Source organism: Haliotis cracherodii, unplaced genomic scaffold (assembly GCF_022045235.1).
Source record: "Haliotis cracherodii isolate W230 unplaced genomic scaffold, xgHalCrac1.p SCAF_18, whole genome shotgun sequence".
Taxonomy (NCBI): Eukaryota; Metazoa; Mollusca; class Gastropoda; order Lepetellida; family Haliotidae; genus Haliotis; species Haliotis cracherodii.
In genome coordinates, this window is record NW_027266273.1 from 6,453,721 (window position 1) to 6,722,394 (window position 268,674).

At 41.5% G+C, this 268,674-nt stretch overlaps 2 protein-coding genes across 2 annotated transcripts; both read right to left on the reverse strand.

Annotated features, from left to right (window-relative positions):
- Nucleotides 1–9,753: 9,753 nt before the first annotated feature.
- LOC139465712 (uncharacterized) lies at nucleotides 9,754–164,499 on the reverse strand. The gene is made up of 137 exons (XM_071247531.1): nucleotides 164,388–164,499; nucleotides 146,760–146,853; nucleotides 141,234–141,321; nucleotides 140,188–140,419; nucleotides 138,717–138,860; nucleotides 137,244–137,369; nucleotides 136,442–136,511; nucleotides 135,908–136,029; nucleotides 133,179–133,295; nucleotides 131,564–131,776; nucleotides 130,380–130,526; nucleotides 129,483–129,654; nucleotides 128,233–128,511; nucleotides 127,616–127,744; nucleotides 126,989–127,173; nucleotides 125,955–126,191; nucleotides 125,462–125,569; nucleotides 124,702–124,899; nucleotides 124,128–124,334; nucleotides 122,280–122,417; nucleotides 121,470–121,790; nucleotides 120,941–121,066; nucleotides 119,593–119,734; nucleotides 118,824–118,963; nucleotides 116,333–116,550; nucleotides 114,828–115,020; nucleotides 113,932–114,114; nucleotides 111,726–111,923; nucleotides 110,861–111,074; nucleotides 109,771–110,120; nucleotides 108,749–108,991; nucleotides 107,809–107,952; nucleotides 107,037–107,205; nucleotides 106,054–106,229; nucleotides 105,107–105,368; nucleotides 102,400–102,593; nucleotides 101,848–101,934; nucleotides 101,271–101,510; nucleotides 99,716–99,877; nucleotides 99,262–99,430; nucleotides 97,826–98,004; nucleotides 97,067–97,222; nucleotides 95,824–95,937; nucleotides 95,278–95,393; nucleotides 93,913–94,390; nucleotides 92,533–92,697; nucleotides 91,460–91,741; nucleotides 89,833–90,636; nucleotides 88,598–88,780; nucleotides 88,170–88,297; nucleotides 87,415–87,559; nucleotides 86,870–87,016; nucleotides 86,333–86,608; nucleotides 84,910–85,161; nucleotides 83,823–84,125; nucleotides 83,302–83,550; nucleotides 82,394–82,615; nucleotides 81,306–81,452; nucleotides 80,934–81,049; nucleotides 80,335–80,612; nucleotides 79,036–79,325; nucleotides 78,258–78,410; nucleotides 76,886–77,089; nucleotides 76,143–76,313; nucleotides 74,784–75,066; nucleotides 73,826–74,076; nucleotides 73,523–73,660; nucleotides 71,841–72,030; nucleotides 70,924–71,105; nucleotides 70,298–70,522; nucleotides 69,600–69,937; nucleotides 68,572–68,740; nucleotides 68,019–68,180; nucleotides 67,148–67,300; nucleotides 66,187–66,366; nucleotides 65,026–65,247; nucleotides 64,463–64,573; nucleotides 62,966–63,199; nucleotides 62,244–62,369; nucleotides 61,569–61,730; nucleotides 61,061–61,196; nucleotides 60,434–60,584; nucleotides 59,791–59,971; nucleotides 59,041–59,163; nucleotides 57,595–57,811; nucleotides 56,667–56,845; nucleotides 55,817–55,996; nucleotides 54,912–55,084; nucleotides 54,295–54,472; nucleotides 53,373–53,510; nucleotides 52,714–52,869; nucleotides 51,850–52,098; nucleotides 51,095–51,247; nucleotides 50,033–50,227; nucleotides 48,784–49,286; nucleotides 47,507–47,855; nucleotides 46,490–46,648; nucleotides 45,348–45,579; nucleotides 44,559–44,758; nucleotides 43,774–43,944; nucleotides 42,975–43,301; nucleotides 41,932–42,189; nucleotides 41,336–41,542; nucleotides 40,592–40,732; nucleotides 39,375–39,544; nucleotides 37,576–37,763; nucleotides 37,124–37,275; nucleotides 36,510–36,647; nucleotides 35,625–35,879; nucleotides 34,896–35,119; nucleotides 33,904–34,065; nucleotides 32,091–32,282; nucleotides 31,128–31,507; nucleotides 30,509–30,671; nucleotides 28,999–29,187; nucleotides 27,960–28,155; nucleotides 27,236–27,630; nucleotides 26,507–26,780; nucleotides 25,973–26,200; nucleotides 25,259–25,594; nucleotides 24,617–24,862; nucleotides 24,314–24,487; nucleotides 23,786–23,956; nucleotides 21,527–23,541; nucleotides 20,980–21,228; nucleotides 19,664–19,897; nucleotides 18,526–18,696; nucleotides 17,949–18,104; nucleotides 16,855–17,040; nucleotides 16,481–16,567; nucleotides 15,442–15,770; nucleotides 14,411–14,994; nucleotides 13,453–13,844; nucleotides 12,936–13,142; nucleotides 11,810–11,973; nucleotides 10,836–10,947; nucleotides 9,754–10,226 (listed from the first exon to the last, which is right to left on the reverse strand). The coding sequence occupies exons 1-137, from the start codon at nucleotides 164,497–164,499 to the stop codon at nucleotides 10,035–10,037; spliced, it is 30,000 nt and encodes a 9,999-aa protein (XP_071103632.1). The 3' UTR covers nucleotides 9,754–10,034.
- Nucleotides 164,500–195,090: 30,591 nt separating this feature from the next.
- Nucleotides 195,091–208,010, reverse strand: LOC139465713 (14 kDa phosphohistidine phosphatase-like). The gene is made up of 3 exons (XM_071247532.1): nucleotides 207,376–208,010; nucleotides 201,121–201,245; nucleotides 195,091–198,805 (listed from the first exon to the last, which is right to left on the reverse strand). The coding sequence occupies exons 1-3, from the start codon at nucleotides 207,539–207,541 to the stop codon at nucleotides 198,716–198,718; spliced, it is 381 nt and encodes a 126-aa protein (XP_071103633.1). The 5' UTR covers nucleotides 207,542–208,010; the 3' UTR covers nucleotides 195,091–198,715.
- Between the last annotated feature and the right edge of the window lie 60,664 nt (nucleotides 208,011–268,674).

Consider the following 268,674-nt stretch of genomic DNA (forward strand, 5'->3'; position numbering starts at 1 on the left):
GATAGCGAGAACGAAGATCTGATTTTAATGAGATTATACACACCTGCAATTAATCGAAAAAGTATGGTCGACGAGCTTTTCATATAAAAAAGATATTTTCGAGATTTATATATTATTGTTACTGAGACAACACCTACACTTCAACGGCCACAGTATGGTCGACGAGAGTTTCATATTTAAATTTTATTTTAGAGATTTATTAGTGTCACTTAGACAACATATCAGTCCAGAGTGAAGGTGTAAACACTCTCAATAACATCCTCATCTGGTTCGTGAGACAGCTAATTGACAATGAGAGCACGGGGCCGATTATAAATACAAACACTTGAAAATAAGTGACTGACGTTGTTGAAAAGCTACAGGTTCGACATCGGACACCCAATAACTCAGCGCATAGTGACATTATCAGTGACCTGGGGCCAGCAGATTAGTTCCAGACATACGGAAGGGTTCCGTCTTCAAAATCTCGTGAGAAGACTGTGGATAGAGCAATCTCCTTACAGCGTCGAGGAGTCGCATAAGGGTTAATGGGTAAAGAGATATGGCCCTGACACTGCTGCCAAGTTTATCTGTTCAAAGAAAATGGAATGTTTGGAATTATTTCCGGGCAGTAAACACACGTACAAGAAATTAATCTTAACCATATAGCCATCAATCACGGTAAAACTGTTTTGCACTGAACACAAGCGGTCAGTTGCAAAGGGTACATGCCAAGTTTGATAAGCCCCTGTCTCCCTTCATACGATCTAGAACGAGACTATGACACACTTTACAGGGAATATATTTGACACATATTGCCATGGAGAATGTGTCTGCATCTAGATAGGTGATGCGTGAGTGCATGAGTTATGTTTAACGCCGCTTTTAACAGTATTCCAGTTATATCACGGCGTGTCAGCTCAATGTGGGAGGAAAGCCCGAAGTGATGCAGGTCTCAGACGTTTACCACTTCGATGAAACCCACGAGCACGGGGGCGGGTGCTGACAAACCTAGAGACATAATTGGGTCGAACCGGGATTCGAACCCAAAATCATAGGTTTCTGGCGTGCCCAAGGGACGCAACTCTGCACAGCGAATTGCGGCGCCTTAGACGACTGGAACACCCGAGCCCCCAGATAGGTTATGGGAGAAGTACAGAAGGCAGTGATCGTCACGTATTTTGACCAAGTGGGGATTCCGGGTTAGAATTGATCCCTAAAAACATCTGCTTGTCGGGGGCACGGGTGGCCCAGTCGTCTAAGGCGCCGCGATTCGCTGTGCAGAGTTGCGTCCCTTGGGCATGCCAGAAACCTATGATTGTGGGTTCGAATCCCAGTTCATCCGATTATGTTTCTAGGTTTGTCAGCACCATACCCGTGCTCGTGGGTTTCACCACGGACCTATAAAAGGTTATACAAGTCCGTGGTTTCACCGAAGTGGTAAACGTCTAAGACCTGCATCACTTCGGGCTTTCCTCCCACATTAAGCTGACACGCCGCGATATAACTGGAATAATGTTAAAAGCTGCGTTAAACCCAACTCACTCACTCACTCACTCTGCTTGTCGTCGGTTGGTCAAGTTCGCGACAGGGTCAGCTTTGTGCGGACTTACCACGACGGCGTCGCTCGTTGCTCATAATATCGATCACTGTTTTGCAGATCGTTTACAGACTGCTGTAATATTGCGGCGTTAACCAAACACATTTTGCTGATACGGGTATGCTAATATACACCTAATGTAAATATTTATTCTCACCAAACCCCTTGGAAAAACATTCACGTCAACAACACTAAAATCAACCTAATTTAGGGCCCTGTATCCCCGCCGTGACCCCCCTCCCTCCCCCGACTGCCATCGTCATGCATAACGCCGCGTTGTGTCTGCTAGTGGCCCGGCTTTTGGTGATAAGGAGTCGGGTTAACAACCACTTGTAGTGTTTACCATTTAGGCTTGATGACCCAGAGACTATTTTGTAGATGTTTGGAACAATCGTAAAATCTATAAACAGGTACCTGAACTGCAAACAGGACACATTGAGTTTACTCTGCGTCTAAACACACATCTGGCTCTATCGGAAGCTCTTCAATGTAGATATATATGATCGTGGACTAACATATAAATAAACTGTTAACTGTGATAATAAACCGAGATAGAGATTTAATTATCTAAAGAGAGAGCAAATAAATAGTGGTATATCGTGTTCTCCTTCGGAATATTAAAGTCGTGTTAGTCAGCGACCGAGATTAATTGAAGGAAATCCCGACAAGTAAATAAATCGTAAATGAAAGGATGAACTGTAGAAATATGACAGTTATGAACAAACCCGTTCCAGTCATTTAGTGAATGGACGCGCGAGGATCCGGGGTAGAATATGTCTTCAGCCACCAAGGCTTGCCATAAAAGGCGACTATGCTTTCAGTAAGAGGCGACTAACGGGATCGGGTGGTCAAGCTGGCTGACTTGGTTGATGAATGTCATCGATCCCAATTGCGTGGATCGATGCTCATGATGTAAATCACTTGATTGTCTGGTTCAGACTCGATTATTTACATACCGCCGCCATATATCTGTAATATTGCTGAGTGTGGCGTGACAACAAACAAACATTTTGTGAATGAATAACTGGAATGGGCTTAATAACAAACTAAGAATGTATACGAACAGCGCCATGTCAGCACGCTTTGACCATTCGCCTTGTAAAACGTTCCCTTTCTCATTGAGATAGTAATTTAAGTAAACACGTAAAGGCTTTGAAAGTGTTCGCACGACGTCCTATTCACAGGCGTGCCTCACCTCGGTGGCGGTTGTATCCCCGACGAGTGAGCCACCGTTATACAATACACCGGAAACTGGTCCCTTGAAACTCGATTAGAGTGCCACCCCTGACCCGGCGCTGATAACAGAAGGAGGGGGGGAAAGGGGGTGGGGCGAAAGATGACTATATATGTCGATGGATGGTGACATTGCCTAGGTAACGCTCGTCAAATTGAACGATACTTTGACCTGGGGTGTAACTGACATTTTAGATATTTTATTAAACCGCCACTTTTTCCTCCAGGAGGGAACGGAAGGCCTGTCATCTTTGAGACAGCACAAGTCACACATTTGACCTCGTAGGGGCAATTACACTCTTTATGTAAACAAAACACAATCACTTGTCTGATAAGGATACTGTATTGCCATAGTTAGCTACATGATGCCAAGAGTTTCTTTACTGTTTTATACTTTACAGAATTTTAATTTTCCCTAAAGAAATTAATTGCAGTTTTAGAAAGAATATAAATGTTCATATATATATATATATATATATACAAAGAGAAAAATAACAAAGTCAGTTCACCACCACTTGTGTCCCATATATGGCTCATTTATCCTATTTGGATATTTTTGTTCGCACAAGTGTCAACACACATTCCGGCATTATTTGTCTGTGATGGAAGACAACATGCTCCCCATCACCCAGTCTCATCTTCTTTTGAACATATGCTGGTATTCTCCACCCGTTACAGTTGTCAATTATTTTCCAGAATTTATAGTAGAGAGCCTTTCTGATGGTGCAGTTATTAGGGCTTGGAGGGCGCCCTTGTCCCATCCATCTGGCTGTTCCGTTGTGGGTGGCTACACAGGGTTTAATAAAACAGTAGGGGCATGTGTCCTCCTCCATTCGATTGTCACCCTCGGGATCTGGCTGATTTGCAATGTACTGTCCCTCGGGAATAGGGGAGTCCACTTGAATTTGGTTAGAACTTTCTTGCACCTCCTCACATTCTATAATCAATAAAACATGCCTGACTAACAAGTGCTTATAATGGATTAGGTATAGATTAAGTATGAATAATTATGTGAATTATACTCTTCCAGACATTTGGTCATGAATTTAAAACCATTTAAGGTATATGTTTTATGTTACTTGAAACAATAAGGGATGCTACGCTTACCTTGGATACAGATTTCTATATTCATTTGGCGCATGAATTCTTCCATGGCTTCTTTGTCCTCTTCATTGATGATTAGAGATAACTTATATTTTTTTCCACTCATGGTGTCCTGACAGTTGAATATGGTGTTTGTATAACAATTTCGTCAACCAGAGTTTGGCAATATTACCTTCAGCAGTTTTTGGCGGCATAATCTTCAAATTTGTTCTGGGTCAAGCCTCTTACCAGGTTGCTGCTGATTGGTCACATAATGAGTCATAAGTGAATCACTCGCCCGAACCCATCTCTCATTGGTTGTTTCAGTTTATCTGGCAAATTTGAAGTAGATTCCATTCTGAGCACATGTCTTATTTCCATTACATAGTTGTCTGTTAATGAAAGTTCAGCAATCAAATTTATCATGGAAGCGCTGACCGACATCACTAATACTCAGACTGGAAAAAGCAAGAAGAGGCTTAGTGATGGCAGTGTGAAAATATATGAGTACAAGAGAAAGGCAAGGAAGAGCTTTGACGTGGCATTTGACACAGAAGCAGAAAAACTTTCATTTGAGACAAAGTTGCAACAAGTCAAGAAAATATTTCCTGGTAAAGGTATGGCATTTGTGATGAATACTTTGCTTGATAACTATTTGTCACAAGAAACCATGAAGAAACAAGAAAAAGATCATTCAACAGTGGCAGACAAATGTGAAGATAAAGAAATGTTCGTGTGTACCAAAACACAGTTGTTTGAATTAGTTCGTTTATCACAAGTTCATGGACCACTGGAACCAACTGAATTCGAGCGAGTTGGACATACAGGGAGGCTTATTCTTCAACCAGTTTTAAAATCATCACATGCTTTCCTGTTTTGGCATTCTTCACCTACGCTAGCTCATGACTATTGGCTGAACTATCATCTCATCCATGCATATATGTGCAGTGGCATGCTCCCTGTACAATATGAACGGTTCTGCCAATTTGCCAATATCGGATCTCCAGCAAAACGATTAATGGCAAGGAGCGTTCCTGTGTATGAAGAAACTGTTGAACAACTTCGAGATGAAAAGATAAAACAGGCCCTTGATGAAGAAACAGTTATCATTAATGGTGAAAAAAAAGTTGATATAATGACTGATGCACGGCATGGCTGTCGTCGAAACAGCTACCACTGTGACGTGACAGCCATAGGTCCCAAAACACACAAGGTAGTCAGTTACAAACATGTAACTAAAGAGCAGGAAATATGCCCTCAGAAACATGAAGTGTATGGGACCAGGGCAATATATGAAGATCTGGAATCAAAGAATGTGAAAGTTAACATCCATGCCCATGACAGAAATGCATCCGTCAGCAAGTATGTTGCAGATAACCATGCAGGTGTCATAGACTCCTATGATACCTGGCATGCGTCAAAGGAAGTGGGCAGTGCCATGAAGAAAATAACTTCAGGTACCAAGAAAACCCTAGGTCAAAAATGGCACCCCGAGTTATCTGATAAACTTTCGGGTGTAAAAACCTCTGTCTACTGGGGTATGAAAAACTGTGGTGGATCTGCTGCGAAATTAAAAGATCATATGGACAATATTGTCAACCACTATCAAAACCAGCATGATCACTGTGACAGCACATCAAGGTGCAAAACCCAGGTCAACTACATTTCTACGAGGAAAGTTATCAGAGATGACATTGCTCTCAATATTCTAAAGAAAACAATAAAATCCTTCTACATCTACAAACATCCTGAAAAATATATTCACTGTACGGACACTCATTTCGTTGAATGTTTCCACAATACCATCCTGGCATATGTTGATAAACGTGTTCACTTTCGGAACTCAATGTACACAATAAAAACAGGAATCGCTATTTTGGACTGGAACGAGCATGTCAACCGACCCTATTCCTCTATAAAGACAAGAAGATCTACAAAAAATCCCACAAAGGAGTATCAGAGAAAGGTCCTCAAGTGCAAATCATATGACTTTGTGGATGAGTTGTGGAAACGATTCTATCGAAAACTAAAGCGTGGACAATAGTACGGCACCGCAGGATTTTCCATTTATGTGAATTAGACTAAATGCAGTTTCAACAGACGATAGAACAAGTGTATTCCATCGTGGATGTTTGGGATTAACTGAGAAGTATTTCTTGTTTCCTGGAAAACGTTTGAACGTTTGTATTGTGGTAAAAACAAATTCACCCACTGACTTCTGTTCAATGACATGTGAATATGCTTATGTTTTGTAAATACATTTTATTGTTATTGTATATATAATACATATAACTATTCTATAAACTGACATGGTTACAAGGAACATTATTTCGTGATTAAAGTATATAAGTTATTTGATTAGTATATGCAGGTTGACTGAATATAATCGTATTATGCAGTTATGCAGTTTCATTATTATCAAATTTGTAGCCCACAAACCTGTTGTACTTTGATGTTCCGTAGCAACCATATGTACAATATGCAGCAATAACACATATTCACCACTAATTAACTGCAATATGGTATACAAGTAGTTTGTAGTCAGCTTCTAAACATATTTGTTTGATTTTTATTGTGATATTTGGCTGTGAAATCTATCTACCTATCTATCTATCTAACATATTTGTATGATTTTTATTGTGATATTTGGCCCTGATATCTATCTATCTATGTATCTATGTATCTATGTATCTATGTATCTATCTATCTATGTATCTATCTATCTATCTACTGATTTCGTATTGCCTGCTAACACTGACTATTCTGAGCCAGGGCATAATTTCCTTTTGATACACATTTGTTTATGTGCCATTGGTTTTGCTGAAGAAACTGTTTTTATCATTTGTCATCATACACCATAATGTAAATAATACATAGACATAATTTAGAAGTGAGATCTGTTTAGTTATATTTCAATTGTTTCCATACGTACACTTGTTATAGTGATACATTTACTCAAGCCAACAAACAGAAAGAAAGAATTGTGTATTTAGGAGATTTCATTATGTTATGCTATAATGGACCTGAGAATTGTCCGCAGTCCCCAGCTGAGAGGCAGAGGGCCACATGACCCCTTATCCATAATTGTATGTGGCAGAGGAATGTAATGTTTAGAACATAAAGTGTGAAGCCGATTTGGGTGCTGAAAGGCTGTAACTGGCGGTTTAAGCGGAACTCACGGAGTGCGTGTGCGTGTGCGCGCGCGTGCAAAAACTCCCAGGCAAGTCTAAATACCTGTGTAGATTTGTCCACTTTCTGCAAATGGAGAGATTCTCTGTGCTTCTTTCTATCATTTAGGAACAGGAAATTGAATGAAAATACATTTCCGAGACTAAATATTAGTCTAGCATGAGATAATTACAAGTATGCACGAATAGGTCCTTAAGCTTGTTATACAGTTTGTTAATACGCCATTCAACAAATTGCCTAGCAATTAAACTACGTGTATGTTACAACACACCATCGGGTGAATGGTTTCCATTTGCTGGACTAACACTTAGTCTGGGAAAACATTTCTTTAAAATAATTGTAATATATACTTGTCGATCGATTGAGTGAGTTGGGTTTAACGTTGCTTTTAACAGTATTCCAGTTATATCACAACGTGTCAGCTTAATGTGGGAGGAAAGCCCGAAGTGATGCAGGTCTCGGACGTTTACCACTTCGGTGAAACACACGAGCACGGGTATGGTGCTGACAGACCTAGAAACATAATCGGGGCGAAACCGGGATTCGAATCATAGGTTTCTGGCATACCCAGGGGACGCAACTCTGTACAGCGAATCGCGGCGCCTTAGACGACTGGGCCACCCGTGCCCCCACTTGTCGAAAGAACTTTTCCTCCACTGTTGACCTCCTTCATAATCAAGTAAATTAGATTTAGTTTGTTCATCCATTTGCCAAGGCTTTCAGTTAAAAAAATAAAAATACAAAAAAATAGTCCAGCAATGGCCGGGACTAACCATATGCAGGTGAGCACGTGTGTCACGTGCCATCAGCAAAATTCAAGCTATATAAACTTGTAGTGATCGTCTGTGAAATCAGAGGTTGAGCAACATCAATGTCATTGTGGGTACAATGACAACCAACTGGCCAGTAGGTCTCACATTGTAATAACCCCATTCCTCTCATGTAGCGACGCTGGTCACAAACGCTCAGGTGAACTACACAGCCTTGTGGCTACCTTTTGCACAAATTTCCAATAATATTCTTTTCAACCAGATTACTAAAACAGGTTTCTGCATTCATAGTTATATCTTTGACCATCTACCGCTATATATCGGTGGACAAGTGAAGATTCCTGGGTAGAATAGGTCTTCAGCATCCCATGCTAGTCGCAAAAGGCGACTAAGGGGATCAGGGGGTTAGGCTCGCTGACTTGGTTGATCCATGTCATCGATCCCAATTGCATGGATCAATGCTCATGACATTAATCACTGGATTGTCTGGTCCAGACTCGATTATTTACAGACTGCCGTCATATAGCCGAGTGCGGCGTTTAACAACAAACCAACTATATCAGTGACATAATAATGCCCTACAACTGTTTGTTGTTTTATGTAGTGATTGACTGAGTGCTTCATTCACTTTCACTTAGCGTCCTCCAAATGAGCTGAGATTTGGCATCATTTGGTCAATCTGTTTTTAGAGAAAAAAAATAGTTCTAACCTTAATAAATATATATTTCATTCTAAGAAAGGTATGTTTTCTATATTAGTGTTATTTTGTGCCGCTGCAAACACATATGAATTTGAATAGTACTTGTGACTAATTTTAATTCACTTTTTGTTACATTTTGCAGCAGTAAATAGTTTTTCAAACATTTTAAGGTGGCTTTTGGTTCTGGTTGTTCAATCTATTAAATGAAAGATTAAAGAATGTGATGCTTTGGTAAAGAATTAATAACACACAACAGTTTTGCATTAAGAAATAGACTTTATTTCAAATGTATCAAAACATTTCATTATGTCAATATGAGCATTGTCATAACCTCAACCATTCACCTATACAAAACTATATATTTAGACAAAACTCTTGTAGAAAACTGGCACTTATCAACAAGGAATTCTTTGGAAATATACATAATACTGGAAACCCAGCAATCACAGATGTGCTTAGTGGACACAGACTTCTCATCATAAACTGGAGAGAATTTCATAACAGGGAGATAACCATGATAAACCATTCCTTTTTAAGACATTCTGCACATAACACCTCAGTGTAGTAAATTTGATACACAAAAAATCAACATTCTTTAAAACAATGAAATAATATGTTTTCATCTCATTGTGACAATACAATGCCATATCTGCACTGTTTTCTACTGATCTTATAATGTCAGGACATAAAACTCATATTACAGTAGGACAGTAAGAAAAATGTAACATTTAAAAATAAGTCAGTTGACAAAAAGAACACAAAACATAAATCCCTTTTCCACTGAAGTAAAAAATATAAATTTGCTAAATATCACATTTAGAATTATTACTGACTTCAGAAATGCAATTGTATCCGTCATTTTCTCAGAGAGAAAATATGTAAAGCAATCCACCTTTATTTACAAATCAACTGTTACAACAACAAACTGTTTTCAACCTCCAAAATGGATATTTGAACTATTCTACAATTAGCATGGCCTCGTCATCATTTTTGTTGTAACATATTGTAATTTCCCATTGGACGGAACTGTGAGACATCATAAAAGACATAACATAAAAAAGACATGATATATAAAAAATATGTCATACAAATAAATAATAACAAAAGTTAATAAATTTGAAATAACAATATAGAAATCACAGTTAACCTCAGAGAGGTCTTGTCATTGGAGAAACTGATATTTACCTTCATATACACATTTTCATTGCAATGCTCAGTGGGCAATAAACATGCTAAATTATAATGCTGTAAGTATGTACAGAATAAAGGTTCAAATCAAAGTTCATTGTAAATGAAACTAGTGTTACTAATGCTGATCTACTGAGTATTACAAAGATAAAGGCATGTTTGATATTCTTTAATGTTTGATAATTTAATTGTCTTACTGTTTTTATTCAGTACAATTTAAGATCTCTATTTTTGGTGATTACGATGCATAAATACAGCAAAACCTGACAGTGGAATGCTGACTTCGTAACGTTTACTTCTTCTTCTTAACTGCTTTCTCTTTCTGAGCAATGTCAGCTTCAATGTAAGAGATTTTCTTCACCAGGGTCTCCTTTTTCACAAGTATTCCAGTCAGCTGTTCATGTGAGGCTGTCAGCTGTTCCTTATCTCCTGCAGATTCCAGTTTCTGGATTCCGGCACGAAGTTCAGCTTCTGTTTTCATTGTCTGCAAGAAGAAAACAAAGATGTCATCTGACTCTTCTTTGTTGTTTTTTGCTACTTGGAACAGTAGTTCAGACAAATCTTGGCGAGCCAGCCTAACATGGAAGGAAAGCCCAAACTGATGCAGGAGCAGACATTGACAATACCCTCATGGGCAGGGTGACAAATCGAGGATCATATGTAGGGTGAACAAGAGATTTGTACTCATCATCAGAAGATCCTGGCATGGCTAAGGGAGACAATTCAGTGACATCTAACATAAAATGGCGATATGTTCTGCCCTTGAATCCCCACAGGGGCTTCGTTTACAGGGAGTGAGTGAGTGAGTTTGATTTATTGCCACTTTAAACTGTATTTTAGTAATACCACGCCATGACAACTCAATGTTGGAGGAAAGTTTGAAACGATGCAAGACTGAGATGTTTACCACAATGGTAAGGTACACAAATCTAGAAATGTAATCCTCAGTATTCAAACCCAGGAATACAGGTTTCTGACTCGCCAATGGGACATAACTCTGCACATCCTATTCAGGCACCTTAGACAACTGGGCCCCCTTTGTTACTATAGAAACCCAGATGGTTGGTAACAGTGTCCTTGATGACCCCCTTACCTGCATGAGTTCAGCATTGAGGGAGTCATTGTTGGTCTGTAGCTCCAGCAGCTGAGAGTCCAGGACATCCTTCACTGTAGACAGGGCTGGGATGCCACGCCGCTTCAAGGGGCTGGAAGACATAGGGCAAATAAATGATTATTTTTAGGTGTCCACTCCGAAGACAAGGGAGCATACTTACTGTGCTATCATTGTGTTTAAACAGGTACTCTAAGCTTGCATAATATCATAACACTTTTTAACATTAATGAATGAGTGAGTTTGGTTTTATGCTGCTTTCAGCAATATTCCAACAATATCATGGCAGGGGACACCAGAATTTGACTTCACACATTGTACCCATGTCGGGAATCTAACCCAGGTCTTTGGCATGACGAGTGAACGCTTTAAACCAGTAGGCTACCTGACTGCCCCCTTTTTAACATTAGAAAAAGTGGGTTTCCTTCTACAATCCTTTCCTTCTACAAATACTGCATAAAACATCAGCAAGTGATAGTGAGTCACGTCAGCAGCATTTGAGCGATAATCTTACTTGAACATTTACTATTTCACATAATCATAAGATTCATTTGAAGAATGGTATTGAGGAATAACTGACACAGCTTTAGAAACAGGTCAAATGTCATTTATACTTGGAAACCCCAAGTCAAACAAGTTAGAAAATCATTTGTTTTCTGTGGTAGAAAATCAATATGGTGAAGATAACAAATGCTGCAAGGAGAAATGGACAAAAATTGAAGCTGACCTGATCAATAGTTACTTTTATTATATCAATTACATATATTTATAAATTGTGTATGTATATTTCTATGACTCTCTTTACTTCTCCCTTTCTTCCCTCCATTCTCTTTTTCATGCCTATTGCCCCCCCCCCCCCCCCCCCGACATCATATTAAACTGTATTTAGCCACAAAAATTAATTAGGAAGCCCACTAATCAAAGAGCCATGAGATATTATTTCCATGCAGTCCTACCTTCGTGGGGTATGTGAGGGACTTGGAATGCCTCCCCGCAACTCCGACATCCGGCTGCTGATAATGTCGCTTGACGTCATGAAACCACCCTTGGAAGCAAGGTACTGTCGCAGTCTGGCGTTGTTGGCCATAGCCTGGTAGCCATACATTCGCTGTGTGATTGTCTGGAGGAGTGAATACAGTGGTATTTACACTTTATTAATAAGATCAATCAAGAAACGGATCTCCGTTTCGGTCACCCATTATAAGCACAGTGCAGAACATCAACTGAGGGGCTTCACACATTGTGGGAATTGAACCCAGGCATCGATGAGACAGGCAAGTGCCTTAACTACAGGGCCGCCTCTACCACATCTCACTACACCAACTATGTTGTAGCTACGCATGCTAAGAGTTAGGTTATCAGGTAGTCAGTCACCCAGTTTAGATTAATTATTTTTGTCTGAACTATGTTTGATTAATTAGGAAATAAATAAAGATACAACTACAAAAATCATACCAAATAAAAGTAACTACATGTGTAACATTTTATAAATGATACTTGGATAAAGGCATTCAAATTTGTACTGACAAAGTTTCTTATCACCCGTTCGTTTATCAGAGTTCAATGAAGAGATGCGGTGTCATTTAATTTTGCGCATAATATTCGAAAAAAAATTCTCCAAAATACTGAATACACTAGAGGGGAGTGCGCGTTATACTTGGGTGCGCGTTATACTTGGGTGCGCACTATACTCAAGAAAATACGGTATTCTCTGGCTACTGCAAGCCTCTTCTAAAGCCCTAAAAACACTAACATCCTGCATGTTAAATGTCATAAGCATTTACTGTTCCCTACGTGAAGCAATGACCAAAACATTTTCATGAAAAATAAAAAAATAAAAATTATGATCTGCAACAAATCATTACCGGTAATTTAATCCCAATTCAACTGAACTAACTAACTGGAGAGCAAAAATGAGTAAAACAAAGTGTAATCTAAGCACCAGTCTACTTCCCACATTGCTCTTCTGTTATGTACTTGCAAAAGATGTAATGCTTGTGACCTACTCCATCCTGGAATCCATAAGTGGTCCTAGTATGAAAGGGACCACAACACTCTACAGAATATTTCAAATTGTCTTACCTGGGTTGAGAAGTTAGTTCGGGCTGGACTGTCGACCTTCATGTCAATCATCTCTCCGATGACGTTCATCCTGTCATCAGGGTTCTTGGTGCCAGCCAGCGCCATCTCTAGGGTTGGTCTGGGACTGGATGAGCCAATCAGAGACTGAGCTCGGCTTGTGTTCTGTGTTCTTGAAAAGAACATGTCTTGACACATGATCTTCATTGCCTAAGAAAGAAAAAAACAGGAGAAAATGATACACTGTTCCACAGATATTTATATTCTAAAGTGAGGGGGCAGGATAAATCTTAATTTATCATGTTCTGTTGCTAAACATTTAATTTTTCTCATACACAGCATGAAAATCAAAGATGAATTATTACTGAGTCATGATTTTAAGAGTTTCCATCTGAACTCTCAGAGTTCTTTATGACCAAAAACATTTTTGTAGTCACTATTTTGGTAAAGAAAACTAATCCACAAGAATATATTACAATGGTGTCTGAGATAGTGAAAAAAAACCCCTGAGATACCTCACCTTGTAGAATTCTCTCATAAAGAGGACATTTCCATCATCTGTCATATCCCCAACCTTGATGTGAGCAAGGGAGTGCAAAATTACTACAACAAAGTCCCCGATCGATTCCATTCTTTCCTTCCTCACAAACAAAATCTTCCGAGAATGCTCATAGAATATGGAGTTCCTGAAAGCATTCCTCTCATAATTGTTCTTTGGAAGACTTGAGGCAAGGAGCAGAGTGACTTCGGGTGTTCCGATTGTCTGGTTCAAGAGTCTGATGACGAACACGCCAAACCTGTAGATGACGAACTGACTTGGACTGATGCCGTTGATGTCTGTGGGCTTGAGGTCCCCGTTGCAGGACCACTGGGCATCCTTCACGTCAATGTACGGCTTGCTGTAGTCTCCACCTGGAAGCAAGGACAGAGTGAGTGAGTGAGTGAGTGAGTGAGTGAGTGAGGTTACCCCTTTGATGAAACCTAGAAACATGATCAGGTCGATTCATATGATTCTGGCAAACATAAGGGATCTTAGTCTATTGAAGGACACACACAATACATAGCGCTACAGCAGCAACATGGTTGACAATAGCTATATGCTAGATACAAACAAAGAGTGAGTGAGTTAAGTCTGTAAGGCCACTTTGAACACTATTTCAGTCAAGGCTTGTCAGTTAAAGGCAAAGGTAAGCCATGGAGGTCTCAATTGTTGACCACTTTGGTGCAAATACTTTTGTCTCCAGAACAAGTTTTCACAGTACATCACTATCTGTAGGTATCAATATAGGTACGTAAAAATATATAATAATCAACTGTACATTTGCCCACTTAATAATTTGTTATTCAAATAATCTCAAAATCAAGACCTTTCTATTTTAAAAGAAATACAACTGTCATATAAAATCTCAAGTTTGATTAAAAATATATGATGAACAAATCAATAATTTATTTAATAATTACATCTGACCATAACCTACCCAGTATCTTGTCTGATGTGGCTGGACCAGACCCGGTGCCACTCGACTTGTCCAACATAGCCTCAAGATCGTTGATCTGTTTGAAGAGAGGCGAAGCCATCAGCAGATTCACCCAGTCCTGTTCCCTGTTCCCTGTACTCTCAAACCCGCCGTCAGGAACAGGATCGGTTGCTGAGCTGCCCTGCAGTGAGGTAAACCCAGATTGCAGTGTCATCTCCTGCTGTCTCTGTGCCATCTCGTTCCTCATCTCCTCATCAGCTTCTAGCTGGGACTGTTTGTCCAGTTTGGCAACCTCTGCTCCCATACGTTGCTTCTTCCTGGCCTCCAGCTTGGCCTGTAGGGCAGCTCGGTGCCGTTCCCGCTCATTCTGGGAGTTAGACTCCAGCTTCTCGATGTTCTTGTTGTGTTCCCTCAGCAGTTTGGCCTTCTCCTGCTCACTGGCACTGGATTGCTCAATCTCTTGCTTCTGCCTCCTGGCGTTCTCTTCCATCTGCTGCTGGCGGAGTTTCTCTTGGTCTGCTTCCCTCTCTTGCAGACGGTTCACTTCACGCTGGTGCTCCTCCTCCAAGTCCTTCTCGAGCTGTCTGCAAACACATAAGCGTTTCAACTTGATAAGCTCCTTTTAGCCCTATTCAGTCACATAAAAGCAACACGCAACAATTGTTTCACACATTTTACTCACATGGGGCATTAAACCATGGTTACCGTCTTGACCAGTCAGTGCTTTTACTATTAGGCTAACCTACTGCCCCAACATAATGATAATGAATCAACAAGCAGAGTTTCTCATATTGTTAACACCCCCCCAATCTCATTTTGTGACCATCCAGTCAACATTTTAGTTGCATCTTACTTGAACTACAGGTTGACGAAACCCTGTTCTGTCCTGAGATGGTACTATTATTCAACATTTATTTTCTAATAAGAAAGGCATCCCGTTTCTTAATCAAATCATAATGCTTACACAAAGCAGAAACAATTACAAACAAAGTATAAACACAAAATATAGAGGCAGAAACATCACAACTTACTGAAGCTGATTGAGAATCTTGCTTTTGCGTTCTTCCTCGCGTTCCTTCTGCTCTCTCTTCCTCCTCTCCAACTCTGCTTGCATCTTCTTCATCACACCCTCCTTGTACTTCCGGGCTTCCTCTGCAGCCTTGCGTGCCTCGGCCTCATACTGCTTGGTGAGGGCCTCGGTGGGGGAATACTTCCTCATGGCGTCGGCCAGGTCTCCCAGCTGCTTCTCCTTCAGGGACAGCCGGGCGTGGGTCTGCTGCACCTCCAGCTGGGGCGTCGTCTGCTTCTCCGCCTGACTTGACAGTGTCGCTGTCAGCTGGTCAAAGTCCTCAAGTTGTTTCTGGAAATATTCATATGTATCTAACAATGGTCTCAAGCAGGAGGATGACATATTCTATAGTTCTGAATGGCAGAGAAGATGTATTTCATTAGTGTGGTGGTATATGATGCATGATGAGGGTTAGCGAATGCAGATCTATTCCTAAGATGTGAGTGGTTGTATATTGATCAGTAGCTGTATATTCTATAGGTGTGCGGAAGAGTAGGTTTAAAGTCTCCAGGGTGCCATTGTACAAAACAATCTTGGCGCTAAGGTGATCGTAACTCCCATACTTTAACATAGACTTACATCGGTCGTAGTGCTAAGTATGTTTTGTACAATGGCACCCATGTATTTAAGGAGAGCAATTGTGTTTTCCCAATACATGAATCAATCACAGAAGTATATTTCACTTGTGTGTTTTTCACAGCTTTGAGATATATTCCCATGGTGTAGAGTGATTACTAGCAAAGGTTTGAAACTAGATTGGTGTTTATTGTCCAGGACCCACTTGCACAAAGCGATCTTAGCGCTAAGATGATAGTAACTCCCATACTTTAACATACTTTAACTTTTACAATAGTCTTTGCGCTAAGATCGCTTTGTGCAAGTGGGCCCTGGACTGAGTTTGCTTGAACTGACATGGGGAATATTCCCGACACATGCATCCAGACAAGATACACACTTCATAGGTTAGGTTGCAGATCCTACCCTGTCCCAGCATGACTCACCTCCTGTTGTTTCTGGAGCTGCTGCTTCTTCAGGGCCAGTTCAGCATGGGACATGGACCCAGCATTGGCCACAAGGTCCATCAGCTCCTGAAGCAACAAAATACAACTCACTGTAATGAAAAGATCAGGTCTGAATAACAGATACCCATAATGGAAAATCTCACACTTCTAATTGTCCTGGACCCCTCATATCTCTCACAGACCCTGAGCAAATATATCATAAATCACTCTTATTCCATTTTCATCAGCCTGTTCTTGTCCCCTTCTCAGCTCCTGAAATTAAGAGACTTGATGGTTCTTTAATTTCAGGGTTCCCTCATAGTATTCCCTTATACATAACTATATTTCAGTGACGATGTGCTAGTCTACGCTACCTGTTCAAATGCTGATGTGAGTTTGTCTCTCTCGGCCTGTCTAGTTTCCTGGACCTCCACCAGGGCACGTTTCAGCGCGGCGTCCCGTTCCCGGGCCAGCTGTTCCTCCAGGTGGATGGCCTCCTTCATGTGCCTCTGTCGCAGCACTGTGTAGATCATGTTCTCGGCCACATGGCCGTCCTTGCCCTGAACACAACACTTCCTTATCATGTGGAAAATCATTCACAGATTATTGAACGGAAATGTTTCACTTGTTTGATGTAAAGAATGATGAGTTGGGGTTAACACCACTCTTAACAGTATTTCAGTTATATCCCAGCATGTCATCCTATGTGAGAGGAATACCAAAACCATTCATGACTTTGGTGAAAACCTATGAGCACAGGTATAGTGCTGACAAACAGTGACCAAAATAAGCACCTGCCCATATTTAATAATAATAATAATGATAATTGGTGTCCATATTGGATTATGCAAATTAGACATATTTCCCAAACTCGGATTGCTTGGGACTTTTAGTATGTTGTTTTCGGGACCTTGTAGAAATACATTGTGGTAAAATAAATTCTGTTGCAATTTGTTCCAAGTGAATCTTATTTTGCCTGGACTAATACGCCTGTGGGTGGTAGATCTCGTGTGGGGCCCTTAGTCTTAATTTGTATGGGTCCTTATGGCCTGCAGTAAATCTGATTATCAATATGTTTGTCAAGATAAGCTGCATTTTTTCTAATGCCTGTCAGTGCCTGCAGGTTCTAGAGTCTATGGGTCCTCATTGCAGACTGGCAATATATTTTATTTCAAACACTGGTGACTGACAAACCAACAATTATAATCAGGGCAAATCGGGGATTTAAGCACATGATCATAGGGTTCTGTTATGCTAGGAGAAATAAGCAAATTTCATCACCTTAGACGATAGGGCCACCTGTGCTCCGCGAAGACACATATGAATACAAGTGGTAGAAAGGATTTCAGATTTTTTAACATTGTGGTTCACTACCCTACCTACTGAAGCTCACATATACCAAATATCTCTGTATTAATATCCTGCTCATGCAGTTTGTTCACTAAGAGATGCATGATAAGAATGTCACCTTCACAGAGTCCTTGAGGGCACGTCCCTCGACATCCTTGGCGATGATCTCATTGAGTTTGTCTCTGTCCTGCTGTTGCCGCACAAGCTCCTCTGACATCTCCAGGTCATGCTTCTTCTGCAGCTGCTGCATCTTCTGCTGTCGACGCAGGGCAATCTGGGCACAAACAAACCATGAACAGAGCAGGTCCGACTGGAAAACTTGCATTAAGAATGCCAGCGAAGGAGGGAGATCCAGGGAGAGACACCAATTACAGGCATTGTCTCGATGTAATTAAGCTATCCATTAACCGTGGATTGAGACACATCATAAAATTTGAGTTAGCTGATGATCAAATTAATGACTTGAATCAAACTTGATAGGAATAGCAGTTACTTCGTCCCACACTGACCTTTGGGTGATTTGAAAGTCATTGTGCATTTCATGTGCCCACATTGTTGCCATTCACTATCACAGTCATGATGACAAGCATAATTTTGAAGGCTATACTGCTCACAAAAAGGTACATGTGACACACAAAAATAAAGAACACATCCAATTTAGGTTCCTACTTCACCTAATAGCCTGCACTACCAACCTTGTCCATTAATGCCTTCTTCTGTCTGTCCCGCTCAGACTCCAGGTTGCGCTCGATGGCTTCCTGTTCCTTGCGGTGTTTGCCCAGCAGTTTCTGCATCTCAGCCTCGGACAGACTGCCACCATTCACAGCCAGTTCTCTCTCATGCTTGTCCTTCAGGGCGTCTAGTGCCTGCAACACACACAACAAGCAGTGGGTGAGTGAGTTAGTGAGTGAAAGGGGTGGGGGGTGGAAGGAGAGAGAGAGGGAAGATTTCAATGTCGTATCTCATTGGATCTTTGTAAACAGAGTCTAAATGCTTCGATAGTCATTCTTCTTGAAAACATCTGACTATTACAGTAGGTCCAACTTGATGTGAGAATTTCTATCTAATCTGTCTGTCCGTATACAAGAGTTGTTATTTAGCTATCAAAACAATACCATTGAATTGGGATTCGGAACTCTATTTCTATGTCAGGTACACACCACTGTGAACAGAATCAAAATAAAACTTGTTGCAATGGAAACAGAAAAAATAAAAAAATAAAAATCTCTAAATAGCAAGTTTGGATGAAACATCTTGAATATTTTTTCAGTTCTGCTTTGGAAATGACACCGACCTCCATATTCGAACATAAGGCTAAGTGCAGTCAAAAACTATGCTTCAGGGAAACAAACAGAAGATCAATTACAAACTTGGTCAATTGCACAATGAAAATGTGAAATTTGCGAAAAAACCCATCACTAGACATGATGATTATCCATTTCAATGACATTTCCTGTTCTGCTAGGCATTGTTTTCTATGCAGGGATTTTAACATCAACATGTATATTTGGCCGGGGGATCAAAAGTGATTTAAAGTTTTAGAATGATGCCTCTGTTCAAAATAGCACCAATCATTGATATACGGCACAATGAGACATTTAACACATCAATTCATCAGGCAACTTCATGTTTTTTTAGTTATAAGGGAATGTAAAATTAAGTGCATATGTAATCAACAAATCACAGACAAACAAGACATCAGTTTCAGTTCCAGATAAACCACATGTGCTCCTGAGACTACTGTTGTGTTCAACTTTCAATTAACAAGTTAAAATAAGGATGCATTTTGTTCCCCAAACAGAAGATGATACAAAGGGATTAATCACAACTCACCAATTTCTTCTGCACATCAATCTGGTGATCCATGTTCTTTGAGTCATGGTACATGTCATCATCAAGGGCGTTGTTCATCTTGCGGTCCTCGTCTCGCTGTTGAGTCTCGAGCGCTGCCTGTTTCTCCATCTGACCATCAATCAGACTCTGTTGCTCTGACGTCATCTCATCACCATTCAGTTTGTCACTGACGGCTGTAATCACCTCAGCAGCATCAGCGTTGCCACTGGAGACCTGGACAGTGAGGAAATCTTTCTTCAGTAAATGTGAGTGAGTGAGTGAGTGACAAGGTGACCATTCATGACACTTTTAGCCCTACTCTAACAATAACACACCAAAGGACACCAAGCTTTCACATATTTCAGCCATTTTGGGAATCAAACCCATGTTTTCATGGGACCAGCTAACACTTAAATCAGGGATACCCTGCTGCCACGTTCTCTAGATTAATGGTCATGTGTCACGATGGGACATTGACTGAACTGTTTGATAGGAATTACATTGAAGTTGACGGATGACAAAGTAGACACATTTTATAGATAACAACTTCTTTAATTACTGTAAAGACAATATTTCGGTATAGATCCTTATACCATTGTCAAGCAAGACATTCTTACTTGAAAACGGTATAAGGATCTACACCGAAGCGTCGCCTTTACAGTAAGTAAAGAAGATGTTATCCATAAATTATGTCAACTTTGGGACATTGACTACTGTAAAATTACATCTGACATTAAATCAACCCTAGCAACTAAGCTCACATGACATGTTAGTCCATACAGCTTGAGTACCTGATAGGTGTGGCCATGTTCTCTTCATAATGTGATTCATACAACAGGAAATCATAACAATAGCAGACACTTTGGAAACCAACAAATATTATCAACCAACTGTAGCTGAAGACTGGATAGGCTGCGATAAACAAATCATAACCAATATTATTGATGGTGATTTCCTTCCCAATTCCTGACACTAGTCAGGCTTTTTATTCAGTATGTAATAATAACAACAGAAGACCACACATGAAACACCATGTATGCTCAAAATGTATGACATCATTTACCACGTCAACAGATGAGTCTGCATTCCAAATGCACTCTCGCCTCCCTGGGAATCGTACAACATAGTTGCCTGTTAAACACTCAGGGCTTACCATTTCCCGACTGTCGTCCAAGAAGCAGTCAAAAACAGATGATCATGTCCAGATCAACCAATTACAAACTTATCACAGATGGTGACATCCTACCAAATTTTTTCTTAATCAGTACGTAATTGATTTTCTTAAAGTATTCCCAAGAAGCAGTGTGAAATCGTACATGAGCTTTGGTGATCCTGTCCAGTTCGGAGGCCACTGCCTGGTCCTTGGTGAGTTGCTCTCTCATGCGCTTCCGTGCGGCAATCTTGGCCATCAGCTTGTCATTTGCACCACTGCGCTGGTCTTGGTGCTTGGCCTCCATGCGGTGGACTTCATCATGGAACTGGGACATTATTCTGTCACGCTCAGTTGTAGTGGAGTTCTTCAGCATCTCTCGAAGAGCCTGCTCCTGGACTTTCTGTTGCTGATCCTGAATAGCAATGGTCAACCTTATAGTAATATCACATAAAAGATATTAAACACTATTCTTGTGGTCCTAAATTAATGTAAGCAATGGCAACCGGAGTTCAAGACAGACAAGATGTTGATCTTGCTGACATTAGTTAACTGACAACTGATTTTGAAGTATCTTTATAACGAATCCAAATAACAAAAATTCAAGTTCATCTTAAAGTTGGACCTGAAATTTTCCAACAAATTAAGATGAAGTAATTTCAACAGTTCCTACATGTTGGTAATTTCTGTACTACACTGTTCAACATACAAACCTTTTCATATTTTTTCCAAGCCTTGAGTAGAGCAGCTTCTTCTCGAAGTCTGTCAGCCTCGTTCTGAGATTGAATAGCTTGCAGGTGTTGTTTCCTCTCCTCCTCCGACAGATCTTTGAGTTCCTCTTCACTCAGCTGACGCACTTGTTCCCGACCCTTTCTGTGATGCAGTTTGTCAAAGAGAGACTTCGCTGCTTGGTTAAGATTTGTCTTCCTCTCCCTGAATGACTTCAACAAGGCATCCTTCTGTTCCTGGGTCAAGTCAAGCGAGCTGACCCACTTTTCAAACTCATCATCCATGAGAGGTTCCTCCTCATCAGCTCTGGCAGCTGTGGCCTTCTGTAGCTCCGCCCTCATTTGTTCCTGTTCTCGCTGAGTTTGCATCATTTCCTTCACCATGTCCTCGAAGGACTTGACATGCTGGGCTGGGACACTCTCCGAAGGTATGCCTTGGTTCTTGGCTTCCATCATGTGCTGTCGGTAGAGATCTTTCTTCCGTTGTCTTCTAAGATCAGCCAGTTTCTTCTTCAGGTTGGCCAGCTCTTGCTGCTTGGATTTGTCAAATGAGTCACTGAGCTTCTGTGTGTTGCCAGCATGGTCAATAATAAGTCTTTCTTTGTCATGGTCAGATTTAACTTGTGACATCTTCTTCTGGAGGTTCTCCGATACTTCATCAAGCATTTCCTGTTTCTTCTGGTCATATTCGTCCAGAAGTTGGTTCAGTCTGTCAATTTCCTCTGTTTTAAGTTTGTTTTCTAGCTGAGCTGCCTCATAAGCTTGTTTCTCAAAGAGATATTTTTCCTGTTGTCTCTTCTCCTCCTCGCTAAGGTTTCCAGAGCTCTTCAGTTTGCTGGGGTCACCAATCACAGCCACAATGGATGAATCAGTCTGAGTGTCCCCACTGGAGGTTCCAGCAGAACTCTTCACAAGCTGTGACTGAACACGACCTGGATGCTGAAGTTGTCCTTGTCCACCCTGTCCTTGTCCTTGACCTTGACCTTGACCTTGACCACCAGTGCCAGCTGCTCCTTGATTAAAGTTGACATTTGTAATGTTGGTATTTGATCCTCCGGCTCCAACCTTAATGAGATTGAGGAGTTCTGGGGACAGGTAGAAAGGGCCTCCAGATTCCAACATAGCTATAAGCTGCCTGATGAGAGGGATCAGTTCTGAGTCACTAGATGTCTCATCCGAGTCTCCATACACGCCGCTCAGCTGGGAGTCATAGTCCCCGGCCAGCAGGGCACTCCGTGTGATCACAACCTTGGCCTCTTCACAGCAGAGCTCGGACCTCTGTCTTGCATACTCCAGAGAGGAGTGTTCCTCATCCAGACCTTCTAGCTTGCTGGTGATCTGGTCCCGCAGTTCACCCTGTAGTCGGGCCTTCCCTTGGTGGTAGCGCTGGAGAGCTGTGGCCTCTGCCTCAGGGTTCATGGCACCATCCAGATCATCCATCCTGTCTCTGTATCTCTTCTCCTCCTGCTGCAGTTTGGTGAAGAACTTTCGAACTGTGTCTGTGTATTTCACATGGGCCACAACATGAGCCTCTTCGTGTTCTCGTTCTAAACTGTCAGCCTCTGTCAGGATGCTGATGATTTCAGATGGAATGACTGTGGAGTAGTCTTGCTGTGATGCTCCACGACGCTGAACCTCACGTTTGGCATTCTCATTGAGTTGATGTGAAAGCGCGTCAACATCTTCTAGGACTCGTTGTAGGTGTTTAGTAGACACTGTGTTCAATTCAAACATGAGTTGCTGAGTCAGCGTATGTTCCTTCTGAGTGAGTTCATGTTCCTTCTGTCGCTGCCTCCTCCAGTAGCCACGTCTTGCTATGATCTCCTCCTCTAACAGGGCAAGGGCACCGGGAGGTGGTTTCTTTTTCCTGTGGCCTCCTGTTGCCAAGGTAACTGGAATCACCATCTTGTTTTCAGGGTTTACTCTTACACCAATGACAGGACTCAGGTCCCCTGTGACAGGATCCACTGCTTTCCTGCCGATGTTGATTGGGACGAGACCTACGAGTTACAGAAGCAATTTCATTAATAACGTCTCTCCTTAAATAAAACTATATTATAATGATTTAACAGAGAACTAAAAATCTCTACATTATTTATAATGGTTCACAACATAAAGATTGGTTCACTTCATAAACTTCCAGTGTGGTTAACTTAAATGAAGAACACCTTTCGTCATCCTTAACCAAAAAAAGAAAAAATCTGTTTTAAACAAGCCAGGTTCCACTATGTTTAAATTTCTCACCTCCACCTTCAGGATCCTCCATTGTGCCTCCAAGGGGAATAACTCTGCCTGTCTGTTGTTGTTTTGAGGCACCAAGTATTGGAACTCGGTGGTTAGAGCCTGCGGGGTCCATCATTGTTGTACCTATCAGGATAGGAAGTAGCTGCCCTGTCTTGGAGAACTCGTACATACCTGCCGAGGTGGAAATGCAGCAATCAACAACACTTATTATATTCTTTATAAAGGGGACATGGGTGGCCTTGGGGAGCCAGGCACTGGTGGTCATTGCCTCTACACCAGTTTCACCCAAATCTTGTGTTTCACCAGACTGATCAAAGATCTGAATCAATATGGGCTCTCCTCCAACATTAAGCTTTAACACTGTGATAAAACTGAATAACTTGTAAAAGCATCAAAGCCAATTTACTCATTTACTCTTTAAATAAATATGTGTGATTAAAACATATTGGGACTATTTGCAGAAACATACATTCAATCATTACAAATTGTTTAATAATTCTATCAGTCAAACTTTGGCGTTTGACTTACCAGGACATCCCCCTGTAGCTGCCAAGATGGTTGCCTTGTCCATACGACGTGTGACATCATGTTGAGTTCTCAGGAGATGAGACTTCATTCTGTTTCTGGCTCTGTCAAGCTCCTTCACAACGGACTCAAGAGCAGCTTCCTCATGGCGGACACTGACATTGCTGTTCTCCTGACCTGAAACAGAACCGGTGTCATCAAACACTGGACAGATGACTTATGTCACAATGTGGAATGTAAGTGTACGGCTTGCAAGGAATAATTCCTTCTTCCTTATCCCAGGGATACAATGTTATATTATCCTACCTGCAGCATACACAGCATCCTTGTATTCCCTCAGCACATCCTGCACACGAGCCTCGATGGCCAACACGCTCGAGTCCAGTAGTGACTGATAGCCGCCAGCAGAGGGCAGCACCACCACATCACGCAGGTAGCCACTATGGATCCGTACAAGCTTCCCACTGAGGGAGTCGACAAACGAGTCCCCGGGTATGATGGGAATTTCTCCATGATCCCCAGACTTCGTTCCTCCAACAGGTACAACCACTCCTGCAGTGACAATGATCACATTAGTGATGAACTGAGTCATATATATGCTTCATTAGGATGACATCTATTCTGTCAATGTAGCTTTATTGAAACCTTGTATCTGCGGCGATACTGTATCTGTCAAGACCTGTTACCTTTTAAATCAAACTTTTTTTGACCAACCTGCAGCATTATACAAGATAGGGTCAGTAGGTATTAAAAGCTATTGTTTTGGAGTGAACAGCAAACATCATGGCAGCCTGTTAGTAATTGTGTAGTGGGAGGCAAGGTAATGGTTCCTAGAATTAGCAATAATCACACTCAACCAAGATGACACACCACCAGCCATGTCGCACATTTTTACCACCTTTACTGCCCTAAAATCAAAACAGAGTATATTACAGAACTAAAATCTACCTGTTTCTTGGTCAATGGCAACCGAGAGGATAGGTACAGGTTGTCCTCCATTGGGGTCCACCATGATGGACCCAATCTCGATGGGGATTGGCAGACCTGTGACTGGATCTGTGTGGATTCCACCAATGGGGAGCACCAGCCCAGTCTTGGGATGAATGGTCAAGCCCAGTATGGGCACCTTGAGACCACAGCCTGGGTCAGAGATGGCTGCTCCATGCCGAAGGTCACTCTTGTTCTCGATTGGCTGCAGTTTGGTCTGGACAGGTTCGCCAGTGTGCGGGTTGGTTGGGTAGGGCAAGTATGGGATGTATGGCTCCTCTGATCGGGCAGATTCACCTGAGGATCAGATATAGTGGACAAACTTGTTAGCTAGCACACAACCACATATTTCAGTTATTGAAACAATTATAGTCCTGTTGACTTATGTTATCTTTGACCCCTTTTCTGCTACATTTGTATTTGAATTGTGACCTGTTAGAGAACTATCCATCATATCCCAAGCAATTTTCTACAAGACAAACTATTTTTTTATCATCTCTTCATGACATGATTTTCTCACTGATCAGGTTGAATTTGTTTTGATTTTCTTATGGCATTTTTATTTTTTCTTCCTTTATCGAAAACACTTGGAGATAAATGATATAGTTTTCCTGTTTCGGGAAAACATGTTATCATCATGTGTTTGTTTTCCGTTTGTTACAAGGATCATCTTACCGGTGGCTGAATCGACCACAAAGACTAGTCTTGTTGTGATTGGATCGTATGCAACATTGCCCTGTATGGGCAGGACACGACCAGTCTGTGGATGCAGGAAGTAGTCTGGTGGGATCTCCATCACAGTGCCATCCGCCAACAGCATGCGTGTACCAGGCTTGGGACGGATCAAACCAGTCTTAGAGTCAAACTGAAGAAGGTTTGAGGCCTTGATGGAATGGTTAGACCCTAGAATAAAAAATATTAAAAAAGAACTAGAACCAAAACAAAATTTTGATTGACATTCAGATGTTGGAAGGCAAAACAACTTCTTCATAAATCGCAAATGAAACCAAGCATCACAAAACCTGAAAACTATATCTCTTGCCTAAAAGCACACAACATCAACCACCGAAATAGAAGGCAACCCAGAGAAACCATAGCAACAATATCTTATCATTCAATTTACCAGTAAGACCATTTGTCCAAAAGACCAAAACAATCATCTCTTGTTTGCAACACATGAATATATGATAACATATAATTTCAACTGACCAATCAGCGCATTCCTGTTCATAGGCTCCTGCGATCCTGACTGTACAATCTGTCCACCAGTTCCCTGTCCCAGAATGCCCCAAGCCCCGATTCTCTGACATTCTGCACGGACCTCAGTTGACATCTTCTGCAGCAACAGAGTGACTCTCTTGTCCACTGCATTGTGCAGCTCTTCCATTGTCTCCCCATCTCCCTGCTGGTGCCCCTTCTGTATCCTGCTGGCATGATCCATCAGGACACGAGTACCCTCCCTCAGACATGCTTGGTAATTCACCTATTGAAAAGTTTGGTAGAATTAGCTGACGAGGTAATTTTAATTGTGAGCATGTGTAAAATTCAAAAGTTGGTCACCTCTCATTAACTTCATGACGCATCTAAAGCTTTGGGTTGGCAATACCATTATTTTGATGATGCATGAATTCTGTGATTTACAGTATACCATATAAACCCTAAAAAAAAACCTCTGTGAAAAGAATATTCTAGATAAGTAAGAAATATTTGCTCATAGTCACACATACCCATTAGAGTAAAACATTAAAGGCAGAGGACTGAATACACATTGAATAGGTACCATCTGTGGCAAGTACATGTTAAATTGTTCATGTAATGGTGATATAAGAAAACAAAATAAGTGACAATAACATCATTAACATTCTGTAAAGTGCATACTTTTGGGGAACATAATTTATGTTTTCTTTGCCAAAATTCTTTTGCAGCAAGTTTTGTTACCTGGTGGTTTTCCCGCCCTTTCTCATCATCTGTCATGAGTGTCGTCTGCTGTTCTAAGATGGCAGCAAAGCGTCTGCCCACTTCCTTCCTTCTCTCAAGCTCAATCTCTAAGTCTTCCAGCTTGGTCTCATAGCTGGCTAGATCTTCCTGTGTCGCCAGACTACATTTGCCTGACAGGTTCAGCTTGGCAGCCCACAAGCCTTTGAGAGATTCGCTCTGATTGGCCATTCTTTGGTAGGACTGTTTCATCTCATCCTTGTGTTTGCCAATCGTCTGAGTGACACTTCTTGACTGTTTTGACAGGGTGTCGTAGAGCGTTTTCACATTGAATGATTCCAGGTCAACCTGTCTGTCATAGTCCCAGAATTCATCATTCTTCACTTCCACTGCTGAAGCTAAAATCAGGTCATAAAGAACTTTATTTGTAATTAATCTTTCATTACCCTCAAAGTTTAAAACAGAAAACCAAGAGCTTGAAACAGAGAAACAGTGTTTTACCCACATATCATTAATGAACTTGTCAAAATATTAAATGATTCCAATTTCAGTCAGATTAAGCTTCAGGACTTAAGAACTTGTGAATTCAAATGTAATAATGAGTGCTGAATGAGAGACAGAGCTTTGTCCTGAAGCCTGTGCAATTATCTGAGGTTATTAAATATTTGATCTTCACCTAAATATTATCTAAACAACATTAATCAGAAGTTGCTAAGTATGTTCCTACCATCTAAGATGGCTGCATGTGAGCCCACGTCTGGCAGAGCACACGTCAGAGCCTGGAAGTTTCGGTGGTACTTCTTCAGGGGATGAACAGTGGAGCCCTTGCTGGCATAGTCGTCAAAGTTGAAGCGCTGAGCCAGATGTCGATAGAAGGGGAAGAGGTAGGATGTCTTTGTCCAACCATATTTCCTGAAGAGAACCTGCAGAGAAGAATATCATGTGATCAGGACTGGAACAAATGGGGCTCAGATACCTGCAGAAATACTTTTTTCGACCTGACCTGCATGTTATATACTTGCAATAAGAGCTGATTAGATACCTATAGTGGTATAAACAAAATTCCTGGTAGCTTCCAACAAACTATTCTATATTCAAGAATGGAGACCGGCCTGTTTCAAGACATTCAACTGTGGTGAAATACTTGACATTCGTGAGTTCACTTCATTAATTCGAGGGCCTTTTACCCATTGCTGCCAATACTTATTTGACTGATTGTAACGAGAACAGTATATTGTTTATAAAACCCTGTCACCAGAAGACAGATCAAATATTAAATACCAAACAGGTCAAAACACTAACATTATCCATATGCATCTTTCAATATATCACTTATACCAGTAAATAGGAAGCCCAGTTTGGATGACCTGTGAAAACCTGATAACCCAGACTGTACTGTTCATTCATCCAGTTAAACAAATTTCAAGATGGACAAATAATGGAATTGGGATTATTGCTTTTGTAGGTGGGTGCTCTTGTACAAAACAACCTCAGTGCTACGACTATCAAAAAGTTTATGTTAAGGTGTGGCAGTTACGATCAACTTAATGCTCTGGTAGGTTGTTTTTTTTCTGACAGGATCCACAAGAGTTTCACAGTTGTGCACAAAATTTGTGTGGGGTATCTACATTCTATATCTCACACAGGGACACTCATCTTTACGAACCAGTGGTATTTAAACTAATTCCCTTTGGGTACAAAGATTTCTCTATCTCTCACAGGTACACTAAACTTTTCAAATTTCACATCTTAACTAGTTTTCTTACCAGTAGTATGACCATGAGCACCATGACTAGGAATGCTGCTCCGAGCAAGATGAAGATGATTGTCCAATCAGGAGCCTTCAGGATGTCTTGTGACACTGAGATGCCATTCTGGATGATGTATCGGGACGTGGTCGGGAAGTAGGGACCATCCTCAGTGCACTGAGCGTCCTTGGCCATTACACGGATGTACTGGAGAGAAAAGCAATGCAGGGAGCGTTACAAAACAGGAAATACAAGAATATGCTCACACGCCTGTTTGTGTCAAGCTCTCCCATAATACATACCCCAATTAATAAGCTAATGCAATATAAAATTAATGATTAAATTTGAAACACGTGCTACAGTCAGCAATATTCCAACTTCATCACAGTAGGCTGAAAACATTCAAGCCTGGGTCAAACAAATCAGTGTTTGATAGCACATGTAACATCATCAACAGTTGGTCATGGTCACAGAATGAGCTGGGACACAAATTGGGGGGGGGAGATATGTTGGTGGGGCGTGAATAATTCTAAGGGTTTGTAGTGTACTGTAATGAAAAATCTAAAATATCAATCTAAATGTACAAATACTTAAAACTTGACTTGACCACATAATAGCACATGTAACTTGACTCTTTTTTTCTGTAATAAAGGCCTCCAGCCCAGAGTACATGTGTATATAATCAAGTCACAACAATTTTAAGTTACAAACAACAATTACAATCATTAAGAAGAGATCTACTATAATCATCAAAAGTAAGTGAAGCACTCGTAAACTGTATATAAAGTTGTCTCCCTTTAACCTCTGAGATAAACCTGCCTTGCCAGCACATGTAACATCATCACCAGTTGGTTATGGTCACACAATGAGCTGGGACACAAATTGGGGGGAGATGCTGGTGGAGCTTTTATAATTGTAAGGGTTTGTAGTGTACAGTATTGAAACATGTAAAATATCTAACTAAATGTACAAATACTTAAAACTTGACTTGACCACATAATCACTGTCCTTAAATAAGCCCTCTCGTTAAACTAGCATGGCATTGATGAGGATAATGATACAGAAGACAAATAGAGGATGGGGAGAAGTGAGTGAGTGAGTGGATTTATGGAGGGAGGTTATTGAAGGGAAGTTAATGGATGGTTTGGTGGGGCGAGTGAGTGAGTGAGTATGGTTTTACGCCGCTTTTAGCAATATTCCAGCAATATCACGGCGGGGGAAACCAGAAATGGGCTTCACATATTGTACCCATGTCGGGAATCGAACCCGGGTCTTCGGCTTGACGAGCGAACCCTTTAACCACTAGGCTACTCGACCGCCCCTTTGGTGGGGTGAACAGGGATTTTCACAGCGTTAAGCTATATCACAGCAGGTGGACACCAAAAAGACCTCACACATTGCCTGCATGTGGTAAAGCCAAACCATGTTTTTTGTTTTATAAATCCACAATTTAACCACTAGGCCACCCCACTGCCCTCCCGACAACTAGGAAGAGAATCTGCTGTTTCATTGTATTTACTTTACTCACCATTTTCTTGTCTGTGTTGGAGCTGAGGTAGAAGACATATACTCCAGGCTCAGTGAACTTGTATGCAAAAAGGGTTGTTGCTGTCGAAAGTTGAGCCTGGGCTTCAATCAGGGCTCGGAAACCTCCGTAGTCAAAGTCAGAGTTGGTGTTGTAGAGGTTATTCCTGTAATGAGTGAGTGAGTGAGTGAGCAAGTGAGTGAGAGAGCGAGTGAGTGAGTGAGCAAGCGAGGTTGGTTTAACACCACTTTGAACAGTATTTCGGTTATCTCAGGAAATCAAGGATGCACAATATGGCAACAACAAAAGATTGTTATTTCATTCAGAAATTGAAACAGGGAAACATGTACTAGTTGCATATAAGATCATAAATCACCATTCAGTCTCATATTATTGTAAGACATTGCACAGGTAAACAATTTGATAAAAAAAATAAAGAACGATATGATTTACAAATTGTGTTTCAATTTATCATAGTATAAAATAAGACTGGAGCTGAGGTCATTAAAGGGATTTAACTGAAAATAACTTGTTTGTTTTTTTCTGAATAAATTGTTGTTAGAAGGTTTGTTGGGGGAAGAGTTCAGGGAATTAATTAATAGTACGATAAATTCATTCCTACCTGTCATAAACTGGGTAGTGGTCATTTGTCACATAGAAGAACATGATCTCTCCATAGGTCAGACAGACAGTTGGGTTGGAAACGCCAGTGAACAGTGAGCTGTTGACAGAGGAGGCCGCGAGCAGTCGTCGACGTCCAAGTATGGCGGAGGAGTAGTCGGTGTCCAGGGTGATGTTGCCGGTGTAGTCTCCCTTGGTATGGCCGTCCACCCAGTTGTAAAGCTGCACAGGGTCGGGTTCGTATACACCCAGGAAACCATTTTCACTCATTTCGCAGACATGAATGGTAATCTCGGAACCATCAAGGTTCTCACATTCGTCTTCTGTGATGGCATTCCGGGTGTTAATGGCTGTCAGCATGTTCTTCGATGGAATCTGGCTCTGGAAAAAAAACATAATTGTGATAATCATTAAGTCACTAGCATTTCCTGAATTCATATTAGGCTTAAAAAAAAAAAAAAGAATTGGTTCTCGGGCAATATCTTTCGAAAATATGGTGCGGGTGTGTGGTGTTTTTTCATATTTTTAGCTTGTTCAAACTAGTATGTAGCCAAATAAACAGTTGTGTACCATCAACCTGGGAAAGGGCCAACAAAAACAAGCATACGACTCTTATTGCTGCCATGACCATAACATGAGATGCACAGTAAAGCAGTGTTCATGTAAAGGGAAGTAACTGTGTGCTATATTGGATCACATTGTTTTTTAGTATCAGTCTTAGGATTTTTAATTGTTTTAAAAAAAAATGGAAATAAAATGAAATGTGCGACAGAACTTTATGATGATGCAGGCGTTGCCTGAGAACCAAGACTATTATTTTTTTAGCCTTAGAAGTCATAAATATATTTTTTCCACCTTGTAAGAAATGGTTGGGGTAACAAAAGTTCATGCCTGTGTGTAGACTTTTCTCAATCAAATGTGAAGCAATGTCTATGAGTGCTGTGGAATATTGAGAGCTTCTTACCATTAAAGTTCCGTTCTTGCTCCTTATCTCTATGTGGGTCTCCAGCGGTTTTTCTGCACAAATGAACTTGATCCTGGTGCGCTGAGCTCGCCGACACTCCAGGTTGCACAGGACCTCGAGGTCATCAGACTGACACAGGCACAGTCCCAGGCTCTTATCAAAGCCACGGTAGCTCGTCACTCCGTCACAAACCTACAGCAGGACCATTCATTGAGGGTGTGTCAAAATACACTTGTCTTCTGTACTGCATACAACTATCAAGCCTACCAAAGAAATATACTCAACGCCACAAGAAAAGCCAATACTATACAAGTTGGTTAATATACTACTCAAAAGAAGTTAAGGATCACATGATTCTTTCATATTACTATAGTTAATCTCTCATGCCATGACAGATTAACTTTACCATTATGAAAGAATCGGGTGATCCTTAACTTCTTTTGAGTAGTATATATCAAGACTTACGCATATTCAAGAGATATTAGATTGGTTCGATGCACAAACAAACTGGTATGTTGTGTGAACTGACGCTCATGAATGCATCACATGTGACGTCATAGATCCATGACTCGAGATGCACCATTTGTCTCATGCAGGATTAGTGTGTAAAGTTTGGAAATCATATTGAGTGAAGCATATTGTGATAAGAATAAAGTCACTCTGTGGTGACACTTGGATGACTGTAGATTTGTCATTAATTGGTACACATTGGAAACTTCTCTATATGTTTCTATAGTCCGTGTTTCTTTTGGCGGTGAGTAGATATTCAATGCAGATAGAAATACATTATACATTATGCAGCGGTATTCTGGGACTCATGATCATCAGATTCTGGTGTGAATAAGGGCCGCAACTCTGCACTTCAAATTGCCACACCTGAGACAACTGTCACCCTTGGCACCCTCAGAGGGAAATATGGTGCTAAGTAAAGGTGTGGAATTGTAGCTGTGGAGGTCATTGTCCACTATATATCTCAAGATACTCTTAACCATGTTTCATGTTATTCCAGGAGATTCTGCTGGTTGTAAGATTGGGTGGACAGGCCCAGTGATTTGATCAAAGGTTGGTTGGTTGGTTTGTTGTTTAACGCCGCAATATTCCAGCTATATGACGGTGGTCTGTAAATAATCGAGTCTGGACCAGACAATCCAGTGATTAATATCATGAGCATCGATCCACGCAATTGGGATAGATGACATGCATCAACCAAGTCAGCTAGCCTGACCACCCAATCCCGTTAGTCGCCTTTTATGACAAGCATTGTCACCTTTTACGGCAAGCATGGGTTGCTGAAGACCTATTCTAACCCGGAATCTTCACGTGTCGATTTGATCAAAGGTGTGTCATCATACCTCGACAGCATGGATTGTTTCTCAAAACAACAACCACTGAAATACCTGACCCAGAATCTATTATTGACAGGCCAGTCATATATTTGGATTGTTGGAGTGCAGTGTCAAAAACCAAACACACACACAAAACTTATTTCTGCATCTGTTTCTTCAAAAGCAAAGAAACCTTCAAACACTCACACAATCACCTATATGAATTATTTCACACAGTAATGTCAACAGTCACTAAAATGTTTAATCTGACCTGGGACCAGGGTGCCGTTGTACAAAGCAATCTTACCGCTAAGGTGATCGTAACTCCCATACCTTAACATAGACTTGCGACAGTCGTAGCGCTAAGGTTGTTTTGTACAACGGTACCCTGTTCCACAATACAAACACTACATGAAAGTGTTTGGTGGAACTAAACCCAGATCATTTTAGATGTCCACGGTCGATCCAATCTCTACTTCCCTACTCACCTTTTCGCTGCAGTAGGTCTGCCACTGTTCCTCTGTGAGGCACTGACCGGTCTGTGTTCTATATGTCCCCTCCACACACAGGTCATACACCTGCTTGGTGCAGTCCTGAAGGCCGTCCACCTCCAGGTACCCAGCCTTACAGGGGCACGTTCGGTCACTCGGCTGCAACAGCACATACACCCTTGTTATAGAACACTGTTTACATGTGTGTAACCTGTTCATCGACATTTCTTGCAGGCCATGGACACCACCATGCATCTGATGCCATTACCTTTACTTTGGGGCAAACAGATGAAAGGACCTTGCCTCTTGATAACATGATGGAAGCTTGTTTGCTCTAATGATATCACTTCCAGTATGAAGACATCACAAATGCTTTATGCAGTTTCACTCTAAAAAGGCTGTTCATCTGAGGAATGTCATGTTTGTCTCACCTGTTCATCTGAGGAATGTCATGTTTATCTCACCTGTTCATCTGAGGAATGTCATGTTTGTCTCACCTGTTCATCTGAGGAATGTCATGTTTGTCTCACCTGTTCATCTGAGGAATGTCATGTTTGTCTCACCTGGAATGTCATGTTTGTCTCACCTGGAATGACATGTTTATCTCACCTGTTCATCTGAGGAATGTCATGTTTGTCTCACCTGTTCATGTGAGGAATGTCATGAATGTCACATATATCTCACCTGCAAAGACATGTTTGTCTCACCTGGAATGACATGTTTATCTCACCTGTTCATCTGAGGAATGATATATTTGTCTCTCTTGTTTATCTGAGGTATGTCACATTTGTCTCGTCTGGAATGACATCTATCTCACCTGTTTACCTGAGGAATGATATATTTGTCTCTCTTGTTTATCTGAGGTATGTCACATCTATCTCACCTGTTCATCTGAGGAATGATATGTTTGTCTGAGGTATGTCACATTTGTGTCGCCTGGAATGACGTCTATCTCACTGTTTACCTGAGGAATATCATGTTTGTCTCACCTGGAAGTCTCGGCCAGCTCCAGTACAATCACAGGTGGTGGATCCTGCGTTCACCTGGGATGCCTCGCCTCCACACACAAAGCAGCCAGTCTGTGCATCCAGGTTGTTGAAGTGATTCACTGGGCATGCTCGGCAGTCGTACACACTTCCTGCCTCTTGATCGGGTTGGTAGGTTCCAGGGCGGCAAGGTGATGGTGCGAAGCTGCCAGCAGGGCAGAAGTATCCTGTGGGGTTCACAATAAAATACTAAGTGAATGAGTAAACATCATTTATCTTTCACTGAGGTCAGTATTGTAAATGAGCCAGTAAACCAAGAGTGAGTGAGTGAGTTGGGTTTAACGCCGCTTTTAACAGAGCTACAGTTCTGTCATGGAATGTCAGCTTCATGTGGGCCGGACGAAAGCCTGAAGTGATTCAGGTTTCAAAAGTTTTCCACTTTTATGATCGAACCCCAAACATGGGTATCAGGCACAATAACCTAGATCAAATCTGAGAGTTGTCCCTTCCTTGAAACCTGTGAGCCCGATCCATTGTACTATCCATTGTACTATCCATATCAACAGCTACTGAGGTGAGGTTTCCTTCCCAAACAATTCCAACATGGCATGCAAATAACAAACATATTTACTACACAGATATACACATCGATTCTTTCTGTCATGACCTCATGTGTATTACTTTATGCCTGCAAATGACAACAACTAAAGTTAGACAAAATGGGTACTCTACCTGGTGGACAGGGATAAGAGTTGGTTGCTGGGAAACCGATGGCGACCGCTAGTGCGCTGTCATTGTACACTGGCCTGTCTGTGGTGGCTTCAGCAAGGCAGACAACTCCGGCTCTACAAACATCACATACTGCACGATGTTCGTGAGCTCCAAATGTGCCAGGTTTGCAAGGCTCACAGGTGTCTTCAAAGGTCTGACGTGGCGATCCATCAAATTCCTTGAATCCCAGAGGGCACTTCTTCGGCTCAATAGCACCTGAAGACAAATGGCCACATTATTACATAACAAATTAAAAGTAAGGTGAGGTGAAATGACATTTAACATCGCACATGTATATACATATCTATATCTATATATATATGAAGCCGATGTTATATATATGTGTGCGCCCCAAGCCTGACGGGTCCTTGTTTTATCCCCTTAAAGACGAGTGCCAGGCAGGGCAACAAGTAGCACCATTTTTTTAAAGTCAATGTAAAATAGTCGAAGCTTATTGTTGAATGAAATTTTGATAAATTTCCAAGTACCCAATGACAGTGGTGTACAACTGTAAAAAAATAAAAAAATAACCCGCCATCATGGCAACATACTTATTGCTGATCTCTGTAAAATGTTGTCTTGAGTTCAGCTGGCTCTCGCATCTCAATTTGTTTTCAAATTCTGGTAAACGCTAAACATGACTAAGATAAATTCATTGTAGGTTTATCCACTGGAAAATACAGTTGATATACTCTCTTGTGTGGTTATACAGAGGGTACATCGAACCTGTATTCCCCTGGGATATAAGCTAGCCTACAACATATATTGAGATCATATCCTATCATGACTGTTTTTGGTGTATTGCATGTGGAACTGTATAGTTATATGAAAGCTGTCACTTCTCACCAGCATCTGTCATGTTGCAGTCATCCTGGGAGCCACAGTAATGTCCCTGGGGGCAGGGCAGGGGGGAGCTGGAGCCATTGGGGCAGTAGTACCCCGGGGGGCACGGCTTCATGGTCATAGACATGTTACAGTAATAGCCTGGAAAAATGGAAGTTGTTAGAGCACTTTCTTCACACATTCACTAAACTATTTGAGTTTGGATTCCTTGGAATCAAGGTAAATTTAAGGGGAAAGGATGGAGTCCTTAAATTAAGTAAACTTATCATAATTAAATATCAACCTTTAAACATGAAATAACATATGTTAATTTAAAGAGGAAACATGTACAATATCAATTATGCAGAGAATACATCCGTCTTCAGACATATTGGATTTGCAATCATGACACTTTCAACAACTGTTATTCTTAATATGTTAGTAGTTTCATGTCTATGTCATGATGATCTTTTCACAACATATTTACAGAAAAGCCACTGGATGGCATCATCAACCATTTGGGCATCTTGTTTTGTCCCAAACAATAATCTTTATCCTAGTGCACTGTAGTCTGTGGTGATCTCACATGTTTGAAAGCAGCCAAGCTAGATTAACAGTATCCAAGGAAACAATCTGACCTCCATGACACAAGGTTTGGTTCTGGGCACCGAAGTCGCAGAAATAGCCCTGGTCGCACTGTATTCCGGAGTATGTCATGTTCTCCTCTGGACAGTAGAAGCCGGCCGGACACAGCGTACAGTCGTCCACCGACCCGGCAGCAATCGCATCTCTGGAAAGGCGGAACACATAAATATTTATCTAAAACAAATACCCTTGTCAATAAAAAAAAATCCACTAAATTCAGTTACCATTTTTTTGTTGGCTGAGCCATCCCTCTGATGGTTTCATGACAATTCCAGTTGTTATGCTGTTATCACTAATCTTGAGTGAGTGAGTTAGCCAGTGAGTTTGGCTTTACGCCATTTTCTACCAATATTCTAGCCCCGGGGTCGCCAAGAATAAGGTTCACCATGACTCAAACCCAGATGTGATGAGCGAACAATACCCACCATCCAGGGATGAGTCTTACCTGTATGTCCCACGTGGGCAGGAGACGGGGCCCGTGGTGGCGTTGGTGCAGTAGTACCCAGGGGGACAGGGGCTCACAGTGTAGTCCGCCATCCCCGACTCGTTACAGAAGTAGCCAGGGGGACACGCCTTACACCAGCTGATATCCTTACCCCCCTCCTCATCGTTATACGTTGTTGGAGGACAGGGCTGAAAACAAAATATTATTGCAATTCAAATTCTGTGGGATCCACAAACTTTGGTTATTTCAACAGTTTTGATGTACAGTGAACGCCTGTTTGCTGGGACACTATTAGCTCAGAGAAGCTGCCTTCCAACAATAATGAATACCGTATTTTCTTGAGTATAGTTCGCACTTTTTTTCCAAAAAAACACAGCTGTGTAGAAGGGGGTGCGCATTATACACAAAATAATGTGTTTTGATGATTTTTTCCACATGGAAAGATATTACTGTGAGCAGGTAACACCAGAAATACCATGTCAACAAATCCATACTGAAGTACGCAAAATAATCATGTAATTACACTGTGTGGCTATAAAAAGTGTTTTTTTTTTATATCTGGACTTATGTATGTAACTTATTTAATTAATTTTATTCACTGACCAAGTTTCTCATCACCCGTTCGTTTACCGGAATTCGCTGAAGGGGTAGATCTACGGTGTAATTATTTTCTGCGCTTGAAATTTGAATTTTTTTTCAAAAATACTGAATCCGCTAGAGGGGGGTGCGCACTATACTCAAGAAAATATGGCAACTGTTGGAGCATTTGTACATATATTCAAAGGGACATCACTCTGTACCATGTGTACAAGGACAGAGCATGACAAGAACACTTTTCGGCCCACAGCACTGTATTATTTAAGAGTGAGTGAGTGAGTTGGGTTTAACGCCTCTTTTAACAGTATTCCAGTTATATCGCGGCGTGTCAGCTTAATGTGGGAGGAAAGCCCGAAGTGATGCAGGTCTCAGACGTTTACCACTTCGGTGAAACCCACTAGCACGGGTATGGTGCTGACAAACCTAGAAACATAAGTATTATTTAAGAAACATAGTAACCAATCAGCTGAAAGTTATCAGAAGTGTTAGTAAGAATGTTTGGGACTTACAACATCTAATATTAGAAACCAAACAACTGTATGTATGATTATTTTCATACCATTATTACAAAGTTTCCTATACATCAATTATGACCTTATACAGTCATCTCCAGATATAATAAGCTCCCAGAGTCTGTGTTCAAGCAATCATCACATGAGAAATTCATCAAAAATCATATCAATGTTAATTATTACCTGGGAAGGGAATAAATAAAGCCTACTAGAGCTGATACAAAAACATTGATAAAGTCTGAATTTGATGGTTAAAATATAAGCAGAAGTTGCAGCTTCTTTTAACTTTCTTCTCTAGTCAGGTGAGGTGGTGAGGTGAAATGGGGTTTAACGTCGTTTCCAAGATTATTGCACTTATTTAGCGACGTGCATGCACGTGTGTGTGTGGTTCCTTGTACTAGTCCGGACTGATGCCGATTTATAGTGCTAGCACACTGAGATACCATGCCGCAGTTTAACATGAATACCCCACTCAGACACAGTATACTGACTCCGAGCTGACCAGTCCTTGTTTTAGCCCCTTAATGCCGAGTGCCAGACAGGGTAACAACAAGTCTTTTGGTATGACACAGCCAGGGATCGAACCCCGGACCTTCCGCTCTCCGGGCGCACGCTCTACCACTAGACCACGGAGGCGGTCTCTCTAATCAGTAATTAAAAATTGTTTTGAGATCGAGTTAAGCATCATACCTCCATGGGCAGGCCAACAGGACAGTAGTGCCCAGCAAGGCAAGGCTCGGAGATAGTGGAGTTCTGGGGACATATTCGACCTCCAGGACAAGCATCACATTCAGACACATCCTTGGCTCCTTCCTTGTTGATGAACCGCGACTCGGGACACTTCAGTGGCATCAACGTACCTGGGGAAGGTGAGAAGGCATTGTAATAACCTCTGTACACATGTCCGAAATAACTGCCTGCCCGTCTGCCCGAGGCTGGTAACTTTTCTGTCAGGCTGCATGAAATTTTCCTCCATCTGCCAGACGATCTGGCAGATAATTTTAAGACTACAGTAAACTACGGTTATAACGAACTCAAAGGGACTACTAATTTTAGTTCGTTATAACCGTAATTCGTTATAAGCATATATTCAGCATAACTACAGCATATAGTCGGGACTAAAAAGTTAGTTCGTTATATCCGTTAGTTCATTATAAGCATGTTTATTATAACCGTAGTTTACTGTAATTATGTATTCAGTTTTATTATAACCTCATCTAGTTTCTCAAGTAATTGTTTGCATTATTTCAACTGAATCAAGACATGATTTGTCTTTTGTTTTTTGCAAGTTTTCAATACTGTTGGGTTTTAAAATTATTTTGAAGACTGTGTACACGTTTTAGCTTTTGTACACTTAAGAATTGACTTTCACTTTGAGTTTATTGGAGTATCAACCTTCATAGGGGGCCAAACTGTGTGAACTTCCAAGCTTGCTACTATGTCCTAGGGCTGGGACGAGTCCAAATTCACTACCGGGGTACCCACCACACTATTACCCGACCCTACCCGTGTACCCGCTGTAGATATTTAGAGATAGGTACAAACTATCTGATTGGAAAAGTTTGACCTAAGCCCTTGCAAAATGTATTTAGATGCACATGTAAAACGATCTGGTCATGCATACATTGAAGTTTACTGCATGAAGTTTTATCTTTATTCAAACATATAAAAGTCAGTCAGGTGCATTGTCAGAAAGAAATGGGAACATTAGTGACTTATAGTGTAACCATAGAGTTTTAGATAATTTTTGTCATTAAACAATATATCACGTGACTAACCACGGGTCCGGGTAGTCCTGTGGGTATCCGGGTCCTACTCAGGACCCACCCGACCCGAGTACCCGAGTTACCCGTCGCAGCCTTACTATGTCCATACAATGTTTAGCAGGTAGATCCTTCAGAACTTACCTTGAGGACAGTAGTAGCCGTATGGACAGAGTGTGCCATTTGGATAGAGTGTCCCATTGGGAGTGGGTGTGCCAACTCCAGACAAGCAGAAGTAGCCTGCAGCGCAATCTGCCGTGATTCGTCCATCTATACAGTACTTGCCTGGGAACAAAGGGGTATATGTCTGTTCAGACTGTAGCACAATAATCTATCACACAGAAGTAGCTGAACAGAAGTCTACCATGATATATGATTATTCAGCACCTACAAAGAATGTTTAATTGTCTAAAGCTTGAATCCACACTAGAAGACTGTCCTGGATCCAGAAATTCTCTCATAATCATAAATATATGATCATTATACTAATACAACCATGTTTACTTTCCCATTCTAACATAAGCTGCTTATCTCTTTGCATTGCAATAGCCTTCCTCTCCATGGGATACCAGACAATCATTGGTTCAATGCATGTCAGTATACCCTGTTGGCATGGATCTTTGCTCATAATATCAATCACTGGTTTATCTGGTCCAGGCCCTTGTATTTACAAGCCACAGTCACAGTTTGGATATTACTGAGTGTGTCGTAAAACAACAAGTAAACAAACAATCAATAGCCAACATTAACTTTTTATATCTATTTTTAACCAATACCTGTGCTTTATGTCCATAAACATGAAAATAATTCTAATAAAATTACTTCAAATCTATTTCATGTGATCAATTTGAGTGAAAAACTGAAAAAAGGGTTCTTTGACTGACTCACCGGTGATACATGGCTCACACTGATAAGGATCAGACAATCCTGTGACATTTGTGTATGTCCCATTGGGACACAAGGTCGGCGACACACTACCGTTGGGACAGTATGAGAAGACCTCGCATGGCTCTGGAATGCTTGTGTTGAGCATACAGAACTTCCCTGCTGGACATGGCTCACAGCTGGAGGCTCCTTCTTGAGGCTGGTATGTACCTGGCAGAAAGAGTGAGTGAGTGAGTTGTTTGACAGCTTTGAACAGTACTTCATATCACAACATGTCAGCTTCACATGAGAGTTAGTGAGTGAGTATGGTTTTACGCCGCTTTTAGCAATATTCCAGCAATATCATGGCGGGGGACACCAGAAATGGGCTTAACACCTTGTACCCATGTCGGGAATCGAACCTGGGTCTTCGGCGTGATGAGCGAACGCTTTAACCACTAGGCTACCCCACCGCCCCGCTTCATGCGAGAGGAAAGCCCTAAATGATGCAAAAAAAACTCTTCGCCTACCAATCAGATTAATATAATTATACCGTAAGTACTATTTTCCTTAATTGCACAAGGCATGCTGTAACTATTTCTATATGAGTGAAATGGTACCAGGGGGGCATCCGATCGGTACTCCGGTCTTCTCAGGACAGTAGAATCCAGCTGGACACTTGTAGGCTGATGGAGCTGATGAGTTGATACGGGCATAGTCAGGGCAGTAGTAGGTCTCCTCGCACACCCCAGTGGGTCCCAGCCCTGCCTCCAGAGCACAGAAGTAGCCTGCTGGACACGCCCAGCAGTCACTGTCACTGGCTGCTCCTGACTGATTCCGGGCGGTGCCTTGGGGACAGGCTTGTTCCTTGGGAGTCCCTGACAACAGCGAGTGAGCAAGGGAGTTAGACTTGATGTCACTTTCGACAATATTCAAGTAACGTAATAACAGGGGACAAGAATGGGCTTCACACATTGAACCCAAGTGAATAAGTAAATTCAGGTCTATGGCATGATGAGTGATCTTGTAAACCACACTTCTAGCCTGACAACAGATGTGAGTTTCGGTTAGTTCTGACAGATTATCAATCGTAAATAAGAACTATGTGAGAGAAAGAATAGTTTTGAATGGCAGCTTACAGAATAATGACTGCCTGTAAGGTCAACCCAGACAAACCAATGGTTAGTAGGATGGATGAACAACAATCTTTTGGAGTGGAATTACAGGCAATCAGAGAGGTGATATGTTGTAACCATCCAAGCATGAGGTACGAGGGATGGCTTTCTATCCAACGGATTCAGAATGTCAAAGATTTTCATGATGACATTCCTTATAGCTTAAACTAATACTGTAGACCATTAATTCTGTAAATGGCCAGGCCTGCAAATCCAAATACAGAACCATTGGGTCTGTAATCTGACAACAACACATAACCAGGTATGGTGTAAAGAAAAACAGATTAGCATAAACAAATACATATTTTATTTAACACATGAACTTTGGGGTTGGTAGATGTCATAAAGAAAGTCAATTATTCAGGATTATGTAGCATTTCAGCAATATATTGGCACATTTAACAACTTTCTAACCTTGTTGATTCTTATTTAAGTTACAACAGATTTCAAGTCAAAGACGTAGATTGAAAGTAAGTCATTTGCCTCACCTTCTTCACAGTAGTGTCCTGGTGGACATGGTCCATTGACTCCGTCGTCAGGGGCGGGATGGGTTGCACCAGCCACACACAGGTACCCACCAAGGCAGGGACCACTGGGACTACTCAAGCCGGTGTCGTTACAGAACTGGCCGCTGGGACATGGCTGGCATTGATCCACTGAGCTAAGGTCATCTTTGGTATTGAAGGTTCCCAATGGGCATGGTGTGCCCTCGTTGGCAGTACCATTGGGGCAGTAGTAGCCAGGTGTGCATGGTTGTGAGGCGTTCATGCCCAACTGTGGGCAGGACTGGCCAGCTGGACATGGCAAACACTCACCTGGCGGAATCAGATCATTGTCAAACAATCTCAATAGATCAAGTTTGGGTCATTTTGCAAGTCATATATCTGTAAGTCATTTGATTTCAACCTTAAGAGTGAGTGAGCGAGTGAGTATTGTTATACGCCGCTTTTAGCAATATTCAAGCAACATCACGGCGGATGACACCCCAAATGGGCTTCACACATTGTACCCATGTCGGGAATCGAACCCGGGTATTCGGCGTGACGAGCCAACTCTTTAACCACTAGGCTACCCGACCGCCCCCTCAACCTTAAGACAACAGACAAGTATGTATTGATATTATCCTTTCCTAAGATGCTGAAACACCCACAGGCACTAAATTTGTTGTAAGACATACCACCTTTAGATCAGACCAGTCTACCGCCAAGATATTCCAAGTCGCAGGGTATCCTATTTCTCAATTAGAAAATACATAAAATTGTGAAGTGTGCAAGTCACTTCACCTACCCAGGCCTTCTTTGGGTGCGTAGGTGCCCTTATTACAGAGAGACTCCTTGACGGCTCCAGAGGGGCAGTAGTGGCCGATGGGGCAGATGTACCCCCGTGTACCGTTTATTGGCTTGGCGATGTCAGATCCCACCAGACAGATGAAACCAGCATCGCACGGATCACTATGTCCTGAAAATATAATTCAGGGAAATCAATTTCAACTCTTGTGAGACATAAAAAGAGACATCCAACAAGAAAGAAGTGAGCAAAGCTCACATAACCCCGTTATCCCCGCTGGTCAACAACAAATAGTAAATAGTTTGTTAATTAATGAAATATACCTGTTGCTTTAAGTCAGAGGAACTACCCTTTCCTTTCTAACCCCATGAGGATGCATTATGTTTGAAATGAACACATGCTTTTGCAAATATATTTCAATCTAGTGTGGGATAATCAATGCTTAGCACAACATACATTCTTGATATTTCTTAATGTGTCCATGGAAATGGCAAAAATAAAAAAATTCAGAATCTTCAAAGTAGCAAAAGGCACAAGTACTCATTGTGGTAAATGTGTGTAGCAAGTTTGGTGAAGCTAGGGTGCATGGTTAAAAAGTTATGGGCCGTACAAAAGCTCGGACGGACAGACGGAACTCTATATACCCCTGATTTACTTCGTAAAAGGGGGTATAATTAGCTTAATCAGTTCTTACTGAGGATGTATTTGAACACAGAATTACCACAGGGGTACAGAATTCTGACTGACAAAGAATTCACTTTACAGGGGAGAAGAAATGTACTCACCTGCTGCTGAGCTGTCAGGTGTACAGTACTGGCCCGGTTTACACAGTTCACAGTCGGTGTAGTTGGTGTTGCCGGTGCTGGTGGCGATTGTCCCCGCAGGGCAGGGGATAGGCTTGTAGCTGCCTTCCGGGCAGTAGTTACCAATAGGACAGATGGTGGAGGTCGGGTTTGGTTCCACTGTCCCACTCTCACAGTAGTAGCTAGGAGATATTGCATTCACAAGTTTATGTCTTGAATTCACATTCACACTGACATTGAGTAGAGTAGTGGTAAGATGATGTACAGTAGAGTGAGTGAGTGAGTATGGTTTTATGCTGCTTTAAGCAATATTTCAGCAATATCACGGCAGGGGACACCACAAATGTGCTTCACACATAGTACCCATGTCGGGAATCGAACCCGGGTCTTCGGCGTGACGAGCAAACGCTTAGACCACTAGTCTACCCAACTGCCCCGATGTACAGTAAAAGGCATTAAGGCAGCTTCCAGCAATATCATGGCAGGACACCTCAAATGGCCTTGTACAGTACCCAAGTATTCAATAGAACTCAGATGCTTTAATGCCCCAACCCTTCTGTCCACTCTCCCAGTGTAGTAGAGGCTCTCTGGTTTTCCACTCACCCAGCATAGCATACAGCAGACCAGTACTTGTACACAAATAAGATCTGAACCTCTGACAAGATCTGAACACAAACATCCACTCACCCAGCATAGCACACAGCAGACCAGTGCTCTAACACCAACAAGATCTGAACCTCTGACAACATCTGAACAAAACTATCCACTCACCCAGCGTAGCAGAGACCCTCCGGTGCTGGCAGACCAGTACTCTTACAGTAGAATCCTGGGGAGCAGTCCTGGCACTGGCTGGCGTTCACCCTGTGTGTCTTGTTGTTGAACGTACCGCTGGGGCATGGGTATTGGTTGGCTCTCTTGGTCTCAGGCGGACAGTAGTACCCGGCTGGACACTCATGGTCGGTCAGGTTGCCCACTGGGGCCAGGTTGTTGTCACAAGAGTAACCTGTGTACATTTTTAAAAGGTAGAAGTCACCTCCACAACCAACAGTCATATACCATATAGTTTTATTTTCAGTATTAAGTAATATTTGTCAGTCATTTCCGCTGAAGATGAGTTTACAAACAACTTAAATTACAGTCAGGAAAAAAGTGAGCATGTTGGGAGGGCAAAGTAACCTTCTGACTTGTGATTAGTAAAAAAAATGTAATCTTTAATTTAATTTTTTCAAGTACTTGTTTCTGTATAACTCAGCCTAAATAATGCAGTGCATTATATTTCCATTCTATTATGATAAACAGCATGGACCCATTTGCTACTTTGCTTCGTTATGAGCAAGATTTGAATGGAAAGACGCTAAAAATATTTGTTGATCAAATGACTCTGATATGTGAAATAGAGATGGTGACATTGTTCCAAAACAAAGCTAGGGTGGCAAGTGGGTCCAGGGTATTATTACAATAGTATGAAGTGGGGTTGGGATGAGTCAAAATTTGCTACCGCGCCAGGTACCCCTAGTGGGTACGTGGGTCCTACTCCTTACCCACCCGACCTGAGTACCAGAGTTATCCATCCCAGCCCTACTATAAAGTGAGTGAGTGAGTTGGGTTTAACACCGCTTTTAACAGTATTCCAATTATATCACGGCGTGTCAACTTAATGTGGGAGGAAAGCCCGAAGTGATGCAGGTCTCAGACGTTTACCACTTTGGTGAAACCCATGAGCACGGGTATGGTGCTGACAAACCTAGAAACATAATCGGGGCGAATCGGTATTCGAACCCACAATCATAGGTTTCTGGTGTGCCTAAGGGATGCAACTCTGCACGGTGCCTAAGACGACTGGGCCACCCGTGCCCCCCCTACTAAAAAGATATAATACTGGGATAAGACTTGTAACACTCCAAGATTCTCACCTTGAGGGCAGGGGTCACAGGAGTCTTTCCCCATCTCGTCCTGATAGAAGCCTGGGTCACAACGTGTGGGTGTGGCAGTCTTCTGCAGGCAGTAGTGACCCTCAGGACACAGATACTCATACGGCCTGGGGATGGTCTGACCCCCGGGGCAGTAGAACCCTGGAGAGGAGTACATGCATGTGTCAGCAGAACGTTCAGAAATATTTGTGGCCTTTTTTGTAATAAATGGTCTAAATATCTGTTTATTGGTCACATTGTTTGGTAAATTGCGTGACATGCTCCAACATATATAGGAGAGATGAAATGGGGTTTTGCAGTATTGCACTTACATAGTGACATGCATGCATGTGTGTGTGCATTTGTCTGCTTGTACTACTCTGAATAAATGCTGTTTCTTTAAATAGTGCTAACCAAAGATTCAGAAACCGATATGCGTGCCAGAATTGTCTGATTGTGAATGCAAAATGTCTATATACTTGTTATTGCCCATATTTTAGTCAATATAATCCTACCATTAATCTTAAACGCGAAAATAAGAGAAAGACTTGATATTTGTCAGGTCTTGCACACAAGTGTTACTCCGCCTATAGATGTTGTATTAACATATCATGAAAATTAATGAGTTATATTCATAGTTTTTACAGTCAATACATTGACTGATAGAGTTATGCAATGTGTAAGAATACTGTGTGACAATGTGGCTAGCAGATTACCAGACAAAAAAGTGATCTGATTTCAATGGCAAAATGCCACATAATTTACAGTTTGTACTTTTTGCTCACACTCATCTAAGTCAAAATACGTTCAGACACTGAAGTTTCTCTACCATGTCTGCAGCTTCAAATAGAGAAGCGATGATGTGAGTTATCTCCAATGATCCGCTGTACTTGAATCCATGTAAGTCTGACCCATGCTCGATACAGGAGGGCCCTGATCATAATATATCATTATATTTTAATCTAAATACAAAGACAAGACATCATATTTTTCACATTTCGCACAAGCAAGTCCACCTACCTGCATCACACTCCCCAGTGACGGCACTGAGGCCTGTGCCATTACAGAAGTAGCCTCCATCACACGCCTCACACTCTCCTTCAGATCGCAATCTCTCCACTGGGCCATAGGTTCCGTTCCGACAAGCTGTGGGTTCTGGTGATCCGATTGGGCAGTAGTGACCAACAGGGCACCTTTCCTGTGAGAACTCAGTTGAACCAAGAGGGCAGTAGTAGCCTTCATTACAGTCACCAGTAGGTGCATCCAGGCCAACAGTCTTGCAGTATTTGCCAGGAGTACATTGTGTCATTTCAAAAGATCCCACGGGGCAGAAGAAGCCCGGCTGACACCGACCACCATTCGATGATGGCTGTAAGATCAGATAAGGCCAGGTAAAACACATTCACATGTTATTCTTGTTAAGTTACAACTGAGAAGATGCTACAGTTATATTTATCTCATTTTGAGCAGCAGAGTGAGTGAGTGAGTGAGTGAGTGTGCTTTTGCACATTCTCAATTACAGTTTGTAACTAAAGCTTTATTTCAGAAGTGCCATCTCAGTCGCTGTTATAACTAAGCACAGTAGTTCTCTAACTCAAGAGTGTAATTTGATTGGATGGGTATTCTTTGGACCATGTAATATGAATCAGGCTCAAAACACATCTATTGTGGAGAATGGGTCCAGGGTATTTATTGTAACAGAATGGAGAAATAATACCCTGATAAATGAGGATACAGGGGATACCCAGATTCAGATTTACATTTCAAGCTACCAGTGTGGGGAATCAACCCTGGCTTTTTGGAGTGGCCAAGTGAGTGAGTGAGTGAGTGAATGTGTCACGACAGGGGACACCAGAAAAGGGCTTCACACTTTGTACCCATGTCAGGAATCAAACCCGGGTAGTGTGGGGAATCAAACCTGGCTTTTTGGAGTGAGTGCGTGAGTGAGTGAGTGAGTGAGTGCGTGCGTGCGTGCGTGCGTGCGTGCGTGAGTGAGTGAGTGAGTGAGTGAGTGAGTGAGTGAGTGAGTGAGTGAGTGAGTGAGTCACAGCAGGGGACACCAGAAATGGGCTTCACACATTGTACCCATGTTGGGAATCGAACCCGGGTCTTCGGCATGGCGAGCAAATGCATTAACCACTAGGCTACCCGACCACCTCTTGGCCAGCCAAGGCTTACAGTAGAGCCAATTTCACACTTGGGAGATGGCAATACAGATGTGCTTACGAGTGGGTGTTTCACTAAGGGGTTTGTGCCTGACAAAAGCTTCAATGTAACTGATTTCAAAGTCAACCTACCTGTGCCTCATAGGAGCCATTTATACAGTACCATCCCCCATTGCAGTCATTGGTTGGGTAGGCATTGCCGTCTCCCGCACAGTACTTGCCCGGAGTGCAGGGGACGCAGGAAGCGATGGTCTGCTGTGTGGTGAGGTTGTTCATGGACCCTGGGGGGCAGGGGTACTGCTTCGGATCAGTGGTGTTCTTCTCACAGTAGTACCCAGAAGGACAGACAAATGGCAGATAGTCTGTCGTGTTAGCCAAGCAGTAGTACCCTGCAGGACAGATCTTACAATCCATCTGATTGGGTAAATCGTTGTAGGATCCTGGTGGACAGCCAATGGGGTACTCTGTACCTAATGGGCAGTAGTGTCCTGTTGGACAGATGTGTCCTATGATTGGATGGACAGTTGTGCTTGGGCACTGGTTCTCATCAAGCATGACAGGATCTGCCTTGTCCACTCCGGACACGCAGTAGTACCCAGGACTACACTGTCCGGATGGGGTGGTCAGATTGGAACCTGTATGGACAAACAATGGTCATAGTCATGTACACTCAACATCCAAACAAATGTTATTATCACTGTGAGAGTGTGGCTGGTTTAATGTTGCTTTTAGCACCATTTCAGTTATATCACTCCATGTTGGTTTGATGTGGGAGGAAATCCTGAAGTGACGCAGGTCTTAGATGTTTTATACCACTTTGGTGAAACCCTTGAGTATGGGTATGGTGCTGATAATGTTAGAAACATAATCAGGGTAAGCAAGGATTCAAACCCATGATCACAGTGAATTCAAGTGCCTTGGACAACTGGACAACCATTGCCCCAATCAGTCAGGGAAGAATGCCCTATGTTTTTGCAAATTGCACTTTATCATAATGGTAAGTTGTGAAACTAACAGCAGAATAAATAAGATATTTTGTATGCGATGGAATCAGATTGTGCATCATTCCACATTTGGTGAAGTGAAGTGAACAGGTGACGTAAAATGTCAGAATCTAATTGTGTGCTTCACCCATTTCTGAGGACATATAAATGTGCTAGCTCATGACAACAACATAAAGAACATTCATCTTAAGATAATGAGCAAGAATAGTTTTAAACCATTTTTAGCAATATTCCAGCAATATCATGGAGGGAGGACATGGAAATTGGGGTTCAAACATTGTACCCATGTGTGGTATCTAACATGATCCTCCATGGCATGCAACCACCTTATTCACAAGGAAACCCAAACATCTTAACACTGCAGGCTGAGGTCGTACCTTGGCAGTACTGGCCCCCAGTACAGGGGGTGCACTCAGCAGCCTCCTTCAGGCCAGTCACGCTGCTGTAGGTGCCGGCGGGGCAAGACTGCCAGTCGTGACCTGTCCCATTCGGACAGAAGAATCCCTCAGGGCAGGGGTGTTTGGAGGAGCCTGCATCTCCTGCCACTGTCAACTCTGGGATGCAGTAATACCCTGGAAAAAACAACATCAGTGTCAGATAAATGAAAGGTCACATTCCAATTCCAAAAATAGTGTTATGACAAATGACATTCCACTTTATCTCCTTGCAACATTCCAAGTAACTGGCCACGAGTGATGAAGAGACACTGATTTGAGGTCAAGACATTCCTTTCAAACATGGAGTGAGTGAGTGAGTGAGTGAGTGAGTGAGTGAGTGAGTGAGTGAGTTATTACGCAGCTTTCAGCAATGTTCCAACAATATCATGGCGGGGGACACCAGAGATGGGCTTCACACATTGTACCCATGTCAGGAATTGAACCCGGGTCTTCAACGTGACAAGCGAACGCTTTAATCACTAGGCTACCCGACCACCCCTTTAAACATGGAAAGACAGGCCAAAGGAAACAAACATTCCTAGCAGTTGTCATGTGAAGGCGTTTTGATGTGGGGAAGATTCAAACTGTGTATTTAACGTATTGAGTGATGGTACGGACCACTGGGTAACTGTTGGGAGAGATATGAACCAACAATCTCAAAATTCTGCCAGCAAAAAATATTTCCAGGTGAAAGAAAGGACCAGCAAAGTACACAGTTTGAATGGTTGGTAAATACCTGTGTGTAAAGAGGGGGTACACAATATTTCAACCTCCATTCAGACAGACAGGCTTTATTTCAGTTTACCAGCCAGTGGGAATATCAACATAAATGTTAGGACATGCTTTAGCATCACTGCATAGCTATGGTTGTAACAGGTAGTACATTATAACATACACTTTACACTTGAGGCTTTCATATTTTTTATCACCCAATATGTTGCTGTTGTTGAAAAAGTTAAATCATTTTTAGCAAATGAAAATGTTTGATGAAATAATGCTCACCTTCTGGACATGGCCGACACTCAGATGCACCATCATAATCCACAAAGAAGCCAGCGGGGCAGTCTTGAGGGGCTGCACTGCCCAGAGGGCACTGCTTGGCTGCAGGACAGATGATCTGTGTCTCCACGCTCGACCCAGCAGGGCAGTAGTAGCCTGTACAAATAGGGTTTTTTTTCATATGAAGTTTGCACTTTCCTATATTCAAATTATTTGATTGTTCCTTGTAAATAATTAAGTCTGGACCAGACAATCCAGTGACTGATATTTTGTGCAATGATCCATGTGATCAGCCAAGTCACAGAGCCTGATCATCAGATTCATAAAGTCGCCTCTTATGACCGACACAGGTTCCTGAGGACCCATTCTTACTGTCATAAGAACTGCAGCACCACAACTGTTACCCACTTTTATTGCCTTGTAGAGTTTGTATGTTTGTTGTTTAACACCGCACACAGCAATATTCCAGCTATATGACGACTGTCTGTAAATAATCAAGTATGGACCAGACAATCCAGTGATTGATGTCATTGCCTCTTACGACAAGCTTAGTCGCCTTTTACGGCAAGCATGGTTTGCTGAAGACCCGATCTAACCCGGATCTTTACAGGTCCTTGTAAGTGAAGACATTGTGACACACGTAGAACAATTAAACCTTGTTGTTTGTCAAGAATTTACTCAAAATTTTGTTAAACCATTAATTTTCCCCATTATCTTTACATAATACTATCACTGGTCTTGACTTGTGCGATACTGACCTTCCTTGCAAGGACCACTGAGGGCCGTCAGCCCAAAGCCGTTACAGTAGTAGCCTGGAAGGCAGGGGGTACATTCACTCTCATACGCCAGGCCAGTCTGGTTGGAGTAGGTCCCATTGGGGCACTGAACAGGGTAGTGAGTGCCGAGGCCACAATAGTGGCCCTCGATACATACGAGCTCTGTGGCAACCTCCGACCCTGTGGGGCAGTAGTATTTCTCGTTGCATAGGCCGCTTGGAGCAGACAGTCCTGAAATCAAAGTATCTTTAGCAACAAGAAGAACAATTTCAGGGATAAATGGGATGGATGACTAGTGACTTCCAACATTAAGCTATATTGTGTTCCATTTATCACCATCTATAGTGCAAGTTTTTGGTACCTAGAATGAAGGGGTACGAAAGGGAATCTGGGATGAAGATATCACATTTTCTTCAAGCTGTTCAGGTTCCATTGGTGATGCCAACTGGTATGAGAAAGCAAGCCTGACAAAATGTGGACATACAACCACAACAACCATGTTTTACTGTGTCTCTTCTAGGGCTGCAAGAACAGCAAAGTGTGCAATGTCTATCATTTGCCATTACTGTATTCAACCTAATAAACACCCCAAACCGTGTGTGCCTCCTCAACTCTCCTCATCCTATGTTAAAAGCAAGGGGATGCACCTTAGCAACTTTTGTGTCAACCTCTATCATTTGTTTCATCCACATCTTAATACTAGTAACCTGGGTAGTGTGCACCCCACTCTTGAGAAATCTGGGACCTGTCGCTGTCCTGGTAATGATGATGCTAAGACATGTATATTTGTGAGTGACACCATGCTCCAGACACTGCCTGGCAGGCTACTTTGTTTGCCTACAGCACCTGTTTGGTTGCAGTAGGATCCTCCAGTACAGTTGACACACTGGTCCTCCCTGAAGATGTTGGTGTTTGGGTTGTAGGTCCTCTGAGGACACGGCAGGGGGTCGTCAGTTCCCTGGGGACAGAAGTAGCCAGTCGGACAGATGTCTGCCTGGACTCCTGGTGGAGGACAACAGTATGGTATTAAATAAAGGTCAGTGCTATAGCAACAAGCGTTAATGTTATTGTACTATTGTTCAAAGTCATGGTAAAAAGATCAATCAGTACTGCTCAATGATAAGCTAAATCAACTCTATTACAACCAGGAACATCTGACAATGCCTTCCCTCAAACATCAAAAGACATGGTATATGCAGGCACTGATTAGCTTGATTAGCTTATTGATTAGCTTGAAACTTTTATACCCCAGTCTCCTTCACTCTTCAAAAACGTTAAGCCTTTAGGTATGTAAAGCTTGTCACACAAGGCCTGTATACCTTGACTAGGAGTTGTTGCTTTCCCTCAAACATCAAAAGACATGGTGTATACAGGCACTGACAGTGATTTTAATACATAGTTTCAAATGAATTGATTAGCTTGAAACCTTTATACCCCAGTCTCCTTCACTCTTAAAAAACGTTATGCCTTTAGATATGTAAAGCTAGTCACACAATGCTGCATACCTTGACTAGGAGTTGTTGATGTTGCACCTTCTCGGCAGAAGTAGCCGTCATCACAAGGCCTGATGGGGTAGGTGAGGCCTTCCATGTCACATGCCATTCCACCGACACACACCGAGCATTCACTCACGTTGGTGAGGCCTGAAATGCCAACAAACACTTTTCAGCGATGTTCTGATAAGACCCTTCAGCACAGCTCTAACCAAGGCCCCACAGCACAGCTCTAACCAAGGCCCCACAGCACAGCTCTAACCAAGGCCCCGCAGCACAGCTCTAAAAAAGGCCCTTGTTCTGGCATAAGTCTTCAGCACAGTTCTAACCAAGGCCCCACTGCACAGCTCTAATATAGCCCTTGTTCTGGCATAAGTCTTCAGCACAGTACTAACAAAGGCCCCACTGCACAGCTCTAATATACCCTTGTTCTGGCATAAGTCTTCAGCACAGATCTAACCAAGGCCTGCCCCATAGCTCAGCTCTAATATAGCCCTTCAGCAATGTTCTAGCATAAGACTTCAGCACAGCTCTAACCAAGGCCTGCCCCATAGCTCAGCTCTAATATAGCCCTTCAGCAATGTTCTAGCATAAGACTTCAGCACAGCTCTAACCAAACCCTTCAGCTATGCTCTTACCTTATACCTTCAGCTATGCTATAACTGTAGCCCTTCAGTTATGCTATAACTGTAGCCCTTCAGCTATGCTATAACTATATCCCTTCAGCTATGCTATAACTATATCCCTTCAGCTATGTTATAACTGTAGCCCTTCAGCTATGTTATAACTGTAGCCCTTCAGCGATGCTGCACCTAAAGCATTTTGTTACCCAAAATTGGACTGCTACAATTTACTTGAACAGGGTAAGTTTCTGCTGTCATCAAACTGAGTGAACATAATCGTACATAGAATGACCTGCCGTCAGTGACATTACCTGTCCTGTTGTTGTATGTTCCCAGTGGACACGGATACTGGTCAGCATACTGTGTGCCGTTAGGGCAGTAGTAGCCCTCTGGGCAGATTGTTCCATCGTACCTGACCACGGGGCCTGCAGTGGCATTGCAGTAGAAGCCGGCAGGGCACACCTTACAGTCTGTCTGCTGGGGCAGATCCTACAGGAACATAGTGGGTAGAACAATGAGCATGGCAGGTAGAACAATGGTTGTAACAGGTAGAACAGTGGTAAAAACAGGTGGAACAATATGCAGGGGCAAGGAGACCAATAGGTTCCATTACAATAAGTATCAGTGAGACATATTTGGAAATTTAAGAAATTGTTTTAAAAAGGTACCGAAGGTTGTTTTTTAAACTAAAAAAATGTTTGGAGACAAATAATACCATATCAGATAACATTCTTATTCTTATTGGCGGCCTTTAATGGGTTTCAATATGTAAATAAAAGCTATAAAAGTCATTCAATAATAATCATAAAAAATCTTTGCTAAAAGCAGAGTCCATTCTGGCTATATTAAAAGTAACATCAATCTTTCAAGTGAAGGATGATTAAGGACAGGTGTGACAGCAAGGCAAGGTGATGTGCTGATTGTGTACCTGGTAGGATCCGGCAGGGCAGGCAACGGCAGCCTCTTTGCCGCCCACACAGTAGTAGCCGGGTTGGCAGGAGTTGTTGCCGGGCGTCGCCACGATCGCCCCTGCTGGGCAGTAGAAGCCAGGGGCACAGTCCCCATTTGGTGTTTCTAGCCCTTCCTGTTCACAGTACTTGCCTGCAGAGAACATGGGAGAGACATGATGGGCCAATGGTGAGCTGCAGAAACTCAGTGGAATGCTTAATTGGTTGGTTGGTTGGTTTGTTGTTTAACGCCGCACTCAGCAATATGCCAGCTATATGACGGCGGTCTGTAAATAATCGAGTCTGGACCAGACAATCCAGTGATTGATATCATGAGCATTGATCCATGCAATTGGGATCGATGACATGCATCAACCAAATCAGCGAGCCTGACCACCCGATCCCGTTAGTCGCCTTTTACGACAAGCATAGTCACCTTTTACGGCAAGCATGGGTTGCTGAAGACCTATTCTACCCCGGAATCTTCACGGGTCGTGGAATGCTTAAACATGGGAACATGGAGTCCAATAATAACTGGTTGTCAAAAATGATTTTGAGACCTATAAATTACGTTTGTGAATTCACACTGGACTCACAATGACAGTTGTGGAATGCGTGACTAACACTTGGTAATATCCTAGGTCATTTCTACATCTGTAGTCGCAAATAAAGGTCAAGTACTTGAATGGTAAGGTGAGCAAGGAAAGTTCTATTTCTATTTTTCTCTTGAAATGAGAAACTGCAGTCACAAAAAGTTTTTTTATTTAAGACACTGACTTAGCAGCAAAATTATGCCTTAACCTCACAAAAATAGTAATTAAATCTTTAATGAAATTCCAATAGTAGCTGAGGTTCCAAAGACTATAATATCCAATGACCATCTCACCTGGTGTGCAGATCTTGCAGGCGGAAGGGTCACTGTTTCGTGTGCTGTCCAGGTAGTAGCCTATCGGACATGGTACAGGCCCAGGGCTTCCCACGGGACAGTAGTGGCCCATGGGGCAGATATCTCCAGTCACTCCATCCGTGGGGCGGTAGAACTCTGCTGCCTGGATGCAGTAGTACCCTGGGGTGGTAGAACATAGCAGCCAGCATGAGACACTTGTCAACCATATCAACGCTATGTACACCATTCAGTATTTAGCATACGTACAAATATCAGGTCCAATATTACTTATTTACAATAGGTTTGTTTGTATGTTTTCTGTTGTTTAACGCTGCACTGAGCAATATTACAGCTATATGACGGTGGTCTGTAAATAATCAAATTTGGACCAGACAATCAAGTCATTGATATCATGAGCATCATTCAACGCAATTGGGATCAATGACATGCATCAAAGTCAGCTTGCCTGACCACCCGATCCCGTTAGTCGACAAACATAATCGGTAAATTTCAAGGAGATTTTAATGGAAGTACAGAGAAACATTCTGGTTAAAAAATATGTATATCATAAGTATACACATCCAAAAACAATCATTTTAATCATTTGTCTGATGCTGTTTGAACAGTTTGGTCCTTCACATATACAAAATTCATCAGATCAGGCACAACAAAGGGATGCAACTCATTCTGATAAAGAATAGACACCATTGTTTACTATTAAGTATCAGCCAAGATTATAGACAACCGTTATACGTCTAAATCACACAAAATAATTTCCCTACATTTTCTTGAGGGCATTCAGGAAATGACATGCTCTGTCATGTGACCAGGAAGGGAGAGCCCCACCCACCTTGTGTACAGTTTCCTGTGGGTGCTCCCAGTCTCTCCTGCTGACAGTACTTGCCGCCATCACAGAGAGTATAGTTGACGCTTCCCTCAGGGCAATACTGGCCACGTAGACACTTCCCGCCCTGAGCTGGGTCAGTTGGCTTAGTCTGGACAGCGCCACCAAGGCAGAACCATCCGACACTAGGACAAAACGATGGAGAATGAAGGGAGGAGAAGGCTATGAGTGAGTGACTAAGTATGACTATATGCTGCTTTCAGCAATAAACAAGCAATATCATGGTAGGGGACACTTGAGTGAGTGAGTGAGTATGGTTTTACGCCGCTTTTGGCAATATTCCAGCAATATCACGGCGGGGGACACCAGAAATGGGCTTTTACACATGTTGGGAATCGAACCCGGGTCTTCGGCATGACGAGCGAAAGCTTTAACCATTTGGCTACCCGCCCCGCCCCTGGGGACACTTGAAATGGGCTTCATACATTGTACCTATATGGAAAATTGTGTGGGCCTTTGGTGACACAAGTGGATGCTTTAACATCAAGGCAACCCCACCGCTCCGGGTGCAGGAAGCAAACTTTTCATTATTACACATGAGACTTACAAAAGGATTTGGGGCAAAACCAATTTTTTACCCATTTGGCAAATCTTTATTGAGTTGTGTTCTCAACACTTTGAACCATACTTGAAGTTTATCATGTCATATCGTCTCAAAGGGGAAAGATTATTCAGTTTTATCTACAACACTCATGAGCACGGATATGGTGTTGACAAGACAATTAAGGGCATTTTGGGATTTAAACCCACAGCAGCAGATCCTGATGCAAAAAGAAATTTGGTGCCTTTGCCACATTACCCAAGGAAAATTCATTATTTTATCTTTCTTGGGCTTCCTTTATTAGTTGAACTAAGCTGACAAAAGGGTGACTACCTGCACTGGCCAGTAGGGGCAGATAACCCTTCTGTCTGACAGTAGAAACCAGCTGTGCAAGGGAGACAAGCAGAGGCATTGGTGGAGGAGTTGTCTGGATTGAACGTTCCAACTGGACACTTGTTTTCATCCTTGCGCATGGTTCCTGCAGGGCAGTAATGACCCATGGGGCATGGTTGGTTCTGGTAGTCTGAGGAGTTGGACACACAGTAGAAACCTGGCAACACATTGGAAATGTTTAACTTTGTGAAACAAGTATGATTTCATCCAATTTGGTAACAATTGATCAATGGTTTCTGCAGTGATGATTAGTAAGCGAGTCAAAATCAGGTAAGGGAATCTGACCTGGCACAACCCCCTCCATCTCTCCTCAACTAGGTTGTCTCCATCCCAACCCTAACCATTTCCCGAACAACCCTAACCATTTCCTGACAGACTTCACATGTATTGTGTCTCTCCTCATTTTGACATGTCCCTCTCCCCCTCCCCTGCAGGACAGACTTTACAGGTGCTCTGCCTCTCTTCATCTATATATGTCCCCCACATCACCCCCACAGGACAGACTTTACAGGTGCTCTGCCTCTCCTCATCTATATATGTTCCCCCACAGGACAGACTTTACAGGTGCTCTGCCTCTCCTCATCTATATATGTTCCCCCACAGGACAGACTTTACAGGTGCTCTGCCTCTCCTCATCTATATATGTTCCCCCACAGGACAGACTTTACAGGTGCTCTGCCTCTCCTCATCTATATATGTTCCCTCACATCACCCCCACCCCTCACCTGCAGGACAGACTTTACGGGTGCTCTGTCTCTCCTCATCTTTATATGTCCCCCCCATCTCTCCCAACCCTCACCTGCAGGACAGACTTTACAGGTGCTCTGCCTCTCCTCATCTATATATGTTCCCCCACATCACCCCAACCCTCACCTGCAGGACAGACTTTACAGGTGCTCTGCCTCTCCTCATCTTTATATGTCCCCCCCCATCTCTCCCAACCCTCACCTGCAGGACAGACTTTACAGGTGCTCTGCCTCTCCTCATCTATATATGTTCCCCCACATCACCCCAACCCTCACCTGCAGGACAGACTTTACAGGTGCTCTGCCTCTCCTCATCTATATATGTTCCCCCACATCACCCCAACCCTCACCTGCAGGACAGACTTTACGGGTGCTCTGCCTCTCCTCATCTATATATGTTCCCCCACATCACCCCAACCCTCACCTGCAGGACAGACTTTATGGGTGCTCTGCCTCTCCTCATCTATATATGTCCTATGTCCCCCCACATCTCTCCCAACTCTCACCTGCAGGACAGACTTTACAGGTGCTCTGTCTCTCCTCATCTTGATATGTCCCCCCCCCCCACCCCTCACCTGCAGGACAGACTTTACAGGTGCTCTGTCTCTCCTCATCTTGATATGTCCCCCCCACCCCTCACCTGCAGGACAGACTTTACAGGTGCTCTGCCTCTCCTCATCCTGGTATGTTCCTGCAGCACATCCTACAGGCTGTTCACTTCCCTCGGGACACATGTAGCCAATGGGACAGACATCTCCATAACCTGCACACAAAATACACTCGGGTGTCAAACATGCAGTTTTTTACCTAACATATAAAGGTCTTTCTTTTAATAAATTTACAACTATTATTGCTTGTAAAAATATTACCTGCTTATATTTCTTCAGAGAGACATAATAGATGAGTTTAGGTTGAAAACAAGAATGCTCTAATAACAAATATGTTAAACAAGTAATTCCATTTCGGATTCTTATGAAACCTGAAATGATCTGATTGCTTTGTCTTAAATAGACATAGAACCCTGCCAAAATGCCTGGGTCTTTTGTAAGAGTGAGTAAGTATGGTTTTATGCTGATTTAAGCAACATTTCAGAAATATCAAGGCAGGGGACACCCAAAATGGGCTTCAAGTACCCTTGTGGGGAAACAAACCTGTGTCTTCACTGTGAAAAGTGAATGCTTTAACCACATGGCTACCCAAACACCCTTATAGAAGTGGATGGTGCACTACAGGCAAAGTATAAAGTCATACACTATTGTTCCATTTCAAGTCTGCAAAATATTGAATCAGACAATACCTATATGACAAACCCATATGCTTATGAACCCACACCCTAATCACGTAAATGTCATTCAACAACATGGACAGATAGCACTATGTCACATGGTACCTGTGTGTCCACCAATCAGAGGACAGGATGCTGGGTACGAACTGTTGGTTGCAGCATTGTCCGGATTTGGTCGGTCCACGCCTGACTGACAGTAATAGCCTGCGGAGCAGAGGCCGGTGACATTGGTGTGCCCCTCCATGGAGCAGTAGTGGCCGCCGTCACAGTCCTTGCACTGGCTCACCTGAATGGGAACACAAACACTGATCAGTTCACTTTAACAAAAACACAGTACCCAGGGTCTGTAGCTCACCTGAATCCATGTGGAATATTTGCAACATAAGGACTGACAGACTGGTGCTAATTTAACTCGCTTGAACTTTCAAGTTCAAAAGTGCTAAAGCAATGAGATTGGAAAATGTTACCTCATACTGATTACAATTCAATATCAGTTCAGTTTGGAAAAAATCAGAACTAAAATAATATTTGTCCTTCATACTGCAACATCATAAACACTCCATTATTTAGGTTGTTCACCCATTAAAGAATTAATCATTAACCATTTTAATTTTTTAATTTTAAATTCCTAATCCGTGCATTAATCTAAAGAGACAATTTAACCAAAAATCCATTACGATGTTATCAGAGGCCCAATTAATGAAACATTTCCTTCAGACAGATGTCAAACTCCTGGCTGGTGACCCACCATGTACAGCTTCGTCTGAGTGCTGTATGTGCCCATGGGGCAGGGCTTCCAGTCAAGACCTGTCCCAGATGGGCAGTAGTACCCAGGGGGACAGTCGAAGTGCCCGGATGTCGGCACGCCTGCAGTCACATTCTCCGGAAGGCAGAAGAAACTGGAAACATGTATAGTTATTATCAAGATCATTGTAAAAATAAATGAAATTGTTATAACCTAGCCCTCCGACTAGAGACAAAACCAGAGGCGTTGGGGAGAGACTTTTATTTTGCCGCCAACATGGCCGGTCCATACGTCATAGCCGTGTGACAGCACGTGCGGACTACCTTCACAGGCACGTGAGGTATCCATACACGTTACTCTCACAGTACATAGCTCTAGGGCACGTTGGGTAATATAGTACTCATCAAGATATTACAGAAATATACATATAATAAACATGAAAAGCATAACAAAACGTATGTCAAAGGGTCTTCACCTTGCCATGTTTTATTGTTGTTATTAAGTTCTGAATGTTACATGATATCATCCATGCATGCATGATTGTTGGAAAATTCTCTCAATCAACAATTACATTTGAAAATGTTGCCTAGACACAAAGTGGTAACACCCCATCCCAGCCCTAGCTCTCACCCATCTGGGCAAATGTCACAGATCCACAGTCCTGTCCTGTTGGTGAAGTATCCTGGTTGGCAGGACCTGGGTTCATCGGATCCTGTGGGGCAGTGGAGGCCGATGGGGCAGATAACTGCTGTAGGCATGGTCGAACCTGTTACAAAGGAAGTAGCAACTTAACACCTAATCCATCATCTGTGCTCTCAGCCAAGGAAACATCATCAATATCCAAAGTTGAAAAACAATTGATATTTTTCGTTCTAAATAATATATTAGGAAAAAAGAATACAAATTACTGATACAATGATATGCAATTTTTCACAAACCAACGAAAAAAAGTGCATACATCTAATAAAAGGAGCAAAAAGTAGCCCCAAAGCATTGTCACAAACAACAAAGTAGTAGTCATCCACAAAAGGTTTCATGTCCAATTGTTCTTCAAACTTTATTATTTTTCAATATTTGGGCAACAATTTTGTCTCGTTGAAGTGTATTTTGCAGTCCTAGAGTTATGAAAGAGACCCACCTGTTGGGCAGTAGTAGCCCTGGGTGCAGTTTCCCTCCTCCGCGGTGAGGCCGGCACTCTGACAGTAGTACCCTGCCATACAGTCCGTGCAGTTCTCCATTGTGCTCAGCCCTGTGGTGTTGGAGAACGTACCCGTGGGGCACTTCTCTGGTGTGTGTGTGCCTGAATATAATGGGTGGAAACTTACTTCCATATGCACCAAATTTAGTACAGAAAGTGAGTGAGTGAGTGAGTGAGTATGTTTTTACGCCGCTTTTAGCAATATTCCAGCAATATCACGACGTGGGACACCAGAATGGGCTTCACACATTGTACCAATGTCGGGAATCGAACCCGGGTTTTCGGTATGATGAGCGAACGCTTTAACCACTAGGCTACCCAACCACCCCTTGTACAGATAGAAAATCATCACGTCATTATGATTAGGCCTTTAGCCAAATAAAGCCATGACATCGGCATTGTGGTAAGTAACATAATAGCTTTTGTGATATAATAGTTTCAGTAGTATGGCACTAGTGTTTGCAGTCCGTCCCAATACTATCACAATTATGGAACAACTGTTCCAATAGTATAGCAACAGTGTCTGAATATGTATTTTGAACCTGGCTGATGACGACATCCTGCAGAAAAGTCACATTTACATGGAGAGTTAAAATTGTTGTTGTTGAATCTCACCTTCTGGACAGTACCGTCCCGCTGTGCAGATATCAGGGGCCTTGTTGTCGGAGCCAGACACACAGTAGAAGCCTGGAGAACACTTGCCTGTGGGTTCTGTCAGCCCAGAGATCTCACAGTACCAGCCTGAAACAGACCACTCACATGACAGACCTTCATCGATACATGGGCCTAAAGACTGTAGAAGACCTGTGTGTTGTCATCAAAACAATTTTATGCTGCTTTTTAGCAATATTCCAGCAATATCACGGCATACGGCGTACACATTGTACCCATGTCGGGAATTGAACCCAGGTCTTCGGCGTGACGAGTGAACGCTTTAACCAGCTACAACACGAGAAGGATTTTCATGAATACTTGTTGATGGTCTCTTTGACAGTTTATGGCTATTAGACAACCTGAATGAACTAGTGATGGTTTACTGTCTCTAAACATGTTACACAGAGAGACAGATTCACACACACACACACACACATGCATAGAGACAGACAGACCTAGACACACAGACAGACAGACACAAACACACGGATGGACACAGAGACAGGCAGACAGACAATCAAGATTGCAACTGAAGCAAACAGTTTAAAATGTGACCAACAATATTTCACAACAAAGATCATGGATCTGCCTGCTTCAATGTTATAGAAAGTGGACATGAACAGTGGATCATGGATCAACATTTTACAAAGAAATGATGAAATGTTTTGAAAACCTATTCTTGCCTTTTGTACAGGGCGTGCAATCGGTGACGTTCATCAGCTGTGTGTTGTTGGAGTATGTCCCTGGAGGACACTTGATGGGTTCTGTGGTCTGCTCAGGGCAGTAGTGACCAACTGGGCAGCGGTCCGCATCAATACCCTGTGTTGGAGCTGCGGTCATACTTCCTGTGCGGCAGTAGTACCCCGCAGTACACGGGAGGGATGGGTACACTGTCCCCGCTGGGCAGTAGTATCCACCTAAACAGATGGAAATGAATGAGTTAGGAAGGGAACTGACTTGGTTGATCGATGCTCATGATGTCAATCACTGGATTGTCTGGTCCAGGCTTGATTATTCACAGACTGCTGTCATATACTTGGAATATTTCTGAATCCGGCGTTAAACAACAAACAACAAAATACAAATAAAAACAAGATCCTGTTATGTCAATACATAGTGTTAAAGCTATTCATATTGTGCAGTCTAGTTACTGAGACTGGAGGAACCAACATCAAATAGGTCAATATGAAATATTGTTACTGAGACTGAAGGAACCAACATCAAATAGGTCAATATGAAACATAATTACCGAGACCGGAAGAAACAACATCAAATAGGTCAATACGAAATATAGTTACCGAGACAGGAGGAACCAACATCAAATAGGTCAATATGATATATAGTTACCGAGACAGGAGGAACCAACATCAAATAGGTCAATATGATATATAGTTACTGAGACAGGAGGAACCAACATCAAATAGGTCAATATGAAACATACTTACCGAGACCGGAAGAACCAACATCAAATAGGTCAATATGATATATAGTTACCGAGAAAGGAGGAACCAACATCAAATAGGTCAATATGATATATAGTTACTGAGACAGGAGGAACCAACATCAAATAGGTCAATATGAAACATAGTTACCGAGACCGGAAGAACCAACATCAAATAGGTCAATATGAAATATAGTTACCGAGACAGGAGGAACCAACATCAAATAGGTCAATATGATATATAGTTACTGAGACAGGAGGAACCAACATCAAATATGTCAATATGAAACATAGTTACCGAGACCGGAAGAACCAACATCAAATAGGTCAATATGAAATATAGTTACCGAGACAGGAGGAACCAACATAAAGTAGGTCAATATTATAAATAGTTACCGAGACAGGAGGAACCAACATCAAATAGGTCAATATGAAATATAGTTACCGAGACAGGAGGTACCAACATCAAGTAGGTCAATATGAAATATAGTTACTGAGACAGGAGGAACCAACATCAAATAGGTCAATATGAAATATAGTTACCGAGACAGGAGGAACCAACATCAAGTGGGCCAGTATGATATATAGTTACTGAGACAGGAGGAACCAACATCAAATAGGTCAATATGATGAATAGTTACCGAGACAGGAGGAACCAACATCAAATAGGTCAATATGATGAATAGTTACCGAGACAGGAGGAACCAATATCAAGTAAGTCAATATGAAATATAGTTACCGAGACAGTAGGGGCACTCAGTGTCTGCTCTCAGTCCTGTCATGTTGTTGTAGGTGCCGCTGGGACAGGGGAACTCCGTTGCTACCTTTGTGCCGTTGGGGCAGTAGTACCCTGCAGACAAATGAGAGCATTATGTACACACAGAGTATTTACTTACACCTCCCACAGATAAATGAAGTTATCATTTCATGTTGTCTGTAAGCCACCATCAGTTTTAGCTACGCACATTGCAATTATTCCATTTCAAGTGGGCATGCTTAGTTATACTGGGGACATTTCAGTGATCTGACATATTGCCATTTGTGTTTCTGCATAAATGTTTCATGGGAGACCTAAAAAATATATTTTTTTTGTTATACATATGTTCAGATTGCAGAAGAAAATAAAAATCAATTTATATGTTGTCATGATATATTTGAGGTTATTGTCTACAAAAATCAACATCATAATTTTTTCCAAAGTTTTTAAAGTTCTATTATGAATCATATGACACATCACATGGACATGGCTTTGGTTAATATCACATAACTGAATATAACTGCCGACAAGGGTTCCTGTCCTACCTTCTGGGCAGCTGTATGGTGTGTACGATGTGATTGGTCCGACAGCATCATCACAGTAGAATCCAGCCACACATTCCTTGCAATCCCATTGGCCAGTGAGGTCCTGGTAGGTGCCAGACCTACACATGATCTGATTACTGGATCCTGTTGGGCAGTAGTACCCACCCTGGCACTCGTACACACTCGGGTTGCGGACATTCTGACCCTCAGGGCAGTAGTAGCCTGGAAATAATGGTGTCATCAAGACTTTGTCATTCATCCTTACAACTTTGGTGTTTCCCAAGCCTTCTTTACACATGTATCTCATACGAAATTATACACTAAGCCATGAAGCATCACAACTTTCAATTTACCCTCTGAATGATTATTTTAGCATCTTGTGCCATAGTCTGAAATATTTGTTGTTTCAGTCTGCAGTCACTAACAGTCAGATATTGATATGATCATTTCGATGACATATGATCAACAAAAATCATCAAGACTGACACCCTATCCAAATAAGCTGCCTCAACAGGCCATAAGATGCAGGGTACTCCAAGCTGCTCTGTCTACAGATGGTTACCTAACTGTCACATTCACCATCAGGGCCCTCCAGGCCACTCGAGTTACAGATAGTTTACCTACCTCTGCTCCAAGCTGCTCTGGCTACAGATGGATACCTACCTCTGCTCTAGGCTGCTCTGTCTACAGATGGTTACCTAACTTCACATTCACCATCAGGGCCCTCCAGGCTGCTCTCTTTACAGATAGTTTACCCCCCTCTGCTCTGGTTACAGATGGTTACCTACCTCTGTCACATTCACCATCAGGGGCCTCAAGGCTGCTCTGGTTACAGATAGTTTACCCCCTCTGCTCCAAGCTGCTCTGGTTACAGATGGTTACCTACCTCTGCTCCAAGCTGCTCTGGTTACAGATGGTTACCTACCTCTGCTCCAAGCTGCTCTGGTTACAGATGGTTACCTACCTCTGATCTAAGCTGCTCTAATTACAGATGGATACCTACCTCTGATCTAAGCTGCTCTTGTCTACAGATGGATACCTACCTCTGATCTAAGCTGCTCTGGTTACAGATGGATACCTACCTCTGATCTAAGCTGCTCTGGTTACAGATGGTTACCTACCTCTGATCTAAGCTGCTCTTGTCTACAGATGGTTACCTACCTCTGTCACATTGACCATCGGGGGCCTCCAGGCCGCTCTGGTTACAGTACTTCCCGGCTGTACAGATGATGCACCAGGTGACGTTCTGAGCTCCCAGGCTGGGCTGATAGTGGCCAGGATCACAGGGACTGGGGGACCCTGTGCCCTCAACACAGTAATGCCCAGTTGGGCAGCGGTCTCCTGGAAAAAACAATACTAAGGTGTCACTTCAAGCTCAGTCCCAGTCTCAAGATTTTCTTCCACCTACTGTACACCATCAAGTTTGTTCTTGGTAGATCGATGTTTAACACTACACTCAGCAATATTCCATCTGCTATAGGCTATACAATAAGGTTTGGTTTGTTTGTTGTTTAACGCCGCACTCAGCAATATTCCAGCTATATGACGGCAGTCTGTAAATATGCTATACAATAAGGAGTGAGTAAGCACTTATTGCCTTTTCAGCAATCCTGCAGCTATTTGCAGTGAGGCAATACAGTGGATTTAGCCTTATCATATAAGCCAGTAGTATTCATCTCTAAACCTGGAACTGATAACTCCGATTTATAGCACTACAACAATGAGGATGCAGTAGATGAACATGTGAAATACATTAGTAGGTGGAACATGGATCAATTCAGTGATCAATATTGTGAGCATGCATAAAGCATTAGATATGTTGAACGAGCCCTTACTATTTTCTACACTGTAATACATATTTATTCATAGCTATTGAAATGAGTGAGTGAGTGAGTATGGTTTTAGGCCACTTTGAGCAATATTCAAGCAATATCATGGTGGGGGGACACTAGAAATGGGCTTCACGCATTGTACCCATGTCGGTAATCGAACCCGGGTCCTCGGCGTGACGAGCCAACGCTTTAACCACTAGGCTACCCGACCGCCCCTTTGGAAACATGAGCCTATAGACTATGATGTATGTAGGACAAAGTGTAGAGTGATGGTACAGTGGGGAAGTTACCTCCAGTTCCAGTTGGTCTGTCTGTGGTTGAATTTGAATCACAGAAATATCCTGCCATGCAAGGTCCTCTGGGTGTGTCCATCATGTTGCTATCGCAGTACTTTCCATGGTCACAGCCCAGTGGCGCTGCACTGCCCCTTGGACAGTAGGTTCCTGGTGGAGGGAGGGTTAGAAGCCATGTAAACAATACGTAGGCAGTTTATTGTGCCAGATAAGTCTTGTTTCTTTGATTGTTGTTAATGCTGCAGTCATCAATATTCCAGCTATATGACATTGGTCTGTAATAATTGAGTCGAGTAGTTGGGATACGATGACTTATGTTAAACAAAGCAAGTGAGTCTGACCACCCAATCCCATTAGTTGCCTCTTACAACAAGCAAAGTAGCTTTTTACGACAAGCTAGGGTTGCTGAAGACCTATTCTACCCCAGATCTTCACAGGTGCTGCCACATAATGGCTGTCAAACATAAGGCTTATCCAGGATATGAAATATGTTTAACTGCTATTTAGTTTACAGATCTTTTCAAAATTTTGTCAGTGATTGAGGGTCTGAACTCAATTTGTATGTGTTTGATTTAACAAACTTAGTGACATAGAAGAAAAATACACAGGAAAACTGTTTGTAATTGAACAGTTTTTCTGATACTTATGAGGAGAAGGTATGAAACAATTCATACTTTGAATTTACCACATCTTCATTTGTATAATGTGATAATTTGTAAAAATGTGCACCCCTTATCTTGGGTACAAGCTTCAGGAAGAATTGCACATCTCCTATATGATGTTCAGTAAAACAACAAGTTGCTTCAGGTGAGCAAACAGTGATAAAAAAACTTTCTCATGTAAATGTAAATATTCCAAAAATAACTACCTGCTAAGCACTTTCCACCCTCAGGGCTTGATGGTGTGGGTAGGTCTGAGCCTGAGGTACAGTACCAGCCAGGATCACACTGGTCTGTGGGGGTGGAGAGCCCTGGGGATCCACAGTACCACCCTGGGGTACAGGGGCTGCAGGAGGTCAGGTTCCCTTGAGCTGAGGAAGGGACAAGGAATATTATCTTAAGAACTCTCCCAACAAAATCAATAATCACAAGAAAAGAAGCAATGGAGTTTAGTGGCAAGACAAGCATATATACTCATCTGGATTCAACATCCAAGGAGATTCAAATATTTTCATCACAAAAAGAGATCATAAGTATTGTTTGTTTCTTGGAGGGTACAAGTCATATTCTAGAAAATGGTTGACCTTTCAGCCATGCCAATATAATAATGTACAATGTTGAAACACACTGCCATGACACATAGTCCCTGCCTTGTGAAATGTCATGAAAAAACATCTTTCACTGTCACAGTCTCTGGTTACATTGACAATGACCCCAAGTCCTACAAAGACCATTGACAAGCAAGAAGTATACAAGTCTGACCTGTGAGGTTGTTGAATGTTCCCTGGGGGCAGGGGTACTGTATGTCATACTGTGTCCCATCCAGACAGTAGTAGCCGGAGGGGCAGGGCTTGTCGCTGTAGGTGGTGCTGTTGGCGATGCAGTAGTAGCCTGCGGGACACGTCTCACAGGACGCCTGGGTGTCCTTGTCCTGGAAGGGAAGGTCAAATTCAACCTCACATACACCTTCAACCCAACTTGCTCTGAGGGATTCTGATATTTACTGTTTTTACTTCTGGCTTAAAAACTCATATCATAGACACTATAGTCAAGAAATGTGATAAGCCATCACTCTCATATCACAGCAGCTAGAGACATAGATTGTTGGAAGTGACTTATATTTAACTGATAATAGAAAAAAATAAAGACGAAGAAGAGGCATGTTTGTACTGAAAGCAGTGTTAAAATACCTCTGAATTTACGAAAATATAACCTTTAGGAAAATCCAACGATTTTCACAAATAACGACTTTTTCACAATTTGCCTATTATTTGTCTGCTTGTAATAGTCTGGACTAATGCGATTTTATAGTGCTAGCCCACTGAGATACCATGCTGCAGTTTAACATGAATACCCCACTCAGACACAGTATACTGACTCCCAGCCGACCAGTCCAAGTTTTAGCCCCTAAATGCCAAGCACCAGGCAGGGTAACAACAAGTACCATCTTTTTGTTTGACACTGCCAGGGATCAAACCCCTAAAATTTTGTTCTCTGGGCGGACGCTCTGTCACTAGACCATGGAATTCTAGATAGTGAGTGAGTGAGTATGGTTTTCGCTGCTTTTAGCAATATTCCAGCAATATCATGGCGGAGAACACCAGAAATGGGCTTCACACATTGTACCCATGTCGGGAATCGAACCCGGGTCTTCAGCGTGACGAGCGAACGCTTTAACCACTAGGCTACTCGACCTCCCTGGAATTCTAGATAACCCCCACACTAGGATGATAGTAACTCCCATACATCAACAGTTATAGTGCTAAGATTGCTCCGCAGAAAACACATACCTGGTATGTTCCAGCCTCACAGCCATCTGGGATGACTGTAGCTCCAGGACACTTGTGTCCAATAGGACAGATGCCACCTGTACCAGTATGGCTGCCGGTGGGTGTGGGGGTGTCAACGCCCGTCGTGCAGTAGTAGCCGGGGCTGCAGTCGCCAGTGGGGGCAGTGAGGTTGGTGGTGTCGCAGTATTGTCCCCCTGTGCATGGCAGACACTCGGACACATCGAGCAGACCCAGCATGTTGCTGTAGGTTCCAGCTGGACAGGCTGTCCAGTTCCGTCCGGTCCCAGCTGGACAGTAGAACCCACGTGGGCAGAGTCGATGTCCAGAGGTGGAGTTTCCTGAAAGGAAAACATACAATATAGCAGTGTTCACATTACATCTTGTGGAATCGGACATTTGCAAAATAAGACCAATTCTTTTCTACAAGTCTCTTTTTGATTGGTTTACTTTCCATCTGATTTTCACATACAAATGAATGAGTGAATTGTGTCTGAAGTTTTGGAAATACTTTAGTCACATCACAGAGTGACAGATAAATCTGAAACTAAAAGTGATGTAGGTCACAGATTACCACTTTGGTGAAACCCACAAGCATATGCCAAGGTTCATAATCAGGATCCAAACCATCAGATCATATCATAATCAGGATCCAAACCATCAGATCCTATCACCTAGGGGACACCACTCCTGGGTCTCACCTGCAATGACTTCTTCAGGTACACAGTAGAACCCTGCAGGGCAGATGAGACACTGGTCGGCCTGGGTAAAGTTGGTGTAGGTTCCGGGATCACATGGGACGGGCTGACCACTCCCTCCAGGACAGTGCAGACCAATCGGACATGGGGTCTCCACAGGGTTTCGGACATGGTCCCCTCCAGGACAGTAGAAGCCTGGGTCGCAGTCATCCACTGGTGCTGACAGACCTGTGCAACACAGACCAAGTGTCATCACTCCATGTACCAAATCATCTGTGGTAGCCATGATAGCATGTACATAAGAATAAGAAAATGTATTTTTTAGAGTAAATATATCATTTTTACTTATCCTGACTCATACTTATTACTCATTTGTATGAGTCAGGATAAGATAAAATATATATTCATCTTCTATTAGACAAGATTACAGATTGAACTAATTTGTTATGACAGATCAATGTCTAATTCCCCCTCAAATCATTCTTAACCGTAACAGCCGATATCTAAATAGCATTTAGATGTATCAAATATATTGGGGGTATAATTAACCCTCTGATATTTATGGTGTCCAATATCATAAACTTTTCTATTTACACAGTGAACTCTTCAACTAAGAGAGAGATATTTACCTGTGTCGTTGCAGTATTTCCCTTCATCACAGTCTGTGCACTGAGTAACATTGGCTAAGCCCTCTGTATTGGTGTAGGTTCCAGCGGGGCAGGGGGTCGGGGCTCCGGAACCCTGGGGGCAGTAGTTCCCGATCGGGCAGATGGCTTGGCGGGAATGGTTAGAGCCCAAGACACAGTAGTAGCTGAAGATGAATCATCATTACAATCATATCTCCCTTCATCATCAATATTTACATCATCCTTACCTTTGTTGAAGAGTGAATACGGCTTTTTATTACCTACGAGGGCAAACATATCGGGGTTCATAAAAATCATATGTGCCCTAGAGACAACAGTGTATTGTTTCCGTCATCTAGATGTATTCTGACGTGAAGATGGAATGATGTCACACTAGAAATGACATCATAGCTGATGATTGTTGACATCATTCTACATATAGTGGTTCTGCTGCTGCTATGACTTGCTGTCCTTATAGGTAAACACTCAAATTTGTCTAATGTATGTAGACATCTTCTTCGGTAATAAATGGGACATTATAATGTCATACTATGTTTACAACACTCCTCTATATATTGCCCCTTTTAAAAAGCTTTTCAGTTGGATCTTGGCAGGGAGATACTAATGTGGTTGGAAAGCCCAAAGTGATGCAGATGGAAGCATGTTAACTAGCATTGGCAAATGATAAAAGTAACATAGAACCTGAAATTCGATGCCACAACTTGGCATCTAAGGAATTCAACTATGAGTTGAATTTGCCAATCTGACCTACTGATGTTGCTGCTAATATAATAACTGTCTTTGTTCAGTGGCTATGCTATATATAGTGTGAGAAACATGTTTTGGGATATTTTTTTTTATGATTTGCAAATTTTCAATGACAGATGACATTCACAACCAGAAATGTGACGAGTTCTCACCCTGCTTCACATGGTGCACTGACTTCAATCATGCCAGTATCCTCACAGTACGCGCCTGCTGTACACAGAGTACAGTCCCCTTCCTTCTCCAGGCCAGTTCGGTTGTTGAACGTCCCCTTTGGACAGGGGTAGGGGTCTGCTGTGCCCTCCACACAGAAATGGCCGACAGGGCAGATGTTTGCGTCTGCTCCTAAAGAAGGGAGAAAGTTGTTTAAGGGGGTGAATTTGGTTTATCGCAGCTTTGAACAATATATCACTCATATCACTTGAAATGAGAGGAAAGCCCAAATTAATGCATGTCATATACATTTTACCACTTTTGCAAAATCCACAAGCACATGGGCATTAGATCTAAACAACAGCTTTTGTTTTACAAAGGCACTGAATGACAAGATGAAACAAGGCACAGAGTGAGATGGGTTCACTAATACCCTGACCAAGACTCCAACATATTTCAAGATCAAAACATGAAAAAAGCAATATTTTCTCAGAATCCAAGTTTGAAAAGAATCTAAGGAGCAGTTTCCAAGATATAGGCTACACAAAAATGCCCTCGGAAGGATGGATGGACAGATGGACAGACAGACTTGGCATAACTATATATCCCCGCCCTTCTAGGACTCTCCCATTGGCATAGAAAGTGTTCAGCAAGTTTGAAAAGAATATATGCAGTAGTATTCAAGTTATGGGTTGCACACAAAAATGTCCTCAAGAGGATGGACAAGACAGAACAACTACCGTATATCGCTGTGTATAAGGCGACCCCACATATAAGACGACCCCCCTGTACACGCCTTCAAAATCGACCCAAAATCCTATACTCTGTGTATAAGGCGACCTGGAATGAAGCACATCACAAGTGCGCACACAAACCTTTTATATGCAATCAAAATATGTTTATCTTGCAGGGTTTTTTCTACGATGATTGGTCGCGTGTGTAACTCCAGCACATGTTGCCATTTTGTGTTTACACGGTACGACACCCAATTGGTGCCCGTAAAATAAAATTCATTTATGAAGTAATAACATAAGAGACAATGGTGAGTAATTTAATCGCAAATTAACTATGTTGTAACTAACTAGGCTTATATTTGCTTCACAATTCACGTGTTTATTCCACAATCACTTATTCACACTGTCTCAAACAGTTGTTAATACAACTGTAACAACAGCGCAAATTGATTTCAGCTTCACCGGTTATCACATGTTAGGTCACATGTGCAATATGCAAATGCTTACCAGTACTTCCGGCTCTCTACTCACGGATGTTGATTGTTTTACCATGTCAGCTGGTTTGACAATCTGCATCGAGGCGAGGGTCATTTCAACTTTATTTGCAGAAATTATTAAACTTTATTCAAGGAAAAGAGATACAAATCATGTTTATGTATGGAAATAGTTATTGGAACAGTTATTTAGGATGAAATGCGAAGTTTTATTGTCAAATGCTGGGCTGGCTATCGGACGCCAGTTGACATCGCCAGTGGAAAAAAATGTGAGATCTTCGACTCCGTGTATAAGACGACCCCCCTTCTTAACCCCCTCATTTTAGGTACGAAAAACTTGCCTTATACACAGAGATATACGGTATATACCCAAACCCTTTAGGTCGGAGGTATAAGAAACCAACAACAATATCTCCTCTTTCATACATCAATATCTGTACACATGGTGATTGTTACCTTGATCTGGAGCAGAGATGTTGGCATACTGCTTACAGAAGTAGCCAGCCGAGCAGAGGTTGGTGGGCTGGGTCATGCCTGGGCTGGGACAGTAGAACCCTCCAGAACAGGGGGAACACTGACTCTCCATCGACAGGCCTGCAAAACAAGCAGCAACACTTCCACTAAACACCATAAATCAGTCGACAAATTCTAACAGCACCACCCCAAAAATTTAGAGGCCCATAGATGTCATTCAAATTATTACCACAAACCAATATAATTTAGGGATGAGATGGATGATTTCAGCATTGACATTGTTACCAGTGAGGTTGTTGTATGTTCCCACTGGGCAGGGGAACTCCTGATTGAAGCGTGTTCCTTCTGGGCAGTAGTACCCCATGGGGCAGATGGTGGTGGAGTTGTCGAGGACGACAATGCTCATGGTGTTGTCACAGAAGTAGCTGGCAGGGCAGGTTTTGCAGGAAGACTGGATTTCCTGGTCCTGGTAGGTTCCGTTCTCACACCTGATGGCGGCGGGGCTTCCCTCCGGGCAGTAATGGCCCACGGGGCATCTGGAGAAAGGGGTTGCATTTAGGGGGACTATTGCCACCATGTAGTTTTTGTAATTTGTGTACCACTACCTCAGTACTATTTTGATGCTCAGATGAGTAGCCTGCCCTTCTGATAATTTCCTTACTTTGTGAAGCATTATGTTGAAGCCTAACAACTTGATCCATTTATAGACTCACATAAAGTTGTGAGTGAGAATGAGTGAGTTGGGTTTAACGCCGCATTTAACAGTATTCCAGTTATATCGCAGTGTGTCAGCTTAATGTGGGAGGAAAGCCTGAAGTGATTCAGGTCTCAGACGTTTACAACTTCGGTGAAACCCATGAGCACAGGTATGGTGCTGACAAACCTAGAAACATAATTGGGGCCAACAGGGATTCGATTTCTGGCGTGCCCATGGGGCGCAACTCTGCACAACTAATCGCAACGCCTTAGACGGCTGGGCCACCCGTGACTCCATTAAGTTTTGAACGTAGTCTGAACAGAAACTCATAAGGTATATCTTGGCCGAAAGCTGATGTTGTTTATAGTAAATGTCATTCAGTGGATAAGCATGGGAATCTAACATAGCAACTTGCCTGTCATTTTTTAAAACAATTTAACACAACAAATTATGAAATGTTCCTGTTTAGCAAAAAGTAAAATAACAGAATCTTTGCTTTGAATACTTAAAATTAATCCCTTATGATCTTCCTCTCATGCAACTCACCTTGTATCATATGGGGTGGATGAGTTGTCTCCCCCTGGGCAGTAGTATCCAGCGCTGCAGCTCCCCACAGGGAGTTCCAGCCCTGAACCTGGACAATACATCCCTGCTGTACACAGCTTGCAGTCTGACTCAGCATCCTGCTCTGTGACATTCAGGTAGTATCCCATCATGCATGGCTGCTTGGCTCCACTTCCTTCAGGACAGTAATGGCCGACAGGACAGATGTTCCCAGTTACATCATCAGAAGGGGTTGGAGATTTAGCTTGCAGGGTACAGTAGTAGCCTATTGCAAAATAAGAAACAGGTCAGTGCGGGGCTATTATTTAATCAATAATATATTAGATATACCCCAACATCATTCGATCAAACCTGTGGATGACAGTGTGAGCACTATGGTGTCCATAGATGAAGACTTACAAGATCATCCAGGTTGAAGGTGGTCCTCCCACCCATGTAATCACCATTTGTTTGTTTGTTTGTTTGTTGTTTAACACATCACTCAGCAATATTCCAGCTATATGACAGCTGTCTGTAAATAATTGAGTCTGGACCAGACAATCCAGTGACTGATATGAGCATTGATCTAGGCAATTGGAAAACGATGACATGCATCAACGAAGTCAGCGAGCATGACCACCCGATCACGTTAATCGCTTCTTACGACAAGCATGGTCACCTGTTATTGTTAGCATGGGGTGCTGAAGACCTTTTCTCTACCCAGATTTTCACGGGTCCTGATCACCATTCAGTGATGAAAGATTAACATAAAAAGAAGGCAGACGATCCAAGGGTGATATTTAATCAGGGCCTCAAAATGGTTTGTACTTCTCAGGGATTGAGAAAAGAATGAATTTCAAACATTGTACTGATGTGGAGAGTCGAACCCAGATTATTGTCTGTAGAAAACACTGAATGTAGACACTAGCCCATGTATGCACCCAAAGTCTCATTGAGCATTACATAGATCATAGATACCATAATGGTATGGAACATATACTCACCACCAAAAGAAACATGAATACCATACATGTAGGTTAATATAGGAGGACTTACTCATATTCAAGAGATATCAAATCGGTTCGATGCACAAACGATCATACAGAATGCATCACATGTGACATCATAGATCCATGATTTGTCTTGTGCAGGATCAGTGTGTAAAGTCGGAAACTATGTGCAGAGTATTGTGATAAGAATAAAGTAACTCTGTGGGAACATTTGACTGTCAGTTTTACACAGTTAGTACACATTGGAAACATCTCTTCTTAACGTACATGCTTCTCTATATGTTTCTATGGTTTGAACATCTTTTGGCGGTGAGTATATAATGGTAGGGGCAGAATACAAACAAACACTGACCTGGAGTACAGTTCCCAGTGGGCATGTCAAGTCCGGCAACCTGGCAGTAAGTACCTGGGTCACATGGTATTGGTGCGTACGACCCGAGTGGGCAGTAGTCCCCGGGCTGACACTCCCCACCCTCAGGGGCCACGGGGCTCTTTGAGGTGGAGTTGCTGGTGCAGTACCAACCTGGAAACATTCAAACGTGTCAAGGCAACCTGGCCGATCTGTTTTATTGCAGCTGAAGGATTGAAGTAGTTTTCAGGCAATGCCTTTTGAATAATTGTGCAGGTGGCCTACTCAGTTTAGATCACAAGGTGTGTTAAATGTTGTCAGGATTTCCTTCAATTTGTCACGTAGCAGAAATTGAAATCAGGTCTATGATGTGGTTAACAGTGAGTGGGTATGGTTTTATGTCACTTTTAGCAATATTCCAGCCATATCACGGCAGGGGACACCAGAAATGGGCTTCACACATTGCACCCATGGTGTAGTTAACAAAAGAAAAAAAAACCAGACCAGGCTATTCAACCATGCCCACATAAAAGTGAATACATAAATTCCCTTGATGAACCATCTACTGAACCATCTACTAAACACTCCTCTTCTTCACTCTTCTTCAAACACTGTATGTAATCTATATGCAAAAAGCAATGCATATTAAATCTTACTGACTTACACATTAACAGATATCTGACAAGCTGATACATAAACAATAGCAGACCCTATTAAAGAGGTGTCTCAACACGTTCCACACGAACCTTCATCACATTTCCCGGTGGGGAAGCTGAGCCCATCAGTCTCACAGTACTCTCCACCTGGGCAGGGGAGACAATCCATGACATCCCGTGCCATGGTCAGGTTGTAGTAGGTTCCGGCAGGGCAGGGGTACTTGTGTGCGGAGGTGGTGCCGTCGTGGCAGTAGTAGCCAGAAGGGCAGGGGGTGCTCCAGTAGTCGTCTGCTCCTGGAGAGACGGGAGACAACAAGAAGTTAAGGTACAAGTGATTTGTAACATAGTGAAGTTTGTCATAGTTACAACTTGTTGCCAATGTTTGCATTGGTTTGTTCTGACTATCCATGAACTGTTAAAGATGAGACATTGTATGTATAGAATGACTTGACTGCTCATATAATTAAGTGCCCGTCTTACCTTCCAGACAATTAATGTCTTTATTCAGGCCACCCACAAATAAATAAGTAGGGGTGTCACAATATTCCTACCTCACATATCCAGCCATGTTGCCATAGTGTCGTTACAAAATGACACGTATATCATGATATGCAACCTATGTTGTTTGGTTGACATTCGACATGTTCAATGCGGCCTCATGAATAACAGATTTAATTGCTATCAACCAGTAAACAGTGGAATCTGTCCAATTCGGACTCGGTTGGGACGATGTCCGGATTACACAGAGTATAAAAAGCCTGGTCTGGTCCAGTCCAGTCCCTTTAAGACAGTTTCTTTTCAATAGTAAATTGGTTGTTGGGACCGTAATGTTATTCCGAAGTGTAAAAAGTCTGAATTAGAGAGTTGTAGGACAGTTTGAGTAAAGATAATTTATTAAGAAACTGAGGATAGTGGAGAAATTTAGCCATTTCATCGAAATCCGAATTTGACAGAGTCAAATTTAGACAGATTCCACTGTATACATAATTGGTTGGTTAATCCAGGCTTGTGTTTATAGTATTAATCTTTCTTTCTCTGTTGTTTAACGCCACACTCAGCAATATTCCAGGTATATGACGGTGGTCTGTAAATAATCGAGTCTGGACCAGACAATCCAGTGATTGACATCATGCGCATCGATACACACAATTGGGACGGCGACAAGTCAGTGAGCCTGACCACCCGATCCCATTAGTCGCCTCTTACGATACGCATAGTCGCCTTTTACGGCAAGCATGGTGTGCAGAAGACCCCGGATCTTCATGGGTCTAGATTGAGCATTTTGCTTTGTGATAGGTGGTAATACAAATTGAGTTGGTATCAAGCAAGTTATTACAAAACTTCGTAAACAATACCTTTTGAATATCAATACATAATTAAAAGATGGGTTGGCATATTGTGCATTGTAGGATTGGGTATAAATATGTGAATCATGACACCGTTGATGAGCAGCAATCATTACCTTCCAGACAGTAGTACCCAGCTGGGCAGGTGTAACACAGGGCCAGGCCGGTGATGTTGCTGTATGAACCGGGGCCACACGGGATGGGGTGGGACGTTCCCTGGGGGCAGTAGTGACCCAAGGGGCAGACACCTCCCACTCCAGTCTCAAGACCTGGGGAAACAAACACAAAGCATCAGGTGTTGCTCCATACAAACAAAATGTCACAGCATTAATACCATGTGTAGTGAATTTCAACAATTAAATTTACAGTGTATGGTGTGGAGGAACTATGTTTATAAATTACTATTGAGGATCAACATCAAAGTTTTATAAAGAGTGTGAGTGTGGTTTATCGCAGCTGTGAACAATATTTCATTCATATTATGGCATGTCAGCCTGAAGTGGTGGTGAAGTCAGATGTTGACCACTTGACGGTGAGTAAGTTGGGTTTCGAACCCACAATCATAAGTTTCTGGCGTGCCCATGGGACGCAAGTCAGCACAGCGAATCGTGGCGCCTTAGAAGACTGGGCAACCCGTGCTCACCCACTTCGGTGAAACCCAAAAGCAAGGGTTTGGTGCCAACAAACCTTGACCCAAAATCAAGGCTGACTAAGATTCAAAACCATTTTCAAAGTATGCCAAAAGAATGCAACTCTGCACAGTGAACTGCAGTGCCTTTGATGACTAGTCCACACATGGCTCTGAATATTAAAATCTCTGAACAGACGAGAGACAGACATACAGATGGAATCTGGACAGCATCTGATCCATGTAGGACTTAAGATATCACAAACCTGCATCAGCACACGATCCAATAACAACTGCGGAGTTGTTTCCACTTGGTCTGGCACGGTCAAGGCCATATTCACAGAAGTATCCCTCATCACACTGGCCAGCAGGAGCAATGGCCGCATGCTGGTTACAGTAATAACCACCAGTACACTGCTCACACTGGCTCTCATTGGCCAGGCCGGTCGTGTTGCTGAATGTTCCATGTGGACATGGCTGCCAGTTGATGCCTGTCCCTTCAGGGCAGTAGTAGCCTTCAGGGCATTCCTGGACCAGGTCACCCTTGATACAGTACCTGGAGGAGCATTACAAGGACGCATTATTTCTGAGGAGTGTAATAAATTTTGCTAATGAACACTTTGGTGCAGTAGGGTGCGAAAAAGTGGGCTACACTAAAGTCTTGTGTTCATTGTAATCTAAAAGAGTGAGTGAGTGAGTTGGGTTTTAACGCCACTTTTAACAATATTCCAGTTATTTCGTGGCATGTCAGCTTCATGTGGGAGGAAAGCCCGAAGTGATGCAGGTCTCAGATGTTTACCACTTTGGTGAAACCCATGAGTATGGGAATGGTGCTGACAAACCTAGAAACAATCAGGGCGAACCGGGATTCTAACCCACAATCATAGGTTTCTGGCGTGCCCAAGGGACGCAACTCTGCACAGCGAATCACGGCGCCACCCGTGCCCCTGTAATCTAAAAGAAAGAAAATGATTTCAGTAAGAGAGTGGTTGAGGTTTTGTATATTCCAGCCATGTCATGACAGGGGACACCAAGAACACACGTTCTAGCCATGATGTGTGGAACTGATACCAGACCTTCAGTGTGACAAGGAAATGTCTTAACAAGGTACACCATTTTCTTAACAATACGCTTACCGAATGTGACACAATAAGCGCCCTGCTCTAATAAGCGCACACGGTGATATTTACTAATATATTTGCTGGTGAACAATCCCAATTAGAACCCCTTCCGATTGATCAATGTACAAAAGACTTATTTATTTGCAATTAAATTCTGGAAAAATATGTCTGTCGTATATAAACATTTCAGGCTGTCAGCATAAACCACAAAATTTATCTTTCACCTCTGTTTTTATTTTCACCAAAATAACATTCTATTAAGAGCCTCCTATTTCTAATTTTAAGAGCGCCCTGGGCGCTTATTACGTTGAATACGGTATCTGGACTGGTGTTTAAAGGAGTAAGGACTAGGAGTCACGTTATGCTCCTTGAGATATATCACAATCAGTGGCTTACTTTCCTCACAACACAGAGTTAATAACAAGTTGAAGTCAGTATGCTTACCATCCATCTGGGCAAATGTAGCACTCAGAGGCCATGGTGTGGTTCATGTAGGTTCCGTTGGCACACGGCACAGGCTGTGAGGAGTTGAGAGGGCAGTAGTGTCCGACAGTGCACACATAGTCGGAGGGTCTGGAAGCATTCTGACCAGGTGGGCAGTAGAACCCTGGCTCACATGCTCCAGAAGTCAGGTTAAGGCCGGCCAGGTCACAGAACTCACCTTCTGTACAGGGAGTACAGCCATCGGTGCTGTTGATACCAGTGTAGGGGTTGAACGTACCCTGGAAAGAATTGAGACATTTCAGAAAAAATGTCACGACCAATACCTGCAGCTGACAAAGGCTTTGCAATCAGAAATGTGCTTCACACATTGTCCCCATTTTTGGAACCTGTGTCTTCAGTGTGACGACCAGACGCTATAACCACCGACCGCCCCATTTGTACATGTAAGCTTAATATACATGTTAACTATTTTACAAAAAGTATATAAGTCTGTTTTTCAGATTGGATCAATCAATAATATCCAGGTGAGAATCATTAGAATCAGAAATTGTCAAAAGTGCAGATCCGTTGGCTTTGAAACAGACAGAACATCACACTACCTCTGGACATAGTTCGGGCACTCCAGTTCCTTCAGGGCAGAACCTCCCTTCTGGACAGATCTCACTTGTCCTTGAACTTGACCCCACAACACAGAAGTAGCCAGCAGAGCATGGTCCTGGAGGAGAAGCAGACATGGTACAAGTGAATACACAAAATCACAGTAGATCTTGATAAGAAATTTGACATTTTGTTTCTGAACCAAGGTGAAAGAGCATGGATCAGTCAAGAGAATAATGTTGACAGACTGGAAATTAGCAACATCAAATTTGGAGGACATTTAATGGACAAAAAAATGCGTAAAGACATCCTTAGAAACCTAATCAGGGAAGACAGGATTCAGTGTATTAAAGACAAGTATCTTGCAGAGTTACCTTCTGTATCGGTAAGTCCTGGAGTCTCACAGTACCGCCCTGAGAGGCACTGAGTACAGTTGGGTTCACTTTCCAGACCGTCCGTTGCACCAAATGTTCCTGGTGGGCAGGGCACGGGGTCCGCAGTACCTTCAGGGCAGTAGGAGCCTGGGGAGACAATAACAGAAGACATCAGCAATATGCCAACCATGAGTGAGTGAGTGTTTGTTTTCTGTTTAACATCTTCCTCAGCAATATTCTAGCAATATGATGGCGGTCTGTATATAAATGAGTCTGGAACAGATAATCCAGTGATTGACACAATGAACATCTTCACACAGTGAGTGAGTGAGTGAGTGAGTGAGTGAGTGAGTGAGTGAGTGAGTGAGTGAGTGAGTGAGTGAGTGAGTGAGTGAGTGAGTGAGTGAGTGAGTGAGTGAGTGAATGAGTATGGTTTTTACACCGCTTGTACCTGAATTTTGCAATATCATGGCCGTGGACACCAGGAGTGAGTTATGCTAATTGTACCAATGTTTTTTTTGCCATTAATAAACAAAAGAAGCTAAAAACAAACTGAAAAGAAACTGAGTCCGTAACAGAATGTCCATAACTGTATTTCTAGTTACACTGAGTCTGGACCAGACAAACCAGTAACAACTCGTCCAGACTGAAAATCACTCACAGTGTATAGATTGTCTGAGTTTTCATCATTCTCAGCAGTCATTCCAAGTCAAGCATTTAAAAAGGGATCCATCAGGATGATCACTGCTTCTATCTGACTATTGTTTGTTTGTTTGTTTTGTTTCTTGTTTAACACAGCACTCAGCAATATTCCAGCTATATGACCGAGGTCTGTAAATAATCGAGTCTGGACCAGACAATCCATTGAATGACATTATGAGCATCGATGCATGCAATTTGGATACGATGACATGCATCAACCAAGTCAGCGAAAAAAAGAAGAAAAAGTCAGCGAGTCTGACCACCCAATCCCGTTAGTCGCCTCTTAACGACAAGCATAGTCGATTTTTACGGCAAGCATGTTACTGAAGACCTATTCTACCCAGGATCTTCATGTGTCTATCTGACTATTGAGGCAGTGAGGTTACCTTGTGGGCAGACGTCAGCATCTCCAGTCTGGTTTGGTGTGAGGTACATGGCAAACCGCTTACAGTAGAAGCCAGCAGCACAGAGAGCCGTGGGCTGTGACTGTCCAACAATGCCACAATAGTAGCCTCCAGAGCATGGTGTGCACTCGTTACTTGACTTGAGGCCTGTCAGGTTGTTGAAGGTGCCGAGGGGGCAGGGGTACTGGTCGCTGCGCTGGGTCCCTGGAGGAACACATCAACAGTCAGGGGGTGACAAATCTAGACACAATCAGAGCTAATCTGGAATCGCACCCATGAACATAAGTTTCTGGTATGCCTGAAGGATGCAACTCTGTAAAGCTACTTGTGAGCATCTTAGACACTTATTTGAAGTCAGATTCTGTGTACTTCTCTGGCTACGATATAAGGAACAAAATGTCTGTCCAGTAGGACCAATAAGTGTCGAAATTAACTTGTCCTTCAAAAACTACTATAGACAAGTATGGCCTCTAACTTTAGGTACAGAATGTCCTCTTCCATTTCTGCTGACAAATGGTGAAAGACCTAAAGAATGGACTTTTCATACTGTACCCATATTGTCTTTGGCATATAAAGCGAACACATTACAAGGCTACCTTACCTCACAAAGTTTTACAGTACTTTGCAAAGTGAGATCTAAGACAGAAGAATTTGACAACCAATAGCTTTACAAAACACTAGTTTGTCATGCACATGAATTTCCTTTTGATGTAGTTCAAATTTCAATTGGAAGGGTATATTATTAAGTAACTTTTGATTTCCTCCACAAAATACTATAAATATCCATTAAATGAGTTGCTTGTAGGAAATCTAATGTTTGGTGAAAATAGGTTCTTGAAATTCAATTTATTAATACTTCAAACATTACATTTCTCAGTGAACCAACTCACCTGCTGGGCAGTAGTACCCTTCAGGACATTTGATGGTGTCGTTGACGTACACGACACCGTAGCTGTTGTCACAATAGTACCCCTCAGGGCACTCGTCACAGGTGGACTGCCCTGTATTTTCCTGATAGAAGCCACTGGGGCAGATGGTAGGGGAAGCACTGTGTTCGGGGCAGTAATGGCCTACTGTGCAGAGGTAGGGATTAGGAGTTCTCTCCCCTTGGGGACAGTAGTATCCAGCACTGCAGTTTCCTGGTACAGTGAGATTTAGATTTTTTGCGTTTAAATGACTAATATGCAACAAAAGAATGAATCGATGTTGTTTTACATTGCATTCAAACATATTCTGGCCTGTTATCAGTCATAGGCTTTACAATCCAGTGATTGACAGCATGAGTAAACATCCAATGATCAACCAGATCACATTTTAGTTAACTATTGTTACAATTCTGATTGGAAAGTAAAAATCAGCAAAGCCAAAAGTAACAAAGTGTTGCCTAGGGAACACAACGCCAGCAACTGACCTGATGTGAGAGTTAGATTGTAGTCTCCACAGTATTCCCCGAAGGAGCAGGTGACACAGTCCGCAGGGTCGGTGTTGTGGGTGCTGCCGCTGTAGGTGCCAGGGCTGCATGGAGAGGGCGCTGCTGATCCCGACACGCAGTAGTAGCCTGCAGGACACAGGTCTCCAGTTGTGCCGTCAGTGGGCGTGGCGAGTGTTGCCTTCAGAATACAGTAGAAGCCAGCAGTGCAGTTGTCTGTTGGAGCAGCCAGACCAGCGATGTGACAGTACTTGCCCCCGGGGCAGGCCTGAGGGTCTGAGGAGCCTGAAGGATAGGAAGAATTCATTTAATGTCGATCATAGATTTGCAGCAGTTTCCTTCCTGTTACATCTTGGAGGCTAGACCACTTCTTACCTTGTTTCATGCATAAGCCTTCCTAATAACGTTGAAAAGAGTTAACAATATATTAAAAAATGTATATATACTGTTTGAACAAAGTGATCTTAATGATACAAATGTCTTCATTAACATATATAAAATGGCTACGCAATAAATCACGAAGTAAGTAAAGAACAAAGCGTGGTTTATGTCACGATAAAACATTGTTTTATCATGACATCATTTCTGGAGATTCGAACCTGCGCTCGCAACTTGATGATGGCGTAAATTTAACATTAATTTTGAGAGGGCAGTGTCTAGTGAGTTGTTCCCCATAGATGTAGCTGGGCTACACAGATAAACAGTGGTTGAACGATCGCACCCAAAAGTGGGAGAGATATGACAATTGGTATTTGAAGAAAAGGTACAGATAATTGACACAAAGATTGTGAGAATATGGGGGAAATACCAAACTTAACCCACCTCTTCGTAAAATGGACTTGTCAGACATTTCCGAGGACAAATTCTATTCAGGGAGTCATCATTATTAAAATTTGGGTCAACATTTTTAAGCTTGTACATTTTATCATCATCCTTAAAGAGGCTGTAAATAATGTTGACATCACTTATAAGAAATATATGACGAGTGTTGTTTATCGGACAATATCCACTAATAGCAATTAATGATCGTCTTAGAGCTAAGAACAAGGCCCATTACTCGCTGTCTCACCTTCAGGGCAGTAGTACCCTGCCTGGCACTGTCCTCCACTGGTGGTGGTGTTGGGGGAGTCGGAACCCCCTGAACAATACCATCCCTCACTGCAGTTGCCGGTGGGTGCAGTGTTGCCTTCACCCTGGCAATACTTGCCCCCGGGGCAATCCAGGCAGTCAGTAAGTTCTGTGGCTTTATCCACAGGGTTGTATGTGCCAGCAGGGCACTTGTACTGGGTGTCAAATTCAGTGCCATTCACACAATAGTGCCCTGAAATGAAATAAAAGAAGTATTTGACATTTTCTGAACAGTAAAATTAGTTCACTGCTGCTCTTTACAACATTCAAGCCACATATCTTGACAGCAACATCAATAGTTTCATACATTGTGTCTAATTGGGGAATGGAACCCGGATTTTCAGCATGTTCAGCAAACACTTCAACTACAAGGCTATCCACATGCCCATTGCCTTATTCACAGCAGCAAAGTACATTAGCACACAAAGCAGAAATAATCAAACAAAATGGAGAGTTCATGTGAGGGAGTCCATGGGTGAAACACAATACTAAGTTAAATAATTTCTGTATGCACAAAAGAATATTATCCTACCCAAAAGGGTGAACATTTAGAAGCTTGTATCTCAAAGTTACATGTACTGTTTAACTTTAGTATATCCGCTTACATGAAATTCGGACACTCATAGCTCTTTCACTGTTGCCATATTAAGTTTACATGTTGTTAATAAAAGTTCATGAGTGAGTGAAAGTGTTGCTGTATTCGACATAATAAGCGCCCAGGGTGCTCTCAAAATTAGAAAATAGGGGGCTCTTATGAGAATAAAATGTAGGTGAAAAAAGATCATACATTTTGTGGTTTATGCTGACAGCCTGAAATGATACAAAAGAAAAGTCTGTGCGTATTAGACACGACAGATATTTTTCGAGAATGTAATTGCCCATAATATGGGGTGCATATAACACACAAGTGTGTATTATACACAAATACATTAGTCTTGTGTACATTGATCAATTGGAAGAGGTGCTAACTGGGATTGTTCACCTGCCAATATATTAGCAAATATCGCCGTGGGGGCTTATTAGAGCGGGGTTCTTATTATGTCGAATACTTTAGGTTTAATGCTGTTTTGAACAGCATTTCAGTTATGTCACGGTGTGCCAGCTTGATGTGGGAGGAAAGATGGAAGTGATGCAGATCTCAGATGTTTACAACTTTGGTGAAACCCACAAACACAGGTATGGTGCCGACAAAACTGGAAACCTCACAGGGCAATCAGGGATTTGCACCCACAATCATAGGATTCTGGCATGCCCAAGGGACTGAACTCTGCACAATTAATTGCAGTGCATTAGGCGAATGGGACCCTGGGACACGGTTAACAACTTTCAATGGAACATGATAAGTGTAAGGTTTCATCACTGACCCGCTGGACAGGGAGAACTGAGGAACTCTGATGAGTTGGCGAGACAGTAGTATCCCTGGGGACACACGCTGCAAGCCTCCATGCCGATCCTGTCTGCGTAACTTCCTGCTGCACATGGCAGGGCCTTCTCGCTCATCTCGGGGCAGTAGTAACCAAGCGGACACACACCACCGATGCCCTTGTGGAAGGCCTGTTGTGGGCATGTGCAGTTGACGGCAGTGCTGTCATTACTAGCTCCAGGCATGGGACGGTCAACTCCAGATGTGCAAAAATATCCTGTAGAAACAACAAGACTTGTTATGTTCATATTCATAAATATCTTCTCATCTCAGTCTGTGCTTAAGTTGTTACCTTTGCACCTATAGTGGTATATTTATACAGGTGTTAAATGGAGGATAGGCTCGAAACATTGACATTCCAAGCAAGTTTGATTTTAGTTGTTCGAACATTACTTTGTTTTTTAGGCAACAAAAGTTAAGCTGTAGATCAACCTATGTTTCAGTTTTTGTTCTACGTTACTACAAAGAGACACTGTACCTGCGGCACAGTTTCCAGTGGGTGTGGTGAGGTGCTCCCCCATGCAGTACTGCCCTCCCAGGCAGGGCGTACACTGTGACAAGGCATACAGCCCCTCCTGGTCTCCGTACGTCCCGCTGGGGCACGACATCCAGTCCGGACCAGTACCTGTACATAGGAAGTCATCATTAACACCTCTTACAACTTTAAAAACCAACAACCCTATAATCAACGCTGCTTCACCTTAATTGATAATAAAGAAATTAACATGTACAGTTATATATATATAATATTTTTCTTTGTCTTCTGGAAGAGCCTTTGCCAAATTTTGCAAAACAAAAAACATACTGTTTTAAATTAAAAGTGTTTCAACCCAACTAATCAGAAGTTTTGTTTCTTTAATTAAGATTTTTTATAACAGAAAATAAAACCTGTACCCTTATGATAAACACACAACTATACACACTATATTAATAATTTCAAATCTTAATAATATTCTGAATTGTGAGTCTTCACATTATACCAATATATTGCTTAAGACTTAACTAAAAGCAGATATAATCTACCTTCTGGACAATAGTATCCTGCAGGGCAAGGCTGGGCATTGAGGGTGGCGTTCTCTGGTTGGACAGGGAGGCAGTAGAAGCCCTGGGGGCAGGGGGAACACGCTGATGCTCCCGTGTGGTTGGTATATGTGCCGGGGGAACACTCCTGGAACGTAATATGGTGGGCATGAAATATTTTACCATAATCATAAAAGGATTAACAAACCATTGTCATCACCATTCTGACAGAAGCTAAACTTAATCTCGTTTTGTCATAGTTGAACCTTCCTCTTGTCACAGGTTCAAACTAAGCAGACCTTGCGATTACCTGATCCCCATGTCAGTCATCTCTTAATATCACAAAAAAATACTGACACCTACATAAAGCTGCCCCAGAACTTCCATTGGGTAAAAAGTTGTTACTCATTTGTCAATCATTTGATATCTTCTCATTCCCAATATCAATGCTTAATAACATCTTAGAATTTCACACTTTCCTGACTGGCATAAGTGTGGTCTTTGGCCACCTTTAACATTACCGTATCAACATTAGCGAGACTATGCTAAGAAGTGGATGATCAGCAAGTGTCCATGTGATTGTAATGAAACAGTTCTGGGAATATCTCTTGACAAATGTTACATCTTTTCACCCTACATGTGACGGTGTGTCAGGTTCATGGGAACAAAGTCTCACCAAACTTGTTGGTATGAAAAGCAAACACTTTAACCACAAGGCTACCCCCACCACTGCAATAATGAGAAGGGGAGCTGCATACCTTGTATATCTCACTTCCATTAGGACAGTGCAGACCTCGGGGGCACAGGTTGTCCACAGGGTTGGGTACAGACATGTTGTTAGGACAGTAGTAGCCGCCCCAACACATTGCTGTGGCTTCTGTCATACCTGAACGAAACAAAATACAAGAGAATATGAAGGATGGGTGGGTCCTTGTAGTAGATGTAAGCTTTCTTATTCAAGCAAAATGCCAACACTATCTGACCACAACACACAAAAACTGTAAAAGCAACATATACTGAAAATCTTTCCATTCAAGTTACTATCTCCATCAAAAAAGAGACGACCCAGAAACCAGAAATAAGAAAATAAGCACAAGGCCCTAAACGTCAGATTGATTAGTTATGTCAGTTAGGAAATGCATGTTTTAACAACACAGCTACCCCTTTGTACAAGGAGGTAGTTTACCTGGATCAGGGCAGTAGTAGCCTCCGAGGCAGAGGGTACACTCAACGGAGCTGGTCAGGCCGGTGGCATTGGAGAATGTGCCTGGTGGACACTGTCTGGGCAGGTCAGTTCCCTCGGGGCAGTACGAGCCTTCTGGACATAGCATGAACTTGGCGGAGTCCGCTCGTGTTGGGCAGTAATAGCCTGTGAATGGAGGACATGATACATGAAGGACTATAGAGATATCAACAGGAGTGAGTTAGTTGGGTTTGATGCCACTTTTAGAAATATTCCAGTAATATCATTGGAGGGGACGCCAGAAATGGGCCCGACATATTGTAAATATGGGGAATCAAACCCAGACCTTTGCCATGATGCCATCAATATGCACACCATGCTACCAAGAAGCATCACATCATATAAAAGACCAATGTAATCTCAAATTATCAACTATATTTTAAGCAGCGTCATATGTTATATGAACTGACTATCTCCTCTCAGAAAAAGCTATACTGGGTAACACTGTATAGATTATGTATTCCACATATTGAAACCATTAAATAGCATTTTTATTGCATTTATTATGAAACATTTTTTCAAATACATTTAAAAAAAAATTCATTGTCTGGTAAAGTGGACAAAGGTGATCTTGTGATCTAAGGAGTCACAAATACTCATCAGTTTACAACGACATTAAGCAATATCTCAGCTATATGGAGGCATCACATTGGACTGTTCTCAAACATTAACCAGATGTGCTGTGCTGTGCTGTGGCTATAATACTGATCAAAGTGGCACTAGGATCACACAAAGTTCTCACCACTTCTCCCATCCAGCATGTTGTGCCTTACCTGGAGAACAGAGAGCTCCTGCCTTACCTGGAGAACAGAGAGCTCCTGCCTTACCTGGAGAACAGAGACGTCCTGCCTTACCTGGAGAACTGAGAGGTCCTGCCTTACCTGGAGAACAGAGAGGTCCTGCCTTACCTGGAGAACAGAGAGGTTCTGCCTTACCTGGAGAACAGAGAGGTCCTGCCTTACCTGGAGAACAGAGAGGTCCTGCCTTACCTGGAGAACAGAGAGGTCCTGCCTTACCTGGAGAACTGAGAGGTCCTGCCTTACCTGGAGAACTGAGAGGTCCTGCCTTACCTGGAGAACAGAGAGCTCTTGCCTTACCTAGAGAACAGACAGGTCCTGCCTTACCTGGAGAACAGAGAGGTCCTGCCTTACCTGGAGAACAGAGAGGTCCTGCCTTACCTGGAGAACAGAGAGGTCCTGCGGAAGTCATGTTGTAGTCAGGGCAGAAGGAGCCCCCGGTACAGTTGGTGCACTCCGCTTCACTCTGCCTGCCTGTGGTGGGGTTGAAGGTGCCGGGGGGGCAGGACTGGGCTACAACACTACCCTGTGGGCAGTAGAACCCTGTCGGGCAGATGTCAGCGTTGTCCCCCATGACTGGCGTGGAGCTGTTGGATCCTGATGTACAGAAGTACCCTGCATCACATGGTCCAACTGGCTCAGCCAGACCTTCCGTGCTACAGTGCATTCCTCCAGTACATGGCAAACAGTCGGCCACTTCTGTCTTCTCTGTGACGTTGTTGTATGTCCCGAATGGGCAAGGGAACTCATTCGCCCGAGTTGTGTTGATGGGACAATAGTAGCCTTGGGGACAGGAGGACGAGTTGAAGAGGACCACAGGTTCCTTTACACTGTCGCAGTAGAACCCCACTGGGCAGGACTTACAGAACTCTTGGCCAAGTTCATCTTGGTATGTTCCAGATGGACATCTGAGCTCGGCAGGACTTCCTTCAGGGCAGTAGTGTCCCATGCTGCAGTTGTAGCCAGGGGGTGTGGGCGAGTCTTGACCACCTGGACAGTGGTAGCCAGCACTACAGAGTCCATCGGGGACAACATTGCCACCCCCAGCGCAGTACTGTCCTGGCAGACACTGGATACAGTCCAACTCTGCATCATTCCCGGTACTGTTGAGGAAGAAGCCAGCTTGACAGAGACTTGGGGAGGGGCTGCCTTCAGGGCAGTAGGCGCCTTGTGGGCAGATATCACCTGCACAGACAGAAGAACGTGTATTAATATATTGTACTGTTCATACATCTCTGCATCATCTACATAAGTTATAGAGTTACAATTTATTGCAAAACTTTACCGATATACATTAGCATTTTATGACAATAGGTACATAAAGCTTGAACTGTAAATAATAATCATATTGTACAACAGCAAACCAGTATGAGCAAGTTTCTCTCCTCATATTAATGAATAATGATAATGATGTTTGTATTTACAGAGAACTGCTTCATAAAATTACAAATAAAGTCAGAAATGATAGGACAAAAGTAGAGGACAATGTTCATTAAGAAAATAGGTGTCACAATAGCCATACTGGTTCAGATTTAACATTGTCATAATTCTTGATGTGGTTTCAGCTGTGCTCACATCTTTAGAGGATAAATTCTAGTAAATAATGCAACCATCTGCATCAAGATGTTGAGATTGCGAAACAGTGAAGGTTGTGGTCAAACAAAGTGAGTATGGTTTTACGCCACTTTTAGCAATATTCCAGCAATATCACGGTAGTGGACACCAGAAAAGGGCTTCAAACATTGTGCCAATGTGGGCAATCGAACCCAGGCCTTTGGCATGATGAGCAAACACTTAAACCACGAGGCTAACCCACTGCCTGTTGATTGATTGATTGATTGATTGATTGAGCATGCCTTTACTCTGCTTGTTGCAATGTTCCAGCAATATCAAGTCAACGTTTTTAGTAAAAATTAATTATGTCATGTATACGACATGAAGATTATTGCCATAGATCAAAGTGTACCAAACAGTATTTCAGAACAAAAAATGAATTCAGGTCCCTTACCTGTGGTTCCATCGGTGGGATTACCAACTGTGGCGAGAGCTGTGCAGTAGTACCCAGGGTCACAGAGCCCTGACGTGTTGCTCAGCCTGTCCGTGGCACAGTAGTGGCCCGGGGTGCAGGGGGTGGGGTTGGTGGAACCCTGTGGGCAGAAGTAGCCCGCAACACACTGGTCACCACCCACACCAGAGGGCGCTGCTGTCTTCGAGCCGTTGATGCAGTAGTATCCAGAATCACATGGTCCTGATGGTGTGGAGAGGCCGGTCTGTGCACAATACTGGCCACCTGATATGTTAGGCCTTATCAATACATGGTTTAGGGGTTCATTGACAACAAGTTTACAAATATAGAAAAAAAATTAATCACCAAAGCTGTTGAACATGAAAGTACCAGTTGACTTTCAAAAGAAATGTCAAACAGCATTTTAAATTCACACTTTGGCCAGAATAAATTCCTTATTAGACTTTTATCCAAATTTATAAAATCTAAGGAGGTAGGATTTAATTTTTTTTAAACAAATAGTTCATGGCATCGGTTGTACATTAACATCAAATGTTGATGGATGTGATTCTTCTAACACATGTACATATGTTTGGAAGGAACAGATATATGGTGTATTTTACCAAAAAAGAAATGGAGGGAGCACCACATAATTGTTTTGTTTTGTTTGTTAATTGTTTAACACCACACTCAGCAATATTCCAGCCATATGACGGCGAGATGTAAATAATCAAAGCTGGACCAGACAATCCAGTTACTGACATCACAAACATTGATCTATGCAATTGGGACAATAATATGATCAGATTGATTGCTTCTAGCATTAGTTTTTTAGGATATTTGCTTCTGATCACTATGATCAAACTGTTCTACACTTCCAGCAGGGATATCTCCTTGTGACATATTGTACAGTCCTGCATGTGTTTGATAAGCATTATAAGTGTTTCAGGAGAAAATGTTTGCTTAATCATAATTTCCCCTAGCTACACACTTGAATGCAGTGATGTGTGGTAGTTTTTAGGAATAGTTCAACAAATAATACCCATGATTATTTACACAATATAACTGGATCTTACCTGGGCAGGTGAGACAGTCAGCTTTCTTTGTTCTGCTTGTGTCATTGTTGAAAGTCCCAGCGTCACAAGGGAACTCATTCCAGCGTTGTGTGTTGTTGGGGCAGTAGTGTCCACTCTCACATGGGTAATCGGTGTAGTTGCCGGTCCCAGCAGGGCAGTAGTAGCCTACACAACACAGGACACATCGTACAGGCATAGAGCTTACAGCCACAACCACAGTGACCAAGACCACTGAAAACTGGTAGGAGTGAGTGAGTGAGTGAGTGAGTGAGTGGGTGCGTGAGTTTGGTTTTACGCCGCTTTTAGCAATATTCCAGCAATATCATAGCAGGGGGGCACCAGAAATGGGCTTCACACATTTTACCCATGTCGGGAATTGAACCCGAGTCTTCGGCGTGATGAGCAAACGCTTTAACCACGAGGCTACCCTACCACCCCTGAAAACAGGTAGGAGACCATTGAACACTGGTAACATGTCATTGAACAGATCACAGCACACAGGTATCAGATAATTTGACACTCGTTTAAGATCACTGATCATTGGTGCCAGAAACTTGGACATTGTTTGTTTCTTGTTCACCCCACACTCAGCAATATTCCAGCTTTTTGATGGCGCTCTGTAAAAAATCGAGTTTGGACAAGACAATCCAGTGACTGACATCATGAGAATCAATCCAAGCAATTGGAATATGATGACCGTTAGTCACCTCTTATGACAAGCATAGTGCCTTTTACGGCAAGCATGGGTTGCTGAAGACCTATTCTACTCTGTATCTTCAAGAGTCGAACCTTGGACAGTGGCACCAGCACCAGATCAAGGAAAACTGGCTTCAGAGAATTGACCACTGGTGCCAGATCATTTACCATTGGCACTAGATCATTTGAAAAGATGATACCATACCACTGGGTGAGTGAGTGAGTTGGGTTTAACGCCGCTTTTAACAGTATTCCAGTTATATCACGGCGTGTCACCTTAATGTAGGAGGAAAGCCCGAAATGATGCAGGTCTCTGACGTTTACCACTTCGGTGAAACCCACGAGCACGGATATGGTGCTGACAAACCTAGAAACATAATCAGGGCAAACCGGGATTCGAACCCATGATCATAGGTTTCTGGCGTGCCCAAGGGACGCAACTCTGCACAGCGAATCATGGGGCCTTATACGACTGGGCCACCCATGCCCCTACCATACCACTGAACACTGGTATCAGAGCATTGGTCACTGGTAGCAGGCCATTGGGAACTGGCACCAGATCAATGAACACTGGTAGCAGATCATTGACAATTGTATCAGGACCTTGGACATTGGCACCAGGTAGGAAACCTAGTAGATTTCATCTTTAAATCTTCCACAATACTGCAAATTGTATTTTCTTACCTTCTGGACAGGAGATGCACTTGTCGAGCCCCTCCACATCAGCGTATGTTCCGTTCTCGCAGGGTATCGGGAAAACGCTGCTCACTCCTCCTGGGCAGTAACTTCCCACAGGACAGAGACCGCCGAACCCTACCTGGCGGTCATCGTAACATGTGTTGTTCAGAGGATCTGTCTTATTGACACCATTTGGATATTCACGATCAATGCCTGACACACACCAGTGTCCCTGGGCACAGTCCCCAGTGGGGGCATCTAGATGTTCTCCACCACAGTACTTCCCCCCTGGGCAGGGCTTACACTGGACTTCTGCATACAAGCCTTCCACATCACTATATGTTCCTCGGGGGCAGGACAGCCAATCAAGGCCTGTTCCTGATGGGCAGTAGTATCCGATTGGACAGATGGCATTTTGTCCTTGACCTTTACAGTAGTAGCCTGCCGGGCAATCATAGCATGTCACAGCATGGGTGTGGTTTACCTGCAACAAACACATTTAGAATTACATGATGCATTCTAACAAAATGGTCATTATCAGGCATGAAACCTGTTCGAAAAAAGTTTTCCAAATTTTGATTTGAGTAAGAGAGTTTAATGCTGGTTATATCGCGGCGCGTCAGCTTAATGTGGGAGGAAAGCCTGAGGTGATGCAAGTCTCAGACCTTTACCACTTTAGTGAAACCCACGAGCACGGGTATGGTGCTGACAAACCTAGAAACATAATCAGTGCAAACAAGGATTCAAACCCACAATCATAAGTTTCTGGCGTGACCAAGGGACACAACTCTGACTGTGCTTGCAACACAGCAGAATACATTAATATCTGACAGATGAATATTGAATATCACTTATCCAGATCTCCTTTAGACTAGAGATTTTTCCTACCAAAAACTCTTCATTCTAACTTCTCAATGTATCTAAAGAAACATTACTGTATTCTTTTTATTACGTTTATTTGGATAAATTCACTGGATTCAGGGCGAACCAGGATTCGAACCCACAATCACAGATTTCTGGCATGCCCAAGGGACACAACTCTGCACAGCGAATCGCGGAGCCTTAGATGACTGGGCCACCCCTGCCCCCTTTGATTGGAGAGCTCTTGCACAGTAACCATCTGAGCTTTTTATAAGCCAAAACTAGAAATGTTATCAGGCAAACATGGATTCAAATCCACTATGACTGTTTCAATGCTTTAATGACTAGCCATAAATATTTCAGCCACAATCAGCAAGATTATCCACAGTCATCTCTAATGAGAGTTGGTATTGCAGACATGTTCCAAATGATTCCCCATATGGTTTAATTATGGTGAGCATCACTTTGCTTCTAACACTTGTCTGTAGGTGAAAGCCTCCCTGAACTCACATAGCTGTTGTTCCTGCATGGAATGGCTGCAGCCACACCCTCCGGGCAGTAATGTCCGATTGGGCAGTAGGTGTCATTGGGTTCCTTGTAGATCGACCCCACCGGACAGTAGTACCCTGAAACAATGAAATACCCAGTTCTTGTATATCAAAGTATCAATATATCAAAGTATACTATGCCCAGCCTGCTAGTCTCTGATTACATACAAAACACATATATAAACTTATTGCAAACTGGTTGAACAGAATGTCCTAAAAAAACCCAAAAAACTACATGTATGGAGGCTATATGTTGAGTTAGTAGTAAGGCCATGAGTGCACACATCAATTTCAATTTCACTGATAACAAACTTAAAGCTGCAGGATTAAATTCATTAGCCTAAATGGCACAGAAATGAACATGTGCATCCCAAACACTATTTCTATGTCAATATATTTTAATTTTCATCTGCAAGCACACATTCTAGATATGTGAAGGTATTTAAGTTGTAGACTTATGCCATTTCTCAACATGATAAATTGTCTGTTAGATGATAACAGTCCTCACCTTCTCCACACAGCCCCGTAGGTTCCGAGAGTCCATCTGTCTCGCAGTACGATCCTCCCGGACATTCGGAGCATTCATTCTCTGTCTTCACATTCGTAAAGTTGGAGAATGTTCCTGAATAATAATAACACTGACGACTCATGTGGAAGGAATCAGAACTAAGATAATACAATGTTGTAGAGCAAGAGGATACATATGCAGGCATGGACGAGGGTCTTACACTGTTACCAAATTGCAACTCCATGTCAGTATTAGAGAAAGGAACGGTGGAGACTGCCATATCATAGCAGACACATGGATCATATGACAAACAGAAACAAAAATATAGTAAATATTACAGAGAGTTTATAAGTTAAAGTGAGGTTCACTGGAGCTACTCATTACTGATCATGGTGACACAGATATTGAGGGCTATACAGACTTTATGACATGGTGGTGCTACTGACCTTTAGGACACGGTGGTGCTACTGACCTTTAGGACACGGTGATGCTACTGGCCTTTAGGACATGGTGATGCTACTGACCTTTATGACATGGTGGTGCTACTGAACTTTAGGACATGGTGATGCTACTGGCCTTTAGGACACGGTGATGCTACTGGCCTTTAGGACACGGTGATGCTACTGGCCTTTAGGACATGGTGATGCTACTGGCCTTTAGGACATGGTGATGCTACTGGCCTTTAGGACACGGTGGTGCTACTGACCTTTGGGACATGGTGATGCTATTGACCTTTGGGACATGGTTATGCTACTGACCTTTGGAACATGGTGATGCTCCTCACCTTATGACATGGTGATACTACTGACCGCTGGGACATGGTGATGCTACTGGCCTTTTGGGACATGGTGATGCTCCTCACCTTATGACATGGTGATACTACTGACCGCTGGGACATGGTGATGCTACTGGCCTTTTGGGACATGGTGATTGCTTCTCACCTTATGACATGGTGATGCTACTGACCTTAGTGGCATGGTGATGCTGCTGACCTTTGTGGCATGGTGATGCTCCTCACCTTATGACATGATGATGCTGCTGACCTTTGTGGCATGATGCTACTGACCTAAGTGGCATGGTGATGCTCCTCACCTTATGACATGGTAATGCTGCTGACCTTTGTGGCATGATGCTACTGACCTAAGTGGCATGGTGATGCTCCTCACCTTATGACATGGTGATGCCTCTGACCTTTGTGGCATGGTGATGCCTCTGACCTTTGTGGCATGGTGATGCTACTTACCTTTGGGACATGGTGATGGTGTGTGGCTGAGAGCTGGACAGTAGTAGCCAGATGGACATATGTTCTCCTGGGAGCTGGTGGATCGCACAGGACAATAGTAGCCAGCCTCACATGGACCACTTTCTGTTGTTGCATTCAGCTCACTACAGTATTTGCCTGCCATAGTCATAAAGAAGGATTAATACACATTTATACAACAGGATAACAGGTTGGATATACATATTTATTATACACTTCAGTGTGAAAGACTGAGATTTTTAAGTGGAGAAAAGTGATATTTTTCATTGCAGTAAACATAACACTTGATATTTCAATGCAGTGAACATAACACAACGGAACTATTGTCATACAAGAGTTACCTCCCCAAAAAATGTCTCCCCTTTATCTTAAGTGTCAATCAAGACTATTCACAAAGCTCCATTTTTGTTAGTTGACTAGCGTGTTTTCTTTCGTTTTCAACAGCGGTCTTGTAGATTTCAAGAACATTTTTTGTTGATGATGATTTTGTATATAATCATATCCAAATGTATGATAAAGAATATTATTGACCTCGAATATGCTTGTTACTTTTGTTTATATTATTTAAGATTATGCAAACATTGAACTACTTTTTAAATCGCAATTACAATGGGAGGAGAAATGTCCCTGCGTGTTAGGTAGGGAGAATTTACGTAGCAAGGTTTTACATTTGTAATCAAATAATTTAATTTTCCGGTAAACACTTTGATGACCTGTAGGCACCATAGCCTGAAGCCTCACCTGCAGTGCAGTTGAGGCATTGCTCCTCAGCTGTCAGATTGACAGCGTTTGAGTACGTCCCGAGTGGACACTTCTGGGGCTCGGACGTTTGTCGTGGGCAGTAGTGACCTACTGGACACAGGTCAGCATCGTAGCCTTGAGAAGGTGTGCCAGATGTGGCATACTGACGGCAGTAGTAGCTGAAGAAAGATCAGATGTGTCAGAAATGAGTTGTGCAATGAGTTTGTATTTTCTGAAATAAGTCTCCTCATTCAAACTCTATTCTGATCCTGTCAGTTGATAGACAAGAGTGAGTGAATGAGTGAGTATGGTTTTACGCAGCTTTTAGCAATATTCCAGCAATATCACGGCGGGGGACACCAGAAATGGGCTTCACATATTGTACCCATGTCAGGAATCGAACCCGGGTCTTCGGGGTGGCGTGCGAACGCTTTAACCATGATAGACAAGTCTGCTCCTAGGTATTCTTCAACTCATTTAGTAACCCTTGCTATAGTTAAAGGCTCTTGTCCTGCAATAAATACTCATTTTGCCCATACATTTAAGCAATATTTGTGAATAAAAATAATTTTGCAATGTTTTTAATAAGTATCTTGTGACAAATTAATGACATAACTTCCTGAAAGCCCTCCAAAATAAACATTATTTCATTTACCTCACAGCCTTTTCACTTAACGCAAAATGAAAACTCAAATTAAGTAACACGTATCATAGAAGCTTGTATGATGTTTGTGGAGCCATTTGTTGCAAATATTTGCAACCATCAATTGTTCATGACACATAAACACTTTATTATGAGCAGATATCTCTACTTGTGATTTTGAAAGCCATATTTTATTACATTTCCCCCAAGAAGAAAAAAGTTATCGTAATAAATTATTTTGGAGTACTGTTGGAGGTACCAAGCTAATGTTGAGGAAGTTCATTAATACACTCATGACATAATGTGTAACTCCTTGTAGCTAACAGGTTATTCTTTCAACACATCATTCGTGACCAACTCGTGTTATTCCGGGACAAGCCGAATAGCGACTCGTGCCTCTATCGTGGCCATTTTTGCGACTGGGTTCCGTCTTAGTGCAAACGGGCATACCTAAAATAATTGTCAACTCGTTGTGTAATGGTTCACACATATTTCCCCATATATTATATATATTTCAGATGCAATTTAAAGCACATCTGGACATGCGGAATTATCCAGTATGATTGAACACATTTAAGTGTGTCTTTGGTATATTTTTAGATGCAAGACATATGTAAAATCAAAAATTATTTCTGAGGGATTCTTTGACAAAGAACTTGAAATCATACGCGCATTCTGATTGGTTTGTCATATTTTCTCATATAACATCCGTCGATAGGGGACGAGTCTTGTTGCAGGTAACGAAAAGGGGCGAGTGGTGATGAATGTCAACGCATCTGCCAGTGGAACTCACCCAGCCTCACAGATGCTGGTGAAGGTGGTCTGGGCAGGCATATCACAGTAATAGCCTCCTGGACAGGGGAGACAATCGGCCTGTTCCTGTAGCCCAGTGCGGTTGCTATATGTCCCTTTTGGACATGGATGTTCCACGGCATACTTGGTTTCCGCTGGACAGAAGTACCCTGAGGAAGCAAGTATCAATACTATAATGAAAAAGTCTCTAAATGCCTATGAATGTATGGATCATTTGATTGCTTTAGTCACATTTATACGCTTCAATGATGACATGTTTCAAGACAATTGCTTGATTTTGGTAAAAGAGCCTATGCCGAAATGTCACATTGAAAAAAGTAAGTTGAAATCTGTGTCAACCCTCTCTTTATAGACAACTACATAACTGTATAGGCTACTATATACAATACATCGATAGAGGCCAGGAAGCATACAATCTGAGTTACATATCTTACCCATAGGACAGTAGCTGTTGTTGTAGAGGACAACAGGGTCCATGGTGTTGTCACAGAAGAATCCTTGTGGGCATGGTTTACACTGGCCTTGGCCGACCTCGTCCTGGTAGGTGCCGCTGACACAACGCACGGCCTCATGGCTGCCGAGGGGACAGTTGTGACCTGGGAGACACGGTTCATATATAGACATGTTCCACCGAAGGGAGTTGTACAGAGACCAAATTGAGGAAAAAGGGGACATTGTCAAAAAAGGGGTCAATAAATAGTACTTTAAAAATATACTATATATATTTTTAACCCATGTTCATTGTTATAAAGAGTAGAGTTCACATAATTTAGATTACCATATGTCTTGAAAATATGATTATTCATATTCATTGAGCAACTACTGGCTTCTTCTCTTTATCAATCTTATGGTTTTTATTTCCAGAAGGAGCACAGGTATATGAGAAACATAGAAGAGCACACACTTTGATAAGGCTGTTAAAAGGCAAATCTGTTCTTTGATATTTGATATACTGCAGCTTCAATTAAGATAAGGTGATAGAGGGAGCCACTTCCATTCAAAAGCCTTAGTCTTATTCTTTTTGTTCGCAATACATTTCTCAAAGTTGTAAGTCAACATTTACCCACAATTCAAGTGTTTGGCGTAGATGCCGTCTGCCCTCGATAATCACATAATCATACAGCAAGATAATCACAAAACACTGATCTGGTATCCCCTCTACATTCATCCTTAATACAGTTGTATCTCACCATCTTTCACGTATTCACAACAGATTTCAGTCTTCAAAATACACAAATTTTTGTTGGTTTAACATTATTTTGAACATTTCAGTTCTATCACAGCATGTCAACTTGATGAATGAAGAAAGCCTGAAGTGATCCAGGTTTTAGACATTTAAACTTTGGTGAAAACAATGAGCATGGGTGTTGACAGACCTAAAACTGGGATTCACACCCCTGATCATAGGTTTCTGGCACCTATGGGATGCCAATGTTAATTGCAGGTCTTTAGACAACTGGGTCTACCTAACATGCCACCCAGATCATTCGGACAATTTCATCTTGCCTAAATCTCTAAATGCCAACACCAATAGTGAAACGATGTGCAGCTGCTCCAGGGCCCACTTGCACAAAGCAATCTTAGCACTACGACTATTGTAAGTCTATGTTAAAGTATGGGAGTTACGATCATCTTAGCACTACGACTATTGTAAGTCTATGTTAAAGTATGGGAGTTATGATCATCTTAGCACTACGACTCTTGTAAGTCTATGTTAAAGTATGGGAGTTACAATCATCTTAGAGCTGAGATTATTGTAAGCCAATGTTAAAGTATGGGAGTTATGATCATCTTAGCACTACGACTATTGTAAGCCTAGGTTAAAGTATGGGAGTTATGATCATCTTAGAGCAGAGACTATTGTAAGCCTATGTTAAAGTATGGGAGTTATGATCATCTTAGTGCTAAGATCGCTTTGCGCAAGTGGGCCCAGATAATACAGTCTAAGACGTCTCCAAAGCAACTTGACAGAATGAACGCAGGACCAACCTTGAGGGCATGTGTACTCAGCAGGGTTGGAGATGTTCATGCCAGGGGGGCAGTAGTAACCCGCGTCACACTTCGTGTCTGCGTCGACATTGCCATAGCCTGCGCAGTAGAAGCCTTGCAGACATGTGATACAGTCGCTCTCAGACCGTGACCCTGTTGTGTTCAGGTATGTTCCTGGAGGACAGAATGTGCCGTTGGCGCTTCCATCATGGCAGAATTGACCAAGTGGACATAGGTCACCTGAAAACATTATGGCAGTCTTGAAAACGGTAAGATGGAATGATTATTAACTTGGATGTCGAGTTAGTGAGGAGGATCTTATGCCAGTTTAAACACAATGATAGTCAGGTCCCAACTTAAAGCACAGATAGGGGCTCTTGTCCATTACCTTACTTTTCTTCCAGATAAGAAAAACTTTACTGACGTTAATAATTCCATTCCTTTCATCCTCTCTCCTGGTGATAACCATACACTCTTCATTATCAGAAGTGGTTCAGTTTTTCAGGGGTTGTAACAGAGACCAAATCTGTACCCGACAAGAGACCAGTGATGCCACAACACTGGATCTAAACCTCACCATAGCTTTGTCCGACTGGCGTGGGTGTTGAGGAACCTCCGGAACAGTAGTAGCCTTCACTGCAGTTGCCAGTTGGTGCAGACAACTCTGTAAGAAACATTGTACAACACTTGAACACTTCAACTGACCTCATCCTGTTGCCAGTCAAGGTTCTTCAAACTACAGGACAACCTTATACTTGGCTTGCCCTGTGCTTTCTGCTGCTGTCTGGTGATTAAACACCTGCAAAGCTGATAAAACACCAAAAAAACTATATCTGTTCAATCATAAATGCTTTTAATTTTCTGAGACAGTGACCCACACATGGGAATTGATTCAACACCACTTAATGACTCCAATGTACCTGCTACTGAACACATGGCCTTTGTGGAAAGGATTTGAAAGCGGGCTTTTCTCTTACCTGTATATCTATAACACTTAATTCAGAATGAGATTATCAGAGAATATCAATCTTTGTTAAAAGCTGGTACTCACCAACATAATAACTGAAACAAAATCTCAGTTAATCTCCTTTGCCACAAAAACATCTTTGGTGGTTGTTCCTGTACTCACCAACATTGTCACAGTACAGCCCCGGTGTGCAGGGGATCTCGAGGGAGCTCCCTCGAGGACAGAAGTGCCCCTGGGTGCACTGTCCACCCTCCACGAGTGTGGTTGGCTGAGCAGACTTGGCCCCACCTGTGCAGTACCAGCCCGGGTCACACTCATCAGTAGGCACAGCCAGGCCCTGGGAGGCACAGTAGAACCTGTGGGGTATACATACAGTTAACCCTAGGGCATATACATGCAGCTAACCAAGTTGGGTATACATACAGTTATCCCTGTGGGGTATACATGCAGTTAACCATGTGGGATATACATACAGTTAACCCTGTAGAGTAAACATGCAGTTAACCCTGGGGGGTATACATGCAGTAAACCATATGGAGTATACACACAGTTAACCCTGTGGGGTATACATAGAGTTTACCTTGGGGTGTATACATGCAGTTAACCCTGTGGGGATATACACAGTTAACCCTGTGGGGTATACACAGTTAAACCCTGTGGGTATACACAGTTAACCCTGTTGGGTATTCACAGTTAAACCATGTGGGGTATACACAGTTAAACCATGTGGGGTATACACAGTTAACCCTGTTGGGTATACAGTTAAACCCAGTGGGGTATAGACAAATAAACACAGTGGGGTATACACAGTTAACCCTGTGGGGTATACACATTTAAACCCTGTGGGTATACACAGTTAACCCTGTTGGGTATACAGTTAAACCCAGTGGGGTATAGACAAATAAACACAGTGGGGTATACACAGTTAACCCTGTGGGGTATACACATTTAAACCCTGTGGGTATACACCAGGGGTCCGGAAACCGTCATATGCGCCGGACATGTCCGATTGGGAATCTCAAATGTCCGGTCTAAAATATTGCTTACCGGACATTTAAATTTTTCTGTCCGGACATTCTTAAATTTTGACCGGACATGATCAACAGTTGGGACTGAGCAATTTCTGTCTGCAGTTGTAACACAATGAAGATTATCTACACTGACAAGCTTTGTTTGTTTTGATTGCTGTAAATACATCGTACCTAGAATGATAGTCCAATCGGTCAATCACTGTAATAGGCAATAAACTGAGTTGACACTGATTAACTGAGGATTTATTACTGAGAACATCTTGTTGATTTGAGTAAAATGTGTTTACAACTGTACATAAATACCTTGCATCATCGATGTACCTCATTATCCTCACAATGCTACGATACGTAACCTCAGTCAAGAAGCGAAAGCGTGACGACAGCCAGTCGACCGATGCAGATCAGTCGAGCGGATCTGCCAAACCCTCAAAGTCTGAATGATCATTTTGTAAGTCGTGGCTAACGACTTTCACTTGGTTGACATACAACGAGGATTTGCAGATTTTATTGTTTTCAGTAGCTAGTTGTATATTGAATCTTGATTGACCGCCATTTTGCTTTCCCGGACAATCGATATCAAATTTTTTTATGGTCAATAATTAAGTACAGATGAAAAAGTATTCAAATAACTACTGCCATCAACGATAGTTTAGGATTTATGATTATTTTATCTGTCTTGTTTTTAAATAATCTTTAGTTTAAAAAACAACAACTTTTCCCGTGAGGTCACGTGATAACCAAATATGGGATAATAGTCTCGATCCAAATGTTACAACGCGTACACTTGAGCAGACTCATGAATATTAATTAGACCGTTCACAACGTTGACAGATCGTTATTATAACAGAAACAAACGTATGTTTTCCATATATATCTAAAATGATATTATTTGTTATTAATTGTCCGGTGAATTAAAAAATTTAAATTGAAACAATTCATAATTCATCATATTATGAATATGTAACAACTTGTAATTTGTGTGTAAAAAGTCGTACTAAAACACTCTGTTTGAAGGGGGCGTGGCAAAAATGTAAATGTCCGATTGGGATTTTAATTTTTCCGGACCCCTGGTATACACAGTTAACCCTGGGTGGTATTCATGCAGTTAGCCATGTCGAGTATACATGCAGTTAACCATGTGGGGTGTACACAAAATTAACCTGGGGTACACATACAGTTAACCCTGTGGAGTATAGATGGTTTAGGACTGTACAACCTGTGAGTATAAACAGTTAACCCTGCAAGTTAACCAATCACTTGTCGTAAGAGGCGACTAACAGGATCGGGTGGTCAGACTCGATGACTTGGTTGATACATGTCATCGATCCCAATCACTGGATTGTCTGGTCCAGACTCGTTTATTTACAGACCGCCACCATATAGCTGGAATATTGCTGAGTGCGGCATTAAACAACAAACAAACAAACAAACTTAACCAATCAATGAGATGGTTTGGGACCATAGAACCTGTGTGGTATACATAAGTTAATCCTCCAATGTAACCAATCTATGTGATTTTTTGGCACCTTAAAACCTGTTGGGTATACACAGTTAACTTCCACAGTAACCAAACTATAAGATGGTTTGGGACAGTAGAACCTGTAGGCTACACACAGAGTTAACCCTGCTATATAGCAATTAGTGAGCCTAGTCTTTTGTTGCTCATGGAAATATTGTTTGATAATACCACAGCAGCATAAATGACATCATTGCTTGTGCAAGTAATATCAGTTTATAGAGAGGGCATTTATTTCACTGTCACACAAGGATACTGGAATATCACTGTTTAGTATGCAAGAATATATTTTGTTGAGCTGTACAAGGGAGTGAACTCTTACCCTGGCAGACAGGCAAGGCAGTGTGACGCGGCACTCATCCCCGTGGCGTTGTTGTAGGTTCCAGCCAGACAGGGTGTCTGGTAGGCTGTCTTGTACTTAGGGCCACACCAGTAGCCCTCGGGACACAGGAAGGGGTCGCTGGTGTTGACGGGGCAGTAGTAGCCAGCTGGGCAGTCCAGGCAGATAAAACGCCCAGTCTCGTTGGAGTAGGTTCCAGCATCACATGCTGTAGGGACACTCGACCCAGATGGACACTTGTATCCTGGCAAACAATGTGTCATCCTTATAAGGAGTGCGATTATGTTTGAGTGCGATTTATGACTTGACCTCACCTGTGTTTTGACAGGAACAGTCTACAACTCAATTTGTTTCAAATTGAATTTTGCCTTTGTTACTGGCAATGTTCAAACTCAATATTTAAGGCTATAAGAACAAAACAAACAAGTGTTAAGAAGAACTAAATAAATTGAAGTCTGGTAAGTGTCGCACATTATTTCAGTAAGAGGACATTTTTGGTGAGGAGATGCCTCAAATCTGGTTACCAATACATTCCGCCCACACCTATAGATGAGTATGGTTTAGCATTTTCTCATATCCAGGGACATCAAGGATGGGCTTCACATATTGTGAATGAAAATATAACAGGGCCCCAATTCCATAAAGCTATCTTAGCATTATGATGATTGTAAGCCAATGTAAAATATAGGAATCATCTTTGAGCTAAGATCAGTTTTTGGAATGGGGCCTTGGGCCCCTGCTCCACAAAGCAATCTTAACACTAAGACGATCATAACTCCTATACTAAAAACATAGACTTACGATAATCATAGTGCTAAGATCGCTTTGTGCAATGGGATCCTGGTCTTTTTAGCTGCGACAAGCAACTGCTTCAACCACTAGGCTACCCTACCTCCATCGATATCAGATTAATGTCATTATCTGCTCACCGGAGGGACAGATGTCTCCGTAGGTCTGGTTGATGGGTGATGGTTCTGGGGACCCGAGGCTGCAGTAGTGGCCAGGGCTACACTCCAGCGTCGTCTCCGTCATGTTGTAGTAGGGGCAGTAGAAACCAGGGTCACAGAGCTCACACTCATCCTCCTTCGTCTTCCTGGCGTACTTGCTGGAAATAGCAAATAATAGTTGTCTCACAATCAGCTTTTCTTACTTAAAAACACAGGGTTTCATAACCCATGACTCATGGTTTATTTGTTTGTTTGTTGTTAAATGCTGCACTCAGCAATATTCCAGCTATATGACGGTGGTCTGGAAATACTCAAATCTGAACCAGACAATCCAGTGATTTACATCATGAGCATAGATCCATGCATTTGGGATACAATGACAAGCATCAACCAAGTCAGAAAACCTGATTACCCAATTCCCTTCAGTCGCCTTATTTGACAAGAATAGTCACCTTTTCGGCAAGCATGGGTTGCTATTCTGTTCTACCCTGGATCTTCAGGGGTCCCATAACAATTGTGCATTTGCACTTTCCTGTTGAATGGGTGGCCCAGCTGTGTCAACTCTTAACTGCATGGGTCGGCTTGTAACAGGCACAACACTCAATTTAACATGTATTTGATCCTTGGTTTGTCAGCACCTTAACAAGCCCACTGAGCCACCATGGTGCAGTCTTCAAAGGAATACCCCGCTCAGACACAGTATACTGACTCTGAGCCAACCAGTCCTTGCTTTATCCTCGAGAGCCAGGCAAGGTAACAAAAGGTACCATTTTATTGTATCACACAACCATGGGATTGGCCTTCCAACTTTCCGCTCTCTGGGCAGATGCTGTATCTACTAGACCTGCTGGGTCTGCTGTGCTGTAACTGAAGTGCTGTTCAAAGCAACATTAAACTCGCTGCACATCACCTGCTACTTTGACATGAATCAGTATTGTATATTGATACGAGAGCGGAGTAATTACCCAAGCCTTCCCCGAGGACACGCTGTCGGGGAGATACTTCCTTCTGGGCAGTAAAAGCCTTTGGGACAGCGCCCTCTGTTCTCATTGTCCGTGTCTTCTGGCGTGGGTGTCGATGACCCAATAATGGACCAGTACCCAGCTGTGATCATCCCAGTAGCGTTGGTCAACCCTAAGTAAGACAACATGTAAATATGTAAAGTGAAGCTATGGCTTCTTGGAAGAAATATGCTGATGAAAGGCAACATTATTACTTCAACATAGTGGATAATGCAAGGAGAATGATATATTTTGTTTGTTTGTTGTTTAACAGGCTACATGACAGAGGTTTGTATATAATCAAGTCTGGATCAGACATTCAAGTGATTAACATTATCAGCATCGATCCTCGCAATTGGGATACGATGACATGCATCAACCAAGTCAGTGGGCCTGACCACTCGATCCTGTCAGTCACCTCTTACGACAATGCTGTGTATAAGTATGTGTCCAGTACACACAAATCCATAGTTTGGAAGCAGAAAAAACAACTGCTTCAAAAGGGGTGCACACAGAATTTCCAAATCAAATTTAATAATTAATTTTATGAGAGGTTGTCAGTCTCTTAAAACTCAGTTAATTGATATAAATACGACTTTATTCTGTCATATCTACAAATAAACATGTTCCAAGTTTGATATGCCATAGCTTGATCCTTTGAAACTCCTACATATTAGGGGGTCTTCTGAATCTCTTGTTTAACAAAGATAAAAGCCTGCAATACAGTTGTACACACCTTCTGAGGCACAGTAGTGCCCGGCATCACACAGTGTACAGTTGGCTTCGGCCTCTAGACCATCATCCTTCCCATACGTCCCGATCGGACACGGAGTCCCCTGCTTGGTGGGGATGCTGGCTGTACTGGCAACACAGTAGAAACCTAGGGAGAGAGATCATGGGCATGGTCACTATATGTGTCTCTTCTGGATACCCATTTGCTGAGGATGACCCTGACTGGGCTAGCAGTGAGTGAGTGAGATGGGTTTCACACCACTTTTAACAGTATTCCAGTCATATTACGGCGTGTCAGCTTGATGTGGGAAGAAAGCCTGAGGTCTCAGAAGTTTACCACTTCGATGAAACCCATGAGCGCAGGTATGGTGCTAACAAACCTAGAAACAGGGCCAACAGGGATTCAAACCCACAATCATGGGTTTCTGGCGTGACCAAGGGACGCAACTCTGACTGTGCTTGCAACACAGCAGAATACAGTCATTAATATCTGACAGATGAATATTGAATATCACTAATCCAGATTCCTTTAGACTGGAGATTTCTCCTATAAAAATCTCTTCTCTCTGACTTCTCAGTTTATCCAAACAAACATTACTGCCTTCTCTTTCTTACGTTTATACAGATAAATTCATTGGATTCACACAACAGTTCTGTCCGGGTTAACACTTTACACACAATGTCATTTGTTGTAAGCATATTTTTAAATCTAGATTCTATTATGGCTAAAAAGGCATTACCTATATGAAAAATACTAACACTAATATTAACCCACTTACAACAAAGTTGTAACAAAATTTACGAAATGACCAACTGAAGGGCATTAAATCAGTAAGCAATGTAGCATGGTGATGATTAAAACAGAATTTCAAATCATCTCTCCAAATTCTGGAACTGAAATAAAAAAGGAGGGCATGTAAACATTTTGGCAGTTACAGGCCTACCTTGTGGACAGACTCGTGGAGCTTCCCCTGGCAAGCAGATGAACCCAGCCAGACACAGCTCACACACAGAGAGGCCTGTGTTGTTAGCATAGAAGCCAATGGGGCACTGCTTGGGCTGGTCTGTCCCCTCCAGACAGATGTGATGCATTGGGCAGATGGCGCCGGTGTCGTTGGAGACGCTGGAGTTGATGGGATCAGGAATCCATGAGCCACCAGTACAATAGTATCCAGCGCTACATGATCCTGCAAACAATGGAATAATGGGGTATAAATGCAATATTGGTATCTATCCCACAACCAGTACATGGTCCTGCAAATGGAATAATGGGGTATAAATGCAATATTGGTATACCTACAGTTCCAGGACATGGACATCCAAATAATGGAATGAGTTACAAAATCCATATTGGTATACCTACAGTACCAGTACATGGTCCTGCAAATAATGGAATAATGGGGTATATATGCCATATTGGTATACCTACACTACCAGTACATGGAGTACATGGATCTCCAGATAATGGAATAATGGTGTATTAATGCCATATTGGTACACCTACAATACCAGTTTATGGTCAGCAAACAATTGAATAATGGGGGTATAAATGGGAGGAATATCCAAAGTGATATTGTAATGACTTGGTGAAACCCCCATGCCAACACACCAAGAATCATATTTAGGGCATATGAAAATCTAACCAATATCTGTGCGTCTTGACACAAAAAAAGAGACAACTGCACAAAAAACTCATGCGACTCAGATCATTTGTAGGCCATAGTGACTTTAGTGCACTCACTGTCGTGTATAACCGTGGTGCACATTGCATTGAAGTGGAAAAGCCAGGTCGTATTCATTACATTGTGGTACAGTAGATAGTGGAACAGCAATCTTGATTTCTAACAGTAACACCATCGCTGTACAATGAACTGACTTTTTGATGCTGTACAAATATAACATGCATCAGACATGAATAAGAAAGTGCCGCCTTCCACAACTGTCTATCAACATGAATATTACAAACCTGTAGGTTCAATGAGGGCAGATCCATTGCAGTACTTCCCAGGGTCACACGGTTTACAGGCTTGTTCCTCCGACCGGCCCTGGCGGTCAGGGTTGTATGTGCCCCGGGGACAGGGGATCATGAAGGCCACGCCCTCTGTGCAGTAGTACCCAGCTTCACAGGTGTCCCCCCACAAGATGAGCGTCTTGTTGCCTGATGTGTCGTTATTATACACCGGGTCATCATCCAGGGCACCTTCAAAGCAGATATGACCAGCGAGGCACTTCCCTTGTGGCGCCGTGGCACCTCTGTCCTGACAGTAGTAGCCGCGGGGGCAGATGATGCAGTCGTCGATACTGTCCTGGTGAGTTCTGGAACAATAGTTCGTATCTTACTTTGTGGATGAGCTAGGCATCTGTATATAGCTAGGCTACTGAGGAAGTGACTCAGAGTAGGTTAGAAATGTAAACATAAGCAGCCCAGTTAACCTGAAGCAATACTTTTATTTTATTGTTTACAGATTCAAAATGGACTTGTGGATTTGAATTATTTCTATTTATTTGGCATAAAACTGTGAGTGTCAGTTGCTTAAATAACACAAAATAGAAGTTGATTTTAGTACTTCTAAAAATTTAGTGGACAAGCTTATGAATATAAATGGCAATTATTTGTTCATTTTATTTCTATTCTTTTTTTCTATCATGCCAAATTGTCAATTATTCCTAGATCCAAAAATTGCACAAGGATTCTTGTTTTCTGCCTTTTAGAAATTAAAAATGAAAAGAAAAATGAGAAATCAAAAATGAAGAGAAAAAAGAGATATAGTAAATTTGGCTACCAAATATATACTACTCAAAAGAAGTTAAAGAACAACCAATTTGTTCACATGACTACAGTAAATCTGTCATGGCTGGTGTGTATTACTACACACAGCCTTCCAAATGTGGATGTTCTTTAACTTCTTTTGAGTAGTATATGAACACAAAATGACAATGCTGTCTTTTCTTGCAGAAATATCTTAAAGATGAATGCAAACACATAACTTCATGGTTAGTCCAGGTATGTCAGGAAAGTTAATAATTAATCACATTCAGGACAGTCAGTAACTTACGCATTGGAGAAGTATCCTGGGGGACAGTCGAGGGGCACGATGCTGCCGTTGCCGCAGTACTTGCCAGCAGGGCAGGGGTACTGTTCTGTCATCTTCTTCTCGGGGCAGTAGAAGCCAGGGTCACACACCATGCAGGATGCTGACGCATTCTTGTCCTGGTACGTCCCCAGGGGGCACTCGGTCTGCGCCACTGAGCCGTTCAGGGAGTAGTACCCTACAAATTGTCATCATGGCATTATTGTACCTGTTATTGCTGTGTCTGGCTATGTAAGGTGGGTGGGTGGGTGAGTTTAACGCTGCTTTTAATAGTATTCCAGTTATATCACGGCGTATCAGCTTAATGTGGGAGGAAAGCCTGAAGTGATGCAGGTCTCAGACGTTTACCACTTCGGTGAAACCCACGAGCTCTGGTATGGTGCTGACAAACCTAGAAACATAATCGGGGCGAACCGGGATTCGAAACCACAATCATAGGTTTCTGGCGTGCCCAAGGGATGCAACTCTCCACAGCCAATCGCGGCACCTTAGACGACTGGGCCACTCGTGAACCCAGTTATGTTATGAGTAAAGTCTGCTTTACCTCGATGCTTAGTGTAATCAAGTCCCATTCTATTGTCAGCCAGTCAGAAAACAGTAGTCCATTAGTGGGTGTGGCCTTCTTATTTTTTGTGGGGGGAGGGTATGGAAACAACCACATTTGCTCAGTTAGCAATCAACACTGCCATGGAATCACTTACAATTTATTTATATACCTATTACATTCCAGAACTCCAGCAATAACATTCATAACATAACACCATATCAAATTGATACCAAGTGGACTTGTACCACAATCATGCAACACAATTTTAGCCGTCAATCTCACCTGGCTGGGACACATGTTGGCGGGAATTGGTAGCTTGACCAGTGCAGAAGAATCCTCCCTCGCAGGGCCCTGTGGGGGCGCCACCAGCAGCGGTAGAGCAGTAGTAGCCGGGGTCACAGTCGTGGCAGTCGTAGTTGTTGACAGCGCCAGTCACGTTACTGTAGGTGCCAGCTGGACATGGCTTCTCTACCCAGGAACCTGAAGCAGACAAGAACACAGTTTTAGTTGACATGACAAATTAAAAGTCAAATTCAGAAATAGTTAATGGACATCGTACTGCAGAGTCATGAGAGATAACTCTTGTTCCAGACTGACTTTTGTTTGTGACTTTACACTGTTCTTAGCAATATTCCAGCAATATCAGCAAGAAATGAGTTTCCCTCAATTAACCAATGTGGGAAATCAAATGAAGCAGTGAGTGAGTATGACTTGAAACTGTTCTTAGCAATATTCCAGCAATATCAGCAAGAAATGAGTTTCCCACAATTAACCAATGTGGGAAATCAAATGAAGGAGTGAGTGAGTATGGCTTGAAACTGTTCTTAGCAATATTCCAGCAACATCAGCAAGAAATGAGTTTCCCACAATTAACCAATGTGGGAAATCAAATGAAGGAGTAAGTGAGTATGGCTTGAAACTGTTCTTAGCAATATTCCAGCAATATCAGCAAGAAATGAGTTTCCCACAATTAACCAATGTGGGAAATCAAATGAAGGAGTGAGTGAGTATGGCTTGAAACTGTTCTTAGCAATATTCCAGCAACATCAGCAAGAAATGAGTTTCCCACAATTAACCAATGTGGGAAATCAAATGAAGGAGTGAGTGAGTATGGCTTGAAACTGTTCTTAGCAATATTCCAGCAACATCAGCAAGAAATGAGTTTCCCACAATTAACCAATGTGGGAAATCAAATGAAGGAGTGAGTGAGTATGGCTTGAAACTGTTCTTAGCAATATTCCAGCAATATCAGCAAGAAATGAGTTTCCCACAATTAACCAATGTGGGAAATCAAATGAAGGAGTGAGTGAGTATGGCTTGAAACTGTTCTTAGCAATATTCCAGCAATATCAGCAAGAAATGAGTTTCCCACAATTAACCAATGTGGGAAATCAAATGAAGGAGTGAGTGAGTATGGCTTGAAACTGTTCTTAGCAATATTCCAGCAACATCAGCAAGAAATGAGTTTCCCACAATTAACCAATGTGGGAAATCAAATGAAGGAGTGAGTGAGTATGGCTTGAAACTGTTCTTAGCAATATTCCAGCAATATCAGCAAGAAATGAGTTTCCCACGATTAACCAATGTGGGAAATCAAATGAAGGAGTGAGTGGGTATGGCTTGACACTGCTCTTAACAATATCCAGCAATATCAGCAAGAAATGGGTTTCCCACAATTAACCAATGTGGGAAATCAAATGAAGAAGTGACTGGGTACGGCTTGACACTGCTCTTAACAATATTCTAGCAACATCAGCAAGAAATGGGTTCCCCACAGGTAACCCATGTGGGGAATCAAACAAAGAAGGGGCAGGTCAAGGATATTTACCATTTCAAATAAATCCTTAAACTTGAGCATTGTTCTGACAAAGGACCAAAATCATGATGTATCAGGGATTCAAACCCACATCTAGCTGCTGCTAGTTTCTAAGGGATGTGACACAGGATATTGCAGCCCCTTCAACCAATAGGTTACTCATGCCCACAACACATCCAGATCGAATCCTTGATGACATCAGCCAAACCAAAATCTTGAATGAGTGAGTGAGTGAGTGAGTGAGTGAGTGAGTGAGTGAGTGAGTGAGTGAGTGAGTGAGTGAGTGAGTGAGTGAGGTTTTATATTCCTTTTAGCAATATTCAAGTAACCTATGAGGACATATTTGTTTGACGTTCAACAGCTCACTCACCAATATTCCAACTATATGACAGTGGCCTGTAATAATCGTGTCTCGATCAGACATGTGATGTTGTGAGCAACGGGGTATAACGACACATATCAACCCCAGGCCTGACCACCTGATTCATTTAGTTGCCTCTTATGACTACCATACGTGGCTGGGGACCTATTTTAACCAGGTATCCCCACAGGCTATAACAAGAATGTTATCCAGGCACTGTACACATGTGGTGACTGGAACCTGGAGTACCACACTTTTTATTTAACACGATACCTCAGCATCACCAATCAATGTGTTTTTAACTAGCTCACCTAGCACACAGAATCCTCCAGCCGGGCACACGTCTCCTGTTACTCCGTCAGTGGGTTCAGCTGTGGTTGCCCCTCCTATGCATATGTAACCTGGGTTACAGGGAGCCCGGGCCTGGAGGAGACCCGGGGCATCACAGTACCAGCCCGGGTCACACGTGGTACACTCATCCATGTGGCCCAGTTCTGGCAATGGAAACATATATCTATATATATACACTCACAAACATCCAGGTGCCTCTAGTCCTGCCAAAGGATTATGCATTAAAAACTACACGATACAATGTGTCATCAGTGTCTTGTGAATTAATGTTCTCTATGAGTCTTATATAATACAAATGCGCTCAGAACAGATTATATATATAGGATAATATTTTAAATATTACCAGGTTCTATAATACAAAAATTACCCTTAAAGTGCTCGGTGTAATTTAGATGACACTGTTATTTTCTTTTGTCATTATTATTATATTGAAGGTAAACAATCATGGGATAGACGATGCATATCAAAGATTTTGATATCAGATGAGCAAATATATTTGGTTTTAAGAAAGGCATGTAAAGAAGGACAATATGATCAATGGTGTGTTCCATTTGCAGTCCAGGGTGCCGCTGTACAAAGTGATCTTAGTGCTAAGGTGATTGTAACTCCCATACCTTCCGTAGTCGTAGCGCGAAGGTTGTTTTGTACAACAGCACCCAGATGTAATCAGTGCCAAATGTGAAACAGAGACCTTGTTTCTGTGTAACTCTTGTAATCATTACCCTAAAGTTTTATATACAACATACCCAACCCAAGTTATCCACACGAAAATGGATGTTCCAAACTTGCTATAACTGCCAAGAATATAACCCAAGAATATTTTCTCGGTAATACATGACACTTCAACTGAACACACCTGTCCGGTTGCCGTAAGTTCCAATGGGGCAGGGCTCCGGTTTGACTGCACCTGCCTCACAGTAGTATCCCCGGGGACACACCTCTGGGTTGCTGGTGGCCTGCTGACAGAAGTGCCCTGTGGTGCAGACCTTACAGCTGGCCAGGTCAGGAGTGGCTGTCACATCGGTGTAGGTTCCTTCCGGGCATGGTTCCTGGAGAGGAAGTGAGTGAGTGAGTGAGTGAATGAGTGAGTGTGTGAGTGAAAGGGTGAGTGAAAGGGTGAGTGAGTGTGTGAGTGCACCGCTTTTAGCAATATTCCAGCAATATCACAACGGGGAACACCAGAAAAGGGCTTCACACATTGTACCCATGTCGGGAATCGAACCCTGGTCTTCGGCGTGATGAGAGAACGCTTTAACCACAAGGCTACGTGACCGCCCCTAAGGGACATCAGAACCACAGTGTACCCTCGTGGGGAATAGAACTCAGGCCTTCAGAGTGATAAGGGTATGTTTTAACCCCACGAGGCTACCCCACCGTCCCTCTTCAAGAGGGACACATTGTCAAGTTGAGCTGCAGAGGAGTGAAGAAGAAAGTAATAAAGAAAGCATATCCACCATTACAGCAGTTGAAACTACATGTACAAGGGTCTGGAATCATCCCACAGATGACATTCTTATCCTGTCTGTGGTTCAAGTCCCTTCTTCAGACTAAGATATTTCATGGCTGCTACATATATGTGACTTCTGATGGAATATTTGTCCCATGCAATGGGACAGCTAAGTCTTTGATTGGTTTTGGTTCAGAGTGAGATAATACCTACCAGACAACATGAAATGTATACTTGATTTTATAGACTTACATACATAAGTAATTAAGGGTTGTTTTGATTTTGAATGAAGGACAGTCACAAAATAGCGGGATAGCTGAACAATATGACAGCTTCATGTGTGTGTGGCTGCTTGTATGAATCAGGCCTTGTGCCAGTTTTATAGTGACATTCATACCACAGTTAACATGGTTAACCCACACAGTATACTGACTCCAAGCCAGAGAGTACTATTTTTATCCCCTTACTGACGAGTTCTAGGCAAGGTAACAACAAGTACCCTCTTTTAATGTCTCTTGGCAAGACATCCAGGGGATAGAACTACAATCTGCTGCTGCCCAGTCAGATACTCTATCCACTAGGCCATGAAGGCAGAATGGTAAGAGAAAAACACCCTTGCACTCTGGCAATTGACCAGGGCAAACTTGCACAAAGTGATCTTAGCGCTAAGACGACCGTAAGCCTATGTTCAAGTGTGGGAGTTGCAATCATCTTAGCGCTAAGATCGCTTTGTGCAAGTGGGCCTAGGTCAGAAACAGGGGGGGCACTTAATGAGTTAATAAGGTTTTGTCAGCTGTTATTACCAACACCTTTCATAATCAGTATTGTGGAGTTTTTTTTAGTGTAGAAGCACTTATTATGTTTATGACAGTATTCTCATTGTGACTTTATACTGAGAAGAAGCTGCCACTCACCTGTTTGTCACCTTGACTTCCAATGAGAGCTGGTGTAGCACCATATGGGTTGGGCAAGTTGGTTGGACAGTAGAATCCTACAATGCATTCTCCTGTTTCTACAGACGATCCTTCCTGGCAGTAGTAGCCAGCTGTACAAGGGGCACAGTCTGTGATGGCACCGGCTCCGACAGTTTTACGGATGGTACCAACAGGGCATTTCAACTCTTCAACAGTTCCTGAGAATGAAGGATATATAAACTGCTGAGTTAGCGAGTGTCTCAGTGATATCATGTCTGTTTTATGTGGCCAGGAGAAATTCAAGCTTGAAGTGATAAACGTTTTTGATATTTACAACTAAAGCCACAACCTAGGATTCTAGCATGCCTAAGGGATTCAACTCTGCATTGCAAATAGTTGTGCCTCAGGTAACAGGGACACATATTCACCTATAAGAATAAACCCAAAGCATTACAAATACAGTACACTACGGTTATAACGAACTCAAAGGGACTACTATTTTTAGTTCATTATAACCGTAATTCGTTATAAGCATATATACAGACGAAAACTGCAGCAAATAGTCGGGACTAAAAAGTTAGTTCGTTATATCCGTCAGTTCGTTATAAGCGTGTTCGTTATAACCGTAGTTTACTGTACTTGCAGATCAGTTTCCTTCCAATAATGTTTCAGTTATCACCCATGCTGACACACTAGACCTCTGATGGTATAAGTATCCCCCTAATGTGTAATAACGTTTCAGTTATCTCCCATGCCGACACACTAGACCTCTTGATGGTATAAGCATCCCCCTCATGTTTAATAATGTTTCAGTTATCTCCCATGCGGACACACTAGACCTCTTGATGGTATAAGCATCCCCCTCATGTTTAATAATGTTTCAGTTATCTCCCATGCGGACACACTAGACCTCTGATGGTATAAGCATCCCCCTCATGTTTAATAATGTTTCAGTTATCTCCCATGCTGACACACTAGACCTCTGAGGGTATAAGCATCCCCTCATGTTTAATAATGTTTCAGTTATCTACCATGCGGACACACTAGACCTCTGATGGTATAAGCATCCCCTTCATGTTTAATAATGTTTCAGTTATCTCCCATGCGAACACACTAGACCTCTGATGGTATAAGCATCCCCTTCATGTTTAATAATGTTTCAGTTATCTCCCATGCGGACACACTAGACCTCTGATGGCATAAGCATCCCCCTCATGTTTAATAATGTTTCAGTTATCTCCCATGCGGACACACTAGACCTCTGAGGGTATAAGCATCCCCTTCATGTTTAATAATGTTTCAGTTATCTCCCATGCGGACACACCAGACCTCTGATGGTATAAGCATCCCCCTCATGTTTAATAATGTTTCAGTTATCTCCCATGCGGACACACTAGACCTCTGATGGTATAAGCATCCCCCTCATGTTTAATAATGTTTCAGTTATCTCCCATGCTGACACACTAGACCTCTGAGGGTATAAGCATCCCCTCATGTTTAATAATGTTTCAGTTATCTCCCATGCTGACACACTAGACCTCTGATGGTATAAGCATCCCCTTCATGTTTAATAATGTTTCAGTTATCTCCCATGCGAACACACTAGACCTCTGATGGTATAAGCATCCCCTTCATGTTTATTAATGTTTCAGTTATCTCCCATGCGGACACACTAGACCTCTGATGGCATAAGCATCCCCCTCATGTTTAATAATGTTTCAGTTATCTCCCATGCGGACACACTAGACCTCTGAGGGTATAAGCATCCCCTTCATGTTTAATAATGTTTCAGTTATCTCCCATGCGGACACACCAGACCTCTGATGGTATAAGCATCCCCCTCATGTTTAATAATGTTTCAGTTATCTCCCATGCTGACACACTAGACCTCTGATGGTATAAGCATCCCCCTCATGTTTAATAATGTTTCAGTTATCTCCCATGCTGACACACTAGACCTCTGAGGGTATAAGCATCCCCCTCATGTTTAATAATGTTTCAGTTATCTCCCATGCGGACACACTAGACCTCTGAGGGTATAAGCATCCCCCTCATGTTTAATAATGTTTCAGTTATCTCCCATGCTGACACACTAGACCTCTGATGGTAGAAGCAGCCCCCTCGTGTTTAATAATATCTTCAAATTCCCTTTATATGATAATATGTTGACATGCCCTTCACTTCTGCAGTCATAAATATTTTCATATGGTAGTGAAGTCGTCGGAATCTTAACTTGGTTAAAACCTACAGGACTATAAGGAGTTATTAAGTATCATCTACCCTTGGAAAGTGTTCAAGACTCAGGTTTGCTTAATATGTCAAACAAAATATTCTAGATATTGAAGCAAACATGGCCAACGCCACCCTTTGTGACTTGTATGACTTTACAACAGTCCATTATGAACGCTTGTGATTTTCATGAAGCTACCTATTTAGCTAAATTGAGAAAACAGATTAAAGACAAAAGGGAAAGAATTAGAATGGTCCTGACCTTCTGGGCAGTACCTCCCGACGGAGCAGTCAGTGGCTGCAGGTTCTGAAGATAGGCCTGCAAGGCAGTAGCGGCCGGCCGGGCACTTCTTGGTGTTGAGCATGGCATCCTTCGAGGTGGTGACATTGTCACAGTAGTGGCTGGCAACACAGTAGGAGACATTCCATTACAGATAGGTACAATGAAACAATTAGTCAGCTTGGCAAAACAGTAGTCTGATGTTGTTTTACACTGCTAAAAGAATGTTCTAGTTGTATGACAGGGGCCTGTATGTAATCAAGTTTGAGTGAGTGAGTCAGTAAGGTTTTACACCGCTTTTAGCAATATTCCAGCATTATCACGGCGGGGGACACCAGAAATGGGCTTCACACATTGTGCCCATGTTGGGAATCATACCCCGGTCTTTGGTGTAACGAGCGAATGCTTAAACCACTAGGCTACCGGACTGCTCCTGATCAAGTCTGGCTTTGGCATACCAATGGGTGATAGCATGAGCAATGATCTAACCCATATTCACCCATTATGTCAGGTGAGCCAGGTGCGCTTTGATGAGTGGTGCTTTTCATCATGTTTAAGCGCCAAGCTTGGGTATAGTGCAGACAAACCAAGGACCTTCAAGCATGGATTCAAATCATGATAAGGAAATCCTGGCATGACCAAGGGCCTGAACTCAGAACAGCAAATTGTGGCACTTTTCAACAAATTATCCACCCATTGCATTGGTTGTCTATAGATGAGGTAAAAAATATATATTTATTCTAAAACTGACCCAATTTCACAGATTTTGCATTCAAACTGCCCAGGTTTTGAGAACATTCCTGTTCCACAATTAGCTGGCGTGACCGTTTCCTCTCCACAATAGAATCCGCCAGGGCACTCAAGACAGTCGTTTTCCCTCTTGCCTGGGTCACCTGAAACAGTTATTAGTTGGTGATAATGCAAGTATAGCCATGTTAACAGTAGTTCAGTCACTTGAATGCATGTCACAATAGTGCAGCTACTAGAAGGTTATCACTACAGAGAAACCCATTAGGCTTAAAAAATATAAAAAAGAATAGGTTCTCAGGTTCTTTAGCTTGTTCAAACTGTTATGTAACCAAATAAACAGTTATGTACTATCAACCTGGGAAAGGGCCTCCCTACATAAACAAGTATTCAAACTCCTACTGTCGCCATGACCATAACACGAAATGCACAGTAAAGCAGTGTGAAAGTAAAGGGAAGTAACTGTGTGCTTTTTTGGACAGCATTGCTTAGTATTAGGATTTCTTTTAGTTTTGGGAAAATGGAATAAGAATGAAATGTGCGGCAGACATTATGATGATGTGGGCGGTGCCTAAGAACCAAGTCTATTATTTTTTTAAGCCTTAGCACTGTGAAGTAATATTTTTAGCCATATTTTCTAGTGGTCAATACATTTTATGATTACAGATTTATCTCCCTTTGACTTCCACACGATATTACAGCCAGTATCTATTGACACTCAAGAATTGCTAGTATTTTTGGACTACTTATATTCTGTATTGTGTACGTATATAGATTCTATGCGATTGTGATGTAACTGTGAGGTGTAGTTGAGCAGTTTTGGGGTAAAGGGTGTGAGAGGGATGGCGTGTTACGGAGGCCTGATCCATTGTGTCTTTTCTTGTTGTTTGTTGATCTGTTGATTGTAAATAGAAGTGGAATAAACAGACACAATATCATATCCTGTGTTCTTGTGTAATTTCATCAAAACCAAGGAGTGAGTGAGTTGGGTTTAATGCCATTTTTAACAGTATTCCAGTTACATCACGGCGTGTCAGCTAAATGTGGGAGGAAAGCCCGAAGTGATGCAGGTCTCAAGACGTTTACCACTTTGGTGAAACCCACGAGCACAGGTATGGTGCTAACAAACCTGGAAAAATAATCGGGGCAAACCGGGATTTGAAACCACAATCATAGGTTTCTGGCGTGCCCAGGGGATGCAACTCTGCACAGCAAATCGCGGCGCCTTAGACGACTGGGCCACCCGTGCCCCCAATTGTAATAAAGAAGTTGCTTATCCATAAATTCTTATCCTTACTTAGTACTCCAACTTCTAAATGCCTATCAAAGAAGTTAAGCAAATAAATCATTACCTCCTGGAATCAAATCATCTGTTGTTTTATCATTATCTGCTGCTGAAGCCTTGGTCACTCCCCATGGCATGTAGGTTCCCTTCGGACATTTCTCTGGCACCGTCACCGCAAACTCACAGTAATGACCTGAAACAGGAACAATAAGCGTTAGGTGGACACATAATGGCATTTTTCTCATTCAAAACAAAAGTTCATAAAAAACACATTTTTGTAAGAGAAAAAAATCAAATGGTGAAGTCTCACAATGTATCTGTAATGCTGTCTTTTAATTCAACCAGGAATACTAAATATATACCCCAGTATATATTCTATATACTGGGGTATATAGTTTCAATCTTCATGTTATTTCTTATAACATAAATAGCTACAAAAATTTATATAATGAGGTCAACATTTTTGCTCACTATAAAAACAGTACATACTCCCTCACTGCAAACAGAATTTTTTACAATATACAAGCAAAATATGAGAGTTGGTCTGCCAAATAAAACAGAGACCCAATTCCAAATCTTTAGATGATGACCCTGACCTTGAGTACACTGTCTGCAATCAGCCTTATCATCCATCCCCTCCTTTTCATTGTAAGTTCCATTCTCACAGCCAAAGTCGAAGGGGTAGGCAGTCCCCTCAGGGCAGTAGTAGCCAGGGGCACAGATGCCGGTGGTCGTGGACTCTCCTCCAGAACAGTAGTAGGATGCCGTGCACTTGGTGCACTCAGACGCCGCTGTCAGGTCGGCCCTGGAACTGAACGTCCCCTCGGGACATGGGTAGCGGTCTGGCGCTGGGGTCTGACTCGGACAGTAGTAGCCTGGTTTACATGGCTTGGGTGGGTTTGTGCCAGCACTCACACCTGAAATGGGATTGTTATTGAAATGTGCAATCATCTCAAAGAGCACATTACATCTGTTTGCCAACCATAGTATGTGAGTAAAAATGTAACGTCGCATCAACATTATTTCAGCCATATAGCGACTTTAGTCAAAACTTTACATAACATGGTCAGATACAAAGCAAACCCCAATGCCATGGCAATGAGCATTACTTGTAATTTAATGACCAATCTTAGACATGAGCTAGGGACTAATGTTAACATTCTGTAATTGTATAACATTCATGAAACCTGAAGTGCCCATGGTCAAACCTGTATTTCACAAGGTCAGCCATAACTCCAGGGTATGGTTTGAAAATAATAAGTGAGCAAGGTTTTATACAGCTTTCAAAATATGAGAGCAAAAGCATTTAATTTAATTTTACTTAATTTGATTTACGCATGAATGTGATAAACTCAGCAAACTATCACAAACTCCTCTCGGTTTGCCGGCGGCAAGAGAACACTCACCATTTCCCCAGTCACAGTATTGCCCCGCAGGACAGGCATCACACTCGTCTGCCGAGGTGAGGTTGGTGCGGCCAGTGTAGGTTCCTGGCAGACATGGGTACTGGTTCGGCGATACAGTGCCAGCTGGACAGTAGTGACCTGTGGAATAATAAAAACATTGTACAACACTTCCTACACAAGCTGACAGCCATGGGTACTGACCCGTGAAGTTCCGGGGTAGAATACGTCTTCAGCAAGCCACGCTTGTCATATGAGGCGACTAACATGATCGGGTGGTCAGGTATACTGACTTTGTTGATCCATGTTATCGGATCCCAATTGCATGGATTGATGCTTATGATGTCAATCACTAGATTGTCTGGTCCAGACTCGATTATTTACAGACCGCCCTCATATACCTGGAATATTGCCGAGTGCAGTGTTAAACAACAAACAAACAAAACAAAAAACCTGGGTACTGGTTGGTGTCAGTTAGGCATTAGTTTGTACAACAACTGCTACAGGTTCTACTACACCAAATCAGAACCAGTTGGGACAGTGTGGTTTTCGTAGGGAGCCTTCCGTGCAGATCGAGAGATATCTGCATGCTGTGATTGGAGGATATTGTGTAAGATTTTTATGTCTTTTAAATGTACATACATCCAGTTATTAAAACTGACCATGTTTTGCTTTATTTAGTAGTCTTTTTCAACATGATGAATTATGCTGAATGTGATCACAGCTATTTACAAGTAGGTGACATTTGGTGCGAAACTGGGGGTGGTGTGTTTAACTTCCTGTACTCGGAAAAGGAGCTGGCTAAGCTAGTTATTAGGCCATAAGGCCAAACTGTGCACACACGTACAGGTAATAGCTGTTAAATGCTTAGTTATTTAAAAAAAATTATAACGTTACTATAGGAGTCTATGGGAAAACATTTGGTTGTGTGTAACCTATACAAGCTGACAGACATGGCAACTAGCTGGTGCCAGTAGGGCAGCTTTTGAAATGGTGCAGTATATAACATTGTGCAACATCTTCCTGAGGCAAGGGAGCTAACTGACTTTTAAAAGTCTAGTTTCCACCCTTGCCAAACTAGGCTGCATCATAGCGCCACAAGTGGATATTACAAGTTATGTTCCTTATATGTCCCTTCTATGGACCAATTAGATTCCACCTATCATATTATTTGTATTTGCTTCAAACAAAATGGCAGCGCCCAGTCAAGGCGGTCTGATCAATAATGAAGATCTATATTGTTATGAAACGGGTCTTACCTCATGAAATGTATCAAATCAGTTGAGCACCGTGAGTTAGAACATGAAACAATGTGGAAAATATTTGTAGATACAAAGTTGACTGTACAATTGCTTTGAAAATCCTGCAATCGACCTAACTCTACATGTCAGTTTATGAACTGTATGTCGATTTCGTTGCGCGCTTTTGATTGATCTATGCAAAGACTTGTTAGTCCAGTCAAAACATAACTACGAAATTGCAGCCAAGTTCCGCAAGGGTGGAAACTGGATTTTCAGAGTCAGCTAACTCCCTTGCCTCGGGAAGATGATAAATGGCAATGGGTTGAGACTGGGGTTCTTTAAACACTGCATCTAATCTCTCTTTCATCCCCCAAAATAATTAGACTACAGACTACCTCACTCATGCTTTCACAAAAGTTACCCCATAAAATACAATAAAATTCTGTGTTGAAAGTACCTTTATTATTGTATTCTGGTAAATACTTTTATTTCAAAGTTTTTAAAGACAATAACCTCAATGCAAGGAGCAGCCACATGCTGTAGGCAAACCACCATGCAAACATTGGTAGAAAGGCTTCCAAACCAGAAATGTTAGATTCATGCAGCTCACCTTCACTACACGGCAGAGTTGATGCTGTTTGGTTGATCAGTGGACAAGCGAACCCAGCGACACACTGGAGGCAGTTGATGGGATGTCCTGTCCTTGGATCGGGGTTGTACGTCCCGGGCTCACAGGGGATAGGGTTCACCATGGGTTCAGACTCGGATCCAAATGGGCAATAGAATCCAGCTGGACAAGACTCACACTCAGTGGCATCTGGGAACATTGTAATTAGCCTTATACTTGGGCCATGTGGTAATCTCAAACCCCACGTTACACCATTGAACCTTGGCTCAAAGCTAAGCTAAAGAGAAAATAATAATTTCACTGAATGATCGACACAAATGTTTCTAGTGACCATCCTATATACACCCTAGAACAAAAATTCTGTAAATTAACAGCAAGTCAGTGAGTGATTGAGGATAGTCTTCCCAGCTTTTAGCAAAATTCAAGCAAAACATCCTGACAGGGGACACCAGAAATGGGCTTGACACATTGTGGGGAATTGGTATGACAAGCCAATACTTTAACCACTAGGCTTTAACGGTAAAGTTAACAAAGCATGACACAGAGGATGGCTTACTCAGAAGACTATCGGTGGGACCATATGTTCCGATTGGGCAAGCGTTCTGGAAGCCTGAGGCCTGACCACCCACACAGAAGAACCCTGCAGGACAGTTCTGTCCTTGGTTGACTGTCCCAGCGGGGCAGAACTTGCGTGGAGGGCAGGGGACACAGAAGGTCGTGTCGGTGGCATTCGTCTGGTTGTTGTAGGAGCCGCCTGAAAGAGAACATTGGGTTTGATAAGAATTGGTTGTCAGAAAGTGAAAGGTTAGTGGTGGCCATAGAAAGACTTCTATGGGGACTACAGCATTGATCGTTGAAAAATTGGCTAGGAGGGTTGGTGGTGGTCCCAGAAACAGAGATATTAGGACAAAATCAAATAGGGATTGGTGGCCATCTTGGATTTTGCCAATATGGCCGCCCCAATGAGCGCCGGCTTTGGCGCCCTAAAAAAATGGATTAATTATGTTCTGGTCTACACCTGTGCCAAATTTGATGCTTGTAGACACATCTGCACAATACCTCATAATGGCTCCCTAAGGGCCTGGACTATTAGGACAAAATCAAATAGGGATTGGTGGCCATCTTGGATTTTGCCAATATGGCCGCCCCAATGAGCGCCGGCTTTGGCGCCCTCAAAAAATGGATTAATTATGTTCTGGTCTACACCTGTGCCAAATTTAATGCTTGTAGACACATCTGCACAATACCTCATAATGGCTCCCTAAGGGCCTGGACTAAGAGAAATCAGAAGGTGGAAGATGCTCAGCAGGACTCACCTGGACATGGGTACTGTGTCCTCATGGTGGTGCCTTCCAGGCAGTAGTGGCCTTCGGGGCACGGGAACAGAGAGTAGTCCTCTACTCCAGGGCCCTCACAGTAGTACCCTGTGGGGAGAAGGGTCATGAGTCACCATTTGCCAGGAGGGTCATGTTTAACATGTGAAACCAAACATATACTAGTTTCTACAGCAACTACACTCCAGCAGTCTTGAAAATAGGCCAAGAAGTTTAAATTCATGACTTCCATTATACTAAGACATTGTCTCCATATATTGCAGGTAACTACTGACTGAAATTTGAGGAAAGAGATGTTTCACATGTTTGAATATAAATTATCTGATCCCAGTCCTCATAAAGGCTAAAGAAATTTCATTATATTTGTTTCAGGTAATAACCATACAAAGTCTTTGAATTTGTATGTTAAGAGCATATTTGAAAAGCAGAATTGTTTCATGTGCCTGCGCAAAGAACCACACAAATAAATAATCACCTGATGGACAAGGGACACACGCTTCTTGATTGAAGGATCCGTTGATGGGGTTCCAGGTGCCAGCTGGACATGGGAAGAAATCCTTGCCATCACAGTAGCCTCCCTTGGGGCAGGTGGCATCCCCGGGGCGGGGGTTGGTGGAGGCCACAGGGCAGGTAAAGCCAGCATCACAGCCTGAGCACGATATAGACCCAGGGTTGGAGTAGGTCCCTGGTGGACACTCCGTTCTTCGAGACACTAAATGAACACAGAGAATGAGTGAGTGAGTGAGTGAGTGAGTTGAGTTTTAACACAGCTCTGACAGTGTTTCAGTTATACCATGGTGTGTCAGTGATGCAGTTCTTGGAGACTTACCATTTTGGTGAAATACATGGGATTGGAGTGCATGAGTATGGTTTTACACCACTTTTAGCAATATTCCAGCAATATCATGGCGGGGGACACCAAAAATGGGCTTCACATATTGTACCCATGTCAGGAATTGAACTCGGGTCTTCAGCATGACGAGCGAACGCTTTAACCACCAGGCTACCCGACCGCCCCAGGGAACGATTGGAACAAGCAGCATTATTCAATTGCTTGAGGATATCACAAACCACTATATCCCTAACAGGAATAGGCTTCACTCTATCAGTCTGAACATTTAGAAGACATACACAGAAATCATAGCTAGTCTATTTACCATTATTGAAGAACAATATGTTGAATCATAATTTATATTTAATTGAATGAAAAAACAATGTAACCTCCATATATGCAAAATGTCAATTCTTACAATTAAGTCAACAATTATTACTCCACACACTGCCATGCATCAGCTACACATTATACATGTTTTGGCAAGATTAATGATATTAATCACTGGATTGTTTGGTCCAGACTCGATTATTTACAGATCGCCGTCATATAGCTGGAATATTGCTGAGTGCAGCGTTAAACAGCAAACTAACAAAACATATTGGCAAGATCATTGGAAGTGACATTGACATTCATAATACTTGCCTACAACTACTTCATCAATATAAAGGACTTACATTCCCTCTCTGGGCAGTAGTATCCGGCCTCGCAGGTTGTGCAGTTGGTGGTTGCGCCAGCGCTGTAGGTGCCCACATCACACAGGATGGGTCCCTCGTCTCGTGTAGGGCAGCGGTAGCCCTCGTCACACACGGTGCAATCCTTGGCATTTCCTAGCGAGTAGTAGCCAGGCTGACACTCCGTTCTGGTGATAGAGATATGACACAGTTTAGTTATTTTAACTTCGGGCCACATTTCCTAACTTTTAGACTAAAATGTATTAAATTGCTTGAAGACAAAAATTGAAAAAACAACAACATTGTACTATCAATGTGGAAACTCCACTTAATACACTATGCATTCCCCACCTTCCAAACTGGTGATGTGTGAAAGCATTGAATAAAATGTTTTTCTATCATAAACAAAAAAAATAACGATTCTATCTTAAGAACAAAGACCATATCTCTGTGAAATCCTATCCAATAATTCTCACTGTGTATTCCCTATGATTTGTCATGTTAAGATACCCATAAAATATCAGGCTGTGTAAGTAAGTTCAGCTAACATTAGCATGGACACTTAATTGCTTACTACTTCATATTATAACACTAAAATCAACTCAAAATGATGCCATGACAAGTACTCACTCTGTGCCAGTGGCAGGATCAGGGCACTCATATCCTGCCCTACAGCTAGTGCAGGAGGTCTGATTCCCCACGGAGTACGTCCCATCGTTACACTTGGTCTCTATGTCATCTGTCGTCACTGGACACGCACTGACAGCAGGAGTACATTGGGTCACATTGCAGTCATAAAATAGGCCAAAACAAATTGCACACAAAAAATGGAAAACTAATAACTAAAACTTGAATATTTCAATTCCTGCTTCACAAGTACAAAATGGAAATATCAGTAAATTTCGGTTTTGACACCTAGTTTCAATTATCATTCAACAGATCAATCATAAGAACTTAATCTAGAAGAAATTGAAACTTTCAAAGTTATTTTCCTTGAAACTGACAATATCATTCTAAACAAAGCCATGGGAATGGTGCTTACATCCCAGTAATAATGAGAGCGAATGTTAATATTCTTATGTCAAATGTTACTTATCTGGTGAAAATGCCACAAGCGTTGCTAGGTTGCTGTCAGACCAAACCCAATCATGATGAACATTAATATTTTTCTTACAGATTATTGAAATTTTGTACTTCAGACAAGCAAAAACTTATCACTAAACATAACAAGGGGCAGCAGAACTCACAATCCAGCCTTGCACTCTGTGCACGCCGTCTGCTCGCCCTTGGAGTAGGTTCCCTTGGGGCACTCAGTGATGTCGTCTGTGTCAGTCCTGGGACAGGCGTACCCTGCAGGACACTTGGTACACTTTATGGAGCCCTCTATGGAGTACGACCCTGGCGCACAATCCTCAATGTTGGTTCCATCTGTCTTCGGACATTTTTTCCCGGCTGGACAAACAGTGCATGATGTCTGGTTCCCCTCGGAGTAGGTGCCGCTTGGGCAGTCGTGTTCGATGGCTTCACTGGAAGCAGTTTCATAACGTCTTTTCAAGACAAGAGTCAACAGAAAAAAATTCATTTTATGCTAAAACATCAAATACAATTTCAGGTTATAAATGACCCTTTACCCCATAAAGATCCAGGTTAGAATTGGTTTTCAGTAACCCATGCGACTAATGGTATCTGGTGGTCAGGTTTGGTTTGTTGTTTTACACCGCACTCAGCAATATTCCAACTATATGACGGCAGTCTGTAAATAATTGAGTCTGGAGCAGAAAATCCAGTGATTTACATCATGAACATTGATCCACGCAATTGGGATCGATGACATGCATCAACCAAGTCAGCGAGGCTGACCACCCGATCCCGTTAGTCGCCTTTTACGACAAGCATAGTCGCCTTTTACGGCAAGCATGGGTTGCTGAAGACCCCGGATCTTCACGGGTCTGGTGGTCAGACTCGCCTCCATGGTCGATATCATAGTCCCCCTTATGTTGCATATTGAACATAGGGAACTATATAATAGTATCATAATGAGACAAAGTAGACTGACTGACTGACTATGATTTTACGCCGCTATTAGAAATATTCCAGCAATATCACGGCGGGGGACACCAGAAATGGGCTTCACACATTGTACCCATGTCGGGAATCGAACCTGGGTCTTCGGCGTGACGAGTGAACGCTTTAACCACTAGGCTACCCGACCGCCCCGAGACAAAGTAGAAGATAAGCATGAGGAGGGAGATGGTTATGACACTTATTAAACTGTATTATAGTTATATGAAAACATATCAGCTTATATGGGAGGAAAGCCAGCGACATACGTCGTAGAAAATGGGCCACTTTAGGGTAACCGTTGATGGGGATGGTGCTGAAAACCCTTGGAGTGGGACAAATCTGGGACTCAAACCCATGACTAAGGGACACAACTCTTCCTTGGAACTTAAATTGTTGTGGGCCACATGGTAGAGATGAAGAGTGGTTGACTCACGTTGTGGAGGGGCAGTACTTGGACAGGGGACACTTAGTGCAGTTGACTGATCCTGCGATGGAGTAGTAACCAGCTTCACAGTCATAGTTGGCGGTCATATCTCCCAGATTTGGACATGCCTTTCCTCGCGCACACTGGGTGCAGTCTGTTGACCCGGGGTCACTGATGTATCCTGGGAACAGGAAATACAAGCATGTTTAGAATACTGAGAGGAAGGTCAAAAGTCATGCTTGATGTTGCTTGTCAAATAGTATAAGACATAATATAGAATTCTCTGCAGACTTTAAACGACATTATGCTCGTTTAAATACAGAATGCTTTCTCATATTGTTATAAGGTAAATTAATAGGTAAAGTAGTTTTCATCTCCAAAGAAACTCCCCTTTCTGTTTCCAGGAGATAATTCCATCAGTTTAAAACTTTTAGCATCTCTAGTCTCCTAATATTGTTCAGTGAGTGAGTAAATTTGGTTTTATGCCATTTTTAGCAATATTCCAGCAATATCACGGTGGGAGAGACCAGAAATGGGCTTCACACATTGTACCCATGTCAGAAATTGAACCCAGGTCCTTGGCGTGATGAGCGAATGCCTTAACCACTAGGCTACCCGACCACCCCTAATTCAGAGGTTGAAAGGAATGGAGTATTTTTAGCACATAAATGAGCAATTCTGATGAAATGCAATGTTTTTATACTTACCTGATGCTACACCCTATAGCACTGTGTAGCGTCAGGTAAGGTAAAACATGATCATTTCTGATTAAATGCAATGTTTTTATACTTACCTGATGCTACACAGTACTACAGGTGTAGCGTCAGGTAGGGTAAAACATATATAATCTACCACTCTGGCAATGTTAATAAAATAATGTCCTGGCAATGATGAAAGAGGACGTACCATCGTTACACTTGGTGGGCATGGCTGTTGTTGTGGGGCACATATAGCCCCCAGGGCACTGCTGGCAGACAGAGGATGATGCGTTCAGGTTGTACGAGCCCGGGGTGCAGGCAGTCGGTGCAGTCATCTTATCCAGGCACTCAAAGCCTGGTGAACAAACAAGACATAATACACTAAAGGGTTGCTGTAACTAATCAACAAATATCTGAATTACATTACTCCACTGTTCATATGATTTAATATATGCTTTAAATAGATTACCATCTATGGGGAATTGCAATGAATTGTACCTATGTATGTTTTCAAAAAGGATGTCACGATACAATGTTATTAAATATGTTAGCAAATCCCCAGTTTGGGAAACAACGTACATGTGTGTCTGAAATTGAATAAAATAATTATGAATACATGGGTCCATGAGTGAAACAATATGGAATTAAAATATGAATTGACACAAGTTTTTGTTTGTTTGTCTGTCTGTCTGTCTGTCTGTTGTTTAACACTGCACTCAGGGTTATTCCAGCTATGTATGACAGCAGTCTGTAAATAATCAAGTCTGCACCAGACAATCCAGTGATTGACATCATGAGCATTGATCCACATAATTGGGAAACGAAGACATGCTTCAACCAAGTCAGCGAGCCTGACCATCCAATCCCGTTACAAGCATAGTCGCCTTTTACGGCAAGCATGGGTTGCTGAAGTCCTATTCTACCCCGGATCTTCACGGGACCTTATACAAGTAAGTGTGAATCACGTATCGCATTGTCTGAGAATATTATCAATACACCAATGCATTGTTGAATCGTGAAATCCCTAGTTTTCAAAGCATCTTTTCAAAGAACTATTCACCAATACAGATATGAAAAATAAAGTAGTATCTCCATGAAATCTATTCTGTTAAACAAACATGTTATTTGGTTATGTGTTAAATTTTACCTCATTCTTAGTTTTCTGAAACACTAAACTAAAGTCACTGCCTTATGTAAAAATCTTCTCAATATTGACTGATATAGTTGAAAGAGAAAAGAATATTCCAAATTGCCAACTGCTATTTCTGTAAAATCCATGCCATTGCTGACTGTTCTACACCCAGACAGGCAGAGGGAGCATCACAGGTACCAGCAGTCAGTACTGTAGAACTATGACATTATGATGCAATGAATGATCCCTTATTTCCAAACCTGGTGGGCAGGGTGTACAGGAAGTGGCTGTTCCAAGAGAGTAAGTCCCATCAGCACAGTCGGTGGCGACACTTGTGGAGCACCACTTCCCTGCAGGACACTGGGTACAGGAGCCAGCTCCGACATCGGCGAAAAAGCCCTGCGAACATGGGATCTCACCAGACGAACCCTCGGGGCAGTAGTTGCCAGCTGTACACTGGTCGCAGGTCATGGCTGAAACAAAGTTCATTCAAATATGGATGGCACCAGACCAGGAAAAGTAAATACAACTAAAAGGCACTTTTAGCAATATTCCAGCAATAACATGGCTGGAGTCATGGGGGGGTACAAATAAGCCTACATAATGTGGGGAATCAAGCCTATTTGTGATGCATCATGATCAAAGGCTATACTTACTGTGCTCCCCAACTGTCCCTTCTGCCACAGTAACTTAACCTCAAACAAGCATGAAATACTTACATCCCCCGCCAATATGACATGTCTGGTTGTGTGCAGGCAAGAAATATTGTATGGTTTTCAAGATCTGCTCAGGAAACGAGCACTTCTGTCATTTTCAATCTTAAGTCAAAGTCGTTGACATGGAAACTCGAAAAATAAATTATTCAAAAATTACAAACTTTCAAAAGGCACCAGTTCACCACTAGACCCATCTCTGTGCCATGTTCGGTGAAGAAATATTGTATGGTTTTCAAGATCTGCTCCAGAAAGGAGCACAACTGGTTTTTTTCAGTCTAAGTCAAAGTCGTTGTCATTGAAACTCGAAAAAATAATTTTTACAAAAATCACAAACTATCAAAAGGCACCAGTTCACCACTAGACCTATCTATGTGCCAAGTTTGGTTAGATATCTCTGATGGTTTTTGAGCTCTGCTTCGGAAAAGAAACGTGAACCCATTCCACTTCTTGGCAGGAGATATCAACCATTTCAAAACAGCTAAGATATTGTGACCTCATGTGACATAAAGAAACTAATGTCATTCATGCAGACAGTTTAGAAAACACTGCATGGACATTTTATTTCAATCAACTATATTCCAGAGAGCATCTATCACTTGTATTTGACCATGATTTGACCATGTACTGGTGCCTAGCTGGTGTTCATAGGAGGACATTTAACAGTGACATCATTTGTCCTACCCACACTGGTTGATCACTTGCTTCAGACAGGTACTAGCACCTGTACCAAGATGTCATATTGAAAGAATAACGAAGATGAAATTCATGTCATCACTGGTGAGTGAGAGAGTGAGTGAGTGAGTGAGTGAGTGAGTGAGTGAGTTGGGTTTAACTCCCCTTTTCACAGTATTCCAGTTATATTGTGGCATGTCAGCTTAATGTGGGACGAAAGCCCAAAGTGATGCAGGTTTCAGACAACTACCACTTTGGTGAAACCCAGGAACACGGGAATGGTGCTGACAAACCAAGAAACATAATCGGGGCGAACCGGGATTCGAACCCACAATCATAGATTTCTGCCATGCCCCCTCATCATTGGCACTATAGCTTCCAAAATGTCACTTAAATGTAACCTCCCTCAAAATTTCCTGGAATGTCACTACCAACCCCGTTGGTATATATACCAAGTGGCTTCACATGCTACAAAGCCAATACTTACAGGCAGCAGGGCTGAAGGTTCCAGCGGCACACTTGACAGGGGTATCTGCAGCCGAGGCACACCCATACCCTGCTGGACACTGTAGGCACTGCCGGGCGCCCTCAGCGGAGTAGTGGTCTGCAACAAACCAGCAGTCACGTCATGATATACTGTAAATCTTGAAATTAACGCGAGCGTGAATTAAATGCGAAAAATGCGAGTGGTCTTTGCTTGCATTATTAAACATCGCATTTATATCAACAATAAGACATTTTGGATAGCAGAAATACCAACTTAGACACACGCTGAAAACAAACAACTATTTATTCCACATCACTGTTCATTGAGCAGCACTTGTAACAAGTATATTAACAATGTCATTCAAACACTATTTACATCCTGTGAATTGTCCTTCATTTTTGTCATCACTGATCACATCTTCAATCCAGACAGACGCCACTCACCCAACACAGTGTCTTTGTTCTTTGCGACTGCGTCAAAGGCAGACACGAGCCAGCGCACACGTATTGTTTTAGCTGAACTACTCAACTCAGCGCTAATAAGCGGTGCTATTTGGTGTGTGATTGGGTTAATGTAAGGTTGGATTAAGGTGAGGATTCTACTGTAAACCTGACAGAGGACATTTTGTTTAGATATAAATCCACTGAAGCTTGATAGGAGGGGGGGGGGGGGGGCGCACTCATATTGAGTTGCATTTTTGGCTAGGGGCCAGCGGTGGCATTCTTTTGGAGACGCATTAATTTCACGTTTTACAGTCATTGCTTGGGCAACAACAATATGCTTATGTCATCTGGTGGTGTTGCCTATTTCTGTCACAAACCATATATTTGTTAATGGAGTCAGGAGATGCTTCCATAAAATTTTGTTGTGGTGTTCATGGCTTGTCCTTAGACCCTATTCCACAACCTGAGCCTTTATATTTCCTTTTGGTCTGTGGTACTGTGATGCTTCAAAACAAAATTGTTTTGTTTTTATAACTTGCACTAATATCTGATCAATCAACTTCACACAAAAATGGTTAAAAATCAAATGTTTCAATCAAAAAGCATTTTACATCATATATGTTTATTTTAAACTTATATATCAAACATATATTTGACACTAATATTTGTAAATATTTTAATAAATCCAAAATTCAAACATAAATCTACCTAATAATCGAAACAACAATAATACAGTAGTAAAAGACCATGAGTTGTGCAACCCCCCCCCCCCCCCCAAGTAACGGTGTGCACCCATTGATACAAACACTGACCTGATTCCACCTCGTACATTAATCATGGGTGTTTGTTACATAAGTCCTGCAAACAATTACTAGATATAACTGGAAATCAATTACATTGACACCAATGTGTAACTGATACATGAATTGTTTGATCCAATCTCTCGATTAGTTGATTTATGTCAACATGCAGTGCATGCTATCTCATTGTTGTATAGCTATCAATAATATATCAATGACCTGGGACCACTGAGGAATCAATATGTCTTGTGTGTGCAGAATTTCCTGGAATATAACGGCTCTATTCAAGTCCTTTTATTTGGTTATAGACAAATGAGTTACATTGTCTTTCAAGATGTGATGGCATAAATATGACAAAGAAATGTATTTTAATATTTTATTATCTTAAATTTTCTAAAGGCCTTTTAGTTTGGGAAGGTAAACAAAGAATTTTCAAAACTGTTAAGCTACATTTTAAAATATTTTATTATCTTTGCATTTTCTAACACATCAAATATTGTGATTGGGCAAATACAAATACAGTCAAACTGTTTAATTTAATTTTTGTTCAGGACTTTTTGATCCACGGGTCTAAAATGTCACTTAAGGTATACATCAAAATTGGTAAACTGAAAAAACCCACAAAACACCATATTGGCATTGTGAGTGAGTGAGTGAGTGAGTGAGTGAGTGAGTGAGTGACTGAGTATGGTTTTACGCCGCTTTTAGCAATATTCCAGCAATATCACGGCGGGAGACACCAGAAATGGGCTTCACACATTGTACCCATGTCGGGAATCGAACCCGGGTCTTCTGTGTGACGAGTGAACGCTTTAACCACTAGGCTACCCGACCGCCCCTATTGGCATAGTGCATTAATCTCCTTTGGTTACAACTGTATTTTGCTTTGTCAGATTTTTACAAGATATTTCTTTCAGGCTAAAATAATAACCAAATTTCTACTTACCGTATATGACCGCGTATAAGCCAAATTTTGAGGACCAGAAAAAAGATTTTGTAGAAAGGGGTCGGCTTATCCACGGGATACACTTTCATGATAGTATTTTTCAGATCGTGATCTGTCAGAAACATCGCCTGAATGGCGGTCCGATAGATTACAACTTCCCAAAAGTTTGGAAGTTGCCACGACTAGAGCCATTATTGTTATAAATTATCAATAAAGTTATTATTATACACCAATGTTGTCATTATTAAAAAAATGTTATGCATGTTTCACCTTTATACATGAATAATAGCTTGTCAAATTCTCATATTTATCACATCAAAGGTTTTTGATTACTAGTCTATCATACAGATCCCTGAGCTTATATTAATTAAAACAATCACCCACATACAATTCTCATTCCCTTTTCAGCTCTATCAGCTAAGACTTGTCCCCATTCCAGCTGTGAAATTAATGAAACCTCAAGAATTCACTTAACCAAATGCATAACATTATTTCAGGGGCTATGTGAGTGACAGATTCTGCTTGACAGGACATTTGTACCTGCTTGACAGGCCTTGGGAGCTTCCGTGGTGGTGGGGCAGTAACTTCCTGCGGGGCAGCGCGTGCAGGCACCGTCGCCTTCCAGAGAGTAGTAGCCTGCGGAGCATGACACTGGCGATGACCTGCCAATAACGGTATAGTCAGTTAATGGACACTTCCTGTGCAGAAGTTATCGAAAAGCATTACAGGAGGTGATGGTGAAAATGGGATTAAACATGGTATCCAAGATTATTGCAGCGATGTGCACGGGTTTGAACTCTGGAGTCTCCTAAAGGAACATGGCCATTCAGAATATATTGGGTTATAAACAGAGCCTCCATTGTGGTCACCCAATCTCCATTTAAGTTTTTGTCTATCAAGACCTTGAACCCACAGAGTGGTCAGGGGAATAAGGCGATATATCCCACATCTCCAATGATTATACAAGCTTTTTCATACTGAACAAATAAAACGTCAACAGAGGCTTGTTATAGTGTAATGTTGGACCATACATTTTGTCTGCTTTTATTTCTTATAAATTCATAAGAAACTTACGCTGGATTTGTGCATTTCTTCCCGGCGGGACAAAGTTCACAAGTCCCTTTGTTGGAGTCAGGAACCTTATCTGAAAATGAAAATACAATATGTGCAGAAATCTGTCAGAAATATTTAACAGTTTCCATGAAACGGGTGTTGGCCATGACGGAAATTTGGGAAGACTTGTACTATTCAAAAGAAGATTTCTTTCTTTGATAAAGTAGGCTGATGTTTTCACTGTAAAAAAGCTAAGGTCCTTGACCTGTAATATTAATACCTCATACACACACACACACCCATACTATTAGCAACAAGTACTTGTCAATCAATTGTAAACAAATAATTCATCAGTGAAATGGCCTGACATTTGATATGAATTTAACATAAGGAAAGAGATGAGTGTATCAATAGTCAGTGAACACCTGACTTGTCCAGTCAAATACGTTCATACCGCCATACCACTCAGGGCCCAGTACCACACAGCAATCACAGAGCTAAGCGATGTAGGGTTAAATGGGGTTTTACATCACATTCCAAGTTTATTGCACTTGTATAGTGATGTGCATGCATGCATGTGCCTGCATGCTTATACTAGTGCTTGCAGTAAATGGCGATTATGCTTGACGTAAGCGGTGACTAACAGGATCAGGTGGTCAGGCTTGCTGACTAGGTTGATGCTAGTCATCGATCCCCAAAAGCATCATATTAGTGCTAGGACAATCATAATCACAGATTAATATTATCATAATATAGATAGTAAAAAAAGGGCTATAGATCACCAGCAGCTGAAGGTCGATCACCAAGCTAGGGTCACACTCACTTGCAACACATATTGTACAACTGGCACTGCCTTGTGGAGCTATGTACCCTGGGGCACAATCTTGGGGCACTGAGGTGGCATTGGGGCACATCTGACCTTCGGGGCATGGGGAGCATGAACTCAGACCTGGAAATAATAATAATTCAAAATTTCATGAACTTCGCCGAAGAAAAAAGAAGAAACTTTCACTTTTCTGTTGTACTTGTGATTGAAAAGCTGAGAAATAAATGACATATTATATATACACACAGGCACTGGCAATTCATTAAACAAGTATTACTTTCATGTTAAACATCTTCAAGAAATAACCTTTCCCAACATTTCCATAACGCGCAGTTGTTATAAATGATAAATATAATGAACATAGAAGAAAAATAAATACAGTAAACTACGGTTATAACGAACTCAAAGGGACCACTAATTTTAGTTTGTTGGTAAGCATATATACAGCATAACTACAGCAAATTTTAGGGACAAAAAGGTAAGTTTGTTATAAGCGTGTTCGTTATAAATGTTGTTTACATTACATGCAGTGAAACCTCTTTCTGAAACCATTGCAAATGTATCTGGTCCATAGTGGGAGACAAGAGTTGTGACAATATTGGGGAATATTTGAAATTACAAATCATTTATCACAAAATTTACACTCAGATTGAACAAATTTATCATCCCCAGCTACCTGATATGATATGCAGTCATTGATTGTGATTTTATATACAAGATGGCAATTCTCCCTGAAACTTTTACTGTGTGCAGAGGGGTTGTTATAATTCTCAAGTGAGCATTATACTCCAGAGTGAGTGAGTGAGTATGGTTTTACGCCACTTTTAGCAATATCGAGGCGGGGGACACCAGAAATGGGCTTCACACATTGTACCCATGTCGGGAATCGAACCCGGGTCTTCGGTGTGACGAGCGAACGCTTTAACCACTAGGCTACCCGACCGCCCCCATTTTATACTCCAGAAAAATAGGTGCTGCAAACAAGGACAACCTGGACCATGAGGTAAAATCAAATCATAAATAAAGTAGTCAGCAACTAGTGAGTGAGTGAGTGAGTGAGTTGGGTTTAACACTGCTTTTAACAGTATTCCAGTTACGTATATCGCGGCGTGTCAGCTTAATGTTGGAGGAAAGCCCGAAGTGATGCAGGTCTCAGATGCTTACCACTTCGATAAAACCCACAACCACGGGTAGGGTGCTGACAAACCTAAAAACATAACCGGGGCGAACCGAAATTCGAACCCACAATCATAAGTTTCTGGCATGCCCAAGGGACGCAACTCTGCACAGCGAATCGTGGCACCTCACCCTTGCCCCCAGTCAGCAATGAGTTTGGACTAAGTTTCACAGCATTTGGATTTTACAACATCATGTACCAATTCTGTTGATTATTTCCATTTTGTCTATCAAGTTATTCAACAGAAATAAGAAAATGACAGGAATATGCAACAAGATGGAAGATTGACTGACCTGCTGAGGCTGCGTACTCCCCAGGGGCACATGGATGACATGCCCCCTCACCATTTGCACTGTAAAATCCTGCCGTGCATGAAACAGGTGCCCCCCGACTGGGGCACTCCTTTCCTGCGGGGCACTTCTGACACGAAGTCTGACCTGAAACAAGACACATCCCATTTCATGAGTGACATCAGATCAAGAGCACATGATGGGATGAGAAAAACATTTTATTTCTTACTCACTCACTGTGAACAATCATGCAATTCCACTTGATAATCATTGTGAGTGAGTGAGTGAGTATGGTTTTACGCCGCTTTTAGCAATATTCCAGCAATATCACGGCGGGAGACACCAGAAATGGGCTTCACACATTGTACCCATGTCGGGAATCGAACCCGGGGCATCGGCGTGACGAGCGAACGCTTTAACCACTAGGCTACCCGACCGCCCCTGATAATCATTGTGATAATTATGGTATTACATCACTAAAAACATAATTATATGTAATATTCACATCAAATGTCTTACTTCATTACACAAACTCATGCATGTGAAACCACTTTCAAAAGTAGTTTATTCTAAATCCAACTCGGTGGAATTCTCTCCATGATGTTGAATTAAAGTCTGGTATGCAACACTGATACATGGTTCTAGCTGTGTCTCGGGGGCCCATTGAGCCAAATACTTAGGGACTTAGGGACAAAAGGTCATAAGGTGATGAAGTTTTGAAGAAGATTTTCAAATGAATGCTATGATTAATTGTTAGATTTCTTGACTTCAGAGTGCGAAGGTTCACTGTATCAACTTAAAATTAGATTAATAAAAAAACATTTGTCATGAAGTTAAACAGAAGACTATGGATTCCATAGTAGTGTTTTTTGTTTACTGCTGTTACTGAATCAAACCCAGGCCCACAAGGCTACCCTGACAACCAAGTATATATCATAACAGAGGGGAATCTAAATTCAAGGTGAGGTGAGGTGAAATAGGGTTGAACATAACGTTCAAAATTATTGCACGATATATATAGCAACGTGTATGCACATGTGTGTGGCTGCTTGTACTAGTCTAGGCTAATGCTTATTTTATAGGGCTAGCCCACTGAGATATCATGGCAGAGTTTAACATGAATACCCCACTCAGATACAGTATAATGACTCCGAGCCCACCAGTCCTTGTTGTAGCCGTTTGAAGCCGGGCATCAGACAGGGAAACAACAAGTACCATCTTTTAGCATCTTTTGGTTTAACACGGCCAGGGATCAAACCCACAACCTTCCACTTTCTGGGCAGATGCTCTATCCACTAGATCATGTAGGCGGTGAGTCTTAATTCCAACCAATGACCAGTGGAATCAGAGAAGTGAAAGTGACAGCTCAACCCAGTACTAAGTTCCTTGGCACATGTTCCCCTTTGATGCAAAATAGTCTTGTTTGGGTCATCTTTTGAATATTTCTTAAAGCTGAGTATTTTACTTGACGAACCTGTTGATGATGTATAGTCGCCATCATCACATGGAACAGGGCCCTGGTCTTTAGCAACACACTTTGATCCGATTGGACACGGTGTGCAGTCTGTGCTGCCCCCTAGTGAGTACTGTCCATTGCCGCAGTCTGCTGGGGTTGAGGTCTTGATGGTGGGGCAGGACTTTCCAGCAGGGCAGGACTTGCAGCTTGTTGAACCAGCAACGTCTGTGTACTTCCCTTGAGGACAGTCCTACATGAGGAGGGGCAGAGGGGAGGAATGTTAGAAAGCAGCATGAACATACCTGCACAGGTAAATCATGAGAAAGAGAGAAATGTTCCAATTGGATGAGGAATGATAAGCACAGGTTTGGGGGCCACTGGGCAATGCTGGAAAATTTGAAATTACATATTGAAAAATTGGTATGAAAGTTTATGGGACCTTTTCATGAGTTCATGAGTTCATGAGTGAGTGAGTGAGTGAGTGAGTGAGTGAGTGAGTTGGGTTTAACGCCGCTTTTAACAGTATTACAGTTATATCACGGCGTGTCAGCTTAAAGTGGGAGGAAAGCCCGAAGTGATGCAGGTCTCAGACGTTTACCACTTCGGTGAAACCCACAAGCTTGGGTATGGTGCTGACAAACCTAGAAACATAATCGGGGCAAACTGGGATTCAAACCCACAATCATAGGTTTCTGGCGAGCCTAAGGGATGCAACTCTACACAGCGAATCACGGCGCCTTAGACGACTGGGCCACCCGTGCACCCCCTTTTCATGTGACTGGCAAAGGTCTTTTCATGCTCATCTTAAACATGGAGGTTTTGGACTCCATCAGGAAGAGGCTAAGATGAGAAAAGAGGTTGATTTTATAAAACTAGGAGCCAGTCCATAACTGGAGATGATTTTTTACTATCCTTTTTTTTTACCTTTATCATTTATAAAACCATCTTTTGAGCCATATTAGCCTTACTTCCACATTCGGAGTGGTGTCAAAAACAAGTGTTGTATCCCAAAGAAAACAAAACCAAAAAGATGACAGAGGGATTTGTTAACTCCTCCACAGTACCTGACATTCGCTTTCTGCTGTCTTTCCTGTGCCATCGTTGAATGTTCCAGCAGGACACCCCTTGGCCGTACTACTCCCTGCTGGGCAGCTGGAAAGTGGAAGGATACCATGTAAAGGGGAAAAAAGTAGTTCTGGTCAAATGCATTGGTTTGAAGACATGCTAAGCTTGAACAGAAAGCTGGAACGCAACTTGCTTTGTGAAAAAAAGAAAGAAAGTATGACATGGCACGTGCTGTCTGAGCACATGAAAAACGAGGTAAATCGGACTTACTTGGGTTAAGTGAGGTTGGCATGATATGTCGTCATGATAGGACTTACATTCAACAATTTCGATTTTATAGCTCATCAAAATAGGACGTAGTAGAACACCTTAGTTAAGATATGCTGTCGCTATAGGACACAAAAATGCTAGCAAAATAGAGCTTGACTGAATAGTTGAAAGCAATAGATTTTGAGAATTATGTTTAGTTAATTTTGTCACATTAACATTTATTCATCCTTTTAAGAAGAGATTCACGTTTAGTTCCCCGCATTTATGATCTGAATTAATTAAATCATCAATATCAATCGAGTCACGTTTAGTTCCCTGCATACAACTATGGGGGAATTCGAATTTAGGTAATAGTTTATATTTCTCTGCGCAACATACATAGTACAGAATTTGGCTACTTGAAACGTGACAGAAAGACAACAGAAGCACTTGTTGTTCTAATGTGGCACCTAGTGAGTTCAAAGACACCTGCTATTAATTTTTAAAGAACTGACATGACCCTTTCCTAGCCTGAAGGCCAAACTGTCCAAACGTGTCGTTACAGTGATCAGTTACACAGAGTGGCCACACAAAAGGAAACGCTGCATACAGCGTGAAACTCTAATTATTCTATGGTAAATACCACTTTGGATGCTTTAGCAGCCAAAACCAAGGACATCTTAATAGAACCACAAAAAATGTTCTGATTGAAAACTGTAAAACAAGATACGATCTTTTCATCAAAGTATTAATTTTAGAGAAAAGAGCAAACAATATGGAATGACATTCTATTTTTTTCATAATAGAATCGAAGTAATGTTTGTGGAACACATATGTGTAAAATAATGTACTTCATAACCAGAGCTATATGAATCAAACATATCATGGATATGAAGTTAACGTCTTGCTACTCGCCAGTGATGTTTTGCAAATGAAATAAGAAATCTTGAGATACGCCTCTATGTCACAATATACATACTAAACTAAATATACCAAGTACCAAGACAATAAAACAAAAAGGCCAAGCCTCATTAACTGCACCAGTGACATGCTCCCGTCGCTAAACCTGCATACCATATTCGACGTAAAAAGCGTCCCCCTCTAATAAGCGCACACGGCGATATTTGCTCATATATTGGCAAGTGAACAACAATCCCAATTATCACCCCTTCCGATTGATCAATGTACACAAGACTTATTTATTCGCGTATTATATGCACTCATGTGTTATATGCACCCTTAATTATGGGCAATTAAATTCTGGAAAAATATATCTGTCGTATATAAACATTTCAGGCTGTCAGCATAAACCACAAAATTTATCTTTTGACCCGTTTTTTTCACCAAACAATATTGTAGAGCCCCAATTTTTTTATTTTGAGAGCACCCTGGGTGCTTATTACGTTGAATACGGTATACATTATGTACAGAGCCAGAAAACACCATTAAGTAAAATAAAAAAGAAAAAGACTTAGTTAACACTGAAGATTTATGGGCACATAATCACTGTTGATTTATTAGGTCTGCCACCTGGCTGGAAAGACACATACAGCGACATAATGTAGGATTGACTTGTTAAGGGATGAAGACATGCATATGTCCATTAACTAAGTGTTGACAGGCAAAATCAATATGATATGTTTTGTGATCTGAGGAGACTTGGAGGGGAGCCATTGGAAAATCTATTATCAGTTCTGAAATAACACCAAGACTGCTCCAATCGATAGGGTGAGGTGAGGCGAAATGGGGTTTAATGTTGAATTCAAATTGTAATAGTCTGGACTAATGCCGATTTTATAGAGCTAGTCCATTGAAATACCATGCTGCAGTGTAACATTAATACCCACTCAGACAGTACACAGACTCCCAGCCGACCAGTCCTTGTTTTAGCCCCTTAATGCACCAGACAGGGTAACATTACTAAAAAGTGTCATCTTTTAAAGTTTTTTGGATCGAACCGTCGACCTTCTGCTCTCCAAACAGACACTCTACTATTAAACCACGGAGGCGGTCCTGACTGGAATATGTTACTGTGGTAACATTGGAGAATCAGGTCTTAGGTTAAACCTTGATAGATTGTTCAGATAGGTTATAAGGAGGTATAAAATAGATGATACTCTAAATAGCACCGAAAACTTGATAGACCGCTCTAACAGGGTATTGGGAGATGGGTAACAGGAAGATCAGTTCTGAAGTAACAACAGTCAATACAAGTCAATACACTGCTTCCAGGATAGCAGATCTGGGTCAGCACCAATGGATTTAGTCCACCCTTGAGAATACATTTACATCACAGCATTGCACATAGCATATCTGCTAGTTCCACACGAACAGGGCTGTAACAGGTGGAGGACTGACAGGGTGTCCTGTACAATAGGCTTGAGCTTCCTCACCAGCAAACATGCCCAATCTATACCAGACAAACTCATAATGCTACTCTTTTTAACAAATTAGATATATTATCAAAGAAATTGTGATGATACACACAGACTGATTTCCAAAGTGAGAATTTCAAAGCCTTTTACATACGGTCAAGAATCTTTTGTAGTCGGTTAATGAGGAGATGTTCACCAGTAAAACGGAAGTAACAGTTTATCTCTAGCCCTCCAGCAACAGAAGAATATGGATAGGCTTACCGATGAATAAACACCAATTTGACACTGAATTGGTCCCAATAAGCGCCCACCCCTTCTGTCTTTATTTTAAGCGCCTTGGGTGCTTATTGGGTCGAATACGGTATGTCAACAATATGAAATTTGAACATGGATGCCTTTTGTATTAACATGATACAGACATTCTCCCATTCATGACTTTTCGAAGGTAAGACAAGTTGCGATGAAACAGCTGCTTCAAGCTCAGCTAAAAATGGTTGAACTTGTCCATTATAGTTGTGTCAATGTCAATGTAATGCATTGCTTAGCAATTAACTGACTTTCCAAACAGTTTGTGTTGATCAACAATATTTATGCTATTTACAATAGAGTGAGTGAGTTGGGTATGACGCTGCTTGAACAGTACTTCAGTCATATCACGGCATGTCAGCTTAGCCTGGGAGGAAACCCCGAAGTGATGCAAGTCCTAGACGTTTACCACTTTGGTGAAATCCACGAGCAAAGGTATGGTGCTGACAAACCTGGAAATAATCCAGGCAAATCGGATTTGAACCCACAACCATAGGTTTCTGGCATGTGCAAGGGACACAAGTGCACAGCGAAGACATCGTCCTGAGATGATTTGGCCACCTGTGCCCCCTATTCACAACAAATGAAGCATTCTTGGTGATCATAAATTTCTATTCCATGACCTCTGAGCTGATACCTAATTACACATATTGACAGTGCCAAGGGCTGGTAAATAAACCTCCTCTCCAGGACAATAACTCGGTATATACAGTATTCTAGTGTTACACTAATGTTTCATGGTCCAGGGGATTTATTGACCCTAGTTCTTTCCTGAACTTGGTAAATGGCAGAAGGCAGACAATCTAGAAATTGTTAAGCATGTTACGAATATATGGTCAAACTATTCAATTTGTAAAACTGATTTAAATTACAAAACATCAATAAAAGACCAGTCCTGGGTTTAAAATGTTTTATACAACAATATACAACATTAAAAACTGTGATGATATGTATTATGCCAAGCATAAATGTCTTTTGCAAAAGAAATCTGGACAAACGTGAAATGAACACACTAACATGCTTAACAACCAGTATGATTTGTGAACTAAACCTGTGGATTCAGAAACTGAATATGTTGATATATATCTCGAAATATAAGATAGCTATGTGATATGTAGCAAATGACAATGAAGAACCTGGTTTATTTCAGAATAAGTGAGTGAGTGAGTGAGTGAGTGAATATGGTTTTATGCTGCTTTTAGCAATATCACGGCAGGGAACACCAGAAATGGGCTTCACACATTGCACCCATGTCGGGAATCGGCGTGATGAGAGAACGCTTAAACTACTGCGCTACCCGACCGCTACTATCTAAAAATAAAACATTGTTCTTTCTATCATGATGTCATTACATGAGATTCGAACATGCACTCACAACCTGATGATGCCGCAGACTGATTGTGGTTATTTTTAAGAGAGAAGTGATTGATGAGTTGTTCCCCATAGACGTAGCTGGGCCAAAAAAACACAAAAAAAACCACCATGGCCAACGATTGCATTCAAAAGTGGCCGAGATATGGCAATGCGTATAAGGAGAAGAGGTACAAATAATTGCTTAAAAATTGTGAGAATATCCGTAAAATACCAAACCAAGCTCCCCCTGTTCATAACACAGACTTGTCCGACATTGCTCATGTCCGATGTATTCAGGGATTATCTAAATACGGGCAAATATTTTTAAAGCGTGTAGTTTTTACTGACATCCTAACGAGGCTGTATATAATGTTGAAATCTCACATAAGCGTGAAAAGAAATATACGACTTGTGGTAGTTGTTTATCGTACAATAAGACACTGCAGGAAGAATAAACCACTCTCATGATTTATTCTCCCTGCAGTGTCTTATTGTACGATAAACAACTCCCACTCTATTTCTGAAGTAAAAGGCAGAAAACTTTCTAAATCATAACTGCTTATTACCCAGCTCAAGGTGAAATGACAATCACTGAGTCTGAAGATGAATCAAAAGTATTCTTGTTGGCACATTTAAATTCCATAGAACAGAACTCAACATTCTTTGAGTGGCCTGAAGCACATTATAAAAAACATACATTTCTATCCTATCCTGTATCAGAATGACCCGATTCACAGCTGCCTTACACCTGTAATGCCTATTGTCCTCAGATCTTTGTTTATAGATAGCGGGAACTATGATCTGATTTTAATGAGATTGGCAATGAAACTACTTCTAATAGGTACTGATGAAAACAGGTTCATTAGTATCTCTTCTTTGTCAGCCAAGGACCTGACTGATCAGGCTACGACACCGTGATATTGCTAGAGCTGGTACATTTTGTTTGTTGTCTAATACTGCACTCAGCAATATTCCTGCTATATGATGGCAGTCTGTAAATAATCATGTCTGGACCAGACAATCCAGTGATTGATATCATGAGCATCAGTCTACACAATTGGGATACGATGATCAACCAAGTCAGCAAACCTGATCACCTGATCCCGTTAGTCGCCTCTTACGACAAGCATAGTCACCTTTTAGGCGAGCATGGGTTGCTGAAGACCTATTCTACCCGGATCTTCACAGGTGTGGAGCTGTAACACATTGTAAAAGTGTGGCAATAGAGTAAAGTGTACGTACTACGACCCCTGCGGACAGGTTACACATGTTCCCGAGTCGAAATACTGTCCTGCTGCACAGCTGGCTGCACATTCTGTCGGACAATCACATGCTCCTGAAACATACAAGACATGGTGAGAAAACAGTATTGGAGCATAACATTAACAGGTCAAGATCTAAACATGTCACTTACAATACTAATGTAGCTGACAATATTTGGATACTTCCTGGATCATGTGGATCTTCGCTTTCTTCCTCATGAAATACATCATGGGCATATACATAGGGAATAGGGCCATGGGCTTTTACATGAATTATACAGGACATTGGCTTACACATGGGAAAATGAGCCAATGGGATTACACAAGGGAAATGGACCCATGGGCTTACAAATAGGGAAATAAAATCATGGGTTTATATATGGGGAACTAGTCATGGGATTACATAGAGAAAAAGGGCCACAGGCATATACCAGGGAAGTAGTCATTAGCTTATACATGGAGGAACAGAGACATACATATGACATGGAACCATTAATCATGTTAATGGATCAACATGTTCAAAGCCAGACTCTAAAAAGATATGATCTTGCTGATCATGTTGATGCATATAAAATAAAAACTGAAACACATTGTTTCTTAACATGCTTACATGATTAAATATTAACATGCTTACATGATTAAATATATGTATTCATAAAGTACCAAACATTATCTGAACATGCAATAGACAGAGAATGTAACCATGCAGAAATGGGCAATTTGGTCACTGGTGTTACCTGCCCCTAAAATTCAGTCAAGAGTGGTTTCCTTTATGATAATACACACTGGCAAGACAATATATCAGGTTTTGTTGACTTCATGTGCAACCCTTATTCAGAATCCTGGATCTGCTTTCCCAGATTGTGTCACTGAATCACTTTCTGCTACTGACTAGTAGAATATTGAACCCAGGGCAGGATGTCCTGATGCGTAGAACATATACTAAACGCAGCATATCTTTTGGCAAGTTAAACAAGTTGTACTTAATCCATAATGTTTTATTTGTAGGACCAGACCTGATCATTCAGTGCTTGTCAATACATTTTAACACCATCTTACATCGTCCTCACGTGTCTATTACTTGTTAAACTAATGTGAGGTATTTTGTGCTGATATGTATTATACCTGATATGAGGAGATAAGTTCCTGCTCGATTTATTACAGGTTTTCTTTTCATGAAGTTCTATACTGCTCTGTAAAAACAGCGGACGTTACCATGTTGGCTCATGAGCGACTGGATTTAACAGGAAATGAGTGTCAGTGACTTCCATGACACAAATACACAGAGAGTCAATATCTTAAGTCAATATTAACTGATACACGTCAAGTGAACTTAGATCAGTTAAACCTCATTTCTTTTCACCAAACCACCAACCTGCCCACTGAGATCCCAAGCTTCAGTGATCTAACCACCAACCTTCCCCTTTCTGGGCAGATGCGCTATACACACTAGACCACTGAGATACTATGCTGCAGTTTCAGTGACCTAACCACCAACCTTTCCCTCTGAGCAGATGCGCCATACACACTAGACCGCTGAGATACCATGCTGCAGTTTCAGTGATCTAACCACCAACCTTCCTCTCTCTGGGCAGATGCGCCATACACACTAGACCACTGAGATACTATGCTGCAGTTTCAGTGATCTAACCACCAACCTTCCCCTCTCTGGGCAGATGCGCTATACACACTAGACCGCTGAGATACCATGCTGCAGTTTCAGTGACCTAACCACCAACCTTTCCCTCTGAGCAGATGAGATATACACACCCACTGAGATATCCTTCTGAAGTGTATTCATCAACCAATTCTGAATATTGAGTTTGTGTGAAACTTTTTTCTTTTTCACTGTCCTTATTAACAGGTATTAATAGGTATTAATTAACCTAATACCACAATGATGCTCCAGACTTAGGGCCAAATATCGACCTCAGAGCAGGTCTAGATAAGTCCCTGCAATCCCTGACAATACAACAGCTTCATCAAAGCAACCTGTAAAAGGTTGAATCTGAAGCAGACAAACCAGAGGTCTACAGCGGAGAAGGACTAGAGGTGTGCCTAGCTTTTTATACTGATAGTGTTGAGAAGGGTACAAAGGGCACTACTGCCTCCTAAAATGAACACCAACAGGCGCATTCAATAATATTTGTCCAGGATATTAGTCATTATCAGATAAAGGGATTTATCTAATCCTGTTCATAGGACAATATTCAACCCCAAAGTCTGCAGCAAATGTCAGTAAAACTACAACAAAAAAATCCTTAGCCTTGTAAAAATAGTCATAACTAACATGATGGCTTGGTTATGTGACTTGTACTTCACTATTAACAGGGCCAATACAGAGGATGAGACTTTAATGGTTAATAAAACATTACTGTATTGAAAGATGTTAAAATACAACAATAACATACCTATGAACTAATTATATTAGACCTTTGGAAAAATATCCCAATTTTAAACAAAATTACTATTTTTCTATTTTGCCAGCCAAGGGTCCTAAGCTGAGAATCCTAGATAACCCTGTACCAGAATAAGCACAGCAATCCTACCTGAAATTCATCTGTCAAGAAATGTGTGTACAAGATTACGTGATCAGACTAAAGGTCTAACGTATCTCACCAAGTGGTGTGAGAGCTATTTCAATATTAACTTAGATACTGAGAGCCGTCTGTCAGGAGATTTGTTACACAATCTGTCAATAATCTTACTGTCGTTGTACTTTGTGCAACCTATATTTCAAATTAAAAAATCAAAATATGACAGCTCTAAGTAAGTTCAAGCCTGAGCAGGAATTCATAAACATAGCAAGCGTACAAAGCAACTGAGAATGTGGCTGCACATGATTGTAGATTACTGGTAATTGGTGTATGTACGATGAAACACTACAGTAAACTACGGTTATAACGAACACGCTTATAACGAACTAACGGATATAACGAACTAACTTTTAGTCCCGACTATATGCTGTAGTTATGCTGTATATATGCTCATAACGATTTACGGTTATAATGAACTAAAATAAGTAGTCCCTTTGAGTTCGTTATAACCGTAGTTAACTGTATTTGTGACAACTCTTTTCATATCCTTAAACAATGTTAAACACATAACATGAAACCAGAGCTGCAGGAGAATCACAAACTATTGCCTCCAGTTTCTCACACACTGCCACAAAGATCAGGACCCCAAAATGTCACATGGCGTCAGTGTTATGACCTTATGAGTGAAGAATTCAGACAAGCATTTGAGATTTCAATATATTAAAAACAAGCTAAAGCAACCAGTTCTGAATATGCTGAATTTGGACCATTTAGCCAACACCATATTTTATATGCCCTGTCATTTCTGAACTCCATGGGGGTGGTGGTCGGGTAGCCTAGATGTTAAAGCATTTGCTAGTCATGCAGAAGATCCGGGTTCGTATCCCGACATTGTACATTGTACATTGTGTGAAGCCCATTTCTGACCCCCGCCATGATTTTGCTCGAAAAGCGGCGTAAAACCATACTCACTCACTCTGAACTCCATGGTATCTTGACCCAAAATGGATTGCCATCGAAGTGATATTTGTGTTGTGTGGGTTTTCTTTTGTACAAATAAAAATGAATCAGAATCATATTCGATTCTTGGCATCTGTCAGGTTCAAGAACGCACACATCCTTCATTTAGATCAGGCAGTCAAAGTTAAAGCCAGGTAGAAACAATTGACCACTCAGGCACAAAATTCCTTTCCCCTTTTGAACTTTCATGTTTGACAACAGAATAATATTATACACGTAGTTCACTTCAAGAAAATTAAGCTAGGATAAAGGGCTACCTTGTTTTATTTCACTAGCCAGATAGAAAGTAGCCCTGGACAACTGGGCACTTTCTGGAAAGAAAGGCTCCATCATGAATTATATATGCAAAATGTTCCATTTCTCATTGCCAGTAAAAATATTTTGCATGTCTTGTAAATAAGACGAACCAAATTATTCAGCATTAATTCGGAAAGGAAATCCCAGGAAACTTGAAAAAGAAATGTCTGGTTCCTTGGAAGTATTGTTAATTACCAAATCATCAGGTAGGTTAATAATTTACCAAGCAATTATTAACGTAGACTGTCATCATCAATAGTTTTAATCATGCTGTCAGTTTCACTTCACGCGGTGGACAAGTTGTGTCACCCTTAAATCACAACAGCATAAGGTATTCAGTGCAGAATATTGCACAATTCAGTACTCACATGCTACTGGAGCATAACTTATTACCTTCCATCAGTCTTGGATAATAAAATGTCTTTGATGGTGTAAATTGGAAGTGAACTGAATTTAAACAAATTTTGGAGAAGTAAATATTTATGGAAAGTTACTTATGCTACAGCTATTAACAGTTTTTAAATTCATATGTGGCAGTAAAGTATAATTGCTTAGGAGAGGCATGTCATTCTGATTTGAAACTTCTGACTGACCAATCACGACCAAGTATTTTGAAAACTCATGGTAGATTAAAGAATAACACATTTATTCTACTTCTAGAATCCTATTACCACGGTTCATGTTGCTAAATTACTGAATACAACAAAAAAGTCTCTTAGAAGTCAAAATAAAAAGAATATGTTCCATTATACACGACATATAGGTGCAGTGATCACATACAAGACATAAGTGTCTCATTTTCAAACTAGATTTGTGTGTTTACATTTTATGTCAAGAGTTTGTAGCGGTTTTGCAGTGTTTATGGTAGAACATGGATAAACACATGAGAGAATTATGTTCGTTAGTTTCGGACTACTTATTACAAATGGTACATGTTGGGTTGGTCATAAAATGTCAGCTCGTTTCACTATGTTCAAGTCAATTGCTAATACATTGAGGATTAACTATGTGAACAGCTTGTTCTTCATTGTTCTTACTTAGTCTCTAGGATTATTGGACTAAATATCCTCCTTGATAAGACTTGAATGACTTAATCCACAATACCTCTCCATTTAGTCATCAACAACCCTTGTGTTACACATGTTTATTACCTAGTTATGTAACCATATGGTAACAACATGGCCTTGAAACAAAATTCTCAGTTCTTCGTCACATTGTATGCTGATACCATGGCAAGGGACACAAAGAATAGGCTTTGCACATTGTGTGAAATTAAACTGAGGTCTTCAAGGTGATAAGCAAGCACTTAATCCCTCGGCCACCCAACCACACCAATAACAATACCAACAAACTTAAATACATATACTACTCAACTCTTGATAGGCACAAACAAAAATTGACGTATGAGAATCGATTTTGTGTATCATGGAAAGATCGAAATATCCCTATCATAATATATAGCATATATACTACTCAAAAGAAGTTAAAGAACACATACATCAAGGACATGATGATATGATGGTGACTCAGCTGATTGATAAGCAAGATTCTAAGCAATGTACCAAGATAGATGTAAAAATACACTGCTTCTGTCCAACCAGAATTAATATAACACATGACCAACTTATTCCTTCAAATAACATGACATTCATATTACTATAGTTAATATTTCACGGCATGACAGATTAACTATAGTAATATGAAAGAATAAGGTTTTCCTTCACATATTTTGAGCAGTATATTACAAAACACCTCAAACCGAGGTGCTAGCTCTGTTGTTGCATGTAAGATATTGAATACTGAGTTCTGGCGTTTCAACTAAATAAGCATCATAGCGTTTCTTGAATCATTCTAAAAAGCAATGGCTCCAAGATTGTTGCTGCAAAGCTACTGATGAGGAAGTCAAATGAAATCTGAATGTGGTCATCCAGGTGTGACGAGAGCATCATTCACTATTAACTATTCAGGGAGAGCTGAATCATGCTTCATGTAACACCAATGTCCACATTATTCATTGAATTTCTTCCTGGTTCGTGCATTGTCTCAGATTCATTGTGGGACTATTGCTACGTACACAGCACAGCTAGGCAGCAGACTGCAGCAAGGTTACATGTTAATTATGAAACTGTGCCAAAACACAGATCTGATTTACATACCACTACACTATGTGAAAAATATACATGGTACCACGAGGTATATCTAACCGATTGTACGTCATGTGGATACTTTACTGAGTGAGTGAGTATGATTTTACGCCACTTTTAGCAATATTCCAGCAATATCATGGTGGTGGATCCCAGAAATGGGCTTCACACATTGTACCCATGTCGGGAATCGAACCCTGGTCTTCGGCGTGACGAGCGAACGCTTTAACCCCTAGACTACCTGACTGCCCCTTGGACGCTTAACCCCTTAGCAAACACTTCTTGCATTGATTGTTTCTCATACATTTCTTTCCACGACTCCGTGAGAACAATTTCTTGACATTTTTACATTTTTTTCAACAGAAGAGTGCATGCATATGGCTTCACCATATTGTCAGCAGCAATAAAGAAATATGTCCATTTAAATTTAAAAAAAAGTCCCAGTGAGATTGGAGATTCCGAACCTTAGGAAAATCTAGACCCGCTTCATTTAGGGCTTTTGCATTACAGGAAGGGCTGGTTGGAAGGAAAAATGATATGGTTCTGGGACTGTGAGACAGACTATAAATGTCCTTCCTCTGTCTTCCTCACCATGTTAGGGAGTGCTTCGGGGATACCTTCTATTTTAGTGTGGCTGTGGGGACACTGTCCCAATTCACTATCTGGCAAAGTTAATTCCATCACATCCTTCAACATTATCAAATGAACAAACTGCATTACAGCAGATCTATATTGACCAATACCACATGAGCCCAAACATTCCAGTTATCCGTCCAAGGTAATCACATGTTAAAAAACATTATGTGTAACAGCAGCTGTCTTGCTTACACATTATGGTGTCTGCATTTCATTATGATATATCAGCTTTGAAACTCAAGTATAATTGTACATAAATATAAGACCAAACAGCTCTAAAAGAGTCACTTTAAGAAAGACATAATGTTAACATTTCAAAAGGTGTTATAAACATGACAATTAAGACTTTATTTAAAGGTTCCTCATTTGTTTCAAACTTGAGATCATCCCTCCAACATTTAGAAACAACCATACAATACAATGCAATGCATAAATACCATTACCACATATAAGTGCCAATTAAAAGTAACTTTAATATTAATTAGCACCATGTTAACATGCTTAAGAAAACAGAAGACAATTGTGATTTAGTTTGTTCCACATGAAGGACATTGGGCTCCTCTTTGTTCTGAGTAATGATGATATGATATGACTCAGCTGATCGATGAGCAAGATTCTACACAATACACAAAGACAGATGTAAAAATACACTGCCTCTGTCAAACCAGAATTAATACAACACATGAGCAACTTATTCCTTCACGTCCACTCAAGCAAATAAACAAAACAAGCACCAAGAGACAATGATGTCTACGCCACTGTGGAGAAGCATGTTGGCACCTATCAATCCTTATATGTATGTACTAGTACATGTACTGTAATTAGCCTAGTACTCCCATGAGCATGGCTATCCAAGGTGGAATTCATGGCCAGTTGTCATCTTTTGTGGTTATTCTGCGAAGAAGAACTAAACATAGGAATTCTTCCAGGCTGAACAATAACAGACAACAATAAAGTCATTGAAAATGTGTGAGGTGGTGAAGTCCAATGGGGCTTATTGTCGCATTTAAAATTATTTCACTCATAGAGCGACATACATGCATACATCTGTGATTTTGAGAGAGCTACATCATCCCTAGAACCAAGGAGTAGTTGATAAGTAGAAGTGACCATAGGTAGAAGGGTAAAGTACCCGGAACCTAAGGTTACATTAGTCTGGACTTATGACAGTTTTATAGAGCAAGCCAAACGAGAATGCAGAGATACCATGCCACAGTTCAACATGAATACCTCACTCAGACACAGTGTACTGAGTCCGATCCAGTCAGTCCTCATCTTATCCCCTAATGCTGAGGGCCAGACGGTAAAAAAAACGAGCCATATTTTTATGTCTTCTGGTTTGACGTGGCCCGGGGATCGAACCACAGATCTCCCAGTCTCCGGTCAGACACACTATCCACTACATCATGGCGGCAGTCTACTGCAAATGTAGTGTCTCAAAAACATGATGGTTAAAGGGTTTCTGAAGCTTTGTTTGTAAACAAACACCTTTATTCTTAACAAAGAATGGACGGGCCTAAAGGCAAGCTTTTTGATGCGCTTTACATATGGTAAAGAACCTGGCTGAAACCAAAGAACTCAAGAGTGATTGACTTCATTCGACCAAGGCATATTTATATTGTAATCTATGCTTTGATAAACACTGGCTTCCAATCTAATCAAGCTGGCAATTAGTATTTTTGGTTTGGTTTTTTATTTTACGCCACACTCAGCAATATTCCAGCTATATGACTGCGGCCTATGAATAATCAAGTCTGGACCAGACAATCCAGTGATTGATATTATGAGCATCGATCCACGCAATTTGGATCGATGACAGTATTTTGTAACTCATCCTTAAGAAAAAATCACCAGCTCTCTCTTCAATTTGCTTCTAATAAAAACATGACTTGAGCTAGTTTACTCTGCACAGCACTTGCATTGTCGGCTTTGCTGTGCGGAACTCTATTGTTTTGTTTGAGAATTGATTTGGGCATGCGACGTCACACTCAGAAATTAATTCATGCATGATTTAAAACCACACAGTACTGTCGATGTACTGTCCCTTTAACATGGAGGGTGAGAGATCTGACTGATCAATGGATGTTCAGAGGTGAAATCATGTTACAGTGGTTATCACCTGTTTTCTTTAATACAATACATAGGACAATTTTTGAGCTTGTGTTATGAATCTGCTGAACTGATATTTTTTCCAGATTTTGAACAACTTTTTTAAAGGAAAACCAAGGTGTGTTTCTTAAAAAATTTACGCCAACACTAAAATATCTAAGAAACTTTTCCGCAAATGTTACTTGCCATCAGCAGATTTCAACGGATGACTTCTGCATCTCTGTCAGTGAAAATTAATCACTTCTTGCTGATTAATGGAGAATGCATATTTGTGCATCACCGAAAATGCCGTCTAGTCAAGGCCAGATTGTGCTGTTTGTAATTTTGTTATTGTTTCTCATACAGTTTTGCACAAGGTCCATAAATTATTTTCGTGTAACAGTCACAGAACAGCCGTCTACTATTAGCTGAAATGAGTAATCATGAAGTCTGAAAATGTTGACCAAGGACGTTTTTGTTGTTCTCCATCCACCCAATTTGGCCCCATCCATCATACAATAATAAAAAAAAGACCTGGCATGATTCCCCCCCCTCCAGCCAGCCAAACTGGTCCAAAGCTTCCGTAATACAAAAAAGAATATTAGTCTGTCCTTACTTATAATTTAAGTTGGGCATTGAGTGTGTAGTGCGGCTTTGAACTATTTCAGTCATATCAAGGTGTGTCAGCCGATGCCTCAAGCAATGCAGGTCTTAGACCCATGAACTTTTGTTCCCTGAATGGTGAAGCCATTATCAAATGGTCAAAAAGGAAAAATGAACCAAGTTACTTGTTCTCTTGTTATTGTCCACAGAGACCGACATGTTATCAAGTATACACATTCTTTAGTGCATGGACATCCATTATTGCGTACTTGTACAGAAATTAAATACCACCAATAATGACAGTTAACATATACATGTTTAGAGAAAAGTTATTCACTAAGCCCAACAGAGATACGTGTATAAGGAAACAATGACATGCCTTTTTTATGTGTGTGTTTACTCAAGTTCCTCAGCGACACCTGTTTACTCCACAGAAGCAGAACAGTTGAACAGTCACCCTCCATTCCAAACACAAACAATGCACCATAGTTAATACCACACACATCAAAGGTCACTGCTTATACAATGTATCAAATCTCAGAACCACTTAGAATACGCCCATGTTAGCATTCCCTATTGTCAGAGGTTCATAACACTTCATATATTCCACAATAGGTGCCCGCACTTTATGATCCCTATCCATTAAACATGTCGTATTTATGATCATTCTCATATGAATGGAATTAACATCATTCATGACAACTGGTTATACCCAGTACCGTATTTGACTCCGTCAATCTGACATGGTATACATTCTTACAAGAAGGAAATGTACACATGTACATTGTAAGGGGCTGATAGAAATGAAGTATCCATACAGTGTATTATGTCAGATCTATATTGTATAAACATGATATATCAGGGGTGGTGGATAATGTTACTCACTGACTGGTGTATAAGGGGGTACAGTCTATACAGTACAGTGTTGTACAGTCAAACACATTGTAGCATTATGTGTGAACTCTTTGTTAAAGGGAATGTCAATAAGGATCACACACATCTTGGTCAAAACAATGTTGTATTTCATGACCTGTTTTCAAAGAGGAAGATTTATAACAGTGTGAAAATGCTGAAAAGCTATTAAATAAGAAAGACACTTAGCAATGAACTATGAGTGGAGCAGTGGAGCAATATAACATAATGCTAGACTCGCATGTTCTCACATGTTTTTTAGACTGTCCAATACTTGAATATTTGTAGTCTGCAGATAAAAGTAAATAGTTTCAAGAAACTAAAATGACAGAATACATCACAGATCATTCATTTATAATAATTACATAAAAAGGTTTTAATCAAATTAAAAGGGACAGGACATGGACAGTTTCGTGTATTTTTAGAACATGCATGAATGATTTCCGAGTGGGATGTCACATGCCCAATTCAATTATCAAAAAAATAATAATAGAGCACTGCAAAGTCAAGCCGACAATGCAAGCACTGTGCAGAGTAAACTGGCTTCAGTCTTGTTTTTTAATGGGGCAAATTCAAGAGAAAGATTGTGGGTTTTTTTAAGAATGAGTTACAAAATACTGATTGCCAGCTTTATTAGATTAGAAGGCAGAGTTTATCAAAGCTAGATTACAATATAAGTATGCCTCGGTCGTATGAAGGCAATCACTCTCCTACCCAGGGTTCTTTACAGCCAGCCTAGTACCTCTGTCACATCATCACATCCTAACCAACTCATTCATGTGTTTTTTATGTTTCATTTTGGATGAGTCTACACATTTAGATAAACATACGCCATGAAATGTTTAACTTCCATTGAGAAAATATCCCAAAAGGTGAAAAGCTATTTGCAGTAACACATTTATCCTCCACTTCCTTGTCACCGCGTATACGGAGAGCATATATATAAAGCTATATTGTCATGCCACCTCACTGTTGCAGTTGTAGTAGCATAGCTATATAATAATGCAAACCAATAGGTAAAGCGAACCAAATGGCTTGCATTAGGCCTGTCTGTTCTTATTTCAGAGTAAGGGCGTTTGTTTACAACAGGAAAAGTCCTGTCACATGAGAAGTCTACTTATAGTTTACAAACAGATTCAGAACAGTCTAAGTCCTGTCTCTTTAAGCTTAGGGTTGTCACAATATTTTATTTAAAGACAAAACATATATCAAGACATGTTTATCTTTAAATTATTTATCTTGTGACATTATGTGGCTCTGCTTGTTTAGGGGGACAAACCAAAGTGTTTTGGAAGTCCAGGATACTGACTATCTTTGTGATAACAAGTATTGAGGGATATATCTGGGCCTGCTCGGAGGTCGTTGGTCTCAAGTCAGCAGCAAATGCAGCAAAACTCCCTCAATGGGAATGAACAATTTCTCAATTCGTGTCAATAAAGTTTTAACAATTGTGATACTCTCTGGAGTGACTTGCATTTCACAAAAAACAGGACCAATACACAGCGAAGTGAGAAGGGCATTAATCCTTCATTTTACACTAATGCATTGAATGCAATGTTAAAATACCTTTGAACAAAATATCAGATATGTTCCCAATTTGCCTGCCAAGGACACACTGTATATAGTAAACTATGTTTATAATGAACACGCTTATAACAAACTTATTTATCGTCCCGGCCATTTGCCATATATTTTATCACATATAGTTGATGGATATAACAAACACGCTCATAACGAAATAACGGATATAGCGAACTCACCTTGTGGTCCTGTGTGTGCTCTGTCAACGATAATGTTTAAGTGAAGTCTTTGAAAGGCATTTAGAGGTGATATGCATAAGGAAGACTGAGTGAATGAGTTTGGTTTTACGCCGCTTTTAGCAATATTCCAGCAATATCACGGCGGGGGACACCAGAAATGGGCTTCACACATTGTACCCATGTCGGGAATCGAACTCTGGTCTTCAGCGTGACGAGCGAATGCTTTAACCACTAGGCTACCCGACCGCCCCGCATAAGGAAAAGGATTTATGGATGTCAACTTCTTTATTATGAGGAACAACGTTTCAGAGTATATACTTACACCTTCATCAGGTAAATGTCACCTGATGACAGAGTAGGCATATACTCCAAAAGTGTGTTCCTCATGATAAAGAAGTTGACATCCATAAATCCTCTTCCCTAATGTGTATAAATGTATAACCAACTGTTAATACCTGAGCTGAGCTCCTCACGTGTCACCAATCTGCCTATCAAAACATCTGCACTGCTGTTCAAAGCGTCAATAAACAATTGAAGGCAGTTGATTTACTCTTAAGTTCTGACACCTGGTCCTCAAATTACACCCTCAATTAACAATAATAACACAGTGATTGAAGTGTATTTATATTGTACATGTACACTGCACACTTTTGTTATTTATCGAGTAACATGTCACATGACTCGATAAATGATGTTTGACAGTCGAAAAGTGTATAACGAACGATGAATATAAAGAACTAAAATTAGTGGTCCCTTTCAGTTCGTTCTATCTGTAGTTTACTGTAGTTTGGAATCCTGGATAAATCCCTAATTCACTCATGTCAGAGGAATTGTTCTCTTTATTAGGCCACTAATAAGATCATATCATTTATTTACTAGAATTTATTCAGTTGGTATTCCAAAAATGTCAAATGTGACATTTTAGGTTGTATTTTTTATTTGGCATATTCAACAAAAATAATGTGGCATTACTGGTACTTCCAATTTTTATCATTACTGTGTTTGTGTTGGTCGTTTATAACACTGTTGTCTTGTTCAGTGAGTGAGTGAGTTGGGTTTAATGCCGCTTTTAACAGTATTCCAGTTATATCGTGGCGTGTCAGCTTAATGTGGGAGGAATGCCCGAAGTGATGCAGGTCTCAGACGTTTACCACTTCGGTGAAACCCACTAGCACGGGTATGGTGCTGACAAACCTATTAACATAATTGGGGCGAACCGGGATTCGAACCCACAATCATAGGTTTCTGGCGTGCCCAAGGGACGTGTTGTCTTGTTCAATTGATAAAACAAACATTGCCTAATTTAACTGTCTCGTTCTTACTACTCAAATACACGCCCACCAGCCCACTTTCTACTCCGTCTGTGTCAACAATGTCAACAATGTCAACAATGTCAACTACTAAATCTTACAGTGATGGTGATATTACAGTTCGTCCCACTGGTTAAATCTTGTAGTCAACAGACCACTATGTTAGATCTCAGTCAGAAAATACTTTCAGTGACGTCAGCCTTTGATCAATTTACTACACCATTTTGAACAAACAATAATATTAAATCCCCTTTGCTGACTTTAAAACAAGTCTATTGACCTACTCAAACATGATGTATTTATGCTATGTTGGTCAAACAAACAAGAGTTCTGTGATTATTCTTTGGATTTAAGTCCTGAAATAAAAAAACAAGAGGTTAATGCAATTTGTCAATCCTTATCCTGCTTTAATGTTGAATTTCCCTGCATGGTATTTTTTCATTCAACAATGTTGAGGTGAGGAGAGGTGAAATTGGGTTTAACATCGCGTCCAAGATTATTGCACTAACACAGCGACGTGCAGTGTGGCTGCTTCTACTAGTCCGGACTGATGCCGATTTATAGTGCTAGTCCACTGAGATACCATGCCGCAGTTTAACATGAATACCCGACTCAGACACAGTATACTGACTCCGAGCCGACCAGTCCTTGTATTAGCCCCTTAATGCCGAGCACCAGACAGGGTAACAATAAGTACCGTCTTTTGGTATGACACGGCTGGGGATTGAACCCCGAACCTTCCGCTCTCCAGACGGATGCTCTACCACTAGACAACGGAGGTGGTCTCAACAATGTTGAAAATTCAGTGAATGTACAGCATTATATTAGTTTTTGTTTGTTGTTTAATGCCATAGTCCGCAATATTTCAGTTATACAATGACAATCTGTAAAGAATCCAATCTGGACTGAACAATCCTGTGATTGATATCATGAGCAACGATCCATGCTATCAGGGTACGATGACATCACTGAGTCTGACCACCTGATCAGTTAAGTCACCTAACCCAAGATAAATAAAATGCTTTTCTACTTTTCAAAGTCAGTGTACACCCACACTTTCTTTCTCATACCACAAAACTACTAGTTTAAAAATTACGGGTAGTCCTGTGGGTACCCGGGTCCTCCTCAGTACCCACCCGCCCCGAGTCACCCGTCCCTGCCCTACTCAGTATCCCCATACTAGTATATGTTGGGAAGTATACCTGCATCAACAGGATGACATAACCAACGACTCTTCAATCCCAACTCCACGGCAATATTACTGCATTCGACATAATAAGCGCCCAGGGCGCTCTCGAAATTAAAAATAGGGGGCTCTTATTAGAAAAACACAGTTGAAAGATACATTTTGTGGTTTATGCTGACAGCTTGAAATGTTTATGTACGACATATATTTTTCTAGAATTTAATTGCCCATAATTAAGGGTGCATATAACACATGAGTGCGTATTGTATGCGAATAAATAAGTCTTGTGAGCATTGATCAATCGGAAGGGGTGCCAATTAGGATTGTTAACTAGCCAATATATTAGCAAATACCGCCGTGGGCGCTTATTAGAGCGGGGCGCTTATTATGTCGAATATGGTAATTCAATGTAGTTAGGACAAACCAAAATAGCTGGAAGTGTTAAAAAAGCACTTTACTTATGCCTGACCTCACATATGTAACATGAACAAACCCATATGGAAAACCAATAGACTTGTGTTCTGAAAAAAAACAGGATGAAAAACCTCTTTTTTCCAGGTAGGTGTTAGGGAAGGGATGTGTAGCTATCACTACTTCACTGTCTAACAACTGGGGTATCTAAAAAATGGGGCATACCAGTTGAAAGTTACTACCTGGGTACCCAACGCAACCAGGCTACCCGCTGTAGATCTCAAGAGTTGGGTTCAAAATATGCGATTTGGAATTGTTTTACTGGAGCCCTGGCAAACACGATCTTATAACAGGATCTGGTCATGCATACACTGAAGTAGACAAAAGCTTGATCTATACTCAAACATATATAAGTCAGAAGGAATGCAGGCATAGTCAGACAGAAATGCAGCATTTAGCGACTTGTAGTGTAACCACAGAGTTATATTGTTATTGTCATTAAACAATATATCATGTGACTAACCACGGATCCGGGCAGTCCAGTGGGTACCTGGGTTCTACTCAAGACGTACCTAGTAGGTGTGTTCGGGTTGTTTTACATAGCTTTTATAAACAAGTGTGTGTAAAAGGGAACATGTTGTATCCATGTTTTGTTTGTTTGTGGTTTAACGCTGCACTCAGCAATATTCCAGTTATATGATGGCGGTCTGCAAATAATCAAGTCTGGACCAGACAATCCAGTGATAGATATCATGAGCATTGATCTACACAATTGGGATTGATGACATGCATCAACCAAGTCAGCAATCATGACCACCTGATCCCGTTAGTCGCCTCTTACGATAGGCATGGGTTGCTGAAGACCTATTCTACCCCAGATCTTCACGGGTCTGTTGTATCCATGTGGATATGAGGAAATAATTACTTTCATGTAATGAGCACAATAGATGAAATGCATCAAGTGGCACTCTCTAGCACTAAACCAACATTTTGTTACGGGTATTGAGATGCTATGGAAAATCATGTATTAACAAAGTAAAATTCATGACTTTAATACAAGCAAAAAATATACTCAGAATACAGGGATAGAAAACAAAAATTCAAGTGGCATTCATAACAATGCTCTTTTGAAATAAAATGTGCCAACATCAAGAAAGGCTTTTGAGGCATCTTGTAGCTAGATTAGCAACTGTTACTCAGGAGACATTTGCTGCTTTCCTTATCATTTCCATTGATTATCCTTATCAACTTCTGAATCCACATTTTGTGAATAAAATCTTTCTTTGAATTTGTCCAGTTTAGGTTTTTAAAGGTACTGTTAACATGGGTTTCATGTAATAAATGCCACAATCTATTTTTTATAAGGAATATGATTTCGAGGTGTGCCCTTCAGTATTGGGAACTTATTCTAACTGTTGGAACTCCAACACTGGGAATTTCAAAAACTGGATAAGTAATATTAGTTTGTTGACTTCAAAGTTTCTTTTATGGTTAACACTGAACTCAGATGAGGATACTTTGTACCTAACATGCCCAATGGCTGTATTTTTGTAGCTACGTGGACAAATGGATGTCAAGTTCATTGTACATGTTGTATTGACTGTAACTGTATCATAATTCTCAGCAAACATATCTTGAATGATCATAAATGCCCCATAACCTCTCCAATATAAATGGTTGTTGAAGAATGCCAGGTCTTGCGTTGAGAATCTGCGGTTGTTTAAAACTGAGCCATAATCTCATCTCAAAGTGGTGTGTCTACTGGTGGTGCAGGTGGCCCATTGGTGCAGGTACCAGCAATTTGGATTCATTACTTGTGGGTTTGAATCCAGAATGTGTCCTTGTCAAGCCATATTTTGTCAAACAATGATATTCAGCTTCATCACATACTTAACGTGACCATTGTTACAGAACAGTGAAACTGACACTCATAATAATTTCAACAGTATTACCATAATTTTCCCCTTAGTTATCCAGGTTTTGACTATTTCTTTAACAGTGAAATGACATGATAATATATAATACTGCCATGACCTCCCCCAAAAAGTGCACAGAAATTGTGATCCTATGAACATTTTCTTATTCCTTTTCATTCCTTATGGCCAATGCATACTGACAAATATTAATTATCTTGTAATTTATTATTTGATTTTTTTCAATGTATTTCACCCAATCAATTTGTCAAAACTATGCTTAAAATCATATTCAGTGTCTCATTTTGTTGTCCATGGAAATACCAAAATACCATGACGGGAATAGAACTCGGACATCCATGCTTGAGCAAACACACATACCAGGGGGCTCCAAGGAGCTTAACACCGTCAAATTAGCTACCCGACTGTTCAAAAATTCCACACTCGCATCTATGGTAAGTGACTGTTAATGGCATCAAATAGTTATAAAATTGTTATTTAATAAGATAATGAAATATTAACAGCGTTGTCGTTTTAATTCCACTAGTAATGATCGCTTAAGCTCGCTGGAACACAAAAAAACTAGTCAACTATTTTATACAAAAAATACAACCTCGTAAAATGTAAAAAGACTGTGAAAGAAACAAAAGAATTACATGTGCCTATAAACGATGGATTCAACAGTTGTGAAGGGTCTCGCATTTAAATAACGTGTGGTTACAAACTGCACGGATAAAACGCACATTGATTGAAAGCCCGTGACAGGCTGACGGGGTACCAGAGCAACTCACCTTCAACAAAATGGTAGTGTGTCCGGCACACTAACAACACAAATAAAATCCTCCAAAGTCGCATCAATACGTCTCCACGAGGCGAGTCCAGCTTGCCTGTAGAAATATACATGTATAGTGCCCACGAAAATTGTGAAGGTCCAGCCTTCAAGTTCAACTGGCAACGCTGAAAAATAACACTTGTCTTGTTTCCGCGAAATCGAAAAAAATCCTTTATGAATGACGGCACACTACTTCTACGAAAATGGATCCTCGTTACGAAATATATTATCACATAGTTATTTCTTCCCGTCCGTCATGTTGTCGCCTTGTATCTACATTGAATATCCCCGCCTTGCATGTGACACGACGTCTGCGATAACACGAGTCACGTGACCATAATAATGAATATTTAGTGGCTGGTAAGGGGAATTAAGTTCGTTGCTTAGCTACGTGTATACAATAAGAGTGCTGTGTACCAGTTTGGGTCGGTGAATAACTAGTATACAGCTCAGCGCGGCGTAACTTGACGCCGAGGGGTGTGCGCGTGGCTTTATGCTGTTGTCTGATAGAGATTTCGATAGTCTGACAATACAATTTCACAACAATAGGCCAATCAACGACACACAAATTTAGCAACACATTCAACTAAGAGGTTGGTCCGTTTCCTTCCTGGAAGTTGGCTTGTATAAGTATTGATATCGTATGTGTATGTATATGATTTGGTATTACATAACCAACCCTAGTCTATAATGAAAGTTGACTGTGGTTCAGTTCACGTATGTTGGAAGCCTAGGTTATATTTAAAAAATCCGATAAATATCAATTTTCAAAATGATGTACAATACTCTTATATTTATATCAAATTACCCATTTTATATTTCATATTTCTAGTATTGACGTACTGCTCAATATCAAACTAATTATTTTATAAACAGTAATCACTGATATTTTATTACATAACAAACAGTAGTCCATGCGTGAGAGCTAATCCAACTCAAATATTTGGGTGCAGTTAGATTCAGTCGGCGAGCAAACTGGGTCTCCTTTCAAACATAGACTTGTATACTGTATGGTTTTAAGTAACAGGGATATTTCACCGTGATTGTGCATATTCGGCGCGACAAATCAGTATCTGAGTCGTGGATATGTCATGCGTGACATGTCTGTTGTTTATATCTGTCATTGAATATCCCCTAGTGTCGTGGTATTTCTGTGTCGTGTTGACATATGCTCGACACAAGGAGTATTTGTCTTTCCTAACAACAACTAAACCTGTATAACTAATGACTAGGAGAAGGCTGTACTGTGTGTGTTATGGCCGTGCTGTATGGTTATATAACAATGCTATATTGCAGCAATATAGCACAATATACGTCACAAAAACTACGATTCAGAAACAAAATAGGTCACAAAATACTTATTTGTACTTCCTCACGCTTTTTAAAAAAATGTTAGATGGTAGTTTTCTGATCATGAACAGATTATTACACTTCTGTACCTAAATATATGAAAAACACCTTTCCAAAAAGCGACTGACGTCTCTTAAGACTCAGGAGGAGAAAAAAAGATATTAACGTCGGTAATACAAAAACTTTGTTCATGACATTATAACGTATGGGAAGAGAATATACAGAAATGTTTCTGCCCTTAAAAGCAGTAAATTTTTCAATTTCTTTTTATTTTGACCTAAATTGCTACCTTTATCCTCATTTTGAGAAAAAGATCCGAAGAATAGATATTGAATTTGTTGTTCCCCGGAAATGTTTCGTTATACAAGGTGCCTGCGTGTTAACGTGCAATGTAAGCCGATTGTATAACACCAAAGCATAACATATTATTAACGCTGAGCCTGTATGTGACACTTTATGAAACCTACGTGGTTTATTGACTTAGACACCTGGGTGCCGTTGTACAAAGCGATCTTAGCGCTAAGGTGATCGTAACTCCCATAGCTTAACATAGACTTACGACAGTCGTAGTGATGAGGTTGTTTTGTACAGCGGTACCCAGCATAACAGCGCAGTGATTAAGTTCGGGTTTACGTTGCTTGGGAATCGAACCCAAGTATTAGGCGTGACCGGCAACGCTTTAGCTACTAGGCTATCTCATGACCCACCAGGACAGAAAGACCATCTTTCTGCATGCATCTTGGTCAAATAGCTTTAAAAAGCTATACTCAATGTGTTATTCCCTACACCCTTACTTTACAGCCTCGATTATCCAGTGTGTTATATCTCCACTCTGTTATGACATATATTTACTGGTATTCCCTAGACTCGTTCGCTATCAAAATTCGTTTCAACCCGATTCGTTTGGAACAGACGCTTAAACAGTCAATTGATATTCCTGTCATGAGCGAGAGACATTCTGTGCTCAGTAAGGTAAACGAGAGACAATATTCCTGTCATGAGCGAGAGACATTCTGTGTTCGGTAAGGTAAACGAGAGACAATATTCCTGTCATGAGGAGAGACATTCTGTGCTCAGTAAGGTGAACGAGAGACAATATTCCTGTCATGAGCGAGAGACATTCTGTGCTCAGTAAGGTAAACGAGAGACAATATTCCTGTCATGAGGAGAGACATTCTGTGCTCAGTAAGGTGAACGAGAGACAATATTCCTGTCATGAGCGAGAGACATTCTGTGCTCAGTAAGGTAAACGAGAGACAATATTCCTGTCACGAGGAGAGACATTCTGTGCTCAGTAAGGTAAACGAGAGACAATATTCCTGTCATGAGCGAGAGACATTCTGTGTTCGGTAAGGTAAACGAGAGACAATATTCCTGTCATGAGCGAGAGACATTCTGTGTTCGGTAAGGTAAACGAGAGACAATATTCCTGTCATGAGCGAGAGACATTCTGTGCTCAGTAAGGTAAACGAGAGACAATATTCCTGTCATGAGCGAGAGACATTCTGTGTTCGGTGAGGTAAACGAGAGACAATATTCCTGTCATGAGCGAGAGACATTCTGTGTTCGGTAAGGTAAACGAGAGACAATATTCCTGTCATGAGCGAGAGACATTCTGTGTTCGGTAAGGTAAACGAGAGACAATATTCCTGTCATGAGCGAGAGACATTCTGTGCTCAGTAAGGTAAACGAGAGACAATATTCCTGTCATGAGGAGAGACATTCTGTGTTCGGTGAGGTAAACGAGAGACAATATTCCTGTCATGAGGAGAGACATTCTGTGCTCAGTAAGGTAAACGAGAGACAATATTCCTGTCATGAGGAGAGACATTCTGTGTTCGGTAAGGTAAACGAGAGACAATATTCCTGTCATGAGCGAGAGACATTCTGTGTTCGGTAAGGTAAACGAGAGACAAAGATGGTGACGTCCTACATGTGACTTCCGGAACGCAGCGAATGGGTACATAATGTGGTGGAATGGAGATTTGAATAACCTGGAACACCGAAGATGTTATTTTTAGTGTAGTGTCCTATATTAGCTGACCATCTATTGCTGACATCATGTTATATACATGGGTACTTGAGAACATATAGGCTATATTCTATTTTGTCATTGTGTGATTACCTACTTCAGCATAAACCACGCCCGACTTATGAGTAAATCCGACTTGTGAAGATTCGGGTAGGAATATGCCTTCAGCAACCCATGCTTGTCATAAGAGGCGACTAAGGGGACCGGGTGGTCAGGCTCGCTGACTTGGTTGATGCATGTCATCTTATCCCAATTGTGTGGATCGATGCTCATAATGTCAATCACTGGATTGTCTTGTCCAGACTCGATTATTTACAGACCGCCTTCATATATCTTGAATATTGCTGAGTGCGGAGTTAAACAACAAACAAGCAAAATATTAGCCAATCCAACCAAAGTATGGACTAAATATATTTTAAACAAGTTGTTTGTTTATATCTAATTATTGAATAGTGTTGCACCTTTTCTTTATTCTTTTAGCACGTGGGCGATGAACAGATGCATATGAATGACCGTTGTGAGGTCACTACGAGTTTCCAACGATGTGGATCGATGCTCATGATGTCTATCACTGGGTTGTCTGGTCCAGATTCGATTATTTACAGACCGCCGTCATATAGCTGGAATATTGCTGAGTGTGGCGTTAAACAAAAATCAAACGAACAAAACAAAACTACGAGTTAAAACAGAGGTGTTACCTCCCACATGCGAGTTGTTGGTTGGTTGTTGGTTAACGTCGCACCCCAGCAATATTCCTTAGGAGCTGCATATAGGATGCTGTATGTAGGAAGCTGTATATAAGGAGCTGTACACAGGGAGTTGTATATATGAAGCTGTGTATAGGGGGCTGTATATTCAAATCATATTGCAAGAGGAAAATGCGTTAGATCCATACACAGTATTGGAGCAGTATGTTAAGAATGCCTGAAAGTATAGATATGTCAAAAAGTGTTATAATATGACGTTTCAAGTAGCAGAAAATGGTAAAATTAATTGGCCTTCAAAAGTAAAAAAGAAATTTTCTTTTCTGCGGGAGTTGGGTATATATGGGAGCAACAATTTGTACATAATATAGCAGATTTTATCTAAGAATTCGTATTTCGCGTGATGGAAATACACGAGCAAAACTGACATGGTGCGTTCCTTCGGTGCACCAGAACAAGTAGCTATACCCTTTATAAACTATCCTTTTGTTTGGAATTGTACCTTAAAGCTATAACTGTTTCACACAAACCTGTGACTGATGTCATGAGCATCGACCCATGCAATTTGGATATGATTACATGCAATCAACTAAGTCATCAAGATTGACATCTGATCCATTTAGCCGCCTCTTTCGACAAGCATGGGTTGCTGGGGACGTATCTTCGCACCCGGAATTCCCATGCCGAGACCCCACACCCAGGTCATAAATATTAGAGACAACATTTTAAATGTGCCAATAGTTGTATACATAACTCAGCAGACAATAAAAATCGTGACGGTGATGTGGATTTTATTGTCCCGATATTTTACAGCTATACATATGTTAGCAGTGTCACGGGTCATGTTTGGGATACACACGGGAACATGTTCTCAAACCCCACAAAATATTGCTGAAATATCTGCTTCTTAGACATATCAGAATCTATGCTTGCACGTCAAAATCACTTAACTGATGTACCATTTAACACAAAGTGTGCCATGTAATATGTATCTGTTTATGTATCACCTAATGCTGTGTCAACTTGCGGAGCACTATGCAGATGAGGTGCTGTATAAGAGGTGCTGTATAAGAGGAGCTGTATATGAGGCGCTGTATAAGAGGTGTTGTATAAGAGGAGCTGTATATGAGGTGCTGTATATGAGGTGCTGTATATGAAGAGCTGTATATGAGGAGCTGTATATGAGGAGCTGTATATGAGGTGCTGTATATGAGGAGCTGTATATGAGGTGCGGTATATGAGGAGCTGTATATGAGGTGCTTTATAAGAGGAGCTGTATGTGAGGAGCTGTATATGAGGTGCTGTATATGAGGTGCTGTGTATGAGGTTCTGTATATGAGGTGCTTTATAAGAGGAGCTGTATATGAGGAGCTGTATATGAGGAGCTGTATATGAGGTGCTGTATATGAGGTGCTGTATATGAGGTGCTGTATATGAGGAGCTGTATATGAGGAGCTGTATATGAGAACTGTGTATGAGGAGCTGTATATGAGGTGCTGTATATGAGGTGCTGTATATGAGGAGCTGTATGTGAGGTGCTGTATATGAGGTGCTGTCTTATTATAGAGATAGGTGTATATGAGGAGCTGTATACGAGGAACTGTATATAAAGAGTTGTTTACGAGGACCTGTATATATAGCGAGGTGTATATGAGGAGCTGTATATAGTGAGTGAGTATGGTTTAACGCCGCTTTTAGCAATATTCAAGCAATATCATGGCAGGGGACACCAGAAATGGGCTTCACACTTTGTACCCATGTCGAGAATCGAACCCGGGTCTTCGGCGTGACGATCGAACGCTTTAACCACTAGGCTACCCGACCGCTCTGTATATAGCGAGGTGTATATGAGGAGGTGTACATAGGGAGATGTGTATGAGGAGGTGTATATATCGAGGTGTATGTGAGGAGCTCTGTATAGGGAGCTGTATATAGGAAGCTATATACGAGGAGCTGTATATTGCGAGGTGTTTATGAGGAGGTGTATATGGCGAGGTGTAAATGGGGAGCTGTATATGAGGAGCTGTATATGGCGAGGTGTACATGGGGAGCTGTATATAGCGAGGTGTATAAAGTGAGCTGTTCCTCCCCTCAGCAACATGAAGAAACACGACGCCCTATGCTAATCACTATCAGCTTTGAGTTTGACTAAATGTATATAGTTGCATGACAAAGGACAGTTTACAAGAAGTATTTGTTCAGAAGTCACGAATAGACGACATTAACGTCACATGGCCTCAAATCAACCTATTATTATGAAGGTGTGTGTGGTGTGAGTGGTGTGTATGGTGTGGTTGTGTGTGTGCGTGTGCGTGTGTGTGTGGTTATGAGTGAGAAAGATATATCTGAAAAACATTTTGTTTAATCTATTACCATTGCGCTATTACCACTATCAACATTTCACATAGACACAGTAGTCCTGTTTGTAACCTGTTGGAGGACGTGGCTTTATTTGTTTCTTCACACCAGGCCCACAGTGGTGATCCACATCAAGGCCATCACATGTGTAATATCCTATTGGTGGAACGTTCACCCTTCCAGTATTGCCATATAATCACATGCAGTCTGTATCTTGTTCTAGCCAATGTCAAATGTTCTGGAAATTTTGTCAAATGTGAGTTGTCATTTTCCAAAAGACTAATCAAATTCTCAAATTCTCTCAGGGGCCTATATTGGGCTGTGGCATCCCGTAGGGGTTGATGGACTTTGTAGTGAAGTCAGGGGCCTATATTGGACTGTGGTATCCCCTAGGGGTTGATGGACTTTGTAGTGATGTCAGGGGCCTACATTGGACTGTGGTATCCCCTTGGGGTTGATGGACTTTGTAGTGAAGTCAGGGGCCTATATTGGACTGTGGTATTCCCTTGGGGTTGATGGACTTTGTAGTGATGTCAGGGGCCTATATTGGACTGTGGCTTGCCCTAAGGGTTGATGGGCTTTGTAGTGATGTCAGGGGCCTGTATTGGACTGTGGTATCCCCTAGCGGTTGATGGACTTTGTAGTGATGTCAGGGGCCTGTATTGGGCTGTGGTATCCCCTAGGGGTTGATGGACTTTGTAGTGATGTCAGGGGCCTGTATTGGGCTGTGGTATCCCGTAGGGGTTGATGGACTTTGTAGTGATGTCAGGGGCCTATATTGGACTGTGGTATCTCCTAGGGGTTTTATGGACTTTGCAGTGATGTCAGGGGCCTATATTGGGCTGTGGTATCCCTTAGGGGTTGATGGACTTTGTATTGTTCTATTGGACTACTGCATATGAACTAAATATGAACCCCACTCACTAGATATCGATTAAGACAGTTACTTCGATTGGTTTTCACATATTTTATTCAGTTACGATATGGATTCTGTCGAAGCTTTCATATTTTACAAATACGGTCAGTATTTATAATAAATAATAATTCTCTTTCAAGGAAAAGGAGAGGGCAGAAGAAACAAACGAAACATCACAGTTTGTAAGAAGTCTTTCGTCAGAGCTGGGACGGCTGAGCTGCTTCAAATATATTATCATTTGCATCGATACCGAGCTCGACGTTGTCACACACTGGTGTTCACTCTATCAAACAATGGTTGGCAGGATTCAGGCACAGTGGTATCGAGTCGCCCACATAGCGATGCAACATTCTGACTGACTACAGTCTATTTCACCTGTGCAGATACAAGATTAGGCATCGATGTAGGGGTCTGAATATGAAAAGAGAAAGCAACATTCATGTTCTGTTAAATATTGATCGTGATGTCAAAGACAGCTTAATCAGACATTCAAAGCACAACAAACCCACTTAACCCTGGGCCATCGCGTGATTGATCTATTTAAGAATGCACAACATCTACAGGATGGTACACGTACTCCCTTTACAGAAAGCACGTTGACGTAGGTTAGCCAAGCTGTCCCCAATCCAGAATTACAGTGAAGGTTGAGAAAGTGCTGAGAGTGTAATTATTTCAGAAGGTATATATATATATACCTGTTGTTTATTCGTGGCTAGCGTTAATTGGATTTTTTTCCCATTTTTTTTTCAAATGTTGATGTTTTTCGTCTAACGCTGGACCCGTTGTTTATTCAAGGAATGCTTTATTCGATGATATACGATATGCCGGCTTGTTTGGTCAACTGAGGTATTTCAGATCAGAAGACATGTTCGTTCTTTTCAAACAATACGTCGATGTTTTGGTGGTGATGTTAAGATGATGCTCAAAAGGCTATTTTCAGCCGAAAAATTATTTCCCTGTAAAAGCCTCTCCCTACTTTTAGAAAAAAAACCCGCCGAATTCTACAGTCTCTATAAATGTATATTTATGAGTAAGACGTTGTTAAAAGCGGGTTGGGTCAATACTTTAACGATACAATCATCGACCTGGATAAAATGGAAGTGTTATTCCAGGGATGGATTTATCAATGAAGCCATACTTGACTAGATGCAAGTACGAGCCCACACCTGTACCGAGACGTCGCGTTGAACGAATAAAGGCACTTTAATCCGAAAGTCGACTCTGCCTTCGATGGTGCTACAAATTCTGAATTGCAACTTAAAGCTACAAGGATTTATCATTTTAAATGAAAAATATATAATCGTAACCACCCCTTTATTTTCGACAAAATAATCTGACGAACAAATAATCAATTTGCATTGGCCGAAAATAGGCAGTATTGTTATAATGACTGATGACATGACACATGTTGTAGTGTCTGTAACAAGACGTGTGTTTGAATGTGAGTGGTTGTTTAGGCCAGTGGAAGCCCCCTTTTAAATCCAGCATTCCCTGTTAGAGGGGTACAGTGCTTCACGATCCCATGTCCATTTGCAGTATTTGTATATATTCAGTATATTAGCGATTTGTGTGGAATTCAGACACTTTCTCTATGTAATTGACTGGTCATTTATTATAGGTGGTCTTAAGGTGGGGGATGTGTGTTTGAGCGGGGTGTGGGGGTGGGGGTGGGTGTGGGTGTGGGTGTGGGTAGTATGATGCAATCCTAAGAACTATCTTTTAGTTGTACCACAGCATCTGCGATGTAAGTCCCAGATGTACACAAAGACTGTGTACGGTAAAACGGGATCTTGGATTCAAACCCACTATCAGCTGATCCTGGCACAGCGATCAGCCGTAACTCTGCCTAACGAATTCCGGTGCCTTATATCACTGGACTACCTACGCCCCTTCTGAGCTGCAAATGAACAGCATCATATGTGAAACAAAAAGAGAAGAAGAAAGACTCTCGGACATGCAGACCTAGCCTAAAGCAAGCATGGCACCGACTTTTGAAAGCTTTTCTTCAGATTTTCTATTATTAGTCACAAATCCGACTCCTTGTTATTACAGGATGTTCGTCTGCGTGTAGGAATGGCGTTATCTAAGCGACTGTACATTGTACCACTGCACGAAGAAAAGTGATTAATCTTTGGGCCACTTGAAACGCCCCCCGTCGTCAACACAGCAGTCGTTTATCGTCAACATTGTCAGGACGAAGGCTGATCACCGAAAACGATTTCATATAAAACATTGGGCAGGTGCCAACCCTTCCCTGGCAGACATTTTTGAAATAATATATGTTTGTTTTTCAGTCAAATAAAGGACTTAAACCGTTCTGTACACAACGCTGCAGATATATAAGAACGCGCCCCAAACAATACGTTCATCTCTATCACAGACTTTGTACAGTAAAGTGTTTGAATACTCCGCTCTTATTCATCGAGGGCGGTCGGGTAGCCTTGTGGTTAGAGCGTTCGCTCGTCACGCCGAAGACCCGGCTTCCCGACATGGGTGCAATGTGTGAAGCCAATTTCAGGTGTCCCCCGCCGTAATATTGCTGGAATATTGCTTAAGGCGGCGTAAACCCCCACTCACTAACTTCTTTATCGACCTAACACAGCACCAAATGGGGTGGTTTCCGTCGGCCGGATTTCTGGCGCATACTACCGGATACCCGGATACATATATCTGGTGGAAACCATCCCCTTTGGTGAGGTGTAAAGGACCCCGGCGAAACACGCCGTTTTTGTTGTGTAACCTATTTATGTTGTGTTTAGATTCCTTCACAAAGCTATAAAAGATAACACAACAAATTGATGCAACTTCTCGGATTAGTTTAAAGCAAGAAACAAACTTCTCAATACACATAGTGAACACCTCTAATATAGTTCAAGACCTGACCTTGATCGATAGCCGTTGTGCTTAACCCGGAAGTTGTATTGATGGTAACTCATGACTTCCGCCATAATCAATTAATTCATCCGCAATCAATAAGTATTTTATGCGAAGGCGACGATAAGATGTACACACATGAAGATTACTGCTCAATGGGCCGAGTGTTTGGTTTTGTTATCTTGACCCTACGTTATCTTTACAAGGATTGACTGCCATACCCAAGCCCCCTGTATAAAGGCTGAGGAGGCGCGGTCTCGCCACGTCGGTTGACGGATGAGCGTTTGTCCTAGTTACGGGGATATTGATAAATATGTAGATTAAACGACGTAGATTTAATCAAGCTAGTTTGACATATTGGAATTACTTTTCTCTAAATATGTAATGAAATTTTAAGCCTGGTGGCGTGTTATGAATAGTTTTTCGTTCATCGTACATTTTGTCCGTGGCCTTCTTTGGTTCCTATATGTTTTTGTATTTTTGTGTGTGTTAATTTTCATTGCTATCCATGGGGCAAGGGTGGCCCAGTCGTCAAAGGCGTCACGATTCGCTGTGCTAAGTTGCGTCCCATGGGCACGCCAGAAACCTATGATTGTGGGTTCGAATCCCTGTTCGCCCCGATTATGTTTCTAGGTTTGTCAGCACCATACCCGTGCTCGTGGGTTTCACCGAAGTGGTAAACGTCTGAGATCTGCATCACTTCGGGCTTTCCTCCCACATTAAGCTGACACGCCGTGATATCACTGGAATACTGTCAAAAAGCGGCGTTAAACCAAACTCACTCACTCACTCATTCATTGCTATCATTTCAAACATAAGAAAGAGCTGCTTTGCACAATATTTCAGTTATATCACGGCATGTCGAACTGATATGGGAGGAAAACACGAAGTGATACAGGTCTTACACGTTTACCACTTTAGTGAAAGAAAAGACCACGTGGTGGCGTGGTGTTGCCAACCGTACTGAAGAGACATAATCCTCGGATTCGAACCCATTCTTAAGGTGGTGATGTCACAACATGTCATGGTGAGCTCTGCACGAGCCATGATGAAAGCTATAACCCAATAGAATCATGACAAACGTTTTCCTTCCTGCACAAAGATACATTGAGTAGAACGAGAATCTCTCACAAACTAAAAGGGGCGGTGGGTAGCCTAGCGGTAAAGCGTTCGCTCGTAATGCCGTTGACTCGGGTTCAATTCCCCACATTGGGTCAATGTGCGATTGGGTCAATCCAGGTGGGTAGCCTAGCGGTAAAGCGTTCGCTCGTAATGCCGTTGACCCGGTGGGTAGCCTAGCGGTAAAGCGTTCGCTCGTAATGCCGTTGACCCGGGTTCAGTTCCCCACATTGGGTCAATGTGCGAAGCCCATTTCCGATCTAGTGTCCCCCGCCGTGATATTACTAGAATATTGCAAGAAGCGGCGTACACCCATAATCACTCACTTACAAACTAAAAGACCAAGTACACGACCGTCCACTTACAACGTAGAATCTAGACAGCCTACGAAATCTTTTATCACACAGTAATTTTCTCTGTTTCTTTGATTAAAGACAACTGAGCCAACTGGCCCATTTGCATGATCTAGATTGGCTTTCAGTGATACAACATTCCATGTAGGTAGTCCACAGTCACAGTGTGGGACAATGTTAACACATGGCTTTGGGGTAAAATGAAATATGAACAGCGTTGAAACAAAAAAAATGTAAACTCGGAACTGTTGGTTCTGTCATCAAAGTAATAACTACAGGTAAAGAAGAGTGAGTGGTTTTTTTTATTCCGCTTTTAGTAATATTCCAAATCGAGGACAGCAGGATAACCTGAAACGGGCTTCACACATTGAACCCATGTGGGGAATCGAGCCCGGACTTTCGGCGTGACGAGCAAACGCTTTCAACACTAGGCTACCCCACCGGGAGGGGGCACGGGTGGCCAAGTCGTCTAAGGTGCCGCGATTCGCTGTGCAGAGTTGCGTCCCTTGGGCACGCCAGAAACCTAGGATTGTGGGTTCGTATCCCGGTTCGCCCCAATTATGTTTCTAGGTTTGTCAGCACCATACCCGTGCTCGTGGGTTTCACTGAAGCGGTAAACGTCTGAGACCTGCATCACTTCGGGCTTTCCTCCCACATTAAGCTGACACGCCGTGATATAACTGGAATAATGTTAAAAGTGGCGTTAAACCGAACTCACTCACTTCCCCACCGGGCAGGGTAGAGAGGAGGCGTCAGGGCGTTTCAAGGCAGAAGCCCGTTGCCCTGATACACGCAGGTCATGCTGCGGTTGTTCACCATGTCACTATACGCCATACTGCAGGCTCTCCTTGGTGACCTCAATCCAGGTGTGTTTACCCAACAGTTGTCCTAGGACTGTTGTAAGTACCGAAAAGCATGCTTGTAAGCTCAGCCCTAAACTAGGCTTTTATCACCTTATAGGACCGAATATTTCAGCTAAAATATATCACAGGGCTTAAATACGTAAATAATACCCAAATAAATAACTACTATTTTGAATAATCAATTCATTACAAATTCAAAAGAACAATACATTTGCGCTACGTGACACCAAAACATCATGAAATTCAATTGCTGAAACCAATGTGTCGTATAAGTACGGAAGCCTGTTACAACCCTAACGGTCTGAAGTTTCGAAATATCCGCTCACTGAACTATGTAAAGAGAAAAAAACCGTTTTTAAACAAATGAGCTTACAAACGGAGGGTCTGAAATCGATCACTCCCCGGTGGTAGGTGCAGACTCAAAGGTCTCTAAACTGGTACGTTTCGAATACAAAGAGACAAACTGGAATTGCGATAACCTCGTAACGAGTACATACCTAATGAGTTAATACTGTTAAATGGTTAATTCGGTGTTTGGTATTGTGGCACAACTGGTCAGTGGGTTGAATGGATGCGGTTACATCATTCGCCCAGGCTTGGATTCCTCATACTTGAACACAAACGGCGACGTTGTTATTAAAGCAGTTGTACTCAACTCAAATATTTAACTCCACACATCTCCTTTCCATTCCACTACACACCTCTCTGCTCCACTCCGCTCCACTCTGCTCCGCTCCACTCCACTCCACTCCAACATCCAACTCCAATCCTTTACTTTCCATTACACTCCACACCTCTCGGCTCCACTCCGCTCCACCCCACACATTCAACCCCAAATCGTTGCTTTCCATTACACTCCACAACTCTGCTCCGCTCCACTCCAACATCCAACTCCAATCCTTTACTTTCCATTCCACTCCACACCTCTCTGCTCCACTCCACTCCTCTCCAACATCCAACTCCAATCCTTTACTTTCCATTCCACTCCACACCTCTCTGCTCCGCTCCTCTCTACTCCACTCCAACATCCAACTCCAATCCTTTACTTTCCATTCCACTCCATACCTCCCTGTTCCACTCCACCCCACGCCTCTCCACTCCACCCCACACCAACATTCAACTCCAATCCGTTGCTTTCCATTAGACTCCACGCCTCTCCACTCCATCACACTACACTCCAACATTCAACTCCAATCCTTTACTTTCTCCATCCACGCCTCTCTGCTCTACTCCACTCCGCTCCATGCCTGCCCATTCCACTCCAGCATTCAACTCCAATCCGTTACTTTCAATTCCGCTCCGCACCTCTCTGCTTCACTCCACCCCACACCTCTCCACTCCGCTCCATGCCTCTCCACTCCACTCCAACATTCAACTCCAATCCGTTACTTTCAATTCCGCTCCGCACCTCTCTGCTTCACTCCACCCCACGCCTCTCCACTCCGCTCCCCTCCAACATTCAACTCCAATCCTTTACTTTCGATTCCACCCTACGCCTCTCTGCTCCGCTCCACACCTCCACACTCCACTCCCCTCCAACATTCAACTCCAATCCTTTACTTTCCACTCCACCTCACGCCTCTCCACTCCACCCCACTCCAACATTCAACTCCAATCCTTTCCTTTCCATTCCACTCCACTCCTCTCTGCTCCACTCCACTCAACTCCACCCCACACCAACATTCAACTCCAATCCGTTGCTTTCCATTAGACTCCACGCCTCTCCACTCCATCACACTACACTCCAACATTCAACTCCAATCCTTTACTTTCTCCATCCACGCCTCTCTGCTCTACTCCACTCCGCTCCATGCCTGCCCATTCCACTCCACTCCACTCCACTCCAGCATTCAACTCCAAACCTTTACTTTCCATTCCACTCCACACCTCTCCACTCCGCTCCACTCCAACATTCAACTCAAAACCTTTACTTTCCACTCCACCCCCCACCTCTCTGCTCCACCCCACTCCGCTCCATGCCTCTCCGCTCCACTACACTCCAACATTCAACTCCAATCCTTTACTTTCCACTCCGCCCCACACCTCTCTGCTCCACCCCACTCCGTTCCATGCCTCTCCGCTCCACTCCACTCCAACATTCAACTCCAATCCTTTACTTTCCACTCCACCCCACACCTCTCTGCTCCACTCCACTCCGCTCCATGCCTCTCCGCTCCACTCCACTCCAACATTCAACTCCAATCCTTTACTTTCAATTCCACTCCACACCTCTCTGTTCCACTCCATGCCTCTCCACTCCGCTCCAACATTCAACTCCAATCCTTTACTTTCAATTCCACTCCACACCTCTCTGTTCCACTCCATGCCTCTCCTCTCCACTCCAACATTCAACTCCAATCCTTTACTTTCCACTCCGCCCCACACCTCTCTGCTCCACTCCACTCCGCTCCATGCCTCTCCACTCCACTCCACTCCAACATTCAACTCCAATCCGTTACTTTCTATTCCGCTCCACACCTCTGCGCTCCGCTCTACACCGCTCCGGGCGGGTAGCCTTGTGGTTAAAGCGTTAGCTCGTCACGCCGAAGACTCGGGTTCGATTCCCGACATTGGTACAATGTGTGAAGCCCATTTCTGGTGTCACCTGCCGTGAAGTTGCTGGAATATTGCTAAAAGCGGCGTAAAAAACCACTCACTCACTCACTCACTCACTCACTACTCTCTCAGTTTCATAATGACACATGCAGTACTGACTGACTGCAATGGCGTCTTCTTCCAAATCAGATTGGAATTCTTTGAGTTTGTTTCAGACACATGTATGTTGTTATCGTGATTTATTCAAATTGTCAGCATTTCCAGAGGAGTGAGGGTAATTACTAAACGTGTAAGAAGGACGGACGACGGACATAGCGTCACATACCCTCAGACTGGAAGAGTTGGTGAGCTCAACTCAAAAGCAACGCACCTATATCCTCTATATCCCAGGTACCATTGTAGTCTAGTTTATGGTTACTTTTAACTTTGGGCATTCTCTCTAATTTGAACAGATCAAAAGTAAATTGATCTTTTAAAAAAAATAATAAAATAAAAGTTTCAAGAAAAAGGGGAAGTAATATTGGCACTTATCGGAACAAAATACCCCACCTCCCGTAAAGAAACACTGCAATACCAGCAAAGTCATGGAGTATGCAGTGATAAATTACCATCCTGCCCATACACATTCACAGATTCAACTCGTTCATTAAACCAAGATCAAAGGTCTTATTTAAACCATATCAAATACAAATTGCACTTTCAGAAGTTCATATTTATCTTGCTATCGAGAATCAAATTAAAAGCATTTCTTCACGAATACCAAGTACATTTCAATATACAGTATATCCATTATACGCAATGTGTAGTTGGTCATCTACGTGTCTGCCAATTTACAGGCTCTCTCTCTCTTAATTCTTTATGAGACGTACACGAAATCTGTTTGCCTTCGTGTCTTTGCTTTAACGAAAGTCATTATCAATAAGCCCCGGCTGTACCCAGTGGGGGAACTGACCAGGTCTGATTGCTGATATATACTGTTTGTCTAGCAACAAACAAACTGGTTGTCACTCTCAGGTTTCACCTAACGCTGACAGGTGAAATCGGAGATCAGACCCGTACATTCACTGACGCCACAGATTGATTTCGAGACAATAGTGCACCACGTGTGACGGGTGCGTTATTGTTGCTGCATATGAAGTGGAGATTGTTCCAAATTAAATTTAGCTGTTATTGATACTGATCGATGTTTGGTGTTGCTTTGAATCGTGATAAGGAGGCGTTGAATGTAGGTAGTTGAGTAAACGGGTTTTTACGTCACCGCACTGACGTAGTCTGTAACAACGGTATCATGCTGGATAAATATATCGTTGTTTAATCAGGTACATACATATACGCATTAAAAAACACCATCCGTTCGGTACTGTTTTCATCCGAGTTTCCATGTATCTTTTGGAAATGTCGACATGTGACATTGCCATTATTTTGATACCTGATGATCCGTTGGTATGAGAACATTGTATACTATGTTTCTCCAGATAGTCACAAGGGTGAGGTGAGGTGAGGTGAGGTGAGGTGAGGTGAGGTGAAATGGGGGTTTAACGTCGCGTCCAAGATTATTGCACTTATATAGCGACGTGCATGTACGTGTGTGTGTTTGTGTTGCTGCTTGTACTAGTCCGGACTGATGCCGATTTATAGTGATAGCTCACTGAGATACCATGCCGCAGTTTAACGAACTCAACAGGACCACTAATTTTAGTTCGTTATAACTGCAGTTCGTTATAAGCCTATATACAGAACATACGCAGCAAATGGCCAGGACCAAAAATTAAGTTCGTTGTATCTGTCAGTTCGTTATAAGCGTGTTCGTTACAAACGTAGTTTAGTGTACATCATTTTGAAAGCATTGAGTGAATTGCGCTTGTCAAACCAGCATTTTTTCAGGTACATTGCGATTATATTTTGTGAACAAAAACAGATATGTTTCTTCAGAAAATAAATACAGTATACACGATTTAAAGACAATTGCTATTTCATATCGAAGTAGAAATAACAAGTTTTCAGGCGTATGGTTAAGTATCTTAATGTTATAGTTTCATGCGGACGTTGACTAGAAAGCAGTGTCTATACTTGTCAGTTGTCATTTTATGAAAGAAGATGAAAAGAACTTACACAACGAAATGACAACCCTGCAAAGAAACGTCATATCGTAATGTCAACAATAGAGCTATGTGACCACCCGATTCTTTTAGTCAGTTCTTACGACAAACGTTGGATACTGGGGATCTACAATTCCTCCCCTGAATGCCAAGGGGGAACGTGAGTATCCGCTTGTCGTATTTATTCTCTAAACCTCGGACTGGCGGGACAGGAGTACCGAGATATGAGCCCGGTACATTGTGAATGTGTCAAAGAATGCATCGTCACCATATGTGAAATATTAGAAATACAGGTCTTTCGGCTAAATATCGTAAACTATTTCATAATGTTCACCAACTCGCTTTCTCATTTGAATATAACCAATCAGGCCATTTATTCCTGATACTAGCTATATGTACATGTATCGTATTCCTCGAAACGAAAATAGGATTGATTATTAGGAAATGAAGCTAACCTTTAAGATGATGTACTGAAATAAAAAGTTGTGTCACTACTTAATCCATGTTTGTTCAGGGCATAAAAAAGTGTTTGTTTTTTAAAGTAAAAATGGTAAATAAGAAGGTATTCCAGTAGTTTCATATCCAAAACAAGAAGCATAAAAACTGAAACTTTGCAAGGATAACCCTAAAAATGGTATCTTTCAGTTTTCTTCCCATCATCCGAATAACGACAGCGTGTGCCTCTTGATTTGGCAACATTCGTACTTTTTTGAATTTTGCAATATTTACATTTTCCCTGAAACCATACACTTAGCATTTTTATCTTTCATCTTTCGAAATGCAAGATTTAAATAACATACTAAGAAGGTCCAAACAATTCAAAACAGTATATTTTGATTTTTAAAATGAAATAATGTTTTTGGAGTAGCCGGGACATTAGGGCATGTTTGAATTTAGTGTCACTAAATATATTATTATGGGAGAAGAGAATTTGTTGAAGATCGAAAAAAACCCGAAGTAATAATTATGTTTACAATGGTAAGATGGCTAAATATAATTTATATCCTGAGAGTTTATTGAATTGTCGAATCTCAACCCAGGAACTGTATCGACTGGAACACATTCATCATGTTTGTGCTGCATAATAACAGCGAGACCCTCCAGTATGTCCGTACAATCAATCCCCGTCCGACAATAACGCCGACGAGCCTTCGTCACGTTTGTTCAACACGCATACACGTTTATAGCCCTCTATCATAGTTCCGAGTTCGTATATATTTTACTGCTTTCTTTCGATATTTTCCTGGAACCAATTTCTCCGTTATGAGATAATCAATGAGGCGAGGTGAGCTGTGACTTCCGATGTTCTAGAATGATATTGAGTTCATTACCTGGCACGACTCCATGTTGCTGGGCACATCGCCAGGTATGATTCATTAGAGAATAAGTGTCATTACAAGTGTATCTGCTGATTAGGTCCAGGTAATAACAGGTAAGATAGATATTGATATTCTGTGTAAGCGCTAAGGGAACTCATTAATCATACAAAGACCTGCGTAATAGGTAAACTATCTCGTAAGATTTACAGAAAGCAATGGTTAGGTCATGGTAGATCAAATTCGTCTACGAAATAGACATGCGCTTAATTGTTAGCACACAAGTAAGCTATAAATCAAACGATATATATATATATATATATATATATATATATATAGTTTACAGAGGCGAGTTGAACTCATCGTTTATAGGTGCAGGGTTGCGTCCCTTTGGCCAACCAGAATCCTATGATCGTATGTTCGAATCCAAGGTTCGCACTGATTATGTTTCCAAGTTTGTCTGCTTCTTAGCCATCGTCATGGGTTTCGTGAGAGTGGTCAGCGTCTATGGACTGCCTTACCACGGGACTTCCTCCCACATCAAGCTGAAATGTCATGATAAAACTGAAATACTGTTTCAAGCGACGTTAAACCCAACTCACTCATGCGAGAATCTCACAATCTGGACAAGAGATGATAGATGCCATCTCAAAGGTTATTGAGTTTATTAATGATTTAATCAGAGCTCTATTTAATAATGTGGACGAAATTAATTCATCTGTGAAATAGTAGTACTATTACATAAAATATCTAAAAACAAATATAAACTACATGCCTGATAATAATATCCGCGTATAGAAGTAGGATACGAAAACACACAATCTACCTATAGGATATAATGAACAGCTTATGTGGGTCTTTTATGCCGGGTCTATCCGGAGACATAGACGAATGCTGCACGGCAGAAACATGCTCAGACTCAATCGGGGCGGTCGGGTAGCCTAGTTGTCGCTCGTCACGCCAAAGACCCGGATTCGATTCCCGACATGGGTGCAATGTGTGAAGCCCATTTCTGATGTCCCCCGCCGTGATATTGCTGGAATATTGCCAAAAGCGGCGTAAAACTCACTCACTCACTCACTCAGACTCAATCAAACAGAAACTCCCGAAGCCGATATGACGAGTGCTTCAAGCTCGTGCTGATATTGCAGTCGCAAAACAATAATCTGATGGATACGAAACACATGGTCGTAGTTTTCTCAGACAAACCGTTTAATGCCCCAGATTATGATGTCCAACTGTCTATAGTCTATAGTGATAATATGTTTCAGTGAATACAATAACTGAGGAACCGGTGGTGATGCATGTTTAATGGTATAAACTGTTGTAAAACCTTGTTATGCGTCTTTAGCCTTAGGCTTAAGGAACGGCGGTGCCAATATTAACTGTGGTTGCTCATTGTGTTCTAAACTTTACCGGGGGCACAGGTGGCCCAGTCGTCTAAGGCTCCGCGAATCGCTGTGCAGAGTTGCGTCCCTTTGGCACGCCAAAAACCTATGATTGTGGGTTCGAATCCCGGTTATGTTTTTAGGTTTGTCAGTATCATACCCGTGCTCGTTGGTTTCACCGAAGTGGTAAACGTCCGAGACCTGCATCACTTCGGGCTTTCCTCCCACATTAAGCTGACACGCCGCGATATAACTGGAATACTGTTAAAAGCGGCGTTAAACCTATCTCACTCACACTCTAAACTTTACAAGCCATATCCCACCAATTTACATGGCCCCCTACTCCCTAAAGAAACTCTACTAACGCTTCATTTATGGCAAATAGATACTATTAGGTAAATATATACGCTCTAGGACAACATATAGAATATTAACTCTTTTAGTTCTACTTCTTTTTTCGATGTCTTCAGTTCTGAAGAAACAACCCTAGCTGATACATGTTTACAAAAACAATAATACAATTTGTCGTGGCCTTATGTTTATTTCTCTAAAGTATATGACTACTCAAACGACACCAAGGCAACTTTTATTTCATGAAATAAGGCGTATTAAGTATCATTACCGAAAGTTGAACCATCGCTGTATTAATTACACGGACAAAACCGAATCTGTGCATCGTCTATGAACATTGAACATATATAAGCAATGCACGCCAAACCAATCTCTAAGACAGATAAAAGGTGATCAGTTAGCCTGACATGACGATATCCGGGAGAGATAGGTATCCAGAGCCGGTATTTCTTGAACACCTAGCAAAGGGAAGGTAGATTTAGTGCTTATATCACAGTGGCTTAAATATCGTGATACCCTCTACCATTGTGTCGTTCCCGTCACGAAATGCCACCGCGGCTTTGTGAGCATAGGAAGTGAAAACTTGTACAAATCTATCGCGATGTAGATTAAATCGGTATTTTCTTGATTGGCAGTAATTTGTTTCAAAGATTCAAAGGGAAGTCCCCACGTGCTAGGAGATTAAAGATAAACAACGAGAACACATCAGCGCTATTCTCGTTGAAGTTTTAAAGTCGAGATGTTTTTGCGATGTTTGATAAGGCAGATTGTTTCTTTCTTAATTTCTACCGATTTACGATCACCCTATATTCATGGCTTAATCAGTCAATGTATTTGTTTATCTAACTATATTTATTTATGTCTGTCTTACTACCATCATCCTGTGAGTGAGTGAGTGAGTTGGGTTTTACGCCGCTTTTAACAGTATTCCAGTTATATCACGGCGTGTCAGCTTAATGTGGGAGGAAAGCCCGAAGTGATGCAGGTCTCAGACGTTTACCGCTTCAGTGAAACCCACGAGCACGGGTATGGTGCTGACAAACCTAGAAACATAATCGGGGCGAACCGGGATTCGAACCCACAATCATAGGTTTCTGGCGTGCCCAAGGGACGCAACTCTGCACAGCGAATCGCGCGCCTTAGACGACTGGGCCACCCGTGCCCCCTCATTCTGTGTATCCGTTAATATAGATAACATTATAAAAATAAGTCAAACAAATAAACCAGAGGTACGGGAAATAAAAGTAATTTATTTCATACAATTGACCTACTAAGGATAAGACACAACTATTTGAGGTCATGAATTGCAATAAATATAAGTACTATTTTCCTACATAACTATCCCATATATTATCGTTACGAAACAGGCTTGCCTCAGACAGAAGGTACCATGAAATCCTATGTTCTCCTAATCCTAGTCTACCAAATCTTACACTTATGGCGAACCTGTCCTCGTATGGATAACAACAAACGTGTCCCGACCCCACAGAGCCCCGTGTTCTAGTACATCTACAAACAGAACACCCTTGTTATATAGGAGTGCTTATGGAACGAGAAAGGAAATATTTATGGCATGCTTAGCGGAGGCCAAGACGTCGTGCGGCTTCTGGTATTAGTCTGAGCAAATGTAAGTACTCCTAAACTGACAGATACGGTAGAGAGAGAGAGAGAGAGAGAGAGAGAGAGAGAGAGAGAGAGAGAGAGAGAGAGAGAGAGAGAGAGAGAGAGAGAGAGAGAGAGGGGGGGGGGACAGTTATAATTGCGATTTAATACAGATATTTATATATATATATATATATATATATATATATATATATATATAGAGAGAGAGAGAGAGAGAGAGAGAGAGAGAGAGAGAGAGAGAGAGAGAGAGAGAGAGAGAGAGAGGGGAACAGTTATAATTGCGATTTAATACAGAGAGAGAGAGAGAAGGGAGAGAGAGAGGGGAATAGTTATAATTGCGAATTGAGAGGTGGGTGGGTGATAATTGCGATTTGATTCTGTGACAGTTCTCGGGTGCAAGCGATACCCTGAGATGCGATGATATAGGCTATACTTTAGACTGTCTCCCAGTCCCTAGAGAATAAATTAAAGAATCAAACTCAAGATCAAGATATTTTTATAACTGAGACTTAATGTTAAGTTTTACATGCAAGGTCTTTAGACCGCACATACATGACCTGATAGGGGCATGCGAGCCTCTCTCCGCGCATGAATAAGAGCTGAAGAATGCAACGACACAAACAGGGTATGTATGCAATGGTCAAGGCCAGTATTGGCGTTAGTGTCAATACCGATTCAGGAAAACCTAGTCGAGCATGACGACGACATGATATAAAACCCCAGTGGGCAAGCTGCTGACCGCTGGGAAGCCAAGCAACTCGTGGGTTCCTGTTATGGTGTCGGAAACCACAGGGCGGAGAAATGGAACCGTGAACCCACGGACAAACCCGAGGGCATTGCAGCAGAGGGTCAAGGCCAGGCGACGTCAAAGCAAGCCCAAGGCTATGGATTAAACGGTAAACAGAAAACCCACTGAATGGAAACAAAAAAAACAACCACCACCTGACTTTGTAAAAGCCGATGTTTTAGGGGTTCAAAATGTTTGTTGTTTTTGTTTCCCGACGCAGGGAGCGATATTTCAGCTATATCACGCCGGTCTGTAAATTATGGAGTCCATCATTAAGAAAGCGTCCATCATCGCGAACGATGACGCGCTATCAGCCAAGCCAAGGAGCCTGACCACCCGATCCAATGATGACCAGCAATAGAGTGCTGGGGACCTATTCAAATACAAGTCAATATGTCCAATTAAACCGCTTGTTATTGTTTAACAAAACCTTTTGACAGACAGGTAACCCAGTCAGGAACAGAATAAAACAAATCAGCTCTATTCATTTAATTGCTCAATTAACCAGGCGACTAATAAATTGATCATCGGTCAGCCATGAATTGCGGCGGCCATTACCAATGAATCTTTGTTTTTCTTACATGTAAATACACTCTACGAAGCGTGCTGGCCCAGCCAACAATACTCCCACATTGGCCATCTGATCAATCATACCATGGAGCCAAATAACCCGTTATTTAGGTATGATCATACAAAGGAGAGTCCTTGACAGGCGCTATTGTTAAGACGGCCTCGGGTCCTCCAGCACTGATAACTGATATTGTAAAGTCTATAGTCATACTTTACCTGGGGCCGGACTCACTAAACCATCTTAACGCCACGACCATCGTCATTCTAATACTTTAAAAGAGGCTTAGTTCTAGCACTAAGATGGCTTTGTATATTGTACCATGTGATTATTTGATTTTTTTTACTTTGTTCGCAATATACTCTTTTTACAGAGGTGTTTTATGTTATTAGTCCGTGAGTGAGTCAGACCTCGCATAAACAACATTTCACAGCCCCACGAGGACGGGTATGATGCTGAAAACTAAGGATCGTAATCAGAACAAATCTAGGATTCGAACCTACGTTCAACGGATCCTGTCTTAACTAAGGGACACAAGTGCCGTTGAAAACATGGCCACCTGCTTTGTTTAATGTGTGTACTTATACCTGCAAAGTCTGAGTCGCTATATTTTGAAGACGGAATATTATTCTTTAAATGTCCAATGTGAGGGCAAAGACATAAATCAACGAATTATAGGGGCTTCATCATCATTTTTATAAATATCATGTCAAAATGAATGTTTGAAAATCGAAGTGATCCACAACTGCGCTTCTGAAACTGATCATCGACAAATGAGTAAATATGACTGCTATTGACTATTTATTTACAACTGTTTCGACATGGCACATTGCTTTGAACACACAATGCCATGTAGAAAGTGGTCAAATGTAACAAATGTTATATTGGGGATAATACTTTCTTTGTTAAGTACAGATTCACGTACTTTTTTCAGTCCCGTCCGGGATTCGAACCCACACTGCCAGAGTGAGGCACCTAATCGTGGAAGCCAAGGCGGCTGGGTGTGTTAGATCGCTGACTTTGTGTGCTGGCTATTAGGTGCCTCACTCTGGCAGTGTGGGTTCGAATCCCGGCAAGGACTCAACCCCAAAAAGTACGACAATTTGTATTTTACAAAGAAAGTGATATCCCATATATAACATTTGTTACATGCTACATTGCACTGGTATTGGTAAATTTGTTTGTAATGGTTTGGTTCGAGTAAAGGATAGTTATGTGTATTATTGATTATTAATTCGAATATGGATTATATTTAATATAACTTATATTTACAAAGTAATACCATCCATAATTTGTTAAATAAAAGAGATAGCGTCGAATTCGTAATTTTTAAAGAAATGACAAATATCTAAAATAATGAAATATAAGAAGTCACACGGTTTCTCACTAAAGACGATGTGACCAGGTTGTGACTTGATTGTGAGCAGGTTGTGACACGATTGTGACCAGGTTGTGACACGATTGTGACCAGGTTGTGACATGATTGTGAGCAGGTTGTGACACGATTGTGACCAGGTTGTGACTTGATTGTGACCAGGTTGTGACACGATTGTGACCAGATTGTGACACGATTGTGACAAGGTTGTGACTTGATTGTGACCAGGTTGTGACATGATTGTGACCAGGTTGTGACTTGATTGTGACAAGGTTGTGACACGATTGTGACCAGGTTGTGACATGATTGTGACCAGGTTGTGACTTGATTGTGACCAGGTTGTGACACGATTGTGACCAGGTTGTGACACGATTGTGACCAGGTTGTGACATGATTGTGACCAGGTTGTGACTTGATTGTGACAAGGTTGTGACTTGATTGTGACCAGGTTGTGACATGATTGTGACCAGGTTGTGACTTGGTTGTGACCAGGTTGTGACACGATTGTGACATGATTGTGTCCAGGTTGTGACTTGAGTGTGACCAGGTTGTGGCACGATTGTGACAAGGTTGTGACACGATCGTGACATGATTGTGGTGTAGTTTGTGACATGATTGTGACCAGGTTGTGACATGATTGTGATCAGGTTGTGACCAGGTTGTGACACGATTGTGATTATGGTGTAGTTTGTGACATGATTATGATCAGGTTGTGACTTGAGTGTGACCAGGTTGGGACACAATTGTGACATGATTGTGGTGTAGTTTTAGACATGATTATGATCAGGTTGTGACTTGATTGTGACAAGGTTGTGACACGATTGTGACATGTTTGTGGTGTTTGCGATTCACGCCCAGTCTGTTCGTTCTTTATAGTTTCTGTTTCCTTGGGGCCATTCTCTTACACCATAATTTGTTAAATAAAAGAGATAACGGCGAACACGTATTTTTTAAAGAAATGACAAATATCTAAAATAATGAAATATAAGAAGTCACACGGTTTCTCACTACAGGCTTTATATAGTCTTAGTGGCTGTAGTTAACAATGTCTTACCTATGAAAACCCGTAAAGATCCGGGGTAGAATAGGTCTTCAGCAACCCATGCTTGCCGTAAAAGGCGACTATGCTTGTCGTAAAAGGCGACTAACGGGATCGGGTGGTCAGACTCGCTGACTTGTTTGGTGCATGTCATCGATTCCAATTGCTTAGATCGATGTTCATAATGTCAACCACTGGATTGTCTAGTCCAGACTCGATTATTTACAGACCGCCGTAATATAGCTGGAATATTGCTGAGTGCGGCGTTAAACAACAGTCCAACCAACGACCAACCCATGAAAAAACATTAGATGTCTGTTTTTCGCCTTGTAAGTTTGAAACTAAATATGGCGGCTTGAGTAAAAGGAACTCATCACAGAAAAAAGACAATTTAGTGAAATGGGCGGCAATTCCGAGAATAACACATACATGAGATGTGCACGCCGATGAAGCATAAAGGCTTCATGCATGGATACCCAATGTATCGACAAAATACCTGGGTCGTCTCTCAGTTGTCATGTGTGTATCCACTCAATCAGCGTGAACTGTGGGATATACATGTATGTACAGCGTCCCCAGACCGACATGGCTGACCCTCGGGTCATAATGACCTTTACGTTTTGTTGGGAATTAATTTGAGTTTAGTCACTGCCGTGATATAAGGATTAAATCAGCTACCTGGTACTGTTACATTATTGATTTGCCCCGTACACTTCTGTAGCTGGGGGATTACCGGCTTGTGTGGAGATCTATACCGTGGAATGTTGTACACCATCACATGTTGATTGTCTTCTCGTACCTTTGTATACACAATGCCATTTAGAAAGTGGTCAAATGTAATGGTCAGATTCTTGTACTTTTTTGGGGTCCCGTCCGGGATTCGAGTGGGTGAGTGTGAGTGAGTTTGGTTTTACGCCGCTTTTAGCAATATTCCAGCAATATCACGGCGGGGGACACCAGAAATGGGCTTCACACATTGTACCCATGTCGGGAATCGAACCCGGGTCTTCGGCGTGACGAGCGAACGCTTTAACCACTAGGCTACCAGACCGCCCTCAGATGAATGAATGCCATGAGGCAGAGAGCATATATATGTACATGTAAGGACAACACAATTAATAAGATAACAAAAAGTGGAAAATAACAAAGCGTAGAAACATGTACATATATATGATCTGTATGGTCCAGACTCGATTATTTACAGACCGCCGTCATATAGCTGGAATATTGCTGAGTGCGGCGTTAAACAACAAACAAAGAACATGCACAGACAGATAGGTTTATATTATATTATGGCCACATGGCCAAAAGTACAACGGATACTAACTTATAATATGCTGTCACGTGAATATACAGAAATTAAATCTTCTTGAATCTGAAATTAAAACATGCATCATATAAGTAGCAGCTGAAAAGATAACATGTTTATTTTGAGAGTTGATAACATTAATCATTAGCATTTTAGATTTATAGTCATTATTCAAGAAAGGAAGATATGTAGATCTTAACTTGGAATACTTGTTACACTTAAATAAGACATGGAATTCATCTTCAATTTCACCTCTGTCACAATTATGACAAACACTTTTAACAGCATCAATATATTTCGAATTACGACACATATTTACATTGAAATTATGTAATGAGATTCCAAATTTACAAAACGATCTTATTAATGATTTGTCTGGTAAGACAGATAAATACATTTTCTGTTGAATATGTGACTTTAATTTACTACAATTGCAAAGATAATGCGAAGATGAAACAGTTTTGTGTAAATATATTATAATTTCACTCGCTGCTTAAATATTCATATGAACACTTGAATGTTACCGATTTCCTGTGCAATCCACACAAAAGAAAAAAAACACATGTACATAACAGATTTTTTACTTCAGATACCCAAGTACATTTACCTTTATCATCCAACTGCTTCGACAACTTCTAACATTGAAGAGGATATCTGCATTCTTAGTAACTTTATCCAGTATTTAACTACCCTTACTTGGCCGTGCACAGACATATTGCAATCTCCAGTTTCACCAAGAATTACTTCATTTGAGGCATATTTACCAATACCATTGAACCTTGAGGTATGTACTTTTTCCACGGCAGCATACTATTTTGTTCCCCATATTTCCGAACCATATAATATATGGGTGCAATTGTACAATAAAAAATGTTGCATGCTGTTGAAAATGATAATACTAATTTTGTTTTAACAATTTATACATATACATACATGCTTTTGAAGCTTTAATAGCAAGTTGTTTACATGCTACTGACATTAATTTAGAAAAATAACATGATACCCAAATTTTGTATAGTAAGTTTCAACCTTACACGCCGCTATACTATATAACTGCAATAATCTTGGACACGACGTGAAACCAGCCTCACCTCACCTTAATTACGACCTGGTTGTAACTTGATTGTAACATGATTGTGACTTGTGACATGATTGTGTCTTGTGACATGATTGTGGCCAAGTTGTAACATGATTGTGACATGATCATGATTTTGACTTGTGACATGATTGTGACCAGGTTGTGACTTGATTGTGACCAGGTTGTGACATGATTTTGACATGATTGTGACTTGATTGTGACATGATTGTGGTGTAGTTTGTGACATGATTGTGACCAGGTTGTGACTTGAGTGTGACCAGGTTGTGACACGATTGTGACATGATTGTGGTGTAGTTTGTGACATGATTGTGACCAGGTTTTGACTTGAGTGTGACCAGGTTGTGACACGATTGTGACAAGGTTGTGACACGATTGTGACATGATTGTGGTGTAGTTTGTGACATGATTGTGACCAGGTTGTGACTTGGGTGTGACCAGGTTGTGACACGATTGTGACAAGGTTGTGTCACGATTGTGACATGATTGTGGTGTAGTTTGTGACATGATTGTGATCAGGTTGTGACATGATTGTGACCAGGTTGTGACATGATTGTGATCAGGTTGTGACATGATTGTGACCAGGTTGTGACATGATTGTGAACTGACTGTGGTGTTTGCGATTCACGCCCAGTCTGTTCATTCTTTATAGTTTCTGTGTCCTTGGGGCCATTGTCTTACGCCGAGTAATTCTGCTGATGAGAGTGCGTCATTTCGAGGAGGTCACGGACAATAGTGAACATTCTCACGAAGACAAATCACGCTATCGCAACATAACGGATCATGTCGGGTTATCTGAGTTGTTGGTACGAATATTAATTTTCATCCACGCATTGGGACTTCCTTAGCGGTGCATGATCACAGTTATTTTGAGACTGATGTTCTCTTCAATGGGGCCCCGATTATGAACCTTGGGTTGTAGCACCATGCCCGTACTCCTGCGCTCCTACATAGTGGTCAACGGCAGACTCGACACAACACACCACTAGGGTACGATGACATTCTTCATCAGACAGACCTCACCACTTGGGTACGCCATTCTTCATCAGCCAGAACACACAACTAGGGTACGATGACATTCTTCACCAGACAGACCCTACCACTAGGGTACGATGATATTCTTCACCAGACAGACCCTACCACTAGGGTACGATGACATTCTTCATCAGACTGACCTCACCACTTAGGTACGACATTCTTCATCAGCCAGAACACACAACTAGGGTATGATGACATTCTTCATCAGACAGAACACACCACTAGGGTACGATGACATTCTTCACCAGGCAGACCCTACCATTAGGGTACGATGACATTCTCCATCAGACAGAACACACCACTAGGGTACGATAACATTCTTCATCAGACAGAACACACCACTTGGGTACGATGACAATCTTCATCATACAGAACACACCACTTGGGTAGGATGACATTCTTCATCAGACAGAACACACCACTAGGGTATGATGACATTCTTCATCATACGGACCTCTCACATGGGTACGATGACATTCTTCGCAAGACAGAACACACCACTAGGGTACGATGGCATTCTTCATCACACAGAACACACCACTTGGGTAGGATGACATTCTTCATCAGACAGAACACATTACTAGGGTATGATGACATTCTTCAATAGCCAGACCTCACCACTAGGGTACGATGACATTCTTCATCAGCCAGACCGCACCACTAGGGTACGATGACATTCTTCATCAGACAGAACACATTACTAGGGTATGATGACATTCTTCATCATACAGAACACACCACTAGGGTAGGATGATATTCTTCATCAGCCAGACCTCACCACTAGGGCACGATGACATTCTTCATCAGCCAGACCTCACCACTAGGGTACGATGACATTCTTCATCAGACAGACCTCACACTGGGGTACGATGACATTCTTCAACATACAGAACACACAACTAGGGTACGATGACATTCTTCATCAGACAGAACACACCACTAGGGTACGATGATATTCTTCATCAGACAGAACACACCACTAGGGTGCGATGATATTTTTCATCAGACAGAACACACCACTTGGGTACGATGACATTCTTCCTCAGACAGAACACACCACTAGGGTACGATGCAATTCTTCACCAGCCAGACCTCACACTTGGGTACCAGCCAGACCGCTTGATCGGAATATGATTACACCCTTGATCAGACTAACATTTAAGGACAGATTTAGCGAAGTATGAAATCAGGTTCCAGGCCATGTCAAATGTATTGTCGAGAACGTCGAAGTCCTTCACTCACATCACTGCAGCACAAAGCTTGCCGAGAAGCAATGTTGACATATTTTATGTGCGCTTAGAATATAAGGCAATAGTACGTACATTGCCTGTCTTGTACAAAATACTCTTGTGTCTTTTCATCTTGATCAGCACGCAGTTTGCTCTGATCAGAATATACAAGAGTCCGTGTGAAAGGAGGCAAATACACTAGCTCCGTTCATCCATCTGTTGTCGACCCGCTATGTGATAGTGTAACCGTTTGGACAGGTAGATAACAAACACGAACTAGAGACAGGAAAATATCTCTTTTTTATTCAAAAATAAACACACATAATTAACAAGCTAATAACAGCAGTCTCCAGCAACAACAAGAAATAAAAATATTGAAAAGCTCGCCAGTTGCAGAACTTATCGAATTCATAATACGAACATTTCAGAAATCATTTATTTTGTATTATTTAATTTCAAAAGTTCCTCAAAACCGGAACCAATTTCCAATTGTGGAAACGTTCCTAAGATAAGGAAATGGCCCAAAACACTGAAACCTTCACGAAAAGGGTCAGTCACAGCGCACTATCAAGCCAGGTCAAGGTGCTTCTATAATACTGTGTACTAAAGAGATTCTATATTACTGTGTACCAAAGCTGTATTCAAGCTAATTTTGATGTTTTGTACGGTACATATGAATAAAAACTGAATTTTACCGAAACAATATTTCTGCGTCGGAGAGGGCTCTGGGGTAATTTGTAAGTATTAAATCTAACATATACATGAGACAAGCTAATTACACAGGACAAGCCACAATAGCCGCTTACACTGAAGTCATAATCACCGCTTGAGTAATAAATATGTATTATTGCTATTTATAGTATCAATACTAGTGGTGTCGTGTCCTTACTAAATCATTTAAATTGTTTGTTTCAACAATCGGGAGAGTAAACAAGTGCGTAGCATCGTTGTCATATCAATAGGTGTTTGTTTCCTGTGAAAACTGGCAGGTATGGGACGCAGCTCTTGTCAGTAATCCGCCCGTTTCTCCAGAACGCGCCCGTTTTGAACCTAAAATCTATTGGCGATGAAGAGACTTGATTTGTTTAATACTTGGGACATACTTGATAACCTGTTGATTCATAAGATAGTTTTCAAGTAATTCATATCATCCTAACGTTTGTGGGCGCATGTGTGGAAGTGTGCCCATACATAAGTATAACCAAATCATGTCAAAAACAATTTCCTCACAACTGTTAAATTACTGGAGCCTCACAGAAGGTGTTCGTTAGTTGTGTTATAACACTGCGTTTAGTGTATGCATATAATTACACAGACACCCATACCAGGAACAAAGGTACCTATATTAAACCAGGCGGATAGGGCAGTCACCTCCAGCACATGCATTGCCTTCAAAATAACTGTCAGTCAGAGCCATAGATGTTAAGTATCAAAGAAATCGCAAGATATACACATATGTCAAATAAAAGATATGTACAAGGCAGAAAGGACAGATATGTTCATCTTTGAATTCTGATTTAAAATAATCAGTTAATGATGAACATAAAATAGTGTGTTTAGTATACTAGTTTTCCTTAGCAGTGACAACAGCTGATATATACCAAACACCTTTGGCACACTACTACTACTACTACTACTACTACTACTACTACCAAATAAATAACTAAAACCCATTGACCAGACTCCATACATGCAAACGTGTTCAAAGCACACCACATATTATTACCCTGATCGTCGGAGCAAATCTAGAGTGGTTTCATTTAGCATTATCAGCTCCTGTATAAACGTGTACGTATATTGGCAGACAACAGCGTTCCCTGAATATAACCTGGTATTGACGTTTTACAAATTACGAGGACAAGTCGTTTTACAGTGAACCAGTTGATTCATGAACAGCACACCACTCAACAATTATGCAAACAACGCGACAGAAGCTGCAAAAATGAAAGGAAAACACTCAACATGAAAATGGGAATAAAGAAGATAAACAACACTCCAAAACTGGATATGCATAGATCAAGAACAGGATTTCCTTTCCTCTCCATGAGGCCTCATTAAATAGATTATTTGTCCCTGCCACCAAACCTTCCCCGTGATTATTGAACCAGATTACACACCACGTGGGGCATGAGTGAGTGAGTTGGGTTTAACGCTGCTTTTAACATTATTCCAGTTATATCAAGGCGTGTCAGCTTAATGTGGGAGGAAAGCCCGAAGTGATGCAGATCTCAGACGTTTACCATTTCGGTGAAACCCACGAGCACGGGTATGATGCTGACAAACCTAGAAACATAATCGGGGCGAACCGGGATTCGAACCCGCAATCATAGGTTTCTGGCGTGCCCAAGGGACGCAACTTTGCACAGCGAATAGCGGCGTCTTAGACGACTGGGCCACCCGTGCCCCCACGTGAGGCATGAACCTATCTTTCTTCCGGTGGACATGGGAAAGGAACCAACTGTAGAAATAATAGCATCTAATAAGTTGTTGAAGTGAGGTACAAATATAAAGGACTACAAACAATTCGTGATTCGAATCATCCTGGTAAAGGAATCCGATGAACTAATAATTATTACAATCTCATTAAAATCAGATCTTTTACTCCGATACGATACCTCTCTGTGTCAAGATCAGCAGAGAAGTTCGGGTCAGGTGAACCTGCATAAGCGAACTTTGACTGCTCAATCTAAATGAAAGATGCGCGGGTTCTTGAGCCAATCAGATGGCAACTATCAAAAAAGAATCGGCTAAACTTATTTACCACCTTAATTTGGAAATGTATATTCTTACAAATGAAAAACTGAACAGAACACAAATATTCCTTCGATCGTACCCCCTTTTAAGCTTGAATGCCACGTTGCTAAAAAACGACAGCTATATTAAATATCCACAATAATATGGCGGAAGTCCCCGGTTATATTCGTTTTCGAGGTCTAGAAATTGCACATGTTGTTCTGAATGTTTCGCTCACTCTTACCAAGAATGCAGAAGCCTTGGCGCCGATTGGCTGATTAGACAGTTCCCCTGACGTGACCTTCTATTGATTGAGGCGTCCTCAGATCTTCAGGCATAGATATAGGTATCGTATTGAAGTAACAAATCTGATTTTAATGAGATTATAATTGCAAGAACCCTTTGATTTTTTTCTTGTACAATGCAGGCTTATGCATACACATGCCATTCTAGCAGGAATAAATATCACTCACGCGTGAAATGTAAAGGAACGATCGAACCCGTGTCTGCTAACACGCTTCCTACTGTGCCAACAGCGTCAGTCTGCAGTCCACAGGTATCCATTTTACCACATGAATGAAGGCTCGTTCCATAGAGCGCGATAATTTATACAGTCCGACAATTGTCACTCTGGGGTAGCACCTATACCTGACGCACATTTAGGTACTCAGGAAATACCACACCGACTCACATTGGGTACTGGGGTGGTACCTATACCTTACTCACACATGGGTACTGGGTATTTGGGGACTCGACCAAGACCTAAATTACTATTCCTCGGAAATATTGGCAACCCGTTCTACCCGGAACGCAATTAACCGAGCTATCAGTCCGACACATTTACCAGCCGCAAAAGATACAAATCAGCCTTTGTTTAGTGACTCGGATGTAACCTACTTGTTTTAAAGATTCATGACACGAAGTCGCTGAATACAGTGTGTTGTGAATCCTATACAGATAGATCTGCATCAAATAACTGAAGGAAGTCCGTCAGGAACTGTCACCAAGGAGGTGCAACGTGATATCTTAGTTTTCGAAACAGCAAGTATATAAATAACTGTAGGAAGTCAGTCAGGAACTGTCACCGAGGAGGTTCAACGTGATATCTTTGTTTTCGAAACAGCAAGTAGAGCTACCTAGCAAAACGCTGTCCACGGACACGCCCAGCCACTGCCCACGTTGTCGTCGATGTAAGCTGGGTGGGGTAGTGTCTAGTCGTTGGTCCACATCACGCTGTGGTAGGCGGGGAACTTGTCCCTCAGGATCTGCATAGACACCTCGTGGTTGGCCCGACCGTAGCCCTAGAGGGAAGGAGAAGCTTGTATTAGGAGGGGCTGGGGCACAATTCAATATTCTTATTTTTTTCAATCTCAGCTTTACTCCGAAATGATACCCTCTTTGACTGACACATAGTACAAGAACTATTTCATTACACAATACATTTCTCCACTCTAATTTGATTTCCCGATGCTGTGGAATAGTGCTGGCAGAACCTGCTTTTATATTCTCTAATCGGGTTATATTTTCATGAAATACATGTAGTCCACATTCATGGTGCAGGATTAGATCAGCATGGAGATCTGAGGATACCTGAGGAGTGAACTTTTCTGTCTCGGAAAATCTGCGTCGAGGCTCACAAATTATCCGTATAACAAGCATATCTGATTTCTGTATTTCGTAAACGAACTACATCGAACAGTTCCCAAAGTTGATAATTGAGCACGCGCCATTAAAATTGTTAGAAGAGAATATCTTGGACGGAATATTTGTGTTCTGTGTGTTTATTCTTTCATAACCTCCTTCAATTCGACTGGGTCACAGTTCACGCATGGTTCATCTGATGCGAGCTCCTTTGGATGTTTACGCAGAGACATCAGAGTAAAATATCTGATTTTAACGAGATATATTCCCTAATTCACCCAAGACACTATCAACAAACACGAAAAATAGTAGTTGGACACGTTTTCTCAGATAAATATTACTGAGTTCATAACGCTGTTTCAGTATAACTGGTCATGGAAGTTTTACAGAAAAATAACGAGTTGTTCCGGATAACAATGAGCGCATGTTGTTTTACGCAGCAGTCAACAATATTCTAGCTATATCACCACAGCTAGATGTGTTGTTTAACGGCGCACTCAGCAATATTCCAGCTGTATCACCACAGCTAGATGTGTTGTTTAACGGCGCACTCAGCAATATTCCAGCTGTATCACCACAGCTAGATGTGTTGTTTAACGGCGCACTCAGCAATATTCCAGCTATATCACCACAGCTAGATGTGTTGTTTTAACGGCGCACTCAGCAATATTCCATCTATATCCCCACAGCTAGATGTGTTGTTTAACGGCGCCCTTAGCAATATTATAGCTTTATCACCACAGCTAGACGTGTTGTTTAACGGCGCACTCAGCAATATTCCAGCTGTATCACCACAGCTGGATGTGTTGTTTAAAGGCACACTCAGCAACATTCCAGCTGTATCACCACAGCTAGATGTGTTGTTTAACGGCGCACTCAGCAATATTCCAGCTATATCACCACAGCTAGATGTGTTGTTTAACGGCGCACTCAGCAACATTCCAGCTGTATGACGCCGGTGTGTAAATAAATGAGCCAGGAGCAGACAATCCGGTGATTGACAACAATAACACGCAATTGGGATGCAATCACACGCTATCAAACCAAGTCAGCGAGTCTGACCACTCGATCCATTTCGTCACCCGTTATGACAAGCATCGTCGTGGGGCCTATATTCTTACGTGTTTGGATAGGATGACGTACAAATCTAGTATATGGGGTAATGTCCCTTGAGCAAACATTCCCCAGACCTTACCAAGGCTAGACGGCAGCCTGAACTCGAAGCATGGCCAAGCAGGCCAGTGGTTCGTACTATGAGTAAAAACCAACGCGTTCGGGACACAATGGCACAATCCGCCCTGTCACTCATTGCAATCCCCAATCCTCATAAGTCAGTTCTACTACAGCGCGGAGTCCTGGAGACCTGTTCTGTCAGATCCCAGCCGGCACCCGCTAAGCAAGCCTGTCAAACCAGGGTTGACAAGGCAACTCTATGATCAACATAAATCTGAAATCTGAGAGAGAGAGAGAGAGAGAGAGAGAGAGAGAGAGAGAGAGAGAGAGAGAGAGAGAGAGAGAGAGAGAGAGAGAGAGAGAGAGAGAGAGAGAGAGAGAGAGAGAGGAATAGTTATAATTGCGATTGAATAAAGAGAGAGAGAGAGAGAGAGAGAGAGGAGAGAGAGAGAGAGGAGAGAGAGAGAGAGAGAGGAATAGTTATAATTGCGATTGAATAAAGAGAGAGAGAGAGAGAGAGAGAGAGAGAGAGAGAGAGAGAGAGAGAGAGAGAGAGAGAGAGAGAGAGAGAGAGAGAGTATCAAATTTGAGTAGAATGATTATTTCAAGAGAATGTATTCTTATTCGACTAGTTTAGATGTACATGTATTATAGAAAGTGACATGATAGTGTATGGGCTGGCTCCAACATGTCGTTATTACAAAGAGTAAATAGGGGATGTCTCAACTGAACGTGGGCCAAATTAGCATTCTGTTAAAATTCTTTTATAATTCTGTTTTTATAGCGACATTTTTTAGTTTACCTGAGATTTTCCAAATATCCTAATAGTTTTGGCGTCTGGATCGTGCTCGATTTTACCGCCTCCCACACACTCGCACATGATGCCCTCCGACTCCAGCTGGGCATCCAGTACGTCGTAGATGTCCGCTGTAAACAGAGTGAGTGAGTGGGTGAGTGAGTGAGTGAGTGAGTGAGTGAGTAGGTGAGTGAGTGAGTGAGTGGGTGAGTGGGTGGGTGGGTGAGTGAGTGAGTGAGTGAGTGAGTGAGTGACAGCACTCCTGTTATATCATGGCGGGTCTACTTGATGTGGGACAAAAGGCCGAACTGGTGCGGGTCTTAGACTTTTATCACTGAACTACAGAAACATAATCACAGCGAATAGTCTTCTGATTGTCTAAGGGACGCAACTCTGCAACTCGCCTTAGAAGGCCTCGCCAGCAAATCAGTTGGTGTCAGCACACACACCCGTGTGGCATCATTCTTACCGGCCAAAACAAAACACAGATCAACTTCATCCTCATTCTATATGTAATACATAGTTTTATTCTCATTCAGCATATTATTCCTTCCCACTCAACATATACTTCAATCTAATTCAACATATACTTCACTCCCATTCAACATATACTTCACTCCAATTCAACATATACTTTCTTTTTCATTCAACATATACTTCATTCCCTTTCAATATATACATCAATCCCATTCAACATATTTCTTCATTACCATTCAACAAATATTTCAACACCATGTATACACCCGTCATTCTCTTTCTACATCATACATACACACTCGTCATTCTCTTTCAACACCATATATACACACTCGTCATTCTCTTTCTGCATCATATATACACATTCGTCATTCTCTTTCTACATCATACATACACACTAGCCATTCTCTTTCTACACCATATATACACACTAGCCATTCTCTTTCTACATCATACATACACACTCGTCATTCTCTTTCAACACCATATATACACACTCGTCATTCTCTTTCTGCATCATATATACACACTCGTCCTTCTCTTTCTACATCATACATACACACTAGCCATTCTCTTTCTACATCATACATACACACTAGCCATTCTCTTTCTACACCATATATACACATTCGTCATTCTCTTTTTGAACCTTATATACACACTCGTCATTCTCTTTCAACACCATATATACACACTCGTCATTCTCTTTCTGCATCATATATACACACTCGTCCTTCTCTTTCTACATCATACATACACACTAGCCATTCTCTTTCTACACCATATATACACACTCGTCATTCTCTTTCTGCATCATATATACACACTCGTCATTCTCTTTCTACATCATACATACACACTAGCCATTCTCTTTCTACATCATACATACACACTAGCCATTCTCTTTCTACACCATATATACACATTCGTCATTCTCTTTCTGAACCTTATATACACACTAGCCATTCTCTTTCTACAACCATATATACACACTCGTCATTCTCTTTCTGCATCATATATACACACTAGCCATTCTCTTTCTACATCATACATACACACTAGCCATTCTCTTTCTACACCATACATACACACTAGCCATTCTCTTTCTACATCATACATACACACTAGCCATTCTCTTTCTACACCATATATACACACTCGTCCTTCTCTTTCTACACCATATATACACACTAGCCATTCTCTTTCTACGCCATATATACACACTCGTCCTTCTCTTTCTACACCATATATACACACTCGTCCTTCTCTTTCTACATTCTATATACACACTCGTCATTCTCTTTGTACACCATATATACACACTCGCCATTCTCTTTCTACAACATATATACACACTCGTCATTCTCTTTCTACACCATATATACACACTAGCCATTCTCTTTCTGCACCATATATACACACTAGCCATTCTCTTTCTACACCATATATACACACTCGTCATTCTCTTTCTGCACCATATATACACACTAGCCATTCTCTTTCTACACCATATATACACACTCGTCCTTCTCTTTCTGAACCTTATATACACACTCGTCATTCTCTTTCTACACCATATATACACACTAGCCATTCTCTTTGTACACCATATATACACACTCGTCATTCTCTTTCTACACCATATATACACACTCGTCCTTGTCTTTCTGCATCATATATACACACTCGCCATTCTCTTTCTACACCATATATACACACTCGCCATCCTGTATACACACTCGTCCTTCTCTTTCTGCATCATATATACACACTCGTCATTCTCTTTGGACACCATACATACACACTAGCCATTCTCTTTCTACACCATATATACACACTCGTCATTCTCTTTCTGCACCATATATACACACTCGTCATTCTCTTTCTACACCATATATACACACTCATCCTTCTCTTTCTACAACATATATACACACTCGTCCTTCTCATTCTACATCATATACACACACTAGCCATTCTCTTTCTACACCATATATACACACTCGTCATTCTCTTTCTACAACATATATACACACTCGTCATTCTCTTTCTGCACCATATATACACACTCGTCATTCTCTTTCTACACCATATATACACACTCATCCTTCTCTTTCTACAACATATATACACACTCGTCCTTCTCATTCTACATCATACATACACACTAGCCATTCTCTTTCTACACCATATATACACACTCGTCATTCTCTTTCTACACCATATATACACACTCGTCCTTCTCTTTCTACACCATATATACACACTCGTCATTCTCTTTCTACACCATATATACACACTCGTCATTCCCTTTCTACACCATATATACACACTCGTCATTCTCTTTCTGCACCATATATACACACTAGTCATTCTCTTTCTACACCATATATACACACTCGTCCTTCTCTTTCTGAACCTTATATACACACTCGTCCTTCTCTTTCTACACCATATATACACACTCGTCATTCTCTTTCTACATTCTATATACACACTCGTCCTTCTCTTTCTACACCATATATACACACTCGTCCTTCTCTTTCTACACCATATATACCCACTCGTCATTCTCTTTCTACAGCATATATACACACTCGTCATTCTCTTTCTACACCATATATACACACTCGTCATTCTCTTTCTACACCATATATACACACTCGCCATCCTATATACAAACTCGTCCTTCTCTTTCTACATCCTATATACACACTCGTCCTTCTCTTTCTACATCCTATATACACACTCGTCCTTCTCTTTCTACACCATATATACACACTAGCCATTCCCTTTCTACACCATACATACACACTCGTCATTCTCTTTCTGCACCATATATACACACTAGCCATTCTCTTTCTACACCATATATACACACTCGTCATTCTCTTTCTACACCATATATACACACTCGTCATTCTCTTTCTACAACATATATACACACTCGCCATTCCCTTTCTACACCATATATACACACTCGTCATTCTCTTTTTGCACCATATATACACACTAGCCATTCTCTTTCTACACCATATATACACACTCGTCATTCTCTTTCTACATCCTATATACACACTCGTCCTTCTCTTTCTACACCATATATACACACTCGTCATTCTCTTTCTACACCATATATACACACTCGTCATTCTCTTTCTACACCATATATACACACTCGTCCTTCTCTTTCTACACCATATATACACACTCGCCATCCTATATACACACTCGTCCTTCTCTTTCTACATCCTATATACACACTCGTCCTTCTCTTTCTACATCCTATATACACACTCGTCATTCTCTTTCTACACCATATATACACACTAGCCATTCCCTTTCTACACCATATATACACACTCGCCATTCTCTTTCTGCACCATATATACACACTAGCCATTCTCTTTCTACACCATATATACACACTCGTCCTTCTCTTTCTGAACCTTATATACACACTCGTCCTTCTCTTTCTACACCATATATACACACTCGTCATTCTCTTTCTACACCATATATACACACTCGTCATTCTCTTTCTACACCATATATACACACTCGCCATCCTATATACACACTCGTCCTTCTCTTTCTACATCCTATATACACACTCGTCCTTCTCTTTCTACATCCTATATACACACACTCGTCTGCCCCATATAATCCTCATTCTTATTCCACATTCTACAGTGATATAAATGTGTTTATTCAAGTGGATACTAGCATAAAGTGGTCACGTATCCTACATGTTAATTCCATCAAATACAGTTAATATAAGAAACCATTAGTGTAATACTATTCTTCATATGTCCTTAGTCTCAGTAAATGTTTCTTTTGGAAACTAAAGTGTATTACAGCTGACACTTATAAGCCTGCTTTTAACACAATGTCAAAATATTTCTGATGACATGCATAGCCAGAATACAAAATATAGTTTTGGAGGAGTATGTGGGACGTAACCACTGACTGAAGAGTCGAATTCAACTTGCAGCAGCCCTGATGATGTGAACTTAGAGGGCATCAGCATATAACGATAAAACATCATCTGAACTAAAATAAAATTCCTATCTCAGCCAACCAACTTAATTAAACTCAGTTACCGTATGTTGTCAGTAACTCTATTTTGATATCAAAAGAAGATACCATAATCTGTCCCTTCAATACGTTTTTCATTAAAGCAATGATTAACATATTTGTTGTCTCATATTCGTTCGGGTATTGTATATCTAAAAATACCCTCCCTTCAACAGTCTTTGAAAGTATTCGGATGTCCTTTCTCTGCTAGTTCTGCGTCTTTTCTATCATAAATTTCATTAATCCTGCTTTCCCGTCCGAACAAATAGGGTGTATTAAATAGGGGTGAATGATGAGGCGGTGTATGACAAGAGGGGTTGTATGACAAGAGGGGTATATGATGAGGGGGTGTATGACAAATGGGATGTATGATAAGGGGGTGTATGACAATGGGGGTGTATGACAAGAGGGGTTGTATGACAAGAGGGGTATATGATGAGGGGGTGTATGACAAATGGGATGTATGATAAGGGGGTGTATGACAAGGGGGGTGTATGACAAGAGGGGTTGTATGACAAGAGGGATATATGATGAGGGGATGTATGACAAGGGGGGTGTATGACAAGAGGGGGTGTATAACAAGAGGGGTATATGATGAGGGGGTGTATAACAAGAGGGGGTGTATGGCAAGAGAGTTATATGATGAGGAAGTGTAGGACAAATGGGGTATATGATGAGGGGGTGTATGACAAATGAGATGTATGATGAGGGGGTGTATGACAAGAGGGGTGTATGATGAGGGGTGTATAACAAGAGGGGGTGTATAACAGGAGGGGTATATGATGAGGGCAAAACGGACTAATGATGAACGGGTGTATGACAAGAGGGTTTGTTTAACAAGAGGGTTATATGATGAGGGGGTGTATGACAAGAGGGGTTGTATGGCAAGAGGGGTTGTATGACAAGAGGGGTTGTATGACAAGAGGGTTTGTTTGACAAGAGGGTTATATGATGAGGGGGTGTATAACAAGAGGGGTTGTATGGCATGAGGGTTATATGATGAGGGGGTGTATAACAAGGGGGATTGTTTGGCAAGAGAGGTATATGATGAGTAAGTGTATGGCAAATGGGGTTGTATGACAAGAGAGTTATATGATTAGGGGTGTATAACAAGAGGGGGTGTATGATGAGTAAGTGTATGACAAATGGGATGTATGATGATGGGGTGTATGACAAGGGGGGTGTATTATGAGCGGATGTATGACAAGAGGGGTTGTATGACAAGGGGGGTATAGGATGTAAAACAAATGGCGTGCAAGACAAGTGGGATGTTAGAAAAGTGAGGTGTGTGACAAACGGGGTAGCACATTTAAGAAACAAATAAGCAACGTGAGTACCCCCCGCCCACCACCCGCCCCACACACCCGTATATAAATATATCTTGCCGTCCTACACAGAGTTCTATATCGTCTTATAAGAACCACATTTCATCAATAGTGCATAATCGTTTACAACTCAAATGTCCGTGATCTTTCATGTTTTCTTGGCGTCAAGCCATACACAGAAGCGCATAGGAATCAGTCCACAGTATGTCTCCTGTGCTGTTTTGTAGAGGATCACGTAAATAACAACCTTCGCCTCACAGACTACCATGTTTCCCACACCTGCCAAGATTCCTACTGCAGCACTGTGTAACACAATGTATATTGTACTGCGTGAGTTATGGTCTATTTATACTCTGCCGTGATACTGTGATGCGTGTCTTACCGTGGAATTCAGCACTCGGTGCCCCCCTCACAATATACTTAAAGTCGGTGGTATTTGCTCCTTCGTAAATCTTACACAGAATGTACTTGAACACCCCAGTGCCCCCGATCTCCACATCGGGAACGCCGGCAAGTTTGGGATTCACCGGGAGGGTCTTCCCTGGCATGGTCAGCGCTTGTTTGCTACTGCCAGTTTATATGTTCAAATGTATCACGTAAACGTGCATGGATCCACTTATGTTAATTAATCCATCATTTAGGTTTAGTTTTTGTAGAGGCAACTTTCAGCCAATATTCATTCAGGTGAGAAAAGCACTTCTTCGTGTTATTCGCACCGATCAAGTTGCATGAGCTAGTACTCGATGATTATAATTGCCACCCAGAGTCAACTGGCATCTGTCGTTTCACACCGGGTTTCAAAGCACAAGGACAAACACTGCGAGATGTTTTGCTGTACTGGTTTCCGAGTCCTCGAAAAATTATCGGGATCCCACTTCGTTTCCGGTGTCATGTCATGATCCAAATGTTTTCTTGATGTTCTAGTCCTTCTAAATCATCATCCACAACAAAATATCAAAATATCCCATAATACGACTGTAATGTCGGCCGTAGAAAAATTCTTGACGCACTTTGTTTTCTCTGTTTGGGATAGCCCTTTTCATAACGAGGCTGAGGGGAATCCTTGCCAAGGGAGAATTCATTGTTTAGCATGAGTTCACGATAGTCGTCGTTTCCATGACACCACTTCGATGTTAACTAGCTGTGTTTGTTATATTGCCAAATCTCAATACACGTATCGGTATTTCAGTAGTTTGAAACGATATTTTATGTGAAATAATCTTAAACTATATATTGTTTTAACCATGGTTAATTCATATTTTTTTCTCTTCAAGGTTTCAACATTTTCTTGCAACATATGTTTAATACTCTTTGGAAATGCTTTGTCCTAACCCGTGAATAAAATTACTTCCTAGATTTTTAATTTCTCCAAAGGTAGTGATTTCTCAATAATTTTCAGGTAATTTTTAAACAGAATAAATATATTTTCAGATTAGATCTGTTTAGTAATTGCAGTTCATTGTTTAAAACGTTAAGCATATATTTTGTTGATGATAACTGTATAAAATAATCAGAATAATGATGTTATTAAGTAGACCAAAGTCAAGTAATTATTTTTTTAAGGAAATATTTTAGAAATATTCAAGTATTATACAGGATGATAAACATTCCATATCATGAAGATCTCGTATATTCCAGACGGATCGTTATGTGACAAAGAGCTGCACAATCTTTCATAAATCACAACAGCATTCGGGATATATAATGTGAATTCGTGACCACTCGTATTATCCCGCCTGCACTATACTCCAAGGGGCGACGGGTCGGAGACGTCACGAGCGGGTGTCGGCACAAAAAACATTGCGTAAGACAGAGAAGCGGCTGTAAAAGGTAGGGTAAGGAACGGGTAGGGAAAATATATACTCGTTACAGCCACACAACCATAAACACTGGCGGATGAAGGGGTCGGGTACAGGGGTGCGCACACCTACTTTCTGACACATGTCGTGTGTTTGTGTTCAGTTTGTGACACGGATATAATGCACACCCCGTTTCAATCCCCTTGAAGATCCGGGTTAGAATTAATCTTCAGCAACCCATTCTTGTCCTAAAAGGTGACAAACGGGATCGGTTGGTAAGGTACGCTGACTTGGTTGATGCATGTAAACGTGTCTCAATTACAAAGATCGACGTTTATGATAACAAACAATGGGTTGTCTGGTCCAGACTGGAATATTGATGAGTGCAGCTTTAAGAACAACAAACAAAACACACAAACATTCTATTTCAAATTCCTGGGTGCGCCTATGCATGCATAAATCAGATTTTGTTTATTTATTCAACAATTGGTCGCTTCATGTATACTCACTAGAAAAGCACCAGTTGGTGCATGCGAGTCATGGGATGCATTGTGCTCTAGATACATTATACTTTACAAAAAAACACCTTGTTTATATTGTATACCCGTTAGTCAGTCGCTGGTGAAATATCGTTAGCTGTTAACGTTGCCATAGTCCAAACACCAATATCAATAATTCATAATTGTATTGGTCATGAAATATTGTAGTTTGACATAATTATTATCTTTGTGTAAAGTTTATGCAAGATAAGTACTGATCGATGTAATCCACATTCAATAGACAAAGCACGTTTAACCATCGATAACCAAGTAAAGTCAAGTCACATGACAAAATTAGCAGGTCATTGTTCAGACACATATCAACTCCATTTGAACAGACAAATGACTTTGACCCAGCAGTGACTAGGTACCCGGTAATGAAAAAATTGATATGAATGCAAATTGTAATTTTTAGGACAATCGAATTTAGAAAGCAGCAAAGTGTGTCATTATTAAGATGCATATGCCATTCTGAAAACATTATAAAAAGACAAGGAAACATTGTTTTATTGGGTTTACAGATTTTTCTACTTATTTCGAGCACATTCAAATTGAGCACAGGTAATGAATTAGGCAGTTCGTAAAGGAAGGAAATCGCACCTCTTAATCTAGTTATGTACCAAATCCGGATTTCTGCTGTCTGCAGTCTTTCGTATGACACAGCTAGATTCAATGTCAAATGCAAATGCTAAATTTGATTAAGTAATGACAGATGATCATTACTAATCAACCAGTGATTACGTGAATGCCAAGCTTAAATGGTAGCAGTAGGTCAGACTGATGGCATCGAACGCATTCTGAACACGCCACAATGTATAATACAGGCAGAGAGAGGGGAGTATAGTTTAACATTATTTCAGTTTTACCACGACGTGTCAACTTAATATGGGAAGAAAGCCCGCGTGTGATGTAGGTCTTAGACGTTTAACATGCGCGATAACGTATGCAGCTCACAACCTAGAATCAAGGCGAATATGGGATTCTAACCCACTATAATAATGACGCAAAGGACGAAACACCCAAAGGACGCAACTCCGCACAGCGTATTGTGGCCGCACCTTGGACGAATTGACCAACCGCGCCCCAAAATACAAACACTGTCCCTTGGTGTTGGGCGACCACCCCACCCCACGCCTCAGGGATTGTGGCATCCGATCAACTGTCTAGTTTTCCTCGGGGCAATGAGGTGTGATGTTGTAAAGTTTAACATGGGTAAACCCTAGTCATACAGACACTGAAACAAAAATATCCAATACACCCCAAGCAAGTCTATAATATTTGATAAGTCTAGATTACTGCAGTATCTGAAAACTGTCATTAAACACTGTCTTAGATGTTAATCTAGGGTAACCCTTGAGATCTTTTAGCTGCATCACAAATACTTCCACCGTTACACCTGGATAAAGACAAAATAATGTATTAGCTAAAGCTTCGGTCATTAATACCCACATATATATTTGGTGTTCTCTAATCATAAACGTTGTTATATATATCTAGTTCAAGGGGATAAAAAGGCGTCAGCCACACCTCTTCATTAAGTTGTCACAACATATCCTCTTTTTGTGAAATGCGGGCAAATTCTTCAGGGGAGATAACTCTTACACTCCAATGTTCACATCAACTGCGCTCTCTGAGAAGGATTGACACACTGATGGTCCGTGTACATGAAAAGCTTTATTCATTGGTTTTAGCTTATTGTTTAGTTTAGATGTAATGCATGTAAAATGTATTCATTTACATGTTACAAATGTTTCAGTTGACAAAGCTATATTCTGAATTAAAGAAATACAAACAAAAAATAAATGTTGCGCTTAATACATATTTTTTTTAGAACAGAATATAGCATAGACACCGGCTCCATTTCGCTCCCGGACGTGTTTACCGTCATCGCCGCGGCTGACTGCACGATCAGTGTAGACATCATCCGATGGTTGACTGAGGTGTTCATTCACTGACTGGGAAATATCGGCCACGAAACTATACGCCCTTAAACACACAACGATTTCCTCTCCCGCTTTCTCAGACAAATCACGGTGAACGTCCCATAAATGAAAAATATTGACCTGATTGTGATGGATAAATTTAACGTGTCGCCCTGCTACGTTAAGGTTATTCCGCAAATGAGGCCTAGTATTGTTTGGGTGTCTGAATGGTATCGTACGTGGTGCAGATTTGTGGTATTTTAATGATCATAATAAAACAGATGAGAAGGTAGGGATGTTTTATGGATGCGAATGTTATGAATCTACATAGTGTACATGAAGACTGGGCGTGTTCATGTGCAAAGCGGCTTTCAACACCGTGTAATCAACAATGGCCAAGTCACAACTAATCGACATAATACATTTCTGATGGTGATCACATTTTGTGTGGTGTGTGGTGTGGGCAGGATTGTGTGGTGTGTGGTGTGGGCAGGGTTGTGGGGTGTGTGGTGTGGGCAGGGTTGTGTGGTGTGTGGTTTAGGCAGGGTTGTGTGGTGTGTGGTGTGGGCAGGGTTGTGTGGTGTGTGGTGTGGGCAGGGTTGTGTGGTGTGTGGTGTGGGCAGGGTTGTGTGGTGTGTGGTGTGGGCAGGGTTGTGTGGTGTGTGGTGTGGGCAGGGTTGTGTGGTGTGTGGTGTGGGCAGGGTTGTGTGGTGTGTGGTGTGGGCAGGGTTGTGTGGTGTGTGGTGTGTGGCGTGGGCAGGGTTGTGGGGTGTGTGGTGTGGGCAGGGTTGTGTGACGTGGAGCAGGGTTGTGTGGGGTTGTGTGATGTGGAGCGGGGTTGTTAGGGGTTGTGTGACGTGGGCAGGGTTGTGTGGTGTGTGGTGCGGGCAGGGTTGTGTGGTGTGTGGTGTGGGCAGGGTTGTGTGGGGTTGTGTGGTGGTGTAGTGAGATTTTACAACTTTGACAAACATATGAGGCCAACAAGTCAGTACAGATATCAAATCGTAAATTACAATATTTTATATTACGATCGACATACATAGCACCAACTGGCCTATTATAAATCTTTGCTGTTGACATACTGAACAAAAGTAAAACATCGATTACGAAATACGTGAAATGAAATTTGAAATGGCATTTAAAAATCGTATCCAGTATTAATTTTCTTATTTTGTTGTTATTATAAATGTAACATAAACATGTTGACATGCAGAAGCCGAAATCGATATCTTATGCTCGTGTGTTCCATGGCAGGAATTAATTAAATTTCAATTCAATTTATTTGTCTGTTTCTTGTGTATCTACGATATGACGGGGTACTTGCGACCACCCGGAGACACGTAGGTTCGTGTCCCAGCTAATCCACAGGTATGGGTGGTATCTGAGATAGTTATCAAGATCAGATCATTGTAATCTGCAGCTGTTTCAGAAAGGGATATATGCCAAAGAAGGGGCAGTGCCCTTTTCCACGTGTACATGAACTACACATGGCTTTAGGGAGTGGAATTGACGATGTTCACTTGCCATCTGTTGATTGCTGAGTTATAACAGCTACCAAGCTGGCTAAACCGTGACATGGGACGGCACAGCCATAGAAACTGCGTGGATCAATGCTCATTTTGTCAATCACTGATGCAGACTCGATAATTTACAGATAACCGTCACATATGTGGAATATTCCTAGTGAAGCGTTAAACAAGAAACAAACAAAACAAATAGTGTATGTGGCGAGTACGCCATGTGTCGGTTACGGTGTCGACGCGCCACGTCACCCCCTACAACGTCCCGCACATGTGTGCATTTCCGGGCGAGGATCGATAACTAATCAATAGGCTCCATAGTGAGAACATCTGCTTTTGACATTGATTCGGTATCTGCAGTGCACTGTACATAGAAACCAACTCCCAACTGGCCAGCGCATGCGTCTACTTGCCCTGGAGAAATGAATGATCCTCGTTGATTCTGCCATTCAAGGAGAGATGAACAAATCGGACATGAAGAACCCTATTTCATGTTTGTTTGGTTGGTTGGTTTGTTGTTTTACGCCGCACTCATCAATATTCCAGCTTTATGACGGCGGTCTGTTAATAATCGAGTCTGGACCAGACAATCCAGTGATTAATATCATGAGCATCGATCCACGCAATTGGGATCGATGACATGCATCAACCAAGTCAGCGAGCCTGACCACCCGATCCGTTAGTCGCCTCTTACGACAAGCATAGTCACCTTTAACGGCAAGCATGTGTTGCTGTAGACCTATTCTACCCCGGATCTTCACGGGTTCATGTGTCTGTCCCGTCAAGTTGAACACTTTGAAAGAAATACTTCCTGACTGTGTATTTTTCTGGGCTTCGGGGTTGCAAAAAGATCTGCAGCAACATATGACTGATGTACTAGGTGACTAAAGATGATGTAGTGGCCAGGCTCGGTGACTTGGTTGATTGTGTAATATCGTACCCAAACGGCGTTGAATGTTGGTCGTTATAAGTCTGTCATACAGACCCTGAAACAAATACATCCAATACAGCCCATGCAGGTCTATAATGTTTTGCAAGTCTAGATTACAGCAGTATCTGAAAATGAAGAAAGTCTCTGGGCTCCTTTTTATTATACTTTATAACAATAATTTAACAACTGTTTTTTTCTGTAAAATATGTTCTTTTCAGAAACTAGATGTTAGTCTAGTAGGTCGTAATATCGATCACTAATTTGTCTAATCCAGACTCGATTATCAACAGGCCATATTCATACAGATGGAATATGAGTCCGGAGTTGAACTACAACCAGACATTATTTCTGTCAGTTATCTGGGTGGTATCTTTTATAAGCTAAAATTAATATCAGCTTACATGCCTTGTCGTCTTGTATCTGGTACGTGTACACGTAGAAATACGTCGCGTCATTTTTTCATTGATTTCTAGATAAGCACTGTTCTATGGGCGTAATCTGGTACACTTTGCAAGATAAATTGCAATACTCTCGCGTCCTCGTCCCGTATTAAACAATGTCATCACTGTGTGTCATTAATTATTATATCAACATGCTATACAAGGCAGGGTAGGGCAGTATAACAGAAATGTCTCGTAAGCTTGTTTCTATTCTTGGCACTATCGTCATGTTAAGATACGAACAGTTTGTTTTCACATACAAGTAGAACTGTATGGGTGGGGACATAGACTTGCGTTGGATGGGCTGGGTTTGTGTTGGATTGGTGATGTTTTGTGAGTGAGTGAGTATATGGTTTTACGCCGATTTCGGTCCCATTCAAGCATCCAGGTTCGATTCCCCACGTGGGTACAATGTGTGAAGCCAACATTGCTGAAATTGATGGGATATTGCTAAAAGCGGCGTAAAACCACACTCACTCACTCTGTTTCATTTGGAGAAGACGTAAAAGATCCATCAAATGAAAACGTCTCAATTGGAAAAGAACACAAAAAATCGATTATGGATTTGTCGAAATCGTAGCTACCTTTTCTTTAAATAGATTACACTCGATGAGTGGTGATATGTCACGGAGCTCAACTGATCACATTTACAAATAATCTGTACAATGTCCACATCCCCGAGAGAAATAATATCGTTTTAATGATATTCATTTGTCATGATTATATTTCCTCGTTAAAATATATTTATGATCCAGGTTTTCTACTTCGCCATAATTTCATCATTTATTATGTTTTACAGGAAGGCCCAGTGCAGCTCGGCGGAGCATTAACCCAATGTTTAAACTACACTGTCATGCATTCGCTGTCATGACAACAAATTATTACAGACACAAGCAAACAGTGAGTGAGTGAGTGAGCGAGTGAGTGAGTTGGGTTTTACGCTGCTTTTAACAATATTCCAGTTATATCGCGGCGTGTCAGCTTAATGTGGGAGGAAAGCCCGAAGTGATGCAGGTCTAAAAAACGTTTACAACTTCGGTTAAACCAACGAGCACGGGTACAAACCTAGAAACATAATTGGGACGAACCGGGATTCAATCATAGCTTTCTGGCGTGCCTAAGGGACGCAACTCTGCACAGAGAATCGCGGCGCCTTAGACGACTGGGCCACCCGTGCCCCCCACAAGCAAACAGCTGAGAAACATTGACAGTGATAATCATATGTATCATGTATTTATATTGTAGTCTTACTGATAATGCTTATTGGCACAGTTTGTATGTGGGAATTATACATAGATAATGAAAGATGCTTCATAAAACATATGTCATCAACACGTTTTTCATAACAAAAACCCTTTGGTTTTTATGGCTTGGTATGGAATGCTGTTACCATATATATGATTTAAATTACCATATATATGATTCAAATGATCGGAGAATAACAATATCGAGGAAAGGGTACCGTTGTAAATCAGTATATAAATAAAAGTATTGATGAGAACACCCATCCTTGCCCAACTCAGACATGACGCTCCAAATTCAATGACTCATCTGCCCTTTATTTTGACTTTTCATACCACATCCCTGTAACATTGCGACTTGTATCAATACATCCATGTGATATTCTAGCACTGATATTGCACTGTCCTTTATTAATGACAATCCGGGGGTAAAACAAGGACTGTAGCTGATGTGTGCACTCAATCCAACATCACAGTGACCTACTTCTTGTAATTTATTCTACAAGTGAGCAGCAAATAATAAATAATACAAGAAAAAAAAAGAATTATATATTAATGACATTACATATTAGCTAAATGTAGGATACGCCAGTTATGCGATGTTGACAATATATGACAATATACATGCAGTGGGTAGCAGAGCTTACCAATATTTTCAAAGAGAGGAAAACGGCCAAATGCCACCAGAAACAAATAGAAGTAGGCTATGAACACACACACACACACACACACACACACACACACACACACACACACACACACACACACACACACACACACACACACACACACACACACACACACACACACACACACACACACACACACACACAGAGAGACAGACAGACAGACACACACACACACACACAGACAGACAGACAGACAGACAGACAGACACACACACACACACACACACACACACACACACACACACACACACACACAAACATATGGTTCAACAAGATACTTCCAAGTTTAGGTACAATCTGTAACATAAGCGGTAAAACTGAATATATGCTATTTCCTAGGCCATTTCCGTTTATTTAAAATATCGCCCCCAGAAGTCCATAGTTCACTTTTCCGTGACAATACCATTCCACACACATCACACAAGCTAACCAGGACGAATGGTGTCGTCCACGAAGAAGTGTCGTGTAGTCATTCAGACCAATGGAGGACACACACGGTACTGGGCTTTTTAGGTTGTCTCACAGTCCCTGGGCCATATTATTGTTCCTTTGTGCCCAGTCCTTATTGTTATGTTATGGTCCTAATTGAAAAAGGAAGTCTAGATCTTCCATCTCACAAGGGCTTGTTTGTTTCTATCAACATCATATACTTTCTGAGACTAAACGTTATAAATGCTTTTCGAATGCCGTGCTTGAAATAGTGACGTAACCGGCACTCCTCCGTTGATGTTTGATGAACTTTGTAATCTTCCACTGAATGAGTGAGTGAGTGAGTGAGTTTAAAGCCGCTTTTAACAGTATTCCAGTTATTTCACGGCGTTCCAGCTTAATGTGGGAGGACAGCCCGAAGTGATGCAGGTCTCAGACGTTTACCACTTCGGTGAAACCAACGAGCGCGAGTATGGTGCTGACAAACCTAGAAACATAATCGGGCTGAACCTGCATTCGAACCCACAATCATAGGTTTCTGGCATGCCCAAGGGACGCAACTCTGCACAGCGAATCGCGGCGCCTTTGCCGACTGGGCCACCTGTTGCCCCGTGTAATCTTCCAAACTTGCACATGTCAATTCATTGTAGAAGAGAAAAAAAATCTCTTGAAAACGTACAACTATGCGTTTCTATTTTGGTTGTGTACACATAATACACAAAGCATCCATTGTTGTTATGCGAGCAGTGCAGGTGGCAGGATGAATACAGTTTGTGTGCTTCGCACGAGAACGCAAATCATAAAACATTGGATTTCTTCGGTATGTTTAAGAAATGTTTAACACAGTCACAAGACTCCGCAACATACATCATTTCATGTTCTTATGATTAAATAGTTTCTCATCAATCGACATAGATGACTAAACCGTAACAAGGGACGGCACAGCCACAGAAGTCAGAGACATGTAGACCCGTGAAGATCCGGGGTAGTATGGTCTTCAGCAACCCATGCAAGAGGCGACTAACGGGATCGGGTGGTCAGGCTCGCTGACTTGGTTGATTCATGTCATCGTATCCCAATTGCGCGGATCGATGCTCATAATGTCAATCACCGGATTGTCTGGTCCAGACTTGATTATTTACAGACCGCCGTTACATAGCTGCAATATTGCGGCGTTAAATAACAAACAAATAAATCTTATCTCAAGAGTGGTTAACACATTGGTTCGTCAGGTATGGCCCGGTTGTCCCAAAGCCCCAATTTACCCAAATTTCGTCCCTGAGTCGTGCGTTAATTCTAGGATCTTAGTCCAGGCATCCAATAACAATATATTTCACGTTCCCCGTACTAAATGCTTACGTTGATCAAGTTATAAAGAGTATTTGCCCCATTTTATAAACTTATCAGGAAGACTTAACATAATTGTAATTGGTAATTGTAAAGTGTAAACTTTAGCATTTAATTCATATATCAAACACGACTTCGACGTTTGGTCTAGACATTGCGATTACTGTATTCATGGTATGTATATAATACAGCTAGATAGCAGCTGCAGTTATTGACAGCATGAAGCGATACTAACGCTTGACAAGTAATTGCCCAATGCATAGCTGATGAAAAAAACCTGCTTACATAGCAGTTTTGTCTCTGGCTAGCTCATCATAAATAAAAAAAAGCCACAATAAATTTGAATATGTAACTAGAGGGTACATTTGTACTAATGTTTGCTAGCAATGGGGTACGGATGCCCCAGTGGTCTTAGGAAAGGAAATTCGCAGTAGAGTAGCGCCCCTTAGATGCACAGGGATTCGCGGGTCGTGCGTTTTAATCTCACATTTTCCCAGTCAACAACCCATGTCTTTTCTCCTTTAAAATGTTAGAATTGTTTCTGCTTGCATCATGTCGTCTCAGTTAATTGAAATTGCATTTATATTCCTTTTAATGTAAATTTAATCATTGATATAACACTGTAACATATAAACAGATCGATCGTAACTTCTCCTTCACATTCCTGTGACATTAATTACGTTAACGATTTAACGATTGACGAGCCTGTTTCAATCTATGCCAACATCTGTAGTGTGAATGTAGGCTTCAGTGTGTGCTAAATATACTTCACCTCTCAGTCATCCCCGCCAGTATTACTCTTGTAACAGATGGGGCGGTACTTGCGGCTTCAACTCAATCGACTCTCCAACAAAACCTGTAACGCTTTACCTGTTGACAGAGATTGATATATATATATATATATATATATATATATATATATACATCCAGCCTTCTATACCTGAGGGGACATGATGTTCTCTCCTAACAACTATCAGGAAACGGTGTCAAGGATGATGCGTGCTCAGGCATATTAGCTTTTGTGCTCTCGACTTCGTGTCTGTACTGAACGAATATTCGCAAAAAATGTGCATATTCAGCAAAAATAAAAATGAACGAAGTTATTTTCCAATCTATATATAACTGATATAAAGCCTACAATTTCTTGTTTAACATGTATACACAGTGGCTCCTCGTTAATATGATCGGCACTTATCACATTGAGATTATAATGTCCGAATTCTTCACATACACAGGGAACTTTAATGCACTGTGTCGTAATGTTTGTTTGATGTTCAACGGTGCAACCCAGGTAGAATATTGCAGCTTTATAACGGCGGTCGGTAAATAATCGACTCTGGACCACACAATCCAGTGATTGACATGGGCATCGATTTACGCAATTGGGATGCAATGACTGCATCAACCAAGTCAGCGATCCCGTTAGTCGTCTCTTACGACAAGCATGGGTTGCTGAAGTCTAAACGTAGATGTTTCAAACATTTTTCGTCCAACATTTCCGGACTATCAATGGCTTATTGTGTTGACGCTTTTGTGATTTTTAAAAAAAAACATGGGTAAAATGTTTGGGTCCTCGTTATGGACCTGGTAGTGCGGACACCCAACTGTCCGGACTATTTTGATTGGAAAGGTTACATGAAGGTGTTTCGTCAGTCCGGACATGTGTTATTACGGATGAATTTTGTTTTTAAACGGGAACGTCCTGATTAAACCTGTTTCATTGTACACAAACACTATATATTGTTACTAGCATCAAACCTACAATTTCTTGTGTAACCTATAGTGAAACCTCGTTAATCCGGGCGTTGTTGTTCACCTTGAGATTTTAGTCCGTTTTATATTTCTAAGGTGACGGTGATTGAATAAAAGAGACAAAATCATTTCCATGATAAAAACAACAACAGCAATAATCAGTAAAAGTCCTTTGTGCGAGTTCAACTATGCCCTGGGTATGTGTTAACGACTCACAGTGATGATACCATGGTGATGCCCAACAGGAGGACATCATTTTGGTCAATGATTCGTCAAATTTGGAAAGGTTCTCCACATGGGTTGCAGGGTATCCGGAATAACGAGGTTCTACTGTTTCAAAATTGAGACTATTATATATTTAGAGCTTGATTTATATGATAAGACGTTTCGAACATACACCGCCACCTCGATAATCGGGACCCGGACAGTCCGGAAAGTCTACAATACGAACGATCCTGTAGGGAGACGTATTCATGAACATAAAGGTAATTATAATTATTATTATATATTTCCGTTAAATCGGAATTTTGTTCATTTGGTTGAATTGAGTGGTAGCGGTACCTTCCGTTTACGCCGCTCTCAGCACACTATTCCAGCTGCATTATGACGCCTTTTATAAGAAAAACCCAGTTTGGGCCAGATAATCCAGTGATTGATATTATAAACAACGATCCACACCGCCAGAGTACGATGGCATGCAATCAACCGAGCCATCGATCTCGACCATGAAGGGGACCTATATTCTAACCCAGAATCTTTACGCTACAGATAGCTTTAGGGTGGCAATCGGGCCGATTAATGTTTTGATAGACATGTATAATATATTATGCTACAATTCCCATATGTTCCTACATGTTGTGTTTACACGCGCATGTCATGTATACACACGGATGAAACCGACATCTTGGTCTGACCGTCATACCAAAATATGTTAAAAAGATGGTACTTGTTGTTACCCTGCGTGGCGCTTTTGATTAAGGACTGATCGGGTCGAGTCAGTATAGATCGAGTGTCTGATTGGGATTTTCCTTTTTAAATTGCCACATGGAATCTCAAGTGGGCTAGCACTATAAAGCTTGTATTATTCTGAGTAAAATTACAAGTAAAAACAACCACACGCACGTGTGCATGTACATCCTTTTTAAGTGACCGCCTCCGTGGTCCAGTGGTACAGCGTCCGCCCGGAGAGCGGAATGTCCGGTGTTCGATCCCCGGCCGCATCATACCAAAAGACGTTAATAGATGGTACTTGTTGTTACCCTGTCTGGCGCTCGGCATTAAGGGGCTAAAACAAGGACTGGTCGGCTCGAAGTCGGTATACTGTGTCTGAGTGGCGTATTCATGTTAAACTGCGGCATGATATCTCAGTGGGCTAGCACTATAAATCGGCATCTATCCCGACTAGTCCAAGTAGCCACACGCACGTGCATACACGTCGCAATATAAGTGCAATAATCTTGAGCGCGACGTTAAACCCCATTTCACCTCACCACCTTTGTAATTGCAATAATCTTAAACGCGGGGTTAAACCACATTTCAACTGACCCCACATACGGACAAAATTGTTTATATGTTCGTTCTGCGTGTCGGAATTTGCGTTGACAATGAAACAGGTAAAATTAAGGACAAACCATCCTCGATTGTCCAGTGTATGTTATCTCCAGTCTGTTATCATAAATACCCTGAAACCCTTCGCAACCATTGCTTCGTATAGGAAGTGACGTCAGCCTCAATATAATTCAGCACAGAATGTTTCTCGCTCGTGGGAATGAAGCTATGTTTGCCAATGGCCCCAAAGTATTCATAGAATGTAGATACAATAAGTTTATAATAAATGGATGAGGCCTAGACTAACGCTTGGTCTCTGAAAAGATATAATTTTGATAGAAACAAATAACTCCGTTTAAATTCAAAAGGACCCCCAGTGACGACTCTCCGGAAAATCTAGACTTGCTTCATTTACGATTTTTGCATTACAGAAAGGGCTGGGAGAAAGGGAAAATAATATGGTTCGGGGACTGTGAGATAGATTAGATGAGGCAGGTATTTGCTGTCATCATAACAAGTACTGGGATGTGTGTTGCTACTTGCAAAACCACTTTACTATACGTTGCTTGGACACTTGGGTTCTAAAAGGTATTTGCCGTCTAATGGATTTGTATATGGAATATACATGCAATGGTGAACAGAGGACGCGGCCCTTGGGCATGGCGGCGTCCACCCACTGTGCTATTTTTTTTAGATATAGTCAGTCTTGCAACATTAAGGGGATTAGGCTATAGTCCGTTTCTAGGTATAGTGAATGAGTGAGTTGGGTGTAACTGTTGCTGACGATCGGGTTGGCTGGGGTGCTGTCTGTCTTCTTCTTCGTTTTCCCGTCAAGATGGCGGCTGACTTGACGCTGCTTTTGTCTCCCATCAACTCTGAACTACCATTTGCTTTGCTGCGAGTTCGAGAAGGGGGATCGTGCGTGAGTCACAGCAAACTCACGCTTCCCGGATTCTCCACCATCTGTCCAAGGGCGAACGTTTCGGCCCTCGGATGGTAGCTCAGGGTGGAGACGGAAGACAAAACTCAGGGTGAAGTTTAGACGACAGCAGCCATGTTTATTGTTGATGGTTTGGAATGAGTCGAAAGGGTACATGTTGATAAGAACGTGACAGAACGCACACCGGGACCGAGTGGCAAATGTTCCCGGGTTGGGAGAACCGTTCTGTCACTTCCACGAGTCGATCTTCTGGCTGTCTCCAGGCTGTCTCCCTGACTGACCATGTCAGTCGGGTTTTGTAGAGCGAGGTATCACATAACGTGTGGCAAGGTCATTGTCACACGTGTATGTATATACGTAAGATCCGGCGACTTAAGGAGATGTTAATTGAAATTTATAGATAGCGCTGGAGATTAAGGGTCCTTCCCGGAGGGGCTTATGATAAGAGGGGATACGCCGAATGTTTGCTGAATATAATAAACAGACAAAAGGCATAGAATTTCGGTGCGCTTGGAAACATATTGAACCAGTTAGGTATTTAGATAAATGAAATGTAAAATAAAAGTATTGAAATGGTTTTCACTATAACAATACCTCTGAACGTCGTGGAGCTTTTGTCCTCAAAAGCTTTTTAGAAATAATGGCAATATGAAGTACAAGTACAAGTACAGATCAATGCAAATGACATGGACAGGTTGACAAGTAGTTGCTTCATGCACTACACTTGACTGAGATGAATGAAATGACATTAGATAAGATATACAGGCGTGTAAAAGTAAATAAGTGAATAACAGCATTGTCAATATCGGTGAAACAACTGTACATAACCTTGACAAGTTGAGCGGAGGTACCGGCTCGTACACAAAGAACATTGGACGAGTTTCCACCGAGCGGCACATCCTGCCCGCGGTCGCCCATGCAGTGGGAATACCAGACTGCTAGATACATTTAGTATCACAGGTATCACATAGAAACAGACAATAAACATTGTTGTAGTAAAGTACTCTGATGACGTAGGGCCAAAAACACAATGTGCGTAAAGCGTTGTCGTTTGCATATGAAAGTAATATTTTCATGATAACAGTAAGATCTTTGAAATTGTGAGCCTAGACCCGACAAGGCTAGCAGATGTGAAGTGTGATCTGCTCTAAAAAGTAGAATGTGTATGCAAAACCTAACCAACTCGAAAAGTCTAAACTGGAATGTAATGAAAAATTCAATCATGTGAAATTGTCTTGAAGATATTTGAACCAATCGTATTTTGTGTGCCAGAGACCATTAACGGTTGATCGCACGAATATACATAGTTTTCGCCGGTATCATAATTAAGCACAAAATCACGTTGGCAAAATGAAGAAGTAGGATATACATGTAGACTGTATACACAGTCTCCACTGAATAAGCTTGGTAAGCAACGAGGCTCCCTAACTTATTATACTTCTACAATCACTGCTACTACATGGAACGATTTTATCCATTTTCACAAAGAGTACAAATAATTTCAGTGCTTACATACTCAAAAAGGAATAAATGAAGATATAAGCAGGAAATTGTAGGGTATTGGATAACTTTTTGAAAGCTATTGTCTATAGTAATGGTTACAGGGACACAAATTAAAAGAAAAATCCTTGAAACCGGGAGTCTGATTTGTATGGGACGACTCGGAACCCGCAGATATCGTGGATCTGCACTAAATGCGTATAAGCGTAGGGAGTAGGACATGAATAGAGTAAGAGCCTAGCCGATTTCAATCTTATAAGGATGTACCTCTGATAAAAATACATAGATTACAATACATACTCATAATACAAAACATGACAAAATTTTAAGACAACGAAACAATAATGACTTGATTACATAGCACACCTTATATGAACAAGAGTGTCCGTGAGAATACGTATGAGCACAATACACGTTGAGAGTTGGAACGAAAGTTCAACTATATTGTCACACGCACATATATCTGTAGGTACTTGCTATAAAGAATCTTGACGTTATTCGACTTGATCTTGAGTGTTCGTAGCATGGTTGAACGTTGGCGTACTCGCATGATTACATGAATATTTTCTGGATGTCGTTGTTGCTGACGTTCGGGTAGGCTGGGCTGCTGTCTGTTGCTGACGATCGGGTTGGCTGGGGTGCTGTCTGTCCTCTTCTTCGTTTTCCCGTCAAGTTGGCGGCTGGCTTGACGCTGCTTTTGTCTCCCATCACCTCTGAACTACCATTTGCTTTGCTGCGAGTTCGAGTAGGGGGATCGTGCGTGAGTCACAGCAAACTCACGCTTCCCGGATTCTCCACCATCTGTCCAAGGGCGTACTTTTCGGCCCTCGGATGGTAGCTCAGGGTGGAGACGGAAGACAAAACTCAGGGTGAAGTTTAGACGACAGCAGCCATGTTCATTGTTGATGGTTTGATCCACGAGTCGATCTTCTGGCTGTCTCCAGGCTGTCTCCCTGACTGACCATGTCAGTCGGGTTTTGTAGAGCGAGGTATCACATAACGTGTGGCAAGGTCATTGTCACACGTGTATGTATATACGTAAGATCCGGCGACGTAAGGAGATGTTAATTGAAATTTATAGATAGCGCTGGAGATTAAGGGTCCTTCCCGGAGGGGCTTATGATAAGAGGGGATACGTCGAATGTTTGCTGAATATAATAAACAGACAAAGGGCATAGAATTTCGGTGCACTTTGAAACATATTGAACCAGTTAGGTATCTAGATAAATGAAATGTAAAATAAAAGTATTGAAATGGTTTGCACTATAACATTATCATGTGCACGAGATAGTTCTTACATACATATGGCAAAAGACATATAATTGACATTAATATTTACAATTTTCAACTATTTGGACAAAAACATTAAGCCAGTGATATATGAAACTGCATCAGAATTCTCATTGTCTTCTTTCCGTTTTGCAGGTGGTTTTCTGTGTCTGCAGTCTTGAAGGCGTGTACGACTTACGGCTAATTTGATAGGCAACAGTTAATGTTTGTGTGCTGGATACTCAGCTTGGATCAGGAAGGATGTTGGACAAGCACGCTATTGACATGCAAACTATTTGAAAATAGACGAAAGAACATTGCTGTATATTTTAAACTGTTTATTGTTCCGCCCGCTTAATTTGTACCAAAAGTGAAATTTTAACTTTCCTATTTTTGTTCACACAGTGACACCCCCCCATCCCCCCCCCCCCCTCCCCTTACAAAATAGTTGAAAGTATGTTAATCTTATATAGTTCAATTAAAACGAGAGTTGGGGGAATCAGCTCATTTGGCCAGAGGTACCAATATACACGACCAACCCACACAACATCACAAGACCTGAATGAATAAAAAGTCAGTTTATTAGACAGCCACAGGATGATTTGTGACTGTCTGTCGTCCGTATTTATACCTATACTAGCAACTACAGATAATCGTATTGACTGATTAAACTGACGATAAAGTTTGTATTGAGCCCTAGCGGCGCTATCTAGACAGAATTATATAATTTGGTTTGACCGAGGCATTGATGAAAAAGGTGTTTATTAGTGATGTTTAGTAAGAATAATAGTTTATCAGTTGCTACTATGCAACGAATGTATACGTGGTACGGGTGATTTCATAAGGGTGGATGATTAAGATATTAACGTCTTATATTTGTTAGCCTAACTCTATCTGACCAGCACCATGAGACCCTTGGCACTCTAAAGATAATGGAATGTGGTCGTTAGTTGTAATATTCCCTTATTTCACAATTTCCAATTCTTAACATGTAGCATTTAATGTGATAAGAATTTGTCAAACTTTGTTCATTTTCCCCATGTTAATAGATCGGGTTGGTATGAGGAGTAACTCTTTGACTTGTCATTAAAAGAAATAAGCTTTTACATATTTCTAATTCATCCTACAGCTTATACTTTCAAGAGATCACTTAAAAAAGCTGCAGTTCTTGTTTTGAAAAAAAATCGCATTGACCCAAAATGCGTAAGCCAAGTCATAAAACAATAGAACCACAAATTTCTGAAACTCCGAGTGATGTTTCTGGGATCAAATTAAATCAGAATGGTCGTACGAGGGTAAATTAGCAAAAGAAATAAGAGAATTTAAATTTTTGCACAACATTCATTTTCACATTATATTCGACATTGACACATGCATACATAGTTAGCTGTTGTGTGTGAAAATGCACGTTCATTGTGATTGCCTTGGCATTCATGGCAGCCAGAGCTGCAGGGTACATGAAGGTCAGTGGCTGACAATGACCGACAAAACATAGGATGCGTTAATGGGCATGCCATACATAAACTGCATATCAGGTTTCATAATGATACACACAGAAATAGATGAACAATTGATTCAATGACATTTCGATATTACTGCTATGGTGGTCTAAAAAGCAGGAGCTGAATGCAAGAACAGACTAGAATAGGAAAGGGGGGTGTAGTGTGTGATGGAGCTGAATGTAAGAACAGACTAAAATAGGAAAGGGGGTTGCAGTGTGTGATGGAGCTGAATTTAAGAACAGACTAAAATAGGAAAGGGGGTTGTAGTGTATGATGGAGCTGAATGTAGGAACAGACTAAAATAGGAAAGGGGGTTGCAGTGTGTGATGGAGCTGAATGCAAGAACAGACTAGCATAGGAAAGGGGGTTGTAGTGTGTGATGGAGAGGAATGTAAGAACAGACTAAAATAGGAAAGGGGGTTGTAGTGTGTGATGGAGCTGAATGTAGGAACAAACTAAAATAGGATAGGGGGTTGCAGTGTGTGATGGAGCTGAATGCAAGAACAGACTAAAATAGGAAAGGGGTGTGTGTGTGATGGAGCTGAATGTAAGAAGAGACTAAAATAGGAAAGGGGGTTGTAGTGTGTGATGGAGCTGAATGTAGGAACAGACTAAAATAGGAAAGGGGGTTGCAGTGTGTGATGGAGCTGAATGCAAGAACAGACTAGCATAGGAAAGGGGGTTGTAGTGTGTGATGGAGAGGAATGTAAGAAAAGATTAAAATAGGAAAGGGGGTTGTAGTGTGTGATGGAGCTGAATGTAGGAACAAACTAAAATAGGATAGGGGGTTGCAGTGTGTGATGGAGCTGAATGCAAGAACAGACTAAAATAGGAAAGGGGTGTGTGTGTGATGGAGCTGAATGTAAGAAGAGACTAAAATAGGAAAGGGGGTTGTAGTGTGTGATGGAGCTGAATGTAGGAACAAACTAAAATAGGAAAGGGGTGTGTGTGTGTGTGATGGAGCTGAATGTAAGAAGAGACTAAAATAGGAAAGGGGGTTGTAGTGTGTGATGGAGCTGAATGTAAGAACAGACTAAAATAGGAAAGGGGGTTGTAGTGTGTGATGGAGCTAAATTTAAGAAGAGATTAAAATAGGAAAGGGGGTTGTAGTGTGTGATGGAGAGGAATGTAAGAACAGACTAAAATAGGAAAGAGGGGTTGTAGTGTGTGATGGAGCTAAATGTAAGAAGATACTAAAATGGGAAATGGGGGTGTAGTGTGTGATTGAACTGAGTGTGAAAACGGACTAAAATGTGACATGGGGTTATACTGACAATGTGAAACACTGCTACAGGTACATATTCGACTCTTGATAGGCCATTTTGATACAACTGCGGATATGACTGACTGCGACGTAAAATAACTTTCACTCCATCATTTCTAGCAACAGAACACTCATATACACCGACGAGACGGGAGCAACAGTGTTACTCGTGAATACCATCATGGTAAACAGACGAGTTACTGCTGCAACGTTCCTTGTGACGACTGTGATAAACATACGAGTTACAGCTGCATCGTTACTTGTGAACACTGTGATAAACAGACGAGTTACAGCTGCATCGTTACTTGTGAACACTGTGATAAACAGACGAGTTACAGCTGCATCGTTTCTTGTGAACAATGTGATAAACAGACGAGTTACAGCTGCATCGTTACTTGTGAACACTGTGATAAACAAACGGGTATACCTATGAAAATCATGTTATATACATTCGACTACATATCGTTGCTTGTGAACAAGGAAGAATATAACGCCAGCTCCATTTGAGGATGTTTCCACTTGTTGCATGACGAGGTTATTCTACTTCAGATTTAGCCAAATCTGAGAAATACAAGGTCAAGATGTCGACAAAAGGTCACATTAAACATACATAACATGAAAGGGGGTCATGAAGCCAAGTTCAGTAACACATACCCAGCTAGACACCATGATTAATTATACCACGATGCCATCACAATATAAAAGCACGAATTCGAAGAGCGATATTAATATATGTCGAGGTATGATAAGAGCCTGTTTGACCCACTGGAAATGTCATGTGGTAATGTTACCGTATACTTTCGAATAGTTGTGTGAAATTTATTAATTTTCATGTTTAAATAGCAGGCAACAAGCCTTATGTCTTTCATACACTTTCACGGAGTGTGGATAAAGTGCGTAGAGAAAAGCTGTTAGCGAGTCCATGGATTATATTTACCATATTTGTGTGCTGTCTTTGTTTGTTCTGCGGAAAGAGCAACCTTAATATTCTTTAAGATTTTTAAGTAGTTTAGTCTTACCTGTACGTTTATTGTTGTATTGTTGTTTATTGTTTGTCTTTCATCAACATGTTGATGGAAGTCCAGAGCATGCCAACAAAATACAAGTTTCACATGAAAAAAAAGAGACGGCGTGATGTAACGGACAGTGTTCAAAGCTGCCGTAAACCAACTCACTCACTCACTTCGAGCGGGGCGGGCGATCATGAATGAGTCAGGCTGACGCCCAATCACCCGACTAGATACTACAACCATACGACAAGCTGTCACACAAGAGAGGTCATTCCCAGGGTCAGATCCTCCCCCTAACAACAGACCTGCTTTGTCGAATTATTTACCTTTGAAATGTGAATACGTTACTCAACTCGATGTCTGAAAATGTCGACATGACATCGAATAAAAGAGACAGAGAAGGTCATCATGATCCAAGCCATATTTATTTTCATCGGGTCAGACCCACATAAAAACACATCACATTCATCTTTGTACTGAAATATGTCACTTAACGAGCACCAAGCGACCGAGGTACCCTTTACAATAAAGTGACGACGTATTTTATTCGTCAGTAGATTGAATAGGCTCCCTTTTGAACCATGGCTTCTAAGTATATATTAATATGTTCTGAACATTAATATTATTTTCTAAAGAACATTCGTAAACACAACTGATTTTTTGGTGCGTAGACACCGACTCAACTGACGTCGGGGTGTTTGCCATTGAAATTTGTACTTTGTATTTAATCGAGATGTCACTTATCTCATTTTAAACGGGTAACTTGTTATAAGCGTGTTTGCGCGAATTTGCTGACACAACAACGTTGATACATTTCGTATTCATCCGGTGCTGAAGTCGTAGATCAAGCTCCAAGCCGTGCTTAGTTAAGTAGCAGTTAGTTTGAGCATTGGTGAATGTTAATGGTTTGTTAAATAGATGAAAAATATTTTATTGCAAATATCGAAAAGATTTTTCTTTGACCAACGCTTCCATTCAGACGAAATATAATTATATAATCCAGGTTTATTAAATGACACCAATAAAGTTGTTTCAGGAACTTCCGGAAGGCATATATGAGTACAATGGGAATATTTCTAATGACTAAAATGTATTCAGTACTCTCAGTAGAGAGTAGACCGCCTCCGTCGTCCTGTGGTAGAGCGTCTACCCGGAGAACTGAAGGCTGGGAGTTCGATCCGCGGTCGCGTCATACCAATGACGTTAAAAGATGGCACTTGTTGTTAACCTGCCTTGCGCTCGGCCTTAAGGGGCTAAAACAAGGACTGGCCTAATCGAGATCAGTATACTGTGTCTGAGTGTGGTATTCATGTTAAACTACCGCATGATATCTCAGTGGACTAGCACTATAAACTCGGCATTAGTCCGGACTAGTACGTCGCTATACATGTATAAGTACAATAGCTTGAACAGGACCTTAAAATCTATTTCACCTCACCTCACCACCTATCAGTATTGCTAAACATATGGTTGATTATTTAACGCCCTTGCTTTATAAACTTTGCTGCCTAATGCAGTCCGACTTTTATAGTCAAATCACGTTAGTCTGGACGTCAGCGTTCACTGTGTTTGTTTGTTTGTTGTTTCACTCAGCAATAGTCCACCTATATGAAGGCGGTCTGTAGAAAGTCGAGTCTAGACCAATGATTGACATTATGAACATCGATCTACGCACATGGGATACGGTGACCTGCGTCAACCAAGTCAGCGTGCCCGACCGCCCGATCCCGATGTTAGGTTATTTATTGTTTAACGCCGCACTCAGCAATATTCCAGCTATATGACGGCGATCTGGACCAGACAATCCAGTGATTGATATCATGAGCATCGATCAACGCAACTTGGATACGATGTCATGCATCAACCAAGTCAGCGAATCTGACCACCCGATCCCGTTAGTCGCTTCTTACGACAAGCATAGTTGCCTTTTACGGCAAGAATGGGTTGCTGGAGGCCTATTCTACCCTGGATCGTCACATTGGCGTTTCTTGTAGATAAGTCCGCATTAACACATTGCCAGATTAATAAGTCATGGTGCAGCGTAATATCTCTTTTTATGTTGACGTTTCCCGGTAATCGCCCGGAAGACAGATTAATGAGTTTCTTATTAACGAGGTTAAACTGTATATCAATTTAAGCCCATGTCAGCTGTCGGCATCATTGTTGTATGTGACCTGCACAGCCTTTTGACCTTTGACGCATACAGGCATAGCACGGCCGACTGGGCGTGAGAGTGGTATTGCCTTCATATGAAAACTGATGCCACGTGTTTATTTACGGATAACTGACAATTATCGATTGCGCAAATAGAAATTATTTATTGAATTATTTTGGATATATTTTTGGAAATTCATTGTAAATCCATTGGTTTGCTCGTGACTTTAAACCGCTCTGTGATACTTTCCATGCCAGAATTCGCTGGTTGCAGGTTCCAAACCAAGATTCACCCCGAAAATGGCACTCGATCGGTCAGAACAACACCCGCGATCGTGACCAAAGGATGTCTGCGAGCTTCGTCTTCATGTCGCGAGTTCTGAAAAACTGTTCAAAAGCGGCGTCAAACTCACGTGTCCACATGTCCCTCAAGGGCTTTGGGAAGGGCGGATGATTTCCGACTGGTGTGAGGTCATATTTCCTTGCGCACTTGTACAAAGTGTTCTTACGACGTAGTGTGTGTATGCTTGCATATATGTACATGTATATATGTATGTGTAATGATAAATGTAGGCTTACATGTGTGTTTGTGATTATGTATTTCCTTATTTATGTGTATATACAAGTAAAATGTGTTCATATAGGCATTTCATGTATGCTTATATACATCTATCTATCTATCTATCTATCTATCTATCTATCTATCTATCTATCTATCTATCAGGGGCACGGGTGGCCTAGTCGTCTAAGGCGCCGCGATTCGCTGTGCAGAGTGCGTCCCTTGGGCACGCAAGGAACCTATGATTGTAGGTTCGAATCCCAGTACTCCCCGATTATGTTTCTAGGTTGTCAGCACCATACCCCGGCTCGTGGGTTTCAACGAAGTGGTAAACGTCTGAGACCTACATCACTTCGGCCTTTCCTCCCATCTATCTATCTATCTATCTATCTATCTATCTATCTATCTATCTATATTCATTAGGGAAAGGGCCAACACAGTTGGATAACTTTTGCCCAATCCCGGTGATCATACTTGACAATAAAATATGTTTAAAACAAATAAAACGTGGGACGTCCAAGATGACATAAGAACAAAATGCTCGATTTGCACGTGCATGATTTGTCCATTCGTGCATCCACACAATCTACTATGCAGAAAAACATTATAATTTCCATTACACACTTACAAAAAGCAGAGATTGTCTAAAACTATAATAAAAAAAAAAAAATAAAATAAAAATAATGATGATGATGATAATAATAATAATAATAATAATAATAATAATGATAATAATAATATACCGTGTGATATAGCCCATCATTGTCTTTATGATTTTATCAAATGGTTATGATAACTCTTTTATCAATCAGTATCAACTTATTTAGCAATTGATACATTTTAGTGTTCGATGAACCTGCAATGTTGAAGCATCCTACGTGTTAACAGACCATTCATCTGCGGGAAGCCATGTCAATGTCACAGCCTCGATGATCAATATGACGCTGACAATTATCTGTTGCAGATACCACGCGCACAGGTGGTACGTATAATCATTATTATCATGTCCATCGTCCCCGTGGATGCCCATAGCTGTATCGAAATAAACTGTAGTCTCTAATATTCAGAAGCACTTCACAAAGCGGATCGATGCGTTATTTTTGGAAATAGTATTTTTCCTAAACAACGCCACGTATTGCTTGGCAACATAATGTCCACGCACAAACAAATATCAGCCGAGGCCGCGTGTACTGGGGCTGAGATATATGGCCCTAACACGGATTCTGTCAGTGACATGAGTTGAGTTATATCCTCTCGTTGTACAAGGACTCGGACTAACATTAGCACAACCTGCACGGTGTGGTGCGAGATTTAAAGTGAACATGTCGCTGTATATCATGGCCATTTTCCAAAAAAGATATTTTTTCTTGAAATGTCAAGATAGTAACTTGAAATTTCAAGATGTTGTGTTGAAATTTGAAGATACTAATTTGAAATTTCAAAATACATACTAAGTTGAAAAATCAAGATAATGATCTTGAAATTTCAAGTTAATAAGTTTCAAGACACCCCCCCCCCCAAAAAAAAAAAAATAAACAAAAAAAACAAAAAAAACCCCAAAAAAGCACACCAAAAAACCAAACCCAAAACAAACAAAAAAACAAAAAACAAACCAAATGGCCCTAAAAGGCTTTCGTAGGTGGACATGCTGATGTCCTAAAAACATGGGTTGTGAAAAAATAATTTTTAGTTCCTACTTTCAGAGCTATAGTGTTTGTTTATAAAAAGTGACCGAAGAAATATCCTGCCGCTAAAATGATTATCATCCCCTTACCTCCTCGAATATTAATTTGTTGGTAATAGGACGGTGAACTGAAGGAACTCCCCCTTGAAACACATACACGCGCACGCACACACACACACACCACACATTTTCAAAATATAACTCTTAATTGTTTTGTGTTGACGCCCTGATCTTACATCTAAGCATCTATTATATGTACTTTATGTATCTTATTAATTTGAATGTCCTTCATAGTTGATGTCTAGTGTATGTACCTTAAATGAGTTGTCTATACATTGTCCTTGTTACGTGTTCTTTTGTCTTAACGTTATATTGTTGTGATCTGAGATGTAAATCAGATTCCTGTAAAAGTAATACATTACCATTTTTAAATTTTAATTTTATTTTTTAAATTTATTTACGCTTTTATTTTCGTTGTACATGCTGGATGTCCTGAAAACAAATTTCCACCATGATTTTATTATGTTCCTTTGTCTTTACAGGTGAACATTTGACTTGCCTTTGCATGTATTCGTGATCCCCTTTTCGCGAACACCTGGTATACTCTGATTCACTATTTGTATGTAGGGGCGGTCGGGTAGCCATATGGTTAAAGCGTTCGCCCGTCACGCTGAAGACCCGGGTTCGATTCCCGACATGGGTACAATGTGTGAAGCCCATTTCTGGTGTCCCCCGCCGTGATATTGCTGGGATATTGCTTATAGGGGTGTAAAACCAAACTCACTCACTCACTCACTTTTTGTATGTAAACATATTCATGCCAAAGATACGGTCGGAATCATACAATGGAATGTTCTAGCAGATATTTATTATGATTATGGAAAGGGTTTTGTCGCTTTTATTGAATACATAACTGAAAAGAATATGATACACTAGACAATAGTGAGTGAGTGGGTATGGTTTTACGCCGCTTTTAGCAATATTCCAGCAATATCACGGCGGGGGACACCAGAAATGGGCTTCACACATTGTACCCATGTCAGGAATCGAACCCGGGCCTTCTGCGTGACGAGCGAACGCTTTAATCATAAGGCTACCCGACCACCACCCAATAAAGAATGACAATGTAGCTAGGAACACGATGTACATTAGACATTCTAAACCATTTGTTGCTGAGATCCAAATTGATTCACTAAAACTCTAAAACAATAGCTAAAACACATTTGAAAATATTAATACAGGGTCATATTTACAGTGGAACTGAAGAGCAGTTTAACTGAAAGCAAATGTAGTGAATACGCAGACTCAAATGTATGATAACTATACTTAGCAATTGAACACTCTAAAATCAATACGAACAGTCAACATGTGTTAATGGTCTGCAATGATGATACACCTGAGAGGCCTCTGAAACACATCGGCAACTTTCATCACTGCCGGGCAGTTCTGTCGCCTGTGTAGCTCCAACGCTTGCTTCACTGTTACTTTTCCACACATTAAGTGTTCAGTCAATAGCTGAACATTGCTGTTCCTGATAATATGAAGCCATTACCAAAATTACAAAGGAAGTACAGACCCTGTGGCTTTATTGCAAATCTAGTAATTTATTATACGAGAATTGCACTTTCTCATTTGTAACGAATTGGTTGTGAAGCATATTCTAAATGAGTTTCTCTATTTACAAAATGTATCCATTAATCATGTTCGTATCAGCATTGCTATGATGTTGATATTATACCAGATTTCGTTCATTTGACATAATTAATATCAGCTGTATTTATGCTATTTTAGTAAACCGGCTGCTTTGACACTCTTAGCAGTCCCTCCTGTTCTTCGGTTTGTGTTCAAAGATGATCAAAGCAAAGTATCTCGGCAATGTGTCGCTGGTCATGATCATGGACACATATAGCGAACACTAAACATTGCCCTCATGCCCTCGATACTGGAACAATTACTACTCACTTAATTATGAGTCAGCATGTTATCGTACCAAGCATCAATTTACATCATGCTCCACAGGCGTACGTTAATGTCAGGGCGATAAATCAAGACTCGCCCAATGCGCTTGATGGAGTAAACTATAGTATCTGGGTCAAGGTTTGTGTGGAAACAGACACACACACATATATTTGTGTCTGAATTCCTCTGACAAGCCTGTCCATTGCATCATGGATGAAAGAACCTTTACCTCATTGTGTGGTGTATTCTGAACTACCTGGCAAACTAGACTGACATATATAGCCCCTGAAATTATGTTATGTATGCGGTTAAAAAAATAATTCTATATCGGAACGTTCGAGTATTAAACATCCCTCAATTCCCCAAAAGCTGTGAATTGGATGAGTATATGCCGACAGAGCTGAGAATAGGATGGGTGTAGGCTAACAGAGCTGAGAATAGGAATAGGTATACGCTGACAGAGCTGAGCGTGGGATAAGTATAAGATGACAGAGCTGTGAATTGGCTGTGAATAGGCTGTTAAAGCTGAGAGTGGGATGAGTATATGTTGACAGAGCTGAGAGTGGGATGAGTACATGCTGACAGCTGAAAATGGGATGGGTGTAGGCTGACAGAGCTGAGAATGTGATGAGTATATGTTGACAGAGCTGAGAATGGGATGAGTATATGTTGACAGAGCTGAGAATGGGATGAGTATATGCTGACAGAGCTGAGAATGGGACGGGTATATGCTGACAGAGCTGAGAATGGGATGAGTATATGCTGACAGAGCTGAGAATGGGATGAGTATATGCTAACAGAGCTGAGAATGGGATGAGTATATGCTGACAGAGCTGAGAATGGGATGGGTATATGTTGACAGAGCTGAGAATGGGATGAGTATATGCTAACAGAGCTGAGAATGGGATGAGTATATGTTGACAGAGCTGAGAATGGGATGAGTATATGCTGACAGAGCTGAGAATGGGATGAGTATATGCTGACAGAGCTGAGAATGGGATGAGTATATGTTGACAGAGCTGAGAATGGGATGAGTATATGCTGACAGAGCTGAGAATGTGATGAGTATATGCTGACAGAGCTGAAAATGGGATGGGTGTAGGCTGACAGAGCTGAGAATGGGATGAGTATATGTTGACAGAGCTGAGAATGGGATGAGTATATGCTGACAGAGCTGAGAATGGGATGAGTATATGTTGACAGAGCTGAGAATGGGATGAGTATATGCTGACAGAGCTGAGAATGGGGTGAGTATATGTTGACAGAGCTGAGAATGGGATGCGTATATGCTGACAGAGCTGAGAATGGGATGAGTATATGCTGACAGAGCTGAAAATGGGATGGGTGTAGGCTGACAGAGCTGAGAATGGGATGAGTATATGTTGACAGAGCAGAGAAGGGGATGAGTATATGCTGATAGAGCTGAGATTGGAATGAGTATATGCTGACAGAGCTGAGAATGGGATGAGTATTTGTTGACGGAGATGAGAATGGGATGAGTATCTGCTAACAGAGCTGAGAATGGGATGAGTATACGCTGACAGAGCTGGGAATGGGATGGGTCTAGGCTTATAGAGCTAATAATGGGATGATCATAGGCTGATAGAACTGAGAAGGGACGATCGAGTATGTTGTGATAGAGCTGAAAATTAATGGTTAAGGGTGATATAACTGAGAAAATGATGGGTATAGGCTGATAGAGCTGAGAAGAGGATGAGTATAGGGTAATAGAGCTGAGAATGGGATGGGTATAGGCTGATAAAGCTTAGAAGAGGATGAGTATAAGGTGATGGAGCTGAGAATGGGATGAATATATGCTGACAGAGCTGAGAATAGGATGGGTGTAGGCTGGTAGAGCTGAGAATGGGATGGGTATACGCTGACAGAGCTGGGAAGGGGATGAGTATATGCTGACGGAGCTGAGAATGGGATGGGTATGAGCTGACAGAGCTGAGAAGGGGATAAGGAAAGACGCAGATTAGGACAATAGGGTGGTTGTTCCATTAAATATCTGCTCTTGTGTCTGAGACTACTGGCAAACACAGTTTACATACCATCTATTGTAGAGTTATTCAAAACATACAGCAATTGCATAAATGTGATACTTTACACTTTTATTGCCTTTTACTGTGGCCAGATTGGCCATCCATAAATGTGGTAGTTTTCATTTTATTGCCCATTAACGGGATCAGGTCGGCTCTCCATATATGTTGTAGTTTTTACATTTATCGTCTGTTACTGGGGAAATGTTGGCTACTTTCACAGTGATATACAGTGAAACCTCTTTAATTCGGGACCTGTTAATCCGAAACCCCCTTGGACGACCTCCTTGAACCCGATGCAACTTTAATTGATTTTACTCTAAATCATGATTTGTTAATCCGAGCATGGCGTGGAAGACGTTGCTTGACAAGGCCCGGATTAAGGGGACTTCAAACCCCCCCCCCCCCCCCCCCCCACACACACACACACACCCACACACACACACACCCCACCCCACCCCACCCACACACACAAATACACACACACACGTACACAAGAATATTCTTCACAAATTGTCAACGTCAGCAGAAACTAAATGCACTAATTCCCTACGTCAAACAGATTGACGTGATCGGCGATTTGAAGTTTGTATTAATGTTTAATTCCTAGAGGGGCTCAAGTTGTGGCACATTAATGAAGATGACAAAAGTATGTCGGCCAAATCTACACAGTATATATTGCTTGACCTGTTCTCCGTTCACCACAGACCAAAGTCTCTGTTTGTGGAGGGATAAGCAAATAGCCAGAGTATAGACACTGGCATGCCACATACTGTAGTCCCATATGCTATCTGTGTATCGACCCATGGAATGTGTAACATTCTCGCATAGAGTATGTCTGAACAAATACAATAGTTCTAGAATAAGGGGGGCGGTCGGGTAGCCTAGTGGTTAAAGCGTTCGCTTGTCACGCCGAAGACCCGGGTTCGATTCCCGACATGGGTACAATGTGTGAAGCCCATTTCTGGTGTCCCCCGCCGTGATATTGCTGGAATATTGCTAAAAGCGGCGTAAAACCTCACTCACTCACTCACTCACTCACTCTAGAATAAGGGGACACACCCTCATTTGATAACGATTAGTATCCAAAGTTTATGTGACATGTTGGTTGGTTCGTTATTTTACGCCACACTCAGCAATATTCCAGCTATATGGCGTCGGTCTGTAAATAATCGAGTTTGGACCAGACAGTCCAGTGATTGATGTCATGAGCATCGATCCACGCAATTTGGATCGATGACATGCTTCAACCACGTCGGCGCGCCTGACCATCCGATCCGTTTGTCGCCTCTTACGATAAGCATAGTCGCCTTTTACGGCAAGAATGGGTTGCTGAAGACCTATTCTACACCGGACCATGGGTCATGTGATATGTACAAATTGACCGTTTGTGATCACGTGTATTTCATTCAAGAAAGGTAAAACAATCAATGCGTATTTAAGAAAAGACGTTTTACACTTTATGCTGGCATGACATCAATGTTTTTTGCCTTGATCTGTGTCTAATGAATATTATTGCCGATATATTCAACACGCGCCGATATGAGCAAAGGTCAATACCATATGTGCAAGAGTATCTGCATCGTAGAGAGCGTGGGGTGAGGGCCGGTTTGCAATCTAAATATCAAGCAGTTCTTGTTCCATGTAGGCACCGACATGTCTATGATTCTCCTTTATTTGTCTTGAGCAAGATCAATGCAGTGATGTAATTTGTATAGTATCCCATCCTTGCTGTATGAACATCCCAAGCCATCAAACAAAATGTACGTACATAACCCAAACCAATCCCCAAATATAGAGCATTGTTCTGTAAGACATAATTGAAAAACCATGTGTTTATTATATAAATGCTGGATTTGGTTTGGTTTGTTGTTTTACGCCGCACTCAGCAATATTCCAGCTATATTACGGCAAACGGTAAATAATCGAGTCTGGACAAGACAATCCAGTGATTGATATCATGAGCATCGGCCCACGCAATTGGGAACGATGGCATGCTTCATCTAAGTCAGCGAGTATAAATGCTGGAATAATGGCAACTGTGAATATCATTTTTCAATTTGGCACCAGTTATTTATTTCTAATCCCTGGCTCGCTCCACGAGAAACCGGACCAGAAAACCAGTAGATTACTACAAGGCATTGACAAGGTTTGTTTCAGAGAAGCTTGTAAATTATAAAAATAATTACATCTGTAAGTTGCCCGCCAATTCCTTCCCAGTGAAGAATTGCATGTCTAAGCTTTCTGGAAGATCTCATGGTCATGTGTTCGAATCCCACTCTGACCCTTTGTCTTCCAGCATATGTGGATGGGTTTTACCGATGTACGAAATTGTACCTATGTAAGTTCGACCTGCATCACAAGGTTCCCTTCCGCGTTAATCTGACACGCCGTGACGTAACCTAAATCCTGTTCACAAATGTCGTTATTGGCGTGAAACCCTACTCAGTCACACACGGCGGAATTAAAGGCAGCTGTTACAATCACTGAGCGTATTGTAATTACAATAAGTATTTTAGCGCTAGGTGGGACAGATGCCTATTGTCATTCACGGATGTCACGTGTACACCATTGAACTTAATGTATCGTCGTCATTGTACAGGATTTTCGTGTTTTTCTTAATTGACGCTTGCTGCGAAGGAACATGTGACAGTGGAAATCGTGACATGAGGACCTGAACAAAATAGATGTAATGGCCGGTCTCCCACCTGACCTCAGCGTATCTGAACAATGGTGTTGGAATGTCGAGTATGGCAGGATGATAACATTTTCGTTTGTTTCGCATGTTCCGCTTCTCCTTTCACAACATGCTCCCAAGAGAACTGAGTTAAACCTTTGTTGACCCATATACTACTATACTAATACGAGTCTTGGTTATCTGGTAGGTTATTTATTAGCTCGGCCTTAAAGGGGTGTCAGTAAGAAATCACAGGCTTTCGATCGTCGGCCCGGCCTTGACAACCGTCCGACAAATCCACGTGAAACTATAAACCGGTTTGTTGGAACTTGAGGGATACCTGTTTGGAACCGGGAAGACTCGTTTCTCTTCATTTTACAACCAACCTGGTTGTCAGAACTTGAGTATTGGAAAGTTGAAGTCATCCCTCTTGACTTGTCTTACAGACCCTGATACAAATATAGGGGCGACCGGGTAGCCCAGTGGTTAAAGCGTTCGCTCGTCACGCCGAAGATCTGGGTTCGATTCCCGACATGGGTACAATGTGTGAAGCCCATTTCTGGTGTCCCCCGCTGTGATATTGCTGGAATATTGCTAAAAGCGGCGTAAAACTATACTCACTCACTGATACAAATATATCAAATACAGCCCATGCAAGTCTATAATGTCTACGTTACTGCAGTATGAAGAGAGTCTCTGGGCGCCTTTTTATGATTTTTTTTTATTAAGATTTAACAACTGTTTTTTTTCTGTATGATATGTTTATTTCAGAGACTAGATGGTAGTCTACCCTCTTGACGTACAGTGTCGCATCACTGCGCTGGACTATATCGCTGATGTCGTATTGTTGTTTACAGTTGCTTGTGTAAATTATTAAATAAGCACTCTGGGAAGTTATTATTGTTGGCGTATTTGTTGATAAGACTTGACTTTAATATATCTTGTGTTTATGGACGTATAAAACTTAAAAAAACCGTGTGCGCACCTTTCATGGTATGCACGCCAGCATTTACCTTTAAATTTCCATAAACGCAAGTATTATTGAAGTCAATTCTTAACTACTATTACATCGTCTTTAATATGATTTGCAAGGACAGTCAATTTGTTGGAACCAAGAACCCCTCTAACAATTTAAACTGACACGCCGTGATGTTACTTTTTATGCTCCTGATTTTTCACCAAAGCGTAATAGACGGAACCAGAGACTACATACCAATCGCTATCAGTATATAGTCTCTCGCGGAAAGGAGTCCATCCAACTATTAATTCCGTTTATGTGCTGTGCAAAACTTGTGAATAACTCGACCATTCGTCAATGTGTGTGTGTAATTTGTTATCGCTTTTTTTCTTGGGTACAGAAAGGACATGTTTTTACAATTATAGTATATTAAATCATGTTGGTCAACATGAGTATATGAAGTTAATCTATTGTGATATATATCAAATAAATGAGGGATAGGCACATTTGTCGCTTCAGTATGGTTATGCAAAACGGTTTTTTTTCAAGATGACCAGAAGGTCATAAATCTATCGTATTCACATTTTGTGTATGAGACATATGATTGCGTATAATATAGGCTTAAGATATATTTTTTAGTTCGGTAATCTTAGGGAGAGAGATTGAAGAGCGTAAATCTTGCTGTTGATGCATTTTGTTATGACTGTTTAACTTTCATGCATATCTCAATCTTGTGCGTTGTAGGAAAGAAATACACACCCACATGTTACACAACTGAGGATGGCTGTTTTTTGGAAGGGTGTGGGTATAGTGAAACGTGGTAAATCTCCGCGCCCATAAATTTCAGCCATGATGTCTAACACATCGGACAAGTAGGGACACTACAGCTTACAGTCTCACCTAACGTACTTGGGTACCGGACTTAGAGGCTCATAAACACATGTTTGTTTGCGTTCGATATCTTCTATCTTCTAAGATAGCAATTACGTTATCTCGAGGAGAACTTGGGTTTAACGTCATTTTCAAGATTATTGCACATTTATAGAGGCGAGCCTTTCCTGTCCCACCGATGGCACCCGTCACAAACACATGCAAAGGCAAGTGAATTATTCACCTGAAACACGGGAATATAATGTACAAAGTCAAAATAGTAAATTACATCGGGCTGTTTACACATGCACAACATAGGTGCATGTTAGACTGAATATGTATCTTTATCTTCGTGTTCGACACAGGGGGGATGAACACACAATAGTTTTTCTAAACTGTTGTGTGCCAATTCTGCGCCATGTGTTCGGCCTATTGCCACTAATGCGCTACATATTTTGTCATCGATGCGTTAAATATGGAAATATCCTCCACATGTCTACCTTAAAACTTTTTAAAGCATGACTAAGGCCTTGCATGTTGTAACCCTGATCAAACAGATTTTTAGCAAGAGTCGTAAGAATGTTTTTGGAAAGAGTAAGCTCGACCGGACCTCCAGAGTAGACACCAAGGGTTGGAGATGATGGAATATCGCTCGACATCAAGGAAAGTTGACTATTGTAGGCTGAAGTACGTACACCCCTCTTGCTATAAGTCTTGTGGAGAGTATTTTGTCACTCTGAATCTTCATGCATAGATACAAAAAATATGAAACAGATGAAGCGGTTTCACTAGTCGCTTCTGTTTCAATATCAGATGGGTAAATCATTGGACAGGAATTGAATACATGACCGTTATTGGACGATATCAGATCATCGAAATACCTGAAGCTTAAGTTAAACGTAAATCCTTTCTTTCCAATCCGAACAGAAATAGCACAACGAAACAGATCATAAAGAAGGGAAGCCCAACTGAAGCCCATGGAGACGTCGACCTTTTTGTTACATGTCATATTCCCAAGTTTCACATACATGGTATCAATGAGGAAGTCCAGAATTTTACATATGGTTCTCTTCGTAAACTTCAGATGATATCTGCTTTCGCTTTGACAAATTGCCCCGAACCTTTAAAGATAGAGATGTAACTATATCTAATGTCACCGCGTGTTGTGACATGCCCCATACAGCGTGTACTACGTAAGCCAAAGACAGGGGATAGGTGTTCACACGTAGGCGGCATTGAAATACAGCTGCGCAATGTCATGATATGTCTCATAATAACACGCTAGCGATGACATCACAATGTAAAGCTGTTTCTGAGAAGAACACATACCAGGTAGAACACATGCCGAGAAAATGTGAAATATTATTTAATTTTATGTGAGCAAATTGCGCGTGGGTGTGTAAACTCTATAACCTGAATTTTATGACCATGTATACGTCTTAATAAGTGAAGTACTGATTGCAGTGACAGCACAAACACCGGATAGTTTATTCTCTAGGACTACCCGGACCCGTGGTTAGTCACGTGATATATTGTTTCATGGCAAAAACTCACTATAGCTTAGTGGTTACACTACAAGTCGCTAATGTTCGCATTTCTATCTGACGATGGGCACATTCCTTTTGACTTGTATATGTTTGAGTAAAGATAAAGCTTCAGTCAACTTCGGTGAACGCATGATCTGATTGTTTGATATATGTATCTAAATGGTTTTAGCCAGGGCTGCGGTAAAACAATTACCAATCAGACATTTTGTTCCCAACTCTTGAGAATTGCAGTGGGTACCCGGGTAGGGTCGGGTAATAGGGGGTCTGGTACCAGGGTAGTAAATTTGGACTTGTCCCAGCCATAGAAAGCACTCAAACTAATACAATTTAGACTAATATTAAATCCAACTTTTAGCGTCTTCATTCTCTGTGAGCATAAAGTTCTGTTAAGACTAAACATACAAAGGTACATTCTATAATCCTTTCACCTGATGCTGATTTCATAGATATTCCATTTTGACTTGTCTATCTCACTCGCTCACTCGGGGGCACGGGTGGCCCAGTCGTCTAAGCCGCCGCGAGTCGCTGTGCAGAGTTGCGTCCCTTGGGCACGCCAGAAACCTATGATTGTGGGTTCGAGTCCCGGTTAGCCCCGAATATGTTTTTAGGTTTGTCAGCACCATACCCGTGCTCGTGGGTTTCACCTAAGTGGTAAACGTCTGACATTAGCTTTGATGAGACCTGTATCACTTCGGGCTTTCCTCCAACATTAAGCTGACACGCCGCGATATAGCTGGAATATTGTTAAAAGCGGCGTTAAACCCAACTCACTCACTCACCAATCCACTCACTCATTCATTTTACAAGTATTCCGGTACAGCAATGTTGCTGCATTCGTGAAAACATGAACCTTTCGTGGATAATAGCAGTTATACTTCTTGACCCTTCTCCAGTATTCGACTATACCCCCTGCAGCTAGTGTGTCCGACCAGCCCTTGAACCGTGACACCATCCCTGACCAGGTTATCCTCATCGAACGGATCACGGTGGGGTTAGAGAACCTACACACAATGATTGGCGTGACAGATGTGGCTGACCTAGGTGGCGAAATGTGTCATACAGGTCAGGTGCGATGCCAAAGGGCAGCAGTTTATGCAGCTATTACGAATATTTTACATTCACTAGTTGAGTGGTTTCCAGATTTATATATATGAATAGCACCGTGTAAACAAATATCTATAAATGGTCACTGATGTGTGAGTGAAAGTCCGAAAATCAGGCGAGTTTCATCTGTGAAGTTCGTTAATGGCTGTTCGCCCGTTACTTGTGAGTGGCGAGTATAACGGTAGAGCAGGACATGCTTACCTTTTTTGCGAACACCTTGTGTCATCACTGATTTTCATTGATCCATTCATATAATTTTCTGTTTCGGTAGATAATCGAGACTGTAGCGTTTCATGCTTGCATTTTAAATCTTCCAAACCTACACATTTTCCAGAAGATTTATTTTCACAACCGACAATAAAAATAACTTAAATCTGTCACGAATGTTAATACTTTTGTAAAGAAGTATATGTCATTTAGTTTGTACAAATTCAAGGTTGTTCACGGTTGACACTAAAAATGATTACTGGAATTATAGATCGTAAAAACTACGCTCTTTTCAAATTGTAATAATGTACACAGACATCAATAGAGACCATCTTAAACTACTAACCAAAGACTAAAGAAATGTGAAAGCAATGGATATCACAAACCAGTTAACTCTTCTTCAGCATGATAGCTACCTTTATGCAGATAAAATGGAGATTTTCTCTGAGCATATTCTATGTAAGTATATATCAGGTTTCATCTGCATTTGGTTGCTGCATCTAAATAGTGAAGCAGCTGATGTAAAGTGAACAGGAATATTTGGGGTTAAATAAAACTCAACAAGAAGTTGTGACGTCAATTTCATATAATACTTAGTCTTCGGTGAATATCAAACGACACTAACACATTCTTGATGAACATTACCAATTTATCTTTGATCTGAAACTCTCTATGTACTCTTCATCCTGTGCCACCAAAACAAATCCAAATCGAATAGTATAATCTTTATCCTGTAACCCAATTTACTCGCCCACTCCCATCTAATGACAACGACATACTATAACACAGAATAGGTAAACTATAAAGACTCAAGTTAACGATTTTACACCAGTTCTTTACTGCCATAGTCATGTATATGACGTAGCTTGTCTTTGGGACCGTTTTGCCTTGCGTGGGCGTGGTCCCGTTTGCTACGTCACAATGACCAAGATAGTGGGGGAATTAACTTGGTAGAGCTGATTACTCGGCTGTCACCTTAAAACAGAGAGAAGGCCGCTGAGTCCCTTTAAGTCTTTATTCGTGGCAGAGTGAAGTATCTGCCACTGGACTCCGTATATATAGGAACTCAGGCCTTCCGTAGAATGCGTTACCTAATATTGAAACTATGATCTAAATCTGCTACGTGGCGTATTAATTACAATTATTCGACAATTACGGAGCGCACTGACCGCGTAATATCCTTTATATTCCACCTATCTGATACTAAAATGACGATGTGTCCGGCCATACACAGCATGTTACAGCCTGAGGCATATCCCTAGCCTGGCCACCTGGTTGAGTTAGATAATCCGGAGTCACTGGTTTGTGACGGTCAGTTACGTGCATGGCAATTGACTAACATTATCTACAGAAATATATTTAGGTTTAGCTAAAATATTGCGAAAAATACAAAACATATTATTGAAATATGACCACTATAATTATGGGTTAATTATGGTGATTTTAGGACTATGACATATACATACTGGAGTAGAACCTTTCTACTGTAACCCAGAGCCATACTATTTGTGGTTCGAGGGGTGATTGGTATTTTCTGATTCCCACCTCGAAAGACTTGACCTAAATACATTAACTTGATTTATTAGGAATTCAACATAATCCTCTTCCACATACATACACCTTTGTCATCGATGTTGGGGGGATTTTATCCCAGTTTCGTAGAAGTCCTTCTCTTGATTGTCTAAAACGTTCTCCACTGCGGCCATGACGTCATCGTTCGAGTCGAAGTCGACAGGAGCTTACTTCCTGTTTGGGAACAGATAGAAGTCTGGCGGAACCAGATCAGGAGAATAAGTTGGCACGGAAGGGGTACTCCACACGCCTGGATTATAGTCATATCAATGACTAATTTATACACTGGCGCACATTCTGGTTCCCTCAGTATCTTAGTATTAATGTCATCCCGTAATTGCCTAAATATGGAGCATTATATGCTCCATCTATGTCCTGGTCTTTTGGAAGACAGTCCACCATGATGTCGCATTCGGCATCGCAGAAGGCGGTGGCTAACCTTTCCAGTCGTTGCCCTCTTTGGTGGTGGTGATGTCAAATGCTTCTACTGTTTTGATTTTTGTTTTGGAATTGATGAACACAGGTTTCGTCCAAAGTCACAAATCGTTGCAAGGACCTGTCTGGAGCTAGATTATGATTTATTCAAATGTCTGAATCTTTGAAATCCAATTAGCCTATACAGTCTTAATTGCCAATTTCTCTTTGATAATGGATATATTCCCTTCTGGGAAATGCCTGCTGAACTAGCAATATGTCACTCCATCATTCCCTGGTCGGTCCTTACCATATCGTGGATTCTCTGCATGGATATTTTCTGGTGTTGCTGACATGGCAGGTTTTCCAGGACCGGCGTCGTCTTCATGGCTGTCCCTGCCACGCTTTAACTCTTCTGCCCACGTCTTTACAGTGGGGGCGGTCGGTTAGCCTAGCGGTTAGAGCGTTAGCTCGTCACGCCGAAGGCCCGGGTTCGATTCCCGACATGGGTACAATGTGTGAAGCCCATTTCTGCCTTGATATTCCTGGAATATTGCTAAAAGCGGCGTAAAACCATACTCACTCACTCACTCACTCTTTACAGTGGCAAATGAAGGAGCATCCTTCGCTAGTGCTGTACTCATATCTTCATGGGTGCTTATTGGTGTCACTACTCGTTCCTCAAGATTGTTCATTTTGCAAAGGTCACAGACCCCTGCTTATTTTACTGATTTTTCAGAGATAAACAATTTGTTCAAATGACTCAAGTGTTTGTATATATACCTCTATGAGACCATGTAATGTCCATAACAACAAAAATCGTTTTCACGCAATGTGAGGTTCAAAACTTATCATTCATCCCTCGTACTTCTGGTAACTCCCCAAAGAGCCCAACTTCCGTGTTTTTACTTGTGCGCTTTCAATGTTTTTTGCAATACTTATCTTCCCATATTTCCGAACCATACGAAACCATAGTTACTTCCAGGAGTCAAAACATCTAAACACATCTATCCACGGAATGCCTCCACTTTAATGACATGCTTGAGTATTCCTGCGACAAGTTAGTGATACGAGAAATGAAGATTATAACGTTACTGCTGGGTCCAGGGTAGGGCTGAGTCGAGTCCAAATTTACTACCCGGGTACCCATCCACCTATTTCCCGACCTTACCCGGGTACCCGCTGTAGGTTTCAAGAGATGGGTTCGAAATGTCCGATTGGGAATAGTTTGACTGTAGCCCTGGACAAAATGTATTTAGATACACGTATAAACCGATCTGGTCATGTATACACTGAAGTTGACTGACGTTTTATCTTTATTCAAAGATATAAAAGTCTAGGTGCATAGTCAGAAAGAAATGCGAATATTAGTGACTTGTAGTGTAACCATATAGTTCAAGATCATTTTTGTCATTTAACAATATATCACATGACCAACCACGGGCCCGGGTAGTTCTGTGGGTACCCGGGTCCTTCTCAGTACCCATCCGACCCGAATACCCGAGTTACCCGTCCCCGCCCTAGTCCAGGGTACTTACCTTCATACAATGAAGGGGGCGGTCGGGTAGCCTACTGGTTAAAGCGTTCGCTCGTCACGCAGAAGACCCGGGTTCGATTCCCGACATGGGTACAATGTGTAAAGCCCATTTCTGGTGTCCCCAGCCGTGATATTGCTGGAATATTGCTAAAAGCGGCGTAAAATCAAACTCACTCACTCACTCACTCAATGAAGAAATATTACTCTGGATAATCGATAACGACCATACTTATTTTGTAGTCGCAACACTTTTATGTCGCAGCACTTTGCAGATTTACAGTAGTCGGAATCGTTCACCAGACTCTGCTTTTAGCAGAGATTACTTATCATTATGGAACAAATTTTGCTTTTATTTAATATCTGACTTGGTTGTTGTTGTTGACCTATTTTCTTTTGACATCATACAGACGCAGCCATTGATTGCATGTGGACAAACTGTTAATGGCATGCGATCACGTTATCAGTGAAACATGTTTCTGTAAATCGTATTTGTAACCAAAAACTGTTTATCTAAAACCGAAATTTTGACAATGAAAAACGTTTTCCTTATTTACTTTTAACGTATTTAGGTTGCACAAACTGTGACGGTGTTGTGTAGTGGTTATTTCAAAAGAGTTTCATATTTATTGAACAAACTGCAACATATCCAATATCTAATTTACTCGTAATGAAAATCGGGTCAATATTAGGAAATATAATGCGAGAAGTATCGACATTTTTAACATCACATTGAAGACTCCATTTCTAGTTTTTATAACGATCAACATTTTCCTATTTGGTTACACATATCTATACGAAAATGGAATTACCTAATATTGATAGTATATTATTCTTCTGGTTCCTATTCATGAAACGCTTGGACACTTTCTTACCTGTTTCCAATACATCAATGTTCACTCGCGTTCGAGATTGTTACACTTGTAGGTTTTAGACCAGTGAATTTCGATGCCGCAGTTTAACATGAATACCCAACTCAGTATACTGACCAGTCCTGCTTTTATCCCCTTCGTGTCGAGCGCCAGGCAGGGCAACAACAAATAGCATATTTAACGTCTTTTGATATAACGTGGCTAGGGGATCGAACCACCGACTTTCAACTCTCCGACCAGACCCTCTCCCACTAGACCACCGAGGCGACCAATAATAGTAGATACAACTACCAGCTGATTCCATGAAACCTTTAATGTGACCGCACCCACATTAAATAGACGTCCCATTAGCTAACTTATGTCATCTGTGTTAGAAAGCCATATACAATGTAAGTATTTGAAATCATATATAATAATTATTATTCACTTATCCCAAATCATGAAACATGCACATATACCAACAATCGGTGGTAACAAACCTCGTGTATATCAGCCCTCCTAGCAACCACGATTCATGTTGTCCAAACCTAATTGTCCTTGTGTAGAAACAGAACTATTTCCATTGTTATCACACTAATAGTTAATGATTACACGGACAAAATGCCTTAGCTTTAGATCATAAATCTGATTGATTGGAAGCTATTACCCCTGCTACACCGGCATATGACATGGGCACAGTGAAATATGATATTACAATGTTATCGCATGCTTTGTTCACGCCAGCAAGGAAAGTATAGACATTAACAATAAACATTGAAGTCAAGGACGTTCAGATATATATATATATATATATATATATATATATATATATATATATATATATATATATATATATATATATATATATATATATATATACAGGGACAGGGAAACTCTATAGGTTTGACTTTATGATAACTGACAAAAGAATATTGATAATAAAAGATAAAAAATAACAAACACTCATTTGTGTTTACGCATGGCTGTAAACTGTTATAAACTTACAAACTATGAATAAATACTGACTATAGCTAGTTTGTTCAAATCGGGGTGGGGGGGAAGGTGAGATATGACAAGGGCCTATTTTATTTGGAAATGAGGAAATGATTTTGACATCGCTCTGAGGGAAATCAGGATAACAGTACTGTTAAATTCTGTATAGAACCGTGGGCATGAAGGGAGATATGTGATAAGGACCCGTTCTTATCAACACGTGAGGAGACTGTTCAGAAATCATTATTAAAGGTATGATGAGTCGATGAGCAATAGACTGTCTGAACTCACCTTTGGTGTGCTTTTTTGTTGGTTGGTTGGTTTGTTGTTTAACGCCGCACTCAGCAATATTCCAGCTAAATGACTGCGGTCTGTAAATGATCCAGTCTGGACCAGACAATCCAGTGATTGATATCATGAGGATCGATCCACGCAATTGGGATCGATGACATCCATCAACCAAGTCAGCTGGCCTGACCACCCGATCCCGTTTGTCGTCTCTTACGACAAGCATAGTCGCCTCTTACGGCAAGCTTGGGTTGCTGAAGACCTCTTCTACCACGGATATACTTCTTTTGGGCGGTGGGATAGCCTAGTAGTTAAAGCGTTCGCTCGTCACTACGCTGTCCCGTGTTCAGTGGGTACAATGTGTGAAGCCCTTTTCTGGCGTTCCCCGACGTGATATTGCTGGAACATTGCTTAAGCGGCTTAAAGCCATACTCACTCACTCACTCACTCACTCACTCACTATACTTCTCACTGAACCATGCCAATGAGCAGACATGAGTGAGTAAGTGAGTTATTTAACCGCCACTTTGGACAGTATTTCAGTGATATCAAAGGGTGTCCGCTTGATGTGGAGGGAAGTAGACGCAGTCGAAAGTGACACAGATCGGACAGGTTTATCACTTTGATGAACCCATGTGTACCAAGTCTATATCTGGACGAATGTGTATTTATAGGGATGCCAGAGTGTCAGGGTGACGATTCGTGTTTCTTTCGGTATGAATGTCAACAAATTTGTAATGTGTTGATGAATTTGGACACTTTAGCACATACATCAAACATGACATCAGTGTCTCGTTAAAGAGGGGGCGCGGGCTGCCCAGTCGTCTAAGGCGCTGCGATTCGTTGTGCAGAGTTGCGCCCCTTGGGCACGCCAGAAACCTATGATTGTTGGTTCGAATCCCGGTCCGCTCCAATTATGTTTCTAGGTTTGTCAGCACCATACCCGTGCTCGTGGGGTTCACCGAATTGGTAAACGTCTGAGACATGCATCACTTCGGGCTTTCCTCCCACATTAAGCTGACACGCCGTGATGTAACTCATATATTGTTAAAAGCGGCGTTAAACCACACTCACTCACTCTTGTTGAAGAAAACAGTTATCACACTACGAGAAAACAGTTTGTCACACGCTAGGTAAGTCGGAGTTTAGCTGTAAGGAACGGCTTTAGGCCTTGCCCGGAATTATTTTGCGTAAGCGGCAACCAATCAATGGTATCAGAGGACCTCGCCGACAGCTGGTCGGGCGGTATATATTGTGTAAGTGTGACAGTTGGTTAATTTGACTTCCTTTACATGGGCGGATACAGCTTTTTTGAAAATGGGGTTGCAAAATTAAGATCTATTTATTGTCCTTGGTGGTGTCTTTCTGATATCCTTTTAACATGTAGTTACTTTGATAAATATTCATATTTTTGAAGTTAGGAAGAAGATACTGGTAACTATTGCAGGATAACTGATTTTGAACATACTAAACTGCCAGGTAAATGAAACTATACACTTACAAAAGTTATCAAATTTTACTAGGCTAAATGTCTCGCACCTGTGAACCAGCTCTAACTGATCACGACAATTCCCGCTTCACTCCACTCATTACATCCCCATCGAATATCCCTTTCATGTTTGTTTCATTTGTAGCCACCATCACACATGTGTATACTTTCTTTTGCCCGGCGGTTTACGACTCTTTGAGTTGTATATCCAGATATCTGTGTGAGCAGATTCACATGGGATTCTCCACATGACTGCCTGACTGAGTCAACTATGTCAATAACAATCACAACCATGCGCGTACAATCACGCACCAGCAGCCTAACCAGCATCGGGGTCAGCTGTTTTTCTCCCACGCATAAGAAGTCCTCGATATTTGTAAGTAAATACTGGCATCTGACACAGTCCTCTGAGTCATGACACGCCCATATTAAAGCAGGCGGATTTCACATGGCGAGACGCCGTAGCCAAGCCCAGCTATCCATCATAGGGGCTCGTGAGTTGTAAACTCATGCCCTTATTCAGGAGAAAGTGATGCACAGTCGTCCCTTGCTTGACAGCAAGAGACGAAATGTTGAGAGAATAAAACCTTCGAAATGAAGTCAAATGGAATAGCTTAGACAAATAATGACACGCCGTTGTAGTATACAGCTTAGAAACTATTCTTGGACAGTTTGCAAGGCATCGCGTCCTGGTTTCGATGAGTTTAGTCTGTTTGAAGTCCTCCTAACATGAGCGTCTGGGTGGGGAGGGCAAACGCGGCGTGAGTGGCATTTAAACAATGGCGGAGTCTAGGCGTTGTGACCTTGTGTTCCTCCACATTGTACAAACATCCTTGCGCCAGTTACTCGCTTCTAGTGCTCCGTCCGGGGTCGAGTGCAGGAGTTAGGGAGCAACCATTTCATTTTCAGGGGGGGAGGGGGGGGGGGGGGGGGGGGGGGGGGGGTTCTTCTAAAATTCCCATTTGACCTACAATTGGGATCTTAATTATTTTGACCTTCTTCCTAACGCGTTGACACCATGGCAACATTATTGTATCACATGACGTCATTCTATTGTCATGACGTAATTGTGACGTAATGCAACATTAGGAGGCGTTATTTGCATTAAAGATATAAGAAAAGAGAGGCGAAGAGCGTCTAAATTACGCTACAAAGTAGGCCTCAGCATAATTAAGACCATAGCAATGTTTACTGAGCACAGAAGAAACAACGAAACAGTTTCTCCATTACAGCCACACTGTGCTCTTCTGTAGGGTAATGGCACTCGATCATCACATGAAAGGGCGTCTGGGTCGTCGGTAAGTGGTGGTAAAGTGAATGTAGATTAGAGCCACGCGAGATAAACAACAAAACAGCTGGACACTAACGTAGAGTTTCTCGGCTTCAGCTATTCATTTGGCTATTTCTAGAATAAAACGACAGAGAAGGATTTGACTCATTCGTTGTCAAAACTGCATGTAAGGTAAATCCTTTGGAAACAGATAGGGTCTATACAAATGTTCATGTATATACTGAACGAAAGTGAGTGAGTTTGGTTTAACGCCGCTTGAGTAAAACCATCAATGAAAGGGTCTGGTATACACCATGTCCTGTTCTGTCCATATATTACCAAAGCCACATGAGTATTATGATGGTGAACAGATGTCCAGTTAGTCTCTCCTTGTTGATCAGAGTGAGTGAGTGAGTTGGGTTTAACGCCGCTTTGAACAGTATTCCAGTTATATCACCGCGTGTCAGCTTAATGCGTGAGGAAAGCTCGAAGTGATGCAGGTCTCAGACGTTTACGAATTCGGTGAATTCACGAGCACAGGTATGGCGCTGACAAACCTAGAAACATAATCAGGGCGAATCCACCCGTGTACTCTTGTGAAGGCCGGCACAAAATCAGCACCTGACTGACAGTGTCAGTGATTCGTATACGTTCGTGATCAGTTGAACTCTGTAGATGTCGGAGGGGCGGTCGGGTAGCCTAGTGGTTAAAGCATTCGCTCGTCACGCCGAAGACCCCGGTTCGATTCCCGACATGGGTACAATGTGTGAAGCCCAGTTCTGGTGTCCCCTGACTTGATATTGCTGGAATATTGCTAAAAGTGGCGTAAAACCATACACACTCACTCACTGTACATGTGGGAAAGGAAAAACAGATCAGTCCATGGGTGCGGTTTGTTACCGACGTGACTGCTATATACGGCAGTGGTGACACGTCAGGCCATGACAACAACTGAATTCAAATAAAAGCGACCCGGAAATGTAATCGTATTGTCAAACTACATTTACAGTTTATGGGTTGTGGCTCGATATTGAGCTCATATATATCACATGACTGAAAGTTTCACGAATCACTTTATTTCTTGTTGTTTAATGTTAAAATATACATCTGAAACCGTATACATCCATGATGTTTGTACTTTGAACACTAAAAAAGATGAATCGCGACACGGAAATAATATTAAAATTCTTTGTACATGTATTATAGAGAGTGCATGACTATATATATCGCCACATGCGTTCTATATTTTAGATAAACCACTCACCAAAGTCCTGAAGGCACCCCTAGCCACATACTCTCGATGCTCCGTTTAGAATACGTCACGTATTATAAGGCCGAGAAAGAGAGCATAGGCGTGTTAAGTGTTACCCTGTCCACGTGCGCACTGCCCCCAGCTAAAGCATCGGTCGGTAATGGCTACCAGGAAGCAGTCAATTCCCGGGTTATCGGAAAACACCTGGATCATATTTTCATTTCATCCTCTCAAACAATCGCTGTTTCATATACAAACAAACGAATCCCGTGGACAGAATCCTTGCAAAATTATGTGAAAACCCATACGTCTGAAAAGTGAGTGGGTGAGTGAGTGATTGAGTGAGCTTTCCCAAAATGCACTCACTCAATTACAAATGACGATTATTACCATATTAAGTCAACCCATGGAAGTTGCCTGTTGTATATCCACGTTAGTCTGTAAGTCACTTAACCAAATAATATTCTCTTCCGCCTAGCTATTTCTGTTATGCAAAAGTTCTACATGAAGCAAGTCTAGATTTTCCTCTGAATCTTCCATTTCACTGCGGCTCCTTTTCAATTTATATGGAGATATGTTTCTGTCTCCACATATCTGTATATGGTCTCTGATCTGTGACACCCAACTCCACGTGGAATTTGCCTGCTTTGAGAGGTTGGGGCCTGCAGCTGATGTCCCGAAAGTACTCGTGTAAAGCATGCAGCACAGATACTTAAGCAAACAGGATGTACGATGACGACGAGTGCCCATCTGTAATGCCCCGAGGAAAACATGTCTTCCACGCACGAGGAGGCACGGTAATAAATTCAGTGGGACACACATCCTGACCTTGCCTTTAGTGTATTTTGTATTTTGTCGTTAAATCGGAATTGTCATCACAGGTGGGAGCAGATAATATACACTCTTAATTTCCCATACACGTTATGAGGGAAACATTCTCAAATAATAATTTTCTCTCAAATTAAAAAATATATTAATCTGCTGCTTCTTTTATGTTCTGAACATAATGTGTTATGAGTTACAATAAGTGTTTGTATCCTTACAGATAAACAGATTGTTGTTCTCTTCAGAAAATGTTTTTTTAAAGAGGGAATAAGTTGATAGTTTGAATGTACATATATTTTAAGGTCTGAGTAAAACCATCAATGAAACGGTCTGGTATATCCTTGTCCTGTTCTGTCTATATATTACCATGGCCACATGAGTAAGGATGATGCTACACAGATGTCCAGTTAGTCTGTCCTTGTTGATCATAGAGTGAGTGAGTTGGGTTAAACGCCGCTTTTAACAGTATTCCAGTTATAACACGGCGTGTCAGCTTAATGTGGGAGGAAAACCCGAAGTGATGCGGGTCTCAGACATTTACCACTTCGGTGAAACCCACGAGCACGGGTATGATGCCGACAAACCTAGAAACATAATTTGGGCGAATCGGGATTCGTACCCACAGTCATAGGTTCCTGGCGTGATCATAGAGTAATAGCATGTAATAACATGTCTTTGGATGTCTGGTTGGTTGGTTGGTTGTTAAACGCCGCACTCAGCAATATTCCAGCTATATGACGGCGGTCTGTAAATAATCGAGTATGGATCAGACAATCCAATGATTTATATCATGAAATCGATGACATGCATGAACCAAGTCACAAAATCGCCTATTATTGTAAGCATGGGCTGCTGAAGACCCGGGACCTTGGATATCTTGGTATATGCATTAACTTATTTAATCCTGTATGTTATCTTTTATACCTTTGCAAATACAGTTAATGTGCGTCGTCCAATTCCCTGTAAACCATTAAATTAGATGTACTAGGTTCTACACCAAGGAAACTTTTGCATGCGTTTTCCAATTTGAAATCCCGAAATTCCCGTTCCATGTACAAAATAAACTCAGTTTTGTATTGAAAATCTTAAAGAATGTGAGTGAGTATGGTTTTACGCCGCGTTTAGCAATATTCCAGCAATATCACAGCGGGGGACACCAGAAATGGGCTTCACACTTTGTACCCATGTCGGGAATCGAACCCGGATCTTCGGCGTGACGAGCGAACGCTTTAACCACTAGGCTACCCGACCGCCCCTAAAGAATGTATTGTAAGATATATTTCCAAGGATTTTCATATTTTGAAGAATTCTAAATAAGATCTTTTCAGCTTCAAATGACAATCTCTTGTAAAATTTACACTAGGTACTTATAGAATGATTCGGCATCTAATGAAGGCCCTTGATAAAACCATTTCTCACTTCTTGCTTGTGCCCCAGCGTTTTTGAAAACAATATCATAGATTTTGTCTTATTTATGTTGACAGATGTGTTCTATTGTTTACATTTGTTTGTTGAGCCATTTCGTTGATAAAGAAGAACAAAAATGGACTTCGAAATTTCAGGTGAACAATTGCCTTGCCTTTGTATGTGTTTATGACGGGTGCCACCGGTCGGGCAGGATACGCTAATCTTTTCGCGAACACCCGGTATCATCACTATTTGACTGTGATTCATAGTCTCATATTACTATTACCGTCAGAATCGCAAAATCGACTCTGCTTTCGGCAGATATTTCTCCTGATCATGGAAAGGGTTTTGTCGCTGTTCCCTTGTTTAAAGCCAATATGCAGTTTGCTTTCAAAGGTGTCAGATCCAATACCGTTTTTGTACCGTTATTTCGCACACAGACCTTTACATTCTGATATATATAGCACGTTAACTTCCCAATTTTACTGCTTAACCAAATTTCGTACCATTTACCAGCCTTCTATGCTTAGTTCTTACCCCGATCTCGAGGGGTATATGGCCTGGTGTAACCTGTTTGAGCCCGTGTATCCCGAACCGTCACAGGATACATCACACCATATGCCCCCAGGCATCCGTTGACAACAAATTTATCTCACCGACATTCATTCACACAGACCTGGAATATTTGTCCGAAGTTTCACTGGGTAAAATACTTTTGACACCTAGCAGACGACGCAAGTTACTACCATACACCCAATGCTTTGGGATAAACATCGGTTCATTTCAGCTCAACGATACTTATGCGAGATAAGCAAGTTTCATAAGGTGTTTTCCGATTGATTTCTCATCGGGCTGCATGAGCTGGCTGCATGGAAAATAGTTACCTGGTCCTCAGCCAATCAGAAGCTAGTATTTTAATGGGAGGTTAGTTAAATATATGCCTTAATAATGATATGCCTTCTAGTAAGCCTATGTCTGAATATGTCCACCACTTAAAAAACCTACATATGAATCTGCCTACTTGCTAACCGATATATGAAACTACCTACCTATAACCCTGTACCTGAATCTACCAACCTGTGAGCCTACATGCGAATCTGCCAATCTCTAAGTCTATGTTTGAATCTGCCTACCTGTAAGCCTACATATGAATCTGGCTACCTGTAAGCCTACATATGAATCCACCTATCTGCACGCCAACATATGAATGTGCTTACCTGTAAACCTATATATGAATGCGCCTACTCGTAACCCTATCTAAATGTGCCAATCTATAAGCCTACATATGAATCTGCCTACCTGTAAGCCTACATATGAATCTGCCTACCTGTAAGTCTACATATAAATGTGCCAATCTATAAGCCTACATATGAATCTGCCTACCTGTAAGCCTACATATGAATCTGCCTACCTGTAAGCCTACATATGAATCTGCCTACCTGTAAGTCTACATATAAATGTGCCAATCTATAAGCCTACATATGAATCTGCCTACCTGTAAGCCTACATATAAATCTGCCAATCTATAAGCCTACATATGAATCTGCCTACCTGTAAGCCTACATATAAATCTGCCAATCTATAAGCCTACATATGAATCTGCCTACCTGTAAGCCTACATCTGAATCTGCCTACCTGTAAGCCTACATATAAATCTGCCAATCTATAAGCCTACATATGAATCTGCCTACCTGTAAGCCTACATATGAATCTGCCTACCTGTAAGTCTACATATAAATCTGCCAATCTATAAGCCTACATATGAATCTGCCTACCTGTAAGCCTACATATAAATGTGCCAATCTATAAGCCTACATATGAATCTGCCTACCTGTAAGTCTACATATAAATGTGCCAATCTATAAGCCTACATATGAATCTGCCTACCTGTAAGCCTACATATAAATCTGCCAATCTATAAGCCTACATATGAATCTGCCTACCTGTAAGCCTATATATGAATCTGCCAATCTATAAGCCTACATATGAATCTGCCTACCTGTAAGCCTACATATGAATCTGCCTACCTATACCAGTCACTGACGTGAATGTTTGTGATTCATTAAAATATATATTTGCCTACATTGAAAATAGTAAGTGTGTACATGTATACACATTCATATAAGGTACCCACGTGTAAGTAATGTACACATATATGCAAGAAACCACATCTGTGTTTTACGCTTGACGGGTATGACGTCATAAAGCAATGGCGAAGCATATTTTTGACTCCATGTAAACTCGGGTGGTTCGGGGAACGTTCCTGTGATGAGTGTTCCCAGCATGAAGCATACTTTGCATAGACACATCAGGTAACGGGAAAATGATGCCTCAAAATGAATTTGATGGGTTCAAAGTTCTTTTAATAGCGTCTAAATTTATCTCTGCTGAAACCTGATAATAAGCAGCGTTGCAGGCATCTCTGCAACGTGCAAGGTCACCGTGACCTAATTTATTTCTGCCGTCAACAGCTGCTGTTCGTTAGTTTTTCTCCGATAAACTCCGAATGCATTTCGTGATATATTGATATAAGATCCGCAGCGGACAACCTGCCATAATCAATGGGAATAGTACCCCTCATCGTTGTAAATTCCACATTCTATTTTCAGATTTTTGAAAAGTTATAGGTTAGATCTGAACATGGAAAAAGATCCGAGTATTATTCAGGAATACGTTTACTGCCATATCACAATATGTGTCGATTTAAACTTATGAAAATCAGGTCAAACCAGTGACGTCAAAGCGCATGACCTGTCAGCATTACATCCGGGCTACCTTTGTTTATTCGATATATGTTGCAAGAACAATCAGTGCATCCGTGTTGAGAGGATTTGCGGAATAGGGAACGGTTCGAGCTATCGCGAAATGATATAAACATCCTATGCCAGGATCATACAAAGTGTCCATTGTACTTAATGTCCTAAATATGCGCGGGATCCTGTGCCCAGAGCAAGAAGTGTATCACATACCAGAGATTTTATATATTATAACGGTTCTTGAAATACGTTTGCTTAAAATACATTTAATTCACTTTATAAAATCTCACATCTTAAAGTTGGAGACAATATATGACAAAATGAAACTCAGTGAGTGCATCCCTCAGCCATGATCCAAGTCTGTACTGAAGTGCATGCAAAGACATGTATAGATGTATATGCGTCTTTGGTCGATGGATGTATAGCAATTCTATCCGTATACTAGACAAATCTTGATGTTTAATATGGACGTTTCTTATTATTTATATAATCTAGAATGTATGACTTAAAACTAATAATCATTTCTTAGAGACGTATGCAAGTCTAGGTATTTCTATGCGTCACTTTTCTTCGACATGACCAAATTTTGAAAATGAATTCATATCTCCCGAGTTTATTGCACTCACGGCTGGTACAAGATACCGAGATTTCTAGTCTTTTTCTGTCGAATACACCCCCACACCCCCACCCACCCACTAAAAGCCAAGGCAAGTCTTGATGAAGCTAAGCCAAGTCGAGTAGTCTAGTTCCTGATTTCAAGTGTTAGTCAACTAGATTTCAATCATTAGAAGCACGGCGTACGGTGCGGTCGTAATTGTAATATCGCTTGGACATAAAACTGTTTCTAAGCCAAGTCTTGCATTTATGGATGCAATTGATAACAGTCAGGTCATGCCGAGACGCATAGCTGGGGATGCACACTCTGAACACCACCGTCACAACTGTGTGGAGCTTGTTTAGGGTTGACAAGCATTTCAGTGCCAATTTGAAGTGTGTGATCGTTAAGTCCAAAGGATCTCACTCACACCGGATGCCCGAGCTAGTTTGTATGCCTAACAAATGCCACGTGTGAGTGTCCCGTTAAAGAACGACACTGAAACACACATGGCTAGCATATTGATTCTGCCCACCTGTCGCGTGTCCTTGTGCAGATACAAATATCTCATTCAGGTTTTTCAAGTGGATTAATGAAAGCGGGTGATGGGGAAAAATCCATTTCAAGGGCAGTTAAAATATACAAAATTGAACAATAAAATAGGCCACGTTTCATATATTCATATATCAAAGTGACAGTACACGGTCGGGATCAGTCAAAGGAAATTGATGCAGAACAACCCAGCTGGACAGCCGTCCAATCAAATTCAGGCCAGTGAGGATGTCAATACACAGGCTGTCATGTTCTTCAAGTGAGTCACTCAGTCTGTGGGGACACATCTTGCAACATGCATACATAGTGTGTGTGGTTTTGTAGTGTGTGTGTGTGTGTATGCATATGCATATGCAATTTGTTTTCCTCCAACCGCGTCAATTTTCATTGTCTCCTCGTTGTGTTACCCTACTTTCGTGTAGTGGAGGTGAAAATTGAACACAAGGAAGTAAAATTGAACACAAGGAAGTAAAAGTGAATTGTAAATTGTAAAGATAAGCCAAACAACCGATCCTGCGACCCAACTCCCCACCGATCAATCTACCTATCTCTATCCCCAATCCCCCGTCTATCATCCAGTCTCCCCGTCGAATTTCCCTATTTCCACTCTAATTTTGGTTTGTTTGTTGTTTAACGCCGCCCTCAGCAATATTCCAGCTATATGACGGCATCTTCCCGAGGCAAGAGAGTTAACTGGCTTTAAAAGTCCAGTTTCCACCTTTGCCGAACTAAGCTGGAATTTCCGGGCTCGATCGTAGCGCCACCAGTGACTATTACGAGTGATGTCCTTTCTATGCCTCTCCTATTGACCAATCAGATTCAACCTCTCGTATCACTAGCATTTGCTTTAACAAAAAGGTGGCGCCCAGTCAAGACAATCTGATCGATAATCAAGATCTATATTGTGATCAAACGAGTCTTACATCGCGAAGTGCATCAAATCACATGAGCACCTTGATTAAAAACATGAAAAGATATAGAAAATATTTGTTGACAACGAGTTAGCGGTGCACATGTTTTGCAAATCCTGCAGTCGACCGAACTATGCATGACACTTCACGAACCGGATTTCGATTTCGGTGCGCGATTTTGATTGGACTATGCATACACTCGTTAGTCCAGCCAAAATGTAACTCCATAATACCAGCCTAGCTCGGCAAGGGTGGAAACTGGACTTTTATAGTCAGTTAACTCACTTGCCTCGGGAAGATGTATGACGGCGGCTCCACACTAATATCCCTACAACCCTACACATCAGTATCTCCATATCTACCCATCAATCTGCCCTTTGACCCATCGATTTTCCGAAACGGCCACACTGCCGGAAACGGGTATTGTTTTGACCTTGCAGAGTAAGTGAGTGAGTGAGTATGGTTTTACGCCGCTTTTAGCAATATTCCAGCAATATCAGGGCGGGGGGTCACCACAAATGGGCTTCACACATTGTACCCATTTCGGGAATCGAACCTGGGTCTTCGGCGTGACGAGCGAACGCTTTAACCACTAGGCTACCCGCTCGCCCCTGACCTTGCAGAGAAGTAAAGCGCGAGCAAACTATTACGTTCAGTAAAGACCCACAACTCTTCACCAGGTGTTGAGAATAACACACAGTTCACAATATCAGCAATGGGGCTTCCCAACAACAGTCATGTCGGATTCGAACCCCGATTTCGTCGTAACCACTAGCCTACAACACTGCTCCAACCGATAGAACGGAATGCCAAGGCCAGTGACAGCCCCATTAGCTCATTTCAAATTATTACCTCAATGTTGTAAGCCACCAACTTCATACAATCAATGTACTTATGTTAATATCTGTATGAAGGATCTATCGGGAGGCTGTCAGTGTTGAATTTTTATTAATGAAGGAATCATTTCGCAAATTGAAATTGGCTGATGAATTGGCGAAGGCTCTATCGTGAAGCGTGATCTCTCGGTGGAACAGGTTAAACAAGTGACCTTTCACAATAATTATCAGAGGTTAAAGGTCACAGTGGATGTGAACTTTGGTTGCCAGATTTTCCAAATATCTCACAGAAATATTTCAGAACATTATGATCCAAGGCTGTTGGTGTCGAAATAGCTAGGTTGAAGCCGGTACACATTCTGTAAGTGACGCGACATACTTGCTGTGGTAGTTAGCGTCCATAACGCCCCCTCCGAGGCACGCGAGCCGCACCCCCCGCCCCCACGTGCAGTTGACGCTGACTAGGCCATGACAACCCTCACCATGTCCACAAGTTTTGCGCAATACAAGTTTATAACTATGAGACATGGTAGTGGATGCATTGAGAAAAACAGGTTGCCCCACATCGCCAGAACGGTATGCCCTACTTAGCATTATTCAACATTGGTGACACATAGTTTAACGGACTTCCATATAACAATTATCTAATCATAATATAAAATGATACACGAGCAATGCAGACTGAAACCTGTCGGGGGGGGGGGGGGGGGGGGGGAGGAGGGAATTTCATAATGTGGGTCAGCCTCTGTGTGTTCTTAAAAACCATGTATACTTCCGTTTAAAGACAGAAACCTAAACTTATTAACGTTCTGGCTTGAGTCATGAAACACCACGGGAAACCGGTCGTCTTATAATCCTCCAACATAGGTGCAAGGGTTTTCTATAAATAACTACCTATACTTAGAACTGTGCTTTAAGCAGGAAAACTCGAACTTCAGTCGTCGATATACAACGTTTCTCAACATAAACGTACAGACCAAAACCTATAACAATTATCTGTATATCGGTAACGTATTAGTTCCTGGCGCAAATTTCCAAGAAAGACTGGATTGAAAATATAACCAAAAGAATTTATTAAGAAATGATTATTTACTGACATGTGAAAAAAATAACAAAACATGTACAGATTGTTCTTTTCACAGTAAGACAACGTGAAGGCCACGAGCTCCGTTACGGCGCTGGTAAAATAGCGTAACAATCATTTGATGATATATAGGGTATATAAAAAGAGTTATATCAACTACAATAGTCAAATTACAGTTAACAAAATAAAGTGTGATGTCAACTCCAAAGCAGACGACAGGCGGCTATGACTGCATCTAGCATCCCAAAATCTTGTGGTTGTCACGCAACAAGGTCAAAGGTCAATCTCTACAAATAAGACCTCCCAATTTAAACAATCACTTCAACAGGAAACAATGAGCGTTTGTTTTATGCTTCCTGTCTTCTCGTCGTTACCACAGTCCCGATCCAAGTTTTGTATTAACCACATCCATTGAATGATATTCCAGCTTCATCTTGTACATCTATCGAATGTGAACTTTTGAACATTATTCTTGCAACTTTACGAGAAATCCATCAGTGCATGTGAATGACTGTATCCATAAAAACATGTCCAATGTAAAAACTTCTAGAAATGTTCATGAAAATTGGAAGATTTTGCCGACATGACGATCAAATGAAACATTTAGGAGATCAGAGTTGTCCCTTTAACCCGAAAGTTTGAAAAACGAAATAAACTACCTGTGCAGTCAGTACCTTGAAAGTTTATCCACGAGCGAGTTCACATATCAAAGTCGTGGGCATTAACTATCATTGAGCAGTTACTTGTCGCCATGTTGCCGCTTGTTGTTGGAAGGGAGAAGGCCGCTTTATCTCTGCCGCAGTCACATCAACGCATCAGGTATTTCCCTCACCAACATCCTCCTCTACTCGCGGGCAATGGCCATCCCACCCGGAGTACCCTGTACCTCCTGGGCTTCTTGAACCAAGGAACATAACGGACAGCAACAGATCATTAACAAGTCGTTAATTGTTGAACCAGCGATAGACCGTTGCTCTCGGATTTTACCTCGAATTTGTACCCAAGCAAATATGTTGAGGAGAGGTACCAGCGAGGCTATTCCGCACGTCAAGCAGTTTTCACCAACAGCCTCAGCATTTTTCCCGAACGTGTAGCAAGGTACAAAATATGCTACAATACAGATCCCGATGTTGTCAAAACATCCACACAATCCATGCTGCCAGTCGCCGGTCATTTTGAGATATTTCCAAACTTGACGAACTTCTCGTGCTGACTGCTTCGGCTGTCTTTCTGCCTGCTTGTCTGCGTGAAGCTGGTTCAAATGGGCGGGGCCTGCGAGCGAGACCGGATTTTGCCGAATGCGAAACGATTGTAGGCGTTTTGTGCTTCAGGCGAGCGTTATGTCGCAAGATTGTTTGTGCAGCTTAATACAACTTCCCTGTCGAATGGTAAAGATAGGAATGACTCTTTCCTTAATTAGTATTTATTAGTAATCAAATTGTAAACCGATATAAATATACACATAGCCTGCTGCAGCGATCTGACAGCAATGTACGTGAATGTTTTCGTTCCTCGGCATTAGAGCGGTAAGTACACGAAGTACGTTGAGCGATTAATAAGCTGGTTGGGGCAAATGGTTACCGTGGCAACCATCACTTTCTCCGCATGCGTTCAGGTGTGGGTTACAGGCGCGCGAGAGGGAAAGTGTAGGGGGTGCAGTGTTTGAGGAGGGGTAGGGGTTGGAGGAGGGGGTAGGGGTGGGAGGAGTGGTGAACAATTAAGTGTGCATGAAGACACATTCTTTTACGATTTACTATGTAACAAGGTCGCTCGTGGGATGATACATTCCATTCGCGGTTGACTGCATTTACAGAATTGTCACGTAAATCGCTCGTTATGGCGTAGATTCGTTTCGAGTGAGTGAGTTAAAATTTAGAGTGAGTTAAAGATAATTTTCGAAAAGATAACTGACGAATTTGGCTGATTAAGGAGTGACGTGACAAGAAAGATAATATGTCCTGTGTTAACACTATGCCGTGTGGTAAGTGCAATCCTGGATACACATATAAGACATATATCCGTTTTCATGCTAATTTTCAGCAGAGATTTTAGACAGTGAGTGATTGAGTCAAAATATTCCAACTATATGACGGCGGTCTGTAATTAATCGAATCTGGACCAGACAATCCAGTGATTGACATTATGAGCATCGATCTACGCAATTGGGATACAATGACATGCACCAACAAAGTCAGCGAGTCTGACCACACGATCCCATTAGTCACCTCTTATGACAAACAGGGGTTGCTGAAGATCTGTTCTAACCCTGAATCATCACGGGTCAGCTTGATGTGGGAGGAAATCACGAAGCGATACAGGTCTTAGATGATTACAAATTTGGGAAACCCACGGGCAAATGGATGGTGCTGACAAACCAAGAAACACACTCAAGTCGAATCTGGGATTCGAACCCACGGTCAAGTTTCTGGCACACTTAACGGACGCATCCCTGCACGGCGCTTTACATAATGAATCCGGACAACAACCTATCTCAGCACTACTATCGTTCAATACTTATGCCAACATTATAATGGGCCACAAGAAATATATATCCTTTTTTCTGAAAAAAATATCACCATATTCTTTTCCGATTTTTCATTTGTTTACATAAAAATTTCGCTTCTTTTAAATCTTTTTATTTATTTAGCCATACTTGGGTATTTGATCAGAAAGAAACAAGGCGATGTTTTTAGTTTTCCCTACCTTAAAAAAATGGAATTTTCTGTGCGTCAAAAACATCTTCGTCGGACCTTGATTAAAACGTGCATCATCACATCATATCACATCTACAAAGGTACACACAGTCTTGAAATAGCCTTGAATTTTAAGGTCCCTTTTTAAAAGCCTTGATTTTTAGTGTCAACCTTGAACGTTAACAACCTTGAATTTGTACAAACTAAATGACATATACTTGTTCATAAAAGTATTAACATTCATGACATATATATTTTAGGGTGGGGGAGTTTTTGTGATTTTAAAGTAATGACGGTGTGTCCCATAGAGGCCACCCTGAAATGAGAAATACATTAGACAGATAATGGATGTGTTATAATCCCCTTGAGCACAAACCATCTGGAGGGTGTATACATAAGGTTTTATTACGGCAATAATATTGCGTTTCAACTGTGAATTATGACATAAGAGGCCATACTGTTGGAATGAACCGCCACAAGGAAAATGTGTTATGGCTCGATTTGAAAACATTTTCTGGGTGTTTCTCCAGGTTCCTGTTTGTATAATGATTATTGTTAAACAATAAAAACAGCTTAAATTAGTTGACCAACACAGATAGCGTGGTGAACTCGTCTCTTCTCATCATAAAGATGACACAACGCATAATCAACCAGGAACCAGTCAATGCGATGAAGTTTTTATTGCGGGAGTGACACGTGTCTTACTCCCTTGATAACAGATAAAACTACGGCGTTTGTAGGGACTGCCAAGTATCCCAAGTTTCATCCCCTGACACGCCGTGGTCTAACTGAAGTATTTTATCAATCAGTCAAGCTCAATTTCAATCACACGCTCAATTAAATGCAGTCAGGTAAATGTGTTCAAACAAAAACCTTCACCTCCCTTTCGACGAGTGCTGTACAGATTAAACAAGGAAATACAACGTATATAACGGACGCTTCAATCGGATTCCGTTCCATGGGTTGGCGTTTAAAATTGAACCCAATTCAAGTCTACAAAAACTTGGCAAGTCTAGAGTGCCTCGGCACTAGGAATAAAGCATTGTTCTTGGATCCTTTTGTATTTACTTTATGTTTTGTAGATAATTATATATTTTTGAATAAGACATCTTTATTTCTAGGGCTAAATGTTAGTCTTCAGTCAAGTAAGTGTACATGGAGAGAAATGTCAGCGAACTGTCATCACCTGGGAAATGTAGAGGTGTATGTCGTCACGAAAAGCTCGTTTGTATGTTGTTTAACGCCGCACTCGGCAATATTCCGGCTATATGATGGCGGTCTGTAAATAATCGCGTCTGGCCTAGACAATCCAGTGATTGACGCCATGAGCATTGATCCACACAATTGGGATACAATGACACGCATCAACCGCGTCAGCGAGTCTGACCACCCGATCCCGTTAGTCGCCTCTACTAACTAGCATAAGTTGTTTGGGACAAGTCTAACCCGGGATCCCAATTTCAGTTTAATTAATATAAGCTTCAGGACATGGTGCCATTTAAATTCTAAAGTAATATTGTTTTCTGCATGAGTGACAGACATTTGCTATATTTGTCCTGAATTTATGTCTTTGCTACGTGTTGTGCGATTCCGGGGTAGAAAAGGTCTTCAGCAACCCATACTTGCCGTAAAAGGCGACTAACGGGATCGGGTGGTCAGGCTCGCTGACTTGGTTGATACATGTAATCGATCCCAATTTCGTGGAACGATGCTCATGATGCCAATCACTGGATTGTCTGGTCCAGACTCGATTATTTTACAGACCGCCGTTAAAGCTGTAATATTGCTGAGTGCAGCGTTAAACAACAAACAAACATGTTGTGCAATTATGTCATGTAATTAATATTAATTGTTTTCCTTCGTTTGGGTTTATTTTTGGTGTTGTATGGTAATCCCAAACTGTTTCATATAGTTTTAAAAAAAATATTCGTTTACAGTTTATGTTTCCAGAATTGGAATTTCTGTGCTAAACTAGTTCTAAGTGACATACAAATCTGATCGATCCGGGGTAGAATAGGTCTTCAGCAACCCATGCTTGCCGTAAAAGGTCTGGACGACAGGCTAGGTCGAGAGTAGACTGTCTCATAATCCCTGAACCATATTATTTTCTCTTCAGCTCAGCCCTTTCTGTATATGCAAAGGCTCTAAATGAAGCAAGTCTAGATTCTGAATCCCCCCACCCCTTCCCCTGTCAATGTGTCTCCTTTAAAATGGAGTTATTTGTTTCTAAGAAACATTTATATATTTTCAGAGACTGAGCGTTAGTCTAGGTCGAGAGGTTAGGGACGGCATGGGGATAGTGGGGTTGAAGGGTGAGGGTAAAGACACAAATACATGATTTTTGCAGACAGCAGACTCCAGCGTGGGAGATCATAGTCTTGCTATAAGGCTATACTGAAAGATAAGTCCATGGATCTAAGTCCTTCTATACTTATACAAGGCAAGTCTAGACAAGCGGACAGAACAATCTTTTATGTACGACTTTTCTTATTATTCATATAATCTCGAAATTATGAATTAATTTATTCTATTTATTGCTTTAGACTTGTGCAAGTCTAGAGATCACAGAGTGCGGGAATGTGTCTATGTGAATGTTCTCGTGGATTGTCTTTAGAACTAGAGACGGGTTGGGGGCTGGGATAACGGTAGGTAGATGGCAATTGCATCTGTGGTAGGTAGTGTCATAATTAGGCTTAATTAGGGGGTGGAGTTTGAGTATATACTGCAAAGAGGGGTGCGGTCGTTAGTGTCAGTTTACATCATACTTAGATAGATTAAGATAAAATCTGACGCACGTAATTAATGGCGGCGGTCAAGCATGGCACCAAATCTCTTGTCGGAAAATGATCTCAGACCTCGCTGCTCCCCCATTATTATTATCCTATAACAATTACATGAAATGGGGGTGTAAGTAAGACAATGAGACAATGTGATAATGGGTGACACCGTCGGTTGA

What these genes read in the sequence shown, in the direction of transcription:
- LOC139465712 (XM_071247531.1), bottom strand. Translation starts at nt 164,499, where the DNA reads ATGTATATTTCTACAGGCAAGCTGGACTCGCCTCGTGGAGACGTATTG. An exon ending in GTGAGGCTGGAACATACCAG is followed by an intron (nt 68,741 to 69,599) that starts GTATGTGTTTTC and finishes CTTCCCTTCCAG; the next exon opens with GACAAGGACACCCAGGCGTC. An exon ending in CGATGGTCAATGTGACAGAG is followed by an intron (nt 65,248 to 66,186) that starts GTAGGTAACCAT and finishes CATTATTTCCAG; the next exon opens with GCTACTACTGCCCTGAGGGT.
- LOC139465713 (XM_071247532.1), bottom strand. Translation starts at nt 207,541, where the DNA reads ATGCCAGGGAAGACCCTCCCGGTGAATCCCAAACTTGCCGGCGTTCCC. An exon ending in ACCGAGTGCTGAATTCCACG is followed by an intron (nt 201,246 to 207,375) that starts GTAAGACACGCA and finishes CTCTGTTTACAG; the next exon opens with CGGACATCTACGACGTACTG. An exon ending in GGATATTTGGAAAATCTCAG is followed by an intron (nt 198,806 to 201,120) that starts GTAAACTAAAAA and finishes CCTTCCCTCTAG; the next exon opens with GGCTACGGTCGGGCCAACCA.